The sequence below is a fragment of the Mastigoproctus giganteus genome, chromosome 7 (assembly GCF_048544385.1).
Source record: "Mastigoproctus giganteus isolate SK-2022 chromosome 7, ASM4854438v1, whole genome shotgun sequence".
NCBI lineage: Eukaryota > Metazoa > Arthropoda > Arachnida > Uropygi > Thelyphonidae > Mastigoproctus > Mastigoproctus giganteus.
Genome location: NC_143581.1, coordinates 26651606 through 26904801, shown reverse-complemented (window position 1 = coordinate 26904801; position 253196 = coordinate 26651606). Strand labels below are relative to the sequence as shown.

The window sequence follows — 253196 nt, the reverse complement described above, 5'->3', positions numbered from 1 at the left end:
CAACTGCTTTCTTTTAACTGTGAACTTCTTTGAATTTCAACGTCGTTTCCGTCCAGTGACCTGCAGAACTCAAGTATTACCAGAGTCATAATCGCAGTATTTAATTCGTTTTCAAAATTTCAAATCCCAGAAATCATTTTAGATTTCTTGCTGTTATTGTAACTTTGCAAACTGGTATAACTCGGGCTGTATCAGAGAATACATGTATAACTGGGATTTTAGTAATTCAGTCATCATTTGTTTCAACAATTCTATTCTAAACTTTGATAATTTTTATTTAAATAATGCTTTAGATTGGACCCAATAAGATTACACTTTCTGTTAAGAATATACCGCTCTAATTATAATTAATTAAATTTAATTATTGAATAAATATTTGGTCCTAGTATTAGTAGTGGCAAATGATGCAAGAAAGCAAGCTTATAAAAAACTTCCCACATCACCTATCCATTCCTATCAATAATTTATATAGTTCTTCCTGAATTTATTCAAATTACCACTTCCAGAACAACAGATGGAATTTTGTTCCAACAATCAACGCTGGCTGAAGGAAAACCTCCACACATCTATCATGTAACCATCCTTTCTCAGTTTGAATTTATGCACCTTCACGTGTGTAGTTAGCGGAAGAATTCCATCAGCATCCAGCTTGCTCAATTTATTCAAAGCCTTCAACAACTACGTCAGATCACCTTACAGGTGCTACTCTCCAAACGTAGCAATTCCCAGAGCTGAAGACTCTCATGGTTATGAGTATCCTTTTGTTCTCCCTCACTAATCTCGTTGTCCTTCTCTGTACCTGTTTCAACAGATCCATATCCATCCTAAAATGGGACCTCCAGACCTATATGCGATATTCAAGGTATGATGTATCCATTGCCTTATAGAACGGAATAATTTCCTCCTTGTGGCTTCTGGCAAAATTCCTGCATATCATTGACAAAACCTACGTGAGCTATCCTAGTAGCCTGCCTCCAGAGTAAAGCTTCGGCAACCCCCCCCTCTCCCATCTCTTCCATCATGCAGAATGATTAATTTCTGTTGAGGTTCTGATGACCATCCTGGCGAAATTCAATTTTCCTTACATGTCGAGAGTACAGCTATAAAACGGTGTTCGCAGGCTGGATAATCTGCCAAACCGAACCTACTCGTAATTCACTAGGAGGTATCTGGTCAGCTATACTCTGTCACGTAGTGAATGGAGTGAGTCCGCGTAGTGTATGTGCGTGGGGTAGGGGAATTGTCGTGGTCACATTGTGCCAAGGAGCTAGGTGTATTCTTACTCTGTGTACGCCATATCCAAATATTTCATTACTTTATACAACATGCCCTCCCCTCATTTTCTAAACTTCCAAAACACTTCCTTGTTCATTTCACAGATACTCGTAGTCTCAGTTACAATCTCAATGACGTCCATTTCCATTTACAGTCTGCCAAGCACCACCTCCTTTTTTCGATAGAATCCCAATTATCGGTTGATTCAGTTACCTAATTATTCCGTGTACGATTCCTTTCGCTTCAGACGTGGTACTTGTGCGTATGTCCGCTGTGATACACCCTGTCATCAACTCAGTAATTTAGAATCTCTCCTTTCGATCTTCTCTGGCTTAAAATATCTCTACCACAATCTGTCAAATTCATCTGTTGCCTCCATCATTCTCCAAACTCTATTAATCACTTGGAATTCTTTGACTTCCTCTCATTGAAACTTGACTTTCTCCAGTCCAACTTTCCTAACGGTGAGGTAATTTTCCTTGGTGAATTTAATATTCACAAATTCACACGGACTCAGCTTTTGGGGATGCTAAGGTTTTTGCAATTACTAATGACCTCACACAGATTGCGCATTTACTTATCAGAATACCAGTCAACACTTCTTGTTGTTTTTCTAATTTATTTTTCTAACGAACAACACTTCTAAGTTCGCAATCGGGGTAATTATTCCTTTTCCCACCTCAGATCACAACTTGGTGATGGTCTTTTCTCCGATAGAACCATTCTGTCATGGCCATTCTCAGCATTGTGTTGTTTGGCGTTACAAGAATGCAACATGTGACGAGCTGCGAAATTTCTATTCTTCTTTTCTTTGGTTGGATTATTGTTTCTAACCTTATGATGTTAATGCTTGCACTGATGGTGTCAGTGAACTTAATATTGTAAGAATTATATCCTGTATACCACACTCCACCTTAAAATCTCGTCCTCTATCTAAATCTTGATTTTACAATAAATGTGCTAAGGCTGTTCAAGCTAAGAATGTGGCAAATCGAATTTAGTTTGCGTCGAATTCTTCAGGTTTATTTTATTCCTATACTAAAGATCGCAAAAATTATAAAGTAGTTATTAGTCAACCTAGGCTTACGGTAGAAAAGTTGCTTCTTGTCCAAGTGATAGTCAAGCATTCTAATCTCTTGGCAAAGTTACTGGCGAAAACTTTTGTCCATTTCTACTCCCACCTGTATTAAAACCTAATGGTTCTATTGCCACCACAGCTAAAGATAAAGCGGATTTATTGACATCACACTTTTCTTCTAACACTTGTACTTCCAATCTTTGTAAACCATCTCCTACCATTCCTGTACACACCCCTCAATGCCTCCTGGGCATTTAGTGGTGTACCTCCCTTGCTCTTTCCCCCTAAAAACTACAGAATATACGCGTTCAACTACAGAACCCTTACTTGCCTTTATGCTCAAAATATTTTCAAATAAATAATCATCTGTAATTACGCCATCACTAATTTCACATGGCTCAGCCTCAATAGTACAGCCTCTTCTCAGCATGAAGGGTCTTTCGTCAGTAAAATCCAATGCAAAATACCTATTCAGTTCATCTGCAACATTGTCTTATGACAATGGGTCCCGTACTTTAAGCCCCGTGATGTCATTTGATTTCTTACTATTTGATGAGATCAAGAATATTCTCATCCCTATTACTTCCTTTAACATGCTGGTACAAATAACAATCATCTAGTTTATTTTAAAAATATATTTTCTCTACGGTGAGTTTCTCTCCCATTATTTCTATCAATTTGGGGAAGATTAAAGTCACCCATAAGCGGATCTAAATTATCCTTCTCCCCACTAACTACCAGTTTCCCTGAACCTTTAGGGTATCCTCAACGATACTGGCACAAATCCTTGAGCTACCTTTGTTCAAAGGAGTACCATTTCTACAAAATAGATTCTTTCTACCTTCAAATCGTGTCTGGGCAGAATTACAGAAGATACATTCTGACCTAACTTGCAGCATGTTTTCAGCATGGTCCTATATTTATCCAAGAGATCGTCAGGATACTTATAGGATTTCTTAATCCTAGAAGTTATTAGGCTTTTCATACCAACTAAGATATACAGTTCAAGGCTTAGACCTAAATGGATTACAGATGAACTAATGAGACTCGTGGTGGAGAATAAAAATGCATGGGATGCATGTAAATTACCAGGCAACACTAAATGGGAATGTAACAAATGAAGCTTTAATGACATGTTGCATCCCAACTCTTTGTACGCTAAAATTTACTCATCCACAATTTCACTCTAATTTTGTGATTTTTCATTGCTTAAAAAGTTTCGGCCAACAAGAGCTTCGAAGGCCTTTGAAGTTCTTATTTCTGTAGCATTTAATTTTTTAGCGAATTCCTCATCTTGGAACAGCAGATTGATTCCAGGATCCACAACAATTCCCTCTTTTATCTTGCCCTCAATGATTCGAGAAAACTTTAGCCTCAGACAAGAAAATTCTTCTCCATTTTTGTCCATCGCTTTCACAAATATTTTTATCAAAACTTGCTTGATGTGCAATGGAGGTAAATAGATTTTTGACTTTTCCATCAAAGGAGGATGCGCTACATTTTTCTGGCCTGGTGCAGTTTCTGAACGATCTGGCCATTTTTTTTACTCTCTAGTGGAAATCCTTCATTCTGTTGGCCCACTGGCATAAAAAGCAGCTGTACAAACAGATTTAGGACGTTATTTCTTCTGGAGACAAAGAGAAATGCGATAGCATCTCTCCAACATAAGAGAAAGGGACACTTACTGTAGAGGGGATGTCAGTCAACGGTCGCACCCCTTTTATGTTTTTGATAGGGGTATCAAACTGAGGAGAGGTATCGAGAACAGATCTTCGTATCCGATGTGCGACTTTTAAGGGGTGCGGTTGGCGCATATTTTCTTTTCATGCACGACAACTCCACTGCAACAGAACTCAAGTGGTGGAGGAATATCTTGAAACTGAAGACAGTGGAACAGTATTTAGGGTTAGGCGGAACTGTGGTTTCCCAAATCTGCGCCGTATGTACTCTATATGCAGTATTGTGCACAAACGCAGGGCCCCTAGTGGAACCTTACATTGTCCTCCATCACCACTGGGAGATGAGCCAGGCTGCCCATGATCCTGAGCCTGGTCTGGGAGCCCACCGAAGGCCAGGGATAGGAAGACAGCTTGCAGAACAAGGAAGATTCCCTGCAAATGGGAAGTGTATCAGTTTGATTGCTTTCAGTTCAGCGCTGTCATTCCTACGAGGAGAATGTCCCGTTGGGTGTTTATTCAGTTCTGATTGTGGCTGGTGATGAGGAAAGAGCTGGTTGCAGGAGAGATCATAACAGTTTCAGGAACGTCTGGTCTGGATGTCTATGTTGTAAGATCAGACGCGGAGAGATGATACCACCGCCTCTGGAAGACTGCTGAGGCATATCTGCCAAAAGCTAAAAACGTTTCTTTTGATTTTAACAGGTTTCTCTCCGGAATAAGTGTGGTTACATTTATATCCAGTAACAGTTGATTTTGTAGGTCCAGGTAGATGTTACACGAGTGCATTACGTCGTGCCAGTTCTCTAGTTCTCCACAGACACAATGGGCATCATTTACAAGCCCAAAGTCCTGAAGTCGCTTTTTGAATGACCCATGCCCTGTCAGATCAGAACAAAGGTAATATGTAAATTTGGGAAGAACCAACAAATCTTTGTTTGTTGAAGTAGGAGATACTAGGCAGAAATATCTTGGCAGTACTGCCTTTGGTGAATCATCCCAACGGATTTTCCAGAAGGAAACAAGTTCCTGTCAAGTACGCCGGAGTTCTTGTTTCGGATCTGCATCGACAATAGTTTTTATCTCCAGGAATTCAGTTTCTTTGTCCTTTCTGATAGCATGGAAAAGCCCTGTGAAGGCCGCTTGGAGGTCAAAGGGTATACAGCCTGTTAATACTTGTAGTGCTTCTGTTGATGTCGTTCTACAAGCCCGGGTCATTTTTAATAACATTAACCGTTGTATCTGCAGGATAACGTTCCTAGTGCTAACGAGGGACAAACGATAGACCACACAGCAGCGCCGTATCTTACGAACGGTACAAAAACAGTTGAATAAAGAAGGTGGCGTGCAGGTCCCTTAAGACCCCAGTCTTTGCGGGTGAAGTGAACAAGCATATTGATATAATTTTTGGCTTTCTCTTTCATGGACTTTAGATGTGGCATGAAAGTTCTGCGATTATCTAGGGTAACACCTAAATATTTGAATGAACGTTGATTCTTGAGTACATGTCCTTTATAACGAATGGTTGGTGGTCTATTAATGTCAAGACGTCCTTTGGAAGGAGGGTTCTACTTTTATCTATAGAGATTTCCAGCTCATCCTCTTCAGCCCAAACCGAGAGGGCATTCAAGACTGTGTTGGCTGTGATATCAATAGCTGCACGAGTAGGGCCCTCAACAACGATAACCGGGTCATCTGCATATGAGAGCTGTGTGGTGTGGGAGAAGTCCTGCAGGAGCCAATCATCGAGAACCATATTCCAAACAGCTGGCCCCAGAACAGAGCCTTGCGGGCAGCCTCTGGTAAGTTGGTGAGTGATACTATGAAATTTTGTTTTCATGGTAACTCTCCTGTTAGAGAAGTAATCTGCAAGACATTTGAAGATGTTGAAGGAGCAGAGAGGTATTCTGACTTGCAGAAGGATCCTTGACCACCAGACGGTGTCAAAAGCTCCCTTAAAATCTTTAAAAAGCACCAGTACGTAACGGGCATCAGAATTATCTGCTAGCTGAGTGGTTTTCAGTGGCGCATAATAGTTGAGCACCCCTGCTTGAAGCCAAATTGGAGTGAGGAGGCGAGTCCTTTGGTTTCATAGACAGACTGAAGACGAATGAGAAGTAACATCTGAAATACTTTTCTTAATATTGGTAATAGAGCAATTGGACGGCATGCTTTGGCCGTACCAGTGGGACAACTTGGATCTTTAAGTAAGAGCCTGAGGTTGGCGTGTTTCCAATGTGTAGGAAAGGAGCCTTCATTAAGATACGTGTTGAATAGTTGTACTAGAACATCGGGTGCAGCAGACCAAAGGTGTTTGACGGACTCCCCCCCACTTAAATCCGATCGAACATGTGTGGTGCGCCCTTGGACGTCCCATTGCACGCCGAATTCCACTCCTCAGTCACTTGGTGAAACTGGCCCGGCCAGTCTACAAATTTCTTTATTAAACTTAAAAAAAAACCAAAAAAAAAAAAACGGTTACAATATAACAGTATTTATATTGTAATTATAATAACCTGAAATACGTCACAAACATTTTACTAACCCTTCCGATAATATTTGGAAACATTTCTGTCCACATGGATACGTAAAAACTAAAATATCAATGGCGATATCACATTTAACAAATTTTGCACAATATTCCATATTTTTTTTTACAAAGTAATGTGTTTCTAAATTTTAAAAGCGTATTTATATCGTTTATAATTTTATTTACCAAGAACGGGTTTATCAACAATAATTATAAAGTTAAAATCAAATTAATAAATCCTAATGGTTTTGAATTCATTAATTTCTTCTGTCTCAATTATTTCATTCAAGAATCATTCGGCTTTCAGTATGGTTCATCCCTACATTTTGTACAATCCCCAAGAATTTCGATGGAAGGCAGAATAATCATGGATTGAAACTTACCTTTTAATAAAATTAAACAAATCCTGGAGGTAAAATGTCCACTTTAAATCGTACAAAATTCTTACGAGACAATTGAGAGCTGAGAGAATTTCCAGAACGTGCACTTTCGTTCCTGCACAGAAATTTCCTTTAAGTACTTCCGTCAGAACGAATGAAGTACTTAGAGGAAAGTTGTATACTCACTGATTTATAATCAGGTGCCGGAAGCATCTTTCTACAAGGATCCTATCAGTTATGATAAGGATACTTAACCACGCCCACATGAATTTATTTGACATCGATGCCATTTTCACAGTTCCAGCTGATATATTCAGAAATAAACCAGTTTAACTGAAGAGAAGGGTAAAATTACTGCCTTGCATGTGGAGTGTATTAAAAGAACATTCAACTTTCTTATAACGATAGTGGAAGTCAACAAACATTCTAAACATTTATCAACAAACATTCTAAAACATCTTTGAATGCAGCTGACTTTTCAAAAATATTTATTATTAAATTAGAGATTTTGATGACTATTTATTAGATTATAAAAAAAAATAGTGGGACATTCATTAGTGGGACTTATAAAGATCTAATTCGGTGAAGACCGCATATATTTGAACTTTGTACAAAAATAAGAAGTTAAAAATATTTTTATTCAAAAAATCATCACATTGCAATAACTGCAGCAATGACAATACATATTGTTATGATTTATGTTTATAAAATTCTTTCGATTCGGGACCAAACTGGAACTTCACACCTTATCCATTTATCTGAGTTCCATAACAATTCTAAGAACTAATTGAATGATACAAATAACGAGATCAACCAAAGCATCGACGCATTTTATTACATTATTGAATATTTATGATGGTTTTTTATTATATATTATCAAATATTTATGATGGAATGTCTATCACTTTGTTGGAGAAGCTTGCGTTGTTATTTTTTTGTGTTTATACCAAAACTAAGACCATGAGGATTCAGTGTATTGTCTATAGATTACCTTTATTCATTACTCTACTTGGTTTGCCGGTGTGACTCCTTCCTAAGACTGACTAACTTGGGTACTGCGAAAAAAGCCCGAATTCCTCTGAACAGGATTACAATCCCTGCCCTTTCCCAGACGGTTTGGAAGACGATCGTAACCAAGGCCACCTGCGAAGACTGTTCTAGTAGTAAAAAGTGAGTACAGGAAATCAAAATGTGATTGTGGTTACAGATATTTACTGGGGAGTAACTTCTTCCATGGTAATCCTCAACTTTGAAGGACGGATCTTCATTTCGGTCTCGAAAAGGGAGTATGTATGTCCTCTCCATGCCAACCAATCCACTCCGTCACCAAACCGAGAGTGATTTCCCCTGAGATACAACCCATTTAGATTGGAATAGTGGCAAGTGAAAAACCACCAACCGCCATGATATAACTGGGCACAATGCTGAGCGAAAATATCATTATCTCTGTCTTTGGTGGAGAATTTGTGTCCACTGTGCGCATTGAATGAGTCCCCTGAAAAAAAAGAGTGATATTTGAAGATTTAAACGAATTTTGAAAGTGATATATATCGATAAATAACATAAGCACATAATATTCTTAAAATAAAAGACTTTCCCTTGTCTCCAACTCAAGTAGACTGTAATATCTTCACCGATAAGTATATGTAGGACTGTTGATTGTAATATATAATGTCTCGCATGTATGTATGACTCAAATTGATAATCATCAAAAGAAATTTTAAATCGATGCTTACCAGCATTTCCTCTGTATCCACTGGTGTGCAGTACATAAGCCTCTTCCTCACTGGCAATCCAAAATTCATCGTACACTGCAAATCTGTAATTTCCTCCGAAGTCTTTAAGGTCAAACCTAATAGAATACTCTCTTTGATTTGTTAGTGCGTATATGTTGTCATTCCCTGGATAAAGAAAAACAGAAGACTATTTTGTAATTTATGTAGCTGTATATTACAGATTGAAAAATGCTTCTTGAGATTAACGACTCAAGCAAAGATCTAGCAGGGAAGGTATACAGGGCAAATGAAGCACATCTCCTACATAATTTCTTAGAGGAGTGGAACTCCAAATCCCTCGTAGTTCTAGTCTAACATACCACACTGAACGCAGGATTTTCGTTTTTGCATCTACGAGGTGAGCAGCAATTATCAGTTTGTTATGCAATACCTAGATCCTTCCATCTCAGCCTTCAGGTGCTCAATTGGATTGAAATGTGGTGAATAGGGTAGCGGAATTCACTTTCATGTTCTGGAACCAGTTTTGAATGGACCAGGTCCAAAATTCTGGCTTTGTGACTTGGCGAATTATCTTATTGGAAGATTTTCTTCTTATTTTCCGTGGTTAGTTTTTTATAGACATGGGACTTCTGTTGAATTTTGGATTTTATGGTTAACACCGCCACTGATCCTAATGTTGAAAAGTCATCATGCTGAGAGTTTTTGATTGGATGGTAACTAATTGGATGGTAATAGATAACTAAGGGATAGATAACTTACAAATTCATTTTATCTAATTTATGAAAACGTTCATTTTGTGAAAAATAATTTTTCTTGGTTTTCTTCCAGCTTGTGTACGTTTTTTTTTCATTTTTGGACACGGATCACTAAACGCGAAACTGGCTGAATTCCATCTTACTCGTTCAATTTTGCTTATTTGTGACGACACTGAAAATTAGGAATATGTCCTTTTCCATTGTTATGGTCTTTAAGAAACTCTGCTAAGCTTCAAGGAGAACTTTCTTGTTCTCCAGGACTTTGCTACGTAGGCATTCCTTCACCGAAAACAACTGCTTGCATCTAGGCAACAATATTCTGGCCACTATTGATGGTTTTAATCAACTAGAAGCAGATTTATTCTCATGAATCAGCCTATGCGAGGACTTCCAGGAAAAACTAGTTCACAAGACGGAAAAAAAATTGAGACCATTTAAGTGGGTCGTAGCGAAGGAATTGGACAAATTGTCTCAAAACGCAACATAAGGGTTCGCCACTGGGGTCCAACAATTGTAGTAGTTTAAAATTTTACTATAGTATGATTCTTCAATAGAATCCTCAAAATTTTCATGGGAGAAACAATCTAATTCTGTGCTTGTTCTGTGAATTATGCAAAAACTCAGTTCGAATTTGTTTGTTCCATGGTTTCATTTGAGTTTCTGTCTGTATTTTTTTTTTAATAACCAGAAGTGTCAATATTGTTCTTAAATAAATCGTATTCTTTTCTCATTGTTTGTAGAAGTAGAACAAATTTTCAAAATTGTCAATAGCATTACGTTACAGTTTATCTTAAAAACAACAACAAAAAATAAAACTATTTATTAGGGTCACCAGAAACTTATTTCATCTACCATGTGTATTGTCTCTGTAAATTGCGTATGTTCTCTGGTTGATTTACCTGTTTTTCTGAACGGAAAACCTCGGATTCTTGGTAAAAATCCTTGCTGTCTACGCCTGAGACCGACTAACTCAACCTCCGAGTGAAAAAAGCCCATAAAAGTTCCTCGCGTCATCGACGGGATTCGAACCTGGGCCTTTTCCACCCGGTGTGGGAAGGACGGTGATGATACCACTGTGCTACCCGCTCTATCTTAAGAAATGAATACTGTTGTTGTGGTGCTAATATCTTGGGTACACTCTCGTTGTTACACCCACTCTCTCAGAAATAAAATAAATGTACGCCACAATACCTAACCAGAAATCCTGATCAACGTCTCCAAATCCCTTTTTGTATGATTTCCAGTCTTTATAGAAGTATTCCTCTGCTCGACCGAAATCTCCTCTCCTTTGGATAACCTATGTATATCGAAACATTGGAAATATATTATTTCAACTGAAGTATAAAGGCATGTAAATTCGCTATAATTACATAACAGTTTTTCTCAATTTAATGTTATAATTTTAAACAATATCAAAAATACGAACCGTCCATCCACCACCATCAGTGATCATATCACAATAGACATCGATGCTATCTGTCAGCACCCTACTTCTGGGCCATATCTTGTATATTCCGCTGACGTTATGCCCTCTCTCCTGCAGTTCGGCACAGTCCATTGGGTGGAATTGGCAGTCGCATTGGCTGACTGTAAAAAACAATTGAATTGCAAATATTGGGATTAATAGGTAGAGATAAAATTGAAGTAGACATGGAATTAAATAATGTACTGGGTACACGGGAGATTCTTAAGGATCATTCCTCTCCTCGCATGGAATCAAATATCGTAAGTTCAAGTTCCACGTATGCACACTGAAAATTACGAATTTATCAATTCGTAATCATCCATTTCAGAACTGGATGCTGAGAACGCGACTGTAATTAGTGCTGGAGGAATAAGTTCTCATCAGAAATTCGCCTGTAACACAGTGCATATAATCATGGTCCTTCCCACACCAGGTGGAAAAGACGGATTTTTTAAGCGCCTCGGCATCTATGGCAATGGTGCGCTATTTGTAAAAGGTGGATATATTAATGACGCGAGGAAAATTTCCATTTGTCTTTTTCTCTCTCTCAGGATTATTAGCTCCTAATGATCATAATGATGAGAGAAGAATATTGAGAAAAGAAGCCTTGCTCTCTGTTTTGTAGATTCCTAATTAATTCATAATCTTTACTACATAGACTTTGATGCAGTCAGCAATTAGGTCATTAGCGAAAGTACCCCAAAAAAGATACTTTTATATTACAATTCTGGCCTTGTGTCTGGCCTTATTATCCTGTGGACAGAACATATTCGCAGATGGCCACTCCTGCCCTAGAGTACTGGGTTCTTAGATGGCTGAACAGTAAACTTCGTTTTCCCATTCGCAGATGGATACACTGCAGCTATGAAGGGATGCATAAGTCGGAAACAATTTCCAGATATATTGTGGCATCCAACTGCTTCTCGATTGGTATCACAGGGGGACCCAACGTCCAGTGCAAAAACAGCCCTAACACCATTACACTGCCGACATTAGCCTGGACTGTTGACACTTGAGAGGATGAGTTCATGGACTCATCCTGTTTTTGCCAAGACCACAGGATTGCCATTGCCTACATATTATTTACTTATCGAACCGTACATCCACGTTCAAACTCACTGAGAGCATCCTTCTAGTCCAATTCTCGCACTGAACTGCACAATACAGCATCTCAATGTGTCTACCTCCTTTATGGTTCAAAACATGAACGAGAGGTCCATTTCATGGAAAGAGTAGTTGTGACCAATCAGTGTATAGCTGTTTATTAAATTTAGTTTATTACTTGATAAAATTTATAATTGAATTAAGACATCAGTTTGAGACAGTATTTTATATATTCATTTATTTATTATTGCACAATAAAATCAATAAAATAAAAGCAAAATCTATTTTAAATTAGAAACTAGGCTTCGTTTCCTTTTATTTTTTGATGGTATCTTAAAGTTCGTATTAATAAAACGAATCTAGGACTCTTTTAATAATTTTAACTGGTAAAAGTCAAATGAATGAACGTATTGGGTAGGGTATAGTGCGTCCTTTTACTTCCCCGATTTTATTACTGAAGTCAAAATTTAATAAATAAAGTTATATTACCAATCCATGCTCGTGTTTTATTTACCTTTGGATAAAATATTCTTCGTTGTACGAAAAGCTTCTTCGACCTTTTCCTTTGCGTTAATCAAATCGCATTTGGTGTAGATCGATGCTCGAGTTCCAGTTGTTGCCAACGAAATGAAAGTTATTAACAACCACTGCAGCGCCATCTACAAAACAAATCAGCAGTTAAACTTTCTGGTCTCGTGGTCTTGTTGACAAATTTTGTTGAAATTACAAAAAAAAAACAGATTCAAGTCATGAAATTTTAGCTTATTTTTTTAACCTAAAATACTTCAATACAGTTTTGACGAAATTGAATATCCAATAAGCCCATCCTTACTTCAGAATTTGTTTATAAAAATATTTTTTGAATTAAAACAAATCTTTAACAAAGTAACAGTATATGTTTTATAGCTTTTATCATTTATTTTATTTTATTGTTTGTCACTTCTGCATACCACAATTAGGACAATTTAAAGAGCTTAGAAATTTCTTTTCTAAACACAACAAAAATTTGCAAAAATAAAATCAGGAAGAATAATATAAATAATAAATTATGCGTTTGTCCGAGCTTGGAGAATACTTGAAAATTTTATTCGATCCATGTTCGAGTTCAGTTAGGAATTCCTGCATTAAATAAAAATATAAAATAAAAAATTAATTAAAAAAAATGTTTTACAAATGCATAATCACAGTAGCCATTTTTACTATTACTGTTAATATTACACGGATGTTGTCATACAGCCTACATATTTTATTATCTATTCCTCTCTTAATTTCTAAAATTTGGAGTGTTTTTTCATTCTATTTTTATTTATTAAGAATGTTATTTTTAAACAAAAATTATTTGATTTAAATAAACTAATGATCTTTATAGAAAATCATTACATTATTCCCAATAATCGTCATTAATTTTTCAAAATATTTTAGTTTTGAGTATAAAATCTTCCATGAACTCAAAATCAATCAAGGAACAAAAGATTGGAACTCACCTTTTATGATTTTGACTTAAAGTAGAGTTTGCACTGTTCAATTCATTAACGGTGGATTGTTACCTACTTTCTTCACAGACATGAAACAGAATGCAATCACTTGATAAGCAACTGCTTGCTCTTAACTGTGAACTTTGAATTGAGCAAGATCCTCCTAGAGTTCTGAAAACCCCACTTCCCACGTCTCGCGTTGCCAGGAAGTTTTTCGCAATCAGTTGACAGCGGTATATTTTACACTAATTTATTTCATGAATTGTAGCTCCACACGTAGCTCTTTGACATTGATGTTTGTCACTCGTAATCCCAGATGACTGATTTAAGTGATCCTTACGTCCAATTAAGAAAATTATAGATTTATTGCTGAAAAATTTATATAAGATAGACCTGGCAACTGTCGCGTTATTTTAAAGCAGACAGGCTATATTTTCTTTTACTTTGTCCTCTATTGAAACTAGACATGAAGTCAGTGAATCCTCTTGAGAATATCCAAAATGTTAAACCTCAATTAGGAGTTACCAGCAGTTTCTGTAACTCTTAGGTTTAGCTGTCAAATCATTATTAACATCTGAATAATGCCAACATCCATTTAAGATAGTGTCATTTAGTTTAAAAGATACAGTAGTTATTTCAATGACTGACATAACAAGCGTTTAATATTCATCAAAATGCTGTTTAGGACTTCTGAATGGTTATAAATATTTGAAATGAAATTATCAACGGGAGGAACTTTTATAGACTTTTTAATACCAAGCAAATGCATGGAATGATATACAGGCTTACTGAAAGAACAATATTTCTGATGTTTTAGGACCAGAATATGGTAAAAAAAAATCACCAGTCCTTAATTATCATTTCCTACAGGCAATGACAATTAATTTATCATTGCCTGTAGGAAAATGAGTCATTTTAAACTAGGATTTTAAATATTAAGCCGCCATTTGTTCAAAAAATTCTTAGATGGGACCAAATATGATTACACTTTATCTTAAGAATATAACGGCTCTAACTAAAATTAATTAAATTTAATTATTGAATAAATAATTATTTATTTAAAAACTGTTCTAGCGACCCTTCAAATATTAATGGAGATGGCACCCCCGTTACTTCTCTGTACTCCTCTCTCTGTTCGTATTGTGGGTGCATTTGCAGTTGAGATTTTTGATTTCCAATTTGCTACATATTAAATGGTCAGAAGGGTGGAGATTTATTATTTTCCATCCTCCTTCTGTTGCAATATACTCTGACGTGTTGGTCAGCTCAGTAGCTGTTTGCTGAATGGATAACTTGATTATATTTAGCAGGAGTTCTAGAATTCTGTCATGATTTATACAATTTGCAAGATTCTTTCCATTATTACCTCATTTTGTTCTTCATTGCTACGTTGCCATTGTGGTGAAGACTGGATTTGGTGATTTCAAATGTTGGTCTCCTCTAGTTGGTGGGATTATCAGTCTGATCATCCCTAACGTCTGATCATCCCTAACGCTTTAATTAGCCCTTATAGTCCACTTATTTCTGTCACATAATTTGAGCAGGCGCGTTGAAGTTCTCAATTAATATGGGTCTTTATGTTAGGCTTTAGATTCGCTGCAATTTATGTATAGAGTTCATTCCTAACCTTCAGAGCGTGTAGATATATACAGTAAACTTTTAATGGCATATTAATCTTGGGAACGTGGATCAAATCACTTGAAAAATTGAGATTCAAAAATTGAGATACACTTCGCTGGGTGCCTACGATGGTGAAATTTTCTTTATAAAGAACTGCAATGCCCCTCACCCCGTCCGCCTGCCCGTTCTTTCCGTGCCAATAATTGCATATCCAGATGAATATAGTAGTGTGATCACAGGTTTTCCATCCCTTAACCATGTTTCTGTGAGATAGATAAATTATTCCATACCCTTTACTGAACAAGACCTTATTTCTCTGTATTGTTGTAGATGGATTCATCCTTGACGCAAATAAGTGGTTTCTTGTCCTTTAGTGATTCATCTGCACAGAGCCTGATTGGATAGAAGTGTGTAAATATCATAAGTTGGAAAGAAAATGCACTGAGTAGCCATTTTATTGAGTACACTTACCCTTTTCATGAAATAGAGCACTTCTTCAGAACAGCATCACGTGTTCGTTGCGCGATATAACGCAGGTGGGTAGGTAGCAAGGATGCTGTATGTGTGCAATACAGTGCAAGGTTGGGAAAGTTTAAAGACTTAAGTGTCTTATCAGTATCTGAGGGAATATAATTTTATAATACGCAAAGCGTATTATATAATTATTTGCGTAAATAGACACTTGTCAACTTTGGCAACTCTCTCTCCTCTTCTGGATAAATAGACGGACGTCATTTCTTGGGTCATCGCTAACGTCCTAATACATCTTTTAACCACTTATACTATCAAACACACTTAACGTTCATCACTATAAACAGTTTTTTACATTTCATACGTTTCTGTTGCAGATTTTCCCAGTTTAAAGCAAAATTTTCCATTCTTTCATTGCTCCATTGCAAAATCATGACACGGAAAGTTAACGCTAGTAAAGAAACTGGTTGTTACTCGAAACCTGTCAGCCATCTGGACAATCTTTGTATGGCCATCTGTTGGAACTACAACATACAACTTCTGTTTATTTTCAAACTCATCGAACATGACTGCAATGGCACCAGTCCGGGAATTTCAAAGATACTATATGATAATGGTTCGGGGGCAAGCATTGTAGTGTTTGAATAAAGAGTTATGCAACTCTTGCTGAAATGGAAAGTGGACATATCAAAGTCCAATGTCAAAGTAATCTGCGCTTGTGACATTCTGCGCGGGAAGCACAGAGGTATCGTCACCGTCCTCCCCACAACGAGTGGAAACGTTTCGAATCTCGTCGATGACGCGACGAACTTTAATGGGCTTTTTTCACTCCGCGGCTGAGTAAGTCAGTCTCAAGTTTTTTCCACAGAGATTTATATGCCTTTTTAAATACAGGATAGAAACTGCACTTTCACTAGAGTGTATAATTAATGGTCATGCAATTTGCATCACAGAGTGTATATAAAACACAAAAAAGATACCATAATACGAAAGGACCCGTGCCTGAGCAAATTAAAAGTCTTGCAACTGAACTAAATCTCTGAAACATAAATTTTATTTTTACAAGTATTGGACAGATATTTAAATACAGTATAAACAATTACCAAAGAATTAATTACAAGAGACTCGTTCTTCACAGTCCTTCATCGCTTGAACATTTGATTTATCAAAACTCAACGGTCTCAATTTCATCTCGGTCTTAGCAAGAGAATATTCATTTCCTCTCCAGGCCAACCAATTCACTCCAATAGCCGAAATGTTATGACTTCCCTTTAAAAACAAACCATTAAGATTAGAGGTATGGCATTTACCATACCACCAACCTCCGTAATAGCTTTTGGCACAGTTGTTTACATGAAGGTCATTGTCTCTGTCTCTGTCTTTGGTGGTAAATTTTTGTCCATTATGATGGCCATAAAAAGAATCCCCTGAAAAGAGAAAGAAAGAGAGAATATTTTATTTGTATTGCCAAAAACACATACGCACATACAATAAACAGGAAGTTACAAGTGGGTGTGCTGCTTAAGTTTGGGAAACCAGATAGATAGATAGATAGAAAGATCAAACCTGCATTTCCTCGGTAACCTGCAACATGCAATTTGTACAGATTTTCTTCGTTTTCAATCCAAAATGTATCATAAACTGCAAAGCGGTACCAGTCATTATAGTCATTCAAGTCAATTCTGATTCAATTACTTCTTGCGTTGGAAATAACATGAATTTTATCATTTCCTAGAGAAAAACAATCCTTTGTTAATAAGAATATTAGAATAATTACGCGGAAAGTTTTTAGAACATTAATATGCCACTCCCCTAATCCATCAATTTAAGTAAACCAGAGTTCAGTGAACGTTTCCATGTTTCTTTTCAGAATGTTTATATCAGTTCTAAAATAATATTTAACTTTTTAACTTTCCCACTGAGCATATGAGGTTAATCCATTATCTGGCTGGTTAAGAATTAAGTTTAATTTAATAAGTTCAATAAAAAGTTCAGTGTCCCTTAACACTCACCCAACCAAAAATCTTGAGTCAATATTCCAAATCCAACTTCGTAATCTTGCCAACCTTTGTAAAAGTAATTCTCAGCTCGTCCAGAGTCGATTCTTCTTTGAAAAACCCGCAAAGATTAAATTATCAAGTGGAATAAACCAATTTCTGAAAAATGTCTGAACAAATACAATACAGTAACGTAATCAGGATTTGAAACCGAGAGAGAGGATTGAAACGAATAATTTGGGGGCAAATTTATATTTATATGAAAAGACGAGATTGGTATTAACTTCAGACAATGATAACTTCAAATTTCACTATCTATATCTTTTAAATAATACTTAAGGAAAAGTTCTACTCACTGTCCATCCTCCACCATCTGTATCCATATCACAATAGACTTCAAAACTCCCCATCACCGCTCTGTTTCTGGGCCATATTTTGTATATGCCACTGGCGTTGTAGCCCCGCTGGTATATTTCTGCACAATCAATTGGCATGCATTGACTAAGACTTGTAGCTACAAAAAATAAAATAATATTTAAAAAAAGGATTTTTGAATTAGAAATGAAAAAGTCTACCATAAATTACCTGCATAAAGAATTCAGATCTTATTCTGTAAATATTTCCTCTTCTACTGTAAACAGGATTTTCATAATTAGAATCATATCGTTGGACAAACTTTTATGTACTTTTATTTAGTATGAAGAGTGTAGACGCCAAAAAATCAGTTTAAATAGAATATGATGAGTATTCCCATCTTAACCTTTGATACTAATCGGATGCATTTCTTAGAATGGCTGGCTTCCAAGAAATTAAAATAAACATCCGGAATTGCAAGAGGAACCAAGGAAGTGGGTCTTCATCTTATCGATTTGTGTAGTTTTTAAATTCATATTCTGTGATGCGCCTCCTCGAAGGAAGCTATCAAAACTGCCCCTTCCTTCGTTTGGAGATGAACAGGTTCAAATGCGTCGATGAGGAGAAGTACTTGAGGTTGTATAGTTAGCCCACATTTGCAGGACTCTTCCTGGCTTTTCCTCCCTTAGTACATGGGGATGAGGTTTAAACACAACAGGACCCCCCCCCCCCTACATGGGTTGTTTGACGTCAGAGGTCGGGCCTCTTTCCCAATCGAACATTGCAACGCCCCAGGGAGATGTATAAAAAGTCAACTTCAATGAAATGTAGACCCGCAGCTTCTTAAGAAACGTGTAAAAAATATCGAACAGAATTGGGTCCATGGCAAGCTTTCACCTGAAAATGTAATTCTCTGATTGACAGGCATAGTGGCATAGTATTTAGGGTAAGACGCCACCTGTGGTCTCCTCAACTGTGCCATCTGTATTCTTATGAAGTGTACAGGACTCTGAAAATGCCAGAAATGTGTGTGGTATGTTGTATGTGTTAAGTTCTGTTGTTTCTCTGGCTTCTTGGCCCCAGGACACCTAACGGGACCCTACCTTGCCCACCACCACTGGGAGGTGAGCCAGGCAACCCATCATACTCTGGCTGTCCTCTGCCAGGGTCGCCCGAGCTGCCTGGCAGAGACTACAACCCACCCCCTTTTGTTGAAGAGAGTTCACAGGGATTAAGAGAGGACGAGGTCAGACTGTGGGGTGAATGAAAGGTGGACTAATAGTGAAGACAGTTCACCACGGATTTAGGAGAAGTGGATGTAGGAATTAAAAGTTCCAGGAGCAGGTGTCCCTGTGCGAACGCCATTGGCCAAGCGCTTTGTGTGTTGATCCCGTACCCTAAAGTGTGTGCCAGCATGTATCCTACCCATAAAGGGTTTGCATTATAGTTTCCGGAGCATACATTTAAATTTATCCTATCCCTGAAGGGGACAGCAAGGAGTGTGGAGTATTCTGGAGTGTCCTAGCAGCAGTGAGCTTGGCAAAATGCACTTATAAAAATACATATATATAATGCAAATTATAAATTGAAAAAGAAACACAATGAAAATAACCATAACTATTTTAAAATAGTAAAAATAAACAAAATTTGTGAACGTAGTCGTTTTAAGTCACTGGACAAGGGAACATATAAATAGAACTTGCCGTATCAGGATCATTTCTCTAGTCTTACTCACTGTATATTCAGGCTACAGCCATCGGGAGCCATGAGCCAACCGATCACCCTTGTACGGAATTCATCATCTGTCGGAAAGCTCTACTAATGCCAAGTGATCATTAACATTTATATGAAATAATTACGTGGCTGAGTTAGTCAGTCTCAAGCGAGAATTACATGGTTTTTTAGTTCAGAATTCGTATTTTTCATATGGAAAACTACCATATTAAAGCCACTCGACAATTATCTCACCTACCCTTTTGTATTATGTCTGTAAATTGCATGTGTTCTCTGGTTTGTTTGTCTTTTACGCTGAACAAAAACCCGACTTTCCTGGAGGAGGAGAAATTTTGCTATGCTGTCTGAGACCGACTAACAGAAACAACGAGTGAAAAGAGCCCATAAAAGTTCATTGCGTTATTGGTTGGATTCGAACCCGGCCTTTTCTACCAGTGTGAGGAGGACAATGATTACAACCCCTGTGTTACCTCTAAAACAAGCTCCCTTCTGGGTAGCACAGATGGTGGTATCACCGTCCTCCACGCACTGGGTGGAAAAGACCTGAGCTAGAGCCCCGTCGATGACATGAGGAATTTTGTGGGCCTTTTTCACAATGTGGTTAAGTTAGTCGGGCTTAGGCAAGATGGCATGGTTTTTCGTTCAAAAAACAGGAAATCGATCACAGAACACACACAATTTACAGACAATGTATACGGAGAAATGTGGCCTTAGTCTATGATGCTCTTAAAACACTAATAGACAACAATAAGAGCCAAAACAAACTGCTAGAATAGGTTGTTGTTGTTATTGGGTTTAGGAGCATCGACAACTATGGCCATCTTGCTCCGTGTTTATTGTCTGCAAATTGCGTGTATTCTGAGGTCGATTTTCTGTTTGCTGGACAAAAAAACCCGAGTTCCTGGTGAAAAATCATGCTATCCTCGTCTGAGACGACTAATTCAGCGACCTTCTGAAAAAGACCCATAAAAATTTCTCCTGTCGCTGACGGGATTAGAATTGGGGGAGGACGGTGAACCTTTAGTTGTAGTTATTGTACCGTAAATTTAAAAAATGGATTTTCAAATTCGAGATAGAACTTTTCTTCCTGAAACAAATTTTATTAAATTTTTCCACATTTGTTCGAGGCCGGCTAACTCGGCCACATTGTTGAAAACGTCCATTTTTTCCTCCTACAGCATCTCCAAAATGTGCATCGATAATTTCTGACAATTGCAATGACGAAATGGAGAATTTCATGAAATGGATAAGGCCAAATAAACTTTTCTACACGTATATAGCTCGCTATTTTGTCGTATGAGAGAGAATGAGGAACAAAAAGTTCAATTTTGGAAAAAGTATAGAAAACTATGCTAACATTCACTAACAAAAAAAAATGAAATAAAATAACTATATTTAAATAATACCCAGAAGTACATATGCTGCATACATAATTAGAAGAACTTTCTATATAATAATTTGGAAGTCCATTCTCCAGAATCGTTTCGTATTGCGAGTTTGATTTATTTCTTGCACTTCATTCCAAGAAGTTCGTATATATGTTTCTTTCTTTTTCTTAAACACTCTACCTAATTTAACTTTCGCTGGAATTAAACTGTTATGAGATTGTGAGGTTGCAAAACATCCTGTGTCAGGGTACAGGACGATATACTGTATGTACAGAAAGTATTTCTATTGAAAACAGTGCTAAATTCACTTTTGATAAATTAAAAATATCTTTTGCAACATCCAAAGAACCCAATATGTTTCATATACTATTGGAACTATATAAACTAGAAATAAAATAGTTGGATTCATTAATCATCATAGGAGGATCATCAGCCTTTATGGCGTAATAAAGAATATCCAATAAAGATAAAGTTTTTAAGGAGAAATATCTCTATAGATAAATAAACACGCCAGAACGATATAGGATAATGATATTTTATTGAGGAATTTTAAACGAGAATAGGAGGCGCATCTAGTTTATCAATTTGTATTTAATTCAGTTTATTTATAGTTTATATAGTTGCGCTGGTTTATAAAAATCAATCGTCCTTTGGGTGCACTGGAGATATTTTTAATTTATGAAGAAATAAAGCTATTTTCAGTACAAATACTTTCTTTATATGTATATTGTCCAGAATTGCAGGACAGGATGTTTGCCAGCAGCCAATTTCCAACGATTTGATTCAGGGGAATGCTAAATTTGTGGCACTGTGCATATTAGCAGAAAACTACGGATGATATAAGGGAAACACTTTGGCAAGGAGTGCGAGAAGTTACTGAACTGGACGCAGGAATGGTACTGTTCAACAGGAGAGTCTCATGATATTTTGTACAGCAACAGAAGAAAAATAGTTAAGTATTCACGATTAATTTAGTATTTCTGGGTAGATTGACATATAATGGCATCGATTTTTCAATGTCACTATATAACACTCCCATTTATAGTACTCTTTGGACACTTCCCTTCAAAAACGGGAGTTTATTGTATTGAGAGGAGGCAAAAGACTGCAATATGGCGTATTCATTTCAAATTGAACTGTCTTAGGCGATAAATATTAATTTCCTTTTTCCAGATGGCACTACTGCAAGCATTGTTCGTCATCTCTCCATTTTTCTTCATCAGCAAAGCAGAGATTGACTTAAGTTGTGAAGTAAGTCGTTCAAAGGAGAATTTTGACACAGGTTTCGCCATATTGGAAAAAGCTTTGTCGAAATGTAAGAGAGTTTTATAATTCACACTTTACAAGAAGTTCATATTTGTTTATCTTACTTCAACTTCAGATAGACATGTTTCATATCTAAGCGTTAAGTTACAATTTTCTAAACACCAATAACAGCTAATTATTTCGTTTTATATTTATTAAAGTGGGCCCTGAACACAGTTACAAGCCAGTGGACTGTGCCGAGTTGCTAGAAGCAGGATATAACACCAGTGGAATTTATAATATCTGGCCCAGAAATCGTGTACTCATCAGGGACAGTATTGACGTGTACTGTGATATGTCTACGGATGGAGGAGGATGGACAGTCAGTTGAACTCTTTTATTCATACGTTCTATAAAGATTAAGACGTTAAAACTTGACGTAGATTTTCAATTTGTTCTTTAAAAGACTGTTTTTCAGTCAAAGAGTAGATATTAATTGAAGAGGACTCACTAGCAAAAGAGTTGATATGCCATAAAATGTAAACTGTTCGGTGGATTTACAGGGTTCGTGGTTTTAAAACTAATAAATGACTATTTTAACTACTACTTCTTAAGCGATTAACAAAAGTTCTTCGTTTATAGGTTATTCAAAGGAGAGGAGATTTTGGAAAGCCAAATGATTATTTTTACAAAGGTTGGCAGCAATACAAACTTGGTTTCGGAGATATTAACCGTGACTTCTGGTTAGGTAAGGAGATGATATGAATCTTTCTCTTATTTCATTCTCTTTTTGTTTTAATGCAGATGTGACTCTATGATCTCAGCGAACCATCCACTAAAATTGCCATTGGAAGTTTTATGAAGATCTTTCCAATTTTCAATGGCCTCATTTCGAATCGACGAGATTCGAAATCAGGCCTTTTCCACCGAGTGTGGTAAGACGGTGATTCTAACCATTGTATTCGCGAGAACTGAAAATATCTAAGTGAGATGTTTGCATGAATTATACGAGTATTAAATAAGTGATTTAAAATATTCCTTTTATAGGTAACGATAACAATCACGCATTATCAGAGCAAAAACAGAACTCTATAAGGTTTGGTCTTAGAGACATGGATGACAACTACAGCTTTGCCTTGTATGAACAGTTTTGGATTGATGGGGAAGAAAATAACTACACACTGCATGTCTCTGAGTACAGCGGAAATGCTGGTAAGTTTGATGACACTTATACTTGGTGTTTGCCCTTTTTCTTATCGTTTATTTCAATGCTATATTATATTTAACTCGTCTAGAGACGAGTTAAGCAGAGCAGTTTCAATTTGGAACAGCCTTACATAGAGGTTTAAGATTTCATCTCTTCATCATCGAGCAGTGAAGATCTTCAACCTCAAAGATATAGACGGGTGTTCATCCTTTATAAGTTTCGTTTGTATTCTATTAATCTGCAGACTGGGCATTAATCGATTGCCTCAGTCTAGATGGGGGCCTGATCCTTGCCGCTAAGAACTCTTTCCATCAGGCTCCACAGATGTTCAACAGGGTTCAGAGCCTTGAACGAGCAGGCCAATGATGTAATAAGTTGACCTCATGCTTTTGAAACAATTTCTGAAAAATCCGTGCCTAATGATACGATTCATTATTATGAGTTGGGTGACTGGTTTCTTTGAGCGAACCAGCAGAAAATCACCTGGAAATTCATTGACTAGTTCCTGTCCTATGCTACTTGAAACGTTAAAAACAACTTTAAAACATTAATACGTGGAACGTAGATTAGTTATACCTAATGTACTATATTTCTTTTGGAAATGAAACCCTTGTACAATCATCTACTCAATTTTACTTTGAACGATTTTGAGTTGTAAATTAACATTTCGCAGAGAATTCGAAAGAATAAAAGGGAATAATGAATATGTTGATTCTGCCCCTAACAGTGACATAATCGATATTATTACCATTCAAATTTTTTAGCTGTTCTTTTATTTTCGCAGGAGATTCGTTCACAATGCACAACGGATACAAATTCTCCACTAAAGACAGAGACAACGACTCCTGGCCAAAGCATTGTGCTCAAGAATTCAAAGGTGCTTGGTGGTATGCCTCCTGTCACTCCTCCAATCTCAACGGATTTTACCTGAGAGGAAATCACACAAGCTATGCTGATGGAATAAACTGGGTTTCCTTGAAAGGATCGTATTATTCTTTTGCTGTTACTGAGATGAAGATTCGCCCAACCAACTTCAAGATATCTCGACAAGAAATAGACCCCCGGTAGCCACTGTTCACCAAGACCAGCAAAGTGTTCAGCTGAAGTTTGTAATATTACTATAAAGTGCAGAAAAGTTGCACCATGTGTTGCATTAATAGTTATCAAGAATAGAAATAAATATAATAAATATCCTTTCAACAAGTAGTTTTTTTCTTGATTAGCTATAAACACACCTATTAGTTTATCTATCGAAATCTAAAGTTGGGTCACTGCTTGAAGGCGCCCTCAGGGGTAACAGAATGGATATGATTATCATCCGCCAAATAATAGAAAGTGTCTGGGTTCGAATCAGTGGCACGTGGAACTTTTGTGAGCGTTTCTTTCACAACTTGGCTGAGTTAGTCAGTCTCAGGCAAAGGATCGCACTGTTTTATTTTCCAGAAGCTAGGGATTCTCGTCCAGGAAACAGCAAACTGACTGAGGGATAGACGTAATCGGTCTCAGGCGTAGAAGCAAGGTTTTCTCCCCCAGAAACTGGAGTTTTTTCGTACAGCAAAACAGAAGATTCGACCAGTGAACACACGCAACTTACAGACATAATACATATACGTGTATATGTTAGAATTGACAGACAACTTCGACAATTGATAGAATGGCCATCTTCGCCACACTGAGAGGAAAAGAGATGAGTTCGAATCCCATGAATGACGTGGCTGAGTTAGTCGGTCTCACTGCGAGAAGGATGATTTTTTCTCCTGGAAACTAGGGTTTTTCGTTCAGCAAACTGCAAATCGACTAGAGAACACACGAAGTTGCTGATGCCCAAAAGAACCTTACAATAACAACGTCCTATTGATCTCAAGGTATCTCAAAAAGAAAAGAAAAGAAAAAAAACATTTCCCCAGTATCCATCCTTTACCAATACCAGAAAAATGGTCTACAGATAACCAATAACAAATCTACAAATAATCTTAATTTGTGGGAAAACTAATAAAGTAAGCTGAAATATTTAGTCTCTATAAGAGCCTCTAATTTCGTTGGAACATTCTCCACCAGTAGTTTTGTAAATACACTGATATTGTCTGCCAATCGAAGTTCAAATCAGCCATGGCAACCAGTTCAGCTCTGTTTTTTTAGCAGTCTCTACTGACACACATCCAATGATCCAAGTTTAGCGATGGCAGCCGCAAAACTTAATTATCGGGACGATACAGACCGACTGGTAGCTTCCTCCAGGTATTCGCATCATCCAGACACGACCGGGCCTGTGTTTGCTGCGACGACGTCGACCTACGTTCCGAGCAGATGATTTTTTCTGGGATTTCTCCTGACATGTTTTGTCAGCTTCGAATGTTTTCTGTGTTGGTTTGTGAATGTTTCAGCACTAGTACGGTTTAACTTGTAGATTAAATTAGCAATCTTCGACCTCGAGTTCTTCAGCGCTGTCGAAATGCCACGTACAGACCAACGGCTTACGTGGCACCCAATTATCATTCGGCTCTGGAAGTCTGTTAACTCCTCGATCGCAGCATCTTGCATTCACACACTCACTATTATCTCCTGGAAATCCTACGAGCATCTATTTGTAATTGTGTCTGACATTGGTGACCACTCGATGTATGTCCGAATATTAACATTAGGGCAGTTTAGACTGATATTATTATTTCAGCAGGAATTCAATTTGACCGCGAATGTTTTGACCGCGAACTGAAGAATTAGAAAAAGTTTTCTTAAAATGTACAGATGTCTGGAAGTTCCTTTAGCTTATTTTTAGCTTATAAAATTAATCGATTTACAAAGAAATCGTCCTTTGGATGTACAGAAGATGTTTTTAATATTTATACAGTAAATTTAGCTCTGCTTCATATAAATACGTTCTGTATATTTATACTATCTTTATCACAGGATGTTTGCCAGCCGTATAATTTGAAAACATTTCATTCCAGCCAAATCTGGGAGGGGACTCGAAAAAACAAAGAGAAAAAAAATGCAAATTATATATAAGGGACCGATTTGCCACGGTATGTGCGAAATAAGGTTGGAACAAGAAGCGATACTACTGAAGGACCATTCCAGATAATTACAGAAAAGTTGTCGCAGTATTTTTCAGAAACAGAAGGAAATAATGTAAGTGCTTAAGTATCTCACAATTAGGACAGTTCTTATACTACAGTTCCTTGAGTTGAAAGCAGTTCAGAATGGTAAAAATACAAGAAACCAAAGAAATCTTTTGTAGACGTGCAATTTTCCTGATGTTTGTTGTAGGGTAGTGCAGTTCTCCTATCCAATAATTCGCATTTCCCACTCCCTTGAGATTAATCTTTGGATTTTTGGTTTTTAGTCCTTGAGATCTTTGGTTTATAAGATCTTTGTTTATAATCCTTGAGATCTTTGGTTTATAAGATCTTTGGTTTATAATCTTTGAGATCTTTGGTTTATAATCCTTGAGATCTTTGGTTTATAATCCTTGAGATCTTTGGTTTATGTTTGACACGGCATATTTGTAATTCTAAATATTTTTCTTGGGATAATTTAGGTTAACTCAATTAACTTTCAATTTAAATTAACTCATTTTAGATGAATTCCGTTTTATCGTATTTCAGATGGTGTTGCAGCAAGTACTGATCCTCGTTTCTACGCTTTTCTTAATGACTAAAGCATCAGATGACTTAAATTGCAATGTATTCCGCACAAAGGAAAAATTTGATGATGGATTTGCTTTACTCAGAGATGTTTTGGCAGAAGGTAAGAGGTATTTTATATTTTATTGTTTATAAATAGCAAGAAAGATCAGTACCTTTTCTAAAAGGACCATTTTTGTGATTTATATATATTAATTAATTTTCTTCGATACTTTAAAGCTCCAAAAAGAAAGGATTCGAATCCAATTCACGAAATGAGACGTTTATTGAAGATTATTCAGGCTATGCTGGGACAGTAGATCCGGTCGAAGAAAAAGCGACCTCCATCTGTGCAGATCAGCAAGATTAGGGTCGGGACTTTTGGCTCATGGGTATTAATAGCAAAACGTATAACTCCTCAGATGACATTCAGTATTTCTCATATTACTCAGTTTCACAGGGAGTTCAATATACTTTACTGATGTTAATCAAGTGTGTGAACATTGGACACAAATACATTTAATAGATCTTTTTTTCATATATTGGAGAAGTCATCAAGGATCCAGCGCTGTCAATTATTACTAGTTTGTTGAGGGTATCGTAGTTAGTACATCCGAACATATCAAACCTCTTTTACGATAAATTGTTCTACACTAAATTGACGTGCTCTGGACCTGACCCTTGCTGAACTTGGAATTTTCCGAATTTTGGAACTGTAAAGAGAGTTGTCAATCCCACACACAAATGCTGGTCCACATTTTGCATAATTTAGTCAGATAATCCACACAGATGAAAACTTTTCAACGCATCTTATTGTCCTTGTCATTCTTTCTAAAAATACAAGTTCGCTCTACATCCATGCTAGATATATCATACCTTTTCACTATCTAACATAGCTAAATATTTTTATACACTTTTATTCTGGTTACAGTGAGCTCTGCAAGATGTTTTTGCAAACCAACGGATTGTGTCGCAGTACTGGAAGGAGGTTATAACACCAGTGGCATCTATAAGATATGGCCCAGAAATCGTGTAATTAGAGATAGCCTTGACGTCTACTGTGACATGTCTACTGACGGAGGAGGATGGACAGTAAGTGGAACTCTCGTTCTCCTACATTCAGTAAATATTAAGGACCTTAGACCTAATGTTATTCCACCCATTAATAATACGAACGGTGTTCTGAAACCTTTCAACTAACAGAGAATTTCAAATTTATCGAATCACAGAAATATGAAAGGAATTCTTAAAGTATATTATTCATTTAAACCGATGTTGCTGATCTGTCCTTCTAAACTGCGACCCTATGGATAATTAGCCAATGACCACGCTTTGTAAATTGTAAAAGTAACTATTTTAAACTATTATTTCGAACAGAATAACAAACGTGCTTTGTTTTTCAGGTAATTCAAAGGAGAGGAGACTTTGGAAGACCAAATGATTACTTCTACAAAGGTTGGGAAGAATACAAAATTGGTTTTGGAGACCTTGATCGTGAGTTCTGGTTAGGTAAGCAGAATATGTTCCTATTTATTTTGGAATTTCTTTAATGTTTCATTTTATAAAAGAAATAACGAGTTCTTTTTCTTCAATGTACTATATTAATAGGTTAATACATTATTATTTTAAAGGTAACGATAATATCCATGCACTCTCAGAGCAAAAAAAGAACTCCATAAGGTTTGATCTTAAAGACCTGGATGGTAACTCCAGATTTGCTTTGTATGACCAATTTTCGATTGATGGTGAAGAAAATTATTATTCACTGCATGTTCGGGAATACACCGGAAACGCTGGTAAGTTGGACAGCAATACTTCAGTTTTCTATCTTTTCTTAATACTTATTCACAAATTTTCCGGATTTCCGATTGTGACATCATAGTTAAAAAAATGGACTCAAATATTGAATTTTTTCCAAATTATTGTACATAGTACTGTACAATTTTCACCAATTTTCCATCGGCCATATTAACTTAGCTATATTAGAGAAAGGTAAGGTATATAATACTGGGAAATGTATTATATACATTAACCTTATACATGGAAATATAAATATTATACATTAAATAGTTTTAAGGTATGTACTGGAAGGAAAAAGAGTACACCTTATGGAGAGCATTAATATGTAATGGGACGTGATAATCTATGATTATTTAGAGCAGTATGCTTTTGTTTTTGTAGGTGATTCCTTCACTGGACACAACGGAGCCAAATTCACGACCAAAGACAGGGACAATGACGTCTGGGAGAAGAATTGTGGAGAAGAATACAATGGTGCCTGGTGGTACACCGGCTGCCACTCGTCCAACCTCAATGGACTTAACTTGAAAGGAAATCACACGAGCTATGCCAATGGAATTGACTGGAGTTCGTGGAAAGGACATCACTATTCTCTTCCGTCTGTTGAGATAAAGATCCGTCCTGCGGATTTTAGGATATCTCGAGAAGAAATAGTACCACAGTAACCAGCGCTTCTTCTAAGATGCCTTAATCTGAAATTAGCGTTATTTTCTCTAATTCCAATAATCTCCCAAAAGGTGCATTTTACAAAAATAATGTAGACGGGTCCATCTCGCCGGCTGTCCAGATTCTCAATTTGTGTGTATAAAATAAAAATAATTTAATGTATTTTAATTATCACTCAAAATGAATTTTAGAGATAAATCTGAAATTGGTTATTGTTTTTAAATTTTTATATATTTTAATAAAACAAAGACAGTGAAACAAGAGTCTTTTCTTTGGCACCTTTAAAAGACATAATCCAGTAAACACTGGAAAAAGCCTCCTGCAGGCATTTCTTCTTGGCTGTCCACCCTAAACCACTCTACAATGTTTACTTTAAAACGTGTTTCAGCAGCTTTTATGTTTCCAGTCATTATTTAAAATGAAATGTGGACAAATAATGTACAGTAAACTGGGAGACTCATATTGAGAAAATGCAGCAGACTCCGGATAACTCGAACAACGATAAGTCGAATTTTCCCGATATCTCGAATTTCTACAATCTCTCCTTAAAACCTCCATAGAATAATGCTTTAAAATTCCTGTTAAATGTATATAAAGTTTTTTTTTTTCTGTTGATCGTTGTGCTATGCTACAACAATCAACAGAAAAGAAATAAGCAGAAAATAGAGGGAGTTAAGGCTCTTTTGGCCTCCATCATATCCATAACAGCATAACCAAAGATCATAATCGTGGACATGGATTCTATAATGAAAGCTCCTAGAGCTTCGGACAATTTATTTATAAGGATACTGGATCGCGTGGGAGTGCGACGATATTTGTAAATTCAATGAACTTAACATTGTGATGGTTTTCAGTACAAGATAAACAATTTCTTTATATTTGGATTGTCACACATCCTGGCAGGATGTTTATCCATAGATTGCATTCCCGAGAAGTCTAAATTGGGAGTGTTAAAAAAGAAAAAGAAAAACACACGCACACACATACACAAACATATGTGTACATACAGATGCACACATGAGCCACACAAAAGGAATCTCGGCATAAAGTGAAGGAAGTCAGTCACCAGACGCTCGAAACGATACCGTGAAGAAAATTAACGTAAGTACATTACATTACTATTTCGTTATTGCTGGACTTGTTGAAGGTGCAGTAACTTCATGTCTGCATTAGTTTTAGATTATTATAATTAAAATTATACTGGGTTATTATTTTTAACTGATGGGGGTTCCACCCCGTGACGGGTACTGGTATCAAGCGCATGGGGTGGTTGTCATGTCCGGTGCTTATTGCTGTTGCTCGAGGAATCCTCTGTCTATCCTACAGGTGTTCAGGATTGCAACTTTCGGGAGATCCTTGTAGGTGTTCTGTAGGAGACCAGTTGCTGCTAGTCTCTTATTTAAAGGTATTAGCCACCATACTGGTGGTTGACACGGTGATCGGGATGGTCATTACTTGTTCCACACGTCATATCTCTTTGATCTGCAGTCTGTGTACTCCTGATCTTTCCCACATGGGTTTTCTGCAAGTTCCCAGTGTTGAGCACTGCTGTGCTCAACACTGGGAATAAGACCAGACACAAGGATTGTGTCTGGTCTGTTTCACGGGAGTGTCTTGTCCGTTATTATGGCACTGTCCCATTACGGCTTGTGGAGTCTCTAGTACAGTCTGGAGCTCGTACTTGTAATACGGTACAATTTTTTGATCAACTGGTATTTCCTCGCTAGCTTCTGATGTATTGTTATACTAGCTATCTGCTAGTATCTACGAGTGTACTCCTTCTGGTAATCATCCGGCATCCTGCGATGATGTGTTGGATCGTTTCAGGAACCACGACATGTGTCGATTGTCACTCCGGAATTCTTGACGATGTATTTTTTCTGTAGTTACTGGTGTTAGATGGCGTGCATGGATCCTTCGGTCTCAGAGAAGAGCGGCCCAATCGTGAGCCATGAATTGGAAGCCATTTTATCCATGTGGTCTAGATTGAGGTCATTGTAGTGATTGCCATGGACTGTCTTCTTTGCCTATCTTTCTAACTTCGTTTGTTCCGAACTGAGGAAGGGATCTCCTCGCTTAGGTTGTGTGATATTCCGCTGTCTATCTTCTTTATGGCCTGGAAGAGTGGTATGTATTTTTCTCGAAATAATCCTTCAGATTCGCTATCACTTTCTTCTGTTGCTCGATGAGGTCTATCAAACCCCTTCCTCCTTTTTTCCAAGCTATAGTCAGTCTCTACACAGCCGACTTCGGGTCGTTTTTGCTGCTCTTGATCATCATTGTCCTTATCAATCTATGACCCTCGAAGGAGTATGTTAGCACTGAGGTTGCATAGGTGTTTACAGCTTTTACTGTGTTTCCTCTGTTCAGCTTTGCTTGGAGCACGCTTCTGAGTCACTGATTGCATTTTTCGGTCAGGTAGGCCTTGATCTCCTTGTGCTCAACGAGTTAGAGCACAAGGAGAACAAGTGCCTGCATCCTCATCAAGTATTAGCAGATCTAACCCCCATCATAGTTTCGATCTCTTTCCCAGTCTGCAGCTGGTATTTTCGGCTGATTAATTTCCCTGGTGCAACCCGTGGCTCTTCATTTGTCTAGTCCTGATTCCATCATGATATCATTGCTGAATTCTTCGGTGATCCGGAGTAACTGCTGGAGTTGTTCGCAGTTACCGCGTAGAGCTTGATTTCATTCATGTACATCCGGCAGGAGAGGGTGTCCATTTGAGCATGGTGGATAGCGGATTTCGTGCTAGAAAGAGATCTATAGTGGACTCAGCGCCTTTCCCTGATAGATTTCTCTACAGATGGCGATCGGTGTAGTTCTAATGTTCTCGACCTTGGTGGCGGTACTCCATTTCGCCATGGTTACCTCTAGGAAGTTTCTCACTGTCGGATTGGCTTTGCTTTATAATTGTGGCTTCAATGGTTAATCGCTCCTTGCATCCTTTGCTCATTCGCTGCATCCCTTCTGCTATTTGGCCATAATGGTCTGGCTTTCCAAGTGGTCTAATATCTTTTTAGTTATGAAGCTGGTCAGACGTTGTACATCGTTTGGAGACAGCTAATCGGCGTGTATTTCATTGCGTTTATTGTATCTTGGTCCTTAGCCTTCTGGTATGTGATTCCTTCAGTAAGGAACTCTGGAACTGTCTCTGGATGATTTATCATTCGGATGAAGTGCTCCGCTAGGTGTCTGGATGTGCAAGTGAACGTTTTTTTTGCATTTTACATATGACTTAACTCCTTTTAGATGAACTTCGTGTTTCATATTTCAGATGGTGTTAAAGCAACTGCTGTTCGTCATTTCTACACTTTTCTTAATCACTAAAGGAGGAACTGACTTAAACTGCGACGTAATTCGTTCAAAGGAGAAATTTGACGAAGGTTTCGCCTTATTGAGAAATGTTTTATCCGAAGGTAGGAGGTGTTTTATATTTCCATGTTTACATATCGAAAGAAATTAGAGTACATGTCCAAAACAATAATTTTTTTGCTTTATATTATGTTTTTAAATCTGTAAATGGGAATTCCCGAAAGAAGAAATATATCTTATCTTATACAGACAATTTCGAATTAGATGTCGAATTCCACTCGATATCTCAAACCTAATAAGCAGTTGAGAAATATTAAAAGAACGAAGATCGAAATACAGCATAAAAAGGTCCACTTAATCGTTCTTGAAATATCAGTTCGTTTTATATCCACTCTTGGAATATAAGCTTTCAACACCCAAAAAAACATTTTTATTTCATTTTGTCCTTATTACAGTTGACTCTCCAAGATGTATATTTAAACCTGTGGACTGTGCTGAAGTTCTGGAAGGAGGATATAACGCCAGTGGCATTTATAAGATCTGGCCCAGAAGTCGTCTATTAAAGGACAGCTTTGACGTCTACTGTGATATGTCTGCCGATGGAGGAGGATGGACGGTGGGTGGAACTCTTTTATTCATATATTCAGAGCACATTAAGACCTTCAGGTCTAATATTATTCTCCTTTATAATATGAAAACCTTTGATAATCTTTTAGGTGTTGTTTAGTCAGATAGATGAAACAAATATACTAATACTTTTTATTTAAATAATAGTAATTTTTTCCATTTTAACTATAATCCGAAACCAAATGGACAACGTTTTTTTCATTTTTCAGGTGATTCAAAGGAGAGGAGACTCTGCACGCCCGAAAGATTACTTTTATAAAGGTTGGGAAGAATATAAACATGGATTTGGAGGTATCGATCGTGAATTCTGGTTAGGTGAGCGGTTTATTTGAATTTGTTTAAATGAAGCTTGATTGTTGTCAGTTGTACTCCAAACATGAATCATTGATCAGAAAGTTTACTGTGTGGGAATTAGCTAACCGACGTGCATATTTAAGAAATATTCTGTCTATCTAGAGAAGCCATATTGAAGTATGAAGATGTTTTCTTCTTGAATTATTAGAATGTGTATTTCTGTACATTTTTATCAAATGATTTGTTCTGTATCGAGTTTTCTTCTTGCCTAATTGTGATAATATACAATAGATTTGTAGATTTTTTTTGCGAAAGAAGCAACAGTAAAGACACTCCCTGGTGTCTCACTGTTGCATTACAGGAAACTTACACGCTTGCAGGAATTACTGACAGAGAGGCATATAATTGTAAAGCATGAAGACTTTTGCATCAATTTCACACTTAAATAGAGGGGTTCCCAAAGGAGGGGTACTCTCTGCAATACTCTTTGCTGCAGCTCTTGATCCTTTCCTATCAACCTGCAATAACATCCTTACCTACGTAGACGACATGAAAACTTTCCATCCAGCCATAGTGATAGTGAGCATAAGGTTGCTCTACAAGCCACACAGCAGTTAACCAACCTGGCCAACTTCCTAGATTTGATTGGTCTTGAAATAAACCCTCTTAAACCAGCTCAGATGTTCTTCTCCAGAAAGCAGATAAAGCATAACGTCACCATAGTCGTAAATGGTCAATCCATCCAGATTGTCGAACATCACAAGGATCTGGGAATTACCTGGGACAACAAGTAATCCTTGACTTAGCATTTCACTACCACAAAGAAGAAGAAGAAGGGTTCATAATGCTCAACTGATGAAAGAAGTTTAGGATAGGTTTCCTTCTGTTTTCCATTGTTAGGTGTGTTACCCCAGTTGCTTTATACTCTTCGGTCATTTGGTCACCAGCTCCAGAAACGTTAAAACCTTCATAAGCATAGAATATTAGCTACTTAGGTGATTAAACAGGATCTTCCAATTTCCTTTGACTGTCTCAAGAGGCATTTTGTATGCAAATATGGAGTAGGCACCCTGGATGTTTATTGTTACCAGGAATATATATATCCTGGCCTAGTTATTGAGAGGTAGATATGATGCGCCAATACCTCCAGGCATCATCTCGCATTCACGAAGTCTGAGGCATCCATGCAATCTGCAAATCAATCCACTTCACTCCAACCTAATCTCCTTGAAAAGAATAAAGAGGATGTTCCCACAAAATACAATGGAAATCCTGAACCGGTTTCAAGTTAACGGTGAAAAACTTTGCTCCAGTAAGGTCTACAGGATGTCTGTCTTCCAACAAACAACGGAGTCAGAACGGTACTAATTGGAACCCACAGTCTTTTGCAAGCAGTGCAAATAAAAATTGAGCTGGGATGCATGACTGATGTTGAGGGCAGTCCCAATGCACAGTTCTCTCAAAATCTATATTGTGATTAAGGAAGTCGTAATGGACGTTGACAGCCTCATGACGCAACCCTTATATTACTCAGAATTATGCTGCCATCATGCAGTTCGTGTACGAAGTTTGTAAAGCTTAAATGTTGCGAATGCTCCTTTCAGAAGACACCCAGCACAAAAAACTTTTTTCCCCTTCTTCCTGATGGATTTTGTGTGACCCACTCTTTCTGCTATCTGTTGAATTGACACGTGTGACAATTCACCTCTCCTGAAGCGATGTACGTCCTTTGTTGTTTGCGTTGTATTCCATCTACCTATAACTGAATGCGCGTGTCTTTCAATCCTTCCTTTAATTGGTGCTGACATCTACTTGCAATGTGATCCTTGCAGTTAAGACAGAGACTTTCTCAGAGAGTAGTAAGTCGAAATCATTCCTTGATCATAAAATATAAAAGCGCAGTTTGATGGAGTATAAATTACTTAAAAACAACAAAAATGTCAGATGAGATATTTGCATGAAACACAGTTGAATAAAATATTCCTTTTATAGGAAATGAAAAGATTCACGTACTCTCACAGCAGAAGGAAAATTCCATTAGGTTTGATCTTAAAGACATGGATGGGAACTTCAGATTTGCCGTGTATGACCAATTTTGGATTGAGAATGAAGAAAATAACTACATCCTTCACGCTCGCGGATACTCTGGAGATGCTGGTAAGTTTGAAAACGATCACAATATGCGTTTCTTCAATTTATTGATTGCTAAAACTCTGTTACATTTAAAAACTGATTTATTAGTTTTCCACATATTTTCCATTTCGATACTTCAAGCATTGTATCAAATCTTGCTAAATTTACACGCTTTCACTGTTTGTCCAAAATCTGGATTGTGGTTAAATATATTTGTGGGGTTATCATTAAACAAAAACTCAACAAACTGACCGTTTATCAGTTAATTCGCAAGAAATATTTAACGCGGTGTGGCTTTTTTGTTTTTGCAGGTGATTCTTTAACTACACACAACGGAGCCAAATTCTCCACCAAAGACAAAGACAACGACTCTTGGGAGAAAAGCTGTGCTCAAGAATACAGTGGTGCCTGGTGGTACGTTTCCTGCCACTCATCCAACCTCAATGGACTTAACCTGAAAGGAAATCACTCAACCAACGCTAATGGAATTAACTGGGGTCAATGGAGAGGACATCGCTATTCTCTTTCTGCTACTGAGATGAAGATTCGTCCTGCTGACTTTAGGATTTCAAGCCAAGAAACAATACCACAGTAACTAATAACTCCTTCCAGAACTTGTTCATCTTAAGTTATAATTTTTTCTTAACGCGATAAAGTGCAGAAAGGTGTATTTTACAAAACACCACCTAATAAACGAAAAGCTTTAGAGATAAATGCTGATTGTGTATTTGACTTTTGTTAAGATAATTTATGTTTGACGAACTGTTATGGGCCTTCTTCACACCTTCTTTGAGTTAGTCGGACTCAGGTGAGGACAGTAAAGATTTTTTACTCCCGGTAAACAGAAAAACCAACAAGAGAACAGATGGAGTTTGTGAACATAATACACATGGGTGGATCAGATTATTTTCTTGGGTAATCCCAATATAAAATATTCCTTTTTCATCCCAGTTGAGAACCATAGCACTTGAAAGTTTATAGCCGATTTTTGTGTGGTTTTTGATTTCTATGACTGCTATTGGAATATCGTCTATAATCAGGTTCGATCCAAGTCCAATAAGACCATTAGATAATCGGGTTAAGCCTCATCTACTGGATCTCATTACTGGCCTAGTTAAAACCTGAAATGATCTTTCAAAGTATTCCAAAAAGCCTTTAAAAGAAACACATTCATACAGACGCAGGTGAGAATTGATTGGACCAATCCATTGAGAAAGACCGGCACCGTCCTCCCCACACCGGGTGGAAAAGACCTCAGTTCGAGTCCAGTCAATGATGTGAGGTATTTTTATGGGCCTTTTTCACAACGTGGCTGAGTTAGTCGGTCTCACGTGAGGGTAGAACGGTTTTTTCTCCCGGAAACTCCAGTTTTCGTCCAGAAAACAGAAATTCGACCACAGAATACGCAATTTACAGACAATATGAACGAAGCAATCTGGCCTTAGTCGCTGATGCTCCTAAAACCCTACTAAAAGAAAAATCACTAATACAATATTAAAAAGCACATAATATCCTTCCAGTCTAAACTGATATTGAAATCCAAGTGCGATATGAAGCTGCTTAGGTTGCGAATAGTTTAAATTACATGGGTTTTGGATCCGTGGTTGTGCAAAGGATATTTATAAGTTGAACCGAATTAACGCTACATTTGTTCACTTTCTATTTTAAACAATTATTTTATTTTTACAAACATAAAAAATATGTATTGGAATCCATTAAGAAATGCGGATATATTAAAACAAAAAAACTTTTTCTGGATATTAACCACACAGTGGTGGTCTAAACATGTGAGGTCCATTTCGAAAATAACGAGGCTGCTTTGGCAAGAACAATTTAATTTTTTAAATTCTATAAACTTTCCTAAATGTAGTTTAATTTTTACTAAGTAAGTTTATAGAACTGTTTTTTTTAATCGTTTTCTTCTAGTTATAGCTTTTTTGGTGCTCAGCAGGAGAGCGCCAACGTTTATTAGCAAAATTAAAATTTGCACGTTCACCTATTGTCAATTTTGAAATAAAATTTAACAATGTTTGAAAATAGATGAGAATAAGACTTTCTAAAATTTTATATAGTTTTTTTACATTTTAAGTCGAGCCTAAAGGCAAATAAGGATGCTGGAGTTGATGGCATATATTAAGCAATTTTGAGCGAAGTAGCCAGATACTGTATTGAATCATTGGGATCATTTATGAAGGTATCGTTGGAGCCGGGTCAAATTTCTTTAGACCTGGTAAAGTGCCAACGTATCACCAATACATAAAGATCTTTTTTAAAACGTCTGATAGAGGTGGTGTAGTCCTAAGAAATTTTTAAATCCTTCACTGAACTCTCCAAGAATAAGTAACCTTAGTCTTCTGAAGCGTTGCTTATTCGTGGTGGTTCAATATCAGGGCAACTCCTTGTGAAGATTTCCCCAATATGAGATACAAAGTATAACTAATACGATGCCAATTCACCTACTTCAGGGTTCACTTATATGATGAAATTGCACTAACTTGTCCATTTAGCACGTGTTATAATATTAACAATTAGAAATCTATTTTAAATACCATCAACCATCACTGTTTTGGGCATAGACCGGAGTACCTTCATTCAGTGATCCCGCAAAGATCGACTACCACGAATCTTATGGAGACTATTTCGAATCTAACACGCCCTTAAGTTCAGACAGCAATTAGATATTTTCTTCTTAGACGTTGCATCCGCTTTCGACAGTATTTCCATCTCGGATATTACTATCATCTTGGAGGAATATTTCCATATAACTGGGCACGTATTAGCAATAATAACGAGTTCTTTGAGAGCGAGACACATCATTGCTATAAATGGAATTTCCAAAGAGACCTTCCAAGTCAACAGGGGAGTCCCACAAAGTGGTGTCCTTTCTGCTACGCTCTTTGCAACAGCACTGCATCCTTTCCTGGCACAAAATCACAAAATCAAAAACAATTTGTCATGGGGCTCCGACTAAATGAACGCAAGACAGCACAAATGGTTTTCACCAACAAGATAATAAAGAACCACATATCAACACGCGTGAATAGTAGCGTGGTCAAAATAGTCCAGACACATTGATCTTGGTGCGAAATGGGACGAAAACCTAAACTTCACACCGCATATCGGACATGTAAAGAAGAAAACTTACGCAGCACTATGGACCTCTAGACTGGTAAGTATCAGGAACCCTGACCTTGTTAAACCATATATTTTAAGATGCGTCATCCCCATTCCTCTCTACGCATCTCAGATTTGGTCTTCTGCCCCAGATGCTACCATCAAGGCTTTCCTGGGTTTAGTACGATGCTGAGATGGTTAAACACTACGCAGCCATTTACAATCTCAAGGGCTGTTTTATATGCCAAAAAAGACCAAACTATGATGTGGGGAGACGCCCAGCGGCACATCCACACCCACCAGAAAATGTTCACCAGCTGAAGGAGGTGCTGACAGAGGAATGGACGATGTTACCGCAAGAACTTATCAACAACAGTATTCTAAGTATGGAAAGGCGGTACAAAGCCTGCATCGACATTAGGGGTGGCCATATCTCTTGCTGAGGACCACCTCTTTGTTCCATTGTTCCATCTTTGGCAGTGATGCATCTGTATCATGGCAGCCAGTGCTGTTGCCATTTTTGAATAAAGTCCCTCTGTAGCGTTTTGTTTCTGTTGTTGTTGTTTCCTTCATTCTGTACCTCACGAGGTTCCTTTGGTATGCTTTTCCCATATCCAGGACACTCCTATGAGAAACTACAGGTGAAAACCTGACTGGTCCTTAAGTTTTGCACACCACTGTAAATCACTGAAGTAGGTGGCATCGCTTTTGTGATTTCAAATATTGTGAATGCCTTCACCACGAGTTGTCTGATATTGAACTACCTGGAATAAGCAGAGCTTCAACACTGGATTCTCGAATAGGCAACACTTTACCAGTGGATTCTCTGGTATAGGTGAAACTGGGACTTAAGAAACCAAACCTAGAGCAGGGGAAAACTTCTTATGCGGGAATTTCTTATCCGGGTTCTACTGTATATTTATTTAATTTTCATTAACTTGAATAACCTAAAGATTTCTCTGTTTCAAATCACTAATGTTTCTTGTAATTGTGAAGCACAATTCTGATTAGCAGAATCAATTTTTTAAGAGAAAGAAGGTCGAACATTTTAATTTTTCTTTTTCAGATCGAAAGAGTAAGGTATATATGGGATACATTATGGTATATAACAGTTAATATATAGTAATTTTTAATAAGAAACTTGCTATTTATTTTTAATTTTACGTTATAAAATCAGAATTTTGAATTGTAAACATTAGCAACTGTTACTTTATTGTGAGTTAAATATTGGAATCTCTCATTTTCTTTTAAGTGGCTGTTCTTCACACCAGGATTTCTTCCTTTATATCGCAAGCTGCTTCTGTTATTTATCTCAGAACTCGGCATAAAGCTGGCTAAGGGTAAAATTGTTGTCTTGTGTAAATATTGTGTCTTAATACATTTTTCGTTATTAATTGTACTTGGAATAATGGAGAATTAAACTCTGAAGGTGACATTCACCAAGGATAGTAATTACCGATATTCAAATTTTGCGCGAGTTTTATCTGCCAAATTAGAAATAAATTTTTTTAAAAAATGGAAGTAAATAATAGTTTACAAATTGTTATATATTTCTGAAATGTTTTGACACTATACACTAATATGCAAAGATCTATGCGCATGTGCACTTTTAAAATAATTTTTGGAATAATTTTTCAGAAGTGGCGTACCCTTACAATCTCCTCAAGTTTTTTTTTTTTTTTTTTTACAAGAACACGAAACAAGTTCTTGCGACCTAGGCGGCCTTTAGCGATGGTGATATTGCAGTGAAAGACAGCTGTCACTGAAGAAGTGGTGAGAAAATACCACGAAACGTTTGACCCTATTATGAACGAAATTGAACCAAATTGGACAGTTGGACAGTCACAGTAGTAAGCTCCTTATCACTAATTAAACGCGGTATGCGTATCAGTAAATAGATTGAATGAAACAGACAGTACTGCGCATGCCATCCATTTCTAGAATGTCATGTAATTAATCGAAAGGTGTATGTCAAAGGCAACCAGTTGTTTCAGGAAATGTCATGCGTGAGCTACGCATTTTTGAATTATACTCTTACAGGATTTCTGAACTGTTCAGTGACATTTTGTTGATTTAATTTTCCTGCTCGTACCTCATTTGAATATTTCATTAACCTGTCTCGTAAATGCGTTAAAAAGTCTTGACAATTATTATTAATTCTGATGAGAACATACCAGTACGCAAGCCACTAAACGCATATACTTAAGAACCTGACAGTGTTGCTTTACTAATTGGACGGCATTGCACCTTTGGACACTTTTATCTGAAAGGATGTGTAATTCCTTAATCTGTACTGCTGAGAAGAAAACACTACTAAAAGAAACAATACTAAAAGAAAAGAAATTAGACAACATATGCATTTCTCTCCTCCTCCTGTAGTTAACTATCCAGTTGGCCTCAGAATTTCCCCAAATTGTCAGCTTCTATCACCCATGTAGGTAATTTATTCCAGTAAATTTAAAACTCGCTGGCTAAAATAAAACTTCCTGCAATCCAGTCTAAACAACTCCCCCCATAACTTGAAATCCTAGCCCCTAGTTCTAGAATCATTTATAACCATGAAAATTTCGTCCTCATATATTTTACTTATGCCTCTTAGAACCTTAAACCCCTCAATGAAGTCTCCTCTAATGTGTCTAGTCTCTAAGCTGTGCAACCCACATATTCTAAGTCTTTCTTCACACGGACGCCCTTTTGCCGATCTCAACAGGCGAGTTACCTATGACCCTTTCAAACGGCACAATGTTTTTCTTTAGGTGCGGTCTCCATAGTTGAACACAGTATTTCAAGTGTGGTCTAAAAATAGGATTATGGGATTATGACGTCCTTATCTCTAGTGGCATTTGTTCGATAGATCATCGATAGGACACCATGGGCCTTCCTCGCAACCAGTCTACAATGCTCGGAGAACTTCATGTCTGACCGTATCGTAACACCCAAGTCCCTTTCCTCCACCACTGGCTTTAGTTCAACTCCACCAAGTGAATAAGCTATTTTGGAGTTACTGTTCCCCAGGTGCAATACTTTACATTTTGCTGGATTAAAGCATAACCGCCATTTTTCTGACCATTCCTGAAGTCTATCTAGATCTCTCTGAAGAAGCTCAGCTTGACAGTGATCATTAATTACTCTACCAATCTTTACATCATCTGCAAATTTAGACATCACGCCTCTATCCCTTCATCGACGTCATTTATAAAACTCAAAAACAACAGTGGTTCTTGGGGAATCCTACTTCTTACATTAATCCAACCTGAAGGATAACCATTTATCACAACCCTCTGCCTCCTGCCCTGAAGGCACCCTGCTAACCATCTAAGGATTTTCCCAGTGATTCCAACCTGTTCCAGCTTATAAAGCAACCGCTCATGTGGGACTGAGTCAAAAGCTTTGCTGAAATCTAAATAAACAATGTCGAAATTATTCCCTAAATCCAGCTCGTGAGTGACCCTTTCGAAATAGCGAACCAGATTTGTTAAACATGATTTTCCCTTTACAAAACCATGCTGAGTATCCTTGAGAATTTCAATTCGATCCAAATGATCCTGAATTCCACCCTTGATCATTGCCTCCATGATTTTCCCTACTACTGAAGTCAGACTGACAGGTCGATAATTTCCAACTTCACTTTTAGAGCCACCCTTATGTATGGGAGATACATTTGCACTTTACCAATCCAAGAGAATCTCCCCAGAGTCTAGTGATGCTCGCATAATTAGCCTCAATGGTTCAATGCACTCGCTTGCCGCCTCTCTTAAGATTATAGGGTATATTCCATCAACTCCAGGAGCCTTACTGTTCTGTAGGCTTGAAAGTTTTTTCATTAAATAATCTTGCGAAATTTCAATATCATTAATTACATATTTTTTAACTTCGCTCCCACAATTTCCCATTGCCACAAAAGGCTTTTCATTTGACAACATATGCATTACTATCCCCCTTACGTAAAGGTCCGATCTGGTTTGTCCTGCTCTTCTTGGCATTTACATATGTGAAGAATTCTTTATCCCCCTCTTTGCTCTGTTTGCTAGTGATTTCTCATAAACTGCCTTTGTCTGTCGAACCTTTTCTGTGGCTCTATTACAGATCATCTTGTAGCTGTTATAGGCTTCAGTACTTTTTATTGCTCTGTAACTTTTCCATGCCACCTTTTTCTGCTCAAGTAATGTGGCAACTTCACTATTCATCCAACTTGGAACCCTTCTCGTGGAGTATTTTTTTACTGGTAAATACGCATTCAAGGCTTCTGTGATTAATGTTTTTAAGGTATACCGTAATTGAATTGTATTGGTTCTCTGTGCGATATCTACCCAGTTACTGCTGCTACCTCTGTCATCGTCATCCACCGTACAACTCTGTGATCACTTCCTGCTACTGGTTCCTCTACTGTCAGCCCTGTTATGTCATCTGATTCATGTGTGATGATGAGGTCTAGGATATTCTTTTCTCTAGTACTTTCCCTGACATGTTGATACAAATAACAGTCATCTAGTTGATTTAAAAATTTTGTTCCCCATGTCGAGTTTCCTTCCCATTTACTCCAATCAATTAGTGGCAAATTTAAATCACCCATAATAAGGCATTGACGCTTACTTGCCCATTCCATTTGCATGTAGAGGCTTTCGTCATAATCTTAACGATCACCTGGTCTGTAGATTACTCCTACTCGCATTATACCTTTGTTTCCAACTATCTCACACCATACAGACTCTATACTAGCATGTGAAAGATCTGAATCCGGGAAAGCTATCGTCGCACTCAGGCTGCTTCTGATAAGAAGCATTACCCCACCATCCCTTCTATCTAACCTATCCTTCCTAAATTCATTATACAAGCCGTACTGAAACTCATCACCCCTTATCTCCGGGTGGCACCACGTTTCTGTAAGCCCTATTATGTCCGCGTTACTTGTCCTAACAGGCTATTCAAATGCACTCATTTTATTGACGACACTTCTGACATTACTGTATAAACAATTAAGACTTAGTGTTCCTTAAAGGTATTTAAGCGCGCTTCCTTGGTATTAGCTGCCCGCTCATTTGAAACGTTTCTGCCTTCAGAACATCTTGCTAATATGTTGTGTTGCTGTAACAAACAAGAACTCTTGAGGAATGTACAAGCGTTACTTTGACCAACATTATCGGATAAACGGGTATCTATATCACCCTTGCCCCCCCCCCAAATTAGCAGTTTCTCCTGAACGTTCAAGGTATCCTCAGTAATACTGGAAAAAACACCCTTGCCCCACCTTTATTTAAACATTTCGCGTCTCTACAAAACAGATTCCTTCTGTCTACGAGAGCGGGCTAAGCTCATAAAAATTTCCCCCCGAAAGCCCTTGCAGAATCCTTCATGTCTTTATGAACGAATATTTTATTAGGAATAGCGTCGCAGAAAGACAATATTTGATATAATAGGCATCCTGGCAGTTCCAGCCTGTACTGTGGCACAGTGGTATCGTCACCGTCCTCCCCACACTGGGTGGAAATGGCCCGGGTTCGAATCCTGTCGATGACGCGAGGAACTTTAATGAGCTTTTTTCACTCCGTGGCTGAGTTAGTCGGTCTCAGGAGTAGATAGCAAGGTTTTATACCCCGAAAACTCGGGTTTTTCGTCTAGCAAATCGACCAGAGAACACATGCAATTTGCAGTCTTAATACACAATGTACGGCAGATGAATTTTAATATTCGAGTGGCGTAATATAATAGTTTGAAAGCAGTTCCAGGAACCATTACAAGAAGAGCTGGCCAAGGTCACCCTAGGTCTGCGTCAACTAGAAAAGACCACTATCTGGCTCTACAACAAGATCCCTACGATGTCCTAAAAATCAACTGATATTTGAGGTTGTTGCCGTCACAGGTGAAAACATTTCCAACCGGACTGTGTTAAGCAGACTCAATTCAAGGGGACTCTACGCAAGGAAGCTGGTGGTTTGTATCCCATTAACCGCAAACCACTTCACAGCTCGGTGAAACGAATGCCATGAACATATGACTTGGAGCCCTGACAAATGGGGAACAGTTCTGTTCTTCGATGAGTTCCGTTTTAGCCTATGAACAGATTCTAGATGTCATTTCATCTGGATAAAATGAGGAATGCGCTACCATTCCTACAACATCAGAGAAAGGGACACTAACCTTGGAGGCGACGTTCTTGTGTGGGATGGAATAATGATTAACGGCCATACCCTTCAGTAACTTAGTCGTTCTATCTCTCGAGGATGCCCACAAGGTTTGGTGCTTAGTCCAATCGTCTGGGATTTGTTTCTAGATGAGTGGCTTCTCCGTTCAACTCCCAATGCTTCTAAAATAGCATATGCCGATGATCTAACCCTTCTTGTCCTTGGTATTTCTCGTGTTTCTTTGGAAAGTACTGCCAGTAGCATTATGAATGATCTGTGCTCTTGGTCCGTTATTAATAAACTTACCATTTCTCCTAACACGACTAAGCTTCTTTATCTTATGGGCAACCTCAACATTTTCAGGCCTCCGATTGTTAAACGTTTTGATCGTTCTCTCTCCATGGTTGACTCGCTTAAATTTTTGGGTATTATTCTAGATCGTAAGTTAAACTTTCAGAAACATATCTTGCACCTTCATGATAAAATAGCCAAATATATGTCTATGCTTGTCCGTCTTTCGCATCAATCCTGGGGTATTAACCATCATACTCTTCGTCTTTTGTACAAAGTGGTGTTTGTTCCGATTTGTACTTATGGCGCTGGCGCCTGGTTTTGGTATACTAAGAAGATTTCCATCCAAGAGAAACTCTCCTCTATCCAAAGACGTATGCTCTTAATGATGAGTCGTACCTGTTACACTGTCTCGACAGCTGCGCTCCAGATTTTAAACGGTTGCCTACCTCTGGATCTCCAAATCGCTTATCGAGGTTTTTTGCTATTACCTTAGACATGCCATTCCAGTTGGCTTTTTAGACTTCACTGTTAATATCCACTGCAATCCTAAAACCGAAAAAAAATCTTTGCTGGAACCACCTGGTTCAACTCTGGCAAGGTCGGTGGTCTTCTTCTTCAAAAGGCATTATTTATTCCATCTGTGTCCTTTGCCTTACAAAAGTCTATTCTAAAATGGTTCGATCCGAGTCTCCGCACTCTTTTTCTTCTAACTGGTCACGGTTCCCTTCGTGCTAAACTTGCTATGTTTAACCTGTCTGATTCACCCCTCTGTAACTGTGGCAGCCCAGAAGACTGACAGCATGTTCTTTTCACCTGTCCATGTATTACTTGGATCTTCGTCAGCCTCTGTCTACTCTGTGTCAGCCATTCTCCCCAGGCAATGAGTCTCCTCTCTTGGACTGCAAAGAAAAATTTCATCTTCTGCAAGATTTTGCACATAAAGCCTTTTCCAGACGTGGACAAATCATCAGTAGTGCCCCAATTTCAGGAACTATTCCTATTCCAGCTCTACATCCAATCCAGACCAGCATCTCTATCATCGCCATCCCGTGATACTATCGTCACTACCACCATCTTTTAGCTCAAGTACCATCTTCACCACCATCTTCGACTTGGACAGTTGGTTAACAAACGTTTATGACGCCGAGCGACATCACTGTGTCTTCTTGACTTCTATTTCCTGCTAACCTCAGGCTGGTCCTGAGGCCGGGTCCATATTCTTACACTGGTGCAGGATGATTTTTTTTATTATTTATTTATTTATTATTATTTATTATTTTTTTGCCATTTTATTAACTTATTTTTACTGAATTTTATTTTTATTTTTTTTTATTTATTTATTTTTTATCTTTAATTTTTCTGATTATTTTATTATTATTATTTTTTAAAATTTATTGTGAATAACTTTATTTGCTCATATTTTAAATGATTTCGACATTCGGTACGTGACACTCGAGGTTTGCTGCGGTTCGCGCTCAGTTGTGACCCGCCTCCTCGCGGCGTAGACGGGTATCCGGACGCACCACCCTGGTGCTTTTTTGCTTCCTGATAGCAAAGCGACCATAAACAACATAACAAACACATACATAGCATTACACACATATTCTGGCCTTTCTGCAGAGTTTTGTAACATCACAGTGTACCACGGCGGAGTTGAACTAGCGTTTGGGAGCCGCCTTACATAAGATACTATACATGTCTGCATGTCTACATACCCTTCTTTATCTTTTTGATAAGGGTACCGTAACTGTGCAGAAGTATCGAGAACAGATCCTCAAACTCTATGTGCGACTTTTAGAGGTGCATTAGCCTTGATTTCCTTTTCGTGCACCTACAACTAGAGTTCAAGTGGTGGAGGAATATCTTGAAACTGAAGATATCGAACGATTGCCCTGGCCAGCACTATCTCCAGACTTAAATCCGATCAAACATATGTGAGACGCCCTTGGGATTCGCATTTTACGCTGACAGCCAACTTCTTGGTCAGTTAGTGAGCTACGGTCTGCGCATATACAACCTTATATCGAGCATGATTCACCACTGTCAGGCCTGTATAACCGTTGGAAGGGATCATCTGGAGGGATGATCTTTTCAAGCATGTTGTATCGATTTCTTTAATGTGAACTTTTTGGTAATTCTTATAAAACCTCTATAAATTCCCCTTATACCTGTCCGAAGTTTCTCGCTGTCATCCCATTTCATCCTTATTCTATGGTACACCACCATACCAATTATTTATCCAGCTACATCCCAAGCTGCATGATTTATACCACAATATCTACGTGTTCTGTTATTTTGTCGACCAGTGTAGCTTTGTGCAGGCTGGGTTTGCTGCTTATTGCATCGATCTCACGTTGTTGAAGAACATCGCATACTATCCTATTGTAATTAATGTGTATGCCATTACGGAAATCATGGTATTGCCCCTGATTGGGGTCTCCTCGGTGGGTAGATAAGCACTGTGAACACCCGAAAAACCCAGTAAAATCTGCTTTCTTGCATCATACTGTACTACTGTACCCATCTCAGATCCTGCCTCAATCAGATCCCCTCTAAGGGTGCCTAGTTACCAGCCTCTGAAGTCCATGTGTTTGTAATTTTGCCTAATATGGGTTCCTTGCTTATTGGATGGGCTCTCGTGCCTTTTTGACTTTTTTTCCAATGGTTCTGAGTCCGTAGGGCTCAAGTAAAATCGGGTTTGTCATCCAGTTAACTGACAAACGAATTCACGCAGTTACAGGCACAATATCCTAACACCTCATAGCCTTAATTGCTTTTGCGCTTAACACACACCTAACGTAAATACTTTTGTCAATTTCACCAGGCGCGTTGCCCGTCTTTAGACCTGTCGAAGCGTAATTTTTTCCCACTACGGAGGTCCTAATCTTACCTTGTACAGTGAGATTATAACCTTTATATCTTCATAAGAAGTTGTTACTTGATTCATCTATTCATGATTTTGTGCTTCTTGAGCTTTTAAGTAACAGTGTGTTGCACCTTTGAGCACCTAAAATGTATGAGGTGCGCAAACATTTTAGAAGTTTCATGTGAAATTAAGAAACAGAAATGGAGTCCAGGTAACTTTATTTAACAATATCGATATTAAAAAATTAAATAACATGAGAAAAATTCAAATAATTGTACTTGTAAGTCTGAATTGAAGTTGCTGAATCATCGTCAGAGAATTTTAACTTAAGTGGTCTCACCAATTTAAAATTAAAAAATAATGATTTCATATTGATTTTGGTTCTTTCTCTCGTGATAATGATACAAAATTCAACGGTCTAAGTTTCATTTCAGTCTTAGCCAGAGAATAATTATGACCTTTCCAGGATTTCCAGTTTACTCCATCGGCATGGGTGCTATGGTTTCCTTTTAAATACAATGCATTCAGATTAGAATCATGGCAATTTGTATACCACCAAGCTCCTTTGAAATTCTCGGCACAATTATAAGTGTGGATATCATTATCTCTGTCCTTGGTAGTAAAATTACAACCGTTATGACGTTTTTCAAAAGAATCTCCTAAAAAATAAATAAAAAAGGAGGGTAAATGTTTATCTTTGTACACTCGATAGCAGCAGAGAATATTTGAAAACAATCATTCGTTTAATATCTCAGACAGTTAATTAAGCTGTAAAGTTCTTAATACATCTAATGCAAAAATTAAAAGAAAATGTATTTTAGCTCTTTAAATGTATTATAATGAATAATTACAGAAAAATCAGCAGTCCACTGCTTACACCTTAAATTATTTAAATAGTACAAACCAGCATCTCCTCTGTAACCTTCAACATGAACTTTGTATTGATTCTCCTCACTCTCAACCCAGAACTTGTCGTAAACAGCATAACGAGATTCTCCAGAGAAATCACTCAAGTCAAACCTGATGGAATTGGGTCTTAGGTTGGAAACAGCGTGGATTTTATCATTGCCTACAGAGAAAAATGTGTATTTTTAATTTCTCATTACAATAATTAGGAGTGTACAACATTTCTACCGAGTATGCATTTTAATACTTGGTATAACTGACGATTTTATAGGAAGATAGTTCAAATTTGATTTTTCAGCCTGCACACGTACTTCTACAAAGAAAATAAATTACACGGATATGTGATAAGCTCAAGTACAATTATAATAATTTACATAATTTATCATGTTCAGTAATCAAATTTTGGAAATCATTAAACATTTAGCGAAGGTAGTGCAATACCATGCAACTCTTTTTGCAGGCTAAGTTTTTTTTTTTTTTTATCTGTTGTGAGTATAAAGAATAGTAGCACAACGTGCAAAACTTAAAATAAATTTTAAAAATCATTAAATATGGAAAATAGAAGAAAATAATAATAAGATGTTTGTAAAACAATTTATACACATAATATGTAGAAATACACTGAGTGATCACTCAATTATGACCACCCGTATGAAAACTGAATGCGAACCATTGACCACGTTAGGTACGAGAGTGCGCATTTAGTCGACCTACGTAGCATAGATAGATGTCAGTGGTTCAGTAGGTAGTAAAATTCCCAGCGTGATGGGTAAAAGGAAGGATTTATCGGACTTTGATAAAGGACAGATTGTGGGTGCTCGACGAGCTGGTGTCTCGATATCCCAAACGGCTGAACTGGTGGGGTGTTCAAGAGTCTCCGTAGTTAAAGTGTACCAGGACTGGCGTCAAAATGGTCAAACAACGACCTGACGGCAAAACTGCAAAGGTCAGCAAAAGGTTGATGTTAGAGGTGAGCGCTGGGTCCTATGACTCGTACAGGCGCAGCACTGTTCGCCTGTAGGCGCACCCCTACGGCATCCTCTCTTAACCAAGGTTCATCGGCGTAAAAGACTCGCCTGGTGCAAAAAGCATGCAAGTTGGACGTTAGAAGACTGGAAGAAGGCTCTCTACTATAATGTGCGATATTAAAATCCTCCGATCTTACTCCAGTTGTACCTGTGGTCATGTGGATGACATTAACAGTCATTCCATTGCATAAATGCCATTTATGCAATGGAATTACTGTTATTAAATTACAGTTGTTAAATTTTATAAATTAGAAAGAGAATGGCCACTCACCCAACCAAAAATCCTGATCTACAATTCCGAATCCAAGCTTATAGTCTTGCCATCCTTTGTAAAAGTAATCTTTCTCTCGTCCAAATTCGCCTCTTCGTTGGATAACCTGCATAAAATTTATAAAACAATTTTTTCGTTTTATAAATTTTTATAATTTTTTATAAAATTTATAAAACAACAATTTATAAATGAAAGACTGTTCTTATATAAAACCAAAACATGATTTTATTCAAATAATTTCGTATGGATAAAATAAAAAGATAAATTACTTGAAATAAAATGAAACAACAAGACCTTTATTAAAATTATTGGAATTTCTATACAAATGCTTGCCCGTTGTTGATGAACCTGCTAAACTTATTTACTTATTTATGAAAAAAATTAATTTAAAAATGTTGTGTTTTCATACAACATTTTTATAAATTCAGTATAACATAGTTCAATATAATTTTTTAATTAATTCAAAAAAAATAATAAATAAATAAAAAGACTATAAGCATAAATGAAGCGATTCGTCTCTTCCATTTTGAAGTTCAATGAACCTTTAAGCACACAAAATTCAAACTAATGCATGCGCATGTACAATTGTTTTATTAATTAAATAAATAAACAAATGAATAAATAAATTAATAATAACATTTACTAAAACAAGAAATCAAAAATCACTAATTTTTTTTTCTCTTTGGATAACTGTTTTAATGTTTCTTACTAATGCATAAAAACCAGACAGTTTTCACACGAAGTTACGCAAAGTTAAAGATTTCTCAAGAACTCTAGAGTTCTTGAGAAAGCCAAAATGGCGGATCGATATCTATTCTTTTTCTTTATTTTCTAAATATGTGCGAAACAGTTCTACTTACCGTCCAACCTCCACCATCAGTATCCATATCACAATAGACTTCGAAACTCTCCATTACTGCTCTGTTCCTGGGCCAGATTTTATATATTCCACTCTCAGTATGGCCCGCTTTGTATATTTCTGCACAGTCAAATGGTATGCATTGTCTGTAAGTCTCAGCTATTTAGAATAATTAGTATAATTATAATTAGAAGGGTTATTTTTCCATTTTTTGCATATTATTCTAAAATAAAACAGCAGTCATCTAGTAGGGAAAAGAGAAAATGGAAATTCTTAATTATAAATTATAAGCAAAAATCATGATGATGCAATGTAATTCTCTTGAGATAAACCACATCGGGTTATGGCTAAAAACTTACATTCACTTGAATTTTAGTCAAAATATTATAGTAAATATAATTATTTCTAAAAATAAATATAGTATTTATTAATACTGTTCAACTTGTTTATTTTTTTCAGTTACATAATTAAATTTTGGTGCCTAACATATAATTATATTTTAGACACCATACGAAAGGTTCAGATAAAATCAAAGCGTTTGTTTCGTTGAGTTCAACCTAATGATTTATTGTACAATCTGAACTCAAAACATCATTCCCATTGAACACAATGGGAATGAGGAGACTCTTAGTCTGTAAATTGTTACTTAATTAAATATGCAAATCATATTTAACAGATGATACATAAACAATAAATGCATATGTAGTTTACCTTTGGACAAAATATCCTTCATTGCTCGACAAGCTTCAGCAACCTTTCCATTTGCATCATTCAGAGCACAATCGTTATCAACTGATTCGTGAGCTCCACTTATTATGAAAGAAGAGAAAATTAGTGTGTACCACTGTAGCGCCATCTGTAATCCAAAATGGTTCTTTAATGATTAAAAGTGAGTCAAAAGGACAAAACAAAAATGCGTATTTAAATATCGAAGAACGAATAAAAAACTATGTACAAACATTCACAAAATAAATTTTTGTGAAAGAACTTATCTATAGAAATTTTATTATGAAGAGTTCTAAAATTAGTCCACTTGATATTGATGGTTCAACTGTTGATGATCCTGTTCGGATAGCTGACAAACTGAATGAGTATTTTGTATCTACATTCATATATGAGTACAAGTGTGTTATAGGCCTAATGACTCTCAGGGAGGGGAATGCCAGAAGTTTATCAAACTCTAACAGGGTGCTTAATGACTTTGTAATAACTTAGAGCAAAATGGAAGAGAAATTGTTGAAGTTAATCATAAGAAAGGCAACTGGGGGAATGGGATCTATTCTGTTATATTGATGGAGGCAGCAAAGGAAATAAGCAATCCCTTAGCCGTAATTATGCGAGGATTCTTGGATTCAGCGGAGGTCCTGGCGGACTGAAGAAGTGCAGATTTATTCTAAATCCACAAATGGGGGGGGGGGGTCAAAGGACGACACCGGTAATTACAGACCTGTTAGTTTAACCTCTTTTCCAGGGAAAGTAATGGAATCACTAGTTAAAGAAGCAATGCAAAATCATTTATACAAGACTGAAGTTATAGTTCCGACATAGCATGGGTTTGTTAAGGAGAAATCTTGCTTGACCAATTTGCTTGACCATAGAAAAGACAAGTTTATGTAATATTTATTTTCAATGTCTTCCAAATATAGCTGACCTCTGTCGGGAAAGGTCTGAAGCTCCAGTTTCTTCTGGAATAGGATGAATTTTATAAAGATTAATCATAACAATACTTACTGTCATTTCTGCAGGTTATTGCATTGTGATTATTTTTGAACAAAAAATATTTTTATCTTTTATTTTTATAAAAAAAAAAAATTCAAATATTCATCGTCTTCACCGAATTAGATCTTTATAAGCTTAAGGTAAAGTTAATATTTTAGATGAAGCGGAATATCTTAAGCTCCAAATCTTTCATTAAAAAAAAAAAAAAAGAATAAAACTGTGGCAATAATAACCTAAAATACATCACGCACTTTTTACTGATCCTTCCGATAACATTTGGAGTCATTTATGTCCACATGGATACGTAAAATGTTTATTACTAAATACTAAATTTTAAAAATGTATTTATGTTTTCTAATTTCATTTATTATTAAAAACTGTTTTGTCAACAATAATTGTTAAAGTTTTGAATTCATTAATTTCATTTGTCTCCTGATATTTCATATGAAATCATTCGGCTTTTAGGAGGGTTTATCCTTACATTTTGTACAATTGGCTAGAAATTCAATGGAAGGAAGGCAGAATAGAGATGGATTTGCAACTTACCCTTTAATAAAATTAAACAAACCCTGGAGGAATATGGTCCACTTTAAATCGTGAAAATTAGTTATATAGCTGTGAGAATTTCCAGAACGCGCACTAATATCCTCCACAGAAATTTCCTATACGTATTTCCATCAGAAATACTTCTAGGAAAGTTGTATACTCACTGATTTATAATCAGATGCCGGAAGTATCTTTTTACCCTTATTCTACCGGTTATGATAAGGATACATAACCACGCCCACATGAACTTATATGACATCGATGGTATTTTCACAGTTCCTGTTGATATATTCAGAAATAAACCATGTTTATCTTAGGATAAGAGTAAAATTGCTACCTTGCATGTATAGTGTATTAAAAGAACAATTAACTTTCTTGTAAGAGAAAATGAAGAGAAAATTGTGAAAAAATTCTCTCTCTTTAATAAACTAAAATTTCAAAATTTATAAAACTTTAAAATTCAACTCGAAATCCATAATGTAATTTAAAGAATTCTATGGAATTTTTTCCTTCGAAGTATGATGTGAGATTTAAAATGCAAATTTAAATTAATTTTATTTATATTAAATTTAAAGAGAAAAAAGTAGCATGGAGTTATTTCAATAAAAGATTATTGAACTTTCACTTTCTATGAGTTTTCATAAGTAAGGGAACCATTGTTAAACAATAAAATAAATCTATTTAATTTAATTTAATTTAAGCTTAAATTTTTAATTAATAACCGATTTTAATGAAAAAAATCGTTATTTTAAGAAGGCTGATCGAACAGAATCGATACTCAATACATATTTCCGATAACGCATATTTCCAACCTAATGGCTGCTCTTAAATTGTTATTAGATTTCATTACCAATGGTTTGGAGTACTAATCAAATACCAATACCATGCCAATCAAAAAGATTAAGAAGAGGTCCACTTTCCCTTAAAGGGCTGGGCAAAATGATGAAATTCGAAATGATGACTTATCTGTAACTCAAAGCAGAGGACTGTGATGCAACCGATGATGCCAACCAGAGACGATGATGCAACACATAATCAGTATTGGCCCATTGGTGCTAGGGTGGTATCAAAAGAGGTCAGCACTCCGTAGTCAACTGTCTGTGCAGTTCTTTGATCCAACATTTACCGGTACCCATACAAGATCCATGAGGTAAAACAGCAAAACATAAAGTGATCCACATCAAAGTAACGGCTTTGTTCAATGGAAAAGTTCTACTTACTATCCATCGTCCACCATCTCTGTCCATATCACAATACACTTAATTAAATGGAGATTTAATTTATTTTTGATCTATGATTCATCTCTTGACTCGCTGGCTAAAAGAAAGTTGCTACAATCTAATCTAAATCTCAAGCCCGGTAATTTGAATTTATGACCCCTATTTCTAGAACTCTTTATAATAGTGAGAATTACACCTTCATTTATTTTACTAATCCTTCTCAGAGCCTTATAAACTTCAATCAGATTGTCTCTGATGTCCCTGGTTGCCAACCTCTGTAGCCCACATAATGGGAGTCCTTCCCCATACCGTCCTCCTTCTGCTGATCTCACCATTCGAGTTTCTCGTTTTTGGACTCTTTCAAAAAGCTCAAAGTCTTTTTCAGATGAGGTCTCCATACTTGAACACAGTATTTCAAATATCGTCTTAAAATTGCCTTATAAAGTGGGATTATGACCTTCCTACCTCTACAGGATAACAGTCGATAAATGATCGATAGGACACCGTGGATTTTCCTGGCTGCCTATTTAAACTGTTTAGAAAACTTCATATCTGCCCGTATTGTAACTCCCAGATCCCTTTCCTCCTCCACTGTTTATATTTAAATCCCTCCAAGTGTATAATTTATTTGTGGGTTGTTATTCCCCAAGTGTAAGACCTTCCATTTAGCAGCATTAAAACATAACTGCCATTTCTCGGACCATCTTTGAAGTCTGTCCAAGTAATTTTGAAGGAGCGCTCCTTGGCACTGGTCATTATCAACTCTGCCAATCTTTACTTCATCTGCAAAGAAATTTTGACATCTTACCATTTTAAAATGGTCAGAAGGGTGAAGATTAATTATTACTTGTTTTCTCAATGGATGACTTGAATGGATGATCCATAATTCGAAATGACCTTTGTACTCACACATAATAAAAGTCTTGCAAATGAACCAAACCTCTGAAACAGAAACTTTATTTTTACAAGTATTAAAAGAGTACACATAAAAAACACAAAAAGTCAATTCGACAAAAGTTTTAACCATTCGAATTATTGGTCTTTTGTTTAATAAATTCTTCCATCCTTAACATTTAAAGAACTTTGGATTTATATAAAAATATAAACCATTATCAAAGAATTAATTACAAGAGACTTGTTCTTCACAGTCCATCCCATGAACATTTGATTCATCAAAACTCAACGGTCTCAATTTCATCTCAGTCTTAGCCAGAGAATATTTATAACCCCTCCAGGCCAACCAATTCACTCCAATAGCCGAAATTTTATGATTTCCCTTTAAAAACAAACCATTAAGATTAGAGGTATGGCAACTACCATACCACCAACCTCCGTAATAGCTTTTGGCACAGTTGTTTACATGAAGGTCATTGTCTCTGTCTTTGGTGGTAAAGTTTTGTCCATTATGATGGCCATAAAAAGAATCCCCTGAAAAGAGAGAGAGATAGAATAGTTTACTTGTTTCATATTTAGAGAAACGATTGTAGTTTGTTTATTGCATCTAAAGCTTCTAACGATAGATAGAGAGAGAGATAGAGATCAAACCTGCATTTCCTCTGTAGTCTGCAACATGTAATTTATACAGATTTTCTTCATTTTCAATCCAAAACGTATCATAAACTGCAAAACGATGCCCATCATTATAGTCTAGTAACTCTATTCTGATTGAATTACTTCTTGCGTTGGAAATAGCATGAATTTTATCGTTTCCTAGAGAAAAATAATCCTTTGTTAATAACAATTACAAATGCCATTCTCCTAATCCACCAATTTCAGTAAACCAGATTTGAGTGAACGTTTCATGTTTCTTTTCAAAATGTTTATATCAGTTCAAAAATAATATTTAACTTTCTTACGTTCTGATTCCAATTAGTTAATTTCGACAAATGTCTGGTTTTAAAATTTTTAGAGCGCATGCATTTTATTATAGTAATATTCATGATTGTTGTAAGCTTTTAAAATTGGGCTATAAAAGAACTCAAAGTAGAACAAACTTGCCTTAAAATGTGCCGGTTTTTGAAGAATTGTAGAAGGCCGAACCTTACAGAGTTTATTCTATTTTATGCTTTATTTCATGAAATGTGCAGAGAGAAAACACTCACCCAACCAAAAATCCTGAGTCAGTAATCCAAAACCAACTTTGTACTCTTGCCAGTCTTTGTAAAAGTAATTCTCAGCTCGTCCAAAGTCAACTCTTCTTTGAAAAACCTACAAGAATCAAAATATCAAGTGGAATAAACCAATTTTTGAAAAATGCGTGAACAAATACAATTCAGTAAGGTAACCAGGATTTTAAACTGGGAGAGGGGATTGAACGAATAACTTGGGGCTAATTTATATAAAAAGACGAGATTGGTATTAACTCCAGACAATGATTATCTCAAATTCCTTTTTCCGTATATCTTAAATAATACTTAAGGAAAAGTTCTACTCACTGTCCATCCTCCACCATCAGTATCCATATCACAATAGACTTCAAAGCTCCTCATCACCGCTCTGTTTCTGGGCCATATTTTGTATATGCCACTGGCGTTGTAGCCCCGCTGGTATATTTCTGCACAATCAATTGGCATGCATTGACTAAGACTTGTAGCTACAAAAAATAAAATAGTATTTAATAAAAGGATTTTTGAATTAGAAATTAGAAAGTCTACCATAAATTACCCGCATAAAGAATTCATAGTTGTTCAATCATGGGACATTGACTACTCCATGCATGGTTGGACTATGACCATGATGGTCATAATCTGTCCATGGTTGGACAACTATGTACCACCATGGGACATTGACCAACACATAGTCGTTCACCCATGCGTGGAGCAGTCAATGTCCGGTGTTATAAGAACCCATCTGCAATTTTGAATATGTATTGAAAAGTAAAATTTTCATTTACGCTTTTGTAACAGATGATTTAAAGGTTGTAAACATCCTCACCTTCTTCCATTATGTCCGTTACCGTATGAAAAACTTCTTGAACTTTCGTTTTGTAGTCAGCGCCACATTTTCTGCCCACTGTAGAGTGAGCATTCCAACACACCAGAATGATGATAAGAATTCGAAATATTCGTTGGATCATCTGGAAAAATGTATATTTAATGACTTTGAAAAAAAAATACACGCAATCTCTCAGAATGAACAAAAAAAATTTAAAATTAATTTTCAGTTGCAACGTACTTTTTAATCTGTGGACCACACTAAGTGATAAAACGTTTGCCTGCAGTAAGATAAACACTCTCTGGAGAAAGGCGCTTTAAACTGTGTGTGGATGCTTATATATAACATCCTATTTTGTAAACATTGCCTCTTCTACTGTAAACAGGATTTTTAAATAGAATGTAATGAGTATTCCTTTGACACTAATCGGATACATTGCTTAGAATGGTTGCCTTCTGAGAAGTTCAAATAAGCATCCGGAATTGCAAGAGGAAACAAGGAAGGAAGTGTTTTCTGTTTGTGTACTTTGAAATTCGTATTCTGTTATGCTCCTATGCGAAGGACGCTGTCAAAAGCGACCCTCCTCCCTCCTTTCGTATGGAGATGAAGGGAGGATTGATTTTGAGCAGCCTCATCGATGCGTTTCAACCTCCCATGTTCAAATTGATCGATGAGGTGAAATTCGTCTAGTTGTATACTTAGTCTACTGCTGTAGGACTCTTCCTGGCTTTTCCTCCCAAAAACAGGTCTTACAAGACACGACCCATAGTTGGAGATGCTGTGGCATTCCTTCTAATCTACTGTACTCTAAGCCAGTTTGTAAAGGGGACAGTAACCAAATCCTAGTACTGACTTTCTGTTGCATTTCTTCCTTTTAGCTACATTCTCCTTTCGTCTTCCAATCATTGTATCTTTTGAGATGATTGATTTGGACACACCAGTGATTTCCTTTCTTTTTTTCAACAGCGACTCCTGCTAAAGGTGCTCCAAAAAAAGAAATAACTTCCTCAAAGTTGGAAAGACTACCTGCCCTTCCCGATTACAATAGCGGCTAAGAAGCCCCAAGAAAGCGGACTTGTAATCACATTATGTGACAATTATGTTTTAAATTTTTGACTAGTGAGTGTATCTGACATGAAATTTTCCATGTAGTATAAACTGTCAGATAAGAAGGCACATGATGTCCTGTCCATAATTTATAGGAAGTGGGTGGGAGAGAAAGACGCCATTATCCTTCTACACCAGACAACCTTTAGACAGAACTGGAATATTGTATTCATGTACATTTTTGAATATTGTATTTTTGGAGAACCCCCACCCACTTTGTTGTTGATGCTGTAGGGTTTTAGGCCCATCGGCAACTTAGGCCATATTGCGCCGTATATATGTCTGTATATTGCGTGTGTTCTGTAGTCGAGTTGCTGTGTGTTGTTTGAAAAACCGAAGTTTTCGGGAGAAAAAGCCACGCTATCCTGAACTGAGACACTAATTCAGTGATGTTTCGAAAAAATTCCTCAGGTCATCGACGGGATCCGAACTCAGGTCTTTTCCAAGGGGTATGAGGAGGACGGAGATTATGTCAACTGCGGTACCTGCGAGGGCTGGAGACAAGAACGATTGAAGAACAAATATAAAATCTCAGGGCATAACAGAAGACATGATCTCATGAAGTTCACTTTTGTGAAGTGGGTTTTCGAACACTAGAAGAGTTTCTTTCCGACATAACCTCATTCTGTACATACAGTACTCGACAAAATTAAAAGAACAAAATGTTTTTCACGAATATTTTATAATGAACAGTGTCTCTGAAAGCGAATATTTGATACAACAGGCACCCTGGCATGAAAATTCCAATTATCCAATAGAAATCGATCTACCACCTTTCAGAATCACACATTATGAAAATTATTCATGCCTATAAAAACACGGGTTGGGACTACATCACTTCATTCCCGTTTATTTTGGTGTGTTTTTTTTCACTTGCTCAGTAGAATAGTCGCATCTCCAGTAAGTACTCAGGATGGCAAATCATCATCGTTTAGATAATTCTTTGAGATGGTGGGCCTTGGACAATTTGAAGCCGGGAAGTCACAGGCGGAAGTGGCACGTTGGCTTAATGGTGGCCCAGTGTGGTCTCGGCACTATGAAAGCAGCTCCAGGAGACAGGAACCATTACAAGAAGAGTTGGCCAAGGTTGCCCTCAGTCTGCGTCAACCAGAACACACCGCTATCTGGTTTAAAAGCAAGACGGAAGCCTACGAAATCTTCTTATCCAATACATCTTGAGGTTGCTGCTGTCACAGGTGAAAACATTTCCAAATGGGCTGTGCTAAAAAGGCTCAATGCAAGTGGACTCTACACTAAGAGGCCAGTGGTTTGTATCCTATTAACCCTAACTCACTGCAGAAATCGCCGAAACTGATGCCATGAACATGTGATTTAGAGCCCTGACAAATGGGGTTCAGATCTGCTCTCTGATAAGTCCCGTATTAGCCTACAAACAGATTCTAGACGTTATTTAATCTGGAGACAACGAAGAATGCGATGCCAGCCTCAGAGAAAAGGATACCTACGTTGGAGGCGGTGTTCTCGTGTGGGGTTGAATAATGATCAACGGCCGCCTCCTTCAAGTTTTTGATAGGGGTAACCCAACTGCACATCTTTATCGGGAACAGATCCTCGAACTCTTTATCCGACTTTTTAGGGGTGCGGTTGGCCCACATTTTGTTTTCTTGCAAGACAACGCCACAGCACATAGAGCTCAAGTGGTGGAGGAATATCTTGAAACTGAAGTTATCCAACGACTGCCGTGGCCAGCACGATCAGCACACTTACGGTAAATCCGGTGGAACATGTGTGGGATGCATTGCACGGCGACGGCCAAATTCTCAGTCAACTTGGTGAGCTACGCTCTGCGCTGGCCCAAGAATGGGATTTGTTGCCACAGAATTTTATAGACACTCTTACATCGAGCATAATTCATTGCTGTCACGCCTGCTTAGCCGTTGTAAGGGATCATACGCCATGCTGATGCCATGTGACCATCTTTTCTAGCATGTTGTATCGACTTTTGTAATGTGACCTTTTTTTGGAAATCGCTATACAACCCCTATAAATGTGCCTTATACCTCTCCGAAGATTCTCGCTGTCTCCCCATTCCATCGTTATTCTATGGGACATCACCATACCGAATTTTGTCCAGCTTCATCGCAAGTTGCACGAGTTACACCACGTTTTCTAAGGGTTCAGTTAATTTCGTCGATCAGTGTAGCTTTGTGTAGGCTGGGTTTGCTACTTATTGCATCGATCTCACATTTTTGAAGAATATCGCCTACTAGCCTTGGTATTGCAATTAATGTGCATGCCATTACAGATGTCATGGTATTGCCCGTGATTGGGGTTTCCTCGATGGGCAAATAGGCACTGTGAACACCTGCAGAACCCAGTGAAATTCGCTTTCTTGCATCAATTGGCCATAATCATAATGTACTACTGTACCCCTTTCAGAACCTGCCTCAATCAGATTCCCTCTAAGGTGCCTAGTTACCAAACTCTGTAGCCATGTATTTGTAATTTTGCCTAATATGGGGTCTTTGCTTATGGGACGAGCTCCCTTGCCTTTTTGGACTTTGTTCACAATGGTGCTGAGTTCGTCGGTCTCAGGTGAAAGTTGCATGTTTTAAACTTGAGTTTATCATCCAGTTAACCGAACAAAGAATTCACTCAGTTACAGGCACAATATGCTAACGCCTCATAGCCTTAATTGCTTTTGCGCTTAACGTAACCACTCCCAAATTGACGCTGTTTTATCCAATTTCACCAGGCCCGTTTTCTGTCTTTGGACCATCTCTTGGAGCATAATGTTTTATTTTACTAATGAGGTCCTAATCTCACCTTTAAGAGTGAGATTATGCCCTTTATATCTCTATAAGAAATTGTTATTTAAATCATCTATTAACTATGAGCTTTTAACTAATAGTGTTTTGCACCTTTGAGCACCTAAAAATGTAATTAGATTCTCAAACATTTTGGAAATTTCATGTGAAATTAAGAAACAGAAATGGAGCCCAGGTAAACTTTATTTAACAATATCAATATTAAAAATTTAAATAATGAGAAAAAATCAAATAATTGTACATCTAAGTCTGAATTCAAGTTGCTGAATCATTGTCACAGAATATTAACTTAAGTGGCCTCACAAATTAAAGAATAAAAAAATAACTTTGTACAATAATCATAAAATAACAGGAATCGCAGGTACAAAAGAACTGTTCCCTATCACTACGATCTTCATAATGGGTTTGGTTCTCTCTCTCGTATTCCAAAATTCAACGGTCTAAGTTTCATTTCAGTCTTAGCCAGAGAATAATTATGACCTTTCCAGGTCTTCCAGTTTACTCCATTGGCATGAGTGCTATGGTTTCCTTTTAAATACAATGCATTCAGATTAGAATCATGGCAATTTGTATACCACCAAGCTCCTTTGAAATTCTCTGCACAATTATAAGTCTGGATGTCATTATCTCTGTCCTTGGTGGTAAAATTACAGCCATTATGACGTTTTTCAAAAGAATCTCCTAAAAAGATAAATTAAAACATTAGAGTTACGAGAGTTTTTATCATATTCTCGATACCAGCAGAGAATATAATAATAAAGACAGATGAAAGTCATGAAAATGTATTTGAAAACAAAGATTCGTTTAATATCTCACACTGTTAATTACGCTAGAGGAAATCGTAAAGTTCTTAATACATCTAATGTAAAAATTAAAAGAAAATGCTTTTTGCTTTCTTAAATTTATTATAATAAATAATTAAAGAAAAATTAGCAGTCCACTTCTTACACCTTAAATTATTTAAATAGTACAAACCAGCATCTCCTCTGTAACCTTCAACATGAACTTTGTATTGATTCTCCTCACTCTCAATCCAGAACTTGTCGTAATCAGCATAGCGAGATTCTCCAGAGAAATCACTCAAGTCAAACCTGATGGAATTGGGTCTTAGGTTGGAAATAGCGTGGATTTTATCATTGCCTACAGAAAAATATGTATTTTTAATTTCCCATTAACGCATGCAAGTGTAAAGTTTGGTGAATTTAAATGCTATTAATACTGTAAAATGGAAGAAACTGTTTCATGGTTATGTTTTCTGCCAATAGTGTCTTTTTAGTAATTTTCACCAAATTAATATTTATATATTTGAAAATAAAACGCGTAAAAAGCAGTTTTTTAAATATTTATTTATTTTTTTATTAAAAACAACAACTCCTCCATAAAATAAGTATTTTAATAATTAAGGAAAGATAAAAATACTTGTAAACCCCATGCAGAATTCTAAAAAAAACACATAAACCTTTTTCCAGAAATTAAAAAGAAAGTTCACCATACTGTCTATAGATTACGTGTGTTCTAAGGTCGATTTTCTGTTTCATTGGACGAAAAACCCGAGTTCCAGTGAGATAAAATGTGCTGTCCACGCCTGAGAGCGACTAACTCAGCCACGTTGTGAAAAGGCCGATAAAAGTCCACAGATATTGTATAAAAAACATTGTGAGAATCCTATTGTCTCGAAATTTTACTGGATATATTGGTCAGACAACTGGGTCTCGATCACACAAGTTGTCTGTCCAACACGTCATTGACGTGACTCGAACTCGGGTCTTTTCCATTCGGTGTGGGGAGGGCAGCGATTCTACCAAATGTGCTACCCAAAAGGGCACTGACTTTAGTAATGCCTGCATCTTTTGTTGTTGTTAATTTTATAAATTAGAAAGAGAATGGCCACTCACCCAACCAAAAATCTTGATCTACAATTCCAAATCCAAGCTTATAGTCTTGCCACCCTTTGTAAAAGTAATCTTTCTCTCTTCCAAATTCGCCTCTTCGTTGGATAACCTGCATAACATTTACATAAAATGTATAAAACAAGTTTTCTTTTTATAAATTCATAAAACAATAATTTATAAATGAAAGAATTTTTCTTATATAAAACCAAAACATGATTTTATTCAAATAATTTCCTATGGATAAAAGGAAAGGTTTTTGCTATGGTAAAGGTGAATGCAGAGGTCTCAGACAGTTTTTAAATTGTGTGCAGTGATGACGTTCCCAACAGCAAATTCTAAATGGGAAGTAATCAGAGAAACTACTGTTCAAGGATTAGACCTAAATGGATATTAGATGAACTATTAAGACACGTGCTATAGAAGAAGAAAACTGCATGGGATGCATATAAATTATCAGATGATACAGAAGCCTATGGTACATATAAATTAGTCTATAATCAAGTCACAATGGAGGTTAGGCAAGCTAAGGCAGATTATGAGAAGTTTTTGGAAGAATGCAAAGAAAAACAGCAAAGACTTCTATTCTTATATTACCAGTGGAGGGAAGGGGTTGAATCACATTGGGCCACTTGATGTCTATGGGCTAAATGTTGATGACCCTGCTCAGGTTGCGGACAAATCGAATAGGTATTTTGTATCTACATTTTGTATCCACATGCCTGATCATATATTAAGGATTCTTTATGTGCTGTGATGTAATAACTGGATGATCTAGTATCCACACGATTAATTCTTTAGGGAAGGGGATGCCAGAAGTTTATCAAACTCTAACGAGGAGCTAAATCAGTTTGTGGTAACTAAAAGGAAAGTGGAGGAGAAATTGTTGAGGTTGGACATAAAAAAGGCTCCTAGTGCTGAAGGAATCTATCCAATTATATTAAGGGAGGCAGCAAAGTAGGTACCTTAGCCATAATTATGAGCGCATCCTTGGATTCAGGGGAGGTTCCTATGGACTGGAGAAATGTTGATTATTCCTCAATTCATGAAGGGGGATAAAAAGGCGACACGAGTAATTACATACCTGTTAGCTTAAAGTCTGTCCCAGCTAAAATAATGAAATCATTGGTTAAAAAAATTCAGGACCATTTGGACAGGCATGCAATTATACTCAAATCTAAGCATGGATTTGTCAAGGGGATGGTCTTGCTTAACCAGTCTGATAGGTTACTATGATGTTCCAAAAAATTGACTTCACATACTTGGATTTCAGGAAGGTTTTTGATACTGTTACACCCAAAAGACTGCTGCACAAACTGGAGCAGTGTTGCATTACGGGCAAGTTACTACTATGGATAAAAGGATGGTTAAGTGAATGAAGACAGAGAGTGGTTATCAATGATGGGTGCTGTTCTTCGTGGACTAACGTTATTAGTGGAGTTCCACTGATAACATTAACCGGTCTGGAGGCCTCACGTTAGGAAGGACGTAGAGCTCCTGGAACGGGTGGAGAAGGGCAACGAGACTGGTGAAGGGAACAAAAGGATGCTCTTATCTAGAAAGGCTTCAATTCTGTAAACTGCAGCGTCTTGAAACCAGACACTTACGGGGAGATTTGATTGAGGTGGTTAAAGCCCGGAATGGATTGAGTAAGTTGGATGTTAATGGTATTCTTCCACTTGCTGAGACTACACGCATGATGGGGCATCAATTCAAGTTGAGGGAGGATGGTTGCAGGATAGATGTGCGGAAGTTTTCCTTCAGCCAGCAGGTGGTTGATTGTTGGACTAGGCGCTCATCTGCTTTTGTGGAAGTGGATGGTTTGTATAAATTTAAGGAAGAACTAGACTAATTCTTGGAGGATACGGATGGGTGAACTGTGTTTTTTTTTGATTGATACTGTATAGGCTTGCTTTCTTGCATCATTTGCCATTACTACTACATAAAAGTTCAAATCATCCAAATAGTTTAGTCCATAATAAAAATCTACTTTCAAGAACAAGGAAAAACTTTTCAGAAAATGGGAAAAAAAACTGAACATCCAGCTTGAGTTTATATTCAATATAAACCGGTAAGCCCACTATGACACGTTACGTTAAAGTCGCTTTTAAGAAAAGGAAATTTTAATTTATAAAAAGTAATAAATAAGATATCAAATAAGAAAAGACAAACCGGAGAAATGCTTCAACACATCTTTTCAGAATGGACCAAAGTTCCTTTGGAACATCTCTGGCGGCAAATGAAATAGATAACACAAATAGAATACGAGAAGCGATTATCAAACTGAAATCTTTACAGTTTTCCCTTGCACAAGAACAAACACAAAACCTTAATCAAAAATCACTAAGCTTTTTTTTTCTCTCTCTTTTGATAACAGTTTTAAAGTTTCTTAATAATTCACAAAGACCAGAAATTTTCTACAAAGTTACAGCCTTCTTGAGAAAGCGAAAATGCCAGATCGATTCCCATGAAAACATTCCTCAATAAAGCACGAGATTTATGGTTAGTAATAAAAACAAAAATCTATTCGCGTTTTTGTATTTGTTTCTCAGATCTTCAGCGACATTGTGGTGTCTATTCTTCTTTATTTTCTAAATATATACGAAGCAGTTCTACTTACTGTCCACCCTCCACCATCAGTGTCCATATCACAATAGACTTCGAAACTCTCCATTACTGCTCTGTTCCTGGGCCAGATTCTATATAGTCCACTCTCAGTATGGCCCGCTTGGTATATTTCTGCACAGTCAATTGGTATGCATTGTCTGTGAGTCTCAGCTATTTAGAATAATTAATATACATGTAATTATAATTAGAAGCTTGATTATTTAACCATTTTATTTTCATATTATCCTAAAATAAAACATCATTCATATAACAAGTAAAAAGGAAAATGGAAGTTTTTAATTATAAATTGAAGCTAAAATGTACAGCAATTAATCTCTTGGAAAAAAAAAAAAAAAAAAAACAACAACAAAAAAAACATTCTCATTATAAAATATTTTAGAAAATACAATATTACCTAAAAATAAATATAATGTTTATTAATACTAATCAATATGTTCATATGTTCATTTATTTCAGTTATATAATTAAATTTTGGTGTCTAACATGTAATTATATTTTAGACACCACTGCAAGCGAAGGTGTGAATCTTCATTGACACCATCGCTTGAAATGGGTATGAGAGCAACAGTCCTAGACATTGGACGGCTGGAAAAGAGTGAACTGATCTACGAATCAAGGGTCCAGCTCCATCATGCCGATGGACGGTTGCGTATTCGATGGCGAGCGGATGAACAGCTGCAACTATATCGCAATTGGACGAAAACAGACTGATGGTATTATGGTTTGGGGGATATTTTCATGGATATCACTGGGTCTCGTCATCCCCATTGAATGCATTGAGAATGAGAAGACTTCCAGATCCTACGTCGGCATTGTTTGGGACCAAGTTTTGCCTTACATGGTGACCGTGTATCCATGTGCAGTGGACTCTTTCAACAAGACAACCCTCCGGATCTTCCTTCTGTCCAGCTGGTCCAGGATACTTGAGGACACCATCCGTGGTCTCTTGGAGTCGATGCTGCCACGCCAGGTGCAAGTGGTTATCACGGCAAAAGGCCACCCAACGTGCTATTAGGTAGATGATCATAATGTTTTGGATTATGAGTGTATAAGCTCCAGAAAATATAGAAATCCACTTTTTTAATGCTATTTAATCGTATTGATCAATATTTGAATGATTGGAATATCACTCTTTCATTTTTAAGAGCATGTTGCTTGAGAATGAGTTTATAAAGATCACAATGCTTCCAAATCTTCAACAAAAGTTTAGATGTTATCTTAATTGACTTGGACATACACTTTTCATCAATGTATAGAGCAATAACGATTTCTTTGGAGCAAAATAAAAATTAGAAGATACTCACCTTCTTTCAATACATCCATTACCACATTGCAAGCTTCTTCTAATTTCTGTTTGGATTCAGAAATGTCACATTTTTTATCATCCGTATAATGAGCGTAGGAAAAACATCCCAACATAACAACATGAAGGAAAACATAAATGCTTTGGAAGATCATCTGGAAATTATTAAATAAAATTGCTTTAAAATAAATATTATAAATAAAAAGCTTAAGTATCTTATTAACAATTATTAATATTAGTATAATTTAATATCTAATGTCATGGTATAGTTAATGCACACGCTATTCTGATGAAAATTCCTAATTTCATTCTTGAAACGTAAATGCTTTAAAATTTATTTATCAAATGAGAAAATCGCATATCAAATGAAGTAATTCCTTTGGAAAGCTTACCTTTAACCTGTGGACTGAAAATGATAAAACGTACTGCTGAATTTGATTTGAGAATAACACTCTACGGGTCGAAGTCTCTCACGGTGTTTATATACACCGTATGTCGTCAACGTGAATTCAGTTCTGCTAATTCTATTGCACGTAGAACTTTCCTAATTGGAAGAGTGAGGAGATACCGAGAAAATCTAGATAATATTGCACTTTTTAGATAAATAAAAGTTCAAAGTAATCTCTTATAAATTACGTCACGGGATTTTCACAACTTCCGATGCTCACTTTCCAAAGTGGATCGTTTTAAAAAGACCACAATTTTAAAATGTGATTTTTTTCGTGCACATTCTTTGTTTAAAAGTACTCTCCCTTTATCTAGAGTTTCTTGAAATAACTATAAATGAATGGAAAGTCCGAATACACGTTGATAAATAAATTAATTAAATATATAATTTTGAAAGGAAGTTTAGTAATGTTTCATACGTTACATAACTATAGCACGTAGGAAAAGTTTCTTTTAATTTTAGTTTCTGCGAAATGAGAACGGAATACCTGTATTCAACCCTCTAATAATGTGTATTCACAAGAGAAACCCCTACTCCATTTATCTGAGAGAGGTAACGCAGTTGGTAGAATCACCCTCTTCTCAACACAGGTTGGAAAAGATCTGAGTTTGAATTCCATCGATGACGTGAGGAATTTTTATGGGCCCTTTTCACAACGGTTTCAGACGAGAGCATGTTTTTTTCGCCCAGCAAACAGGCAAATCGACCACAGAACACATAGCTAGACTGCTGATTGCGGTTGGTGATGTTTGGCTTATGCGCCGCCGCTGCTCTCTAGGGGGTTTGGAGACTTGCATGATCTTCCTGACATTTATAGACAGGAGTGGCATAGAAACGCTTCCATTTTATCCATGATCGAATTTGGCTAGTGTGGATTAACAGTGATTGCGCAAATCGACCAGCCAGCGCGACATTTGACAATAACCCGCCTCTTTCAATAAGTCAGTTTTTCTCTATCCTATTATATTCCTCTGTCGATATATAAAGAAGGTGTATGTGGCTCATACACTTCTTGTATACCGATCTGAGTCAGCTGATTATCCGGGAAGGTTCAATAGACTATGAAAACAGGGGTGTACACAATGTACTAAACATATATACAATTTACATGAAAGCATTTGTAATCATTGTAATCTACTCTATTTAAATATTGTAACTTATTTTTGGTGTTTAGCATTATGATGTATAATATTCCTTCGTAATAATTAATTCCTTCAAAATAATAAGGATATTTAATAATAAATAAACTTACCTTAAAATTATATACAGAGATTTGTTTATTCCAACGTTCTTTAGCAAAACAAACTCTTTTTAAAATAAACACAAAATGTATAATGCAAGTTTTGTAAACATGACTTTTTGGTAAATAAACGTTCATTTGCCATAAAAATTGACGTAGGTTATTGGTCGATATTGCATTTCTACTAAAAATAAATCCGCCACAAGTTGTAGTTTTATAACATTAAAATTATATAAAAAATAATGAATTAATTTGCGCGATTATAATAATAATAAGCTATAATAATCACAATAAAATATTCGATTGATTAATTAAAAGAATTCGAGTATTTTGATCTATTTTTCATAAACAGGCGATGGACCAAATCACTGTGTTATGTTTAAGTATTACTACGCGCTAGCTAGTGTTATCAACAACTGGATCAGGAAACTGAAGAGTTTCTGATTTGATCAGAATCCAACATGGCATTTTGATATTTGGGTTGGATTATTTTGGTTTTGAATTTCTGTAAATAGATAATTAAACAGGCGATTGTGGATAAAAGTGGAATATTCTGCGATTAACTGAATGCAACTTAAAAATTGAATTTATTCATTTTATGCAAAGAGGTATTGAATTCTTATTATTTTGAGAAAAATAATAAGATCTGATTGCAGGAAAGGTTAGCAATCCAACAAAACTAAAAATGAGACTCAAGTTAATCATAGGCGATTACAGTCATTGGCCAAAAAATTGGAGAGCCTACTAGGGCCATGATTTGTCCGAATTATCGCCCATACTCATCGTAACATGGATTCCACTAAATGTTTGAGGGAGTCTAGCTCCAGATTTGACCATTCTTCCATCACGATATTTGTTTGCTACTGAATAGTGGTTGGTAGAGAGCCGCAAACCGAACCTCCTTTTTCAACATATCCCAGACATTTTCAATTGGATTCAAACCTGTAGAATCTGGCAGCCAGGGTTGTGTTGAAAATCTCAAGAATGTTCGCAGAACTATTCACATACAGTTTTTACTTTTTTTGATTATTATTTATTCTCTTGATTATAATTTTTTGATTGTTATTTTAAACCAGAAATTAAAGTTATTATTAAAAGCATTTTATGTCGTTTTTTTATCTGCCTAATAATTTTGTCCAATGATGTTTAGAAAAATTGTTACTAGGCTTTTGTTAATACTGTTTCAAATAAAAGAACTTTTTTTTTTAGACTACTGTACAGTAAATAGCGTTTTCGACTTCTGCCTGTTATACTATAATTTCTTTATGAAGTGGAAAACAGTTTGTTGATATTTGGAATTCATTTCGCTTAAAACTCATAATAAAACCAGTTATTTTATTACTTCTAGGAACTTGGCTTATATTTTATTAAATTTTTTAAAATATATTTTAAGTAAAACAGTTATATGAAATTGGGCTTAGAATCATTTCTCGATAATAAAATAAATATAATTCATTCTTATGAATTCATTTGAAAGGCATCTAAAAAAGAAAACAAATTTAATAAAACTTGAACCAGAAAAAAAAAATAAAAACAATTAAAAAAATTAAAATGAAATAAAGTTTTAAAGATTAATTTATACATTATATTATATACTGTATATATTAATTAATACAAAACTTTTTATTTACAAATTCAAGCTTCTAAAGTTACAAACTTCTGCCTATTAGCTATTCTGTGTACTACAAACTATTGTGTGTTATTATTATTTATGTACTTTGTCGATTTATCAACTATCGGTATAATCAACAACTGAGAGGAAAACAGGGGGAAGTGCCTGCAGTTATCTGAGGATGTTGCTGGTACTTTTGTCTTGTATTGTATTGCAACAACTCAAGCAGTGTTGTGACAAACACCCAGGGAGTTCTCTGAATTATCCCTTCTCCGATTTCTCAGAATTTCCTTAAATATAAGACATAGCCGAAGTCATCACATGGAAGCAGGAATGGCAACCTCTGAAGTACTTCCTCTAACTGAGAAGAGTATATAAATAACAACGCGAAATCCAGCACGTGCTAATCATTCACCCGAGACCGGTTCCGGGATAGAGGAAAGGAGCTGTATGTGACTCTTAAGTGTCGATTGTCTTCATCAAGTAAGTGATTATGGATCATTTTATTTTCTAGCTGATTTTTAATGTTTTGTTGATTTGGAAAACTTTTTTATTATTATTATTAAATCCATTGATTTAGCAACTACGTTATCAATACAATAATAGCAAGCATTAGTGAGAACTTTAACTTCAAGGAACCTTGAGTTACGCAGATTACAGAAGAGAATATTCTTTTTTGATAATATGTTTAGAATTATCAGTTTATTTATGAAATCAAAACTATATTTCGTTTAAAATATCAACCAAAGGGAAGGAGAACTGATTGAGAGTGATGGCCAAAGAATTTTAGGCCATGCTTGTAAATTCGCTGGCTAAGAAACCATGGGAAATTCATAAAATGTGCCAAAGAACGTTCGTCGGATTGAAGGTATACATGATCGTTGTCCAAAACGTTTCTCAGATTCAAGATAGACACGAGGGTTGTCCAAATAGGATTTCGTGCATGAGAATCACGTTGGACAATCAGCTGTTGTTGTGATTAGTATTTGCAAAGTCCACTTAGCGAACCCTCTTCCTCAAATCTTGTAGTAGTAACCGTGGCACATAGATATTTCATGGATTCCAGTGGCACATATTTCTTAGTGGTTCTATACTGTTGTACCGATTGACATGATCTCGATGGGCTCTTCAACAGGCACAAGGGAACGTATTTTTCATCCAGAAAACTGACCTAAAATATACGCAATTATACACACAACATATTGACCCTCTTGGCCTTAGTTGCGCTGGTTCTGTCAGGCGATCTCTTGACTGGAACCTCTTAAGTATTGGAACAATCCATTCGTTTGTTCCAATTAAAATTACAGACTCAAATTCTTTTAATATAGTTTATTCTTGTAATATAGGGCTTAGCGAGGCAACGATAACGTGATGAGTAATAGAAAATGAAGCTGCTCAGTAGCATCACTCGTGGCCAGATTTGGAACTAAGTTTTTGATTCTTTAAAAAAAATCCCATAATAGTTTTGCGGTCTCCAATGCACGCAAAACTTAATGTTTTTGGTGTTTGAAATATTTGTCTTACAACAGAATGGCTTGAAAATACCCAATTCATGCTTAAATGCACGAATTTAAATTAACAATATCTGCAGTTCTTTTTTTTCCTTCTGCAGAATTTGTTATAAAGAAACTTCAATCTAAATTTATCTGAATAAAATTTCGATTTCTGTTTACAAACATATGTAGCCATATTTTAATATTTATTCTCGATTTTCTGCAGAGATAAATGTCAAGGATGTCAACTAAGCTGATTATAATTCTCGCTATCATCACCCTGGAAGCAGATGCATACAAAAACAACCATGACCCCCAAGGACCGGAATGTTCAGCATTGAACTTTCAATCTTTGCTAAATACAGCGGCGGAAATAATTGGCAAAGCTAAGAAATTGGCTTCGGGTAAGTACCGCATTCATTAGCACAAGGAAAGAAACTTGTAAATTTGTATACGAATTTTGGAAATTTTCGTTTAGTTTTAACCTTTCGTTCTTCACAAAATTATGTTTATAACGAATGAATAAATTTATTGTTATTAACAAAATTCATATCAAAATGACGGGTATCAGGATATCTAAATTATTATCGAAGTTAAACTAATAAAACCGAATAAGAATAAATGCTTTTTAATAAATATATGAATTGTACTTATATATTTAAAATAGAAGACTTTGATGCTTGGGCATCGAGAGAGAAAGGAAACTAGTTGCTGTTTGTCACCTTCCAAAGGCATCTAGCCATAAAGCAAATCATATAAGCCTAAGCAATCACCACAAACTTATTTAGTTTTGGACAAGATAACAGTCATCCTATGAAGTTAAATTTGTTTTCAGGACACTTCCTTTCTTCTATTGGTGCTATAACTCAAGGTATTCTAGATATATTTCAGGCTCTGGCCACCTGAGGTTTACGATTACCATTCTGCCAATAGCCATCCAACTTTTATCATATTCCAGAATTCAACAAATGGGAAAACCTTAATAAGATACGTTCAGTACCTCTTTATATTACAAATAGGTGGTAACTTTTAGTCACCAATTGGTTCTGAATCTCAGTTTAAACTTAGCAATTCATTTTAAGCTTGAATCAATGCTTCACGATAAATAATCTACTTCATAGAAATATTTAATTCTTCATTTCTATTCGATGTTATTTTTGTTGTTATTCCAACTGTTTGTTATTATTATTTTATTTTTTTAGAAGGAATGAAACCAATGGACTGTGCTGATATTATCACCGCTGGACACAGAGTTAGTGGAGTATACAGCATCTGGCCGCAAAGTCGACTTGTTTCTGGAGGTTTTCCAGTGTTCTGTGACATGAGAACTGATGGAGGAGGCTGGACGGTATGTTTTAATGGGCGTATTACATTCGTTGGTATTATTTAGGGGGAGTTTCTTGTCTCAGTGACTCTTGTCTCAGGGGAAATTTGGATTCAATCAAGGTTCCATCTTCTTCTGGAACCTTTTCATCTTTCGTTCTCCTTAGAGCTAACTCAACTTCTTCAAGCAATGCTACTGGAACTTTCTACCTTCCTCTTCCAACTGATAATTTTTCATCCATTTTTATCCATAACAGCAACTCTCACATGAAAGTTTGGGAGTGGTTTTACGCAAAAATACTTACTTTTAGAAATTCATAGAACTTTATTTACAATTATTCATAGAAAATAAATTTAGAAGAAGAATCCTCTAAATGAACAGACAAACAAGTGAAGATAAACAAGTACAGTACTGTATATACATATATTATACATTTCTGTCCCGTTTTACCCTCCACACAAATGGTAGCTTTTCTTTACAGATGAGTTTTCTATGCTGTGGAAGTGCTCTTTAAAGCACGTTCTATCTCAACACCGAGGCAATTCGCTGTGAAGGTGGAGGGGGCTTTTATGAGAGATACCAATGGAGCACTCCGGATAATCCGAGTTTTGTTAAACAGGTTTCAGTAATCTTAATAAGAAAAGGAAGATACGCCCTCACATCTCGAGAGCTCTTCCACCCATGTTTCAGTGTCTCTGAGGTTTACGTTTACCGAAAGGTTTTTCCTCCTTCCAAATGACCAATTGCTTTCACCAAATTGGATGCTGAATGCCTGAATATTATCTTATTTAAGAAGTAATCTTTTCTTAATTTGCAGACAGACCATCAATTCTTCATAAAATTTTGTCACCATTCCGACGAATTTCTGATTTACTTTTAGATTATACAAAGAAGAGGAGATTTTGGGAGATCAAAAGACTTTTTCTATAAAGATTGGGCCGAGTACAAAACAGGATTTGGAGACGTGAGGCAAGATTTCTGGTTAGGTAAATTACTTTTTGTTCATCTCTAAACTAATATCACTCACACTGAGACGAGAGAGTTTTCCTTTATATAAAATATTAGTGATATTCGTTGCAAAATATCGAAATTTAAATAATTACAAAGCTACCTTCTCTTCAGGATAAACATAGTTTAATATACAAATAGTTTTTTTTTTTACTATCATTCTTTTGGATGACAGATGAACTAATGAGACTCGTGGCAGAGAAGAAACACGCATACAAATTAATACGTGACACACAACCCTAAGACGGATATAAGCTAGTCTGTAATCAGGTCACAAAGGAGGTTAGGCAGGTGAAGGCAGATTACAAGAATTTTTGGCAAAGGATGAAAAGAAAAACAGGAAAGTGTTCTTTACTTATGTAAACTCTAGAAGGAAGGGGATGAATCAGAATGGTCCACTTGATATCGATGGTTCGACTATTGATGACCTACTTGGATTGCTGACAAACTGAATGAGTATTTTGCATCTACATTCATCACACATGAGGAAATCTGTTGGAAGTGGAGGCCAGAAGCTTATTGAACTCTAACAGGGAACTAAATGATTTTGTAATAACCTAGTGCAAAGTGGAGGAAATATTGCTGAAGTTAAACCTAAAAAGGCACCTTGGGTGGATGGAATCTATCCACTTATAGTAAAGGAGTCATCAAAGCAAGTAAGAATGCTTTGCTGCCTCCTTTAGTGCTCAGTCTGAGAATGCTCTCATAATCTGAGAATGTTCAAGAATGCTCCCATAATCATGAGAGCATTCTTGGACCCAGGGAAGCTTCCCACGGATTGGAAATGTGCAAATGTTCTTAATTCACCAAGGGGGTTCTTAATTCACTTATGGATAATCTTCCAAATAACTTTGGAAGATTGTCCATAAGAGTGCTTAGAGACACAAGATTCCTGAATGCATATAATATCAAATAAATGTTCTGTTGCAATGAGCCTGATCTCATAAGCAACGCATCTAGAGTGTTGTGCGTTGATCTGCATGATTGTAAGTAGGAAGGGGCAGTCTGGTTCGCTGACTAGCTACGCAGAGAGAGACACACTGCCCATCTCTAGTCTCGAGATCGCTTGTACCGCTGGTTGTTCGTTATGATTACCAAACGATGGCATTACCAAAAGAATTGCGGGCCGGATAGCTGTGTTTAGATGTCTTTCTATATTGGAACCTTTGATCTTAATCCGATGTCAAACGGCAGATATGAAAACTGAAAAAGAAGAAAGAACGCCAACTTTCAGAAAAATTAAATAAATAATAAAATAGAAACAATAAAATAAATAGTAATTATTGAAAATATGTGAATCAGTATTCAACTATAAAAATATTACTCAAATATTACATAAGATACAAAATAAATCTTTTATATACAATTAGAGAATAGTGAAACATTATGCGTTTGCAAGATGCAAATCATTCGCTGTAGACTATGCGCATGCGTATCATAGAATGCTTAATGTCTGTAATTAGTCACGTCTTGACCTAATAATAAGCTTTTTTTTCCTTGCATTTTAGAGTACAAAAACAGAGATGGAATTTATTTGATTTAAGATCACGACCTCCCATTAAGACAGCAAGTATTTCACTAATAGGTCACTTTGCTGGGGGCTACAAGCACTAGGTCTGAGGGGTGTATAAGAGGACACCAGAAGTAAAACACGACAGTAGAAGGAAAATGCCTTGACCCATTCCACTTTAGGAAGATACCACATCTGTCTGAGGAAGTCATTATTAAAGAGAATATCACGAACTGTTTCCCAACCTTTCTGACCTATTATCGCAAATCTCGAAAGTTTTCTTAGTGAACGAGAGCTTTTGTTAAGTTTTATACAATGTACACTATCATCCAAAAGTATTAGAACAAAATGAATTGATATGATTCTATTTCTTTGATGTTGAGATGCGTTAGTTACTGAATTACTCTGAATTGTCCCAAATTCTTTATTTTGTTTCAGGAAACGATTTGATCTCTGCACTAACAAACCAAAAACAGTACTCGCTGAGAATCGACATGAAGGATTTCGAAGGAGATTCGAGATTCGCTTTGTACGACTACTTCTGGATAGACAATGAAAGTTATAATTACACGCTGCACTTTGAAGGGTTTACTGGAGATGCTGGTAAGGAAAAACCTTAGTGTGTAGCCAGAGATGTAAGTAAATCAGCAAGAGAAATAGGGGAGCATGCACAGAATAGTCAAAATGACAAAGAAAGAAAAAGAAAAGTGATAAAAGAGAATTCACTTTCGAAATATAATTTTGTAATGTGGAAATATTTTTGTTGTTCCGTGCATGCTCTTCATTTCAGGTGTGATTAGTTCTTCTTAACTAATATAATGATCATCGTTAAAATTAATATCTCTAGTGTCCTTACGCTGCCCAATATGTTCTTAACCGGCGAGAAACTGGGCAAAATTGTCGCTTCACCGTCTAATATTTAATACGTAGTCCTACTTCTTTTTGCATTCATATAACAGGAAACTGTTTTCTCAATAGAAAACACTTTTCAGTTTGTTTTCTATTGAAAAATCAATGAGAAACTTGAAAATTTAAAAATATCACCAACAAACATTGGCTTTCTCATATTACTGGACACGGTCAGCTGTTCTTGGCTCTATCTGGGGTTGAATTGTGACCGGAATACTTGAAATTAGAAGTGACACAGATCTCTCGGAGACAGAAAAAAAGGACGGATTCACTTTACCAGAAAAATCTGCATACATAGCTGTGACATATATGGACATAAACGATTAGAACGTCAAATTGATCGGGGAAGTAGAAAGGTCTAAACGTGTGGTTAGATCAGTGAAATCTCCCACGGGAGGAACTCTGAAAGGATCGCACCCTTTTCAGAGTTTTATATAGCTTCTTATGCGCGCATCTTAAAGGCATTGCCCGTTATAATTAAGTTTGGCTCGTCAATGTAGTCTTCAGCGGAAAGTTGTTACAAAATTACTTCATTTATTTCCTTTTATTAGTTTTTTCTTTAATTTACGTGTTTTGTTCATACAAATCTTTTTCCTATTACGCAGGTGATTCACTCGCAAGCCATAATCGACAAATGTTTTCCACCAGGGACAGAGACAACGATCAGCATGCGACTTCTAGCTGTGCACGAGTATACAAAGGAGGTTGGTGGTACGGTTCGTGTCACGGGGCCAACTTAAATGGGCTCTATTTGAACGGCAGCCACTCGTCTTACGCCGATGGAGTTGAGTGGAAAACCTGGACTGGATACAACTACTCCCTGCCTTTCGTTGAAATGAAAATAAGACCACTGTTTTTCATGAACGAAGACCATGTTCCATACTGACTGTTCAATTTTAAAATGGGTCAAAATTAACAGCGAATAAAATACAAATGTACATAAGATGACTCTTTGGTGACTACGTTGGAAGAAAAATGTCCTCTTTAGTTGGGTCTTTTAAAGTTAAGTGAGCAAATGTTGTGGCTCATCGGTAAAAACATTGTTATGGATATTTGTTGTTACGAATTAAAAAACAAATCACATTTTAAAAGTCTTCAGAACATAAAATCGCTTATTGTGGAGTTTCACTGCACATAAATCATTGACAGGATATTTGTTTGGTGTCTGTTCTCCAGGAGCAAACTCTGAAACGAATCCAAATTATCTTGAAGTAATATAGTCACGTGGTTAACGACCAGAACCCAATGTTTCTGGTTGTTAACCATAGTTCATACCATTATCGGGATTTTCATCAAGCAACCATCAATCTTAGCGAATTACAGACAAGTCACCAACTAACAATTATCAATAAAATTTTGCAGTGAGGTGAAATTCTTATCCTGTGAGTTAACTGACATTATGAAATATTTGTTTATATTAGTTGTAGACGAAGACCTTCTCGAGTCAATTCCTGCAACGTATATCTGACGAAAACTTGTACAGACCCTGAAGTGAATGATAAGGCCCGGATTCGAATCTCGTCGATAACGCGAGGAACTTTAATGGGATTTTTTTCATCCATGGCTGAGTTAGTCGGTCTCAGACGTAGATTGCAAGCTTTCCCCCCCACAAAACTAGGGTTTTTTCATCCAGCAAAACAGGAAAATCGACCAGAGACTGGTGACCTTAATATAACAGTTTGGTTTCTTGTTAGACCACAGGGCTTTCAGATTGTATTACACTAGCAACACTCCACTGGCATTCCAAAAAGCCGATGCCATCACCTTTCCAGCATAAGGAATCGACTTGGCTTTCCTTGAGCGGGAGAAGGAGCGGTGCTTGCACTGCTGCTTTGTCTCCAGCTGAGAGTGATGGACCCATTTCTCATCCATGGTCACAAACCTTGCAGGAAAATTCGATGCACCAGCTTGAAAACGAAGAAAAAGTTCACTTGACTTTAACAACTCTTGTGCGTGTTTGATCTGCTGTCAACAATCTTGGGATCCATCATGCTGACACCTTTTTCGTAGAGAGAGAACCTGTGTTATGTGGTACACACAAGATGAGATGCACAGTGGGTGCATCTCATCTGAACTTGGGCCGTCTTCCAGGCTTCTCTCCCTTTTTTAAAGAGCTTCCCACTTACTGACCATAGAATATGAAGGGAAATCCTCACCCAATGTTGTAACCATATCCTCATGAACTGCCCTTGACATTAATCCCTTTTTCAAATATTTGATCACTGCACGGTGGCTGATTTTGTCCATCGTTCCTCATTCACACAACTCTGTGACTTCAGAACCTGCAATTAGAAAATGACTGACCTTCTTCGTTTTTCGTACCACATTAACCACACTCTCTACTTCACTTCTCGAGATGATGGTGGAACAGAAATCATCCTAAGAAATGAACCCACGTATTTAATTCATTTAGTTCAAATTCTGACAAAAAGCGAAAAAATCCCACAAAACTTCCTCTCTTCACTGACGGGACTCGAGTCAAATCTGGGACTTTTCCACCCGTTGTGGGTGAGACGATAATTATAACCCAGTGCAGATCGAAAACATTTTGAAGCAGTTACGGTACTTGTAGCTGCATCAGCACTATCAAAAGAATTTCTCAGTACGTTTCCACCTTTGTAATCAATATAAGGCTTCAAATGAATTTCATCGATCATTAAACTAATTTTGCGTTGTGGAGAATTTAAAAAAGCCAATTTCTGTTCAGCATAAATCTGAAAATGATTCTCTTGATGGTCATCTAGAAGTTTTGGGTTTAGAGAAGAGCAGAACTGTGGTAAACATTAATAGCTCTCGCTATTAATGTTTACCACAGTTGAATTCAATAAACAACAAGCAGAATTTAAAACAAAAGAAATATTATTAACATCACTGCTGTTGGCAATTACTGGTATCTGTTTTTAGATGTCAGTAATTTGATTGAAACTATTCATCTTCATGGGAAGTTCCATTCACTTTGACTTTCCTAAATTATGAATTTCAGCGCTCTGTACAAATACCGACAACATCAAATCTTCCCTAATCTTCCCGAATATTTTATATATAAATGAAACCATTTTTCTTTTTCTTTTCATGCACGACAACGCCACTGCACATAGAATTCAAGTGGTGGAACAATATCTTGAAACTGAAGATATCCAATGAATGCCATGGCCAGCACGATCACCAGACTTAAATCCAATCGAACATCTGTGGGATGCCCTTGGACGTCGCATTGGAATTTGTTGCCACAGAGTCTTATAGGCACCCTTATATCGAGCATGGTTCACCACCACTGCCAGGCATGTTTAGCCATTGAAAGAGATCATACGCCGTACTGATGTCATGTGACCATATTTTCGAGCGTCTTGCATCGAAATCCAAATAATGACTGATTTTTCAACATCTCGTGAAATACTTTACTCTGTCCGATGGTAGAGAAAAAGATGTATGGATTAAAGCAGTTTCGTTTTACCTTTAGTAGTGAGGCGAAGATGTCAGTACTCTTACATTAAAATTGATGTTATAACTTCGTTCAAATGACAAGCATTGTTTAATTTTTTTTTTTTTTTTTTTGATTTGGTAGTTGTTGGCGCATCGGCTTCTGTGGCCATATTGCACCTCCCAAGGTTTTTGCAGTACTTTGATCCAAGCCCGAGGCGGGAATCGAACCCGCGACCTTTGGGTTGCCGGGCAGGTACTTGACCCACGCATTGTTTAATCTAAAGATCCCCAGAACAGGTAAGCTTATTGGAATACTTTCCATGAGGCGGGAACGGTGGCTGTAGAATGCATGTGCTGTGAACAACATGGAAATGTATAATTGTATCCAGTATGCGGGCATATTTCTGAGTTCAGATTTTGAATGCAGAGGACAAACAGTGAATATTAATCACCTTCTTGGCGCCACGCACAGATCGGACCGTTCGAAATGTACTACATTCTTCTCAGGTAAGAAATTCGCACAGGGAATGCCAAAAAAAAAAAAAAAAATTGCTCTATACCATCATGGAAGGTGAACGAATCAGAATGTTTTAATCTGTTTCATCTGGCGAAATTTAATAAATAAAAATGTAGTAGTAGTAGTAGTAGTAGTAGTAGTAGTGGCACTTGATGCAAGAAAGCAAGTGTATGAGCTTATGCAGCATCAGCCAAAAAAAAAAAAAAAAAAAAATCACACCATACCCTCTAAATGCCTGTCCAGTTCCTCCTTAAATTTATTTAACCTATCAACTTCCACAACGACAGATGGAAGTTTGTTCCAGCAATTAACCACCCGCTGGCTAAAGGCAAATTTCCGAACATCTATTCTACATCTGTCCTTTCTTAATTTGAATTTATGTCCCCGTAGGTTCGTATTCTGAACAAGTGGGAGGATCCCATCAGAATTCAGCGTGCTCAACCCATTCAAGGCCTTATAGACCTCAATCAGATCACCGCGCAGGTGCCTAGTCTCCAGCCACTGCAATTTGCAGAACTTAAGCCTCTCTTGGTAAGAGGATCCCTTCATTCCCCTCACCAATCGTGTTGCTCTTCTCTGTACACGCTCAAGCAAATCTACATCCTTCCTAAAATGAGGCCTCCAGACCTGTACGCAGTACTCAAGGCGTGGCCTGACCATTGCCTTATACAGAGGGACAATCACCTCCTTTTCCCTGCTAGCAAAATTCCTATATATCATTGACAAAACCCCATGACCTGCCCTAGCAGCCTGTCTACATTGCTCAGAAAACTTCATATCTGACTGCACAATTACTCCCAGGTCTTTTTCATTTTCTACCACCTTAAGTGTAGTACCACACAGTTGGTACATTTCTCTGGGGTTACTTCTACCCATATGCAGTACTTTGCATTTGTCAAGGTTAAACTTCAGTTGCCACTTCTTAGCCCATCTGCCCAAATTATCTAGATCCTGTTGCAGTAGCACACTGCCATTACTGTCATTAACAACCCTGCCAACCTTCGTGTCATCTGCAAACTTCGACATTAAGCCTGATATACCTTCATCAATATCAATGATAAATATACAAAACAACAGTGGACCCAACACCGAACCCTGTGGGACTCCACTAATAACATTAGTCCACGAAGAGCAGCGCCCATTGATTACCACCCTCTGTCTTCTCCCACTTAACCATCCTTTTATCCATTGTAGCAACTTACCCTTAATACCATTCTGCTCCAATTTGTACAGTAGTCTTCCATGCGCAACAGTGTCAAAAGCTTTCCTGAAATCCAAGTATATGATATCAAAATTATTTTTTGCATCCAGTTCCTTTGTGACCACATCATAATAACCAATCAAATTTGTCAGACAAGACTTTCCCTTAACAAACCCATGCTGTGTCTGAATTATTGCTGCAGTCTTGTCTAGATGATCCTGCAATGCATCTTTAACCAGTGACTCCATTATTTTTCCAGGAACAGAAGTTAGACTAACTGGTCTGTAATTACTCGTGTCACCCTTCGAACCTCCTTTGTGAATTGGGGATACATTTGCACATCTCCAGTCCGTGGGAACCTCCCCTGAATCCAAGGATGCTCTCATAATTATGGCTAAGGGTTTGCTTAGTTGCTTTGCCGCCTCCTTTAATATAACTGGATAGATCCCATCCACCCCAGGTGCCTTTCTTATGTTTAACTTCAACAATTTCTGCTCCACTTTGCTCTCAGTTATTAAAATGTTCTACCCTTTTTCTGTGTTCATATTTGGAGGGAAGCTGGTGTTACATTAATAAGTAAATATCAAACAATCTGTTAAATGCACACAAATGGCAGCGTGGTACCAAATTTACTGCGTAGTTTGGACTCTGCGTGGAACCAACTAATAACGTTTTCCGAGCAGGGAAATTGCACAGGGATCGTGACGTCCCCAGGAAACGTGTTCTTAATCTGATTTCAATCTCCTTTACTTCCTGGGTCACGCATATTGATGTACATTCCCGTTAATTGGGCTCTATCAGGCGACTCTCAAACTGAGGCGAAAACTGGCATCCACCGTTTATAATTCATACAGCATATAAGATTTTAAACAGACTGTGTGGTTTTGCTTATACTTGAATGGTAAGTACGTTTCATTGATTCATGTTTCCAATTCGAGAGGTCGTATGCCACATATATTAAAAAATAATCGTATTCGCAGATTCGTGTTCCAACATCCATGTAGGAATGTCAAATGAACAGCAAGTACTCCATTTCTTTTTTGAAAATTTATGATTCTGTTTCTCATTTTTACCATTAAAATTATGAAAGATTTTGGCTGGTGCATGGTAATGAGGACTAGTGCTTAAGGAAAGGCTACTCTCCTGCAGAGTGGAGCATTTTCAGGATGGTTCAATCATTAAATCTTGATTCATTTGTCTGCAAATTTGTATATTCGAACTGTATGGGGATGACTCTTCCAAACCAGAGCGGCTTTGGAAAAGCATGAATATAGATGGGTGCACATTGATACAGTGGAATTTCCTGAATATTTTATTTTAAATAAAACAGTAATGGTACAAAAATAGTATGGCTTATAGTTTATATCATTTATTAAGAAAATTTTTATTGTTCAAAGAACCTTAATTTTTAATTTACTGTTCCATGGCCCGAGACTGAGAGAAAAGGGTCCTAAATCTCAGCAATAGGGGCTCCTCAATCCAAGAAATCAGAATTATTCTTTGCTGTCATATTCCCCAACGTTCATTCGCTCACTCTGACCTCTAGGAACGATTCTAAAACAAGACTGATAATAAAAATGGCGCTTGAGAAGACATAGCATTAGAGATTGTGATCTGTCTCAATATTGCCCTATATTTGAGTATGAGGATAACAATACGGTGTGTAATTTTTTCAGATGGTGATGCAAGAGCTGTTCCTCATTTCTATTCTTTTCGTGGTCAGTAAAGCAGGGATTGATCTAAAATGTGACGTAATTCGCTCAAAGGAGAAATTCGACGAAGGTTTCGAATTATTGAGAAATATTCTCTCCGAAGGTAAGGAAATATTTCGAAAATTAATTGTTGTATTTTATGTATATGAATTCCTTGTCACTCATTTCCTTTCTGGGGATTTGATTTCGAATTCCATCGACAAAACAACGGCTTGTTTGGGATTCATATTGATGAAGTGTATCATGATAGCCATCGCGTGGCATGAGCTTTAACCATTATCATTTTGCGTTGATGTGCAGCGAAAAATCCTTGAAGAAACATCGCAAAGATACACATTGATGACTTGTTGTTTAATCACATTTGAATATTATAATATTTAAACTGTAAAGATGGTAATAATTCAATTTGTTTTTTGTTTATTACAGTGGAATCTGCGGGTTGCAAACCAATGGATTGTGCCGAGGTGATGGAACAAGGACATAATACTAGTGGGATATATAGGATATGGCCCAGAAGTCGTGTGGTTCAGGACAGTATTGACGTATACTGTGATATGTCAACCGATGGAGGAGGATGGACAGTGAGTGGGACTCTTTTCTTTTATTATGTTAATGGACTCATTCTGGATATTTCGGGATATTTTTGCCCACGAATGAATTACTTCCGGTTGTTCCACGATTTAGAAAAAATGAGTCTTCCTTGTATAGTCTCGAAAAACAACCAATTAGATGTTTATATGAAAATCACGTATGCTGTCATTCCAAATGGAAATCACTAAGTTTTTCTACCCATTTTGAAATTACACTGGTACTGCTTTTAACAATTATTTTGAATATCATTTAAAATGGAAATAAAAGGTTATTCATTTATAGGTCATTCAAAGGAGAGGAGATTATGGAAGACCGAATGATTATTTTTACAAAGATTGGGAAGAATACAAAAATGGATTCGGTGATGTTGATCGTGACTTCTGGTTAGGTAAGAAAGTAATTTCGGGTGGAGTATATTGTATTTCTATAGGTATGAACACTTTATTTATTTATTGTATTAAGCAGATCCGGCCAACTTTCAGCAACTACGTCTCCTGGAAACTGGAAATGACGGGTTCCACCATGGTAGCTCTCGTGGTTGGTACAGTTAGTAGAATCACCGTCCTCCTCACACTGGATGGAAAAGATCTGAGTTCTAGTCTTGTCAATGATATGAGGAAGTTTTATGGGCTTTTATTACAAGGTGGCTTAGTTAGACTCTCTCAGGCGAGGGTAGTACGGTAGTAATAACTGCCTTTTGTTGGAAGATGAAGAAAGACGTTGCAATAGTTAAAAGCAAAGGAACGATAATTTAATTTCATAAAAGGGAACTCTATTACAATTTAAGACACTATATGACATGTATTCATTGAGTGGTTTCCAGGGGATGGTCGAATGTATTGGAATTATGGAATAATTTTAAAGCGATAATCACAGAAGCCATGAATATATATCATCAAGAAAATATAGCAAGAGGAGGACACCGACACGGATGAATATGCAGCTGGCTAGTCTAATAGAGCTGCAAATTATTTCACGGGATGGTTACAGAGAGATAAAATGTGCGATATTTATTCAAGAACCTTTTGATAATTATCAAAAAGTTCTTGAATGTATATTTATTCGCGATATTGGCCTCCAGTTTTACATCTACAAAGACAAATCAATTATCAATCCGAAAATTCCAGGTGTGTGATCTTTAGTTACTCAAATTCGCTTAATTTTTGAGGTTTTGTGTAAGGGATGTTCAGTTGTCCCAGTCTTATTCGGTAACATTTTTTTTGGCATAACGTTTGATCCTAAATTAATCTTTCATAAGCCATTTTGGTGGTATGAGAGCAAAGCTCCTGAGGGCTCATTACAAATTTAAAGTAGATATATACAAGATTTCTAGTAGGAGTCTGATTGTGAAGCATACACACTGGCCAAAAAATACGATCCTTTGAATTAAGACAGTCAAAGACAGAAAAGTTGCAAATAGATGCAAAGAAAAATGTGAATTGGGGTGATGGAGTGTTGCTTGGTTTGAGTATAAAGACTGCTATTCGGCTGCAGTAATCTGAAGCCATATTGGGGAAAACGCGAGATCTAACACACTTTGGAAAAGGTCATATCGTTGGTGCAAGTTAAGTAGGAGCCACGATTCAAGAAATGAAAGACATAAGCGGTTTCTTAAACGCAACCATCTCAAAGGTTTTAATGATTGGAAAACTTCCACATCACAAAGGCGTAAATGTGGCAGAAAAACAATACTTCAAGAGCGAAGCCGTCATACTCTGAGGAAGACTGTGGGTAAGAATAGGACAACTGGTGTCCAGCAAATAACATTGGATAAAATACTTTCAGTAGTGCCGAGAACGTCATGATTGGACAGCGGAACAATGGAAGAAGGTCATCTGGTGCAATGTATCACGATACAATTTGTTTTGCACTGATAGTAAGCAGAGTGTGGCAAGAACCTCACAAAGCTATGGACCCTGCTTTCCTTGGTAAGATAACCAAAGCATATAGAAGTGGTATCATGATATGAGTAAGGTTTTGTTACCATGATCTTGGTTCGTTGATACCGGTGGAAGGTCCAATGTCATCCACTGGTACTTGAATTTTGTATGAGATATACTGTTCCCTGCAATGTTACACTTTAATCCCGAAGGTTACTTTAGGGATGAAAATGAAGCAGTGCATCGTGCCAGAATTTATTGTGTGATTCTTTCAGCTCAATTATTAGAGAAAATTAAAATAATAGTACGTTGTTCTCTTCTTTCTATTAGTACGGCCTTTATGTTAGTATTTGCTTTTGAATATATTCAAAACTTTCTCTAATTGGTAGTGATTGATTTCTGTGTGCTAGATGAGGGAGTGGGATGGCATGAAATCTTTCTTCAGCTTGAAACAGTTAGGTCTTCCAGGGACCAAGTTGACGCCGAACAAAATCCGGCTGGAGCTTCGACAGAGACACATGAGTCTAATTCTATGTTGTCCAATGCTGTCACTAGTCTTACTGTTTTTTTATGATATTATTTATTTTATAAATTAACTTATGATTACATTAAACAGGTGAATCAAATGATTCAATATATTATTCTATTTTTATAGGAAACGATAAGATCCATGCACTCACAGAGCAGAAACTGAACTGTATAAGATTTGATCTTAAAGACATGGATGCCAATCACAGATTTGCTATGTATGACCAATTTTGGATCGGGGGCGAAGAACTTAACTACAAGCTACATGTCCAGGAATATACTGGAAATTCCGGTATGTTTGATAACAATTATAATAATTTATTATTCGTAATTCAGCTGTTTCAATAACCCTATTAATTTGGTTCCCTCGCACATGCAAGTAATCTGACCATATAAGATTAGCAGAGTAGGAGACTTTCGAGATTAAATTTTCCATTATTTTATGCTTAAGAATGGTAGAATGGTAAAATTATATTGCGATTTTCTGCGATAGTCACAGTAGAAGGACTGTAATATCGTTTTGGGTACTTAAATACCTCATATTCCTGTAACCCTTTAACTGATTTTTGAGTGTTCTCTTTTTCCAGGGGATTCTTTCCTTGCTCACGACAGATACTTTTTCTCCACAAAAGACAGAGACAGCGACATCTGGGCGGACCATTGTGCTCAAAAATTCAGAGGTGCGTGGTGGTATAATGACTGCCATTCCTCAAATCTCAATGGACTTTATCTGAAGGGAAATCACACGAGCAACGCCAATGGAGTTAATTGGAGTGCATGGAGAGGAAACCAATATTCTCTTGCTTCTACTGAGATGAAGATCCGTCCTGCCGGCTTTAGGATATCCCAACAAGAGACAGTTCCCCAATAACCCGTTTCTAACCGTACGCCTTGAACTCTATAACCAATTAGACTTGCTCAACTAAAGTTAACGTAATTTTCTTTTATTTGGATAAATGATGAAAAACTGTACTGTATTTTACTTAAAATTAGACTATAAGAGCTGTTTTAGTAATTTTTAGAAATATGAATAAAGAGTTTTAATTGAACGTTTTGAATGTTTTCTGTTTGACTGCTTATACACATGCACATTAGACGATACAGATTTTAATCATAACAGAAACTTGAAATACGTCTTGAGTTTCAGTTTTAATTAAACTCTATTAAGAAATAAGTAACGTATATTACGGAAGCGTTGACATCATAATATGATCTGAGCTTATGTTGTACACATGTTCAGATGAGATGCCCAAGACGCTGGTAATGCAACCAACTTTCACTCGTTGATCAGTCAATTTACTGCGTAGTTCCGACCCTGCGTAGAACCAACTGATAAGGTTTTCCGAGCAGGGAAATTGCACAGGGATTTTGACGTTCTCAGGAAACGTTCTTAATCTCATTTCAGTCTCCTTCCCGGGTCACGCATATTGGTCTACATTCACTTTAATTGGGCACTAACAGGCGACTCTCAAACTGAGGCGAAAACTGGCATCCACGGTTTATAAATTATTCAGTATAAAAGATTTAAACAGATTGTGTGGCTTTGCTTATAAATGAATGGTAAGTAACTGTTTTTCTTGATTCATATTTTCCAATTCGAGGCGTCGTATGCCACATATATTAAAAGAAAATCGTCTTCTCAAATTCGTGTTGGAGCATCCATGAAGGGATGTCAAATGAACAGCAAATACTCCATTTCTTTTTTAGAAAATTTCTGATTCTCGTTCTCATTTAGATTATATTATTAGTTATTAAGAAAATTGTTATTGTTAAAGAACTTTAACTTTTAATTTACTGTTCCATGGTCCAGGCTGACGCGCCATTTTTTCAGATGGTGATGCAAGAGCTGTTCCTCATTTCTATTCTTTTCTTGGTCAGTAAAGCTGGAGATGATCTAAAATGTGATGTAATTCGCTCAAAGGAGAAGTTTGACGAAGGTTTCGAATTACTGAGAAATATTCTATCCAAAGGTAAGATCTTTTTTCAGCACACTTCATCCACAATCATTTTGCGTTGATCTGCTGGGAAAATCCTGAAGAAACTTAGCCAAGAGGCACATTGATAACTTTTATTATAATCACACTTGAATATTATAATCTTTAAACTGTTAAAAAGGTAATACTTCAATTTTGTTTTGTTTATTACAGTGGAATCTGCGGGTCATGGTTGGAAACCAATGGACTGTGCCGAGGTGATGGAAGAAGGGCATAATACCAGTGGGATTTATAAGATATGGCCCAGAAGTCGTGTGGTTCAGGACAGTATTGACGTATACTGTGAGATGTCTACTGATGGAGGAGGATGGACGGTGAGTGGGACTCTTTTTTTTTTGATATTTTTGCCCATGAATGAATTATTTCTTCACCGGGATGAAAAGACTAGTTCGGCTTGTTCCTGGATTTAGGAAAAACGAGTCTTCCCTTGTACAGTCTCGAAGAACAACCAATTAGAAGCAATGTCAATAGAATATTCTGTCATTCCAAATGAAAATCATTAGGGTTTTCTACTCTTTGTGATATTACAGTGTTTTTTTAACAATTATTTTGCATATCATTTCATAATGTAATAAAAATGGTTATTCATTTATAGGTCATTCAAAGGAGAGGAGATTATGGAAGACCAAATGATTATTTTTACAAAGATTGGGAAGAATACAAAAATGGATTCGGTGATGTCGATCGAGACTTCTGGTTAGGTAAGGAAGTAATTTCGGGTGGAGTATATTGTATTTCTACAGGTATGAACACTGATATTGCAATAGTTAAAGGTAAAGAAGGGGATTTAATTTCATAAAAAGGGGACTATTACGATTTAAGGCACTATATGACATCTCTTAATTGGGTGGATTCCAAGGGGAGCAATTGGAATTATGGAATAATTTTAAAGAGATAATCACAGAATCCATGAATTGATACCAGAAGAAATTATGGCATGAAGAGGACATCGAAATGGATGAATACGCAGCTGGTTAGTCGATTAGAGAAGAAAATTATTGCAAGGGAAAGTTACAGAGAGAGAGAAAGTATTGAAACCTATAACATTTCTGTATTCATCCATAAAATGAATGGGACATATAGTGTGCATAGTGTGCATAGTGTTAGGGTCGGGCGCCACCTGTGGTTTCCCACATCTGCGCCATATGTACACTGTGAAGAAATACAGAACACTGTAAATGCCAGAAAAAGTGTAGTGTGTTGAATGTGTAGTTTTTTGTTGGGTTCTGTTGTGTGTCCTGGCATTTGGCCGCAGGGCCCCTGGTGGAACCCCACGTTGCCCGCACACACCACTAGGAGGTAGCCAGGCTGCCCATTATTCTCTGGCAGGTCTCCGTCAGGGTCGCCTGAGCTTTCTGAACGGAGACCAATTAAAAAATAATAATAATAAAAAAATAAAATAAAATTTTAAAAAATTAAATTAAATAAAAAAAAAAAAATAAAATAAAAAAAAAATAAAAATAATAATAATAATAAATAAAAATAATAATAAAATAAAATAAAATTAAAAAATTATAATAATAATAATAAAAAAAAACAAAAAACCGATGATAATAATAATATTAAAAAATAATAATAAAAAAAATAATAAAAAAAATAATAAAAAAAAATAATAATAAAAAAAAATAATAATAATAATAAATAAATAAATAAATAAAATAATAAAAAATAATAATAATAAATAAAATAAATAAAATAAAATAAGAAATAAAAAAAAGAATAAAAAAAATAAAATAAAAATAAAAATAAATAAATAAAAATAAAAAAAAATAATAAAATAAAAAATTTAAAAAAAAAAAAATTAATAAATAAAAAAAAAATAAAATAAATAAATAATAAAAATAAATAAAAAATAAGGTAGAGTGCGGCAATACAGAGTGTATGGAAGAAGATGGGGGATGAAAGCAAGAGTAAGGGGATGTAGGTAAGGGCATCCCGTAAATTGACGGTGGAGCATATGCCCCACCAGGAGAAAAGGGGGAGGGGATAACTCCAGAAGGGTAGAAAAACCACTCAGCGAGAGTGCTGAGTGTGGCTTATATTTTGTGGTGGAGTGGTCAAGACCACTGGAGCCTACCAAACCATATGGAAAGTTAGCAGGTAATCCTACTTTGGATGTTCCAGGGTTAGCAAGTCGATGCTGGTAAAACAGTCAAGTACAGATTTTTTATTTCAAGTTTGAGTAAGTCCTTTACAGGTTTCTATCCCTGGCTTGAGTTGGTTGTAGAGTCCTGCGCCTAGAAAAGAGGTTCTGTGCGTACTCAGTTAATGATTTATAATATTGTTCTTCAGAAATTAGCAGGTACTCCTGTCCTTGAGGTATGTGTTGTAGCCTGGTGTACAGTGTTCCTCGAAGATCGTTATAAATTGGGCAGTTATAAAGAAGATGGTCCCAATCTTCAATTTCTCCACATGTACAGTAGGGGTTATTGATGATTCCCAAGGTAGTCAACTTATGATTTATAGAGCCGTGTCCAGTTATAATATATGTACAGTAGAGGCCAGGAGAGAACCAAGGCGGCGACTTTGGATAAACTAGTTTGACATCCGGGATGAATTTCTTAGTTATCAGGCCCTTGTCTGTCTCCTCCCATCTTGTCTGCCAGATTTGTAGTAGCATGGCAGCTAGTTTTTTCTTTTCTTGCTTGCAGTCAGTGCGGGTGTCGATGGTATGTCCAAAGATGGTAGCTGGGATTCCCCGCGACAGGCAGTAGTGCAATCCTCGACGGATAACCTCCAAGTCAAGTGGGAGGACACCTGCAAGAACCTGTAGAGCCGGAGTACTTACTGTGCAACAGGCCCTGGTAATGGCAAGCAGTATACTTCGCTGAATTGTGTCCAGTTTGCATTTATTGCGAACAATTATTGCTCTGTGGTACCAAATCCCGGATCCGTATGTAATAACAGGGAGGAATATAGCGTTATACAGGAGTTTGAGTGTTCTCCGGTTCAGACCCCAGTCACACCTGCTTATTCGGACGATTAAGGCTGCATAATTTCTGATTTTTACTTGAAGGTATGAGAGGTGCGGGAAGAAGGAGAGCTTTGAATCCAGGATGATACCCAGGTGTTTTAGGGAAGTTACCAGCTTGATGGTTTTTCCTTGTACCTTGATCTGAGGTGGCCTTGATATTTGTAGGGTGCCTTTGAGAAGTATGGATTGTGTCTTCTGTGGAGAAATCCGGAGCTTGTGTAGAGTTGCCCAGTCCTGTAAGATCTGTAGTGCCTGATTTCCAGCGGCCTCGAGAGCTGCTCTGGTGTCCGCTGCGATGGAGATGGTAATATCATCTGCGAATGCTTGGATAGTAACAGGGCCCAGATCCAGTCCAAGTAACTCATCAAGGACGATGTTCCAGAGGAACGGGCCGAGGACCGAACCCTGTGGGCAGCCTCTGTAGATAGATTTGGTGAGCTTCTCGTATGGCGAGGAGATGGCGATCTTCCTGTTGTTAAGGTAACTTTCTATACACCTGTATAAGTTGGCTGGTATGCGCGCCAATCTTAGCCAAAATGAATGGGACAGCAATCGATGGGGACAAGGAGTTTTTCATGTATGCGATCGAATCGGACCCTTTTGTACTAGACGTGGAAAGTCTCAGATAACCCAGCTGATGATTTGAATAGGTACTTTACTGACGACAGACCCTTCTTGCTGAGAAGAGGCTGTGAAAGTGAGGTTGAGAAATGTGAAATTGCTAATTTCGAAATTACAGACGACCGTTTATTAGAAAATCTTTCGGGCATCAAGGCAAATAAGGCTCCTGAAGTTAATAGTATATATACAGAGTAATTTTGAGCGACGCCGCCAGAGAGTGCATCAACCACTGAAGTTAATTATGACTCTATCATTGGACTTTGGAGAAATTGCTCTGGACTGGAGAAATGCTAACGCATCGCCGGTACATAAAGGTGGTTCACAGCATGGTTTTGATAAGAAAATTATGTTTATCTAACCTGGAAATCCATTTTAAAAAAGTTGTCCATGAGCTGGATGTAGGGAACAATTTCGATATTGCTTATTTTGGATTCTAGCAAGGTATTTGACTCAGTTTGTCACGAGAGGTTACTGTCTAAGATGGAACATGTTGGAAATACTGAAAAGATCCTAAGATGGATCGCCACAAGGCTGCAGAGCAGAATGTAGAAGGTTGTGATTAATGGAAATCCTTCTTTAGATTGGTATAATATCAGAAGTGAGTTACCCGAAGTATCGGTCCTTGGACCACTATTGTTTCTCATTTTCATAAATGACATCGAAGATTGGATAGAGGGTTACACGATGTCAAAATTTTCTGAAGATGTGAAGTTTGGGAGAGTTGTTAATGATCAGTGCCAAGCAACTCTTCATAAGGATGATTGAACAGGTGCAGGATTGGTCGGAAAATTGACAGCTATGTTTAAATGCAGCAAAATGCAAGGTCTTACACTTGGGTAATAGCAATCCCAAAATAAATTATACACTTGGTGGTTGAATTTAAACAGTAGAGGAAGAAAGGGATCTTGAAGGTACGTTACTGGTAGATATGACATTCTCTGGCAGTGTAAATAGACGGCCAGGAAAGCCCATGATGTTCTACCGATGATTTATCGAACAACATCCTGTAGAGATAGGGTGGTCATAATGCTATTATATAAGGCAATTTTAAGACCGCATGTTGAATACCGTGTTCAAGTATGGAGAAATCCATGCTATTGGGTTTCTGGAAACGGTTGAAAGGCTGGAAACACGCATGGTAAAATTGGCAAAAGGCGTGGTAAAATTGGCAAGACTTCGATTGTGGACTACAGAACTTGGATCATGCACCTTAAAGCAGAACTGACAGATGAAGGCGAAATTTTCCTTTATAAAGAATTTAAGAATTAGGAACCATGAATCCAAATTACAGGGGAAGAGGTTTAAAGTGGATTGGAGAAAGTTTTATCCAGCGGGTTTTTGATTATTTGAACAAGTTGCTTCACCGCAGGTATTTTGCCTCCGAGGTAGGCAGTTTAAAGAAATTCAAAATCAACTGGATATTTAGCTTCGTGAGAAGGAGAGCGCATAATTTGAATTTTTTTATCTAAAAGTACATTTACTTTTTTGGCCGTGCAGCAAAATCCAGTGTCTTCCTTGCCCTATATGACGAATGATAATAGGTAATAATACTAATATTAATACTATGTTGTTATTAATATTACTTACAAAACGGACAATGGAAGAAGACGTTTGTTCTTTTTTTTAATTGTACACGTACTTAATTATTTCAGTGTTTCTTGATTACATGTTGATTATTGAGAAATCTGTTTAATTATCAAAAAAGGTTCTTGAATGTATATGTATTCACGATATTGGCCTCGAGATAAATCAATTATCAGTCCGAAAATCCTCTTTAAGTTACTCCAATTTACTTAATTTTTGAGGTTTTGTATAAGAGATGTTGAGTTGTCCAAGTCCAAGTCTTATTCGGTGAAGTTTTCTGGTATCAAGTTTTATTCTTCTGCCTTCGGATTACTGCAGTAATCTGAACCCGAATGGGGAAAGTGCGAGATCTATTACACTTTGAAAAAGGCCATATCGTGGGTGTACGTTTACCATGAGCCACGATTCAAGAAACGAAAGACATATAACTGGTTTCTCAAAAGCATCTATCTCAAAGGTTTTATGACTGAAAAAGTTCCACATCACAAAGGCGTAAATATGGCAGAAAAACAATATAGTACATCAAAAGCGAAGCCGTCGTACTGTAGGAAGGACCTTGAGGAAGAATAGGACATCTCATTTCCAGCAAATAACTTCGGAATTTAGCCAAACACAAAACTGCCCAATTTCAACCCTTACCATGAGCAGGGAATTGAAGAAATTAGATATCGGCAGTCGTCTGCCTATTTAAGCGTAGGACCTTTCTAAGGTTAAAGCTTTAGCCGTGAAATGATTTTCTGGGAAACTTAAAATTTCATTAGCGAAGTATAAATGAAGAATCTTCTGTGAAAGCTATTTGGGAATCTCAAGCTATGAAAACTGCTCTTAATTTCTTATCTGGAATAGATCATGGTACAAATTCTTGGGATATCTTACAATAGAGAATTCCTGATCAATCGTTATTCAGTAAATCTCTGTTTACTTTCGCTAGGAATCAGATATGAGTTAACTGCCTTTTCAAGACTGGCATTGACCTTTTCAGAATTGGAAAACTAATCCAGATGTATGATTCTTTCAGCACAATCATAAGAGGACATTGAAAGAGTAAGTTGTTCTCTTCTTTCTATTAGTACGGCCTTTATGTTAGTAAAAAAAAAAAAAAGGTAAACTGCAGCCATTATTAACCCACTGCAGGATGGAAGCCTCCTCAACAATTCATGTTGAGGGAAATGGACTATAATCTACCACGCTGGTCCAGTGCGGGTTGGCAGTTCCGTATTTAGCAGTCAGGGGCTTGAACCCCCGTCTACTCAAGGAGCGTGTGCTACTGCACTCCTGCTCCTGACCACTCGCCTGCGGTGGCCTTTATGTTAGTACTGGCTTTTAAATACTGTATATCCAAAACTTTTGCTAACTGATAGTGATTGATTTCTGCGTACCAGATGTAGTGAGTGGGATGGCATGAAATTAGAACTCATTGTTCAGCTTGAAACAGTTACGTCTTCGAGGAAACGAATTGATGCCAAACAAAATCAGACTAAAGCTTCGACAGAGACACATATGTCTAATTCTATGTTGTGCACTGCTGTCACTAGTCTTATTATCTTTTATCATATTATTTATTTTATGAATTAACTCATGATTATATTAAACAGGTGAATAAAATTACTCCATAAATCATCCTAATTTTATAGGAAACGATAAGATCCATGCACTCACAGGGCAGAAACAGAACTCTATTAGATTTGATCTTAAAGACATGGATGCCAACCACAGATTTGCTATGTATGACCAATTTTGGATCGAGGGCGAAGAAAATAACTACACGCTACATGTCCAGGAATATACTGGAAATGCCGGTAGGTTTGATAACAATTATAATAATTTATTATTCGTAATTGAGCTGTTTCAACAACCCTATTAATTCCGTACCCTCACACATACAAGTAATCTGACCATTCAAGATTAGCAGATAGGGAACCTTTCCAGATGAAAATTTCCAATTATTTTTTGCTTCAAGATGACAGGATGGTAAAATTATATTGCGGTTTTCTTCAACAGGACTGTAATATAATATCATTTTGGGTATACTTAAATAAAACTGTGGGATTTTCAGTCCGTTGCACTGCTTTTTGCTCAACCCTCATATATGTCTGTTGTAATGTATTTCCTACTAACTCTTAACTGATTTTTGATTGTTCTGTTTTTCCAGGGGACTCTTTTCTTCCTCACAATAGACGCCAGTTCTCCACCAAAGACAGAGACAACGACATCTGGGGAGAACATTGTGCTCAAAAATTCAAAGGTGCGTGGTGGTATTATGACTGCCATTCCGCAAATCTCAATGGACTTTATCTGAAGGGAAATCACACGAGCTACGCCAATGGAATTAACTGGGGTGCATGGAGAGGAAATCATTATTCTCTTGCTTCTACTGAGATGAAGATCCGTCCGGCCGACTTTAGGATATCCCGACAAGAGACAGTCCCCCAGTAACTTGTTTCTAACCCTCCGGCTTGAACTTTTTAACCAATTCGACTTGCACAAGTAAAGTTAACAATTTTCTCTCTTTGGATAAATTCTGAAAAAGTATTTTCCATAAAATTAGTGCAAAAGAGCTGTATAGGTAATTTTTAGAACCATGAATAAAGATTTTTAATTGAAATAATTGAATGTTTTTTGTTTATGGACTACTTATACACATCGCATTACACTTGATACAGATCAATGTTTAACTCTAAGCAGTACTGTCCGATGTAAACAAAAATTTAAAAGATTTTGACAATGAGAATCTGCAATGTCTTTTTATAAATTACTCCATATATCAAAAAGTTGATTGAATTCTACATTGGCAGATCGACCGTACAGTAAAGGCATGTACAGTAAAGAACAACTACTTCGGTATGTTATTAGTTAATTAATTATTAAGTAATTAATTAGTAAAAAGTTAATTAGTTAAAATTGCTAAAGTAATAATTACCAGGTCTGAACCCAATTGAGCACCTATGGGATGTGATGGAACGAGTTCTCCGGAGTAGAGATCAGCAAATTTTCAATTTACAACGAACTGTGGGGATCAGTTGAGACAGCGTGGACCTCGTTGAAACCAAGCTACGACGAGTCCAGGCTGTTCTGAAAGCATTGGCTATTAGGTTGGTGCACCTAATAAAGTGTCCACTTGGTGTATACACAAAAGCATCAGGCTGCATTTTAATTGAAATTATGATAATTAAAATGTGAGGAGTCTTGTCATAGTACGATTCATCTTTCATCTTTTTTTGAAAAGTATTCATTACAGAAACACCTCGTAAAATTATATACAATAATTAAAAATTAAAAAATATAAAGGAGCCAACTAAAGTAATGTTGTTGTTTTGGGTTTTCGCTCAAGGACATCACTTTATTCATGACAGTATAATCGGAAGAGAACCTCCTATTCTACCACAAGGAATGCCAGCATATTTTTATATCTAATCCTTAGGTTCCTTGTGGTTAGAACCAAAGCAACTAAGGCTACTGAGGCATCAGTATATCGTGTATGTAATTGCATATATTCTTCGGTCGGGTTGCTAGATGGAAAACCTAAGTCTCCAGGAGAAAAGTCCATAAAATTTCCTCTCGTTATTGACGAGATTCCTCCTCAAGGCATCTTCCACTTGGTGTGGGAAGACGGTTGCTGTAACCACTGTGCTGCAGTAAAACAGTGACAATGAAGTTGTAAACTATTCTGGCCGCGGTGCCAGTATTGAATATAAACGGATCATTTTTGTTGATACAGATAAATGTCAAAAGTCAGGCACCCCTCGGATGGGTGTTCTATTGTTAATTTTTTCCTTATGAATGCTTTTTCCGAAAGGTATATTGAAATAAAATCAACACCGCGAAACCAAAGAATAAACGCAATAAAGAGAAATTCAATTTTATTTAAAATAGAATTTTAAGAGAATTTATAAAGAAATATAACTTGCGAAACCGTTCTCAGGCTGCCTGACTGTTCCACCACACCATTGACCATTGGAACGAATAGCGTAATCGATCTGATCCCAAAGTGGTCTACTATGAGCAAAATTCACAAATCATATCATGGCTCGAATCTCTTTATATTCTGTCCATCGCTGTTAGTATTAAGTGCAACTTGGGAGTCCAGATTCACTCCATTACGGAGATGGTTATGATGACCATTCGAGAGGTCAGTTGGGTTATTATCCGCTTACATCTATCATCAATTTCCATCTTATAGTACAATTGAGGAGTCGCAACTCGAAGAAAATATACACTGGTCCCTCAGAGCCTTAGTTCTCTCGGATAATCTACACTGCCTAATCCCTGTTGTTGATATTGGTGAAAGAACAAAGTCGGAATAATCCTCAAGAAGTTAGTTTATGTAATAAATATTTATTTTCACACGAACATACATAACTGCAAAACACGTTTAGAATCACAGAACCTTGCACACTTTTCATTTCTCAAAATTGCATTTTACCTTCTTGGGTCTATCGGATCAGGGGCAAGCAACACGTTGAATTCCAGAGGTCGTATTTTTATTTCAGTAGTAAAGAGCGAGTAGTGCATTCCTAACCAGGCGTTCCAGTTTATGCCATTTGCAAAACTGCTGTGATTTCCTTTCAAATAGAGTCCATTCAGATTGGAGGTGTGACACTGTCCATACCACCATGCACCTTTAAACTCCATAGCGCAGCTAGCAGAGTAAGCATCATTGTCATTATCTTTGGTGGAGAAATTATGACCATTGTGGTTTCCAAAAGAATCACCTGCAAAAATAAATTCAATTCAATATAACGCATGCAAAATTAAAAGTTGTACTTATTATTTAAGACTTTTAATACAATATCTATAATTTCATTTACTGATTTGGCAACATCTGTGGTGCTGTTTTGAGATATAATTACCTGCATTACCTTTGTAGCCTTGTACATGCAATTTATATTTATTTTCCTCACTGTCAATCCAAAATTTATCGTAGGAGGCGTAGCGAACTTCTCCCATGGTGTTGCTAAGGTCGAACCTGATGGAATTCTGTCGCTGGGTTGTGAGGGCGTAGATTTTATCATTTCCTGATAGAAAAAAATAATAATCAAATAAAAATTTATTTATTAGTCAATTTTTAGACATTTATTATTATTATTTTTTGTAAGAAAAGTTAAAAACCACATCAGTATGGTTGGTGTTATACAGATGTAGCATGGATAGTCTACCTATCCTAATTTTTCACAGCTACTTTATTCTTTAAATTTTTATCTGTATTAATCCCTCGATTTAACTTTTCATAAATTTAACAGCAATGCATAAAATTATAGACATTAACTACAAGTTTTAATGGCCACCAATACAACGGCCAGCTTAGCAATGCCCTAAATTGTTAACGACCGTTTCAGTGATGCTTGCCAGCTCATCAGTGTGAGGGTGCCCGTTCTGTTAGTAATTGGCAGTACATACCTAACCAGAAATCTTGATCTAGAAAACCAAATCCAACTTTATAATCATTCCAGCCTTGATAGAAGAACTCGTTTGATCTTCCAAAATCTCCTCTTCTTTGGATGATCTAAAATTGAAATGAAATATTTGAAAAATCCTTTTATCTATCACATATTTTACAGTTCTTTTTTTACAGAAACTGTATATAAATTAAAACTAACAACATCTGGATATTACAGTATGCTGACACCTCTTACCATTAGTTACCTATACAGTTTAAATATCTGGCTAATAAAAAGCATTAGAAGATTGTAATTACCGTCCATCCTCCTCCATCAGTAACCATATCGCAGTAAACATTAAAACCATCAACTATCACTCTATTTCTTGGCCAGATCTTGTATATTCCACTTTTGTTATGCCCCTGTAGCCGCAGTTCAGCGCAGTCCATTGGCATTGAAGCACCTTTGCATTGGCTTTCAACTGTAAATTAAGAGGTTAAAAAAATATATGGTTAATTTAAGAAATCTTACATATTCAATAAACAGGGCTCTTCTAATTAATTTATCCATTAAATTAAACGTCTAATTACAAATAAATTTATTACTAATTATAGTATACTAGACTATAAAAACAAATAAAATTTATTTATTTATTTAAATTACCTTTTCTCAAGATGCCTTCTATCGTTAAGAAAGCTGTTGTGACCTTTTCTCGAGATCTTTTCATATCACATTTCATTTGGTTCAATTCGCATGCTTTATTTGTCACGAGAAAAATAAAAATGGCTAACAATGTTCTCTGCAGCGCCATCTGAAAACATTTAACATTTATTGAGGAAGTTTAGTGAAAACAAAATAAATCATGTTTATTAAAAACAAAAATCGTGTTAGCGTCAAAATTATCTTTCCAGTTAATGAAACAAAATGTCTAATTACTGTTAATGAAATATTAGAAAGCACATTGCTCGCGATTATTTATAATTAAATTCATATTGATTTTTAAAATAACAGAATTACATATTTTAATTTTTGAAATATTCAGCATCGAGTTTTAGATGAAATATTTAATAAAAACATAATTATTATGCCTATTAAAATTAATCGCATACTCTTATTTATAATAAAACTTAATGTTTATAGCAGAAAGAACGCAAATAAATATTTTTATAAAAAAGCATTATGAACAGAGAAAATTAATTACTGATGACTGCATTAAATTAAATATTCATGTGAAAATTAACTTAATATAATCAAGAAAACTAAAACTGTACATTAATATAATAATCAGACAGAATGAACGTACATAGCTGGGTTAATATGTCCCCCTTTCCCCCAATATTAAATATAAGGTATTTTACTAAAATATAATAGTTTGATTTAACTTTATGAGCATCTACAAACCTGAACGTTGAGATTATAAAATCCAAAATTGCCTTAATACTTGCCTTTAAATAAATCCAATCTTTATATTGTAGGAGGGCCTTTAACATGCAGAGCTAACGAATCAAATCTGATTGCTGATTGAGTGTTTTTAAGTATAAATATGTGAAGCCTAATTATATTTACGTCTCATACTTTCCACTTATCTCATTGTTCTTTTGTTGCAAGCAGTTACACTTCTTCCAAGCAGGAAATATTATACGAAATCGTGAACGTCATTTACTTCCTAAGAAGTACCTTATCACTGCCTTCCGTCTGAAGGACAGACTTCCTTCGACTGACACAAATATCTTGTTCTTAGAAGGGTCATCGCGGTGAGTTCTGATAGTTCCTGTCCTAGGAGTCGATATTAGTACATCAGGAGCTGGCGATAAGTGAAACATGATTGGGGTGATTGAGCATATAAAAGTAGTTCTTTTAATTTTGTGTTTCTTGCAATTTTTTTTTTTTTTTGGATAAATTTACGAATTAATTTTATAATTTGAACCTAACAGACATCACGTTCATTCAGCAAGATAACACTTAACGCTAATAAGCATAAACAAACGCATTTGCGCAATGGGTGTTTATTTATGCAAAAACATATTCGGGAATCTCATGTTGCTTGTGTGCTATTAGCAATCTCTGGACTGTTGAACTCTGAACTGCGACTGATGTAAAATGAAAACCAGAAAGTGGTAAAAGAACAACAGCAATTTTTCATAGAATTATCGATTAAACGGTGGGGACGTGATGTCTCTGAAACCATTGCTTTGTATCTTCAGTTTCCTTTGCATCTGATGCAATACCATTGCAAAAAGCATCTTTTCAGAGACAATAACTTAGAGTGTAAAACAGCTTCTAGACTGGAATTGCCAAACTTCCCAGTTTTCAGATTATAGTAAGGATAGACGTCGCTAAACCCTACCTCGCTATGTGCAGTGTTTTTATAAACTTTGAAAATAATCGAATTGAAATAACAGTGTTGGTATAGTCGTTCGCGTTGTCGAATTATTGTGAGCAGTCCGATTTTTAAGAGTGCAAAACTCTTTGTGCTGCTCGAAAATTCCGACCATCAAAAATTTCCCAGTGGTCCACTGCTCCCAGAGAAACACAGTTAATTTCTTTACTCAATTCAGATATTGATATTTCATTATGTAGCTAATTTCGTGTGAAATTAAGACATTTATAGGATATCGGAGCAATGTAGCATTAGGGAAAAGTTACTGCTATGAATAAAGAGATGATTGAGTAGGAGAAGACAAAGAGTGGCAATCGATGGGAAGATGGGCTATCGATATTCTTCTTGATTAATGTTTTTAGTCGCATCCCGCCAAGGGCCCAATATTGGTTGCAGTATTTATTAATATTTATGACGTTAGAGCAGGCTTAATGTCTAAGTTTGCACATGATGTAAAGGTTACCATGGTGGTTAATAACAGCATTCTGGAATGCTACTCCAATAATATCTAGAAAAATGAGGAATACGGAACTGAGAACTGTAAATTAACGTTTAGCATTGAAAAAATGCAGGGTATTTCATATTGTTACTCATATGTAGTACCCTGTATTTGTAAATGCTAAACTTTAATTGAACACTTCTCAACCCGTATCATTTGCGTTGTACAGCACTGAAGATAGAAAACAACGAAAAAGACTGAGGATAATTGTGCAGTGAGACATGAAGTTCTCCGAGTAGTGCAGTCGTTCTGCTAGGACAGCTCACAGGGTTCTGTCAATGATATACAGAATTTTACTAGCAGGGATAAGGAGATGAGTATCTCTTTGTATAAGGCAACGTTTAGCCAAGATGTGGATCTTGAGTACTGCATGCAGGTCTGTACGCCTCATTTTAGGAAGGATGGGATCTAATGAAACAATTGCAAAGAAGAGCAACGAAATTAATGAGAGAATTACCAAGAAATATTTCTGTTATGCAAATTGCAGTATCTGGAGACCAGATGCCTGTACGGATATCTCATTGATGTGTTCAAGGCTCTGAACGGATGGAGTAAGCTCGATGCCTGTGGAGTCCTTCTTCTTGCTCAGACTACGGGTATGAGCGAGCATAAATTCATATTGAGGAAGGAGGGTTTACAGAATAGATTTGTGGAAATTTTCTTTCAGTCAGAGGGTAATTGATTGTTGGAACAAACTTTCGTTTGGTGTTGTGGATGTGGATAATTTTATTAAAATTTAAGAAAGTAGACAAATTAGTACAGGAGTTCACAAATCACATGTCGAAATTACTATTTGCATAGGTGACGTGGGAAGTGGTTTGTTTTAAGCTCTTTATTGTAATGCGCGCATTTGTTTATAATATTTATAACATTGTATTTTACTATGGCACTTGACGCTGCTGACCCACTTGCTGTTTCTTAAAACGACTCCACCAACATTTTCTCCAGTTCATCATGAAGAGAAGCTTTTATCTTCATTATTTAATTTCCTTCATCTGTGCTGTTCAGTTCTACACTTAAAAACGGCATTTTATTTCATAACGGAACTTTAATTTATGGTGCAAAGTCAAGTTTGCATCATCTCCTTTCATTATTTTCTCTATTGTTGGAACATTTGGATTTTTATCCATTTTCTAGAAAATTTCAGGTTTTTCATCATTATCAGTTTCATCCGCTTTCGTAAAAAAAAAAGTTCACTACACTTAGACCAATGTGAAAATGACTTTGGGATTTCAGCCATCCAAAGAAACGGCCCAATTCTGCTAGTTATCATTCAGTAAGATTCCCGTTTGAATAATCACATCATTATAATTTATCGCCATATTTTCCTACTTTCCTTGAGACTGATTGCTGAACTTGCAATGGCCAATTCTTGGCTATTCAGAAAACATCTAACAGAAAAATTGTTTGTTTGTTATATAATTGCCAAATCACAACATAGTTAACCAGATTGGTCAGGAGGTATTTTACCTTTAGGAACCCAAGCTATGATTCATTAGCGATACTATTCCCATCGAGAGGTTCTGTACCATGTTTCTTAACCACAGATTCTATGATCTTGCCCACTCTGAAGTCGAAATCATTAGTCTGATTGGTGAATCCAGATCACTTTCTTTTTTGATAAAGTTTTTGTACTATTATGGTTTTAGGCACATCAACAACTTGGGGCATATTGAGCTTTATATATTATATCTGTAAATTCTGTGTGTTCTGTGGTCGATTTGCTGTTTTCTGGAAGAAAAATCTGAGTTTCTGTTAAAAAAACGAATCATGCATCCCTCTCCTGAGACCGACTAACTCGGACACATTTTGACAAAGACCAAGCGACATGCCATAGGACACTATTATGTAGAGAGAAATATGGGTTTGTACCAAAGAACTGCCACATTATAGAGAGCATTGAAGTAATAAAAAAATATCATTTTTAGGCCACCCGAATAATTAAATTCATGCCGTGCTGTGTGGCTTATGTCTGTTAATTGCGTGTGTTTTATGGTAGATTTTTCTGTTTTCCTGGACGAAAGCCACGAAGTAATAAAAGCCCATAAAGCTTCTACTTGTCATTGACGGGATTCGAACCTGGACATTTTCCATCAGTGATTACAACCGCCGATCTACCCACGCTGACGAACCATGAAAGTAGAGTGGACCATGATAATCCGGATTATTTTTAGAGGATAGTGTTTACCTCTGTGTTACAACACTACGCTCTACAACATTTGTGTAGCCAACAATTTACAAAAAATTGCTTGTCCATTAGTGTCTTGATAATAACCATAGCGTAATACATGTATTAATAACTGCAAAACTAAATTACATGTTTATAATTAACGATCCACAGACAGCATTTTCATATGACTTTACAAGAGGAGGCAGATGCCTTCTGATTAAAGTGTCAGCGAATACATACATGGTAGAGTCAGTTCAAAAAATAAAAACAGTCCATTAATTAAAAATAAGGTTTTTATTCCATTTGTAGCGGCTATTATATGAACAGGAAAACCAGCTTTCTATTTTCGTACAGGCCTTTTTATCAGTATTTGCGGTACTTACCAAAAGTGTAAGTAACAAAGATTTTAGATAAACAAGTTTAATTTTTCGGTGAGGAATCAACTTGAAGAATGAAAAACTAGTTACAGGGAACTATTTTTTTCCGAGATATCGTGAAATCTGCAGGACGGACCTTCATTTCAGTAGTATGAAGAGAATAATGAGTTCCTCTCCAGGTATACCAGTTAATTCCATTAGCGTAACTCGCGTGATTTCCCCTCAGATAAAGTGCATTGAGGTTGGATGAGTGACAGGTGTAATACCACCACGCACCACTATATTCTTGAGCGCAATTTTTTTCCCAGACATCATTTTCTCTGTCCTTAGTGGAGAACTTGAATCCGCTATGCATAGTGAAGGAATCTCCTGGAAAAACAAAAGTGGTATTTGAGTAAAGACAGCAAAATGAAGCTAAAATGACAGTGGGACATTCTTTCGGTTTGGCTGTAGTTCGATGTCCTAGTAAAATATACTTTAATTACTTATAAATATCGTCTATACTGAAATCACCCATTGTAATTGCCAAGAACCTTACCTGCATTTCCAGTATATTCACGAGCATGCAACGTGTAGTTATTTTCTTCACCCTCTATCCAAAATTGGTCATACAAGGCATATTTCCAATTGCCCTCCATGTCTTTAAGATCAAACCTAATAGAGTTCTTTTTTTGCTCTGATAGTGCATGAATGTTATCATTACCTATAAAGGGATTTATTGAATTTCAGTTTTTGCCATCTGTTTTATTCTAATGTGTGATATACAGAGAAGCAAGATTACAACCATATCACTGTTTAAAATGATCGTTAATATGGTTTAAAATTCCCTGTAAAATGAACACTTATTTATGCATAATGCATTTCATAAAATACAACTGAATCGACAAATCCAACCAATATATTTACCTAACCAGAAGTCACGATCAACATCGCCAAAACCGTTTTTGTATGCGTCCCAGCCTTTGTAAAAATAGTCATTAGGTCTTCCATAATCACCTCTTCGTTGAATGACCTGTAAATGAAGAATGTTTCCTATTTGGTAACGAATAATATGACAGAAGATACAGTTATAATTATTATGGTTTTAACCAAGTTCGGTTAATGTAGAAATCGAACAATAAAATTGATTTTTTTGGTTAGATCGAGTATTTAGCTAGCGTAATCTATTGATATGTCTCGATCAAAATTAGCATATATACTTAGGGACATTGAGATTTCATCACCCAGAAGGAATGATCGGAAGTACATGCAAATCAGGGTGATGATTTGCACGCACTTCCGATATACCAATGATTAAAATACGGGATCAATTAGGTGGAAGCTTCGGTTGATGTAAAAGAGACCATTGATGTTCCACAGTGCAAGAGGCTTGGCGGGAGCTACCGCATGGGGCTCTTTGCCAAGAAGCTTAGGATTAATGCATCTGGGACCATGGTGGATTTTCAAAATATATATAGCATTATAAAATATACATTTTATAAGAAAAATATGCTTTGAATTCATTTCAGGTTTATATGGGTCGATATTCGCAGAATTACTAACCGTCCATCCTCCACCATCAGTGAACATGTCACAATATACGTCAATGCTGTCCTTCACCACACGACTTCTGGGCCATATCGCATATATCCCACTGCTGTTATGACCTCCCTGCAACACTTCGGCACAGTCCACTGGTTTGTAAGTACACTGTCCAGAGCTTACTGTAATAAGAATAAAATAAAATATTTTAGAATAATTTCTGTAGGTTTCCAGTTTCACAGCTATTTTTCATTTCTTGAATAAACACTCTCGCCTAAAAGTTTGGACTCACGGTTCATTTTTCTTAACTTTCAAAGTTTTTATTAAAATAAGACCAACTGGATTACCAATTTTTATTAAAAATCAAAAAAACCTCAAATAATATTTAAGAAATGTTTTATGAATTTTTTAGAATATTCGAGAATATTTCAGAAAGTCCTAGAAGAGTCCCGAATGAGGTAGAACATCGTAGAAGATTCCTGAAAGTTGTAGATGATTCTTGAATATTCTAGAAAGTGGGGGCACTGTTTCAATATTATAAAAGGTTGTAGATGATTTTAAAGTTTTTTGCATTAATATAAATTGACGAATAAGAGCTATAACTTATAAAATCGAACACACATCATTTAGAAAGAGTGTATGGTTTAATTTTTGTGGGCAATGTGATAAACATGGCAAGAAATAAGGAACTGAGTGTTGAAAAAAAGAAATGCTATTATAATTCTGTATAAAGAAAGTTATTCCATGAGAAGTATTGGAAAAAAGCGGTGTTTCATTTCTTGTGTTTCATTTAAAGGAGTGCAAACAACCATTCGATTCAAGGAGACTGTTAGTTTAAAGGACAAACCACGAAAACTGTTGTGATACGCTGTGATTTCAACCTTTTAGGCTCACTATAGTGCATTCAATGAGATACACTTTCAATGTATTTCAATGAGCGTACTATAACGTATAATGTATACTTCTATCAGCAACAGTCAACCGAATGACTGCATACACTATTACCTTATTTATCTAAATATCATCTGCCACCCCCCACCCCGTCCAGACATTTTTCCATGGCACCTGTTGCCTTTTTAAAGAAGTACTGTATAATTTGACTAGCTGTTGTCCTGAAATTACCAATAATAGCCTGTTTTCATTAAGAGAAGGCCCATTAACAGAAGTTTCACTGGAATTTCAGAGTACATAAATTCTATTTCCCGTATTAAATGTCAATTAAAATAAATTAATCTAACACATAACGGATGATTTATCTGCATCTAACCAATACCGAGGCAGCCATCATATATTATTGTCTTCTTTGTAAGTTGCGTATTCTAAGGCTACTTTTATCTGTTTGCAAAATGTGTGTATGTGTCCTCGTTAAATGTGAAAAAAGCCTTACCTTCAGTCAAAATATCTTTGAGTAATGCAAAACCTTCATCAAATTTCTCCTTTGATCGACTTACTGCACACTTCAGGTCAGCTTCTGCTTTATTGATCAAGAAAAAAACAGAAATGGCGAATATCGCAGGCTGTAGCACCATCTGAAACCAACAGAATTGAACAGCGAAAATGAGTTAGATCGTTCATTGTTGTTTATGTTTGTTTTAAACACAAAATGTTTGCCAAAATCGCCAAGGACAAGACAAGGGTACAACAAACACAAAATGTTTGCCAAAATCGTCAAGGACAAGACAAGGGCACAACAAACACAAAATGTTTGCCAAAATCGTCAAGGACAAGACAAGGACACAGTTTTTTGTGCACATGTTTAAATTGATAACACAAGCGTAACGTAACAGTTTTCTTATAATGAGAATATAGAATGGTTCTTTATGATTAAACGTTATGATTAAGCTTATTTAAGGATGCTAAAGATAAATGATAGTACTGCACCACTCACTCGCGAAATTTCCAAAAAAAAAACCACGCACTTCACTCACAATATTTATTACAGCCTGCTTAAGGAAAGATTTTTTTTTACGATGTGTTGTTGTGTCACATATGCTGCTCTGGATTAAAGAAAAGTGGATTAAGTTCGAAAACTTACCTTTAACTTCTATATACAGCAACACAAATCAAATTTTATTTACTGAATGATTTAAAAACAGTGTACATCCACTCACTTTCAAAGTTGGATGTTCTAACTATCTAAAAGTTAATTCAGGAAAAACAAGATCTTTCAGAAGTAAAGGTTATATAGCTAACATTATCTTTCCTGAGGAAGTCACAGTCCTTGAGCAACTTCCCTCCTTGGAAACTGTCACTATCAGCAGATCCTGCACAGAGTTGAAATGCAAGCTGCCCAGTAAATTCCGTATGATAACTTTGGATTTAATATTGTCTGATGACGTATGTGTTAAGTTAATACATTTTTTCAGTAGATCAGAATCATTACTTTTATATTTGAAAGAATTTCATGAGTTAGGAAGTGAAAAATTTGGGCGTGGAGCAATCTCGTAACTCTTGTATAATTTCCCAATTTGTACAGCGTACAAAACTAACAAGATAAAACTCTAGTCAGTTTGGTAATTTTAAGGATGCACGTCTGATGGTAAATGCACCTTTCAAAGGTGGTTCTTTATAACAAGCAAAAAGTATTTCATGATAATTTTCTAGTGATAACCGAATTAGCATTGCATACTGGTTATAATATTGTACCGGTTATAATATGGTGACCGAGGAATGTTACAGACGTTCTTCCACGTATGACAACTAGGGCTTGCTACCTAGTTGTAGCAAGATGGAACTGATAATTAGGTAGCACTTGTGAGCCATGCGGCCGAATTTCATTAAAGTACAGTACTTTTGCTAAAACCATATCCTGTACTTTCAACTTCACGATGGTGGGACTGTCAGTAACCCTGGGTATAACACAGAGAAATGACACCAGTCTGTCACCAGGTAATATGGAACAAATTAATGGATTTATTGCAGACCAGATGGGAAAGTGGTGATGTTGGAGCTGTGACGAGGAAATATATTCCCCAGGTGAACTATGCATTGGCAAAAACCGTGGCATCTTGGTTTACACCTTCTATGTACACTTCTTATTTGTTAACAGGACATAGCTCACTTAGGGCCAAATTATATGAGAGAGGGTTGGAAACAGATCCTTTCTGTACATGTGGCGAGCAGGAGACTTGGATGCATGTAATTTTTTTATGTCGGGAGTATGAAGACCAAAGGCGGATTTTGATGGCGCATATTCCTGATTTATCATTTGATACAGTGCATTTGCTTATTGCAAATCGTGACTGTTTTAATTTATTTCAGGAGTTTTCAGCTGATGTTTTTGCAAGAAGAACTGTTCTCAGAGCCTTTCTTGAGAGGCAAACCTAGTGACTTAATTGTCTTCACGGAGTTTCACCATTTGTTTCTAAATCTGGCTAGCGGCTGGGGTGCTGGACCTGATTCATGGTGTTGGGTCTGGTGCTCTGGTTGGTTGTCTTTTGTGCTGCGATTATGAATACTCCATTCTGGATTCTGGGGTGCTGGATCTGATTCATTGCGCCGGGTCTGGTGGTCTAAAGGTTCTATTATCCATGGCGTAAAGTTGGAGATTTGCTGGATAGTACCGTTATTGGTTTTGGAGGTTCCAGTGCATGTGAAACAGCAACTGAGGAAATATTCAGTTGAACTGTGATTTGTGAAGTTTATAGTTGTGCCATCCAGACTATTGAATATTATTGTTGTTTTATTATATGTTTTTTTTTTTTTTTTTTTTTTTCCTGTTGGCTTCCTGGTATGGGCGACCCGCGGCGCGGGATTGCTGGCACTCACTGGTATTGCACTACCTCCAGTGGGTGCGGGATTTCAAGTGCGAATTGCGCTACAGTGAAATCAGACTCAGGTAATTTAACATACTTTTTCAGGACTGCTTTGTAAAGACTACATATTCCCAAGTTCTCAAGGTAGATTTGGGCTTATGCCTGGGAGCTACCCTGAATAAGAATACACTTGCACACACACACACGAGAGTTTAATGTTTGTCAGAGCATATAATTATATGTAAATATATCTTGTATATAAATCATGTATATACTTTTATGTACATAATGTTGAGACTATATTGTGTGTAATTAATAAATGAATGAAAATGAAATGAAAAAATGCCTCTACCCCTTTGCTGATCGCACCGTCACCGTCATGATTAAAAGCACGAAGTTTCACAGATCTGTCTCCCAAGGATCAATTTTGGGTCCCTTGATTTGGAACCTAGTTCTTGATGATTGGCTGCTTAGGACGACTGAATTTAAAAATGTGCAACCACTTGCATATGCAGATGACCTAGTCATTTTGCTGAATGGAAACTCAAAATCTGATTTAGAACCCTATGCCAATAAAGCACCCTTCGAACTATCGTCTTGGTTCTCGAAGAACAAATTGAAATTATCCCCAACCAAATCGAAGATCATTATTTTTAAACACAAATTAGACTATGGCAGACCACCAGTTGTAAAACTTGACAAGAAATCACTTCCACTTGTCCGAAGCACCAAATTTTTAGGAGTGATCATCGACGACCGCTTTTCCTTTACTGAGCATATTCAACATCTGTCCGTCAAAGTTAAGATTTTTACCGCAATGCTGCTCCAAATTACCAGACAAGACTGGGAATTGAACACTAAAACCCTACATCTTTTTTATAATGCTGCCATAATCCCAATTACAATTTATGCTGCCAGCTTTTGGTTTAGACGTACTGCACTTAAAACTGTACAAACTAAGTTATCCACTATTCAACGTTGCTTTTTCCTTAGCCTACTTCACGTTTGCCGAACAGTATCAACTTCAGCTCTACAAACTCTTGCAGGCACTATACCACTTGATCTGCATGTTGTGATTAGAGGGCTTTGCTTTTACATCTGCAGAGGCATTTCTACGGAATTTCAGGGAATCATTGTTAACCCTCAGGCTGATCCCAAAACTGAGCGAACCAGATGCTGGAATTTGTTAGTTAACACCTGGAAGAATAGATGGAATTCTACCGAAAAAGGAGCTATCACCAAAAACGTCGTTCCCGACGTAACTACACTACTCTCATCATCCACCAGAAAATGGTTTTCACCCTCACTGTTGACCTCCTACATACTAACTGGACATGTTTTGCTTAACGCAAAACTCTATCAATTCAGACTTTCCTGTCGATGTGGGATACCGGAAGACTCTGCTCACATACTTTTTGATTGCTTCATTTACGAGGACTTAAGATTGTCTCTTAAGGCAACAGTACCAAACTTGTGTGTCCCGGAGGTGAGAAGATACTCATTTCTGTCAACAATTCCAGGCCCTTCAAACCTTCTGCAATGCTGCTTTTAATCGCAGGAAGGCTTTCAACCTCAATGTTAATTCAAGAAATCAAACTGAAAACAGATCATAAATCATAATATAGCCTGTTGCCTCGTCTGTCATCGTAATGGCGTCATATACAAAATTGTTGTGGTTTTCAAGAACTCGCAAAGGTTTTAACAGATGCTGCACTTTTCTGACTCACCCTTTATCAAGACTCTCCACATCTAAATCCTTCCTCTGCTCAGTGATACCATCATCGACCAGAGACTTCTGACACCACTCCAGATTAACAGAATTCAGAATTATATCTAGAACTTGTTCCTTCTGATCATGTTTGAATGTCATTACTACTTCTGTTTGAGTGGAACTCCTTTGGGCATCACATTGCATATCGACTGCCAACTCTTCGGTCACTTGGTGGTGGAAGAATGGGAGTTTTGACACAGAATTTTATAGACACCCTTATGTAGAGCATGATTCACCGCTGTCAGGCCTGTTTAGCCGTTGGAGGAGGTTATACTCTTACTGGTGTCATGTGACCATGTTTCGAGCATCCTGCATACATTTCTGTAATGTGAACCTTTTGTTAATTCTTATACAATTCCTCTAAATGTCCCCCATTCCTATTCGAAGTTTCTCACTGTCTCTTCATTTCATCATTATTCTATGGTACACTTCCATACCAAATTTTCTTCAGTTTCATCGCAAGCTGCAGTAGTTACACTATGTTGTCGACGTGTTCTGTTAATTTTGTCGAGCAGTGTAGCTCGCAACAATTGCAAAGCATTTGCTAATCTGCCCAAACTTGATTCTGAACAGACTAAAAGAGTAAAAAAATTGCCTCTTGCCCAAGTGATAGTCAAGAATTCTGGTTTTTTGCCAAAGTTATTTTGGCGGAAACTCCTCAAGCCCAGCTACTGTTGCCACCTGCTGATCAGAGAGAGAGAGAGAGAGAGAGAGAGAGAGAGAGAGAGAGAGAGAGAGAGAGAGAGAGATTATCTTTATTTCATCAGAGAAACTGTATATTTATCATACTTCAGTTGCAACTGTCCATCACCTCATATTGGCTCCACGGGTTAACATTAAAAAACAAATATAAGCATATCCCATCTTGAACTAATGATAAAGATAAAGCAGACTTACTAGCATCCTACTTTTTTGTCATATGATATATACGGCTTGTAAGTTGTATCAATGATCGACCTTGATAAATCACCTCCAATGAAATCCAGCCTACTCCATTTCATGTGCCTCTCATGGCTTTCCGACAGAACGTTCTTAGAAGAATTCTGAATAGTCTTGATGCCAATAAAGTTCCAGCTGTCCTGATGGTATTTCTCACTCGTTCTCAAAGCTTGTGCTCTTGTTACGTGTCGTATTTTTTTTCTCTTTCTTATTCCAAAGGTTTTTTCCATTGTGCTTGGAAATTTGCTGATATCCAGCCAGTTCTTAAAAAGGGTGACAAATCCCTCCCATCCAATTATCGTCCCATTGCACTTCTATTATTTTCATAGAAGTCGCTAACACGGATTCTGTGTTAGCGACCATTTGACCGACGCAATGATATGTATTATGTTACTCATATTTGGCTGATTCAATGGAAAAATTTGATGACAATCAAGCAGATGCTCTAGATATTTATAAGGCAGTTTATTCGTGTTTGACATAAAGGTCTTCTATACAAGCTCCCGTCTTATAGGTTTCAGAATGTTTTTCTTAATTGGGTGTCCAGTTTGCTCTCTGATTGCTCACTGTGGGTGATGATAGATGGTTCTCTGTCTTCTAACTTCTCCAGTCATGCTAGCGTTCCCCACAGCACTTTTGCCACTCTTTTCCTCTTGTATATTAAAGATCTTCTACTAATTGGAAATTGTATCCATAGTTTTTCTGACGACAACACAGTACATTCTACTTACTATAATAATTAATGATAGACACCAGCCAGGAATTCTACTTTCCAGTTTGGGAAATCCTGCCTTGCACACAAACTTTCAACTTCTTGTATAACCACCATCAATTCCTTAAGTGCTCTCTCCAGGGAATTCTCCAAGAAAAGAAAACTCAGTTAAGTTTAATCCTTACAAAACATAGTCCTTTTTCTCGCAAAAAAATAAGAGAAAATTAACAAGGGTAACAAGATTACCCTTGTTAATTATCTCTTAGGGATTACCTTGACTTCTAAAATCTCTCGGGAATAAACACATCGCAAATACTCCTTCTGCAACGCATCCAAAAACTGGGAACTAATCTCAAATTCGTCCTACTATTGAAAATTCTTCGTGTCATTGACAGGATTCAAACTCGGGTCTTTTCCACCCAGTGCGGGGACTTCGGTGATTATAACCATTGTAATACATGTACGAACTGCTTTGAGAGAAAGAAGTACCTGACAATAATTAAATTAACTTTCTTAATTAGATTAGAGATGGAATCAATTTGAATATGCGAACCAGTGGGAATGTAGCCGTTCCAGAAAAAGCAACATATAAATTATTTTTAAATAACTTTATTTATTCGTATTATTACTATCAATTTAAGTATCATTTTGTCTCTTTCAAGCTAACCTTGAAGGGAGAAAATCTAAAAGTGAGAAATTGGTTAATGAGGGACAGTTTCTTGTAGAGATATCTTGAAGTCGGCAGGACGAACCTTCATCTCTGTAGCAGCAAGAGAATAGCGTTCACCTTTCCACTTAATCCAGTTTATTCCATTCGCAGAGCTCGAGTGATTTCCCTTTAAGTTTAGCCCGTTCAGATTAGAAGAGTGACACCAGTGATACCACCAGGAGCCGCTGTGCAATTGAGCACAGCTCTTTTCATAGGCGTCATTGTCCTTGTCTTTGGTGGAGAATTTGGTTCCACTGTGTGAAGAGAAAGAGTCTCCTGCAAAAACAAAAGGACATTATTCAAAATATTTTAGTGATCAATTCAATCTTTGATGGTAGATTTTTGCTCGTGCTGGAGGTTCTTTGGCAAGTATGGGGCGAGAATATCTTAATATTAAGACACTAATATATTAAGAGAAAAGAAAGACATTAACGGTATAAAGATCAGATTTTAAAATGTAATATTCAGAGAGATCAAATTCCATCCACTTACTATCTTAACATAATGCAGTTTTAGAAATACCTCCCGTTGTTGACAGGAGGAATTTCTATAGTTCTTTTCAATCGAGGCTGTACTTAGTCGATCTCGAGTGGAGAGAGTTGGGCTTTTTAGGGATGAGCCTTGAGGAACTTCACATAGTGGTGAGAACGTAACCTTGTATTGTGACCTCGTTGCTCCTTAAGCCAATATAGCTAACTATAAGACTATCAACAAAGATTGTACAAAAAATAAGGAAAAAACTGAAGCTGTGATTTTATAAAACTTACCAGCATCTCCAGTGTAGTCATGAACATGCAGTGCGTAGCTATTTTCTTTGCCCTCGATCCAAAATTGGTCATATAAAGCGTATCTAGAGTTGCCATCCATGTCTTTCAGATCAAACCTAATGGAGTTCTGTTTCTGCTCTGACAATGCATGCATCTTATCGTTACCTATAAAAGAAATATTTTAAATCATCCCTTTACCACATTCACATAAATATCACATTCGATAAATCTTTTAGAGAATACTACGATTTCCAACCGCCCTATACAAATAAATTCTCCACCTGCCACTATTATTTTATGGTAATACTGCGGTATAGTATTCCAGTATAATATTACACTAAGTTGACTTTGCATTCGCAACGCCCCCTTGTAGGAATGGACTTGTCTGTGACGCTGGTGAAGGGACCTAATGGAAAAGGACACAGACATTTGATGGTAAAAAGACTATTCACTTGAAAATGTGTGGAATTACTGGACACACTGTGCAACTCATAGGTTGCACTACCACACTTGCAAGTTGGTTGTTGCTAAGCCATAGATGGTTGTTGCCAAGCCATATTAGATGGTTGTTGCTAAGCCAACTCAGTGTATATTGTTATGGCACAATCAAGTATGAAATCATCTTCGTACCTAACCAGAACTCGCGACCAAGGTCACCAAAGCCATTTTTGTATTCTTCCCAGCCTTTTAAAAAATAGTCACTGGGTCTTCCAAAATCACCTCTCCTTTGAATGACCTGCAAATAAATAAAGAAGTTATTTTTCATCCAGTTATGTATACTATATAAGGAAATTTACTTTCAGTTATCAGTTTTAAATTTAACAAAAAATGTTTCAGAATTCAATTCAGATTTACGTGGAAATGAGTATATTAATGTTCTGCTTCTAATACTCTGCACACTAAATGTATGAATATAAGCAAACTAACTGTCCAACCTCCCCCATCTGTGGACATGTCACAATACACGTCGATGCTGTCTTTCACCACGACTTCTGGGCCATATCTTGTATATCCCACTGCTGTTATATCCTCTGTGAAGTACCTCGGCACAGTCTACTGGTCTGTAACTACACCCTACAGATCCTACTTTAAGCAAAAAAAGTAAAATGATTATCATTTCCTCAGTTCTACAATACTTAAGAGTGGATATGTTCATATGAGACAGAAAACAAATATTTTAGCACAAAATGAAAAGATATACGCATCAAATTACGTTACAACTGTTTCTCATTTTAAATATATCTCACAAAATACAGTAACCTCCAAAACTTATCCGGACACACGTCCATTTCATAATGACGTCACTGCTACCTATATGGAACGTGATGGTCCAGTCTTCACCTTTTACAATTCATCCCATACGTATTCTACAAGTTTAAAAATTTTACAACTTTTATACATTCTTTTCCACGAACCGCACTCCAATATCGTATGAGACATTATGCTATTGAAACAAACATGAGCCTCTAGCAAAGAATTGACACATCCTAGGAAATTGTCCAAAATATTCAAGAAGCCGTCGACGTTCGTGTTTCCTCCCCTCAACAATCACTAAAGATCCTGGGCCACACCATGAGAAACAACCCACATCATCATTCCACCTCGTCTGAATTTCATTGCTGGCGCAATGCACTCCAACAGCAGACATCCTCCACATCCACACCCGTCAATTTGATAAGTATAGCGCCTAGTGAGATTCTTCTCTCCATAGAACCAAATTCTAGTGTTCTATTGACCAATTCGTTGCACCATGCAAGGCTAGACTACTGATTGCAGTTGGTGATATTTGGCCTATGTGCTGGCCTAGTCCAATGATAACTGAGGCTGTGGAATTCTGTACATAGTGTCTTTATGCAGAACTCAATCCCTGTTGGCGTCTTAAACTCCTGGTTAATGTTTTACTGGAATGCCTGACTAGATTGTTACACTAACCTTCCGAGGACTCACTGGTCACGTGGAGTGAACTTCAATGGTTTTACTGTGCGTTGCTGGACTTGGCTCGTGGCCGATTTTATGATGAGGTAAAACAACTTGTGTGGTTCATACGGCTTTTTGTTGGCCCGGAAGGCTCAATGGACTATAAAAACAGGCGTGTCCGGATATTTTTTGCAGATAGTATACAGTAGTTCCCATATAACCGAATCATAACACCTAAGTAGGGTAATAAAACTGAAGGGATTCATAAATTAATCTCTGTGTATCGATAACAGCATCCTATGTACGAAAACATCCCTTACCTTCAGTCAAAATGTCTTTTAGTAATTCGAAACCGTCATCAAATTTCTCTTTTAATCGAGTCACATCGCACTTTAGGTCAGCTCCTACTTTACTGATCAAGAAAAGACTTGAGATGCACAGAATCTGTTTCAAAACCATCTGAAAAGAAGAGTTTCAATCACCGAAAGTCAGAATTCATTATTATAAGTTGTGGGGGGGGGTGTATTTATGAAAATGTTATTTTATATATTTGGTTATATTTATTATTTCCCCTATTAACAACTCCCCTTTATAATAACTCCCCACTTGCGCATCTGACTATTTTACTTCAGAAAATTCCAAGTTCTAGGGGAAAATCTCCTTGATGAGTTTAATTCCCTTTGGATAGGCTTTTTCTCAGAATAACAAAGAGACACACAAATGTTGTATAATAAAAATACAGTTTATTGGACACCTTTACATAGATACATCAAACAAAAGAAATTTATTAAACTCATGACCAAATAGATTTAATTTCATCTTCTTATAACAGAATGTAAATGAGCAAAGTAATTTGCCTATTGAGCAAACTCAAGGAGGGCTATTTCCTTTACATAAATCATAAACAACTATCTCCTCCTTTAAACTAACAAAATGTTTCTACTTCCTTACTCCTGAGTTCAATTGACTTTCAAAAGAATCTATTAACATTCTCCATTCATTACAAAACAATTCCTACTCCAAATTGATAAAGCTCCGATACTCTTAATTTCAGTATAAATCATTACTCTGTTTTCTAACAGATTATAGCCTACAACCTTCTCTAATCTAGGTAATTATTACTATCAAATTTCTACAATTAACTACTTGCACATTCGGGGGTTACTGACATCCGTCTATCCCCTTCCAAAATTCATACTTAGTCATTCACTTATTTAACCAAATATTAACAAGTATCAATCACATCAAAAATTTTATATCTATTCCCTTCCAAAATTTATCTATATGTATATTGACTTGCCCTGGGTAATGTCCTTCAGTCCATAACATTCACTAACTTATTCATTACAATAAAGTACTACTTATACATATGTGTTCAATCAAAAGTTCTGATAAATTGGTTATCAAGTGTCTATAATCGATGTGATGGTGAGAGTACTTAAACAAACTAATCACTTACTGACATAACTTGGCAGACTTCACGGTACATCCTTCTCTAAGTGAGTAGGGGATTCTTTCTATCTGGGTCGCATCTCACAATCACTGGGGGAGTTCGATATAAGATACTGGATTCCTTCCTGGGTACCTTTTTATTTCTTTATGGACGCATTAATTTCATCTGATCAGAATGGCTGTACTCTTTTTGTCCGGCTTCGGATTTCATCAGCTCCAGCGTACTTGCTCTCAGAATATCAGGCAATATCGTTCCTTCATAATGGAGTTGACTCCTTCTCATCTACTTTAAGGATCTTGAAAAATTTTCCCTCTTTTCTATGGCACGTGTTCATCTCTCACTTCGAAACTCAGTCTACTTTTGACTGACTGTCTGACCAACTTCTGCACCTCATCTTCATCTTTCCACTTACTCGACTGCCTCTCTCACTAACTTATTAGATCAACGACTTAACTGTTCACCTAAAGCTTATCTACCCCTCATACTGACTACACATTAAACTTAGCCACTTTTCTCCACCGGCTACTCTATCTAAAAGAACTCATTCCTTTCTTTTCTTCTCCAACTCTCATCTTACTGCCCCACTCACTGACACTGACTCACTCCCATCTTACTGCCCAACTCCCTCTTTTTCTGTCCGTCTCCATCCACAAATTTTTCTTACCAGTCTGTCACGCCTCTCCACAGTGTTCTACCAATCTCCTCCTTCCTATATTCATTTTTATCCTTTCATTTGTTGGCAGGTCAGCCAGCCCTGTGGCACGTGATTCACAATACCCCTCTCCTTTTTTATTTCCTACCTGTTGACATCCGTTGAGCTCTTTCATGTAGGCCGAATGTATCAAAACAACTCCTTCTGGGTCATCACAGCTTGTCTCAAAAGCACTACAGACAAACCACAAATGTGTCACTGGAGACCATCGCGTCTATTTTTAGAGGCTTGTGTGTGCGTTTAGCCATATGCGTTTCCGGTGCGTGACCCCTCATAAACTTGTTGCGCCGTACCACCTGCTGGGCTTGCTATAGTATTTTCCGTCAGTTTTCTGTTTTTGACGGATGTAAAGCTAATTTTCTGTTTTTCGTTCTTCCTACCTTTTAAGTTTTACAATCCTTACTGGATAATTCTTGTTTATAGAAACTGACGCTATTAACATTTCTCCCAACGGCAAGAATCCAAAAAGGAAAACTAACTTCAGGAGTCAAAAAAATATATTTTATTTTTGTAAGATTTTCAGATCTTACAAAGTGTACATAGTGCTGATGAAGAATTTTTGACACGTTCTTGAATTTATTATGTACTTTTTCTGTATTTTTCGGCATAGCCAATATGCAAATTGACTCGTGGGCATACATTAGTACACATCAAGGACCTTTACACAAGAACTAGGACCTAAAGTGTTGCTCTCTGAATTAAAAAGGTGATTTAAGAAACAGGAAACCTTCAGGATTAAAGGTGAAAAGTGCACTTACCTTTACGTTATAAATAAAACGGAAAAGAATCCAGCAAGCAGAGTTGAATCATTATTATTGTTAATAGAGCTACAACATAAATTTTAAAGCTTAAAGTTGTAAGAATTATTTTATCTATGGCGATTCGACCAAAAATCTAAGTTACAATGACGTAAAGCGCATTGATACATCGAGTGAAATAATAACTAACTCCTCCCACAATTTGACGTAATAGAGCGCATTGATACATCCACAGAGTGGAATAATAAATGACTCCACCCACAATTTGACGTTAAACAGTGACGTATTAGAGCGCATTGATACATCCATCGAGTGGAATAATAAATAACTGACCCCTCCCACAATATGACGTAAGAACAATGACGTAATAGAGCGCATCGATACGTCATGGTTTTTGAAAATTACAGCAGATATGTTGAGATCTTGGGGAAAATAATTTCATTTTTTATAAAGAAGCAAAGCATTTTTCTGAATGTGTGTGTAGACAGGAAAAACAAAAACCTTTGATTATTTCAAATAAGATTATTTATGTTTGTAGTTTCATACAGATTTTTCATTCAATTTATATTTTCTAAAACACATTTTAATTAGTTCTGACGAGTGATAGATTGGCTACTGGGGGATTGTTTCTTGCGATGATGTCCTGAATTTGGCAGGACGAATTTTCATCTCAGTAACAGCGAGAGAATAATGATGACCTTTCCACGCATACCAGTTTATTCCGTTGGCGTAGCTAGTGTGATTCCCTTTCAGGTTCATTCCATTGAGGTGAGAAGAATGGCACAAGGCATACCACCAGGCCCCGTTGTGTTCTTGAGCGCAACTGTTTTTATAGTTATCGTTGTCTCTGTCTTTGGTAGAGAATTTGGATCCGCTGTGTGAAGAGAAGGAATCTCCTGCAAAAACCAAAAGAGCACCTCTTAAATATAAGAATATTAATCCAAAGATATAATTTCAAAAAGCCTTTTCAATAGTGCCCATGGAAAATGTCAAAGGGAAGTGTTTTGATCGTCATCAGCAGACTGAGGTACAGAACAATAAAGTTTACAGCCTTTTTTTTAAAAAAAAAGGCTGTAAACTTTATTGGCTCGTGCTAATATTTTGCAAACTTATCCCACTGAGCTTAGCTTACCTGTTTGCTCTCTGCTTCAGTAATCCTGTTTGTACTGTGCTTTTCTAATCCCACTTTATATCGCGTTAATTCATTCTTATTATGCAGTAATACGTGTATTATTGCAATAACTTCATTTGCAAGTTATCGCAGTAACTTTAAAGAACTCGAAATACACTCAGTGATTAATACAAAACTTACCAGCATTTCCACTGTATCCGCGGACATGCAGCGTGTAGTTACTTTCCTCACTGTCAATCCAAAATTGGTCATACAAGGCGTATTTCCAATTGCCCTCCACGTCTTTAAGATCAAACCTAATAGAGTTCTTCTTTTGCTCTGATAGTGCGTGAATGTTATCATTGCCTTTAAAAAAAGAATATTTTATTCAGTTCATTAATGTTCGTCACACTATTTCTTTTTAAAACTGTAACTCTGGTAACTGTGATCATCGCATCATTTCTGCAAGTGATGGACATAAAAGAACCGATGAAAAAATCAAAAATATCTCCTTACCTAACCAGAACTCACGATCGATGTCGCCAAAACCATCTTTGTAATCTTGCCAGACTTTGTAAAAATAATCATTAGGTCGTCCATAATCTCCTCTGCGTTGAATAACCTGCAAAGGTCAAAGAATTCTTTTAATACATCTAAAATTTAATAATAATTCTTCCTGCTAGTCGGTATTGAAATTCTCTAACAGAAATTTCACATAAATATCATAGAAATTACAGAACACTAATTACCTAAATGTGAGGTCTCCCAAAAGTATCCAGACCTCCACTACCATTCGAGAAAAATGAAGCATATCCTCCATTCATGCTCGCAACAGTGGTATTTATACTCTGTTCACTCTTACTTTAGTCCTGGCATAAACAAACACGCCACAGAATACAGTTGTCATTGGTCAGTTGCAAAAAATGCAGTGGACAATGGTACTTCGACAACTGACCAATGAGAGCTTTACTCAGTGAAGTGTTTTGTTTCTGTCAGGATTATGCCAGACCCAAACAAATCATCTGACCGGAAAACCACGAAAGAGGTTCTGTTAAGTGGTTGGGGTTGTGTATCAGGATTTGGACTTGAACTTGGACAGCGTTGGTCATCGTTGCTTGAATAATGCACCATGTCATACTGCATAGCTCGTGGTGACCTGGTTTGAAGAAATGGACCTTCCAAAGCCTCATTTGTCTGCTTACAGCACCGACCTAACCCCATTGACCGTCTTTAACCACTATGTTAAAGGAGGAATAGAAGAAATTAAGGTTAAATATGGGCCGACAAGTTTTTAAATATCTTATCGATAAAAGATTCTTTGAAACGAGCAGGTGTTGTCATTGTTATCGCTATAGAGTTTTTAGGAACATCAGCGATTCAGATGACATTACCCCAGTGCATATTTTTTCTATAAAATTGCATATTAACGGGCCGATCTGCAAATTTGTGCACGTTGAAAAACTTGGAAGAACTCACGTCAAGAACACTACTCTCTCTTGACATAGGCTGAGTACAGCTGAGAATATGGTTATCCTGTCTAAATCCTTAGAAAGGATTTAAACAGATTAACCATATTCTCATACATACGTCTGGTTTCCAGACTTTGTATCTTAAAACCATTTATACAGTACTGAAGATGCGGGCTGGCCGCTGTATTCTACCACTGGATAATTACCTCTTTATCTCTATTGGAAAAATGGTTCTTGTATTTTATCTCTTTGTATACATTATATCTCTAAATATACAGCATATTGGTGACGCTGGACAGTATGGTGAGAGGATCAGAAAAGGAAATTGAATAGTTCTTAACCAGTTATTACATTCTCTTGTAAAGAACTCAGATATTATCTTAAGATCAACTGTTTCTGTTACTTTCAATGGTATGTTTTTATTCATCTCAAGAAATGTTCAAGTCCATAAATCTTAAAGAATATTGAAACACCAGAAGTCGGATCAATCTTCTCTCTGTTTTTCTGGACAAAGAAACATGACAGCCTTTAAATTAATCCCAAAGAATTTCAGTTTCAATTTCAATTTAATTTTTTCATTATAAACCAAAGATCGTTAACTATTACACTACCTACACACTTCTTCTAGGAGTTTGGGCAGAAATCTCGTGTTTCTAATTGAAATAAATTCCACTAATGGAATTTATTTCAATTAGGGACATTTTGTTTATTTTGTTGAATCCCAAGCACAACTGTTTGCGCTTGGGATCCAACAAAACTCCAAGGAAATATAAATTAGAATAACTCCTGTAAATGTGTTACCAAAAAGCAAACTGGGTTCTTTCATGCAACTGCATTACCACGAAGAATGGAAAATATCAAAAATACATAATTTGTGTCCTAATTCAAGGAGATTTATCTGATTTCACTAAATTTTAGTACGATAAATACCGTATAAAGTTATCTGGATATTAGGACGTTGCTTTTAATTTTTAGGTTAACATAAGGTTTGAAATGCTAGTATTATCTAAATGTACGAATAAAAGAGTTTTTACCGTCCATCCTCCTCCATCGGTAGTCATGTCACAGTACACTTCAATGCTGTCTTTTACCACACGGCTTTTGGGCCATATCTCATATATCCCACTGCTGTTATGTCCTGCCTCAAACATCTCGGCACAATCTGTTGGTCTGCAACGTGCAGAACCCACTACAAAAAGGATAAAATTGTTCAAAAAATAAATTATTTCTAAAAATATCATTTTTGGCTATTGAAAAACTTAGTATTATTCAAGCTGAATGTAAAACAAATACCCCCATTGAAGATTAATGCCTTTAACACGTATAAAATGAAGTTATAGCTGACAACCATAGTCACTTCAATCATAGTCAGATCAATTGGGTTATCCCAAGATGGATGGCCAACACGCAATTAGGTGGTCATGTAGGTTGTAATGCCCGAACAGTTGGATGCTGCTGGGTACGAGGAGTCTGATGCATCAGAAAAACCCGATGAGTTTAAAACATTAACAAACAAATCAAATTTTCACGAGATCAACTGAAAGACTGACTGTGAAAATTTCACTTGGTCTTTTTATAAACCCTTTAGGTCACTGTGAAGGACTATTGCATGTGTGCTGTTCTAGTTTTTTGGCCCACGGTTGAATAGCTCTCTGGCTGTCAGAAGTTAGACAACGCCGATTTAAATGGAGTTTTTAAAATAAGCAGCATAGACCATGGGAAGTTGGCTTGTATAAACTGCGTTTTATAAATCTGGGTTATTTGTTTACGGTATGGATGAAAACCAGATACGAGCACGAGAGAAAACTTATGCCTTCGCATGATATCAACTAACTTACCTTTTCTTTAAAAGTACTTAATAAATTCCTCTGTTTCTCGATTCTAGGTGTGCTTTAAGCGCCAAAGCAGCTAAGATTATTATTATTATTATTATTATTATTATTAGGTATATGGTGCAAGGAAGCCTGAGGCTTATGCTGCACCAGCCAAAAAAAAAATTCCCGAGTTACCCTGAGAGAGAGAGAAAAGTAGAAGGGAATCATCAAGAAAGAAAAGAATGATGCTATCCAGCTCAGGACCCTGGGTGTGCCAAGCCCATACTAACCAGATGTGAGCCCCCTATATTGTGCCATATATAGTATGTCTATATATTTTTTGTATTCTGTGGTCTGGTTGCTGTTTTCTGGAAGAAAAACCAAGTTTCCAGAGAATAAACCATGTTACTCTCGTCTGAGACTGATTAACTTTGTGAAAATGACCCATAAATATTCTTCGCATCATTGACACTCAGATCATTTCCGCCTGGTGTGAGGAGGATGGTAATTATACTAACTGTGCTACCCACGAGGGCACAAACCACTCCTGAGACCGAATAACGCAGACGCATTGTTAAAAATACCGTCAAAGATTCCTCGCGTCATTGATGGTATTCGAACGTGGACTTCTTTTCCATCTTGTGTGGAGATCATGATGATTATACGCACTTCGCTTCCCGTGTATTTTGAAAGATTTCGTCTATTTTGGGTTATATAACTCCCTTTCGAGTTATAGCCAAGTTTCATTTTTTATAGAGCGAGGAGGGCGCATGTTAAGTTAAATTTTGCATTAAAGTAATGAATGTACACTGCAAGTGACCGATGCGAACATTCGTTTACGTCTGCATCCCAGCAAGTGTTTTAAATGGACTTCTTGAGCAGCAATATATGCCTCAGAGCATCTTCTCATAGACTGTCGAGTATTTTTGGAAATTTCCGTAGTGTCCTGAAATGCTTGACAACCATTCATTATCCTCTTTGGAAGAATTTATTGTAAACTCCACTGACCAGGTGGTCGTTCCGGAGTATAAACAAGAATTTATCTTTATCTTGTGGAGCAAGTGTACGGACAATTATGGTTCTTCTCTATTTAGCGGTAACAGGCGAAAGAATCCTTGAAAAGGATCAGTCATCCATCAGCGTCTCTCAAAGACGCCGTTCGATCATCGAAAAAGTATCCTTGGGCGGACATCTTAATTGAGGAAAAGTGAAATGAATATTCTGTCATCAATGTCTAAAACCAACACTCAGAGTATCGATTGTAAACAAGTTCGTCAAAGGCCCTTCGCAATACCCTGTATAATGGTCAGCCAATGATTCTGCAAATATAGAAGAAAATACATTTGTATAACCCAAACATTATGCTTTTAATGTCTGAAACACTTTTGGTGCAAAAATATAAATATAAAAATGTCTCTTACCTTCTGACAAAACATCTCTCAGTAAGGTAACACTCTCATCAAATTTTTCCCTCGAGCGAACTAATCTACAGTTGAGGTCAGCTCCTGCGTCACTAACCCAGAAAAGACCAAAAACGAGGAACCATCGAAACCACGCATGCTGCAGAACCATCTGAAAAAATTATACGTCGGTTAAAAGAATGAACTATACTTGGTACAATGAAATTGACCCAAATTAAATTTGTTTAATCACTCAGGCAATCTCTCCAGTCTCTTTGCAGTATTCTATGCTGTTCGCTGTTCATCTAGAAAAAAAAAAAAAAATTGCCGGACCTTTGTGATCTTCCTGTGCATTTCTATTGTTGTTATTGTTGATGCCACGTCGCTGGACTGTCGACTCGTACAGTTGGCGACAGGATTCATGCTGGCACTCCCCAAAGTGCGGGATACTCAGAAAGCGCAAGGCCAATGGCGCTCACACAGGGGCATCTGCTCCTGTGTGAGCAGATGCCCCTGACCTTCGCCTAACTTTGAGTGGACTGCCTTCCCTATTGGTACACTCCAACTACTGTTCCCCACATTCTGACCTCTTCCTCTTCTTCTTCTTACTCCCCGTATGCTCTTTTCAACAAAAACTTTTTTATGGCCTCTGTCAGAAAGCTCAGGCGACCCTGGCAGAGGCCAACCAGAGTATAATGGGCAGCCTGGCTCATCTCCCTGTGGTGGTGGCGGGCAATAGGGTCCCACTAGGGGCCCTGCGGCCAAGCACTCAGAAACACAACAACAACAGAACAAAATACAATACTGCATAAACCAAACATGACACTTTTTCTGGCTTTTCCAGTAATTTCACATTCCATCACAGAGAATATACGGTGCAGATGTGGGAGACCACCGGTGGTGCATGACCCTAAATACTATGCCACAATGTCAGGTTTTGAGGTTTTAAAGGTTTGAATAAATGGCATAATGCAGAATATTTTTGCTCTTCCCAAATTGCACAAACTAGAGCAGTGTACTTAAAATTAAGAAGGGATATTTGTAGGCTAAAAAGAAAATTTTCTTTTAATGTGTTCTATTGGAGCAAATTGCCATGGAGAATTGAATGGGTGGACAGCTTTACTTCACAATTTCCTTTAATTTTAATCGAGGTTAATTTTACATCTACGATGCGCAATAATTTTATGAAGGAAACATGTTCTAAAAAGCGAGGAACAACCATTAATGCAAATGTGAAATTACTGTATTTCATCCCGCATAAAAATAGCAAAATACTCGTGAGTACTTACGTTATTTTCCTTCTGTCTCTGCACAAAAGCTTTCAAGTTTGCTTTATTTGGAATGTTCTTAAGTAGAGTTTTTTGGGAGCAGACTGGTAATTTCTCAAATCTCAGCAAGACGTGCCCTTATATGCTTGTTCTTTTTTCTTTTTTTTAACATACAGTTCCAAATTTAGCATTAAGGATTAAATAGTTGCCAATTGCACAGATGGAAAACATCCTGTTACAGGATATTGGTCAGTATATATGTTCAGAAAATATTTATACCGAAAGTGACATTAGAAAACCCTCGTGGGTAGCTCAGTTGGTATAATAACCGTCCTCCTCCTCATACATGGTGAAAAAGACCTTAGTTCAAATCCCGTCAATGATTCAGGAATTTCTATGGCTGCATTAGTCGGTCTCAGGCAAGGGTAGGATGCTGTTTTCTCCCTGAAACTTTGGTTTCTTCGTCCAGCAAACAGCAAATCGACCATAGAACACACGCAGTTTAGAGACATATTATATAATTGCAATATGGCATAAGTTGCTGATGCCTCCATAGTTTTCCCTACTACTGAATTCAGACTTACCATCTATAGTTACATACTTCGTTCTTGGAACCATTTTCATGGATTGATGATACATTAGCGGATCTCTTCAGAGGAATTTAGACTCAGCGATGACGCTAATGAAGATTTCATAATTGACCATAATGACTTTATGCATTCCCTAATCGCTTTCTCAAAATAAAGTGTTATTGGCTGTGATTTGTGATGGCCATATACAGAATATTCTTGCCCCTGTTCCTTAATATGGTGATGTGGATAATAACATTCTTTTGGAACATATACTGAATGTACAGAAAATATTTATACCGAAAATAGGGGTTAAGTTTTCGTCTTACAAAAATCATAAACGTGGTACATGGCTGCCCAAAGGGATGCATATCTGTATTTGATCTCATCAGCATTAAATTGATTCCCATAATGGCGGTTCTTTCTTAATCCTTTTTCTTAATTAAATAACTAAAATCTGACGAAGCATGTTTGGATTTAAATATCATATTCGGAAGCAAAGCTTCCACTTTGAAAGTCAAGGGTTTCCTTTGATCTATTTATAACGATATTGAATCCCGGGTCTGCAGAAGATATTTATAATTCATCAAAGGTGAACTTAACAGTGTTTTCAGTATAAATACTTTATGAAGTCCAGTACCCTGCCACAGGATGTTTACCAGCTGCACAATACGATAGTGAATTATTTCCAAGAAATGCTAAATATAAGATAATATTAAGAACATATAAGAAAACGACTTGCCATAAAGATGAGATATTACTGGACTCAGCACGCGAAGCGATGCCACTGAAAGAACATTCAACTATGATCCTTTAAGAAGCGACTGAAAAAATAACGTAAGTAAACCGAGTTCTTGCATTAGCATATTAGACTGTCTTTAATATGAGTTTTTTATCTTACAATATGTGTTGTATAATGTATATACGATTGGGATTGATCTCGAAGGAGATCAATCCGAAAAGCTGGCAAGCTTCATCGTTTCCTGAATATTAGTTCAGTCCCCGAACTTTATGATCACACTCGTATTTCTTAAATATTTATCAGCTTGTAGTTCACATTCCATAAAATATTTATTTAATATTTATAGCAACTGTTGCTATGATTTATCTGATTTTCTGGATTTTTTTATAGATGGCACTGCAACTTCTTTTCTCTATATGCTGGATTCCATTCGTTTTCCTTGTGAATACAGAAGCATGTACAATAGTCATTCCGAAGTCTGGGGTTTTAATAATAAAAGATGGCACCGAAGTCAACAGCATTTTATCTCAAGGTATCTAATTAAATCTATTTACTCTAATATATTAAAGATGTCATCATAATATTAGATTTCCGGTAGAAGAAGTGAAGTATGAAAGAATTTTAAATTCTCTGTAAATACAATGTTTTATATATACCCAAATCCAAATTTCTGCTGCTACCTTGCAGGCTAAGGATGTGGAAAACGACGACGGATAATGTATTCTTCCATAAAGATTTCTCGTAGTTTCTCGTCAAAATATGGTTGAAGTCTAACGTCAATCAATGAATTGCAATCAGTGCTTTAACATCAAAACGAATTCACAAAGAATCAGCAACTAAGTAAGAAGTTGGAAAAGTGGGATATATTTTTAATTATTAGTTTTAAATAATTGTTTTTCATGTTAAGTTTATGAGATGCATTAAAGGTCACAAAAAGATAAAAAAAAATGACGTTACGTTGTGAAAGACCATTAATCGTATTTCAATGTCAAATAAAAAAAAAAATGCAGTATGTATAGAGAGAAAGAATAATTACTCCTAAAAATGAATTGCACATGTTTATGTATATTCTTTATCGGACATTTCAAAAGGCATCTATGACAGAGCGAGCAGGTGAACACATGTGCACTTGTCAAAACAATTAGGGATCACAGCATACTTGGGTAAATGTATTATGTCGAAACATTTAAAGCAACTCCATGAAGAATAATTACGGCTTTAGTGGAAAATGAAACATCAGAAACGAACCAGTTTAAGCTTGTCTAACCCTTTTTTCTACAAGCCACTGTGGATGGAATGTGCACGAACAACGACTTTGGTTTGGTGTATTGTCTCCATCAGCTACCAGACATGATTCTCAAGGGCGATGCACAGGTAAAATCGAGGAATGGATGTGTAGTGCTGAAGTTTTGACTGTTCAATCCGGAGAAGTGCTCCAGTACATCTAATTAGGTCGTGCCAGACGTGCTTGATAGGATTCAACTCGAGGAGCAGGTAGACCAATCCATACAGACGATACTTTCATCTTCCAACACAGTGTTGCTGTGTTGGCCTCAGAGCACAGCAACACTGTGCTCTGAGGTTGAGCGTTGTTGTTAATACGAAAGAACTGTTCGTATGCAGCACCAGAATATGGAAGGTCCGTAGGTTGCAGGATCTCAATTTTATACCTGCGTGTAGCCTGGGTCTCCTTTTTGATGACGCAAAGGTCTGCACGACCTCTTCCAATACTTCCACCAGACGCTGTGTTCCTGTACTTACTCAGGATTGTTCAGACTCCTGTTTCACACCACACTACAAGAATCCGACTGAAGGCCATATCTGTGCAGATGATTTTGGAAGGTTTGGGTAAACACTCGTATCACTGCCGCTGAGCAAAGGGTCCAAATAGCTGGGTAGCATACAAACGTCCATTGAGACGGCTAGGTGAAAGAAAGACAATGATCTTACCTGGGCATTATTGACAGTCTACGATGCTAACCTGGGAGTCTAGGAATGGTCTAGGTTTCTTCAAGCTGATTTCACAACCTGCTGATGACACTTTGTGAGACACCAAGCCAAGCTTCAATTTGGAGTTGGGACTGTCCTACCTCCGGTCTCTCGATCATTCTCCGTGCAGTAGGCTGAGGCAGATGAAAATTTGTACCAGTCTACAGTAGTCAAGCATCTAAAATTGACATTTTCAGATGCTTCATTACGATAGTCGTCGGGTGTTTATCATTTTGAGCTGTGGTTCGCGAAAGAGATCCGTCTGGAAGGTGGTCGAGTATGTACCGAAACGAAGAAACTCTTGAATTTGCATGTTCTTTCTAGGTACGTAATTGTAGGAGAACTTAAAAATTAACGTCTGCACTTTAGTCCCTGAACGTGTGCTCTCACTGCAACCACAATTGATATCGATACGTGGACTATCCAACAGACTGTGCAGCGATCCTCTAATCGTTTTGACCAGCGTATATTAGGCGAGGTTCTACTCGTTTTTATTTGTTTGTTAAAATAGGATTTAATTTTATCATTTCTCAAAGAGTGTCTTTAATATTTGCATTTTGAAGCGAACCGCTCCCAGTGCCACCCAAGACCTGTTGATTGTGCTGATATTTTGGACCAAGGTCATAAAACCAGTGGGATTTATAAGATATGGCCACGAAGTCGCGCAGTGAGTGAAGGTTTCAATGTCTATTGCGATATGCTTACTGATGGGGGAGGATGGACGGTATGTACCTTCATCTAATATGTTTTACGATGTTACCGAAATAATTAGAAATTTTGAAAGATTTTAGGAATTCTAAACATTTCAACTTTTTTTAAAGATATTCTCCAACTTTATTATATCACCGTGCAGTGCAAAATCTCCAATGCAAGTAAAAGAAGTATAGGGATTCAATGCAATTATTTTTCACTAAATTGGCAGCACATCAACCAGCCAACCAGTTGGCTGGTTGGTGTGTTGCCAACTATGACCGTTCGTCAGTTAGTTTTTCGGTTTGCTGGATAAAAAACCCCAGTTTCCCAAAAAGATCTGAATACAGTGCCCCTTTCTGATAATAGAAAAAAGATGAAAGTTTATCGGACAATAAACTTTCAGACATTCACTTTATTATGATGCATACAGCATTGCTTTGCAGTACGAAGTTTCTTCGCAATAAATATTTGAATGTATTAGATTCTTTTGTAATAATCTTGTATAAATTTGCAGAAAGGCGCTTATGCGACTCATCGTATTAAGTGAACTCATCTGCAATATTGAAATGCTACTCTTCAAATTACACAATTTTGAATATCAAATATACTGTCGCAGCTTCTAACTACACATTACTAACAGATTTTGTTTCTGTGTTCAGGTTTTTCAGCGGAGAGGAGATTTTGGACGGCCTGACGACTACTTTTATCGCGAATGGGATGCTTACAAGAATGGATTTGGAGAACTTCGCAAGGACTTCTGGTTAGGTATAAACAAACTAATCATTCGGTCTTAAGGTTCGAATTTAACAATGTTTTTTATTATAACGATATGAAGTTCTTTTTTTCATACAGGTAATGACAAAGTAAATGCTATTACCAACCAAAGAAGTAACTCTGTTAGGTTCGATCTTGCAGATTTTGAGGGTAATGAAAAGTTTGCTTTGTATGATCAGTTTTGGATTGATGACGAAACGTACAATTATACTGCTCATGTTCGTGACTACACGGGAAATGCTGGTAAGTAGTTGGCTGAGGGCAGTGGTGGGTCTAATAGAACGATCAACGATCAATAGAACGTATTATATGCAGTTCATTTTAATATCTTCTAGGTGATGCCTTCAGCTATCATGACAGTAGACAGTTTTATACCAAAGACAGAGATAACGACTCTGATCGTATACATTGTGCCCAAGCATTCAGTGGAGCCTGGTGGTATCATGCCTGCCATGATTCAAATCTCAACGGACTCTACCTGAGGGGAAATCACACAACCAGCAGTACCGGAGTGAACTGGGGTAAATGGAAAGGATATAATTATTCACTTTCTACGACTGAGATAAAGATCCGTCCAGCCAACTTTAAGTCTACTCTCAATGAAGAAGAAATCCCACAATAAAATGGCTGCTGGTCTATAATAAAGTGTTTTCATCGCAAACATTCTGTAGAAGGAAGAAACTGTAAAATAAATGATGTTTGGTAACAGATTTCACCTGAAATATTGTATCAATACATTTTCAATAGTCGAGTTCAATAAAGACTGGCTGGAACACTCTTCTGACAATCTTGTGGATATTTCTTCTCAACCAATCTATAATGCTTAGATATACGTTATAGCAGCTTTTAAAGTTTTGTTTCTACAAAATGAAATTGGAGACTGCAGTTGTAAAAATACATTTGATCCCCTTCATTATCCATTAATATCCTATTTAAGAGTATAAAATACTGGTGCTAAAATTTTATACTTTTGTTGAATAGTATCAGACAAAATTCTCATTCTACTAATCGTCATACACCAAAGTGTTATGCACCAAATTGACACCATTTATCTGAAGGACTATAGAATCAGAATTGAGTCTGAAGCTTCCCAGAAACTCAAAGCAAAACATATGATGATTTGATGTCGATCCGCCTTTTCTTAATCGAGTAATGCCCACATCTGAAAAAACTTCCATTAATACATATCGATAACTCCAAATTTTATGGATAAAATCATTCTATTGGTTCGATTTTAATGAAATTTAGAAAGCTTCGACAGACATGATGAACACAACAGACACTTTATGCATTTGTAAACCCACTTAATAACTATTTCTTTAAGCATTGGGAGAAATAAAACTGCGCTAGCGGCGAAGACTAAAGACGTATGAGATGAGTGGCATTTTAAGCCAATACTTTTGTAGAATCAAAAACTCTTAACAATCTGTTCTTTTACCAATTTAACGATAAAAATACTTAAAAGGGAGCGAAGAACTCTCTTTTGCAAAGATTATACAAAGATTCTTCCACGAATAATCGAATGGACTTTGGATAGTTTATTCAGAAAGACACTAAAACCCTGTTGGTGAGCAAAAGATAATTATGATTTAAGAGTGAACTCTCTCACTGTCACTGTTTTCACTATGAATATCTTCTCTGTATTTACATTGACCAATATCTCGAAAGCGGCAAGGAATGTTTACCGGTAGCGTAATTTGATAACGTTTTAATTTTAAGGAATACGCTAAACATAAAAGGGAACATCTTGGCATTATTTTAGAGAAATTCATTGAGTTGATACACTTGTGATCTTTTTGGGCAGTGGTAGAAGAAAAGTAACGTAAGTATGCATGCCATTCATTTTAATATAAATTATAAATTAAATTTATATTACAAATGTACATAAATAAAATACGTAGCATTTCGATATTTTAATACGTTCATTTTACAGATGGCGCTACTTGTTTTTTGTATTTCATTCGTTTTTCTTGCCATCAACGAGGCATGTCCGATAGTTAACTCGAAGTATGGAGTTATGGTAATAGGAGAGAAAAAGGTTGATACTGAAGCCAGCAACAGTCTCTTTCCAGGTATTATAATTAATTGTAAATAATATTTGCTAAATTAGTTTTTAAATCTTTAGTTTATCATAACGGAAATGCAGTATTCATAATATCTCAATATAATGGATTTTATTGCTTGTATTTAGTCTTATTATCGATTTTACATTATGGTTTGAACTCTTAAATTAATTTTAAAAATATACTATATTGTCTCTAACGCGACTATGCAATTCATAATTGTAATAATTAATATTTCGTTTTAAACTCAACATGTGCATCCAAGTATTAATAAGTGAAGTACTGTAGAACGTGCTAGTTTTATAAAGTATTTATAAATTAGCATATTCTACAGTATTTTTCGATTTTATTTTGCAACAAGATATATCTTCTCTTCACTTTAATTTTATTTCGTTGTAGGATAACCATGGATAATTTTCTATCCTTGTCTTTTCCATCTATCACTAACATGGTAGGCATACTTGTTCACTGTTTGGGAAGGGAAATCATTCTTGGTCTTGATGAGTCTGTAAATGTGCGAATGATTAAGAAAAGCTGGTCAGATCTTACTCATTTATATTTGTAAAGAGGACTGCTTAAGTCTTATTTTCTCAGTAAGATGGTTAATGTGTTGCATTTTTCAGTGAACTATGTCCAGTGCCGCTCAAGACCTGTGGACTGTGCTGAGATCTTCGACGAAGGGCATAAAAATAGTGGGATTTACAAGATATGGCCACGAAGTCGCACAATAAGCGAGGGTTTTGATGTCTACTGTGACATGCTCACTGATGGAGGAGGTTGGACGGTTTGTACTTTTATAGGTGATTTTCTGCGCGATGTGTGATTTAAATACAGCGCTTATAATTTTTTTGAATTTTTTTAGGATTGGTATACAAATGAGAGAATACGTCATGTGATTCGACACGATTTAAGTATGTGTCCCACACATCCATAACGGGCACAGTGCCATTATTGGGGTAAACTAACATCCAAGGAACCTCATAATTAACCAGGATTTTGGGGATAGGTAATATTGCCTATTACAATTTCCAAATTACAGGCCGGGCACTTCAATTGATATCCAATCTATGAAAATTCAGAAAAAGGCACGACCGAGTGGAAGTGCAAGTACAGAGGTTATTCATGCTTCGTGTTCGAATCTACATGATGCGAATATATATTTATACATTTGGATATTAGCGTGGCTTCTGAACAATCTCCAAAAACTCTAAAGTGCTATAAGCTAAGGGACAAAAACATTACCGTAACCGTTGATATACTCAAAGAACGGTTCAGGTTTAGTCCATTACTTTCTTTGCGACTGCTTCAAAAGAAAAGTATATACCCAAATGGTTCAAGAGAAGTTTCTGAAAATGGAAGACTCATATTCTGGCTACATGAGGTTTAAATTAGCACTGAAATGACCTTATGTCAAGTGGCGGAGGCTTTGCTCATTATGTGTGTGGTATGTATATTACATGGGGTGTCACTGTATTTTACTATATTTCAGCGGGCGTCCTGCTTCTGAGACCACACACACGTGTTCGTATATAATATAGTATCTTATATATGTATAATGAGAATGCTAATGTATATAAAATTGTTTATTTTATGTACAAGTTTACACACAATATTTTATATATTATATACAAAACTTTGTAAGTTTTGTATATAATTTGTAAATATTGTGTGTACAAATAAATGGAAATAAATGGAATGGAAAAATTCTTCTGAGACCGATTAATTGGCCAGGATGTGAAAAATAGCTCATAAAAGTTTCTTTAGCTATGACGGGATTCAAATCCAGGACTTTTTCCACAGTGTGGATTGAAACTGCTCTTCTACTGGAAAGAGTGCGTCATCATGATGGCAGAGTTCAGGTGACGGAATCCAAATTGGAGATCGGTGATGAATTGGTGGGTTTCAAGATAGTGTTCCAAAGTCTTTTCTGTAATAATGTAGGGCGCCTGCTGGGCAGCGTTTAATACGGATATCAAGACTCCCAGGCAGGTTTCCAGCACTAAAATGAGAAACCAGAAAGACTAGGATTTTATATGAGCGTCTAGCGTTAAATTAGGACAAGATTCTATGCTCTAAAACTCACCCAGATGGACGTTGGGCAAGAATGCAGCAACGAGAATTGCGTTGTGATGATTAACTCTAAGGCCCTTTGTGTATTGGCCTTTGAGCCCGCCTTTAATGATAGTCTATTTAAATATATATATATGCTATCAAAAGTGTGTATTTCGGAATAGTCCTGAAGAAAGATAGATCAACAAACAAGGTATAGTTTATTATACATACATGGACTTGTGTATTTATTTACAGTAAAAGAATTAAAAAGTAAAACAGGGAATTAGAATTATATTATGTTGTAAGTGTTAGCTTTACTCAGGATAGCTTTACATTTTCTAGTTAATGGATAGTAGTAACATGGCACCTTTCTGCCATTCTGTCGACATTCTTCATGTAGTTTCGGTAAACAATCGTTGTTAATATACAATAAGTAGAAGAGCATCCAGCTATTCGAATTTATAGGTGAATGTGTAAGATCGTCATATAGTTATGTTTACCGTTACTGGAAACGCAGTATCCAGTAGTTGGTACAATAGATGACACATTCTGGCCTTAATATAGAAAATACATATGTGAATTTAGCTGGGAGGAGAGAGGTTAGTATGTGATATTAGGTGGGGAATATAATAGTAGCTGTGGTCGTTCAGTAATTCCAGATAACCGGTCGCTAAACTAAAAGACGAACTTACCCAAATACTTTCCTACCGACTTGCCAGGCACTCCCTCCTCTTGTTCATCTCTCATCATCGAAGTTTTAGCTCCTTTTTCCATCTTCCTCTCCCCAAAAGACCCTCGGTTTTCCCATAGTCCCAATATATACATCCCTTTCCCCTTTGGATGGCCCCTTTCTTGATTGGTTAGGAGCTTATTCCTGTGGGGAAAAGCAAATCTAGGATCACCTGTCCTAGTAATTAGACACGTTTAATTTGAGAAATCTACCGTGAGAAAGGAGTAAATTATTAATTGATATACGATGATACTTCCGGGTTATACCAAGGTATTCTGTTCATACAAAGTCTATTTACCTCTGTCCATCATTTTCCGACAAGAGTCAATTCGCAGTAATCAGTTCGAATTTCTCTCAAGAATACCTTCCTCATTCCGATTTACTCACTGGCCCCCACAGATTTTGCCACTGTATATCTGAGTAATGCAAACGCAGCACTACTTAGCTGATCCTATCGAATGTCGGCTTCATGTAGTGGATTGACCGAACTATGGGAGTGAGATGGAAATTCGATTACTGCTTTCCTAAGAATAGAATCGGACAAAACAACTTTCAACACGGCCTTATTACTCTACACATATAGTGACTGGCAAAAGTAATGTGTGGCTATTTGTGAGAATATTTTACGATATAAAAATGTTCACATTTTAATACACCTCCCGTCTACGCCGAAAATTTTCGAGCAGGGGGGAAAGAAATGACCTCTTGCTCAAAATTTTAGGGTTTGAGATGCTTTTCTAATGAAAAAAAAACGTTTGCATGGAGCTTTTTGGATGGGGGGGAAAGAACCAACCTGTCTCCTCTAACAAATTGAACTACCCTAATCTAATATATATAATACAATATCGAAAGATAATAACATAACAATTTTCCAAGAGTCATTTGGGTTCCTCTGGACAATAAAGTTATCTTGCTACTTTGAACAGAACAGTTCCTCCCTTCTTTTGTCTCTTCAACCTACCTTGGTCGTCACAGATTTCTTTCTGCAAGATCACTGATACAAAAACACTAATATGTTCTGTAATGTTCTGTTTATGAAATAACAAATGTCTATAGGTTGTATAAAACATAAAAATGTCTCTTGTATCGCGCACTGTTCTTTATTGACTACGTTGTAAAAGTGTTCTCTCATTGATGACTGTCAATCTTGGGGAAACCATGCTTTGAGCTCCTGGAGAAACACTAGACTGACGGTCCAAAGGGCACTAAGGTAATTTTCTCTTCTAGGACTGGCTGCATGTAGCTGCTCCGTCAAACTCTTCTCTCCAATGTAACATGATATGAAACAGAGATAAACAACAATTAGTATCTGCTCTTGGCTTTAAAGACATTTACAAAGTATCATATACCTTTAGCATTAAACATGCTTCAATACCAAGTAATACGTTATACATACAATATTATTCAATGATTTGTATAGATATACATATATATATTTAGCATTGGATATGAATTTTGTTCCTGACCGTTATTATATAGTCAGCTTATACCTTAAACACACGTGGTTATTATACACTCACGTTGATAAACATTTTGGTTACACATAAAATGAACTAGTTACTCTTCAAAATACATAAAGATTCACTACTATAAATGCCCAGAGTAACTTACAATAGTAAAATTTAGGAATCTATTTATACTCAAAATTACATATTTGTGGGATTACAATGATTTAGACGTTTACATTGTCTTATCTTATTATAACAATGAAGTTAAAAAAAATATTTATCATACAAAGTATATATAGTGATAATTTTAGTTAATAGGATAATATATATCTGGTTAATTAATGGTGTAAATACGCTGTAGGTTACATTTACATATAATTATAAGTGGGTTTTAATGATTACATAATGCTAAAATTTTTTTTTTTTTTTTTTTTTAGCTCTAATATTTCTTACATAGTAATTTCCTGACACCCTGGGCTGTAAATTTTATTACTCCCACCATTCCGTTATGGGAGGAGACAGTCTCGCCTTAATCAACCCCTTACCCTCGAGCCACTGAGTGTATAAATCAGCCGTGTACACGGCACAGCGCTCGGTGGGGTGATTCCATGGACATCTAACGGAATGGTCCCTCACCGTTGGCAGTGATCCCTTCTTAAAAGTAGTGAGAATCCTAATATTGACCACGGTTCTAAAGGGAAGGAGCTCTTCAAGGCGCTGTGCCTTCGCTTCCCCCATGGTAAGGATCGTGTGGTATTCTCTCGTTATGTGCGACAACCAAGATCCAAAATGTGGTGAGGTGAGGGCCCCTGGTTTTAGGGAAGAAGTAATAAACTGGTTGTCCCAGGTGATGCAGGCGATTTCCTCCGCGAAGAGTGTAGCCTCTATCTCGTCCGAGGACAGGAAATCTATTACCATCCACTGGTTGAAAGGAACCTGGTACTGCTGGGGAGGAGGGCGTCTCATAACTGGCATCCTGTTTATGTGCTGGGTGCGGAATGCCCCGCACACCCGTCGTCTTTTAGAAAATCTTTCTGGGGTAAGAATTAGTTCAGCCCCAGAGGGCACTTGCCGGGTAACTTCCGATGTAGTGACAGCACGTGTTACGCTTTTGTACAGCCATCGACTGTATACACCCAGGAAGGACCATAGGGCGAACAATACCCTCCTGATATTCTTCCCGATTGAAGTGGCTGAGAACAATAAAATACTTACAGTAAGTAGGGTACAAATCCCATCATCCACTCTTCCTCTTCTCTTTCACTCAAAAGATTTGCTTCATTTACTCTTGTTTCTTTCTCCTTTTATGCATAAGTCCATGGAGAGAGAGAGAGAGAGGGAGGGCAGAAGATCTTATAGCAATTACGCTTCTCAGTTATACTTCCCATTTATTCTTCTTATTCTCACTCTCTGTCATAATTATCACTGTTTTGCTTCCCTTTCACTCGTCTTCAAGAAAAATGGATCATTTGGTTTATTTGCGAAAGCATGCCAAACATGAAGAAACCACAAATATACTCAACAAGGCTATAGATAAGAGCAAAATTGGTATTTTGATCCAGGAGGTAAATCCTCCACCAACTAATTGATGAAACCATACTGACCAAGGTGATTGCCCTGGTGCAAAACTAGATATATAGGATACTTGTGAAAAGTTAGGGTGACTTATTTGTAGCGTTGGGTCTTCCAAACAAAACTCTATGTCTTTACAGGCTGTGATAGTTCGAGCAATTAAGCACAAATTTTCTTTGTGACATTTAGTATCTGTCTTGAACTGGATAGTGTAAGTGGTTGTTTCTTGGGTTAATTTAACTGATCTTGTGGCCACTAATATGTTTTGGAAGTTTACTGAGACAGTTCCAGCTAGGCATGTCGAAAATGCTTGAAAAGTAAGAGTAGCTAGTGTGTCACATGTAAAACATCCAATTGGTCTAGTAATGTCTTCCACAAATTTGGGGCACACTGTATGTGTTTCCAGATAAAAATCAAACTCAAAAAATGACAGATCCAGGGTCAATGGGACTGATTGTATCATTGTTGATGTGAGCCGACCTGAGGGCTCGATTTCTAACTGGTGAAAAACTTGAATTTTTGGAAGTTTATTGATTTTGTTTGCCACCATTTGTTCCAAGTAAGATTCACTTTTTTGACATCTTATCTTCTCTTCATAAAACTGACATTGAATCATCCGGTCATCAAAAATGAACTGTTTTGAAACACTGTAATTTGCTTGTACATCACCGATTTCTCCGTATTTTGGCCTGGACACTAAAGCTGCTTGGTCTAAATAAGCCTCACTATTATCACCTACCCTCAAAATCACATGATGTTCAAGGATATCGGTGGGCTGATCAAAGGTTCCCAAGACTTGAATCTCAATATTATTTCGTGTAATTGCAAAATTCTTTAGAGAAATAGTTTCAATGGTCTCATTAGCACGTGTCTGAACTTCAACTATGTAACGACAAGAAACTCCTTCAATTTTGCGGACTTCGTACACCCTTGTAAAGTCTGGAACTAACCATACTCGATAGTGTAAACAGGACTGACTATCAATGATGAGACAGTTTGAACCGCTGTCTCCTGCGATGCAGTTAGTAATTCCTGGCCAACTCAAGGATTCTTTGGTGATACCCTCAAAAAGGTAGTCACCCACACAATGTTGGCCCCAAGCACAGAAGGCATTCTGGGGGCATGCCACTTGACTTATGAGATGTAATTCTGTGGGGAAAGTGTAGTACATTCGTTTTGTCTGCCAATGACACTGCACTTGTTTAAAGGTTAACTGCAATTGGAAAAGAGTTTGTTCTGCGTCAGAAACGAACCATAAGCACTGTTTGTATTCCAAATTTAACAAAGTCACACGGGCTTTAGTGGTGATTTTACAAGGTTGAGATAAGTCTGCTTGACATTCTTTTATTTTGGCATGTAAGATCTGGTGATTGGTACATGTTGACCCAACTATAAGTATAAGGACTGATAGGTATACAATGATTTGCAGGGGTGCAGCCTGCAAAAGTCGTCTCGGCTCCATGGGGATATGTTCTTCCAAATATTCTTGTACCCTTCCTGTGGTTGTTCTAATAGTTGCCCCGGTGGTTAGGCCTGCCATACTTGTTAGGCGCCAAACAATTCGAAACATTTTCCACATGACACTAATCAACATGAAAAATCCCCTGACTGTTTGCACTATAGATTCGATGATGAGCTTAGAGTACCAAATAATGATTGCTGCTAGAATACCCAAAACTAGGTATATTAAATAAGATACAATAGGTGGGAAGCAATGTCTATTGTTTATGAATTCCCAACAAAAAATACAAGTCATCTTTTTACATTCATCTCTTCCGGCCAAATGTATTGTTCCTTGCATTATTTTCCCTTGTTGGGAAACAAAAAGAAATTTTAATGGTCCTGGGGTTAACATAAACTCGCGAGGAACTTCTGCCTGAAATGGTTCTTTATCTATTACAAAAGTTCGTTCATGGCCAAACCTTCTTATTATTAAGGTACCCTTTTCTAATGTAGAGAAAACCGGGTCTGTAAACTTGACGTCTAATCCTTGCTCTTCAAAATGAGCTTGCTCATCAGACAACACATGTCGTGTGTGCCTAATTCGATGCACATGTTCAACGGGCGGTGTCAAACAGACTTTATAGGAAATCACTGGCGGATCCCTGACAGTCTGCGAGCCCCACTCCACTAGCCAATATGTTTCAGCTGGTTGTCTCTGACATACACATGACGCTTGCTGATTGCACTCAGTTTCGAAACAATACTCAATACTTCCCTTGCATCTTGTACCCTTCCTGTGGTTGTTCTAATAGTTGCCCCGGTGGTTAGGCCTGCCATACTTGTTAGGCGCCAAACAATTCGAAACATTTTCCACATGACACTAATCAACATGAAAAATCCCCTGACTGTTTGCACTATAGATTCGATGATGAGCTTAGAGTACCAAATAATGATTGCTGCTAGAATATCCTTGCTACACTCACAACTCTCTCCATTTCTTTGACACTCATAAATAACTGAAGTGCCATTCTCTTTCAGGGACTGTTTTAATATAAAATGGGCTGGTGGGACCAAAGTGCCGTTTTCAAGGAGAATTCGAGATACCCATTGCTTGAGGCAATTTCCGCAGTTCATTATTGAACAACTATTCTGGGGAAGTGATTTTCGTAGAGACAAAGATGGTTTGGTCATCTCACACTTGTACATTCCATGTTTGACTTGACAAATTTCAACTTCAGCTTGACAAAACAGGAGAAAAGTTCCTAGGATGATCATTCTCAGCAAATAACTCATATTGGGCGTCACACTTGTTATAGGACACGAAAACCAAACTATAAAGGGAGGAAAAAAAAATTACTCAGGTGCGTCTTTACTGCGTCCCACTAACAACAACAAAAATAACAAAAAAAAATCTCTCTCTCTTTTTTTCAATCTTTCCATGCATCTCTAATAAGACCCACCAAATCAAGTCCTTTGTCTTCATGTTGTGGGTCTAACCTTGATGCAAGCGGACCTAACATCCACTGTAGTGCTCTATCGACACCACTTGGCTGTTCGTTTTGATTAATATTTTCCTGCTCACTGGGTGGATTATTTGGTTCTGCTCTTTCTCTTCCCTCCGGAACTGATTCAGGAACTAACACTTCCTTTTGGGTTGGAGGTTTGATAGTTACTATATGTGGAGTGTGGGTCACATGATCACGACTGCGCAAGTTATACCCATGTGCCGGGGTTGGTTTATGGGCAGCTTCCACTAATGCTTCAGGTTGTTTTGTCTTTGTTTGCTCATTTTGATCCTTATTGGGGAGGAGGTTTAAAGGGATTGACACTGGAATAGTTGCAGCTCTTCTAGTTAGCTGGGTTGTCACTGGTAGTGGGTCTACAGGGGGCATACAATCACACTCTTCCACAAGGGGATCATCAAAGATCCAGGTTTCTTTAGGTATTGTTTCAGTACATGTTTGATCTGATAATTCACTGTCTTCTGATTCCTCCATTCTGAGATCAGGAAAAACTTTCCTATCAATTAATTTTGTCAATCTATCTACATGCACTAACTGTCTGTCCTTTGGGACGTATAAATTCTGTATTTCAAAATTGACTGGAGAGGTCTGATTGATTACACGGTACGGGCCTGTACTCAGGCGAGCTAGTTTCTTGGTTGTTCCCACCTTCACCTTAGGTGTAAAAAGATAAACTAGATTTCCCACACGAATGTTTTTGTCAACAGCTACTACTGCTCTACGTTGCTCTTGTTTCTGGACAGCTTCCTCCAAATGTTCCGAAACAATTTCGTAGGTTCTACGGAGTCGTGCACACATCTCTTCTGAATAATTCTCCAGGGATGAGTATGACTGTCTCGCTTTAGCGTGCCATAAATCTGATGGTAACACTAGATCTCTTCCATAAATTAAGAAATTGGGTGTTTCTTGAGTAGAACTGTGAGTGGCAGCATGATATACAGCGACAGCCAATGGTATCATCTCATCCCAATCTGACTGGGTCTGATTTATGACGTGAGATAATATGTTCGCTAAGGTACGGTTTAACCGTTCCACCTTAGCATTGCACTGCGCATGAAACGGAGAGGTATGAATTTGGTGAATGTTCAATTTTTCACATACTTGTCGCAATAATGAGGACATGAAATTAGTACCTCGATCTGTGAGTATGTATTTAGGAATTCCATGTCTCGCTATCACATTGTTTATAAATGCTGTGGCTACTTCATCTGCCTTCTGAGTTTTGAGTGGAACTGCTTCAACATAACGCGTGAAATTATCTACTGCTAACAATAGATATTTATGTCCTCTCAAGGACATAGGGAGAGGTCCTAGAATGTCTAATGACACTCGCACCCAAGGTGAATTTTCAACGGGAACTCTCATCAGAGCTGCTTTGGCTTTAGGGTTATAACCTTTACGTTGCATACATGATGGACATGTCTCAATATAGTTCTTCACTTCCGAAAACATCCCAATCCAAAAAAAATTTTTCCTGAGTTTCTCCAATGTCTTCTGTAGCGCAAAATGGCCTCCACTTAAAGAATTGTCGTGGCATGCCTTCAACACTTCTGACTTCAGGCCAACGGGCACTACTAGTTGTTCCGTTGGCTCTTCTCTTGTCGCTCCAGGGTCAGATAAAGTGTAGTGATATAGTATTCCCTCTTTAGATAAGTAGAAGGAATCTGGGATTTTCACTGATGCTTGGGGTATTCCCTCCAACTGTTCGATTAACTTCTGCAAAATTGGATCTTCTCTTTGCAGAGTTTTAATCAGAGTTCTGGTTTGTTGCTGAGGCATAACCAGTGATTCTATGGTTACATCAGCCGATATGGGAGCGACTAACTCAGTTGTTCTTGTTACCTTTGATCTTTTTGGTTTTTCCTCTGCTTCTAACACAGGTCGCGAGAGGAAATCTGCATTTGAATGCACTTTACCCGGACGATACACAATTTTATAGTCATACTCTTGTAACAGCATGCTCCATCTCGCTAAGCGGGGCGAAGGATTTTTCAAATTGAGCAGAAAGCTCAATGGTTGGTGGTCCGTTATGAGCGTAAAGTGATTGCCCACTAGAAAAGGTCTAAATTGCATAACTGCAAAGATAATAGCCAATGCTTCCTTTTCTGTTGTACTATAATTTACTTCGGATTTCTTCAATAATCTTGAAGCATAGGCAACTGGTTGTCTTGAATTTTCATCTACTTGCGATTCTAAACATGCGGCAATTGCATAGGACGAGGCATCAGCCGAAAGAACGAAAGATTTAGTGAAATCAGGGTAAACCAATAACGGAGGAGTGGTCAAAATAGTTTTCAGCTGGTCGAAAGCCTGCTGCGTAGAGCAATCCCAAACAAATGGCGTTTCCTTTTTGGTCAGCTGGGTCAATGGACGGGCGATTTCAGCATAATCTGGAATAAATTTCCTATAAAATCCCGCCATTCCAAGAAACGATCGGACTTGTTTGATAGTCCTCGGAATTTTACAATCTCGGATTGCCGCGACGTTGGCCGGATCCGGACGAATACCGTCACCGCTGACTAAATGACCTAAATATTTCAATTGCTCCTTCAGAAACTCACACTTCTTAGGTTTCAATTTCAGATCATATTCTCTGAGACGCTGAAAGACTTTTCGCAATTTCAGGAGATGTGAATCGAAGTCGGATGAGGCGACAATCAAATCGTCCATGTAAGCAAAAATGGAGTCTTTATGCAAAGTTTGTAAGGTCAAGGTCATTGCTCGCACAAACGAACATGGTGCATTCTTTAATCCGAACGCCATTTTTCGGAACTGATATAAGGATTCACCAGTGGTGAAGGCAGTTTTGTGACGATCGGCGGGGTGAACTTCAATTTGGTGGAATCCGCTCTGCAGATCAAGCGAAGTAAAGTAGCGCGCTTTCCCTAGAAGCTGAAGAATTTGATTTAAATCCGGAATTGGGTACGAATCCGAAACAGTCTTAGCATTCAGCTTGCGAAAATCTATGCAGAGCCGATATGTGCCATCCTTCTTCTTTACTAAAACTATCGGGGCAGAGTAAGGTGAATTGCTGGGTTCGATAATATTTGATTCCAAAAGATCGTTTACCTGCTTCCGGACTTCATCTTTCAACTTGAAAGGAACCCTATAAGCTGATTGCCTAACTGGTATACTGTCTGTCAATTTAATTCTATGTTTAAATACCTTTGAATTTCCTAGCTGAGCTGGACACTTGGCAAAAACATCTCTATATTCATACAACAAGTCCGATAGTTTATGTTTCTGATCACCAGTCAAATGATCAAGATCAAAATCTTTTAAAGTCACAGGAGATGCCTTATTTTCTTCTACTTCCTTACCTGCAAAAGTAACTGGATTATTTTCAACCCTTTCCAAACTAGCAATGCCCATCCCCTTTGGAAGATGTAAAGGCTCAGCCGACAAATTTGCCACCAAGACTGATATCAATCCATCGGACTGTACTTTGTCGATTGAACACCTGACAGCTAAGTCTTCACTACTTAGGTTAAAATTAGGCTCTGTTAGCACCAATTGTTCAGTGGAAACAGCAAGTTGGTTACAATATGCTGTCACTACCCTCTCTGACGCAGGGGGTAGCACATGTTTACATGTGAGCTTAGCTACCACGGGTTTAGAACTCATGACTTGTTCCCTAACACCTACTTCTCTTAAACAAATATTCAATGGAATTGATCGGATCATTTTTTTGCCTAAGTCAACTATGAAGGAAAAACGTCTCAAAACATTCAACCCCAAAATAACGTCATAATGCCCCTTAAAATTCCCATTAGCCACCAAAACATTATCCTGAAAGGTCACATTATCCAATTTAAGATTAGCTGTAATTTCCATATTGATAGGAACAATGTAACCTGATACTCCTGTTACGGTCAAATCTGGTGACCTTGGGTTTAATAATTTCTCATGCTTGATTTTATTATATAGATCGGTACTCAAAAGGGAGACACTTGCTCCTGTATCGACTAAAAATTTAGCTGGAACATTTTGAACAAATCCGGATATTATCGGTAATTTGGCGTCATTGTCCAAAATATAGACCCCGTGTTGCACTACTTTATGTTGGGTACCAAGTTTGTGGGTTCTATAGTAATCTTGACATGGTAAAACGGTTCTATGACCTTGACAGTCTCTTTTATCTAGTCCTGACCTTTGTTTTAGTCAAAAAGATCTCTCTGCACCTTGTCTACAACTTCCACTGCCTACCTGATTAATTGGCCTACCTAAAACCGCTTTAGGGGATGTTCGATCAAAATTAAACTCATTTCTAAATATGCCCCTTCTTTCCCGTGGATATGAGTTCATATTTCTGCTATTCTGACCGTTATAATACCTTCCATTTGCATTATTGCCTCTATACCCATCAAAATTGTAACTTTGCCTATTAACATGGGGCGTCCTAAATTTTGGTAATGCAGTGTATTCGTTCGCTCCGCGATTTGTGTACCGATAAGGAGAAGAAATTGGCGTCGGGCGATAGGTGCTCTGTTGGCCGCGATGTGTAGAACGATTCTCCCTTTGTCTTGCTCCACAGGCAGTATTTGGTAATAGATGCCTCTCAGCATGGTGTGTAGCAGGAGAACGTCTCCAGTAAGGTCCTCTGACCTGCGCGGTCAAGGCCACGGTGTCTCCTTGCCTGTTTGGCTGTGGATATTGTGAACTAAACCCTTCACAAGTACTGATAAGGGGGGGGGTGCATAGGCTACTGTCTTGCAATTTTGATAGCGGTCTATTTCATTAACAGGTGTGACTCGGTTTTCTGAATTATTATGAGTGGGATTGTTAATTGTCAATGCATTTAATGTTTGTTGGATGTTCTGTATTTGTTCTTGTATGGGTCTAATAATGTTTTCAAAATAATTTTTGTGTTGATTCCCGACTTCATCATTATTAGTTTGACTCAAAATAGCATTAATTGGCCTATTTCTTGTTTCTATGATTTCATTATTGGTTTCCTCCCTTTTTGCTATTGTAACCGCTTCTGAAAACGTTAGGGGGTTCTGGGTAAGCACCGTTCGTTTAATTTTATTAGAAATCCCCCTGAGAAATTGGGCCAACATAGCCTGATCAAGTATATTTAAAGATTCTGGAGAATCATTTTGAGTTTTAAACGCTAAGAGTGCTAAGTTTTTCACTCTCGCACTGTAGCTGGCAATTGGCTCTGCCACCCCCTGTATAGCTGTTGCGAATTGGTGAAGGCTGGTTACTAATGGTTCTGTTTTCTCAAATTGTGCCAAAAAGGCTTTTTTAAATACACTATAATTTTTCTCTTTGCGTAAATCGGTTGATTGAGCCAAAAATTCGGCTGCAACGGAGCGAACTTTTGCCTTACAGACTAGTAATAATTCAATGTCCCGCCAGAGGGCTAACTCTCCAACGCTCTCTAAGGTCTCAAAAAACATTTGTACTGAGGGGCCCTCATCAACTTTTCCAAAAAAAGTAGGCACTAAACCAATGTAGCCTGCAATATTAGCCAAATGGGACCTAACTGGATCAGGAGGGGATGGTTGTGTCTGTTGCATCTCAAACAAGGGGGCTGATAGGTCTACTTCTGTAATCTGTGAAGTCTGGGGGCTCTGACCTTCCATTTTAAATATCTGATATCTGGGTAAAATCAAGTGACCCTATTTATATTTTTGATTCTAAACTAGGGCGAGTCTATCTGTATTTTGTGAAACCCCCAAAATAGTGTCACTTACCTTTCCGTTGAGCTAAAAGAAATTATAAGGTTAATAATCACACTACTAAAATAATAGGTGTTCCAACATATAGCAACTGTACAAGGGAAAAAAAATATTACTCCCCCCTTTTTTTTTTTTTGAAAATAAACAATTCAAAAGGTTACTAGTTGCTAATTGTTAACTAGTATGAGTGTACTTTCAGACGTCTGTGTTGTTTGTACAGCTGAAAGGGAAAACAATATTAGATAAAATGTCTCTGACTATTACTCAGGCTGTCAAAAAAATTTTTTTTTTTTTTTTTTGACTACTTCAGTAATCCCCTTTATTTCATCCCCTATTTCTAGTGTCTCTTATTGTCACTCTCCTCAGTTTAGAGCTCTTAGAATTGATCATAAGCATTGATCAAAGGGTGGTTTTTCATCCCGCAAAAACACAATAAATCCTGGTCACGGCACCAGTTGTTCCGAAGTCTTTTCTGTAATAATGTAGGGCGCCTGCTGGGCAGCGTTTAATACGGATATCAAGACTCCCAGGCAGGTTTCCAGCACTAAAATGAGAAACCAGAAAGACTAGGATTTTATATGAGCGTCTAGCGTTAAATTAGGACAAGATTCTGTGCTCTAAAACTCACCCAGATGGACGTTGGGCAAGAATGCAGCAACGAGAATTGCGTTGTGATGATTAACTCTAAGGCCCTTTGTGTATTGGCCTTTGAGCCCGCCTTTAATGATAGTCTATTTAAATATATATATATGCTATCAAAAGTGTGTATTTCGGAATAGTCCTGAAGAAAGATAGATCAACAAACAAGGTATAGTTTATTATACATACATGGACTTGTGTATTTATTTACAGTAAAAGAATTAAAAAGTAAAACAGGGAATTAGAATTATATTATGTTGTAAGTGTTAGCTTTACTCAGGATAGCTTTACATTTTCTAGTTAATGGATAGTAGTAACATGGCACCTTTCTGCCATTCTGTCGACATTCTTCATGTAGTTTCGGTAAACAATCGTTGTTAATATACAATAAGTAGAAGAGCATCCAGCTATTCGAATTTATAGGTGAATGTGTAAGATCGTCATATAGTTATGTTTACCGTTACTGGAAACGCAGTATCCAGTAGTTGGTACAATAGATGACACATTCTGGCCTTAATATAGAAAATACATATGTGAATTTAGCTGGGAGGAGAGAGGTTAGTATGTGATATTAGGTGGGGAATATAATAGTAGCTGTGGTCGTTCAGTAATTCCAGATAACCGGTCGCTAAACTAAAAGACGAACTTACCCAAATACTTTCCTACCGACTTGCCAGGCACTCCCTCCTCTTGTTCATCTCTCATCATCGAAGTTTTAGCTCCTTTTTCCATCTTCCTCTCCCCAAAAGACCCTCGGTTTTCCCATAGTCCCAATATATACATCCCTTTCCCCTTTGGATGGCCCCTTTCTTGATTGGTTAGGAGCTTATTCCTGTGGGGAAAAGCAAATCTAGGATCACCTGTCCTAGTAATTAGACACGTTTAATTTGAGAAATCTACCGTGAGAAAGGAGTAAATTATTAATTGATATACGATGATACTTCCGGGTTATACCAAGGTATTCTGTTCATACAAAGTCTATTTACCTCTGTCCATCATTTTCCGACAAGAGTCAATTCGCAGTAATCAGTTCGAATTTCTCTCAAGAATACCTTCCTCATTCCGATTTACTCACTGGCCCCCACAGATTTTGCCACTGTATATCTGAGTAATGCAAACGCAGCACTACTTAGCTGATCCTATCGAATGTCGGCTTCATGTAGTGGATTGACCGAACTATCGGAGTGAGATGGAAATTCGATTACTGCTTTCCTAAGAATAGAATCGGACAAAACAACTTTCAACACGGCCTTATTACTCTACACATATAGTGACTGGCAAAAGTAATGTGTGGCTATTTGTGAGAATATTTTACGATATAAAAATGTTCACATTTTAATAATAGCTTAAGCGTTGATGGTTGATCGATTTCTCAATTACTTTTGAGAAAGTAGAAGTAATTGCAATGGGACGATAACTGGAAGGAATTTGTTACCCTTTTTAGGAATTGGCTGAATATGAGCAAATTTCCAAGCAGGAGAAAAAACACCAGCGGAATAAGAAAGTGTAAAAATCGGCACCGAAAGGAGCAATCTCATGAGCACTGATTTAGAGAAATGCCATCAGAATTTGGAGCTTTCTGGTATCAAGATTGTTCATGACGATCCATGACAGTTTTGATGCCCTTTCTACTACAGTGGTTACGATTACTGTCCTTCCATTTCATGTGGAAAAGATCTGGGTTCCAGTCCCATGTAGACGGAGGAACTACAATGGTTCTTTCCATCTCTCCCTGAAACTCGTGGTTTTTTATCCAGCTGCCAGGCAACCCTGCCTAAGAATACTCACAATTACGTTGAAGAATCAGTCTTAAACGGCTTGGCACAAATTTCAAACAACTGATTCTTCTATAGAAAAAACTCATTCATTTCCCTTGTGGATCAACAGAATGCTTTATTCAAGACACACAAAGTTTTTCATACCTATTACAATAGTTATTTTAATCAACAGGTATCTCAGAAGGGTTTAATGGTTTTTGCAGGATTTTAGGGGCATAGCATCTTAAGCTATATTGCGCCGTATATATTGGCTGTAAATTGCGTGTGTTCTATGGTCGATTTGCTGTTTTGTGAACGGAAAACTCGAGTTCAGAGAGAAAAATCCATGCTACTTTTGCTGGAGACCGATAAACTCAGCCATATTGTGAAAAAAGATCCATAAAAATCTTTTTTTCGTTGATGGGATTCGAATTAAAGTCTTCCACTCGGTGTAGGGAGGACGATGATTATACCAGCTATGCTACCCACGAGGGCTCCTAGGAGGGAATTGGCAGAATCTTAACAGAAGATAATTTAATGTACATTCTTAACTCAGTGATCTGAGAGTTTAGTTATTTTAGTCCATTTCTCAAACGGCAGAGACTTACACTTTGCCCTTCGTGGATATGATAAGCTCCTCGTTATTATTTTATGATAGACTCTTCAAGAATTTTGCAGAGTATTTTCAAGTGTTTTACCAGTTCTATAGATTATGACGATGAAAGATTACTTGGATTGCTCAATGAATATATTTTGTTATTAAAATATAATATTGTAGATAATAAACTTAAATTTCTTATTTAATAAACTTAAATAATGAAGAGTAACGATGAACTAGTTAAATGATGTGAATCTGTGTTTAGGTTTTTCAAAGGAGAGGAGATTTCGGACGACCACTTGACTACTTTTTCCGTGAATGGGAGGAATACAAACATGGATTTGGAGAACTTCGCACGGATTTCTGGCTAGGTAAGAATGCCTCTTTTCATCATCCTATGATGAAAGACTCATTCACTTGTTTGGTTTAGCGCTACAGCATTCTTCAACACACAACCTTCTAAAACTGAAGGAAGGACTCATTTTTGACAATGTTATATATAGACTGGTTGACCTATAGAACAAAAGCTTTTGTCCTGTATATCAACGATTACTTAGCCTATCTATGTGCAGACTCGGGTATTCGGTCCTACGTTTTACTAACTCTCTCATCCAAGAATATTTTCTTATCCAATTTTGAGTTGCAAAACAGTAAAGATTTTTAAGTAATACGAGGGGCGTTCAATAAATATTTACCTTCATCTAGAAATATCTGAATTATGGATTTGAAACTTGGATGGCAATTTCATCATTCTCTATGTAGCTAGCTACCTTCTAGAGCTAAATATTTTTCCGCCTGTGGATTAGCACTTTCAGGCCCCCTGAATAGAACTCACTTTGAGCAGAAACCAGGCATCCATTATTACCCCATCAGTCTGAAATCTGCGGCTCTGTAATGGTATGTTCATTAAGCGAAGCGGAAAAAGTCTGGAAGTGAGAAGTTGGTGGAACAAGGTAGGTGCTGCAGATTTTCAAAGCCATATGTGATTGCGAAACCCACTGTGAGAGCAGCCTTGTGAGCAGGAGCATTGTCGACTAGGAGGCGGATGCCTCTGGATAGCTTCCCACGTCTCTTCAACCTGATAGCCTATCTTAACTTTACCAGGAGGTTTCTGTAGTACTCCTCAGTGATGCTGTTACGTTTTGGGAGGTAATCTGTAAGGATGATGATACCTTTATAGTTCCAGAAAACTGACATTACGTTTTTGGTAGACAATTGAACCTTGGCTTTTTTGAAGTTTGGTGAAGATGAATGTTTCCATTGTTTGCCCATCTGTTTTGTTTCTGGAGCATTCTGATGTACCCAACATTCATTCCGTCCAAAATCATTAAAAATCTCTCCAACAATCGTCCGAAACACTCTTTCCTCTGGAGGTCTTCAGGAGGTGTCAACAATCTCGGAATCATCGGGCTTCTTCTTTAGACACGTGCAAGAACTCGTAAATTATAGTGCAAACAGAGACGCAGGGCTAACTTTCAGTTCATTTTCTATAAAATTTCTTCAAGGACTAGCTGATCCACTTCAGCTACAATGGCAGGGTATATGGCTGGAATGATTCTTCCTTCTTTGGAACAGTCTTTTCCAATTTTTTAGTCTCGTGTGATGAGTTATCCTCTCTATAGGTATCTTTCATCTCCGCATGGATGTTTTGCTTCTTTACCTTTCAGATGAAGAAATTTTATGATGATCGGCGCGATCAGCCTTCTACTGCTTACCACCTCTTGTTGTATTCATGGCTCTAGTTCAAAACCGATGGATCTAGAAAACAAATATATGTACATTAACTTACAAGACTTAGTAGTACATATATTTATACATAATATTAAATGACCGTAAATATTTCTAGGTGTGAGCAAATACTTATTGACCCTCCTCGTCAACATTCTTTAAAAATCTTTATTGTTCTTGTTGGCATAAATATTTGCTTTGCTTATCCCACAAGAAATTCCTTATTTCATTTTTAAATTGCAGTTGGAAATATCTGATGACGTTCTGTAAAATCCTTTCCAATATCTAAGAAGAATTGTTTAAATCTTATTTCGCAAAACAGACAGTTTTCTTTGCAATTTAAGAAAAGAAACTAAATAACGATAAGTCTTTTAAATCTTTTCACCTTTATGCACATATCCATGCGAAACATTTTATAACAATTTAATAAATAGAAGGGCAGTCACGTTACATTACGAATAAATGTCAATTTTATTTTACAGGTAACGACAAAATAAATGCCATCACAAACCAGAGAAGTAATGTCATTAGGGTCGACCTTGCAGATTTTGAGGGAAATAAAAGGTTTGCTTTGTATGATCAGTTTTGGGTTGCTGATGAGGCCGAAAACTACACGCTGCATGTTCGTGACTATACTGGAAACGCCGGTAAGTACCTTCTGTGGTTGTGGTAGCAGACCCTCAAAGACTTCTTTGAGACTTTAAGTGATTTCTACTAAGTAGTTGGTGATTACTTTGAATTCAAGGATTTCAGTTCTTTGTGTTGGCCAACATTTGCAAGCTTCATATTTTATTATTTAAAATTTGCTCTTATACGCGTTCATAACCAATTTAAGTTCACTATAGTGACGAATCTACCATTCTTTCAAGCTTGCCACTGAGGGTGGGTGGACGTTTGGTAATTTCACGGGGTGAGCAGAATTTATAGTTTCTTTACTGGTGGAGTTTTAATACATATTTCACTGTTTTGATAGGTGTGCTTATCCTCTATGAAAAAAGATACCACGCCATAACTTGGAAGAGAAACGTCTTGTACCTATCCCCATGAAAATTTTTCTTTCATTGATATGCTCAATAGAATATGCTCCCACGTGATCTTCGATTATCATATTTTCATCTTTTCAAAATCAAGCCACCCTAGCGGGATTGTGTGGTTGGAATGGCTCTTTTATATAAACATTTCGGCTGTGATATTATTTCAGTGTTTTTGATTACAGTGTAATGAATTTAAATGAGTTCAATCTAGTACATTGTGTAATTACCTAGTACCCTTTTAATATTATTATTATTAGTAGTAGAATTAGTATTAGCCATACGGTGCAAAGCAGCCACAGGCTTTGCTGAATTGACCATAAAAAAGTATTAAAAAAATACAAATTATTCACTTCTCTCCTCATGTAGGTAACTATCTAGTTGACCCTTGAATTACATCAAAATGTCAGCCTCAACTACCAGCGCCCTGTTCCAGTAATCAACAACTCTCTGAGTAGAAGAAAACTTACTACAATCTAGTCTAAACCTCAATTTGAATTTATGGCCCCTGGTTCTGGAATTCTTTATAACAGCGAAAATTCCTCCTTCATTCATTATGCTAACTCCTCTCAGAGCGTTATAAACCTCAACAGGTCACCTCCGAGGTGCCTGGTTGCCAAGCTCTGTATCCCACATAATCGAAGTCTTTCCTCATACATTCGCCCTTTTGCCGATCTCCTCATGTGAGCTGCCCATTTTTGGACCCTTTCAGGAACTCAATGTCTTTTTTTCAGATAAGGGCTCCATATTTGGGCACAGAATTCCAAATGCGGTCTTATAATTGCCTTATGCAGTGGGATTATGATCACTCTGTCTTTTCAGGATATTGTTCGAGAAATCATTGATAGGACACCACGAGTTTTCCTGGATACCTATTTGCGCTGCTCAGAGAACTTTATATCCACCCGTATCAACTCGAAGATCCCATCTCCGCTACTTTTTAACATAACCTCAGCAAGTGTATAATTTATTATGCAAGGTATTACACCCAAGTATAAGTATTAAAACATAGCTGCCATTTCTTTTACCATCTTTGAAACTTTCTCAAGTCATCCTGAAGGAATGCTGCTTCGCACTGATCAGTAATGACCCATCCAATCTTTACGTCGCTCGCAGATTTTGACATCACGCTCTTTATCCCTTTGTCGATGTCATTCATGAAAATCAGAAAAAAACAGTGACCCACGAACCGATCCTTGAGGGATTTTTTAATATGATCAGAAAGTTAATTATCATTGCAAACAAACTTATTAAAATTACTACATTAATTTTTTTATTTTAATATCTTGTAGGTAACTCCTTAATGTATCACAATGGCCAAAAGTTTTCCACAAAAGACAGGGATAACGATCCAGACAGTCGAAATTGTGCTGAGGTATACAGTGGCGCGTGGTGGTATAAACAGTGCCATGACTCAAATCTCAATGGACTTTACCTGAGAGGAAATCACACAACTACTGCTACTGGAGTTAACTGGGACCCGTGGAGAGGACATAACTATTCACTTTCTGCCACCGAAATGAAGGTCCGACCAGCTGACTTTAAGCAAGCTCAAAAAGAAGTCCCACAATAAAACATTTCTTCTTTCATGATTTCCTTTCCGAATAAACGACTGAAAACCCATTTATGTTCAATTTCATCTCAAAAAAGCGAAACACTTTCAGTTGTTCCCTTAGATACAAATATTTAAGGCCGAGTATTGCCGCCCTGATCCATTGGGTGTAATGAGAATGTGGTCCCGGGATGCAAGAAAAATCGTTTGATATTGCCATCTTTGCTTAATAAAAATTCATTGTAAAAATGGACCAGAGCAATTTTCTAGAAATAGAAATGTTTTAATGTTTACATATGCATTTAATTTTTCCTTTTGGGTAATTTAACTTCTTTTATAAGATCATTACGCAACTATTCTGAAACTATTTTAAAAACTCTGCTATTAAATCCTTCTTTAGTTAAGTCTCCATTTTGCATCCTACTTTTTGCACTCATACTGCACAACCCTTCGACCTAAATTGATGATACAATTGTGGGCAATGTCGGGGCAATCATTCGCTTGTATGGCTACATGATCAGCAGCACTACACACTACACATTTCATGTGAAAGATGCAAGATTTAAAAAAAAAGCTTTAACCTTGAAATAAACCGATGAGCTTGCACAGATAATATATTTTTGTGCTAAGAAATTGAATGTTTTTCTTGGAAGGATCACAATGACAAATGTGTCTTATTTTATCCTAAAAAACTGCCATAATAGAGTCACTCAAGAACGAACTCATCTAATTCCATGTGTATGTCATCCATAAATTGCATGTGTTCTCTGGTCGAGTTTCCTGTTTTTCTGGACGGAAAACCTGAGTTTCCTGTGGTAGGGAACCTTTCTGTCCATGTCTGAGACCGACTAGCTCAGCCAAGGGATGAATAAAGCCCATAAAAGTTAGTTCTTGAAGTTATTGATGGGATTCGAACCCCGCTATTTTCGGCCCGGTGTGGGGAAGTCGGTGATTATAAGCTGTCATTCAAGGTCCAAATATGATGAACTCAATGCCAAATTTGTCCGGCTTATATGAGTCTCAAAGCAGCAGTTACTTTGTTCCCGACTCTGAAATAATTAAAGTATTTATCATCTCAACAATCTACCCTGCCATTCAGGATGGAACGGAAATGTTGAATGCAATTTACTAGGTGCTTAGTTTGGACTTGGACAGTCTAGTACATACTCTAATCTATAATTAAGGTAAGTTTTACGTGTGTTATTATTTTATAGTTTATTATTTTTATTCTAGTTGCAATCATTTTACATTATAGTTAACTTCTTGAGGTTTACTAACTTTTGAAACTATTGTTACTTAGGGAGAACTGTATTCTCTAAATGTTTTTTATTCCCACATAGTCAGAATAATAGTTTTTAACTGTGTGAATGAAATTTCAGTATGTATTGGACAGATGAACGTACCAATTTGTGATTCCTGCAGCTGTGCGAAGTAACTACTGGGGCTATTGTTTTCACCATGTAAATCTGTCCGTCCGCATGTACCAACTCGACTCCAAGCTGATGGATTTTCATTAAATTTTATGTTTGGGCCTTTTAAAAGGATTTTGAGCTGACTTCATTAAAATCGGACCAATTGAGATTCAGCAATTATTATTTCCTCTAATTCTTCTTATTATTTTTTTTTCTATCTTCATGTAATAACTAGATTCTCAGTGGGTGGATTTTCATGAAATTTTATATTTCGCTCTAAAAGGATAATTTTTCGAACCTTTACAAATTTCATTAAAATCCGACAACTGATAATAAAAACAGTGATTCTTCCATGATGTAAAATTTCCCAGACGCAGTACACTCACCAAAACAACAAGGTCGCCAGGATGAAACAAGAATCCAGTATAATAATACGTACCGTACATTAGAAAACATCAAAATAGCAGTTACTCAAAGTACACCGTATTACAAGCGCAAACCCTAGTCCGTACGAAAGATCCCTACTCACAAATGGGACTGCGCCATAAAAACTGACAAGGTGAGCCAGCACAATAGAGAAGACATAACACTCATTGACAGTAAGGAAATGGCTACCTACCTGATCGAGATAGCGGTGCCTAACACCAGCAATCCCCAGAAAACCTATGAGGAAAAGATGAGAAAATACACAGACCTTATGGAAAAAGTAACGATCATCCCGATCAACACGGTACCAAAGAGCCTACACAAGAAGCTAGCAGCAATAGACCTCCCAGAGAACATCTACAAGGAGCTCCAGAGAGTCCGGCCCTCGACCAATAATAGTCAATCATAACAACCATCCCATGAACCTGGTACAAGTATCTAACGTCGTAGAATAGGAAAAATCCATAAGAAAAAATAATAATAATAATATACATCAATGCTAATTAAGAAATTAAAACATTTTTTATTTATTAAAAAAATGAATTCATAGTACTCGTATGCTGAGTGTGCCACTGTTTTTAACAATTCGAATATGTTTTCTGAAGACCTAGGATTTTTTTTTTCTCTCTCTCGTTCTCTGTCTATAAACATTTTCATTAATTTGTCTAGGACCCCTCCAAAAGGGTAATCTCCCATCTGGGTTGAACGGCAAGAATCATCACTAAAAAACAATTTCATGGTCGGTCATTGTTATCCAACTTCATGGTCATTGTTATCCAATGTATCATTCCCCAATCACGTCGTGAAACACCTACATCGAAGCTAACAATTTTGGAAAGTCTGGAAATTATCAGAAAAAAAAACAAAATAAAACTACATATTTAGTTAATTTATTTTTTCATAAAACAGCACTTAATTAGTTCGTTCAAATTTTCTTGAAGCGAGACAGAAAAGAGAAAGATCCATTCTTTGAAGTGACATTTACTTCTATGCTGTTTTCTGAAAGGAAAAACATCAAGAAGAAATGTTTTATTGTGGTATTTCTTCTTTGAGAGCGTGTTTAAAGTCAGATGGACGGATCTTCATTTCAGTGCTTGAAAGCGAGTAGTTATATCCTTTCCAATTGTTCCAGTTGATTCCCTTACCAAGATCTGTGTGATTTCCCCTAAAGTAGAGTCCATTGAGGTTTGACTGATGGCATTGATTATACCACCACGCACCACTGTACAGCTGAGCACAATTTCGTTTGTCTCGGTCATTATCCCTGTCTTTGGTGGAAAACATTTGTCCGTTATGATTGAGGAAGGAGTCACCTGCAAGATATTAAAATAAAATTCATTTAATGTGGAAGTGTACATAATTAAGTAACAAAATTTCAAAAACGTTGTTTTTTTTCCTTCGATTTTGGGAGATCAGACCATTCTCTTCTCCTGTAGTGCCTATTTAGTGCAGTGCCCTCCTGACCAAGAGACGGAGAAAGCGAGGGAACTCCGTGAAAAACACGTTGCAAACCCAAAAGGAACTCCATCATCTTGAAGCCCCCCACAGATATCCCTTTTATATTGGTCATACTTGATCTTCTCTAACATGTGCTTCGCATTTCCGTTGCCTTGTTAAGTACCTGACTGCCATCTTAGAAATAAGTGTTAAGAAATCTGAGTGTGATCGATGATAAGTCATAGGAGCAGAAGAATCCATTTTGTGAGATATACACTGGTGTTCAAAGAAAGTTAATCACCCAGGAATTTCACATTTCTAATCCTTTTTCGCGATGGTATGTCACATTAATGACTAGCATCACAAATATAAATACAAACAAAAGATATTTATTAATAGTTAAGGTAAAGCTAAGTAATATTTGACAGGTGCTCTCAAAATATTCCAAAATGAGCATTTGCAACCTTTATACAACAGTTTTGGTAAACACGACAATTATGGTCCAGATTCTATCAGAAGCCCTCAATTTGCTTCAGTTTATCATCTTAAATGGAAAACAAAATGAAAAGTTCACCAGGTGCAAACTAATATTTAGTTGAACCGCCTCTGATGACAACAGCACACCATTGGACTCATTGACAAGATCAATTTCTGAAGATAATCAACTGATAGTTCGTGGTTCCAAACACGAATTATGGCTTCCTGAAGTTCAAGAAGGGTCTTTGGTTTTTTTCTGGCAACTACAGATTCCACACGATGCCAACAGTTCTCTACAGGATTAAGGTCCGGGCTATTTACTGGCCGGTCAGCTAACAGTTGTAATGGACCGTTCTTCCAACTATTTTTTCACCTGTAACAAATGTAAACACATTACTGTCGAACCTCTAATGCAGAAGTGAAGCTAAAGTAACTACAGACTTACACTTTTCGCCCGATGACAAGGAGCAGAGTCGTCCTGAAAGATGTCGTTAATTGGCAGGTTTAAATGGTCTCTAATGGTTGTCAGCAATTTGCCTTCCAATACAGCCAGGTATCCATTGGCATTTACGGAACCTTTTATAAACTGTAGGTGACCTACTCCGCAATACAAAATGCAACCCCATATCATTTGGCTGGTAGGGAATTTCACTGTAGACACCATACAGTCTGGATGGTATTCTTCACCACACTACGGCCAATCGTTTGTGTCCCATCAGAGCCATGGAAGTTGAATTTCTTCTCATCCGAGAAAATAACTGACTTCCACTGCTCGGGGGTCCATTTGACATGCTCATTACACCAAATTAATCGGGCCTTTTTTCATTTTTTGTGTGAGGAGGGGCTTCTTCTTAGGACGGCGGACTACAAGTCCATTTTTGAAGAGGCGTCTTCTGACTGTTACTGCACTTGCTACCACTCCTGTATGTTCTTCCCATTCTCTTTTCAGCTCAGACGAAGAAACTTTACGGTTTTTAAGGCATAAGCGCTTCAAAACGCAGTTTCTGTTTTGGCGTATAGAGTCGTTTGCGTCCAGTTCCTTTTTTTCCTATCAGCAGAACCAGTATTCTCGAGTTTGGAAAGAAATCAACTCACTATCGACTTATAGACACTCTATAAGCAGTATGACCCGAAGAACATCCTTCCTCACGTAAAGCATCAATAGCAATCTTTCTTCGTGGCGTCAACTGCACGTAACTCGCCATCCTGACACAAGCAAGGAATGACTGCAACTCTTGCAGAGCTTGCTTACATAGCTGAAAGTAACATCTGATGCAATATTACCTCATCACATATGCGTGTCAATCTTATCTGATGAAATCTGTAAGAAATATTGCCATATACTTAGTTATTCTGACGAAAATTACAATTTTAAGTGGTGATGCACTTTCTTTGAACACCAGTGTAAGACAGGAGTTAGTTTTAGAAGGATTGAAATTAACTAAGTTATCTTTGTCCCATTTGAGAATTACCTGGATATTCGAGAAGTTGAAGCTGTTTGTTTAGGCACGGTTTCTCAAAGTGGAAGGTGGACTGATGCAATGTGCTATCATCATCAAAATTATGAATAGGATTTCCAGTCAATGAAAGATCTTTAAAATACAAGAGGAAAAGCGTGGGAGAAAATAAGAACCTTGGGAAACACCATCATTAGTGGAGAAGTCGGAAGACAGATAGCCATCGACCATAACCTGCAGGGAGCAATCAGTGTGAAAAGCAGATACCCAATTAGAAAAAAAATAGTCTGCAATCCTTAAGAGGGAAGTTTATTGTAAACGATCTTTATGCCAAACACGATCAAACGCCTCAAAAATATCAAGAGCAACAGCGTGAGCTAAACGTTTCCATTCAATTTGTTCATAAATGGGTAACATAAGCCAGTATATCACCAGTGGATCGACATTGACGGAATCCAATTGGCAACCATTGATCAGATGGAAAATTTCGAGATAGTTTAATAGTTCTCGGTTAATCGTTTCCTTCATTACTTTAGAAAGGGTAAAGTGCAATGGGAACAGTCGGATGGGAAGGATTTGTAACCCTTTTTAGGATCTGGCTGGATATGAGCAAATTTCCAAGCAGAAGAAAAAACCAGTGGAATAAGAACGTGTAAAAAGGTGACACAAAAGAGGAATAAATAAGGGACATAGGCTTCGAGAACAAGCAAAGAAATAGTATATGGATTTGGACCTTGTTTGGCATCAAGGTTGTTCAAAATTTTTCTGACATCCTTTTGACATAAGATCCCAAGAGGAAGTGTCGTCGAAATGATAGGATATGGTTTACCAAGATCGTTAATACAAGAGTTGGAAGCAAAGTATGATGCTAGCAGGTCGACTTTTTCATTAGCTGAGGTGGCAATAGAATCATCGGATTTTAACGAAGGTAGGAGTAATGATGGACAAAAGTTGCGGCCAACAGCTTTGACAAGATACCAGAATTCTCGACCACCATTTGGACATCAAAGAACATAGCTACTCTTCTGTTTAAAATCGAATTGGGTTGATTAATAACCTTGCAATTGTTGTGAGCTTTAGTTTAGTATAAAATGAAGCTGGAAATTTAGATGCAAGCTACTTACGATATACAACATTATTATATCTTGAAGGTCTTTTGGAAAAACCAAAAGTTTAGATAAAGGACAAGATTTTAAGGTGGAATTTCTCTGGCACCATTGATCTGAACAAACATTGACATCACAAGATTTCGAACAGTAATGTACACAAGGAAAATATATAATGAGAAATGTTTCAGATCGTACTATTTTGCATTCTTGTAATGCCAAATAATATGAGGATGAGAATGGCAGTGACAGAAAGTTTCCATTGGAGAAGAGATCCTCATCAAATTGCGATCTGAGTTGCCTAGACAATCGATCGTTTCGACCATGTGCGTGGAAAGGTTGTTTGTGAGAGGAAAAACTCAAGAGTGTTGGCAGTGTGGTTAGGATTGTCTGGTATTCTGGAAGGCAAATGGACAAATTGTTCGAGGTCAGTAGTAACTGCAAAAGCATCGGCATCCTGCGTAGGTGGGTTTGTGCTTAGAAAACCTAAGCCAGCTGAAGTTGTGGACATTAAAATCGCCAAGGAACTTGGCGATTTTAATTAATTAAACACCCACTAAAATTGAATAGATTTCATTTGTGTGAGTAGGTAGGAAAATTTCACTAGAAGGCTTTCTAGCAGCAGCAGGACCCCACTCTGCATTTCCTCACAGAGATTTTCAGTACTTCAGACGGTTTCTTCTAGTTCAATTGATAAAGTTTTTATCCAAAATGGTTAGTCCCCCTACTCCAAGGACCCAAGGATACTGTGTTTTAAGAATAAAGCAAGAATTCTCTTACAAATCAAGGTTTTATTGGTGTTAGTGCAGTTTCTCTGCTATATAAGATGAAATTCCGGTAAGGGTCAGCAGTTCAACTTATACCAAAAATTAGGTTACTTAGATAAAGATTATTTGAGTGGTTTAGGTCCGTTTGTAATTCATTTCATGACAGGAAGGGTTGCACAAATTCATTTATCATGTTAGGTAGACAAGACCAGTATCTCGTTTTGAATGAATAAGTAAATAAATCCTCCAACGATTCTACTCACCAGCATTTCCCGTGTAGTCTCGAACATGCAGCGTATAATTTTCGCTCTGATCGGAAATCCAAAACTGATCATACAATGCAAACTTCTTGTTCCCATCAAAATCTGCAAGGTCGAACCTAAGCACATTACTTCTCTGGTTTGTAATGGCATGTACTTTGTCATTACCTGAAAAACAAAATAGTATATTAAATCAGAGTGTGGTATGACTTTCTCTCTTTATAAATTGTTATGAATATTGTTCATGGAAACAAACTGATGCGCCTAAAAATAATCCATACCAAACCTTGAAAAATGTTTCTTTCCTTTAGTTCAGAAAATTATAAGTACATGCGTGGGTCATAGTAGAGTATGAATTAATAATTTAACATGTAGTCTTACCTAACCAGAAGTCCATGCGAAGTTCTCCAAATCCGTTCTTATATTCTTCCCATTCACGGAAAAAGTAATCATCAGGTCGTCCGAAATCTCCCCTTCTTTGGAAAACCTGAATCCAGAAAGACATACTATTATTAGTTCATACTTAGAAATTCTGTTTATTGATGATTAAAAATTTCCAAGAAGGTAACTCGTTGGCCCAATTTCTATTTTTTATCCGAGAATGACAAATAAACATCTTTGGCAACAATGCGCTCGCGATGAATGCTTACTTTTCGCCAATATACATTCGTATTCCCATGGAACTTGTTCTTACTTCACCCACCATCTGCCATTTTGGCCATTTGGGGTTTTCCTTACGAGCACTGCAAGCATTCGATATACAAAGAGTGTGAAAGATGTCACATAATTTTCCCAGTGTATTGCTCAAATTACCGTCTGTACTCCTCTTTTATTTTTGCTGAAGATTTTCAGCTGCACAAATGCGTTATTGTCTCAATAAATTTCATATTGTATCCACAATGGGAAAAGTCTCATTTTCCAATCCTGGTTAATATTCATGGAATTTATTAAACAAGTTATTAGAGGATGGAATTCTCACCAAATTTTCCACCACCACGTCACAGGAACTATTTTCAGAGTAATTGGCATCAGTGGAAGCCATGCATTTGGATATGAAACTCCAAAAGAAAGAAATCAAGAAACTGGAAAAAATCAAAAGAGAGCTTATAATATCATTGTATTTTTTGCATGGCTTGGTATCATGGTGCCCATTTTCATTGGGCAGGCCTTTGTCTTGTCTCTGACTAAAGTACCCATCATGGAAGTAGGAGAATTCACCAAAATCGGAAAGCAATTTCTTCAGTCAGTATGCTGGTTAATTATAGTCTTGGATATTAGCGAATCTCACACAGAGAGGAGTTGCCCATTGCGGATATCCAGAACATATAACCGAAATCACGTGACTCGTAATCTTATTTATTTCGAATTACAACAAAAAATATATATTTCAAAATACATAAGCTAAATATCATACAGAAAATTACATTATAAAGGTACAAACCGTCCATCCTCCACCATCAGTGAGCATGTCACAGTAAACATCAAAACCCTCACTGATTATTCGACTTCGTGGCCATATCTTGTAAATCCCGTCGTTTCTATGTCCTTCGTCGAATATTTCAGCGCAGTCCACAGGTCTTGAGCGGCACTGGACATAGTTAACTGAAAAACGCAATACATTGATGAACTGATCGAGAAAATAAGACGCTTAAATAGTCCACTTCAACTGAAAGAAGAGAGTAGGATCTCATAAATCTTTTACGAGACTAATTTCATAAAAATTACAATTAATTATAATACCTGCAGATAAAATATTATTGACTTCACCATTATCCTTCTTTTCTCCCATCACAATAACTCCATACTTCGAATTAAGAATTGGACATGCCTCGTTGATTACAAGAAATGTGAGTAGAAGATACGCAGAGGAAACACATTGTAGCGCCATCTGTAAAATAAGCCGTGAAAATATACATCGAACTGATAGCAACAATTGCTACAAAATAAAAATATGGTAAGGGCTCGATTATCTCAATCTTTAATGTTCGGATAATCGAGGTATTATTCTGTTAAGCGAGCCTCTTGGATAACAGTAATTTTTTCAGCTTTTAAAGATTTTAAATTTCGTTAAAAATACACTGGTGTGCAAAACTTAAGGACCAGTCAAGGTTTCACCTGTAGTTTCTCATAGCAGTGGCCTGGATATGGGAAAAACATACCAAAGGAACCTCGTGGGGTACAGAAACGATGAAGGAAACAACTCCGACACAACAACGGAAACAAAACGGTACAGAGGGATTTTATTAAAAAATGGCAACATAGCACTGGCTGCCATGATACAGATGCATCACTGCAAAAGATGGAACAAAGGGAAGAGGTGGTCCTCAGTAGGAGATATGGCCACCCCTAATGTCGATTGATGGCTTTGCACCGCCTTTCCATACTTAGAACAATGTTGTTGATAAGTTCTTGCGGTAACATCTTCCATTCCTCTGTCAGCGCCATCTGCAGCTGGTGAACATTTTCAGCTGGGTGTGGACGTGTCGCTAGGCGTCTCCCCAGAGCGTGCCATATGTGTTCGATGGGATTTAGATCGATGGAAACGGGCTGGCCAATCCATACGAACAATGTCCCCACTTTCCAAAAGCATATCAACAGCTGCAGTGCGATGGGGTGTGGCGTTATCATCCATAAATACGAACTCGGGGCCAATGGCCCTTCGGAACAGACGCACATGGGGAAGGATTGCCTCAGTACAGTAGCGTGTACCGGTTACAGTACAACCTTGCAGTATCTGGAGTTGTGTACGTCCATCCAAGATAACGCCTTCCCAGACAAGAACACATCGACCTCCATATCGATCCCTTTCAGTGACGTTTGCGGGGAGATACCGTGAACCAACCTCTCGCCAGATTAGCTGACGTCCAGAATCGCTGCTGAGACTGAATCTATTCTCACCAGTAAAGAGTACCTTACCCCACTGCGCTGCTGTCCAGTCCTTGTGTTCGATGCACCACTGTAAACGGTGTCTCCGACGGGCAGGTGTTAAAGGGACAGCGTACTGGCCGTCGGGAAAACAGTCCACCTTTGTGGAGTCACCTGGCCACAATAAACCGCGATATCTTGCGTCCTCTGCTCCTGTGCAGTTGGTTTGCAATGGATTCCGCTGTCTTGTGTCGGTCCCTCTTGGCCTGTAGGAGTATATAGCTGTCATCATTGAGCGTTGTTTTTCGTGGACGTCCACCACTGGTCCTTCGAACAGCTGCATCTGTCGTTCTGAAGGCCGACCACGCACATGAGACGATGCTATGGGCGATATCAAACTCTGCAGCCACACTCCTCGCACTTCGACCTTCATCGAGCTTCCCAATTATTCGACCCCGGGTAAAGTCATCCAGATGTTGTCTACTGGCCAGTTTTTTGTCTGTAGCACTGTATGAAACCAATCGAACGTCTGTAACAATCGTGCTCACCATTCGGTAATTTGCGCATAACTGCTGAACTGTTGCTTTTATCTATTTATGTGAACCCTCTCACCACGATTCAAATTTTTGCATCTGCACCAGCTTTCTACTGAACGGCCACAGTTATGCAAATCGCCATAATGTTTGATTTTGTAGTTGTAACCTTTAGAAATAGCGTTGGTCCTTAAGTTTTGCACCAGGGTAGTAAAATTACAAATTATTAATCTAGTGCATACTTCAAGAAAAAACTGAACAGCATCATTTCATTTAAATCTGACAACAGAAATATAAAGCTGCAAGTAGAATTTTACTGCGGGGCATCTTGCCCGATTCCAGAAATCGCCAAAAGAATATCATCAATAAAATTCCTTTAGAAAGAAAAGTTTTTGCAGCCCTTAAGCTATCACCCATTGCATTCTTTCAGAAATATACCTATACAAGACGCCACCATTCTAAAAAAATGGTTGAATCAACAAAAACGAGAGTTGGGATCAAAATTGTAACATCACCTTCGGATTTCAAACATTGGTTCAAATGTAAGGTTTTTTAGTTGGATTTGAAAGGAGAAGATGAGAAAGATTTCGAATAACAAGGATCTGTTACCATTGTACGCACCCAAACTGCGTTTCAAGGCACAATGCGATGCCTTTTATTTAGATATCAAAGATGCTTTCGACAACAGAGATTACAGTAAAGCTGTCGAGATAATAAAACAATCATTTTTCCCATCTACATTATAGAATAATCGCAGATATCTCCTCTTCCCCCATTAGGACTGTTGATATTCTCTTCACAACTATAACAGGCATTCCTCAAGGAGGTATACTCTCCAGTACTATATTTTCAGCATCTCTACAACCACTCCTGCAAGGAAATCCCAATCTAAAGTTATATGCTGATGATTTAAAGGTGTTTATCATTTCAAAAGCTGGTGGTGATGACACTCGAAAACTTAGCCATGATGTAAATTTATAGATGTATAGAATCATCAGCTATCTGAAAGAAATCAGTCGCACTATCAATGCAAACAAATGTGGTCAGATAACTGATTCCTTACAGAAACAACCAAACCACTTAGATATTAAAATTGCAGATGGCTCAATTCCAAAAATGTCTATATCCACAAAGATCTATGAGTAGTTTTTTACTAAAAATACTTCTTTTAATTTCCGCTAATTACATATTGCTCAAAAAATTTCAAAAGGAAAAGGTGCGGTCCATGATAAAAATAAATCACGTTCATAGATGCATCTTTCCCATACTGTCATATGCTCTGGTATGGAAACTCTGGAGTAACTCTCAAGAAATTTCTCGCCCATGAGTATTGGGGTCTAAGAAAGTTCAATGGCAAACTTGGTTTTCTATATACAATATCCAGGAGCCCTGTTGGATAGCACGGTTGGTAGGATCGCTGTGCTCCGCACACCGTGTGAAAAAACCTGAGATTGAGTCCTATCGATGACGTCAGGAATCCACGACAGATTTGTCAATGTTTATGGAGAAGACAGTCCAGGTTACAATGTTGTTCGTATAAACAGTTAAGATGTGGAAGAACTTTAATGCATTATGAAGAAATCCCAGACGCCCAGCAACTGCATTAACAGAAGAGAGTGTTGGAAACATTAATTCTTGGAAAATCGCTGTATTAGCATCAAAGAACAAGCTGAAGAGCTCCAAACTGTTATAGGATCTGTACAGAACAGGATCTGTACAGAACATCATCCGTCAATACTTCCATATGAGTAAAGTGTATGCTAGCGGGGTTCTCAGACTTCTGACTCCTTTCATGTGTGAACTTTTTGCACACATGAAAGGAGTCAAAAGAAATCAGAACAAATCATTAAAGGAATCAGAAGAAAGGGAGTCAGAAAAAGAGTTAACATGAAATATAGTCGACGTGACAGGAAAAACTGAAATATGTGCGAATCCTGCTTATTCCCCAGACCTTGCGCCATCCATCGAATTTCTGACTCCCGAAAACTGTTGACAACATGACCCTGAGATTTGTTGATTACGATTACAAAAAGCTAAGAAATTGTCTTTTCTTTAAAGTAAACGTCAAGTTAGTTTCATTGGGAGTTAAATCAATTCTAGGGATTTGAACGTCAGTCGGAACACTTTTTGAAATTTTTTTTCTCTCAATTTTACTGCTAAATAAAACCTATTGCAAAAGGAATTAGGTTATTTGAGTTATTCAAGTTCAAAGAGCACTTTGGAGAGAGGGACAAATATAGATTTTATTTGTCTATACTAAATTATCTGCCCCTAACCATGTGCTGCGAAGGGCTTGCTGTAATATGCAATAAATAAAGTAATAAAGGTAACCTGCAACCATTATCAATCTTTAGTTCTTAGTAATAGAGGGAGAGCAAATCACATATTCGAAGTTTAGCTAACACAAACACGAAATTACTGCACTTTATTCATGCCCGGAATAACGAAATACTAAAGAACTACTTACGTTAATTTTCTTCAGAAGTTGACTAAAAGGTTCCTTGCGGTATATTTTTGATGCGTTCAATATCTTTCCTCCCTTTGTGCCCTGACGTTCCCTTATATATATGTTTTTTTTTTCCCTATCGACACATACGTACCAAATTTAGACTTCATCTGAATATACTGGTTATCAAGCAACGCTGCCAGTAAACATCCTCTTCCGCCATACTGGACGTTGTAAAAGTGAAAGTATGTATACCGTGAACAGAACCATCACTAAGTTGGTTTAACTTATAAATATCCTTTGCGCAATGTAATGTAAACTATTTTCTAAGAACCTTCATGGCAGGATGAAAAACCCGGTTTTCGGCAGAAAATACCATCGCTTGAGACAAACTAATTTACCCAAGTTGTGAAAACGTACCATAAAAATTCTTCCTATGATCGAACTCAGATCTTTTCCACCCAATGTGGGGAGGAGGGCGATCCTACCAGCAATGTTACCCAAGAGGGCCGTAGATTCTTGTACACTTAAGCCTAAATTTTCTGCCTAAATTTTTCTACTTTTTACTGGATGACATTTGTTTTCTTCATATATTATAATTGCTGTTTACTTAAAGTATAACACCAAGGGTATAAGGACATTTGGAGAAATGACAACAGTTGACACACCAGATTTAATTCGATTGTTTGTTTTCTGTGGCTTAATCGCTGTTCTTCACAATTTGTAAAAAGACCGATTAAATTGCCACTGTGTGAAAAAAAGCCATAAATGTTCTTTTGAATTGATTAGGTAGATTCTCAATTGCGTCAGTATTGGTGTGTTACTGTTAAATATTTTTGGAACACTTTCAAAGAAAATTTCCCTTTTTAACTGGGCCAGTAAATCTGGCTTTAGTAGATGAGCCTTAACTCAGGATTTAGTAGATGAGCCTTAACTCAGGATTTAGTAGATGAGCCTTAATTATCAACTAGCCTTATTGGGCTCAAATCGAGGGTCTGAGCAGGCCAGTCTTTTGACAGTGGCTCTGACCAATTGAAAATAGGAGAGTTTTTACAATAAAGGCATGCCTGTGTTGAAATAATATAATTATTGACAATATTCCAATAGTGTTCCCTTTCTACCAATCATAGAAATGATAAATCACACGAAATTTACGAAAATCAGATTTAAACTTTCAGGTGACATGCTTCTCAATTGCGATGAAATCGCGTTCATAAACCACATTTGTTCTCTGGTTGGTTAGACTGTTTCTCGAGATTAAGAAACCATTACAGTCCTCACCTGAGTTCGACTAACTCAGCGAAAGTGGGAAAAAGGCCCATAAAAGTTCGTCGCGTCATTAACGAGGTTCGAACCCAGACTTTTTCCAGACAATATGGAGAGGACGTTGATTATAACCGCAGTGTTATTCGGGAGGACATTCACGACTGGAATGTAGAAATTAACTGAACTCGTGTTTGATTGGCAGGATGATGGTGAACGATGTTGTCAGCTTCATTAGCTGCATTTTCCCTCCTGCGCTTTGTCCTCTAAAAATTTGCATAATTAACTACATTCAAAAATCTGGAATACATTCTGCGTGTTCCAGAGCCTTTAGTAACATGACCTTTGCTCAATGCAATGTAATAAAAAGATCTATTAGCATATGACGATGAATGGCATATTAAGTTCCATCGGTTGAAAATGAGGGCAAGAGATTTGATGTTTCGTTCCAACAGATGGAACGTATCCACCTTCACGAGAACATGACTCCTACAGACCCATGGAAAATACCCCTCTATACACGGCCCTGTTCGTTTTTCTGAATCGCATACTGCAGTTTTTTGTCACATACATACTTAAAGACACATGGAACGATACTATTGATATCATATTCCAGATAATGTGAGAAAAAAACATTGACAGTTTTATTCATGTCACGACGGTGAAGTGTATTCAAAAATACTGCTGTAGCATATTGTATATGATATTGAAAATTGGATATGTTGCTTTTCAGTTCTTCCAGCTTATACAGGGCAGATTTTTATGATGTCTTAAGTCTGAGGACATCGAAATTACCTGCAAAAAATCGCGTTGAACAGTTTTAAAGGAATCTGTTTGGAGGTAATATTCCATCTTTTTAATATGGCCCTAATAAATTGGTCAAGCAGTGTATTGATGGTCTTAACGCTACTATTTGTTCTGTAAAATCCAACAAACTCAGATGTCATAAGTTATAGCTCTGCATCTATCTTTAGATAACAATTTTGTCTATAATGTGATCTGGTTTTTAAAATTTTCAATATTTGAATGAAAAGACAAACGTCTGTTTATAATTATATTATTTCTTTCTGTTGATTTTACAATGTTGATACTGTTTATACAATATTATATTTATTGTTTTTTTATTTATTTAAGTATAAAAACCGTTCGAAATATGAAATTTATTTGTAATAACAATTTTATTATTTATTTATAAGATTTGGTTTGAGTAGTATTTAAAAGTAAATTAAAATTATTTATTTTTTTTAAATAAAAGTCAAATATACAACCACAATTTATCTCTCAAGCTTTTCGTCCATTAGCTATTTTGTAAAATGCACCTTTCTGCAATTTATCGGGTTAAGATAAAAGGACATTAACTTCAGATGAACAAGTTCTAGAATGAGTCACTAGTTACTGTGATATTGTTTCTTGGAGAGAGATCCTGAAGTCAGAAGGACGGATCTTCATCTCAGTAGCAGATAGAGAATAGTGATATCCTCTCCATGCATTCCAGTTAATCCCATACGCGGTGGTTGAGTGATTTCCTTTCAGGTTAAGTCCATTGAGGTTTGACCGATGGCAGCCACGATACCACCAAGCACCACTCAACACCTGAGCACAATTTCGATCGTCTATGTCGTTATCCCTGTCTTTGGTGGAAAACTTTTGTCCAGCATGATGGAGGAAGGAGTCACCTACAAGATATTAAAATAAAATGCGTTTAATGTAGTGTACATAATTTAGTAACAAAACTTCAAAAAAGTCGTTTTTCTTTCTTGGTCTTTCTTTAGGAAATTACATACATGCAGATTTCAAATAAGGGTTTAGTATTTGTTTAATATCATTTACAATGACAATGATAATGACGTGAGGAACTTTTATGGTCCTTTTTCCAACCATGGCTGAGTTAGTACGTCTCATGCGTGGAAAGCAACATTTTTACCACCGGAAAAACAAAGTTTTATTTCAGAACAACAATCAAATCAACCAAAGAACACAAAATGTATGGTTATAATACACATGAGCAGATGAACTGATTCTCGTGTGACCCTAATATTCCTACTTCGAAGGAACATCTTTAGATTTATAAAAGATTAAACACACTGGAGGAAAAATCTTGTAAGGAGGTTTTTTTTTATGAAAATTCCAAAATCGAGAGGTATTAAGATCTATACTAGTTAGTATCGAAATTTGACAAGATGAAAGAAGATACTTGATGACATTAGATTTGAATTTCTGTAGATTATGGGAATTTGTTCCAGAAAGTAGAAGTTGAGGAAATAAACGAGGAAGAAGAATGGTTCTGCGAATATGGAGTTGGACGGTAAAAAGATTGCTGACTTTTTGCAGCATGCGTGTAAGACAAGGGCCATTAATTAACTAGACTACCCTCTTACAGATACGTGATCTTGTCTAGCAATCTGAATGCATCTATGATAAGCATATGAGCAGAAGAATCCTTTTTGCGTGATATAAGACAGGAGTGAGTTTCAGAAGGACCGAAATTAAGTACGTTATTTGTCTCCCATTGACAAATATCTGTAAATCATCATGCAAGGAATTGGTAATGGATATTCTAGCAGCTGAAGCTATTTGTTTTGGGCAAGGTTTCTCAAACTGGAAGGTGAAATGCAATGTGCTATCACCAACAAAACATGAATAGGATTTCCAGTCAATGGAAGAATGTCATTAAAATACAAGAGGAAAAGAGTCGGAAAAAATGAACTGAATCTTGGGAAACATCGGCATTAGTAGAGAAGTCAGGAGACAGAGACATCGAGCATCACGCACAATGAGCGGTTAAAGTAAAAAAACAGATACCCAGTTACAAAAAAATAGTCGACAGTCCTAAAGATGGAAGCGTATTGTAAATATGTTTATGCCAAACACGAAAAAAGCTTTAATAATACGAAGAGCAACAGCGTGAGCCAAACTTTTCCATTCAATTTGTCCATAGATGGGTAAGAGCAGCTAGTATATTGCCAATGGATAGAAATTGACGGAATCCATTCCATATTGGTGATCGTTGATCAGATGGAAGGTTTCAAGATAGTTTAAGAGTTGGCGATTAATTGATTTCTCCATTACTTTAGAAAGAGTAGAGAAAAAAAGTAGAGTTAAGTACAATGGGACGATAGTCGGATGCGAAAGATTTGTAACCCTTTTTAAGAACTGGCTGGTTATGAGCAAATTTCCAAGCAGAAGGAAAAACACCAGTGGAATAAGAAAGTGTAAAAAGGTGACACAATTAAAAATAAGTTAAGGAGCCCAGGTTTTGAGAACAAGTAAAGAAATACCATCTGGATTGAAGCTTATTTGGCATCAGGATTGTTCAAATTTCGTTTGACATAAAACCCCAAGAGCGAGCGTAGTCGGAATGGAAGGATGTGGTTTACCAAGATCGTCACTACAAGAGTTGGAATACAAATACGATGGTAGCAGGTCGACTTTATCATTAGCTGAGGTGGCAATAGAAACATCGGATTTTAGCAGAGATAGGAGTACTGAGGGCAAAATTACGGCCAATAGTTTTGAAAAGACCATGCTCGAATACCATTTGGACCAGAAGCAATATTTATACTTTAAAATCTGGTTTGGATTGATTAATAATTGCTTTGCAATTGTTGCGAGCTTTAGTGGAAGCAGAAAATGAAGCTAGAAATTTGTATGCAAGCTACTTATAGCTGTTCAACATTCTTATCTTGAACAGCTGTAGCACATTTTTTGGAAAAGCAAAAGTTTAGATAAAGGATGAGATTTTAAGCTGGAGCGTGGAATAAAGGAGCTCATCCTTACAAGAAATTATTCTTGTAAGGATGAGCTCCTTAATTATACTTTTAATCTGTCACAAGATTAAACAGTGAAGCCATCTGGAATTTTGAACATTAAAATTGCCAAGTGAAATTATCTCACTGTTAGGAAGTTGTAATGGAGAAAGAGAAGTTAAAGAAAGCCAGTCAAAAAGTTCCAAGTGATTAGTGGAGTTGGGAGAACGACAACGCAAATTCATTTATCATGTTAGCAGGTCGATGTAGTGCAAAGAGGAAGAACCCTTGCGCTAATGTATACGTCGCTAGAACATTTCTATCATTAGACGAGTCCAGCATCTCGCACTGAATGAATGAATAAATAAATCTCTCAAAGATTCTACTCACCAGCATTTCCCGTGTAGTCCTGTACATGCAGCGTATAATTTTCGCTCTGATCGGAAATCCAAAACTGATCATACAACGCAAACTTCTTGTTCCCATCAAAATCTGCAAGGTCGAACCTAAGAACGTTACATCTCTGGTTTGTAATGGCATGTATTTTGTCATTACCTGCAAAACAAAATAGTATACTGTATTAAGTCAGAATGCGGTACGATTTTCTCTGTTTATAAATTGTCATGAAAATTGTTCATGGAAACAAACTGATGCGCCTAAAAATAATTATTTGGAATTACGAAGATAACAGTTTTTTAAAGTAAGATTTACAATAATATTTTGCAGATATTTGGGATATTTGTGCAAAATATCTTTAGATATTTATAGTTTTAATATCTGAAACTACAGAGAAAACTTAATGTGGAATTGTAGAACTGAAGAGGTGAGTCTGATGGACAACCTGGACACGCTGTTCAATCCAATATGAAATGAAAGCTTTTATTTTGTGCTCGTCTTTAGCAAACCACAAAAAGATTTCTTTCCTTTAGTTCAGAAAATGAAGTTCATGCGTACGTCACTGTAGAATATGAATTAATAATTTAACACGAAGTCTTACCTAACCAGAAATCCATGCGAAGTTCTCCAAATCCATTCTTATAATCTTCCCATTGACGGAAAAAGTAGTCATTAGGTCTTCCGAAATCTCCCCTTCTTTGGAAAACCTGAACAAAGAAACACATACCGTTATTAATTGATACTCAGAAATATGTCTATCGATAATAAATTTCAGTTGTAATAACAGCTGAAGGATATGCAGCCTGACACTATACATAAAAATAGACATTCAGTGTCATTAAAGGATTTAGGATATCCGCCCTATCCATGTATTTTCCTTGTATTGCTCCCAATACCATATGCACTTCTCTTCTGTCTGAGTTGAAGACTTTCAGCTGCACAAATGCGCTATTGTCTCAAGAAATTCATACTGTATCGACATTGGGAACAGTCTCATTGTCCCATCCTAGCTGATATTCAAGGAATCCCATTATTAAACAAGTTATAAGAGCATGGAATTCTTACCAAAAAATTTCAGGATTTCCACCACATTCGAGGGAACCATTTTAAGAGTAATTGGCACGTCATCAGTGGAAACCATGCATTTGGATATCAACCTTCCTTGTGAAAAAACTCCAAAAGAAAGAAATGAACAAACTAGAGGAATTTAGAAGGTAGCTTTTAATAATATTACCATACTTTTTCGCATCGTATGGTACCAGGCTGCCCGCGTTTCTGTGGGCATTTCTTTGTCTGGCCTCTCACTGAACCAGCCATCATGGAAGTAGCAGAATTCATCAAAATCGGCAAGAATTTTCTTCCTTAAATATTCTGGTTAATTATTGAGTCTTGGTTATTAGCAGATCTCACACAGTGAGGCTTTGCCCATTGTGGATGTGCAGAATATAAAACCTAAATCAAGTGACCGGTAATCTCATTTGTTTAGAATTAAAAAAAATATATATATATACAGTATATATATTTCAAAATAAATATTTAGCACACAGTAAATTAAGTTATAAAAGTACAAACCGTCCATCCTCCGCCATCAGTGAGCATGTCACAGTAAACATCAAAACCCCCACTGATTGTCCGACTTCGTGGCCATATCTTGTAAATCCCGTTGTTTCTATGTCCTTCGTCGAATATCTCAGCGCAGTCCACAGGTCTTGAGCGGCACTGGACATAGTTTACTGAAAAACGCAATGCATTGATGGCTTGATCAAGAAAATAAGACACTTCAACTGACAGAAGAGAGTAGGACTTCATAAATCTTTTATGAGACTAATTTCATAAAACTTACGAGTAATTATAATACCTGCAGATGAAATGTAGTTGACTTTATCATTATCCTTTTTTTCTCCCATCACAACAACCCCATACTTCGAGTTAAGGATTGGACATGCCCTGTTGATCACAAGAAAAATGAGTTGAAGGTACGTAGAGGAAACAAGTAGTGCCATCTGTAAAATACGCAGTGAAAATATACATCGAACTGATAGCAAAAATTATTACAAAAAAAATATAGTAAGACTACTAACTATTATATTTAGGTCACCCGAATAATTAAATTCATCTGTCTTGCTGTGTGTCTTATGTCTGTAAATGCGTGTGTTCTATGGTCGATTTGTCGACGAAAAACTCCAGTTTCTGGGGGGAAGGGGGAAACCTTGCTATCAACGCTTGACACCGACTAACTCAGCTACGAAGTGAATAAAGCCCATTATATTTCCTCACATCGTCAACGGGATTCGAACTCTTTTCCACCCAGTGTGGGGAGGACGGTGACGATACCATTATGCTACTCACGCAGACTGTTAGAAAGAATAAAACAAAATCCAGGAATTTCTACAAGGAGGGTTGCTGTGCAAGAGCGTCTACTGAGTCATAGCAGTATGTGGCGAATTTTACATTGCCAATTACTGTACCCCTACTATATCCAGCGTGTACAAGGTCTCAGCAATAGAGACTTCCCTCCCAGAGTGAACTTCTGCCAGTGGATGCAACAACAGAGTGTCCTGAACTCCCAATTTTTAAACAACATTTTGTTCACTGATGAAGCTGTGTTTACTCGTGATGGTATTTTTAATTTTCCTATCTGTCACGTCTGGTCCGACGAAAATCCTAATGCAATTCACGAGTCATGATATCAGCAATGTTTCTCGTTGAATGTCTGGGCAGGACTACTAGGAGACCGTCTAATTGGACCACACTTTCTGCCAAACAGGCTAACAGGGGAGCTGTACCTTGAGTTTCTGCAAAATGTTCTTCTAGACCTCCTTGATGATAATGTTCCACTTCAGAATGCCAGAACATGTGGTTTATGCATGATGGTGCACTGGCACATTTTTCTCCAGTTGTGACTCGGTATCTAACTAGAAGATATGGTCAACGGTGGATAGGTAGAAGTGAGCCCGTAATGTGGCCTCCCAGATCATCTGACTTAAATCCTGTGGATTTTTGTATGTGGGATCATTTAAAAGCTTCGTGTACACTTCTGACATTAACACTGTTCAGGAATTGCAGCATCGGGTTGAAGGAGCCTTTCAGCAAATCAGAAATGACCCAGGAATGCCAAGATTCGCGACTCAATGCAGAGAAGACTACAAAGCTGCGTACGGATGCAAGGACAGCATTTTGAACACCTTTTGTAACGTCCTGTAACATCTGGAAAATCCTGTGGTGTTGAAACCAAAAATTAAAAATGTATTATCTTATGTTTAATAAAACCACCCTTAGCAAAGGATTCGCAGCTTTTTGCTAAACTAGTGCTTCCATAGTCAGTGGGGGATCTTAACAGAAAATGTGCATTATCTCGAAAACTGTTCATTTGCTGCTGCCCGATGTTCACTGGGACTTTTTTTGCTTATTTTAGTTTGTACTTTTCACCTTTAAATTATTGACCATCATTTTTGAAACACCCTGTATACATATTTTCTCATTATCACGGTGGTAATTTCCCAACTACAGTACAGCCTAAATCGCAGATATGTCCTCTTCCCCACTGGGAAGAGGAGATATCTGTGAGTACTGGGTTCTAAGATGGTTCAATAGCAAACTTGGTTTTCCCCATACAATATCCAGACAGCATTTTGATGGAACCTTAAGCGCGAAGCCTCTGCAACAGATCATGAAAAAGGCTGGAATCTGGCTTCTTGCAAAGTTGATAATTCTGCAAGCGATTCACCAAATATAGTCAACGTAATCACAGTAGCTCCCAACAGAGAAAATCCAAGATAATAAAAGTTCAAATCTAACTTTTCTAGATTCAAGCAAATGGGCTGAACGTTTCCAAATGCATCCCTTCATCTAATAAATCTTCACAACATCGATTGCCAAATATTTTTCAATTCTCAACCGCAGGAGTAAGATTTCCAATTAGATTAAAAGAAATAGTCACAGCAGCCTGCCATCAACCAAGTTATTGGAACTGAATCCCTACTGCAACTATCTTATTTTGTTAATACATGAACATAATTCATATTCATTGTTTTTATGTATTCGTGAATATTGCTATGTATATTGATTATTTACAACTAGGACACCTGTGGAGAATATTTCACCAAAATCTTTCAGTGGAGAAGTAAAGATTAATATCGATATAATTAAAAAACCATTTCCTCGGCTACCCTCCCTTCGCTGTTTTTAAGATGTTAGTAGGACAGACTAGGGTAAAAATGCAATTTGGTAATTTTTTACATGTATGACTATACCATCCTTTAAAAAAATTATAATTAAAAGAAATAGTCACAGTTGCAGCCATATTAATTGCAGGAGGTCAGGTTCCACCCTCTGTTTTGACAAACACGTTTTCAGGGTCATTTGGTAAAAGATGGTATTGCACTGGAATTCATTATGGAAGTCTTCAAGACTTGGCTTGCTGAAAGAGATAGTGCCACACTTTGGGCTACCTTAAGAAAGGCAGGACTGCATACACGAGAGAAGAAATCAGAACAGATCATCAGTCTACCTAGATCAACCAACTTATTACAGGAGACTCGCTGTCACTAATTGCTTTTGATAATTTACAAAAATCAAAACCACTTTTGGAAAAGCGGCTTTATGCTCTGAGGATATTCAGAAGAATGTGTCTCAGTCTCTGAAGTTAATTCCAAAGAGCAGATCCAAAAATGTTTCAGTTTTTAGTAATGCAAACATGAAATTACTGCACTTTATCATGCCCGGAAATAAAATACTAGCGAACTACTTACTTTGATTTCCTTCAGTGAGTAACTAAAAGATTCCTTGTAGTATCGTTTTGATGTCGAGTTCAATAACTTTTCTCACTTTGTGCTCTGACGTTCCCTTATATATATATATGTTCCATATTTAGACTTCATTGAAATAAAATGGTTATCAAATAACGTTGCGAGTAAACATCCTATGCTGCGATACTGGACATCATAAAAGATAAAGAATTTTATCTTGAACCGTGAACAGAAGCAGAGTTAATTTGGTTCAACTTAAAAATATCCTTTGCGCACCCACTGAATCCAAAACGGATGCAATTTATTAATATAAAACACTTCCATTTCAAACTGGATATTATCTGCTTTTTAATATTTGGATTAGTAGATTCATAGAAGATTTCAGTTTTTAACTGGACCAGTAATGATGGCTTCAGTAGATGAGTCTTAACCGAATTACCTACTGGTCTTATTGCATTTAGATCTAGTCTCTGAGAAGACCGTTCTTTGTAACAGTGGCTCGTCCTCTTGGAAAACAGGAGATTCTTTACCAGAAAGTTATGTCGGTGTTGGAATAATCTGATTATCGACGTTATTCTAATAGCAGTCCCTTTCTACCAGTCATAGATATCAAAAATTACATAAAATTTACGCAAATCTGGTCTAAACTTTCAGGTGCTATGCTTCTCAATTGCAATGAAAAACGAATATTTTATATTATAATTATCTAAGAGAATAAACTGATCCACCTATGTGTTATCTCCATAAACTGCATCTGTTCTCTGGTTGGTTTGTCTGTTTCCCGGGATTAAAAAACATTTATTATTCTCACCTGAATGAGAATCTCACCCACCGAAAGTGAGAAAAACGCCCATAAATGTTCGTCCCGTTCTTAACGAGATTCGAACCCAGATCTTTTCCACAAGATATGGGGAGAACGTTGAGTATATCCACGGTGTTACACGGGCGGTACTCACAACTGAGATGTGGATATGGCGTGGGGTGAACGGTGCGGGAGGAGATTGTTTTTGTTATTGAGTTTAAGGAGCATCGGCAACTAAGGCCATGTTGCTCTATAATTTGCGTGTGTTCTGAGGTAGATTTTCTGTTTGCTGAACGAAAAATCAGAGTTTCCGAGAGAAAAAACCATGCTGTCCTCACCCGAAACAAACTAACTCAGCCACGTTGTAAAAGGTGAAAGAGACCCATAAAAATTCCTCCGGTCATCGACGGGATTCGAACTCAGGTCTTTTCCACTAATTGTGGGGAGAACGGCGATCCTACCAACTGTTTTACCCACGGGGGAGCAGGAGGAGGAGGAGGGTGTTTTTAACCACTGTGCTACACACGAGGATATTTACATTTCGGATGGTGTAATTCTTTCCTAAACTGTTACCACGTTGGTGTCAAAGCTAAGTTCGTCTATTTGACTTCATTAACTACTTGATTGAAATAAAAAAACCATATGGTCAGTTTTTTTTTCCAGTAAATACGTTATTAATGCTTATTTCAAGGCCTCTAATATACAGTATTTATAACTTTGAGTAAAAGAGTACTAAAATTGGATATGTTGCCTTTCCGTCTTCCAGCTTACACATCGCAGATTTTGATGATGTTTAAGCCATAGAAATTACTTACAAAAATCACCTGGAGCAGTTTTAAACGAATCTTTCTGGAGGTAATATTCTACCCGAATAAAGTGGCCAGGCAGTCTATTGAAAGTAAATTAAAATTATCTTAATAAAAGTAAAATGTACCACCAGAAGTTCTTTCTAAAGCTTTTCGTTTATTAGGTAATTTGTAAAATACGCCTTTCTGAACTTTATCGGGTTAAGAGAAAATTACATTAACTTCAGATGATCAAGTTCTAGGAGTCTCTAGTTACTGTGGTATTGTTTCTTGGAAAGAGATCCTGGAGTCAGCAGGACGGATCTTCACCTCAGTAGCAGAAAGAGAATAGCGATGTCCTCTCCATGCACTCCAGTTAATTCCATTAGCGTCGGTTGAATGATTTCCTTTCAGGTTAAGTCCATTTAGGTTGGTTGAGCGATGCCACCAGGCACCACTGTATTCTTGAGCACAGCTTTTCTCCCAAGAGTCATTGTCTTTGTCTTTGGTGGTGAACTCTTCTCCGAGTGAAGGAATCACCGGCAAAAACAAAAGCACATTGCGTTAAATATTTCTTGTGAATTAACTAATAAGCAGTTAGTTTGTTCAGATTTTGTTTACTGATACCCCAACAAATGTGATTAACCAGAATCCAGATGTTGGAGAAACAGTGACAGCTTGTAAATTTAGCAAGATTTAGTATAGGTCTTGAAGTATCTTCAATAGACCCTTGATAAAATAACTGGTTCACTTCAGTATCATTAATAGACTCTCGATAAAACAACTAGCTTGATTACATGGATTAAACTAATTTTCTTGATAAATCCGATGAACACTTTCTTTTACATTTATAAAAACGCGATTTATTCTATTGAATAAAAACAAAAGTATCAAACCATTGGGTTTCCTCAACCACATTTCTTACCGGAGGAAGGAACGACTCCGGTTAACCATTATCTCTGGGAACCCTAGTCTATAAGAGAAACAAATTACCATACTAAAATACCAAGAGTCACCTCTTCTCTCTCTCTCTCTCTCTCTCTCTCTCTCTCTCTCTCTCTCTCTCTCTCTCTCTCACATGGACCATTCAACCTGGGATGCAAACACCGCTGGAACAGATTTAAAAGTGTGCAAACAATTTGTCACTGCATACAACAACCACAGATTTCAACCTTCTAAAGTCAACTGCACCTGATGGAACGAAAAGATTGAAGGAGGAGGGAGGTAAACCAAATAATCTGTGGAATAAATATCGTCAGTCAGCTGTGTGTTAAGCACCAAGTAAGGCTAGTTCTAGTGACAGCGTGGGTTCCTCACCATTTCCCATGGCATTCCTCCTTATTTCCATCGGTGTTGAAAAGCGTGAATTATAACCCAACGGACCACATGGCTTGATTCTTGTCCTTCTATCATCCCAATATGTTCCGCTTGGTGTAAGAATGTAACAGTTTTTGCCATAACAAATATCAAGAAATTCAAGAAACATATTGTGGTCGTTATCAAACTTAACCAGAAGGTTGATAACCAGAGTATCCAGATCATGAAGGGTGCAGTTATTTTCTTCAGTCTCAGTCCAAAATTGGTCGTACACTGCAAATCTGAAGTTTCCATCCACGTCTTTAAGATCAAACCTAATGGAATTTTCCCTCTGCTCTGAGACTATATAAATCTTTTCATTACCTATAAAAGGAATATTTTATTAAACTTTTTAATATATTCATGCAAATATTTCATTCGACATTTCTGTAGTTTTTAATTAATTTATAAAAGTAAATGTTCGTGTTTGGAATAGTCATGTGATACCAGTGGTGTCACATGGTTACTCGATTATCCAAGAGACTGCAGTTGAAATGGCAGAAAATCTTTTTTCCGTGTCATGTGCATTTATTTCCTGGTATTATCACTCTCTGAAAAAAGTGAAAAATTCCTCCTTAATGAAGAACATGACGTGTAGTACCAAACCGCAGTACACGTCCATACACTCAGTAATCACTGATGAACAACCACCCCATCCATAATAGACTATGCCACATAGTTCGCAGTATAAATTGCCAAACAGCTTCCTACGCTAGTGCAGTGGTAATTTGCATCTGGTTGTGGAAGTCAAAACACAACCTTCCGACACAACTTTAAAGAATTACGCAAGGTTCATGGTGAGCGAAAGGTGCGGCATGTTGTATGGACTGAACGGCAGGTCATTGAGTGACAATTGACATCGCAATACAATATGGAGAAAGCAAAAACAAAATATCCAAAATGACAATGCGCCACATACTCAGATGTATGGTGCTCCACAGCAGATTATCCAAGAGACACCCTCTCCTCACCATTATCGTCTACGGAGAATTCTGTAGTGTCAGCAAGATGCTGGTTGGACGCTGGAGGACTGGAAAAGTGTGCGGATCGGATATGCCCAAATATCTGGTGCAGCACACCGATGGATGCCTTCCTTTTTTGGGCAAGCAACACGAGTCCATGGATCCATCGTGCATGGTGCCCACTGTCCATGCAAGTGGCAGTGGTTGCTTAATATGGGGCATGTTTTGCACAAGAACTAGAACTTTGGTGCATATGAACCAACATTTCGCTGGTGATGTCTTAGGATACTGAGATTGTATTTGGCAAAAATCTGTCCTTGAACGATCACTACATTCTTCTTTCGCGCAAAATCTACAAATCTATATTATAACAATTAGGCAAGAAACAGACTCGATCCAGAACAAATCACTTCACAAAAAAAAATTCACAGAAATACACGTTCTAATAATTCAATGAGAAAACATCTCCATACTTCAATATGGCTTCTCTAGATGGATAGAATATTTCTCAAATATGCACTCTGGTTATTTAATCCCCCATAAAGTAAACTTTCTGATCAATAATTTATGTTTGAAATGCGCCTGACAAGAATCAAGCTAAATTTAAACAAATTCAAATAAACGGCTTACCTAAACAGAACTCACGATCGAGATCTCCAAATCCATGTTTATATTCTTTCCAACGTTTATAAAAGTAATCATTTTGTTGTCCAAAGTCTTCACTCCTTTGAATTACCTGAAAAATGAAGATGCTTTGTTATTAGGTTTCAGATTATAGTTAAAATGGTTAAATTTACTATTATTTAAATCAGAAATATCAGTTTCATCCATCTGACTCAGTAAAACTTGTTTTGTCTTCTTCTGTTCTTATCATCCATCCTCCTCCATCGGCAGTTGTATCACAGTAAACGTCAATGCTTCCTTTCAACACGCGACTTCTGGGCCATATCTTATAAATGCCACTTGTGTTATGTCCTCCTTCCAGCACTTCAGCACAGTCCACAGGTTTGTAAATTCATCTTGAAAAGCCCACTGTAATAAGGACAAAATAAAATAAAAGATATGTGGTTTCTCCTTTCGTGAATTCTCATTCACGAAAACTGAGGCTCTAAAAAATATAATACAAAATAAAAAGATTATTGTTTTGAAAATATACTCTAACTTCTTGCGATATGCAAACATGGAAAAATAAAATACCGCCTACCTTCGAACAAAACATTTTTTGTCCGAAGACTGGAAGCTGCAGACTGGTAAAGAGATCGAAGCCATGACAGTGATAAATACCTAAAAATACTTGCGGATTATGCAGGCACTCGAAATTCTTGTGCTCAAGCAGGTAGAGACAATGATATCAAGGCCTGCCTGACCGAAAAATACCTTTAGAGACACAGAAGCCTGCTCCAAGCAAAGCTGAACAGAGGGAACAGAAAAAACCCATAAACACCTATAGATTTGGTCATAGATTTGGACTAACACCGAGTTGGAGGGTATCATGAGAAAGATAAGAACAAGAATAATCAAGAGTTGCCAACACCACCCGAAGTCGGTTGTGGAGAGAATGGCTATAGCTCCTAAAAAGGAGGAAGGGGCTTGATAGAGCAACAGAAGAAAGTGATAGCGAACCTGAAGGATTACTTCCAGAAAAAGACAGCGCACTCTACCAGGCCATAAGGAAGATAGACAGCTGCATACCTCACCTAAGCGAGGAAACCCCTCCCACCCAGTCGGAACAAAAGAGGCTAGAAAGGTGGGCAAATTTGACACTCCACGGCAGACATTACAGTGACTTCCATCAAGACCACACAGATAAAATGGCTTCCAACTCATGATTCACGAGCGGCACGAGTGAGACCGGAGGATTCATGCTCGCCATCTATGATTAGATAATTAACACCAGGAAGTATGTAGACATGTAGACATGTATAGTATCTTATGTAGGACGGCACCTGAACGAAAGTTCAACTCCGTCTTTGTACACTGTGATGGTTACAGAAAGCACTGTAACAGGCCAGAAATGTGTGTAACGTTATGTTCGTGCAGTGTATGTGTTGTTGTGTTGTTTAGTTATTTCTGGCCGTTTTGTCACCAGGCAGGCGATCACCTGGAAAGCCTGCCCAGTGTCCGTCTACACCACGGGGAGGTAGGCCACAACTGCGCAAGAACCATGGCCAACCTCAACAGTCACGTACTGAATGTCCAAAGAGGGTTTGGAGCTATTCAAAAGAACCCCGCGCCAGCAAGCCGGCAACAGCGCACGCGCGCACACACACACACACACACACACACACACACACACACACACACACACACACACACACACACACACACACACTCTCCCAGGAGCAGGACAGCAGAAGACGAAGAAATAAGGATGAGAATAGCATAAAGTAAAAAAAAAAAAAAAAGAGAAAAAAAAATAATAAAATTAAAATAAATAATAATAAAAAAAAATAATAATAATAAAATTAAAATAAATAATAATAATAAAAAAAAAAAAAAAAAAAAGTAAAATAAAATCTTTATCCATTTCTTGCCCACATCTGTATGCAGTGCTGCCAAAGTGGCCCACAAAGAGAAAAGGTGTATTGTCAAACAGAAGTAGTAATGTCATTCAATCATGATCGGCAGGAACAAGTTCTAGATATAATTCTGAATTCTGTTAAACTGGAGTGGTGTCAGAAGTCTCTGGTAGATGACGGTATCACTGAGCAGAGGTTTAGTTGAAGAGGGTCTTGATAAAGGATGAGTCAGAGAAGTGCAGCATCTGTCAAAATCTTTGCGTGTTCTTGAAAGCCACAACAATTTTGTATATGACGTCATCAGGACGACGAGGCAGCGCACAGTTGTATTATGATTTATGATGCATTTTCAGTTTCATTTCTTGAATTAACATTGAGGTTGAGAACCTTCCTGGGATTAAAAGCAGCATTGCAGAAGGTTTGAAGGGTCCGGAAATTGTTGAGAGAAATGAGTATCTTCTCACCTCCGGGACACAAGTTTGGTACTGTTGCCTTAAGAGCCGATCTTAGATCCTCGTAAATGGAGCATTCAAAAAGTACGTGAGGAGAGTCTTCCGGTAGCCCACATCGACAGGAGACTGTATTGGAAAGTCTGAATTGATAGAGTTTTGCGTTAAGCGAACCATGCCCAGTTAGTATGTAGGAGGTAAACAGTGAGGGTGAAAACCATTTTCTGGTGGATGATGAGAGTAGTGAATTACGTCGGGAACGAAGTTTTTGGTGATAGCTCCTTTTTCGGTAGAATTCCATCTATTCTGACAGGTGTTCACTAACAAATTCCAGCATCTGGTTCGCTCAGTTTTGGGATCAGTCTGAGGGTTAACAATGATTCCCTGAAATTCCACAGAAATGCCTTTGCGGATGTAAAAGCAAAGCCCTCTAAACACAACATGCAAGTCAAGTGGTATGGTGCCTGCAAGAGTCTGTAAAGCTGGAGTTGATACTGTTCGGCAAACGTGAAGTAGGCTGAGGAGAAAGCAACGTTGAATAGTGGATAACTTGGTTTGTACTGTTTTGAGTGCAGTACGTCTAAACCAAAGGCTGGCAGCGTAGGTTGTAATTGGGATTATGGCAGCATTATAAAATAGATGTAGGGTTTTAGTGTTCAGTCCCCAGTCTTGTCTGGTAATTTGGAGCAGCATCGCGGTAAAACTCTTAACTTTGACAGACAGATGTTGAATATGCTCAGTAAAGGAAAAGCGGTCGTCGATGATCACTCCTAAAAATTTGGTGCTTCGGACAAGTGGAAGTGATTTCTTGTCAAGCTTTACAACTGGTGGTCTGCGATAGTCTAATTTGTGTTTAAAAATAATGATCTTCGATTTTGTTAGGGATAATTTTAATTTGTTCTTAGAGGACCAGGACGATAGTTCAAAGAGTACTTTATTGGCATAGAGTTCTAATTCAGATCTTGAGTTTCCATTCACTAAAATGATAATGTCATCTGCATACGCAAGTTGTTGCACATTTTGAAATTCAGGAGTCATAAGCAGCCAATCATCGAGAACTAGGTTCCAAATCAAGGGACCTAAAATAGATCCTTGGGGGCAACCACGGGAGACAGATCTGTTAATCTTCGTGCTTTTAGTGATGACGGTGACGGTGCGATCAGCAAAATAGTTTCTAACAAGTTTATAAAGGAAGTATAGAAAATACATCGCTATTGGGCCAGGAGTGACAGATGAAACACGTCGACGATGCCACCTGGTCCCTGAAACTATCCAACATCACCGCAGGGTGCAGAATGTTCACCCAGGCAGAGTACACTCGTAGACACGAGCAGGTACCCAGGTTAAAAATACATCAGAAGCTAGCGAGGAAATAACAGTTGATCCAAAATTGTAGCGTATTACAAGTACGAACCCCAGCTGTACTGGAAACTCCAACTCACAAGCTGTACTTGGACTGCGTCATAATAACGGACAAGACACTGCCGCGAAACAAACCGGATATATTTGATTGAAATAGCGGTGCCCAACACTGGCAACTTCCAGAAAACTTATGAGGAAAAGATCAGCAGCAACACAAATCTAAGACAGGAGATCAAAGAAATGCAACATGTGGTATGGTGCCAAAGACCCTACATAAGAGATTAGCAGCCAGAGGTCATAGAGAATACATACAATGAACTACAGAAAGACACAATCCTGAACACCTAAAGGACAATCAGAGGGTTACTCGACCAACACTAATAACAGCTAACCTCACAACTACCCTGTGCACTAGGTAACAGCACCCGTCACGGGGTTGAACCCACATCAGGGAGAAATAATAACACAAGTGTACTTATAATAGTAATAATAATAATCTAAAATGCAACTAATGGAAACATGAAATTACTGAACCTTCAACAAGTCCAGACTCTTAATTAAAGATTTCCAGCAATATCGTTTCGAGTTTCTTGTGACCGACTTCCCTCACTTTATGCCAAGAAGTTTTCTTTCGTATAGCGCATGTATATACTCTATATACATACATATGTTTGTGTATATATCTGTTTTTCATTTTTTAACACTCCCAATTAAGCCTTCAATGTAATTCAATCTATGGATAAACATCCTGCCAGGATGTGGGACAATCCAAATACAAAAAAAGTGTTTATCTTGCACTGAAAACAATCAGAGTGTTAAGTTCCTTGAACATAAAATGTGTGGCTTAAGTTTAATTTCACTAGTGGTTAAAAGTTTGTCAGCAGTATAATTTGGGCAACACTCTGTTAATTTAAATTCCGTAATATATTGTAAGTTTGGCTTTGTAGAGTAATGTATATACACTGCCCTACCATTAATATCAGGACACTTGCCTTTAGACAAAAAAAAATAGCTTTTATTGTGTCATTTAATATTTTCGCCTTTGCTTTTATTATGGCCTTCAAACTTCACAGCTTACTCGCAACCAGCTTTTTATAAATATCAGGTGATATGTTCCTCCACTGGGCCTGTACGCAGCCACCAGTTCGGCCTTGTTCTTTGGGTGATCTCGACGTGCCCGTACCCGACGATCCAATACATCCCAAAGATGCTCGATAGGGTTCAGTGCTCTGGGGAATGGACCATGATCTGCCACGCTGGTCCAGTGCTGGTTGGCAGATGGACTGTATTTAGCAGTCAGGGGCTTGAACCCCGGTCGACTCAAAGAGTTTGTGCTACTGCAGTCCCGCTCCTGACCACTCGTCTAATGGACTACTCCATCAATAATTCTGTGTGGTGGGAAACAGCGCGCTGATGCAAGCAACCAATGGAGACTGTTAAAACCTGTGCAGGGTAACAGAAATGATACAATCAGTCAAATAAGAACCCAATAAAAGAGTGATAACCCCACAGGTAGTTCAGACGAGGATCAGCATCCCTGTGGCACACGTTCGATACGTTATTAGATGAACGCCCTGAAGAATCCAGGCTAAAGCGAGACCTACTTGCGATTAATATTTCATTTTAAATAGTTATAGGAATCATAAAAGTTATTAAAACCCATGATACACTAAACATTGTAGATTGTGGATAGCCAAGAAGATATGTCTGTAACATTGTCAGGGGGCTTTTTTCAGTCTTTACTAAATTGTGTCTTTTAAGCTAACGTTTGAGGTATTATTTTCTTTAAACGCGCAAAAGAAAACTCTTTATGATACTCTTGTTTCACTGTGTTGTTTATTTTATTTATTAAATTTATTAATTCTATTAATAAATTGTATATAACTTAATTTTTTTTGTTTTAATACTTAATTAAATATAAAATTTGTTCAAAATGTAAATTTAAAAACAACAACCAATTTAAGATTTATCTGTAAAATTCATTTTATGTAGTATTTAAAATTTCATTAAAATAATTTTTATTTCCTTCATAAGTGTGAAATATTGAACTTTATTGGAATAAGAGAAAATAACCTTAATTTCAAGTAAATGCATCTGAGAAGAAGCACTGGTTATTGTGGTACTATTTCTTCTCGAGAAATCCTAAAATCCGCAGGACGGATCTTTATCTCAACAGCCGCAAGAGAATAATGATGTCCTTGCCATGTACTCCAGTCAATTCCATTGGCAAAGCTCGTGTGATTTCCTTTCAAATTAAGTCCATTGAGGTTGGACGCGTGGCAATTGGTGTACCACCAAGCACCACTGTATACTTGAGCACAGTTCTTGTCCCAAGAGTCGTTGTCCCTGTCTTTGGTGGTGAATTTGGCTCCATTGTGTCCAGTGAAGGAATCACCTACAAAAATAAAAGCATACTGTTCTAAATAATTATAGGTTATGATGTCCCATTACATATTGCTGCTCTGCGTAAGGTTATGTTTACTATTTTTCCTTCAAAAATTGTGTCTCAAAGCACGGTCGTTACAATATATAATACATTTCCTATTATTATATATCTTCTAAAGATGTATTTGCTTAAACATTAATATAACAAAATTTTTAAATAAGTGTTAGCAAAAGATGGAAAACACATGTCTTGCTATTGAACTTACCAGCGTTTCCGGTGAATTCGCGAACATGCAGTGTATAATAATTTTCTTCCTCATCAATCGAAAATTGGTCATACAAGGCAAATCTGGAGTTATCATCCATGTCTTTAAGTTCAAACCTAACAGAGTTCACTCTTTGCTCTGATATTGCATGGATATTATCGTTACCTTTAAAAAGAATATTTTATTAATCTATTTATATCTTAAATTGAAGAAAAAGGAATTTTTACATCTTTTATAAAATGAAACTTTAAAGAAATCACAAAATAAACAGACGCTTCATGCATTTTGTGCAATGTTAATTCAAAAGTTTCATATGATTGATCCAAATATGATTGATCCAAATATGGACTGCAATTGAAATGTGCAATGATGTCTTGTAGAACGCTTCGTTGCTTACCCTCTCTGTTATTTAAATGAATATAAAAACTAACTTAAATTAATTCCCTACATCCGGAGAAAAACTCATTGATCAAATGCACCCAGAATCAATGGTTTATGAGTTCAAAACCCGACTCCAAAATACATCCAATCACCAACCAACGTCTTCTAGCGAAAGAAGACATTAGGTCCATAAATAAAAACGAATACGAAAATGATATTATTTTTTTTTAATTTCTGAAGCTGACGTGGCTTTTAGACAATGGCTTTGATCACAGGATCTTTCTCTGGGTGTAGACAATTAATTTAAGTTAGTTTTTATAATCATTTAAATAATGAATAGTGTCAGCAACGAAGTGTTCTACAAGGCGTTATTTATGTAATTCATCTCATTCCTTTGTATAGCGTAGAACGTGTGGAGTCTTGTTTTTCTGATATTTATTAATTATTTATTTAGTGTAGATGGTTCCAGCAAACCAGTCTTGTATTCCTGTGCAGATACCGATCTTAGTAAGGACAATCGGAATAGTGGTGTCCAGGGAAGGAAAGCATTGAACATTACAACAGTGGCAGAATGTAATCAACATATTACACAGTCCCGGAATCAGATCGATTCCCCTGAGAATAATTAATACCAAAAAAAGCAAAAAACATAATAAATAAAATAAATAAATTAAACCGAAAATGATGTGGTACAGAAATTATATTGAATAGCATGAAATTATACGAAGGAAGTTTAATGGCTTTAGACCGCGCTCACCGGTTTTCATCAATGAAATCATGAATCTGTTCAGGTATTAGCAACAATCCTGATTTACTTGAAATGTGACTGTTCTTTGAAGAGGAGTCGTTGAATTAGGATGACAACCTTCGGTGTCTAAAAGCACGGTCATTACAATAGTAATTTGAGACGAATAAATAGAAAACCTGCTTTTGCCAATCCCTCCAACGTGTTATCAATGTCATTCAAGTCCATGGGCATTATGCTCAGTATTATAATGTATTTCCACTACACATTGGAAGATTGTGTATATATACTATACAATATTTGATGAAATCGTCAGATGCTTAAGAAATAACTCATTCCATCCACGTTATCATAAACATATTGAACACGACAACGTCTTCAACTTCTATCAAATTTCATAACCAGAAGCTCAACATATGTCAAAGATCGAAACATTGTATTTGACGAGAACGTCCCCTTTAAAACCACTACATGCTTTCACAGAGAAATTCCAGAAAATTCGGGAGATCATCATCTGGGAGGACACGGTCTCTGTCCAGAATAAAACACTTGATAAAAGACTCATAGGTAGCACAGTTTGTAGAATCGCAGTCCTCCCACACCCGATGGAAAAGGCTTGAGTTCGAGTCCCGTCGATGACGTGAGGAATTTTTATGGATATTTTTACAACGTGGTTGAGTTCGTTTCAGGCAAGGATAGCATGGTTTTTCTCCCGGAAACAGGTTTTTCGTCCAGCAAGACAGAAAATCGACCACAGAACACATGCAATTTACAGACAGTATCCACAGAACAACATTGCCAAAAAACATAACAGACACGCTTATTCCCGAAGGCCAATCTTAAAAATCCTTCGGTGAAAGCAATGCTTTCTTAATGAAATCTGTCAACCTTCAACAAGGAATTGTCCACAATTCCTTCAACATCTCTGTTCCAAATTTCATCATATTAGTATCCAAAGAATTTCAGATACTGAAAGCACATATTTATACATGCTTAATGCCAAACAGAAACAGTATAATTACAAAAATCAATTCGTGCTACGTTAAATAAATAAATGACTTTGGAATTAAAATTTAATTTAAATCAAATCTATTTTAATGAAATTTTTTATATCAAAAAGTTAAGTCCAGTTTTAATGCAGTCCTAGAAGAGAGTTAGGCACCTTTCAGGATTTGGCTATAAAGCATCATTATCTTCGATCACAGAATGGTATACGGCGACATGACTGCAGGAACCAACATAGATAGAAACATATTCAAGTCTACTGCTTACCTAACCAGAACTCACGATCAAGATCTCCAAAACCAATTTTGTATTCTTCCCAACCTTTGAAAAAGTAATCATTTGGTCGTCCAAAGTCTCCTCTCCTTTGAATTACCTGCAAAACAAAGAACGTTTGTTTGAAATAATAGTTACTTTTATTAGAAACGCTAATTGCATTCATCTGAAGCTATCACCGTGTTTGCAAACTACTTGTTTCTCTTTTACCAGTTTACAAACAATGGTAATTGGATCTCTATATTTAAATATAATGGATGTCACGTAGCATCGGGGAGTTGTTGAGAAGGCCTCCAAGGTTCTTTCTAAAATACCAATGTGTATTTTTAGTTTTGCAATGTGTTTTATAATGTTTATTTGTAGTTTTAAAAAAATTAAATATGCTTCTACAAAATATAAGGCCCTCTTCGGTAGCCCCATTGGTTGGTTCTCCCTCCACTGGGTGTAAAATACCTGAATTCAAGTCCCGTCAATGACGTGAGGAATTTTTAAGAGCCATTTGTTTCACAACGCGGCTGAGTTAGTCGGTCTCAACGAGGTTACCGTGGTTTTTTATCCCGGAAACTCGGTTTGTTTTTTTCGTCCAGCAAACAGAAAATTGGCCACAAAACAAATACACTTTACAGACTCTATACACTAAGTAACATGGCCTTAGTCGCTGATGCTCCTAAAACCCTACTACTACTACAAAATAGCAGCATTCTTTCATATTCTTTTGATTCGATAAATTTTAAATTCATTCATAGACGGCAAAGAGTTAAAAGTTTCCAGAACACCGTTCATATTGTTAATGGGTGGAATAGTATTAAGTCTGAAATCGTCAATATTTACTGTAGGTAGCATAAAAAGAGAGTTCCACTTACTGTCCATCCTCCTCCGTCAGTAGACATATCACAGTAGACGTCAATACTATCCCTAATTACACGATTTCTGGGCCATATCTTATAGATGCCACTGGTGTTATAACCTCCTTCCAGTACTTCGGCACAATCCATTGGTTTGTAGATACATCGAGTAGAGCCTACTGCAATGAGAATAAAATTATATGAAAATATTTAGCTATGTTGAAAAAGGGTATAATTCTTCTAGCATGGATGTACAACGAACTTGTACTTTTAGAAAGACTGTTTATTGTGCTGAAAGTATTCTAGCTGTGTGGGTAATCTGACCAAAATATGCAAATTGTGGACGGACATTTGTGTATGGAATTGAGAACTGTCTTCACATTTCTGAAATCCGGAAAATTCCAAGGTTAATTCCACTGTTCTGGACCAAATTGGCATTGCCTATCAGGTCCCGAGGGGTAACGCCAATTTGATCTAGAACAATTTATCGTAAAAGGGATTTCATAGGTCTGGCTGTACTAACTACGAACCCATCAACGAACTGGTAGTAATCGATAGCGCTGGATTCTTGAAAGCTTCTCCAATATAAGATCTTTGAATGTAATTGCGTCCACAATTTACACACTTGATTAAAGTCGAAAAAGTACAGTATATTTGAACTTAACATGAAACTGAGTTATAAAGGAAATACTTAATGTCATCTGAGGCTCTATCCGCTTTGCTATGTACTCTCCAAACTAAGATTATTTATTCTGATCTGTATTGTCTTTCAGCCAGAGCAGCTAAAGAAGAATCAATGTATTCTGTCTATAAATTGCATGTATCTCAGCACTGCGGTAAATTCAGGCCTGACTCGAAGTCCAAGTTCCTGTTCATCCCAAAGGCGTTCAGTGACTTTAAGTGAAGCTAACCTTAACGACACCGAGATAAAGGTTGGATATTTTGGCCCATCAGGAATCTCGACCTTAATCTCGTTGATCTCCACTAATGGAGATCGTCGGATCTACAGGATTTACTAGCCTGAATAATCCTCAATAAATGTCTCATTTCTGGGGCTTTAAGTATCGAAGAAAATTAATTAATTTATATAAAAGACAAAAATGGTCCTTTTAAAAAATCGCTGATATCTCTTGCGATGTACAAACAAGAAAATGTAAAACACGTCTTACCTTCGGACAAAACATCTTTCAGTAAAGCAAATCCTTCATCGAATTTTTCTTTTGTGCGAATGACGTTGCAATTTAAGTCATCTGATGATTTACTCATTAAGAAAAGCGTAGCAATGAGGAACAGTACTTGCTGTAACACCATCTGAAATATCACACAAAAGTACTCATCTAAAATGGGTTAAGTGACCATTTATCTTTCATATCTATCTATAACAATGACATAGTAGCTAGCAAGAAAAATCTTTTAAAATAAAAATACTCAGAATTACGAACAATCCTTGACAAAACTTATACAAAAATCGCTCTTCAGTTATAGGGAAAATATCTCCAAACATCAATAAAAGGGAGTGGGAAATGCAATGTTATTGTGTAGGACCCTACCCTGCCATAGATATCGGGACACCTGCATGTCTACAAACGATTTCTTTGATGAGTTTTACTTTTCACATCGTCCATTCTGAACTTTAACTCAAGGGACTGAAGTATAGGCAACCATTCCACTGCAGGATGGAAGCCTCCTCAACAATTCACGTTGAGGGAAATGGACCATAATCCAACACGCTGGTCCAGTGCGGATTGGCAGTTCGACCGTATTTAGCAATCAGGGGCTTGAACCCCAGTCTACTCAAGAAGCGTGTGCTACTGCACTCCCGTTCCTGACCATTCGGCTACAGTGACCCAACGGGACACTTAAATACTTACATTATTTCCTTCTGTTGCTGAAAAAATGTTGCCACGACTTTTCTTTAATTATTTGGAATGATCCTTCATTAGTATCGCTTCGTGTCCCTAACTTATTTCGCACATTTCGTGGCAACTCGGTCCCTTATATATAATTTGCATTTTTTTTTTTTCTTTTTTGTTTTTTCTAGTCCACTCCCAGATTTGGCTGGAATAAAATGTTATCGAATTGTACAACTGGCAAACATCCTGTTATAAGATACTGGATACTATAAATGGTCAGAAAGTGTTTATACGAAACAGAGAGCTAAGTTTGTTGGTGTTTAAAAATTAAAAACATTTCTGTACACCCAAAGGACGATTTCTTTGTAGTTCAATTATCTTTATAAACTGGAACTCAAATACAGGAAACTTCTAGACTTACTTCTAAATGCAAGTGAATATCCTAAACGGACGGATGCAAATGTGAGCTGTCACATAGTATGATCACAGGTTTTTATGTTTGAAAACAACTTTAAAAAATCTGTGATTACTTTGCACAAAAATATACACTATGTCATTCGTTTCAACCAAATGAATATCCCTTATAATTGCACCAAATAAATAGAAGATCCCTAGAGCATAAAATTATAAACTGCAATCACAAACTTATCCAGTAGCACAAAGGATTGCGAGCAACCATTATACAGACCATTATAAAATCCTCAATCAAGTCTCCTCTAAGGTGCCAAATTTCCAAGCTGTGCAACTCACATATTTGAAGCCTTTCCTCATATGGACGCCCTTTTGCCGATCTCACCAGGCGAGTTACCCATCTTTGAACCCTTTCCAAAAGCTCAATGTCTTATTTTTAGGTTCGGTCACCACAGTTCAATACATTGTTCCAGGTGTGATCTAACAATAGCCTTATATAGTGAGATTATGATTTCTTTATCACTACTAGGAAAAGTTCAATGAATCATCGATAGGACATCATGGACCTTTCTTGCAACCTTTCTAAAATGCACGGGAACTTCATGTCTGACCGTATCTCCAAAGTCCCTTTCTTCCACTATTGAATTTAGTTTAATTCCACCAAGTCTATAAGTTATTTTGGGGTTACTGTTCCCCAGGTGTAAGACTGCATTTTGCTGAATTAAAGCATAACTGCTACTTTTCTGACCATCTCTGAAGACTATCTAAGTCACTCTGAAGAAGCTCTGCTTGGCAGTGTTCATTAACTGTTCTACAAATCTTTACATCATCTGCAAATTTAGACATCACGCTCACTATCCCTACATCGATGTCATTTAAGAAAATCAAAAACAACAGTGATCCCAACAGTGATCCTTGGGGAACCCCACTTCTTACATCAACTCAATCTGATGAATAACCATTTATCGCAACACTCTTCCTGCTGCTCCGAAGCCATTTAGCTATCCATTTAAGGATTTTCTCCTGTGATTTCAACCTGTTCCTGCTTAAAAGAAACTGCTCATATGGTACTGAGTCTAAGGCTTTGCTGAAATCCAAATAAACCAAGTCTAAATCTCGAAATTATTCCCTAAATACAGCTCACGAGAGGCCCTGTCAAAATAGCTAACCAGATACACACTGCCCTACCATTAATATCCGGACACCCCTCCATGAATGGCGAAACAGGTCCTATGCATGCAACACGTCACAGAACCTTCTATAAATATGCAACTGGGCTTGGCACAGTGTGCATGCAAGATGACACGTTCAACAGAATTGATCACTTCAACAAATGCTAGACGCCGATTAACATGGTGTAAGGAGCGCGAATCCTGGACTGTAGGGCAGTAGAAAAAGAATCATATGGACAGACGAGCCGAGGTTCGCACTCTACCAGTCTGATGACTGTTCTTGGGTGTGGTGAATGCCAGGGAAACAGTTCCTTCCGATTGTGTCCTCCCAACAATGAAGTTTTGAGGAGGCTTTGTCATGGTATCGGGCTCCTTTCATGGTTTGGCTTGGACCCATTAGTCGGTATGGACAAAATCATGAATGCTCTGCAATACCAGGACATCCTGGACAATTATGCACTTCCAACATTATGGCAATACTTCGGGGTAGGCCCATACCTGTATCAGCAAGACAACGCGCCATGCCATACTGCTCGGGTCGTAACAGAGTGGTTTGAGGACATGGGTGTGGAAAGGTTGGATTGGCCAGCTCAGAATCCTGAATCTTTGGGATGTATTGGATCTTCGGGTACATGCACGTCGAAATCACCCAAAGAACAAGGCCGAACTGGTGGTTCCGTTAAAAGCAGAGTGGAGGAACTTATCACCTGACATTTATAAAAAAAAAAAAAAAAAGAAGCTGGTTGAGAGTTTGCCGCGACACAATTAAAGCTCTTTCTTTGTCTAAAGTATCAGGTGTCTGGATATTAATGGTAAGGTAGTGTATATTAGGGTCACCTGGAGTGTTAATTCAACTACCCATGTGTATTGTGTCTGTAAATTGCGTGTGTCTTCTTGCCTTCTTTGCTGGACGAAAAACTCCTTTTTGTTTTTTTCAGGTAAAAAAAAAAAAACCTTGCTATCTACGCCTGAGATCGACGGGATTCGAACCCGGGCCTTTTCCACCCGGTGTGGGGTGGACGGTGACGATACCACTGGGCAACCCACGCAGACTGTTGCAGATATAGTGGGTCTTTCCCAATCCAACGGAATCACTCTCGAGTCCAGTGATGCTCTCATAATCAGCCATAATGGTTCAATGCACTCACTTGCCGCCTCCCTTAAGATTAAAGGGTAAATGCCACCAACCCCAGGAGCCTTATTGGCCTGTAGGCTCGAAACTTTTTTCATTAAATAAACGTGTGAAATTTCAGCATCATTAATTACATTTGTTTCAACTTCACTCCCAGAATTTCTCATTGAAATAAAGTGTTTTTCTTCTGTAAATATCGATGCAAAGTAACTGTTGAGTTCATCTTCAACTTCAGCTGGGGTATCTAATAGTGTCCCATGTCCATTACATAAGGGTCAGATGTGGTTTGTCCTTCTCTTCTTTTCATTTATACTGTATATGTGAAGAATTCTTCATCCCACGCTGTACTCCCCTTGCCAGCGATTTCTCATAATCTGCCTTTGCCAGCCTGATCTTTTCTGTGGCGTTATTAACTAGGGGTACGTACGTCTCAGTTCACTGTACATTATATTTCCCCATTTCAATTTAAATAGTGATTGGAAATATAATGCTATTGAAACACATGCTGTACCAAACATTGTAGTGTGGTTGAGGATGGACAGCCAACAAGAAATGTCTGAACCATTGTCATGAGGTATTATTTTCTTTAAACATGCCAAAGAAAAGGCTCTTTATGATTCCCTTGTTTCACTGTATTTATTTTATTGATTAGTTTTGTTTATAAATTGTATTTAACATATGAATTATTTTGGTGGTTTTATTACTTAATTAATATAAAGATTTTTCAAGGGTAAAATTTAAAAACAATACCAATTTAAGATTTATCTGTAAAATTCAATTTGAGTGGTATTTAAAAGTACATTAAAATTATTTTTATTTTATTCATGAAAGAGAAATATCCAAGCAGCCTCACAGATCGACCTTCTTTAGGATTTCTTCTCGAGAAATCCTAAAATCTGCAGGACGGATCTTTATCTCAACAGCTGCAAGAGAATAGTGATATCCTTTCCATGACTTCCAGTCGATTCCATTAGCAAAGCTCGTGTGATTTCCTTTCAAATTAAGTCCATTGAGGTTGGACGAGTGGCAGGAGACGTACCACCAGGCTCCACTGTATTCTGGAGCACAGTTCTTTTTCCAAGAGTCGTTGTCCTTGTCTTTGGTGGTGAATTTGGCTCCATTGTGTGCGGTCAATGAATCACCTGAAAAAACAAAAGCCTGCTCTAAATAATAATTATACTTTAACATGTCCCATTACATATTTCGGCTCATATTTTTACATTATACGTTTACTACAATGTACAATTCAAAAGATGGAAACCATACGTATTGCTATCGAACTCACCAGCGTTTCCGGTGTATTCCTGAACATGCAGTGTATAATAATTTTCTTCACCATCAATCGAAAATTGGTCATACAAGGCAAATCTGGAGTTACCATCCATGTCTTTAAGATCAAACCTAATAGAATTCTTTCTTTGCTCTGATAGTGCATGGATATTATCGTTACCTTTAAAAAGAATATTTTATTAACCTATTTATATATTAAATTGAAGAAAAAGGAATTTTTTACATCTTTTATAATGCTGCCCACAAGCAGATGCTTTTAAATAGATTTCTTGCAATGTTAAGCCCAAAGTTTTATGACTGGTCCAAACATACATTGCAATTGAGTTGAAGGCTAGCGCACATTCAGTGACAATGGGTTAGAACAGGAAAAAAAAGGATGTAAATCCCTTCACAAGAGGTACCATAATTATTTATTTAGTGTAGATGGTTCCAGCTGGAGAACAGCAAGCCAGTCTTGTATATCTGTGCAAATACCGTTCTTAGCAAAGAAAATGAGTACAGTGGTGTCCAGAAAACGAAAGCATTGGACATTACAGCGGTGGCACATGGTGATGAACATACCACACAGTCCCGGAATCAGATAGATTCGCCTGAGGATGATGTATACCAAAAAAGAAAAGAAAAGAAAACCGGTTTGGCCCAAATTGTATTCCATTAACGATGAAATTAGGCGGTAGAAGTGTAATGGTTTGGGCCACTAATATGGTTTGGACTGGGCTCACCAGTTTTCATCGATGAAATCATGCATGCAGTCTATTGGAATATTAGCAAAAATTCTGCTTTACTTGAAATGTCTCTTCTTTAGAGCGGGTTCGTACTTGAATCAGCATGACAATGCTCGGTGTTCCAAAGAACAGTCATCACAAGAGCAATTTGAGAGGAATAAATACAAAACCTGCCGTTTTCCAATCTCTCCAGAATTTTATCAACCATTAAAGTCTATGGACATTATTCTCGATATTGTAATGCATTTTCCAATACTCTTTTTAATTCAGTGTCGCAGAACACATTGGAAGATAGTATCGTATATATATATATATATATATACAACATTTGATGAACTCGCCAGCTGCTTAAGAAAGAACCCATTCCATTTATATTATCATAAGCATATTGAACACGTCAATTTCAACATCTCAAGAAGATCGTGATTGCATTTAACAAGAACTTCTTCCTTAAAAACACTGCATGCTCTCGCAAAGGAAATCGCGAAAATTACACAGATCTTCATCGGACAGGAGACAGTCTAGTCCAGAATAAAACACTTGCCAATAAACACGACAGACATAATAATTGCCTAAAAAAATCATTCAGGAAAAGCAATTCCTTCTTAATGGAATCTGTCTACCTTCAGTCCACAATTCTTGTAATATCAATGCTCCAAAATTCGTCATATTTGTATCCGAAGAATTTCAGATACAGGAGATTGCAGCTATTACCAAGAAGATTGTAAATTTTATGTATACTCTTCTCTGAGGGAAGCCTCAAACAAGTCTGCAGTTTTCCATTGGAACGAAGGCTGGTCCCTAATGGATATTCCAGTCTTTCCCACAAATGCTCAATTAGATGTAGAAATCTCAAAAATTATACGAACTTCTGTACATAAATAAGAAGAGTGCTAAATCATTTCATTGTAATTCGAAGGACATTGGAAATTATTTCTTACAACCTTCTTCATAAGACAGGGAATTAAAGAAATAAGATTATTGTTTACAATCTTATTTTCAGCGTCTAATTATAAGATCCTGTTTAACTTATTATTTAAGGCATAGGTATATATTTATATATCTTAAACACAAATAATATAATAACAAAAATGAATTCCTCCTACGTTAAATAAATAAAAGACTAAAATTAAAATGTAATTTCAATTAAAAAATTTAACTCAAATTTTAATTCATTAAAATAAATTTAATTCAAATTTATTTTAATAAAATCCTCAATTTTAAAATCTTAACGCTAGTTTTAGTGTAGTCCTTGACGAGAGTTAGGCGCCTTTCAGGATTTGGACTTAAAGCATGATTATCTTCGATCACAGAAACATGTTTGGCCACATGACTGAAGGAATCAACGAAAACAGGAACTTATTCAAATATTCTGCTCACCTAACCAGAACTCACCATCGAGATCTCCAAAACCAATTTTGTATTCTTCCCAACCTTTCTAAAAGTAATCAGTTGGTCTTCCAAAGTCTCCTCTCCTTTGAATTATCTGAAAAACAAAGGAAAATTTTTAAATTTTGTTAAAAATAATAGTTTAAAATAGTTTCTTTTATTAGAAACAGTACTTGCATTCATCTAAAACTATCATAGTGTTTGCAAACTGCTTTTTTCTCTTGAGCAGTTTAAAAATAGTGGTCATTGGCTAATTATCCATAAAGAATGTCACGTAGCATCAGAAGGACTTAGAGAAGTCCTTCAAGGTGCTTTCTAAAATACCAATGTTTATTTTTATTTTCCCAATCATTATCGAATGTTTTTATTCCAAATACTAGTATGTATCTTTATCCCCAATATGCATTCCAAGGTTCAACTCTCTTCAGGTCAAAATCCAATTTATCGCAGATGATTGTACCATTACCTCTGCATTCTTTGGATTCGGTGCGTAATTGCTAACTCAATAACCATGAGTCTTGAAATTTAAATGCAATAAATTCAAGTGAAATTCTTAACCGGTTTAACCTTATTTTTATAAGGTTAAACCGGTTAAGAAATGAGTTAAAAATTTCCACAACGTCGTTCGTTAATTGGTGGAATAATACTAGTTCTGAGTTCCTCAATATTTACTGAATGTAGGATAAAAAGAGTTCTACTCACTGTCCATCCTCCTCCGTCCGTAGACATGTCACAGTACACGTCAATGCTATCCCTGATTACACGATTTCTGGGCCATATCTTATAGATACCACTGGTGTTATAACCTCCTTCCAGTACTTCGACACAATCCATTGGTTTGTAAATACATCGCGAAGAGCCCACTGTAATGAGAATAAAATTATACGAAAACATTCAGCTATGTTGTGTAATCATAGGGTATAATACTTCTAGCATGGGTGTACAACGAACGTGTATTTTTAGAAAGATAGAATGAAAAGGAAAATGAGATCACAGATGTGTTGAAAGTATTTCATCTGTGTGGATTATCTCACAAAAATATACAAACTGTGGTCCAGCATTGGTGTATGGGATTGATAACTGCCTTTACATTTCCGAAATCCGGAAAACTCCAGGTCCAGCAGAGATCAGGTCCTGAGGGGTCACGTCAATTTGGTGTAGAAATATTCTTAGTAAAAGGGATTTGATAGGTCCGGCTGTACTAACTACGACGCTTCAACAAACTGGTAGTAATCGATAGCGGTGGATCTTTGAAAGCTTCTCCCATCTATTAATAAAAGATCTATTAAATGTATTTGCGTCCAGTATTCACACATCTGATTAATGTAGAAAAAGTACATTCGAACTCAATATGATACTGAGTAATATAAGCAATACATGTCATCTGAGGAGATATACGCCTTGGTATAACTCCAAATTCTGAAGGTGGAGAATCTCCAAATTGGAGATCCTCCAAATTCCGATTTATTCTAATCATTTTTGTCTTTCAGCCAAAGCAGCCAACGAGGATCAATGTATTGTATTTTAGCAAAGCAGTAATTCGGCTACTGATACGGTGTTTTGGCCTGAGCCGAAGCCGAAGTTCCAATTAATCCCAAAGGCGTTCAGTGGATTTAAGGTCGGATTCTTCATACGCCAAAAGTGTGGACCTTTACGCCCCTGATCTCCACGGATTGGTTTTGATTTCTTGGCACAGGATCTACCAGTCCAGTCTAGCCTGAATAATCCTCAATAAATGTTCCAATTCGTGAATTGGATTCGAATCCAGACCTTTCTTTCTATCTTTCTGGAGCTTTAAGTATCGAAGAAAATTAATTAATTTATATAAGCACACAAAAATGGTCGTTTCAAAAAAGGAGCTGGTATTATTTGCGATATAGAAACAAGAAAATATAAAACACGTCTTACCTTCGGCCAAAACATCTCTCAGTAAAGCAAATCCATCATCAAATTTTTCCTTTGCGCGAATTACTTTGCAATTTAAGCCATCAGGATGCTTTACTCATTAAGAAAATCGTAAAGATGAGGAACAGTACTCGCTGCATCACCATCTGAAATGTTACACAATAGTATTCATCTAAAACACTCAGCATTACGAACAATCCTTGACAAAACTTATAAACCAAAATCGCGCTTTAGTTATAAGAAAAATATCTCCAAATATCAATAAAAGGGAGTGGGAAATGCAATTTTATTGGGTAGGACAAATACCCTACCCTGCCATAAATATCGGGACACCTGCGTGTCTAAACACGATTTTTTTGGTGTGTTTTAATTTTCACCCTCGTCCATTCTGAACTTTAACTCAATGGACTGAAGTATAGGTAGTGTTCTAATTGTGGAATACTTAAATACTTACATTATTTCCTTCTGTTGCTAAAAAAATATTGCAACAACTTTTCTGTAATTATCTGGAATGTTCCTTCGGCAGTATCACTTCGTGTCCCAAGCTTAATTTGCAAATTTCGTGGCAGCTCGGTCCCTTATATATAATTTGCATTTTTTTCTATTTTGTTTTCTAGCCCACTCCCACATTTGCTTGGAACACAATGTTATCAAACTATCTTGCTGGAAAACATCCTCTGATAAGATGCTGGACACTATAAATGTACAGAAAGTTATATCTCTCAGAGCTAAATTTACTGTTTAAAAATAAAAATATATTCTGTACACCCAAAGGACGATTTCTTTGTAATTCAATTATCTTTATAAATACACAACGTTTTCCTCCGGTTTCTGGAATGAAGATTTCTAATCACAGACTTCTTGACAGAATATCACGTGGTCGGTCAGAATGACTCCAGAGAGAGAGAACGTCTCATAAGTTGATGTAATAAATATCCCATGTGTTTCCTGGCCAGGGTAGCTTGGATTTAGTCCATACAGAAACATTTTATGTTCCCTCAGTTTCGAATCAAAAATCAGTATGGAATTATCGTTATATCATTAAACGCCAAACCACAAGAATTCATCATCAACATGAACTTGAACCTGCTTAGGTCTTTTAAGACCTATTCCGTTGTAGCTGTTGGAGGTGGTCTTGATCTCACCATTGTATTCTCGATCGGTCCACCTGCCTCTAGGTTTGCAGTTAAATGCTAATTTTGAGATCCGGTTTGGGTTCATTCTTTCTATGTGAGTGATCCATGTTTACTAATACCGTTTTATGTCATTTACCATATTATCTACTTTTAATTTCTCACGAATATCTGAATTTCTTTCATGGTCTAGTCTTGCAAAGCCGAATAATTATTGTCTTAAAAATCTCATTTGTGCTGCTTCTTGTTTTTTGTTCATCTTTCTTTTTTATGATCCAAGTCTCACAACTGTAGAAGAGGGCTGATTTTGAAGTGATGTTGTGCAATCGTAATTTTGTTTCAGTTGGGATAACAATTTTGACTCTTTGTACGTTTTTTTCCACATAATCCCATTGATTTTGTGTGTTGAGGTGGAGATCTTCATCTCGTACTTTTTGCCTATTTTATTCATTTCATTAACTACGATCTGTACTTCATTTTCCGATTTTGCAATTATAACTTGATCCTCAGCATATATAGGTTGGATTTTATTCCTTTGTTCAACTGTATTCCGTTGTTAACTCTTTGTTTCCATTCTTTAATAATTTTATTGATGTTAATATTAAATAAATTTGGTGATGGTCCACAATCTTTGTTTGATTTGTTTATTTTTGTTAATTGGGTCAATAAATAGCAGAAATATTGTTGGGTTGAATTCTCTTCTTTTTTCCAAAATTTGTAATGAGAAAACGGCATCTATTGTACTTCTGCCTTTTCTGAACCCACTTTTCTCAATATGAGTCTCTCACGTCACTGTATATTATACTTCAACATTTCATTTTGTGTGTTGAGGTGGAGATCTTCAGACAGCCTGCGAAATGCACTTTGTCTATATAATTTTTGTAAAGTACACCTTTTGAGACTTTATTGGAATAAAAGAAAATAACGCTAATTTCAGATAAAAGCATCTTAGAAGAAGCATTGGTTACTGTGGTACTGTTTGTTCTCGAGATACCCTAAAATCTGCAGGACTCTTTCAACTGCTGGAAGAGAATAGCGCTGTACCTTCCACGAATTCCAGTCAATTCCATTTGCATAGCTCGTGTGATTTCCTTTCAAGTTAAGTCCATTGAGGTTGGACGCTTGACAGCCGTTGTACCACCAGGCGCCACTGTATTCTTGAGCATAGTTCTTCTCCCAGATATCGTTGTCCCTGTCTTTGGTGGTAAATTCGCGAATATTCTGAACATCTGGAATATTCCTTCAGTGGTATCGCTTCGTGTAGCAAGCTTAATTAGCACATGTCATCCCTGAAAGAATCATCTGCTCGGAAAGCAGGTTAACGTTGTCGCAATAAATGGTGGCCCAGTCGTGCCTGGATGTATTAGTATTAGTATTAGAAATGTGAGTTACGCACCGCGGTTCCTGCCCACCTGGCTACGGAGGCACCAATAATAATAAAATTAAATAAAATAAATTCTTAATAAATAATAAAAGAAAAGAAAATAGATAACCTATGCATTTCCCTCCTCCATTAGGTCGCTATCCATTTGACGTTTGAATTTCTCCAAACTCTCAGCCTCTACCACCCAAACTTATGCCAATAATTTATAACTAGCTGGCTAAAATAAAACTTCCTGCAGTCCAATCTTAACATTTCCCCCCGTAACTTGAAATTATGGCCCCTATTTCTAGATTCATTCATAACCGTGAAAATTTTGTCCTCATAGATTTTTATTTTGCCTCTCAGGGCCTTAACCACCTCAATCAAATCTCCTCTAAGGTGCCTAGTTTCCAAGCTGTGCAACCGACATATTCGAAGTCTTTCCTCATATGGACGCCACTTTGCCGATCTCACCAAGCGAGTTACCAGTCTTTGGACCTTTTAATGAAGTCCAATGTCTTTTTTATTAGGTTCGGCCTCCACAGTTCAACACGTTACTCCAAGTGTCGTCTAACACTAGCCTTATACAGTGGGATTATGACTTCTTTATCTGTACTAGGAAAAGTTCAATAAATCGTTGATGGTACACCATGGGCCTCCTTGAAACCAGTCTACAATGCTCGGAGAACTTCATATCTGACCGTATCGTAATACCCAAGTCCCTTTCCTCCACTACCTTAATTTCAACTCCGCAAAGTGTATAAAGTTATTTTTTTGGGTACTGTTCATCAGGTGCAATACCTTACACTTTTCTGGATTAAAGCATAGCAACCGTTTTCTGACTATTTATTAAAATCAAAAGCAACAGTGGTCCCAATAGTGATCCTTGGGGAACTCCACTTCTTACATCAACCCAATCTGGGGAATAACCATTTATCACAACCCTCTGACTCCTGCCCTGAAGCCATTCATCTATCCATCTAAGGATTTTCCCAGTGATTCCAACCATTTCCAGCTTATAAAGTTATCATGTGGGATTGAGTCAATACCCCAGACTGTTATTTTCTTCACATGCTGATGTCTGTTGTGTGTTTTGTGGAATAAATAATAATATATTATACTGCCAGAGAGATATTCGTAATAAATAAACTCTTTAAAAGTTTTAAAGTCTATTTGCTGTTTGCTGGTAGCAAAATCCGAATTTCCTGCAGAAAAATCATCCTAACCTTACCTGAAAACGATTAACTCAGTACCATTGTGAAAAAGGTCCCTTAAAATTCCATTGATGGGATTAGAACTCAGCGCGTTTCTTCCCAGTGTGGATAAGACGGCGATACTACCAAATATTCTGACCACAAGGGCTCAGCAGGACAGATCACAGAGGTGGCTACCATGGCTCTTTCTCCCGGAATGCTGTTGAAACGCATGCTATACCGAACATTGAAGTGTGGTTGAGGGTGAACAGACAACAAGAAATGTCTGAAACGTTGTCAGGAGGCTTTTTCTAGTTTTTACTGAATTGTCTTTTAAGTTAAAGTGTGAAGTATTATTTTCTTTAAACATGCCAAAGAAAAGGCTGTTTATAATTCCCTTGTTTCGTTGTGTTTATTTTATTTATTAAATATATTAGTTTTGTTTATAAATTTTATTTAACATTTGAAATTTTTTGGATTTATTACTTAATTAAATATAAAAATTGTTCAAAATTTTAAATTTAAAAACAATAACCAATTTAAGATTTATCCATAAAATTCATTTTGAGTGGTATCTAAAGGCACATTAAAATTATTTTTATGTTATTCATAAGAGTAAAATATCCATACAGCGAGGTGGACTCGTCTACGTTATTTCTTTAAATGCGCCTTTTGAGAGATTATTGTAATAAGAGAAAATAACGTTAATTTCAGATAAAGGCATCTTAGAAGAAGCATTGGTTACTGTGGGACTGTTTCTTCTCGAGAAATCCTAAAATCCGTAGGACGGATCTTTATCTCAACAGCCGCAAGAGAATAGCGATGTCCTTTCCACGAACTCCAGTCAATTCCATTGGCAGAGCTCGTGTGGTTTCCTTTCAAGTTAAGTCCATTGAGGTTGGACGCGTGGCAGGAGGTGTACCACCAGGCACCACTGTATCCTTGAGCACAGTTCTTCTCCCAAGAGTCATTGTCCCTGTCCTTGGTGGTGAATTTGATTCCGTTGTGTCCGCTGAAGGAATCACCTACAAAAACAAAAACGTACTGCTCTAAATAATTACAGGTTATCATGTCCCACTAGATATCGCTGCTTTGCAAAAGGTTTACACTTTATTCTTCCAAGATATTAAGAGATTCCAAGATCTTAAAACAATTTCCTCTTTACATTATACGTTTACTTTACTATAATGTATATTAATTTTACATTTCCATGTTATATATACTTTACCTTTCTCTGATATAACTAAATTATTATGGCTGATGGAAAATGCGTCTAAAATTGTTGAATACTATTTACAATCGAAAAGAAAATAAAGGAAAAAACTGACTCGAATAAATAATACAACGGTTTTTGATATAACAGAAGAGGAGAAAAAGCAGTATGTACTGAAACTTAAGAACAAGTTTGAGCTTCTGAAGACCCTTCAGGACCAAGATATCGACGAAGAATACAACGATTTTCTGAAAGTGATAAAGCCACAGAAACCCAAAGAAGAAAACATTAGTCAAGAAACACTTGTCATGATGAACCAAAGACGAAAATTAAGAGCAAGATAAACACTGACAAGGAGAAAATTGAGTATACTGAGTTATGGAAAGCCATTTGAGAGAGACTCAGAGAGGACATAAGAAGATTTAACACAAGAAAAGTAGAACAAGCATTAAGGGAAAAAAATGACTTAAATCAGAAGCCATGAGCAGTAATAGAGAAAGACAAATAATACTGAAACTGAAGAATAGCGATTGTGTACTTATAAATAGCAGAGAAGGCATAATTCAAATAGCAGAAGACTACTATAGAGAATTATACAAGGAGCAGGGGAATGATGCAAGCAGTGGAGAGGATGGATCGCAGATTGGTAACACACACGACATAAACCGATATTCTTGCTGATGAAGAAAATGAAGAATCAGAAAGCCCAAGGTGAAGATCAAGTTACTGTGGAGTTGTTGAGATTGGGAGGAGGAGACATAACACAGAAACTGGCAAGGCTCTTCACAAAATACATTAGGAAAGGCGGAGTGGAATAATGCAATCATAATTTTGCTGTATAAGAAAGGAGATAAATCGAAAATTGGAAATTATAGACCAATTAGCTTGTTATCCCACATCTACGATTTGTTCACAAAGGTCGTTACTAACAGATTAGAAAGAATACTTGATGAGAATCAACCGAAAGAGCAAGCTGGCTTTAGGACAGGATTCTCAACTATGGATCACCTTCACGTAATATCATAGCTAATGGAGAAAGCAAATGAATATAAAACACCATTATGCCTGGCATTTGTGGACTATGAAAAGGCATTTGACTCCACCCATACAGCATAAGGCAATGTTTCGGGCACTGGAAAGACAAGGCATAGATACCCCGTATATTATGATTTTGAAGAAAATATATGAGAGTGCTACATCCTTTATTAGACTAGACAAAGACAGTGGGAAATTTAAAATTGAGAAAGGAGTTCGACAAGGAGACACAATATCTCCGAAGCTGTTTACTGCTTCCCTTGAGGAAGCTTTCAGAAGATTAGACTGGTCGCAGAAAGGAGTCAATGTGAATGGAGAGTACCTAAACCATTTACGATTTGCAGATGACATTGTGATTATAAGCCACGATTCTAAAGAATTAGAGGAAAATCTAATGATGAACAAGTATGCCACGGAAAGGAAAATAATGATTGAAGGAGCAGTAATTGAAAAGGTGGAGTCATATACTTATCTGGGACAAGTTATTAGCTGTAATAATGATAAATGGCTGGAAGTCAAGAGAAGAATAAATTTTGGATGGATGAGGAGAAATATCCCAATTTGTCTGAAACGTAAAATAATGAACCAATGTATAGTACCCACCATGACTTATGGAAGCGAAACTTGGGCCCTCACCAAAAGAAGGGAAGAGAAGCTGGAAAACTGCACGACGAAGAATGGAATGAATCAGATGCATCTACCATTTGGCTTTCTCCAAATGGTAGATGTATCTGAGTGACGAGAAATGGGTGATGATAAAAATATTTCACTTAAAATTGAAATCGATGTTGACATAACAAAAACCGTAATTTCTAGTCGTCATCAGGCTAATGATTTCTAAATCATTCTGCCCTTTTCATGTCCTGTGTCTCTTGTTCCAATAATAGAGAATATCTTTTCTTTGGTCTACTGTTCTCAGAAATAAATAAAAGAACAAATTTATACAGTTCTATCCTGGAAAGTTTCGTTCAGTGCGCTCTGCCATTTGGTGAGAAGGAAAAATAACAAACTTGAAAAATAACAAAAGGAAAAATAACAAACTGGAAAAAACCCGAGTTTTCGGCGAAAAAATATGGCTACCCTCTCCTGAGACCGACTAACTCGGCCACGTTGTGAAGAAGGCCATTAAAAATTGTTCACCTCATAGACCAGACTCTAATTCTGGTCTGTTCCACCGGGTGGGGAGGACGGTGACTCTACCAACTGTACTACCCACGAGATTCTGTCTTCACTTATCTGTAGATCTAAGTTAAGATGTTCACTTGTAAAATTGTATTTTCATAAAAGTAACATTAACGTAACAAAATTTTTGAATAAGTATTAAGAAAAGATAGAAAACTCACGTATTGCTATCCAACTTACCAGCGTTTCCGGTGTATTCGCGAACACGCAGTGTATAATTATTTTCTTCACCATCAATCGAAAATTGGTCATACAAAGCAAATTTGGAGTTACCATCCATGTCTTTAAGATCAAACCTAATTGAGTTCTTTCTTTGCTCTGATAGTGCATGGATATTATCGTTCCCTTTAAAAAGAATTGTTATTAACCTATTTATATATCAAATTTAAGAAAAATAAATGGTTATATATTTTATAATATGGAACTTAAAAGAAATCACAAAATTAACAGAATCTGCATACATTTCTTGCAATGTTTAGCCAAACGTTCTTATGCCTGGTCCAAACGTGGACTGCAGTTGAGTTGATGGCAGTCCATATTTCAACCAGTGTCATGTATTGGTGATAATTCTTTATGGAACCTTGATGGAATCTTTCAATTCCATCTAAATTTTCTTCTTCACAATAATAGTTTTCCTCCTGGTATCACCACTCACGTAAAGATGCCAAGTTCCTCATTGTGATAATTGTCCTGTCCTGGATAATTATCCAGGACAGGATAATTAATTTGGCAAGATGGAGAAAAAGATCCAATACAGTTTATGCGACTTCACAGGATTTGAACTAAACCTTTTCTACTAAGTGTACAGGTACAGAGATTGTTTTTTTCAACGAGACAGGAATCGAACTAGACCTCGTATGTGTTGATGGCAACTGATCCTAGTTTAATTTTGGACCCCTCAAAAATAATGATTAATTCTACAGAGCATATGACAGATATGGCTGTAGGAACCTTTCAGGATTTGGCCATAAAGCATGATTATCTTCGATCACAGAATCGTGTTTGGCAACACGACTTCAGGAACTAACGTATATAGAAATATATTCAAATCTATGGCTTACCTAACCAGAATTCGCGATCAAGATCTCCAAAACCAATTTTGTATTCTTCCCAACCTTTATAAAAGTAATCATTTGGTCGTCCAAAGTCTCCTCTCCTTTGAATTACCTGCAAAACAAAGAACGTTTGTTATTTTGTTCGAATTATAGTTTAAAATAGTTTCGTTTAAAGATTACAAAGATGGTCATTAGCTAATTATCCATAATGAATCATTTCACGTAGCATCAGCAAGGTGTATAGAAGTCCCCCAAACTGATTTCTAAAATACCAATGTGTATTTTTATTTTCCCAATATCTACCAAATGATTTTTTATTCCAACTACTTGTATCCAGCTCTATCCACAATATACGTTGCAAGGCTCAGCTCTCTTCAGGTCAAAATCCAGTTCTTCGCCGATCATTTTACCATCACCTCTTCATTGTTGGGATTCAGTGTGTGATTATTAATTTATTATCAAATATGTACCATTATCTTAATACAGTAAAAGTTACGCTGACAAATATAGAATCATATTTAGCTAATGTATTCTCTTGACGAATTACAAAAATCAAAAATATAAGGCCTTTGTTGGTAGCACAGGTGCAAGAATCCCCGTCCCCCACCATTCCGGGTACAAAACGTTATTCATATGATTAATGGGTGGAATAATATTAGGTCCTTAGTATTTACTGAATGTAGGATAAAAAGGGAGTTCCACTTACTGTCCATCCTCCTCCGTCAGTAGACATGTCACAGTAGACGTCAATATTATCCCTAATTACACGATTTCTGGGCCATATCTTATAGATGCCACTGGTGTTATAACCTCCTTTCAGTACTTCGACACAATCCATTGGTTTGTAAATACATCGCGAAGAGCCCACTGTAATGAAAATAGAATTATACAATGTAATGAAAGGGTGCAATGCTTCTGTTATAGATGGATGTATAAAGAACGTGTAAGGTGAGGAAGATAGAATGAAAAGGACAATAAAATCAAAGTTGTTTATTGTGTTGAAAGTATTTCATCTGTGAGGATGGATCATCTGACCAAAATATACGAAATGTGTACCAGAATTTGTTTATAGAATTGACACCTCTCTTTACATTTCTGCAATCTACGTTGAATGAGCTGAGTTCTGATTGTATGAGAGTGATTCTCAGAAGATTGACTTCGGAATTTATTTCCAAGTCCTTTTCTGTTGGGGAAATGGCTTTTTGTCAAAGAAACTCCGAGTTCAGAATATTACAATATTCTGAACTTTTAATCTTTCAGCCAAAGCTAACGAGGATTCAGTATATTCTCGTCATAAATCTCGTGCCTTTTAATCCAGCAGTGAATTCAGCTACTGATTGAAGGCGTTTGGCGTGACCCGACGCTGTGGTTCATCCCAAAGGCGTCTTAAGGTCGGGATTCCTAATAGCACAAAAGTACCGAACTTAATCTCGCTGACGTCCATGGATGGAGGGTTGTTATTCCTTCTCATAGAATCTACTACACTAGCCTATCGTGAATAATCTTCAATAAATTTCTCATTTCGTGAATTGGGTTCGAATCCAGACCTTTCTTTCTGAAACTTTAAGTATTGAAAAACAAGAAAATAAAATAAAAAACGTCTCTTACCTTGGGACAAAATATCTCTCAATAAAGCAAATCCTTCATCAAATTTTTCCTTTGTGCGAATTACGTTGCAGTTTAAGTCATCTGATGCTTTATTGAATATGAAAAGCGTAGAAACGAGGAACAGTACTTGCGGTAACACCATCTGAAATATGACACAACAGAATTTATCTAAAGTGAGCTAAGTGAGAATTAATTTTTAAACATCTTTACGACAATTAATTAATGGGCTAGCAAGAAAAAACTTTCCCAATAAATATATTCAGAATTACGAACACCCCCTGATAAAAATTATAAACCACCAAAATCTTAAGAACTTACATTATTTCCTTCTGTTTCTGAAAAAATATTGCGACGATTTTTTTGTAATTATCTGGAATGTTCCTTGGGCAGTATCCCTTCGTGCCCATAGCACATTTCATGGCAACTCGGTCCCTTATATATAATTTGCATTAACCCCCCCCCCCTTTTGCTTATTCCAGTTCACTCCCAGGTTTGGCTGCAATAAAATGTTATCAAATTGTACGACTGGCAAACATCCTGTGATAAGATCTTCTTCTTCTTCCAGTCACGTAGCTTCCTGAGGAGCTGTTGTGGACCAATTTCTTCGATCTTGCACTCTACGAACGGCATGCCCTGAAGGTCACTGATCCTATCATTCCACATGCATCCTTCCTCTGCTCTTCTTCCCCTCAATATTTCGTGAATGAGTGGAAGTGATAAGATACTGGATTCTATAATTGTACAGAAAGTATTTATATGAAACAGAGCTAAATTGACTGTTTAAATATAAATATATTCTGTACACCCAAAGGACGATTTCTTTGTAAAAAATTCGTTTTTTAACAACAATTTTAAAGTATTCTTCTACTGAGGTTCTAACAGCAAACTTCCGAGGTTCGAAATATTGAAAAAATTCGACTTATCGTTGTTCGAGTTATCCGGAGGCTACTCCATTTTTTCAATATGAGTTTCTGTGTTCGTTTTATACATTGTACTTCCACATTTAATTTTAAACAGTGATTGGAAATATAAAAGCTGTGGAAACACTATACTAATCATTGTAGAGTGGTTGTGGGGTGTACAGCCAAGAAGATGTCTGCAACATTGCATGAGGCATTTTTTGTAGTCTTCGCTGAATTGTGTCTTTTAAGCTAAAGTTGGAGGTATTATTTTCTTTAAACGTGCCAAAGAAAAGGCTCGTTTTAATTCTCTTGTTTCGCTGTGTCCATTTTATTTATTTAATTTTTTATTTCTGTTTATAATTTTATTAAACAATTAAATGTTTTGGGGTTTATTCCTTAATTAAATATATAAAAAATTAATTTTAAAACAATAGTCAATTTAAGATTTAATTGTAAAATTCATTTTGAGTAGTATTTAAAAGTACATTAAAATTATTTTTTTATATTATTCATAAAAGTGAATATCCATACTGCCGACGAGATGGACCTTGTCTATACATTTTTGTAGAGTGCACCATTTGGGACATTATTAAAATAAGACAAATTAACGATAATTTCACAAAAAGGCATCTTAGAAGAAGCACTGGCTACTGTGGTACTGTTTCTTCTCAAGTTATCCTAAAATCCGCATCACGGATCTTTATCTCAACAGTCGCAAGAGAACAGTAATGTCCTTTCCACGAACTCCAGTCAATTCCAGTGGCATAGCTCTAGTGATTAAAATAAGACAAATTAACGTTGACGTTAATTTGTAAGACAAATTAACGCCTTTCAAGTTAAGTTCATTGAGGTTGGATGCGTGGCAGGTAGGCGGTGTACCACCAGACACCACTGTATTCTTGAGCACAGTTCTTTTCCCAGGTGTCGTTGACCTTATCTTTGGCTCCGTTTTTTTTAGATTAAGCAATCGCCTACAAAAACAATAAATGTCTCACTACATGTGTAATACATTTCAGAACAGAAATGTAATATTTTTTGTGGATTTTTTTGACTATGATATCACTATCATAAATCAGTAAAATTCCAATAACTGCAAGGATCAAATACCTCAGTTGCCTAACTTAGAGATTTGGTTGTGCTTTGTTGGAATTTTCTTCTGGAACTGCTGAAAGCCAGAGTTTCTGGGAGAAAAACCATGCAACCCTGTCCTGAGGAGGACTAACACAGCCATGTTGTGAAAAAGGTCCAAAAAAATGCCTCCTCTCAACGACGGGACTTACACTCACGATATTTTCACCCGGTGTTCTTCTTTTGATCTGATAGTGCATGGATATTATCGTTCCCTTTAAAAAGAAATATTTTATTAACCTATTTATATATTAGAGTGAATAAAAAGAAATTTTTATATCTTTTATAAAATGAATCGTTAAAGAAATCATAAAATAAACAGACGTGGCGTGCATTTCTTGCCAAAAGTTCTTATGACTCGTCCAAACATAGACTGCAATTGAGATGTGCAGTCCATTTTCCGACCAGTGCCATGTGTCATCAATCTTTCAATTCCATGTAACCTCCATTTCAACAATATTAGAGTGTCTCTTGGTATTACCAGTCAGGTAAAGGGATCAAGTGTCTAACTGTTTTGAATGATTTAATTTCAACTCAAATAAGAAATATTGAAAAGACAAAATTAAAAAAATTTCCAAACACAGGCAATCCCTTGGAAATACCTGTTGAACTTAGATTATGAAGGGCTTGCGCACTCAGTGACAGGGGTTTAGAACAGGACAAAAAAAAAAGAATATAAATCCCTTCATAACAGGTACCATATTTATTTATTTAGTGTAGATGGTTCCAGCCGGAGTTGAGCAAACCAGAGTTGTATACTTGTACAGATACCGTTCTTAGTAAATACAATCAGAACTATGGTATCCAGAGAACGAAAGCATTGGACATTAGAACAGTAGAAGAAGGTGATGAATATACTACACAGTCCCGGCATCAAATAGATTCAAGTGAGGATGATGTATATCAAAAAGGAAAAAAAATAAGAAGAAAAATGGTTTGAACCCCATTGAAATTAAGCAGTGTAAATGTGGTGGTTTGGGACGAATTTCAGACAAATAAATAGAAACCCTGCCTTCTTCCAATCTCACCAGGGTGTTATCAATGTCATTAAAGCCACATGAGCATTATTCCGGATAATGAAATGCATTTTGCAAGATGCTTTTTTAATTTAGTGATCCAGTACACATTAGAAGATGGTGTATAGGTACATACAATAATTGATAAAAAATTGCTAGCTGATTATGAAAGGGTGTAATGCTTCTGGCATGGATATATATACAACGAACATGTGTGTTTAGAAAGATAGAATGAAAAGTTAAATGAGATGACAGCTGTTTATTGTGCTGAACTTATTTCATCTGTGTGGTCATCTGAACAAAATGTGGACCAGTATTTGTGTATGGCATTGACAACTGTCTTTGAATTACTACAATCTACATCGAATAACCTGAGTTCAGATTGTATGAGGGTGATTCTATGTAGATTGTCTTCAAAATTCATGTTCAAGTCCTTATCTCGTGTATAAATGGTTTATTGTCAAAGATATTGGACCCAGCTGGTAAGGCAAGATGAAATTGTACACTTTACCCATCCTAAAATATACCGTATTTTGCACAATATAAGGAAAGGATTAAATATATTTTTCTGTTCTGTACAATATTCTGTTTTTTTTTTCTTTTCTGTTTCAGTAAAAGCAGGTAACGAGGGGTCAATGTATTCTGTGTATAAACTGCGCTTATTTTAGCATGGCCTTAAATTCAGCCACTGATTACAGACTTTTGGCCTGACCCGAAGCCGAAGTTCCGGTTCATCACAAAGACGTTCAGTGGATTTAAAGACGGGATTCTTGATAGGCCCAATTCTCGCTGACATGGACAGGATCTACTAGCCCAGTCTAGCCTAAATCATCATCAATAAATGTGGCATTTCGTGAATTGGATTCGAATCAAGACCTTTCTTTCTTCATTTCTTTTTCTGTGGAGCTTTGTGAATCGAAGAAATTTAATATATATAAAACAAAAATCGTACTTTTAAAAATGCACTGTATTTCGCGAGGTATAGAAACAAGAAAATGTAAAACACTCTTACTTTCGGACAAAACATCTCTCAGTAAAACAAATCCATCATCAAATTTTTCCTTTGTGCGAATTACTTTGCAATTAAGTCATCTGATGCTTTACTGATTAAGAAAAGCGTAGAAACGAGGAACAGTACTTGCGGTAACACCATCTGAAATCTTACACAACTGCTTAGGTCTTTTAAGACCTATTCCGTTTGTAAGACACAAAGTCTTACAAGTTAAATTTAAATATAATTTAAGAAAGAATGCTAGATAGTGATATTGTAAACCACAAAGGAAAACACTTAAAGTCACAAATATTGTTTAAGATAATGGGTCTCGCGCTAATGGAATTAATTTAAGAGAAGGTTAAATTTAATGTACAAGCAAATATACCTTGAAGAAAAACATTAGAAACAGATATACGATCAGTGCCCACACCGGAAACAGCAAGCGAAGATAGCAAGACGGAACAGTGGGGGGTCAACTGATAGTATGGCAAGGGACGGTTTGGTCCAGAGATGACAATAGGGGTACCAGCGGGGGCGCTCTTGTTTACTACAAACAGAGGTGGTGTGGTCATTTTATAATAATGCGAGACGAATCAAGAAAATGGACGCAGGTGTTTTCCGGATGGAGTCTGAGCTCCGAAATTCTGGTCTTTTCCAGAATATTCGAGAATTCTATAGAAACGGAAGTTCTCTCTACACCGGAAGGGGACGATGATGGTCAGATAGAAATGATTGGTTGAGGAAAGGAGGGGCGTTACTAAATTTTGGGAAATAAAAGGGGAAGAGCGCGCGCAAAAGAGAGGGGTGATAAGATGTTTTAGATATGTGATGAAGTTTTTCGGAGATAATTTTTCGAGATGTGATAAAGTTTTTTTGGAGATAATAAAGTTTTTCGGAAGATGATAAAGTTTTCTTCGAGAGTGATTTTTTGGAAAGATAAGCCCAGGAAACAGTCCCCGGAAGCGATCCACCAGTAGAACCAGTTATGGTGAGTTCACTAAATTCTGATAGTTTTAATAAAGTGTAGATGAATTACAGAAAGGGGAACTTTCTCGAGATGAAACAGAGAAGTCCGAAAGCGTCCACCGAGAGATATATTTGAAAGGAGGACAGCGAGAAGAACACCATACCGTCCTGTGGAAATAAAGTGATGAGAAGCGGCTCCTACAGAATGATCCGGCACAGCAAAGAAGGATACGACACCAGGATGATCGTCAAAGCGGAAAGTGTCCCTGGCAAAGTTTAGAATTCCAGATGAACGTTCCCAAACCAATGGAGGACCCGATGCAGAGCAGAAAGTCACAGGCCACACGTTGTATTAGCGGTAAGATCCAAATCCCCAGAAGTAAGTGGTTAAACAACGAATTTACCTCTATGTAATTGCAAAGGACTGCAGGGAAGATAGATAAATATTAAGGGAGATTTAGGGAAGCATACAGTTAAGAGTTAAGTTAAGGTATAGATAAGTAAGGAAATATCATAGAAATAGTTTAATGAAGGATGGTTTACAGTTGTGGTCTATTTACCGATCAATTAATGGAGTAAAAGTAATAATTTTGGACGGGTTAGCCTATAGAGCAGGTACAGTTGTATGTTATTTATATAATGTTACTGAAGTAGAGAAATTAGTCGCTATATGCTGAAGTTTACCTGAGGGAATGAAGAAATAAATAATCCCATGTATATTTCATTAACATGTAACTTTAAAGTACTGGGGAGAGAATAGAATAGAATAGTTTGTAGAGTGGACATAATTCCAGAAGAAGAATTGTATCAACCATGAAGAAGAATGTAGGATTGTGCTAGTTAGGTATGAAAAAGAAAGATATAAATATATAAATAATAAATGTCAATTGTAATTAAGAAAGAGTTAAATTAAACTGATTGTACGAGATGTTAGTGGGCCTATAGTAAGAAGAAGATGATGGATGGGAGAGCCTAATGACCAGGAACGTGATCCATGCCTTGTACCTATATATGAAGTGAATAATGTGTAATGATTTGTCTTATCTTTTATTTGTAAGTATGTATAATAAACTGATTGTATTTTACTTAATGCAAATAGTGTTTGGTCATTTCTGAACACACAGCAAAACCCAAAGGAGGAGTGCACTAATATAGGAACTCCCACAGAACCGGAATTCTTCTGTGAGATAACCAGTCAGATGCAAAGTGGGGAATATAAATAACAAATAATAACAAAATAAAAAGTAATATAAATATATATATAAGAAGAAACGCCACCCCCCACAATTGGCGACCCAGCTAGGGATAAATAGAGATAGATTGTTACATCATTAAAACGCCACCCCCACACGTTGTAGCTGTTGGAGGTGGTCTTGATCTCGCCATCGTATTCTCAATCGGCCCACTTACCTCTAGTTTGCAATTAAATGCTAATTTTGAGATCCGGTTTGGGTTCATTCTTTCTGTGTGACTGATACATTTTTACTGATACCATTTTATGTCATTTACCATATTATCTACTTTTAATTTGTCACGAATATCTGGATTTCTTTGATGGTCTAGCCTTCCAAATCCGAATAATCGTCTTAAAAATCTCATTTGTGCTGCTTCTAGTTTTTTGTTCATCTCTCTTATTTATTGAATACAAAACCCATTTTGTATTCTTCCCAACCTTTGTAAAAGTAATCAGTTGATCTTCCGAAGTCTCCTCTCCTTTGAATTATCTGAAAAACAAAGAACTTTTTTTATTTTGTTCAAAATAATAGTTTAAAATAGTTTCTTTTATTAGAAACAGTACTTGCATTCATCTATAACTATTATAGAGTTTGCAAACTGCTTTTTTCTCTTGAGCAGTTTAAAAAGAGTGGTCATTGGCTAATTATCCATAAAGAATGTCACGTAGCAGCAGAAGGATGTAGAGAACTCCTTCAAGGTGCTTTACAAAATACCAAAGTCTCACAACTGTAGAAGATGGCTGATTTTGAAGTGATGTTGTGCAATCGTAATTTTGTTTCAGTTGGGATAACAATTTTGACTCTTTGTACGTTTTTTCCACATAATCCCATTGATTTTGTGTGTTGAGGTGTAGATCTTCATCTTGTATTTTATCTTGCGTATTTTATTCATTTTATTAACAACCATCTGTATTCATTTTCCGATTTTGCGATTATAACTTGATCCTCAGCATATATAGGTTGGATTTCATTCCTTTGTTCAACTTTTCCGTTGTTAACTGTTTGTTTCCATTCTTTAATAATTTTATTGATGTTTATATTAAATAAATTTGGTGATAGTTCACAATCTTTGTTTGATTCTTTTATTGGTGCTAAATGGATCAATAAATAGCAGAAATGTTGTTGGGTTAAATTCTCTTCTTTTCTCCAAAATTGTTTATACTTCTCTTTTCTGAACCCACTTTTCTCAATATGAATCTGCACGTCACAGTTTATTATACTTCCACATGTCATTTTAAATGGTGATTGGAAACATATAATCTGTTGAAACACATGCTGTACTATATGTTTTAGAATGGTAGAGGGTGGACAGCCAAGAAAAAAACTCTCCTGCAATATTATCAGGAGTCTTTTTACAGTTTTTTTTGAATTGTGTCTTTTAAGCTAAAGTTTGAGATATTAGTTTCTTTAAAGGTGCCAAGGAGATGACTCTTTATAATTCTGTTGTTTCAACGTGTCCATTTTATTTATTAAATTCTTTATTTCTGTTTATTATTTTATTAAACATTTAAATGTTTTTGGGTTTATTACTTAATTAAATATAAAAAATGTTAAATTTAAAAACAATAACCACTTAAGATTTATCTGTAAAATTCATTTTGAGTTGTATTTAAAAATACATGATTTATTTTCTCTTATTGGAATAAGAGAAAATAACGTTAATGTCACATAAAGACATCTTAGAAGACACTGGCTACTGTGGTACTGTTTCTTCTCGAGATATCCTAAAATCCGCGGGACGGATCTTTATCTCAACAGACGGAAGAGAATATTGTTGTCCTTTCCACGAACTCCAGGTAATTCCGTTAGCAAAGCTCGTGTAATTTCCTTTCAAGTTAAGTCCATTGAGGTTGGATGCGTGGACGGCGCTGTACCACCAGGCACCACTGAATTTTTGAGCACAGTTCTTTAGACAGGGGTCGTTGTCCTTATCTTTGGTGGTGAATTCGGTTCTGTTTATTCCGGTTAAGGAATCACCTACAAAAACAAATGCATACTGCTAAATAATTATAGGTTATCATGTCCAATTACATATTGCTGCTCTTCATAAGGTTACTGTTAACTCTTTTTCCTTCAAAACATACTCTTTTGAAGGTACATGTAAATATTATATATTTTCGTGTATTATATACTTTTCCCTTCTCTGATATAGCTAGTTAATATAGCCGATGGAAGATGTGGCTAAAATTATATAGTACATGTACAATAAATTTAAGAACAGAAATGTAATATTTTTGTGAATTTTTCGACTATGATATCACAACCAGAAATCCGTAAAATTCCTACATCTGCAAGGATCAAGTACCTCAGTTGCCTAACTTAGAGGTTTTGCTATACTTTGTTGGAAATTTCTTCTGGAACTTCGACTATTACTTGGAGATAGAATGAACATTTTATCCAACCATAGCTGAATTAGAAGAAAGGCCAATGACTGATGCATCCAATTGACAACAAGTAGGTGAAGCTGAAAAGCCATATTTTCTGGTCTATATCATGCCAATGATTTCTAAATGATTCTACCTTTCTTTTGTATCCAGTGTCTCTGGCTTAGCAATAGAGAAGAACTCTGTAGTACATTGTTCTCAAAAACAAATAAAAGAAAAAACTGGGAATTTCTAACCTAGAAATTTATAAATAAAAATAAAATAAATAAAAGAAAAATAATAACTAAAATAACATTAAAATAAATTCATAACTATAATAAATAAAAGAACAAATTTGGGTATTTCTATCCGAGAAATTTTCCTTGCCTGCTCGCTGGCATCTGGTATTATAATAAACTTGATTTAAAGGGATATTAGTGACAATATCGATATAAGTTAGTTATTTAACAAAATACGGTTTTGCATGATAAATTTCAAACTCGATTTATTGATTAGTTAAGATTCAAAGCCTTTCCCGATTATAAGTAATAAGATATTCAAAACCGTCTGGAAAGATTTCGTCAAAATTATATAAGAATGTTGTCCTCATTTGTTGTTGTAATAGGTTTGAGGAGCATCAGCAACGAAGGCCACATTCCTCCATATATATTTTCTGTAAATTACGTGTGTTGTGTGTTTGATTTTCGGTTTGCTGGATGAAAATAACGGGTTTCCGGGAGGAAAAACCATGTTACTTTCACCCGAGAACAACTAACACAGCCATGTTGTGAAAAAGGTCCAAAAAATGCCTCCTCTCATCGAGGGGACTCCAACTCAGAATATTTCTACCCGGTGTGGGGAGGCTGGCGATTCTACCAGTTTTACTACCACAAGGGTCTGGTTTCACTTATCAATAAATCGAATTTAAAATGTTCACTTTCAAAATTGTATTTTCCTCTAAGTAACATTGATGTAACAAAATATTTAACAAGTGTTAAGAAAAGATAGAAAACAGAAGAAATCTCGTCTGACACTGGCCAAGAAATATAACATCTCGGTAGTTTCCACCAAAGCCAAGATTTTTGCATCCAGATTTGGACCTAGAACATCTCCTGAATCTATAATGAGAATGTTTAACGAGGAACATAACCTCTCAGTTCAGGTTAAACGGCTTAAAAGCCGGCAAACACGCTATGCCTCTTTCCTTATAATGTGTTCTCCTGCTGTCTATAAAAAAGTTATAGATCCAGCCTCCTGGCCCCAAGGTATATATATCAGACCATTTTCTGAGAAAAAGAGCCCCCATCAACAACCTCAACTAATTCACCCTCCTCGATAGCAATCAACGCTGCAAGGGAACAAGCATGAATGCCCCACATTCCGGGCAATTTCTCAAAATGTGCGCAGCATAATTCAAAATTATACAAGTGGTGACAAACAGCGGCATCAAAAAATTGGTACCATCAGCCTTCAATCACCAATAAATAACAGTTCGGGAATGCTCATCCCAACGTGGGTCACGAATCGACAAACTAGAAAGCCTGCCTTGAATAAAAATATTAGAGACACATGCCTTAAAAAGATCCACAAAACTTGCATAATCAGAGTCTTGTACCAGAATGTTAGAAGCCTCCGCAACAAACTGGATATCATTGATCAAATCTTGCTCGCTAGTGATATCGATATTCTCTGTGTTACAGAAACCTGGCTTGATAAAGACCAAGAATTTTTCACATCTTGTACTCCAGCTGGGTATAAATCAGCGTTTACTTCCAGAGTTGACCAAAGAGGAGGCGGCGTTGCCATTTTCTTTAAGAGCTCACAGGCCTCACTTGTTCATCAAGTATCTAGCAAAACAACAGCATATGAAGCTCTCGCTGTTACTCTCAGCTACAATAGCGTTCTTATAGATGTAATTGCCATATATATATACCCCCAGCACCTTCATATGACGCCATCCATGAAATATCAAACTGGATCATTAACCAGCTTCATCCTTCAGCTTTGCACTTTGTCTGTGGAGACTTTAATCTTCCTCCCCAACTAGCTAACCTTCAGCAAATGCTCCTGTCAAACCTATCTTGTACTGGGTTACAAATGATTAATGACCTCCCGACCAGAGGTAACAATCAACTAGATCTCATCCTTGCCTCTTTTCCTTGCACACCTGATTACATGCCAGAGACTTATTTTAATTCGGACCACAAGCCAATTATTGTTATTTTACAGATACCTGCTCCAAACTTCAATGTTGTGAATTCAATTAACACCAGAGTAATAGTTAGTCCCAGATTTTTGAGAATTGCTAAATGTGTGGAGGCTGCCTCTGCCATCCCGTGGTCAGTCCTTGAAAACTGTGATCTTGAAATTGCAGTAAATCTGCTTACTAATTGGCTTAAGACGATTGCGACATTTGCAGCATCAAAGAGAATTTCTATTATGCCTCCGTCCAGAGCATGGTGGACTCCCCATCTTAATATGAGCTTCAAATTAAAACAGCAACTCCACAAAATGTGGAAGCAGTCGCAAAGTGTTCAAGACAGGATAGCCTACTCTAGATCCCGTGCAACATTCAACAGGCTGAAATCTCAAGCAATTAAGAATTATATGGACACTACCCTTCGTAGAGGAAAAACCCCCTACTTTGAACGGCCTTCTGATTTCCCACAAAAACTTGAACTTAACCAGTGGCTAGACTTTATATCCAGATTTGCCTCGAACTCGGAACAATGTCCTCATCTTGAGACACCAACAACTGAAATCCCCCCAGACACGCTTTCTGCAGTATCAATTTCCAGGGAACAGCTTATTTCTGCCATAAATTCTACACCGGCTTCTGCTAAGGCAGGTGCAGATGAAATACCCCAATTCATTATTAAATGTCTTAGCTCATACATTTTGGGTCCCCTTCAAACTATTTTTAATGCTATTTTGTCAAGTAATTTCTTTCCCCAGCAATGGAACATCTACCTTGTGAAGCCTATACCAAAAATTCAATCACCTACTCTTCTTAAGCACTACCGGCCAATCTCCAATGCCTCAAGTCTTCTAAAACTCCTAGAGAAGATACTTCTCCCCATTTTAACTAAACAACTTCTTCCACATCAGCCTCATCAAATCCACTACTCTCTTCCTCATAGATCCACTGTGACTAATCTCTTAGCCACCACCAGCTCTATCCTCTCTGCGTTTGAATCTCATGCAGAGCTTGCAGTCACTTATGTAGACCTTGAAGCAGCATTTGACTCAATAAAGGTTCCTGCAATGCTGAAGCTACTTTCAGACCATTATCAAATCAAGGGAGACACTCTACAGTTCCTCACTTCACTCCTTCAAAATAGAATAATCCGGCTTACTGTCCACGGCCAAACATACGAGCCATGTGTCTCTTCAGGCGTGCCACAGGGTGGTGTCTTATCCGGCCTCTTATTTACAGCGCTCATCTCGCCGCTTGTTGAGTCCAGGCATGATACTCTATGCTATGCTGATGATATGAAGCTCCTCACACTGATTTCTCCACATGATGATCTTCTTGTGATAACAGCATCAATTAACAATATACTCCTGGAATTTGCAAACTACCTCAACCAGTTTGGACTAAAAATAAATCCAGAAAAGTCTGAATTTATGATATTCTCGTTAAAGAAAACGCCTTCCTATATTCAGCCAACACTATGCAATTCCCCTATTCCCATCGTCAAGAAACGTACTGATTTGGGGGTTGTTTTTGATCCTAAGCTCTGCTTTGGTAACCACATGGAAAAGCTGCTCACCCAGGCAGCTCGACTCCGATGGATGGCCAAACAGCATTTGCATTACATTAATGAAGTAACGACCACCAGAAGATATATAAAAAGCACGGTATACTCTCCGCTTCTATATGCTGCAGAAGTATGGGCATCTGCCGCCCCTAGCACAATTCGACCACTCTTTTCTACTGAGTTTTGGCTCTTAAAATGGGTCATAAACAAACATAAACTTCCTCCACAGTTAAGGACAACTGAAATGGCCAGTTTGATAAAAATTCACAGGCTTCCCACGCTGATTAGGGTGAAATGCCTTACCACAACTGTAAAAATGATCACTGGAAAGATCTCGGCACCATCATTCTGGGACCTGTGCTCTTGGAGAGTCCCTCAGCCTTCCCTCAGAGCGACTCCAACTCTATGCCCACATCTCAGCCGTCTCCACTTATCCGATAGGTTTCTGCCATATCAGCTACTTCCATGTGCCCAGTCTTTGGATGCTGACCTTAATAAGTTTTCTAGTGATAAGGAGTATAGACGCCGCATCCTTAAATTGTACTTCCCCGTCCTTGATTCTGCTCCTTGAAGCTCGCCTTAACGCCGCAATCCAGAAATGCGACATGAAGATGGCTTACCAACGAACCTTGTAGTTTTCCACCTGTATATTCTTTGTTCATTGTGATGTTTATAATTGTGTTATACTTTGAGTGTTGAGCTCTATTTACTTTTGATTCGTTCATATATGTATTTTATATTTAATTTATTAATTTCCTTTCTTACATATTGTAATATCACTGTTAACCCCTGGCCTTGTGGCCGTGAAGGGCTTATTGCAATGTATCCATTGTATTACCATTATTATTATTATTGCAATAAAGATTTCTAATTGGAATCGACCTTACCAGCGTTTCCTGAGTATTCGTGAACACGCAGTGTATAATAATTTTCTTCCCCATCAATCGAAAATTGGTCATAGAAGGCAAATCTGGAGTTACCATCCATGTCTTTAAGATCAAACCTAATGGAGTTCTTCTTTTGCTCCGATAGTGCATGGATATTATCGTTCCCTTTAAAAAGAATATTTTATTAACCTATTTATATATTACGTTGAATAAAAAGAAATTTTTATATCTTTTATAAAATGAATCGTTAAAGAAATTACAAAATAGACAGACGCTGCATGCATTTCTTGTCAAAATTTCTTATGACTTGTCCAAACATAGACTGCAATTGAGATGTGCAAAACATTTTTCGACCAGTGCTATGTGTCATCCATCTTTCAATTCCACGTAACCTCCATTCTCAACAATATTAGAGTGTCTCCTGGTATTACCAGTCACTTAAAGGGATCTTGTTTCTCACTGGTTTGAATGATTTAATTTCAACTCATATAAGAAATGTTGAAAGGAGAAAATTAAGAAAACGCAGAATAATTGATTCGGCTAGAGGGCTTCAAGGGTCCAATATAGTTTGTCCAATTTGATCTAAGTCTTTTCTACCCAGTGTGGAGGTACAGAGATCATAAAAGGTTTGTCCGAGGAGAGAGACAGGAAGTGAACTAGGGCCTCGTATGTATTGATGTTAACTGATTCTAGTTTAATTTTGACCCTTCACCCCTCAAAAATAATGGTTAATTCCATAGGTCAGGTGACAGGTTGGAAATACCTGTTGAACTTACGATATGAAATGCTTGCCCACTCAGTGATAGGGTGTTGGAACAGGATGAAAAAAAAGAATGTAAATCTCTTCACAATAGGTACCATATTTATTCATTTAATGTAGATGGTTGCAGCTGGAGCACACCAAACCAGTCTTGTATACTTGTATAGAAACTGTTCTTAGTAAAGGCAATCAGAACAGTGGTGTCCAGAGAACGAAAGCATTGGACATTACAGTAAAATATATTACACATTCCAGGCATCAAATAGATTCACCTGAGGATAATGTATATCAAAAATCTTAAAAGAAGAATAAAAACGGCTTGAACCCCATTGTATTGTATTAACAACGAAATTAGGCGGTATAAGTGTGATGGTTTTGCCCTCTTTTACGTGGTTTCAAACAGTTTCACCGATGAAATCATGAATGCGGCTTATCTATTGGGGTATTAGGAAGAGTTCTGCTTTACTTAAAATGTGGCAGTGCTTTGGAGAGAGGTCGTATTTGAATCATCATGACAACGCTCCAAGTCTCAAAGTTCTCCTTTAAAATCCCTATATGCTTTTCCAAAGAAAATTCAGGAAATTATGGAGATCTTTATCGAGTAGAGATAGTCTCATTCCAAAAAAAAATACTTGCCAAGAAATATGACAGCCATACTTATTTGCGTAGTCCAATCTTAAAAATTCCATCTGGTAAACTAATGTTTTCGTAATGGAATCTGTGTACCTTCAGTCCATAATTCATGCAATATCTCTGTTCCAAAATCCATCATATTAGTATCCAAAGAATTTCGGATACTACAAATAAATTTACAGCTATTACCAAGAAGCTATGAATTTTAGATTCTCTTTCCTTGGCTTGTGAGGTTAGACTGTGACCAGTCTACAGTTTACCATTCGAACGAAGACTGTCCCCTAAGCGACGTTCTGGTCTTTAGTAAAGATTTCCACGTCCATTAGACGTGGAAATCTCAAAAATTATACGAATTTTTTAAAATAAATAAGGAAGGAACTAAATAATTTTATTATAATTTGAAGGATGCTGGAAATTATTTCTAACGATGTTCAATTTATGATAAAACGAATTGTTGATAATCTTATTTCGAGCATCTAATCATAAGACCCTTTCGAACTTATTATTTTTGGAAATAATTATGCATTTATATATTATGAACATAGACAGTAGAATAACAAAAATGAATTCCTCCTAGGTTAAATAAATAAATGACTTTAAATTAAAATTTAATTTAAATCAAATTTATTTTAATGAAATTCTATTTTTAAAAACCTCTCTAGGCTTAATATAGTTCTAGACGATCATTACGCATATTTCAGGATTTGGCCTTAAAGCATCATTATCATCGATCACAGAAGATAATCACAATTTTCATTGCAAGGCTCAGCTCTCTTCAGGTCAAAATCCGGTTATTTGCCGATGATTTTACCATTAATTCTCCAATCTTTGGATTCGGTGCGTGATTCCTGCAGTCATGTTTGTCGACATGACTGCAGTAACCAAAACAGATAGGAACATATTCAAATATTCCACTTACCTAACCAGAACTCACGATCAAGATTTCCAAAACCAAATTTGTATTCTTCCCAACCTTTGAAAAAGTAATCATTTGGTCGTCCAAAGTCTCCTCTCCTTTGAATTATCTGCAAAACAAAACACGTTTGTTATTCTGTTCGAAATAATAGTTTAAAATAGTTTCTTTTACAATTTATAAAGCGTGGTAATTGGCTAATAATCCATAAGCAATTTCACGTAGCATCAGGGGGTGTAGAGAAGTCCTCTCAGGTGCTTTCTAAGATACCAATGTGTATTTTTATTTTCCCAATATTTATTGGGAAAATAAATAGTGATTCTTTATTACAACTACTCCTATGTAGCTTTATCCACAATTTGCATTGCAAGGCTCAGCTCTCCTCAGGTCAAAATCCAGTTCTTTGCCGATGATTTTACCATTACTTCTCCAATCTTTGGATTCGGTGCGTGATTGGTGCAGAAATAACCCAACGATTCTCGAAATTGAAATGGAAATCAATTTAGCAGTAGGGCTACTTCAAGTGAAATCCTTAGCCCATTTATCCTATTTAACCTATTAATGAGTTGAATAATTCTATGTCTGAGGTCATTAATATTTAGTGAATGTACAATAATAAAAAGAGAGTTCCACTTACTGTCCATCCTCCTCCGTCCGTAGACATGTCACAGTAGACGTCAATACTATCCCTAATTATACGATTTCTGGGCCAAATCTTATAGATGCCACTGGTGTTATAACCTCCTTCCAGTACTTCGGCACAATCCATTGGTTTGTAAATACATCGCACAGAGCCTACTGCAATGAGAATAAAATTATATGAAAATATTCAATTATATTGGGTAATGAAAGTGTAATACTTCTGGCATGGATATACAACGAACGTGTGTGTTTAAAAAGATAGAATGAAAAGTAAAATGAGATGACAGCTATTTATTGTGCTGGAAATATTTCATCTGTGTGGATCATCTGAACAAAATGTGGACCAGGATTTGTGTATGGCATTGACAACTGTCTTTAAATTGCTACAATCTATGGTGAATAACCTGAGTTCAGATTGTATTAGGTGATTCTCGCAAGAGTTTCTTCAATATTCATGCTCAAGTCCTTAGCTCGTGCAGAAATTGTTTATTGTCAAAGATACTCGACACAGCTGGTAAGACAAGATGAAATTGTACACGTACCGTATTTGGCACGGTATAAAGAAATTATTAATTATATTTTTCTATACTGTATACAAAATAAATATTCCGTTTATTTTTCTTTCAGTCAAAGCAGCTAACGAGGAGTCGATGTATTCTGTGTATAAATTGCGCGTATTTTAACACAGCATTAAATTCAGCCACTGATTAGAGACTCTTTGGCCTGAACCAAAGCCGAAGTTCCGATTCATCGCAAAGGCGTTCTTTGATTTAAGATCGGGATTCCTGAAAGGCCAAAAGTCCTTAACCTTTTACTGATCCCCACAGATGGAGACCTTTTCCTTCGCACGTGAACTACTAGCGCAGTCTAGCCTGAATCATCATCAATAAACGTGTCATTTTCGTGAATTGGATTCGAATCCAGACCTTTCTGTCTTCATTCCTTTTTGTTTGGAGCTTTGTGTATCGAAGAAATTTAATATATATAAAACAAAAATCTTCCTTTTAAAAATTCGCTGACATTTCGCGAGGTATATAAAAAAGAAAATATAAAGCAAACACCTCTTACCTTCGGCCAAAACATCTCTCAATAAAGCAAATCCATCATCAAATTTTTCCTTTGTTCGAATTACGTTGCAATTTAAATCATCTGATGCTTTGGTCATTAAGAAAAGCTTTGATACTAGAGAGCTATTACGTGCTCGATAATTAAGAAAAGCGTAGAAACGAGGAACAGTACTTGCGGTAACCCCATCTGAAATATTACACAACGGAATTCATCTAAAATGAGTTAAGAGAGAAGTAATTTTTCATTCCTCTTTATAACAATGACATAATGGGCTAACAAGAAAACAATTGTCCAATAAAAATATTCAGAATTACACGTATGTCGTGACAAAACGTATAAACCAAAATCACACTTAAGTTATGGGGAAAAAAGTGTTCCAAATATTAAGAAAAGGAGTGGGAAATGCTATGTTATTGGGTAAGGGGACTACAGTACCCTACCATTAATACAGGGACACCTGAATATCGACAAATTATTTCTTTGTACTCTTCCATCTGAATTTTTCAAACTCAAGGAACTGTTCTAATTGTGAGATACTTAAGTACTTACATTTCCTTCTGTTGCTAAAAAAATATTGCGACAACTTATCTGTTATTATCTGGAATGGTCCTTCAGTAGTATCGCTTCGTGTCCCAGGCTTATTTTGCACATTTCATGGCAAATCGGTCCTTTATATATAATTTGAATTTTTTTGTTTTGTTTTTTCTAGCCTACTCCCGGATTTGGCTGGAATGAAATGTTATCAAATTTTTCGGCTGGCAAACATCCTGTGATAAGATACTGGATACTATAAATGTACAGAAAGTATTTACATGAAACCAAACTAAATTCACTGTCTAAAAATTAAAAATATCTTTTGTACAACCAAAGGACGATTTCTCTGTAAATCTTTATAAACTGGAAATAAGTTATGCAAATGTAAGCCCTCACATAGTATGATCACAAGTTCCTTAGTATCATATTTCTTGGGGTTTCTGCTTTACTTTTCTTGAATAAAACTTTATAATACTCTGGCCAGTGAGTGTATGTTATTATGACTAAATATCATCTTTTTTAAATATTACAACATTTGAAAGCCGAACAATAGTATTTTATGCTTCGAAATAGTTTAAAAAATCGTGTCATTGCCTTTGGACAAAAATATACACTACATCACCATATCCGTATAAAAATATACATCGTATCATTGGTCACACAATGCGACCATTCAACATCATTTTAATTGCATCAAATAAACAAGATCACAAGAGCCAAACTGACCACTGCATAAAGTTAGAAACTGCAATCATAAACTTATCCAATAACACAAAGGATTGCAAGCAACAATTATAGAGACTGTCCTAGATCCAATGAGTAAATTCATTGGTCAGAGCCCCAATGACATCCATTAGTCAGAGCCCCCAATGACATCCATTAGTCAGAGCCCCCAATGACATCCATTAGTCAGAGCCCCCCAATGATATCCATCGGTTCAGAGCCCCAATGACATCCATTAGTCAGAGCCCGCAATGACATCCATTAGTCAGACCCCCAATGACATCCATGGGTTCAAAGCCCCAATGGAGGCTCTCATTTCAGCGTACGTTATTACTTTTACCACAAATTAAGGTTATTTGTAGATATGCAAGTGTCCTGATATTAATGGAAGGGCAGTATATTCTCTAGATTGTTAGTTTATTCACACATACTCTATGCTGATGTCTGTTGTGCGTTTTGTTCAATAAAATAGTAAAACAATTATACTCACAGAGAGATATTTCATTGTAAATAAACGCCTTAAAATTTTTATTATACTGAATTCCAAGATGGACATTTCAAATTTCAATTATCAGAGTGGTGTGGGAAAATAAAATCATTTGTTTTATTCTAGAAGGAAAGCAGCTCGAGCAAAAATTATTTGAAACAAAGCGGATATTTCAAATGTAGAAATCATTCAAATTACAAATTGTGTAAATAATTTCTAATTTTTAGTTTTATTTATTAAATCCATTTTGAGCAAAAATTAAAAATTAAATCTGAATTTGTAAATAACTATCAGTATAAGGTTAACTTTTGTTGTCCATTTTTCTGGGCTTGGTGAAGAATGGATATTGGGAATGTTTTTTTAACTTGAAGTCAGTAGAACGTTGTTGCAATGTTCTGTAATCGATTTGCTGTTTCCGGTGAAAAACCCGAGATTCCTAGAGAAAATATTATCCTGCGATTGTCTGAGACCGACTAACTCAGTCATTTTGTAAAGCCTACCCATTAAAATTCCTTGCGTCATTGAAGAGATTCGAACTTTCGTCTTTTCCTCCCGGTGTGGAGAAGATACTGATTGTGCCAACTGTGCTACCCACGAGGGCTCAGTAGAGCAGATCTTCATCTCAGTAGCAGCAAGCGAATGATGATTTCCTCGCCAACAACTCCAGATGATTTCGTTAGTGTATCTTGTGTGATTTCCTCTTTGGTATAGTCCTGAGAGGAAATCACAGACGAGAAACCCTAGCTTCTGGGAATTAAAGCAGTGGAGTCCTTCGCCTGAGACTGATTAATTCAGCGGCAGGATTGAACTTGGACCCGAAAACTGATTCGAACGCAGACACTGATTCGAATCAGGACACTTTCTACTAGTTGGAGGATGGTTATCATATATATATATTGCTTGAAGGCGCCCTCAAGGTTTCCCTTGAGGGCACATTCAAGCAATGTCTCAACTTATGATGGTCAAATTTCGGTTGATAAACTAATGGGTGTATGTATAGCCAATCAAGAAAAAAAACTATTTGATAAAAGAATATTTATTATATGTTCTTGATAACTATTAATGCAACATATGGTGCAACTTTTCTGTACTTTATTGTAATACTACACACTTTAACTGAACACGTTGCTGGCCTTGGTGAACAGTGGCTACTGGGGAACGATTTCTTCTCGAGATATCTTGAAGTAGGTTGGGCGTATCTTCATCTCGGTAGTTGCAAGAGAATAATGCGCTCCTTTCCACGAACTCCAGTTCACTCCATTAGCGTAGCTTGTGTGATTTCCTCTCAGGTAAAATCCATTGAGATTGGAAGAGTGACAGGAGGTATACCACCAAGCACCATTGAATTCTTGAGCACAGTGTTTTGGCCAGGAGTCGTTGTCTTTGTCTTTAGTGGAGAATTTGTGTCCGCTGTGCATTGTGTAGGAATCTCCTGCGAAAATAGAAGCAAAACAGCAAAACAAAAATTGGATTCTACTGTAATATCGATTATATCACTCTTAGGAGTAAAATACACATATCCACTATTCCCTTTTATTCTTTCGAATTCAATGCAAAATGTTAATTTAAAGCTCATAATCGTTTAAAGAGAAAGTAGAACGTTAGTAAAATTTAGTGGGTGATTGTACATTTCATTTTCATTTTTTCATTTTCATAAGAAATATAGTACAGTAGGTATAATTTATTGTACAGTCCAGTTGGCCAATCATACAAAAGATAAACATTAATTAATCGTATCATTAGACACGGATCGTGCAGAAATTGTTTCAAAAGCATCATGGCGACTTATTAGATCATTGGCCTGCTCAGTCATCGGATTCTGAACCCTGTTGAACATCTGTGGAGTCAGGTGGAAAGAACTATTAGCGGCAGAGGTCAGGCCTCATGTAAACTGAAGCAACTGAGGAATGCCCAGTCTGCAGACTTCAGAGTCCGCGAGGAATGCTTTTCGAACCTTGTGGAGTCTCTACCCTGGTGACCTAGACTATTCTGAGGCCTAAAGGAGTAAACTTACACTATGGTTAACTGGCCACTCGGCGTATGAGAAATCATCTTAGAAATAGGTAAATTTCATAATGTAATCAAACAAGACATTGCCTTTTTTTCCGCTAACAATCATTCGTTTTCTACCATAAACAATTGATTCTATTAATTGTCAATTAAATTGACATGGGAACGCACAAATTTGCTTACTTCCTTTGCCGCCTCCTTTCATATAACTGGATAGATCCCATCCACCTCAGGTGCTTTTCTTACGTTTAACTTCAACAATTTCTCCTCCACTTTGTCCTCAGTTATTACAAAATCATTAAGCACCCTGCTAGAATTTGATAAACTTCTGGCATTTTCCATCCTTAATAATTCCTCATGTGTGAATGTAGATGCAAAATACTCATTCAATTTGTTTGCTATCTGAGCAGGATCATCAACAGTCGAACCATCGATGTCAAGTGGACCAATCAGATTCATCCCCTTCCTTTTAGAGTTTATATAAGTAAAGAAATCCTTGTTGTTTTTCTTAGCATCTTTTGCCAAGGATTTCTCGTAATCTGCCTTCGCCTGCCTAACCTACTTTGTAACCTGATTACAGACTAGCTTATATCTGCCATAGGCTTCTGAGTCGCTTGATAATTTATATGCATCCCATGCGTTTTTCGTCTCTGTTACGAGTCTCATTAGTTCATTTGACAACCATTTAGGCCTAAACCTTGAACAATATTTCTTAATAGGTATCAAACTTTTAGTGGCTTCCACGATTAATTCCTTGAATGCTTCCCACTTGGAATTTGCTGTTGGTAACATCATCAGTTGGTCCCACTGTACAGAATTTAAAAACTGTCTGAGACCATTTCAAATTCTGTGTATGTAGATGTATACACAGAATTTGTTTGAAATCTCGACAGTTGGTAGTGACATTGTACTAAAAATGTGTAACTTCCTGAATTTTTTCAAAGGAGTGTACTTATTTTTGAATTATTGCCATTGATTTGCTTAATTGAATCACGAAAATATCCTTTAAAATGAGAATTTCAGTGCCAATCTGATTCAACTAAATATAATATAGCATTGAAATAAACGCTAAGAAAGGGGAAAACACCAAGTATAAGTGTCATCAAACTTACCAGCATTTCCGCTGTACTCAGAGACATGCAGTGTGTAGTTATTTTCTTCCCCGTCAATCCAAAACTGTTCATACAAGGCAAAGCTGTAGTTGTCATCCATGTCTCTAAGGTCAAACCTTATAGAGTTCTGTTTTTGCTCTGATAATGCGTGAATGTTATCGTTACCTATAAAAGGAATATTTTAAATCACTTATTTAATACTCGTATAATTCATGCAAGCATCTCACTTAGATATTTTCAGTTCTCGCGAATACAATGGTTAGAATCACCGTCTTACCACACTCGGTGGAAAAGGCCTGACTTCGAATCTCGTCGATTCGAAATCAGGCCATTGAAAATTGGAAAGATCTTCATAAAACTTCCAATGGCAATTTTAATGGATGGTTCGCTGCGATCGTAGAGTCACATCTGCATTAAAACAAAAAGAGAATGAAATAAGAGAAAGATTGATATCATCTCCTTACCTAACCAGAAGTCACGGTTAATATCTCCGAAACCAATTTTGTATTGCTGCCAACCTTTGTAAAAATAATTATTTGGCTTTCCAAAATCTCCTCTCCTTTGAATAACCTATAAACGAAGAACTTTTGTTAATCGCTTAAGAAGTAGTAGTTAAAATAGTCATTTATTAGTTTTAAAACCACCAACCCTGTAGATTCACCGAACAGTTCATATTTTATGGCATATCAACTCTTTTGCCAGTGAGTCCTCTTCAATAAATATCTACTCTTTGACTGAAAAACAGTCTTTTAAAGAACAAATTTAAAATCTACGTCAAGTGTTAACGTCTTAATATTTATAGAACGTATGAATAAAAGAGTTCTACTGACTGTCCATCCTCCTCCATCCGTAGACATATCACAGTACACGTCAATGCTGTCCCTGATGAGTACACGATTTCTGGGCCAGATCTTATAAATTCCACTGGTGTTATATCCTGCTTCTAGCAACTCGGCACAGTCCACTGGCTTGTAAGTGCACTGTTCAGAGCCCACTTTAATAAATATAAAACGAAATAATTAGCTGTTATTGGTGTTTAGAAAATTGTAACTTAACGCTTAGATATGAAACATGTCTATCTGAAGTTGAACAATCGTAAGATAAACAAATATGAACTTCTTGTAATGTGCGAATTATAAAACATCTCTAACCTTTCGACAAAGCTTTTTCCAATATGGCGAAACCTGTGTAAAAATTCTCCTTTGAACGACTTACTTCACAACTTAAGTCAGTTTCTGCTTTGCTGATCAAGAAAACTTGGGAGATGATGAACAATGCTTGCAGTAGCGCCATCTGGAAAATAGAAGTTAATTTGTAAGATGAAAACAACGTGGAAGAATTAAAATTGCGACATGCCATCCTACCGAGAAATACTAAATTAATCGTGAACACTTAACTCTGTTTGCTTTCTGTTGCTACGTCTTGTTGCTTCTGAAAATATCGGGACCTTCCTCTTGAACAGTACTGTTCCTGCGTCCAGTTCAGTTCTCGCACTCCTTGCCAGTTCTTTCCCTTATATTGTGTATTTTTTTCTAATAAACACTTCACAAATTTAGCATTCCCCTGAATCAAATCTTCGGAAATTGAGCTGCTGGAAAACATCCTGGGTTGTGATTCTGGACAATATACATATACAGAAAGTATTTGCTCTGGAAATAGCCTTATTTCTTCATAAATAAAAACATATTTTGTACACCCAAAGGACGAATTATTTTTATAAACCAGCGGAACTATATAAACTATAAATAAACTGGTTAAAATATATATAAACTGAAAATAAACTAGATGCGCCTCCCATTGTTCTTAAAAAAATTCTTAAATAAAATATTGTTTGACGTGTGAGTTCCATTAATTTTGTATCTTTTTAACAGGGTCAGCCTTAATTAAGACTTGAGAAATTTTGTTAATGTCATTGAATGAACTAATTATTTATTACTTGTGATAAAACACAGTGGGCCACAGCTTTATGGTTTTGTAAATGAAAATCATATGTATTGATGGAGTTGCTAAAATTTTCAAACTCTTAGCTAAAGTAAACGACACGTACTACAAACAGTATATTACAGTATTGATGTATTAATAATCAAAGATTATATTAGTTATAACACATAAAATTCTCTTCTCTGGCATATATAAGGTAATACTAATAATAGTAGTATTAGGTTATTAATTTATATACTTTTAAATCTCGTTAAAATTTTATTACACTAACGTTTCAATGCTATATTATAAATTCCCATCATCAGGTGAACAACGTGGTTAAACTTCATCAGATTGAAAGGGGGAACTGTTGATGTTTATAACGTGTTGATTGAATAAGGGTGAATATGGGCTTGGCACACCCAAGGTCCTGAGCTGAATATCATCATTTTTCTCTTTCTTGATGATTCCATTCTACTTCTCTCTCTCTCTCTCTCTCTCTCTGGGTAATTTGAAAATTTTTTTTGGCTGGTGCAGAATAAGCCTCAGTCTTCCTTGCACCATATGGCTAATAATATTAATAATAATAATTAATCGTACCGAATTAAAGATAATTTTTTATAGATATCCATAAAAATAGCAAATCGTATCTGAATAAATATTTTGTTTTATTTAAAAAAATCGAAATAGAAATCGGAACCCTGAAGAACGGAGCACCACTGACAATTTTAGCAAATACTTCTGTAGGAAACGTAGTGGCACAATGAAATGTATATTTATATTCCAAGATTTTAAAGTTCTGGAAGTTTATTTTTAGTATACAGTACATATTTAGCCCAGTTTATTTCTAGTTTATATAGTTTCGCTATTATATAAAGATATTGGGTTCTTTGGATGTACAAAAGATATTTTTAATTTATCAAAAGTGAATTTAGCACTGTTTCTAAATGTAAATACTTTCTGTACATGTATAGCCCAGTACCCGGACACAGGATGTTTTCCAACTTCACGATTTCATAACAATTTAATTCCAGAGAAAGTTAAACTTGGAGAGTGTATTCATGAAAATGAAAGAAACATATATGGGAACTTCTTGGAACGAAATATGAGAAATAAATCAAACTCGCCACACGATACGATTTTGGTGAAGAGGGTTCCAAATAGAAAGTTTTCCTAATCATCTAAATCAAATTCAAACTCAAAATCAAATTCATCGCAAATTCAAAATCTATTTTTAAATTTGCGATGAGGTAATTACTGGGAAATATCAGCATATCAAGTCCTTAGGGACGTATTCTAGAAGTTTGTTTTCGTTGTTGATGTCGTAGTAGAGTTATATAAGCATCAGGGACTAAGGGACATCAGGGACATATTGCTCCGAATATACTCTCTGTAGATCGCGTGTGTTCTCTGGTCGATTTTCGGTTTGGTGGACGAAAAACCCGAGATTTCGGGTGAACCATCCTACCCGCGTCTGAATCACGTTGATTTCGGGAGAACCATCCTACCCGCGTCTGAGTCACGTTGTGGAAAAGGGCCATAAAATTGTCATCGACGGGACTCGAACTCAGGGGAGGATGGCGAGTCTACCAACTGTGCTACTCACGAGAGTGTTTGTTTTCGCGGTAGCACAGTAGTTATAATCACTGTTCTCCCCACACCCGGTAGAAAAGTCCCACCTGGAAACTCAGGTTAGCATTAGCATTAGCAAAGGCACATGATGCATGAAAGCAAGCTTATATAACATCAGACAAAAAAAAAACCCTTCTCATTTCACCTATCACTCGCTGCAAATGTTTGTCTAGTTCTACCTGGAATCTATTTAAGCTATAAACTTCTACAACGACAGATGGAAGTTCTTCCGGCAATCAACCACCGGCTGGCCAAAGGCAAACTTTCGCACATCTATCCTACAACTGAATTTCCTCAACTTGAATTTATGCCCCCTCAGGTGATTATTCTGAGCAAGAGGAAGAATCCCATCAGCATTGAGTATGCTCAAACCATTTAAGGCTTTATACACTTCAATCAGATCACCTCGCAATCGTCTAGTTTCCAGACACTGTAATTTGCAAAACTTAAGCCTTTCTTCAAAAGAGAACCCCTTTGTTCCATTCACTAATCTTGTCACATCCTTCTTAAAATGAGGTCTTCAGACCTGTATACAGTACTCAAAGTGTGGACTGACCATTGCCTTATACAAGGGGATAATCGCTTCCTTATCCCTGGGTTTTTCGTATAACAAAACAGACAAACAAACCGGAAAACATATGCGATTCACAAAACGTTAAATGAGATAATTATCGAGTAGCTCTAATATGATAGTTTTCTCCATAACAGTTTGTCTGTTCAGCTGGATGAAAAATACGACTTCTGAACTAGAAAACCATGCAGCATTCTCTTAAGAATGACTAACTCGGCCACGGTATAATTCATTGGACTTAATGCGAGTTTTCACATGATTTTTACTGTTTCTTAAATATTTTTCAATTTATAATTTGAATTAGTTTTATAATTTTTGAATTATACAAAGTAATTATGTACATTATTTGAATAATTTGTATTTTTAGGTGCATTTTGCAGATGGCGTTACGTAATTTGTATTAATTAAAAATATATGTATTGTTCAGATGGCGCTTTGGTTTGTTTTCTGTACGCGTTTACTGTTCGTTTTGCTTCAAAATATCAAGGCCTTTCCAAAATTAACAGGAAGTACGAAGTTTATGTAATAAGAGAAAAAGTGGATGATCTAAAGTCAAAATCATTTTATCTCAAGGTAATTAATAATTGTATATAACGATTATGGAATTGATTTCTTAATATCAGATTCACTGATAACAGTTATCAGTGACGCGTAGATTATTTGTCAAACTGCGTGTGTTCTGTGAATTTTGTTGATCTTTAGCATTCTTGGTGTTAAATACGATTATTCTGAACTTAAATATTTGTGAATTGGGATGAAAATTATAAAAGTTCATGGAAATCAAATTTGGCCTAAGTACTTGATATTTTGAGGACAAATTTCACGATTTATATATATCCACATTGCTTCAGCTGATGGAAAATTGGAACCTTGTACAGCGATTCATCAAGTAGATTGGAAAATTACCAGATCTGGGTAAGTGTATATCATATGAAGTTGTAGTTGATCTAAAATATAAAAATGTAGTTATTAACCCTGGAGTATATTTATTTTATATACATACTCCAGGTTTAATTCATTTTATATATATAATGTATGGCAAAAAATTAAACTTAAATTAAATCTATTAGCATTGCTTTTCACTCTGCATCACTGTGTTAGAATTATTATTATTATTAGTGTGTGTGTGTGATCACCAAGAAAGAGCAGAGGCGGATTTAACTGCCGGCGAGCCCTGGGCCCCGACTTCTGAAGGGCCCACGCAAAACCCCAACAAATTAGTTGAACATATTAGTTCAACTATAATAATATGTTCAACTATTAGTTCAAAACTTTGTGATTATTATTATGCTATTATTAATTATATTATACATATATTATATTCAAATTTTATTGGAAATAAAACATTAATAGTACATAATATTTTTTATTTATTTAAAAAAATGATTTTTATTTTCCCTGTCTCTCTCTTTTTTTAAGGGGCCCAATATTTTCTTCTGCGCCCGGGGCCTCAACTGACCTTAATGCACTCCTGAGAAAGAGAAGAATGATTTAAGCCCTTACTCATCAGATGTGAGCCCTTAGGGTTACAATCACATCTCCTTCCAGGTGCCTTGTTTTTGGATGCTGCAGTTTGCAGAACTGATGCCTTTCAGAGTACTCTTTTGTGTCTTTGATTAATCTGGTTGCTCTTCTCTGCACCCATTCCTAGGGATGTGCATCCTCCTTAGGATACAGCTTCCAGATTTCTATGCAGTACCCAGGATGTGGCTTGACATTTCCTTATGCAATGGGGTATCACCTTCTCTTCCCTTCTGGGAGGGTTGCTGTATATCACTGACAGAACCCTATGAGTTGTTCTGGCAGCATGTCATCACTGCTCAGAGAATTTCATGTGGATTGTGCAATTACCTCCGGGTCTCTTTCGTTCTCCATTAACTTGATTGTGGTTCCATATAATCGGTATGTTTTTCTGTGATTACTGCTGTCTATATGCAGAACCTTGCATATTCCAATGTTAAATCTCAGTTGCCAGTTCTCAGTGGTAATTAAGGAGTTTACCTAATTTTTTCTAGGTTATGCTGCAGTAGTATACTTGATTCCTGTCATTAATCACTCTCCCAACCTTTGTGTCCTCTGCAGACTTCAACATGCAGACTCGAGCATGCTATCATGCTCTATCACAGACAAAGCAAAGTGCTGTAGGACCAGACCAAATTCACTATATGATGTTAAAGCAACTCGATGATCAATCCCAAATGGCATTACTAGAATTATATAACAGAATCTTCCTAGAAAACCAATTTCCAGACCATTTTCAAAGACCTCTCTGACCCACGCAACTACCGTCCAATTGCTCTAACAAGTTGCCTGGAAAAAGTTATGGATAAAATTATTAATGCTTGTCTAACATGGTTCTTGAACAGAATTTCCTTCTCAATCCAGCACAGCATGGTTTCAGGAAAAATTGTTCAACACTAGATTTACTTATCAAATTAGAAAACAGTGTGTGAAATGCCTTTATCCGTAAAGATCACCACGTAATGATCTGTTTCGCTATAGAAAAAGTTTATGATATGGCATGGCATTGTGGAATTATCCAAAACCTATATCACCTTGGATTACGTGGACATCTTCCTAAATATATTCAAAATTTCTTATTCCATGGGTCATTTCAAGTTAGGTTGCAGAATGCTCTTTCAAAAAGTCTTCACCCAAGAAGAGGGTGTGCCTCAGGGGTCCGTGCTTAGCACTGCCCTCTTTGCTATCAAAATAAACTCCATAACTGAACATATACCAAAACCTGTTGACACCGCTTTATACATTTACGATTTCAGTATTTCCTATCACTCTCAGAATATGCAAAGTATAGAATGGCAGCTACAAGGAGCAATAAATAAAATAAGTAAATGGGTGCAAACAAATGGCTTCCAGTTTTCCACACAAAAAGCTGCATGTATACAATTCTGTAGGAAACGAAACCTACACCCTGATCCTGAACTTAAACTAGACGGATATATGATCCCAGTTGTACCAAACATAAGATTCTTAGGGCTTCTCTTAGATAAGAAACTGACATTCCTTGAACATACCAGGGGCTCACATCTGGTGAGTATGGGCTTGGCAAACCCAGGGTCCTGAGCTGGATATCACCATTCTTCTCTTTCTTGGTGATTCCTTTCTACTTCTCTCTCTTTCTCTCTCAGGGTAACTCGGGAATTTTTTTTTTTTTTTTTTTTGGCTGGTGCAGCATAAGCCTCAGGCTTCCTTGTACCATATGGCTATTAATAATAATAATAATAATAATAATAATAATAATAAAAAGTGTTCTCTCTCTAAGACAAAACGTTCCACCGAAGAGACGGTTGCATAGTATTCTGGGATCGACACTTTTTTCTTGTTTCAATAATTTTATTATTAAATTTTGTCAGTGACCAGTAATTTATAATAGAGGGAATGGTTTTCGGAGATATGCTGGAAAGATTTAATCGATACATTTATTTTGCGAGAGTCATGAAAGATTGGAGCATGAAGACATAATTATTGGGTCTTTTATCTGCAGATTCTTAATGAATGGAGAACCACTGCTGATAATCAGATCAAACGAGTGATTCTATAAACTGGTCTGATTAGCTCTTCAAACCAGAAACCCCACGTCGGCGGCTGACTGGACCAATTCATTCGGGATGTGCTGCTTTCGGTCTGGTATTCCCCAATGGTCACTTTTTATGATGCAATTCTAAATGGACCTCAGATTTTTCGTACTAATTGTATTGATCAATTTCTGTTCATTTTTATAAAATTAATTTTATCTAATTTACTCTTGTTTTATACATTTATTTTTATTTTAGTTATTCTCATTACTCCATAAATCTCCTATTTTATTATTGTTATACATTAATTATTCCTCTTGATCTTATAATCATTATTGTAATTACTGATTTGTAACCAATTTAAATCCCTCTAGCACCTTGCTATCCATGGGTGAGATTATGATCTCCAACAGAATCAATAAATAAGAGTATTGCTTCTTCTTTTTGTCTCCCTAACGTGCTGTTGTAGAAAACCGCCACCCAATAAATCCACTCATACACATGATAGTGTATGAGTGACCAACAACCAAGTTCCAATCAATATGTAGAAAGTTAAAATCCTCTTTTATAAGACATTCTGATTTACAGGCCCACTCAATTTCTCTATATAGTTCTTTGTTATACTCGTCACAGTCATTAGGCCTATAACACACTCCTGCTCTTATTTTTGTTTTCCCAGCGTTTAATTCACACCAAACTGACTCAACTTTGTACTAAGCATCCATGTCCACTGGATGCACTGCCTTAGATTTAATGCGATTTTTAACAAAAAGCACAACTCTCGTCCTTTCCTGTCTGTCCTATTTGTACACTTTGTACTCCCCATATTCCAATTCTGCATCCCTTATGCCTGAGTGACACCACATCAACGATGTCCCTACAATGTTTGCATTTGATGACTTATCCTTCAGATTCATCAAGTTTATTTGCTATGATCAGAGAATTAGTGTAGATGCAAGTATACACGCATCTGTTCTTACTCTAATAACCCTAACACAGCCCGTGTATCTCCTTGTTCCGTGATGATTCACAATACGCATTGAAATCCCCAGCACCTTATATTCCAGGCTGTGCACCTTCCAATAGAAACAGTGCAAGAATCGCTTTCACTCTTGTCTGCGGCTATTGTTAATCTATTATTCCATGTATCCCCCATCCCCAAGCTAGCAGTTTTCCGACATTCCTAATGCTGCCTCGGCAGCATAGGAAATATTCTTTCACCCTTTCTATTGAAATGTATCCCCCATCCCTGTAGAAGCAGTCTCTCTTGTTAACAAGCACAGACCATGCTGAGAAAAATTCTACATCACGCACAAACTCTCCAGTGACGAATTTATTGACAAGGCTCTCATCATATACTCCCTCCTATTGTATCTTTGCAGAATTGCAGACACTTTCAAATTCAGTCCTAATTTATGACTTTTTCCCAACATTGCCTTGTACTTGTTATGCAGGTCCTCAGAACTGTTACTCTTAATATCATTAGAGTAACAATAACAATATCAACTTTAGTGTCATTCAAAGATTGATTTGCTTTCCTGCTCAGAGTACGACTTCGTCATTCTGATTGAAACTTGGCTCAGAGATGAAATGGAAATTGCTGCCTTCACCTCAAATCTTGGCTATCACACGCTGGCTGCTAATAGAATTGGGAGACAAGGTGGCGGTGTAGCAATCTGTCAAAGGAGTTCACTACCGCTGATTAAGGCATCCATTTATCCAGGAGGTGACATAGAAGCTGTTCTTGGAATCTACCGAATTGCTGGTTTGTCGATCTCTGTGTGTGCCGTTTATTTACCTCCACCAGTTTCTGAGGATTCTGTCCTTAATCTGACAGCATGGCTGTCATCCACAATCAATCATCGGCAAAAGCTCATCATCCTCGGAGACTTTAACCTTCCACTGCCAGCCACAAAGAAGCTCCTAGATACTCTGTCATTGAACATGTCGGAAATGGGCATTGGTCTTATTCATGTTCCTCCCTCACACGGCGATGCCACCCTGCAGCGCATCTTCTCAAACTGTTTAGTAGAGGAAACCCTGTCCATAACTGAGAACTTCCTCCCGTCCGATCATGTTCCGATTGCTGCGATGATATCTCTGCAGGCACCTAAGGATGAACGTACACAAGTACAAACTACGAACACTGTCAGGAGAGTATACAATCCAAAATACATCAACATTGGAAAAGTTACTATCCTCTTCCAACTTTTCCCATGGAACATACTGGCTGAGCTTAACATAAATGAGGCTGCCTACTGGCTTTCGAGATGGATGGAATTCATTGCAAGGTCTGCAATGTCCAAAACTTGCATCCTTAGTCCCCACTCAAAGCCATGGTGGAATGACCTCCTGACCAAGGCCTTTAGGGAAAAACAGGCAGCCCATGCCTCTTACAAGAAGTCGCCTTCACAAGAGTCATACTCCAGATTTTCCAAAGCAAGGATGGATTTTCAGAAGAGGAAACAATTTTCTATTGACAATTTCATGAACCGCCGTCTATCCAGGGGAAAACGTGTGTGGTTCACAAGTCATACTTGCACCCCTCTGTCTTTAGATGTCCAGGAATGGTGTGAGCATGTGCTGCGTTTTAAGCGAGATCACCGTGTGTCCGAAGCATATCCTTGGAACGAAGCGTTTAACATGTCTTCACCTACTAGTAATACAGAAATTTCCGAAGAACAACTAATAAAAATAATAAATTCACTACCTGACAAGTCCACCATAGGAATTGACGCAATACCTCTGTTTAGTCTAAAAATTGCTTCTCATTTCATCAGCAAAGAGCTCACTCAACTCTACAACAAAGTACTCAAATTTGCACAGGTGCCTTCAAGCTGGTTATCATACAGAGTCGTGGCAGTTCCGAAAAAGCCTCATGCGAAAAGACCGGCTGACTTCAGACCAATATCAATTGCCCCTCCCTTCCTGAAATGCCTCGAGAAGTGCATCTATAATGATGTAGCACTCGCAATCTTTGCGCATAGGCCAGAACACACCCATTATGCCATGCCTAATAGATCTACGGTAACTTGCCTACAGTCATTATCACAGAAAATACTTCAGGCCTGGAATGACAACGAAGATCTTCACACCATTTTTCTCGACATGAAATCTGCTTTCGACTCAGTCCAAATAACACCCCTTCTTGCCTTACTTGAGAGATTCTACGGGATATCCGGAAATATGCTCGAGATCCTCAATAATTTGCTATCTAGGAGAATGCTTCACTTCAAAGGCGATGGCGTTAAAGTCACTAAAAGCGTCGAAGTAGGGATCCCACAAGGTGGTTGTCTCTCAGCCTTGTTATTTGCAGCAATATTCGTTCCACTAATGGATCAAATTCCAGCGTTCCTATCGTATGCTGATGATATTGTTTGCTACTTGCCATGCAAACGCCATGTTGGTCCTTCACAAGAAAGACAAACCGCCTCTGAATCTGTAAACAGCTACCTAAATACATTCTATAAGTAAAGTATGCTAAATTTTTTGACCTGTCAGTCAATCCAGAGAAGTCAAAATATCTCATCTTTACGCCAAGTCGGATGACTTCTACTGCATCTTCTCTACTTCCGGAATTGGCAGGAAATGTTCTGACTCCCACAGACAGTGTCAAATTCCTAGGAGTAATCCTTGATTCCAATCTCAACTATAAAAAACAATTCCAAGCTCAGTATGCCAAAGCCCTGAGAGCGTTCTGGGGAATGAAAATTGATCTGTATAAAACGCACAATAAGAAAATAATCAAGAAGTACCTCACAACTTACTTCTGTAGTGTACTCTCCTATGTCGTGGAAATTTGGTCGGCGGCACCACCCACCAGCCTCAGGAAACTATGGGGCCTCGAATTCTGGGTGCTGAAGAGGGCCAACTTGTGGTCGCACCAGATCTACACGACATCCAAATCTACTCTCTGCTGCAACCTGCAATATACGCCCATAGTCCACAGAGCCCATGTGCTAAAAATAAAGTCATTCCTTCATCTGTGCTCAGCTAAGCAGGATCACATCAACATCTGGAACACGGTTGGTTGGCGTTTGCCAGGCAGACATCTCCGTAGTACTCCCTCCTTATGCTCAAGGCTCCAGCGGTTACAGAATTTCAAAAGACACTTCCCTAATGTGACTCTGGACACTCTCAACTCGCTCAACATCGACATCGACCTGTGGAATATAGACAAGGCATATCGAGATGGCATCTTGCGGTTTGTAAAGGACATTTATGTAAGTGCCGATCTTAGTTAGCCGATGTCATTTCATGTTCTGCTCAACTTGTAGTCCTTTTTCGCTGTAATTACTACTTCATTCATTTTTACATTTTGACTATTATCTTTGCTTTAATCTATTAATTATTATTTAGTTGTTATTATTATTATTATTTATTTTTTTATAAATCAAAATCGCTTGTATAAACAACTAAATGTAAGATTCCTCTGGCTTTCTGTGTAAGGAATCACTAGTGTATAAAATTTATGTTAATAAAGAATCTTATTATTATTATTATATCTGCTCTACAACGTCATGTACTTTCTCCCATAGCAAACATACCCTGTTCCACCTATTCTTTCCCTGACAATAAGGTCACCCAAAATAAACAACTCTTATGGTACCAGCGCATTCTGCCTTGGGGATTGGCGCTGTGTTGCCTGATACACAAGTGTATCTCTTGCACTGCGTTAGGCCAACTTGGAGCTTGATTCGCCCACCATAATTATTCCTTTGAGTGCATCTACCCTATTCTTCAAGAGCACAAACTCCCATCAGACCGCTGAGTCCGCGACTACTTTCTTCGTACTCTACACCGATCACACACAAAGTCATCGGTTGTGTCCAATTACAAGTCTGTCTGCAAGCAGCATACAAGTAGCACATTTTGTAAGGCCGTGATTTGTAAAAGAGCGCCCATTTCAGTTCTCCTCCGAGCGACTGCAGTCCTGCTACTTTAAACCCGTTGCTTTGCTGCTCTAGTCTAAGGCACGATTTCCGTTTAAATTGAAATTAATTTGAGAATGTAACACCTAAAATAATAGATATACAAATGCAATAATGTGTATAATTACGCTATCAAGTTTACGTTATATGTATTATACTGTACGGTTACGTTCGCAGAGTTTCAAATTAGATATAGCCTTACTATAAATAAAATTTATTAGATAAAAACAAAAAATATATTCCTACTTGTGATTAAAACTTATCTGTTTCCGAAAGCCAAAAATCTTTGAAAATTGTGCATCTTAAACAGCAGCCTGAATTCGATCCTTATTACATTCATCATTTTCCTAAAATTTGAAATATCATTAAATTCGTCTAAAAAATATAATTTTCATAATATTTCCGTCAACATCAGAGATCCGTTTGATATAATTCGATCGGTTTTTCTCCAAACAAGAACGTCCATTGAATTTCTATGTGGAAGTTTTATGAAGATTACTCTGGAACGTACGTGGTGTTCTTTGCTTCTTAGTGTAAAATTTTCGGAGTTTTAGTTTTAATTTCGATTGGTTATTTGTAGAGTAAATTCAAAATTTTGGTTCTTTTTGTTTTAATAAATTGACAAAGACAATCAAAACTGCAGACGACACAGGAATTTAATTATTGGTTGAATTGATTAGAGTGAGCACCAATCAATTAACGTAATTAATTTACATTAATATCCTAATGTCAACAATAGCTTCATTGCCTATTGGGAATTGCTTCATGTGACTAGAAGCTATTATGAAAACATGTGGTCACATTAACTTCATGATGTCCTTTAAAAAATAGACCATTGTCATTGAATTTTTAAATTAACAAAGAAAAATAGCAAAAAATGTTTTCATTGCGGTACTATTTCTTTCGAAGTGTGCTTAAAGATCGCTGGCCGAACCTTCATCTCAGTGGTAGAAAGCGAATAGGTAGATCCTTTCCAGGTGTCCCAGTTTACCACATTACTACTTGAAGTTTGAGTTCCTTTGTAGTAGAGACCATTAAGATTTGATTCACGACAGCTTTTATACCACCAAGCTCCACTGTATTTCATAGCACAGTGCGTAGAATTAGTCGAGTCGTTATCTCTGTCTTTGGCAGAAAATTTTTGCTTGTTGTGCATCTTGAGGGAATCACCTACAAGGTATTTAAATAAAATTCAATGATAATCGTTCAACTTAAAAGAATAATTAAATGAGAATAGTTTTTTTACTTATCCTGATATTTCATGAACTCAATACTCAATAGAATTTGTGCTACAAAAAAAAATACATTCGCCATCTACTTCTCATCATTGCCGAACTGAAAGTATCGTTTCCTTTTTGAAATTTCAACGGTTCCAGTTCATAAAAGCCAAATATTTGAAAATCACAATGGATCTTATTGGGATGCAGCTTTTCTAGTAGTCATTTAGTCAAGCAACAGTAGTCCTCGGGCTACTGTTGCTTGACTAATGGCTTTGTAAGATATAAATCTTCGAATATGGAGAGTTTGAGTTTATGGGAACTTTTTGTGATTTGGGAATAGATTAATCTTTCCACGATCCATACTGTCACCACGATTGTGATGATCGTGAAAAAAGAAAAGTAAGTCGGAAAGTGCAGGAAATGTGGGGAGAATTTTCTTCTGGAACTGCTGAAAGCCAGAGTTTCCGGGAGAAAAACCATGCAATCCTGTCCTGAGAACGACTAACACAGCCATGTTGTGAAAAAGGTCCAAAAAATGCCTCCTGTCAACTACGGGACTTACACCCACGATATTTCCACCCTGTGTTCTTCTTTTGAACTGACAGTGCATGGATATTATCGTTCCCTTTAAAAATAAATATTTTATTAACCTATTTATATATTACAGTGAATAAAAAGAACTTTTTATATCTTTTATAAAATGAATCGTTAAAGAAATCATAAAATAAACAGACGTGGCGTGCATTTCTTGCCAAAAGTTCTAATGACTCGTCCAGACATAGACTGCAATTGAGATGTGCAGTCCATTTTCCTACCAGTGCCATGTGTCATCAATCTTTCAATTCCATGTAACCTCCATTTCAACAATATTAGAGTGTCTCTTGGTATTACCAGTCAGGTAAAGTGATCAAGTTTCTAACTGTTTTGAATGATTTAATTTCAACTCAAATAAGAAATATTGAAAGGACAAAATTAAAAATGTTCCAAACACTGGCAATCCCTTGGAAATACCTGTTGAACTTAGATTATGAAAGGCTTGCGCACTCAGGGACAGGGGTTTAGAACTGGACGAAAAAAAGAATATAAATCCCTTCAGAACAGGTACCATATTTATTTATTTAGTGTAGATGGTTCCAGCCGGAGTTGAGCAAACCAGAGTTGTATACCTATACAGATACCGTTCTTAGTAAATACAATCAGAACTATGGTGTCCAGAGAACGAGAGCATTGGACATTACAACAGTAGAAGAAGGTGATGAATATACTACATAGTCCCGGCATCAAATAGATTCAGCTGAGGATGATGTATATCAAAAAGAAAAAAAAATAAGAAGAAAAATGGTTTGAACCCCATTGAAATTAAGCAGTGTAAGTATGGTGGTTTGGGACGAATTTCAGACGAATAAATAGAATACTTGCCTTCTTCCAATCTCTCCAGGGTGTTATCAATGCCATTAAAGCCACATGAGCATTATTCCGGATAATGAAATGCATTTTGCAAGATGCTTTTTTAATTTAGTGATCCAGTACACATTAGAAGATGGTGTATATATACAATAATTGATAAAATCGCCAGCTGATTATGAAACAATCTATTCCATTCATATTATCATAAGCATACTGAACACGCCAATTTGAACATCTCACAAAGATTGTGAGTTTGTATTTCACAAGATTTCCTTCTTTAAAATCACTACATGCTTTTGCAAAGAAACTTCAGAAAATTATGCAGATATTTATTTTTTTGGGCCTGATAGTTTCGTTACAAAATAAAATACTTGCCAAGAAACATGATAGGCATACTTATTTCCATAGACCAATCCAAAAAATCCATCAGGTAAGTCAATGCTTTCGTAATGGAATCTGTCTACCTTCAGTCCATAATTGCTGCAATATATCTGTTACAAATTTCATCACATTAATATCCGAAGAATTTAAGATACTAAAAATTAGTTTGCAGCTATTACCAAGAAGCTATGAATTTTAGATGCCATCTCCTTGACTTGTCTAGTCTTAAAATAATGCTGGACGATAGTTATGCACCTTTCAGGATTTGGCCATAAAGGATCATTATCATCGGTCACAGAAGATAATCGCATTTTGCATTGCAAGGCTCAGCTCTCTTCAGGACAAAATCCAGTTCTTTCCGATGATTTTACCATTACTTGTCCATTCTTTGGATTCGGTGCGTGACTGCTAATGCAATAACCATAAGAGTCCTGAAATTTAAATGCAATAAATTTAGTGGTAGAGCTACGTCAAGTGAAATCCTTAACCCATTTATTCTATTTTAACCTATTAATGGTTTATTCTATTAATGTGTTGAATAATACTAGATCTGAGGTCCTTAATATTTAGTGAATGTAGAATAAAAAGAGAGTTCCACTTACTGTCCATCATCCTCCTTCCGTAGACATGTCACGTTAATACTATCCCTAATTATACGATTTCTGGGCCAAATCTTATAGATGCCACTGGTGTTATAACCTCCTTCCAGTACTTCGGCACAATCCATTGGTTTGTAAATACATCGCGCAAAGCATACTGCAATGAGAATAAAATTATATGAAAATATTCAATTATATTGGGTAATGAAAGGGTGTAATACTTCTGGGATGGATATACAACGAACGTGTGTGATCAGAAAGATAGAATGAAAAGTAAAATGAGATGACAGCTGTTTATTGTGCTGAAAATATTTCATCTGTGTGGTCATCTGAACAAAATGTGGACCAGCATTTGTGTATGGCATTGACAACTGTCTTTAAGTTGCTACAATCTATGGTGAATAACCTGAGTTCAGATTTTATGAGGGTGATTGTATGAAGATTGTCTTCAAAATTCATGTTCAAGTCCTTATCTCGTGTAGAAATGGTTTATTGTCAAAGATACTGGACTCAGCTGGTAAGGCAAGATGAAATTGTACACTTTACCCATCCTAAAATATACCGTATTTTGCACACTATAAGGAATGGATTAAATCTATTTTTCTGTACTGTACAATGTTCTGTTTTTTTCTCTTTTCTCTTTCAGTAAAAGCAGCTAACGAGGGGTCAATGTATTCTGTGTATAAATTGCGCTTATTTTAGCATGGCCTTAAATTCAGCCACTGATTACAGACTTTTTGGCATGACCCGCAGCCGAAGTTCCGGTTCTTCCCAAAGGCGTTCAGTGGATATAAGGTTGGGATTCTTGATAGGCCCAATTCTCGCTGATCTCCACACATGGAGGTCGCTGTCCCTTCGCACAGGATCTGCTAGCCCAGTCTAGCCTGAATCATCATCAAATGTGGTATTTCGTGAATTGGATTCGAATCCAGTCCTTTATTTCTTCATTCCATTTTCTCTGGAGCTTTGTGAATCGAAGAAATTTAATATATATAAAACAAAAATCATACTTTTAAAATGTGCTGTATTTCGCGAGTTATAGAAACAAGAAAATATAAAACACCTCTTACTTTCGGACAAAACATCTCTCATTAAAACAAATCCATCACTAAATTTTCCTTCGTTCGAATTACTTTGCAATTTAAGTCATCTGATGCTTTAGTCATTAAGAAAAGCGTAGAAAGAAACGAGGAACAGTACTCGGTAACACCATCTGAAATATTACACAACGGAATTCATCTAAAATTAATTCATATTAATAAATGATGAAATAAAATGATAATGATTAAATTGAATTCATCATCGTCATGAACTTGAACCTGCTTAGGTCTTTTAAGACCTGTTCCGTTGTAGCTGTTGGAGGTGGTCTTGATCTGGTCATTGTATTCTCAATCGGCCCACTTACCTATAGGTTTGCAGTTAAATGCTAATTTTGAGATCCGGTTTGGGTTCATTCTTTCTGTGTGACTGATCCTTTACTTATACCGTTTTATGTCATTTACCATATTATCTACTTTTAATTTGTCACGAATATCTGGATTTCTTTGATGGTCTAGCCTTGCAAATCCGAATAATCGTCTTAAAAATCTCATTTGTGCTGCTTCTAGTTTTTTGTGCATCTTTCTTATTTATTGAATACAAAACCAATTTTGTATTCTTCCCAACCTTTGTAAAAGTAATCAGTTAGTCTTCCAAAGTCTCCTGGCCTTTGAATTATCTGAAAAACGAAGAACGTTTTTTATTTTGCTCAAAATAATAGTTTAAAATAGATTCTTTTATTAGAAACAGTACTTGCATTCATCTAAAACTATCATAGTGTTTCCAAACTGCTTTTTTCTCTTGAGAAGTTTAAAAACAGTGATCAGTGGCTAATTATTCATGAAGAATGTCACGTAGCATCAGAAGGATGTAGAGAAGTCCTTCAAGGTGATTTTCAAAATACCAAAGTCTCACAACTGCAGAAGAGTGCTGATTTTGAAGTGATGTTGTGCAATCGTAATTTTGTTTCAGTTGGGATAACAATTTTGACTCTTTATACGTTGTTTCCACATAATCCCAATGAGTTTGTGTGTTGAGGTGGATATCTTCATCTCGTATTTTATTTTGCGTATTTTATTCATTTCATTAACTACCATCTGTATTCATTTTCCGATTTT

General features: G+C 36.9%; 19 protein-coding genes and 2 pseudogenes across 21 annotated transcripts; 7 read left to right on the top strand and 14 right to left on the bottom strand.

Annotated features, from left to right (window-relative positions):
* Positions 1 to 7846: 7846 nt before the first annotated feature.
* LOC150082741 (techylectin-5A-like) lies at positions 7847 to 13586 on the bottom strand. The gene is made up of 6 exons (XM_090378783.1): positions 13484 to 13586; positions 12514 to 12658; positions 10857 to 11017; positions 10622 to 10727; positions 8676 to 8840; positions 7847 to 8434 (listed from the first exon to the last, which is right to left on the bottom strand). The coding sequence occupies exons 2-6, from the start codon at positions 12656 to 12658 to the stop codon at positions 8151 to 8153; spliced, it is 861 nt and encodes a 286-aa protein (XP_090234909.1). The 5' UTR covers positions 13484 to 13586; the 3' UTR covers positions 7847 to 8150.
* An 8625-nt stretch (positions 13587 to 22211) lies between these two features.
* LOC150082740 (techylectin-5A-like) lies at positions 22212 to 24609 on the top strand. Its single transcript, XM_090378263.1, has 5 exons — positions 22212 to 22353; positions 22505 to 22665; positions 22926 to 23031; positions 23331 to 23495; positions 24275 to 24609. Exons 1-5 carry the CDS (start codon positions 22212 to 22214, stop codon positions 24556 to 24558), a joined length of 858 nt encoding a protein of 285 aa, XP_090234389.1. The 3' UTR covers positions 24559 to 24609.
* A 3554-nt stretch (positions 24610 to 28163) lies between these two features.
* On the top strand, positions 28164 to 29578 carry LOC150082739 (techylectin-5A-like). Its single transcript, XM_090378782.1, has 4 exons — positions 28164 to 28205; positions 28517 to 28622; positions 28745 to 28909; positions 29295 to 29578. Exons 1-4 carry the CDS (start codon positions 28179 to 28181, stop codon positions 29576 to 29578), a joined length of 582 nt encoding a protein of 193 aa, XP_090234908.1. The 5' UTR covers positions 28164 to 28178.
* Positions 29579 to 30594: 1016 nt separating this feature from the next.
* Positions 30595 to 36618, top strand: LOC150082738 (techylectin-5A-like). The gene is made up of 6 exons (XM_090378781.1): positions 30595 to 30680; positions 32857 to 32998; positions 33350 to 33510; positions 33731 to 33836; positions 35808 to 35972; positions 36260 to 36618. Exons 2-6 carry the CDS (start codon positions 32857 to 32859, stop codon positions 36541 to 36543), a joined length of 858 nt encoding a protein of 285 aa, XP_090234907.1. The 5' UTR covers positions 30595 to 30680; the 3' UTR covers positions 36544 to 36618.
* Positions 36619 to 48710: 12092 nt separating this feature from the next.
* On the bottom strand, positions 48711 to 52264 carry LOC150082737 (techylectin-5A-like). Its single transcript, XM_090378262.1, has 5 exons — positions 52120 to 52264; positions 51410 to 51567; positions 50550 to 50655; positions 49249 to 49413; positions 48711 to 49003 (listed from the first exon to the last, which is right to left on the bottom strand). Exons 1-5 carry the CDS (start codon positions 52262 to 52264, stop codon positions 48711 to 48713), a joined length of 867 nt encoding a protein of 288 aa, XP_090234388.1.
* Positions 52265 to 56010: 3746 nt separating this feature from the next.
* On the bottom strand, positions 56011 to 58127 carry LOC150082736 (techylectin-5A-like). The gene is made up of 6 exons (XM_090378780.1): positions 58068 to 58127; positions 57828 to 57969; positions 57329 to 57486; positions 56996 to 57101; positions 56439 to 56603; positions 56011 to 56321 (listed from the first exon to the last, which is right to left on the bottom strand). Exons 2-6 carry the CDS (start codon positions 57967 to 57969, stop codon positions 56014 to 56016), a joined length of 879 nt encoding a protein of 292 aa, XP_090234906.1. The 5' UTR covers positions 58068 to 58127; the 3' UTR covers positions 56011 to 56013.
* Positions 58128 to 62026: 3899 nt separating this feature from the next.
* LOC150082735 (techylectin-5A-like) lies at positions 62027 to 67682 on the bottom strand. Its single transcript, XM_090378779.1, has 5 exons — positions 67545 to 67682; positions 66233 to 66390; positions 63619 to 63724; positions 62699 to 62863; positions 62027 to 62404 (listed from the first exon to the last, which is right to left on the bottom strand). The coding sequence occupies exons 1-5, from the start codon at positions 67657 to 67659 to the stop codon at positions 62118 to 62120; spliced, it is 831 nt and encodes a 276-aa protein (XP_090234905.1). The 5' UTR covers positions 67660 to 67682; the 3' UTR covers positions 62027 to 62117.
* Positions 67683 to 71219: 3537 nt separating this feature from the next.
* LOC150082734 (techylectin-5A-like) lies at positions 71220 to 78030 on the top strand. The gene is made up of 6 exons (XM_090378778.1): positions 71220 to 71326; positions 72563 to 72740; positions 73539 to 73684; positions 74541 to 74646; positions 76617 to 76781; positions 77693 to 78030. The coding sequence occupies exons 2-6, from the start codon at positions 72569 to 72571 to the stop codon at positions 77971 to 77973; spliced, it is 870 nt and encodes a 289-aa protein (XP_090234904.1). The 5' UTR covers positions 71220 to 71326; positions 72563 to 72568; the 3' UTR covers positions 77974 to 78030.
* A 5028-nt stretch (positions 78031 to 83058) lies between these two features.
* Positions 83059 to 87835, top strand: LOC150082733 (techylectin-5A-like). The gene is made up of 6 exons (XM_090378777.1): positions 83059 to 83129; positions 83905 to 84043; positions 84367 to 84521; positions 84814 to 84919; positions 87067 to 87231; positions 87527 to 87835. Exons 1-6 carry the CDS (start codon positions 83127 to 83129, stop codon positions 87808 to 87810), a joined length of 852 nt encoding a protein of 283 aa, XP_090234903.1. The 5' UTR covers positions 83059 to 83126; the 3' UTR covers positions 87811 to 87835.
* A 555-nt stretch (positions 87836 to 88390) lies between these two features.
* On the top strand, positions 88391 to 96625 carry LOC150082732 (techylectin-5A-like). Its single transcript, XM_090378775.1, has 6 exons — positions 88391 to 88499; positions 88771 to 88909; positions 89087 to 89247; positions 89529 to 89634; positions 95747 to 95911; positions 96265 to 96625. Exons 1-6 carry the CDS (start codon positions 88497 to 88499, stop codon positions 96546 to 96548), a joined length of 858 nt encoding a protein of 285 aa, XP_090234901.1. The 5' UTR covers positions 88391 to 88496; the 3' UTR covers positions 96549 to 96625.
* Positions 96626 to 98471: 1846 nt separating this feature from the next.
* On the bottom strand, positions 98472 to 108521 carry LOC150082731 (uncharacterized). The gene is made up of 12 exons (XM_090378260.1): positions 108473 to 108521; positions 107825 to 107966; positions 106459 to 106619; positions 105823 to 105928; positions 105455 to 105619; positions 105000 to 105285; positions 102537 to 102540; positions 100154 to 100301; positions 99808 to 99971; positions 99510 to 99615; positions 98963 to 99127; positions 98472 to 98824 (listed from the first exon to the last, which is right to left on the bottom strand). The coding sequence occupies exons 2-12, from the start codon at positions 107964 to 107966 to the stop codon at positions 98532 to 98534; spliced, it is 1740 nt and encodes a 579-aa protein (XP_090234386.1). The 5' UTR covers positions 108473 to 108521; the 3' UTR covers positions 98472 to 98531.
* A 5794-nt stretch (positions 108522 to 114315) lies between these two features.
* LOC150082730 (techylectin-5A-like) lies at positions 114316 to 117466 on the bottom strand (annotated as a pseudogene).
* A 3076-nt stretch (positions 117467 to 120542) lies between these two features.
* Positions 120543 to 125896, bottom strand: LOC150082729 (techylectin-5A-like). The gene is made up of 5 exons (XM_090378259.1): positions 125746 to 125896; positions 123545 to 123699; positions 121558 to 121663; positions 121243 to 121407; positions 120543 to 120826 (listed from the first exon to the last, which is right to left on the bottom strand). Exons 1-5 carry the CDS (start codon positions 125894 to 125896, stop codon positions 120543 to 120545), a joined length of 861 nt encoding a protein of 286 aa, XP_090234385.1.
* Positions 125897 to 128312: 2416 nt separating this feature from the next.
* LOC150082728 (techylectin-5A-like) lies at positions 128313 to 155650 on the top strand. Of its 3 annotated transcripts, none has more exons than XM_090377580.1 (6): positions 128313 to 128398; positions 128694 to 128835; positions 130856 to 131016; positions 131645 to 131750; positions 131901 to 132002; positions 132095 to 132558. In XM_090377580.1, the coding sequence occupies exons 2-6, from the start codon at positions 128694 to 128696 to the stop codon at positions 132379 to 132381; spliced, it is 798 nt and encodes a 265-aa protein (XP_090233706.1). In that variant the 5' UTR covers positions 128313 to 128398; the 3' UTR covers positions 132382 to 132558. The 3 variants fall into 3 exon arrangements, with proteins under 3 accessions (XP_090233706.1, XP_090233704.1, XP_090233705.1); XM_090377578.1 differs by having other exon boundaries at positions 131838 to 132002; XM_090377579.1 differs by lacking the exons at positions 128313 to 128398; positions 128694 to 128835; positions 130856 to 131016; positions 131901 to 132002; positions 132095 to 132558 and adding exons at positions 133693 to 133831; positions 134446 to 134606; positions 151534 to 151639; positions 153479 to 153643; positions 155320 to 155650 and having other exon boundaries at positions 131662 to 131750.
* Positions 155651 to 158446: 2796 nt separating this feature from the next.
* On the bottom strand, positions 158447 to 168863 carry LOC150082727 (techylectin-5A-like). Its single transcript, XM_090378258.1, has 6 exons — positions 168787 to 168863; positions 164662 to 164809; positions 164363 to 164523; positions 163303 to 163408; positions 162925 to 163089; positions 158447 to 158730 (listed from the first exon to the last, which is right to left on the bottom strand). The coding sequence occupies exons 2-6, from the start codon at positions 164807 to 164809 to the stop codon at positions 158447 to 158449; spliced, it is 864 nt and encodes a 287-aa protein (XP_090234384.1). The 5' UTR covers positions 168787 to 168863.
* A 2497-nt stretch (positions 168864 to 171360) lies between these two features.
* On the bottom strand, positions 171361 to 175979 carry LOC150082726 (techylectin-5A-like). Its single transcript, XM_090378257.1, has 4 exons — positions 175743 to 175979; positions 174772 to 174877; positions 174165 to 174329; positions 171361 to 171704 (listed from the first exon to the last, which is right to left on the bottom strand). Exons 1-4 carry the CDS (start codon positions 175977 to 175979, stop codon positions 171421 to 171423), a joined length of 792 nt encoding a protein of 263 aa, XP_090234383.1. The 3' UTR covers positions 171361 to 171420.
* A 5796-nt stretch (positions 175980 to 181775) lies between these two features.
* Positions 181776 to 194252, bottom strand: LOC150082725 (techylectin-5A-like). Its single transcript, XM_090378256.1, has 7 exons — positions 194223 to 194252; positions 193072 to 193232; positions 192203 to 192308; positions 189805 to 189969; positions 189277 to 189548; positions 183454 to 183559; positions 181776 to 182185 (listed from the first exon to the last, which is right to left on the bottom strand). The coding sequence occupies exons 2-7, from the start codon at positions 193201 to 193203 to the stop codon at positions 181776 to 181778; spliced, it is 1191 nt and encodes a 396-aa protein (XP_090234382.1). The 5' UTR covers positions 193204 to 193232; positions 194223 to 194252.
* A 4218-nt stretch (positions 194253 to 198470) lies between these two features.
* Positions 198471 to 202502, bottom strand: LOC150082724 (techylectin-5A-like; annotated as a pseudogene).
* A 4858-nt stretch (positions 202503 to 207360) lies between these two features.
* Positions 207361 to 219344, bottom strand: LOC150082723 (techylectin-5A-like). Its single transcript, XM_090378255.1, has 6 exons — positions 219228 to 219344; positions 212713 to 212854; positions 211811 to 211971; positions 211111 to 211216; positions 210230 to 210394; positions 207361 to 207644 (listed from the first exon to the last, which is right to left on the bottom strand). Exons 1-6 carry the CDS (start codon positions 219342 to 219344, stop codon positions 207361 to 207363), a joined length of 975 nt encoding a protein of 324 aa, XP_090234381.1.
* Positions 219345 to 220646: 1302 nt separating this feature from the next.
* LOC150082722 (techylectin-5A-like) lies at positions 220647 to 232345 on the bottom strand. Its single transcript, XM_090378254.1, has 6 exons — positions 232225 to 232345; positions 229981 to 230166; positions 228908 to 229068; positions 228277 to 228382; positions 225965 to 226129; positions 220647 to 220930 (listed from the first exon to the last, which is right to left on the bottom strand). The coding sequence occupies exons 1-6, from the start codon at positions 232343 to 232345 to the stop codon at positions 220647 to 220649; spliced, it is 1023 nt and encodes a 340-aa protein (XP_090234380.1).
* Positions 232346 to 232744: 399 nt separating this feature from the next.
* LOC150082721 (techylectin-5A-like) lies at positions 232745 to 252494 on the bottom strand. The gene is made up of 9 exons (XM_090378253.1): positions 252446 to 252494; positions 251044 to 251197; positions 249665 to 249717; positions 248425 to 248603; positions 235998 to 236139; positions 235677 to 235840; positions 235311 to 235416; positions 234847 to 235011; positions 232745 to 233156 (listed from the first exon to the last, which is right to left on the bottom strand). Exons 1-9 carry the CDS (start codon positions 252492 to 252494, stop codon positions 232873 to 232875), a joined length of 1296 nt encoding a protein of 431 aa, XP_090234379.1. The 3' UTR covers positions 232745 to 232872.
* Positions 252495 to 253196: the final 702 nt, after the last annotated feature.

Bases quoted from the DNA above. Each gene is read 5' to 3' on its own strand.
- LOC150082721 (XM_090378253.1), bottom strand. From the start codon at position 252,494: ATGAACCCAAACCGGATCTCAAAATTAGCATTTAACTGCAAACCTATA. The intron at 249,718-251,043 runs GTAAGTGGAACT...TTTTTCGTCCAG, and splicing joins CGGAAGGAGGATGATGGACA to TTCTAAACCCCTGTCCCTGA. The intron at 235,841-235,997 runs GTTAGAGATGTT...TATTTATTAAAG, and splicing joins GGAAAAAGCTTTGTCGAAAG to TGGGCTCTGAACAGTGCACT.
- LOC150082722 (XM_090378254.1), bottom strand. From the start codon at position 232,345: ATGAAGATCTGCTCTACTGAGCCCTCGTGGGTAGCACAGTTGGCACAA. The intron at 226,130-228,276 runs GTAAGTGGAATA...TTCTTTTTAAAG, and splicing joins TGATCGTGAGTTCTGGTTAG to GGAACGATAATATCCATGCA. The intron at 220,931-225,964 runs GTAAGGTCGATT...TTGTTTTTGTAG, and splicing joins CGAATACTCAGGAAACGCTG to GTGATTCCTTAACCGGAATA.
- LOC150082739 (XM_090378782.1), top strand. From the start codon at position 28,179: ATGTCTACTGACGGAGGAGGATGGACA. The intron at 28,623-28,744 runs GTAAGCAGAATA...ATTATTTTAAAG, and splicing joins TGATCGTGAGTTCTGGTTAG to GTAACGATAATATCCATGCA. The intron at 28,910-29,294 runs GTAAGTTGGACA...TTGTTTTTGTAG, and splicing joins GGAATACACCGGAAACGCTG to GTGATTCCTTCACTGGACAC.
- LOC150082728 (XM_090377578.1), top strand. From the start codon at position 128,694: ATGGCACTGCAACTTCTTTTCTCTATATGCTGGATTCCATTCGTTTTC. The intron at 128,836-130,855 runs GTATCTAATTAA...TGCATTTTGAAG, and splicing joins CAACAGCATTTTATCTCAAG to CGAACCGCTCCCAGTGCCAC. The intron at 132,003-132,094 runs GTAAGTAGTTGG...AATATCTTCTAG, and splicing joins TGACTACACGGGAAATGCTG to GTGATGCCTTCAGCTATCAT.
- LOC150082727 (XM_090378258.1), bottom strand. From the start codon at position 164,809: ATGGCGCTACAATGTGTTTCCTCTGCGTATCTTCTACTCACATTTCTT. The intron at 163,409-164,362 runs GTTTGTACCTTT...TTCTGGATTCAG, and splicing joins CTGATGGTGGAGGATGGACG to GTTTTCCAAAGAAGGGGAGA. The intron at 158,731-162,924 runs GTGAGTAGAATC...AATATCTTGCAG, and splicing joins AGACTACACGGGAAATGCTG to GTGACTCCTTCCTCAATCAT.
- LOC150082725 (XM_090378256.1), bottom strand. From the start codon at position 193,203: ATGGATTGTGCCGAAGTACTGGAAGGAGGTTATAACACCAGTGGCATC. The intron at 192,309-193,071 runs GTAAGTGGAACT...TTTGTTTTGCAG, and splicing joins CTGACGGAGGAGGATGGACA to GTAATTCAAAGGAGAGGAGA. The intron at 183,560-189,276 runs GTACCACAATAA...TTCATTTTTCAG, and splicing joins GGATTTCTCGAGAAGAAATA to GTAATTCAAAGGAGTGAAGA.
- LOC150082733 (XM_090378777.1), top strand. The intron at 84,522-84,813 runs GTGAGTGGGACT...ATTCATTTATAG, and splicing joins CCGATGGAGGAGGATGGACA to GTCATTCAAAGGAGAGGAGA. The intron at 84,920-87,066 runs GTAAGAAAGTAA...CTATTTTTATAG, and splicing joins TGATCGTGACTTCTGGTTAG to GAAACGATAAGATCCATGCA.
- LOC150082740 (XM_090378263.1), top strand. From the start codon at position 22,212: ATGGCACTACTGCAAGCATTGTTCGTCATCTCTCCATTTTTCTTCATC. The intron at 22,666-22,925 runs GTCAGTTGAACT...CTTCGTTTATAG, and splicing joins CGGATGGAGGAGGATGGACA to GTTATTCAAAGGAGAGGAGA. The intron at 23,496-24,274 runs GTAAGTTTGATG...TTATTTTCGCAG, and splicing joins TGAGTACAGCGGAAATGCTG to GAGATTCGTTCACAATGCAC.
- LOC150082736 (XM_090378780.1), bottom strand. From the start codon at position 57,969: ATGATCCAACGAATATTTCGAATTCTTATCATCATTCTGGTGTGTTGG. The intron at 57,487-57,827 runs GTGAGGATGTTT...TATTTTTTGTAG, and splicing joins AACGGACATAATGGAAGAAG to CTACAAGTCTTAGTCAATGC. The intron at 56,604-56,995 runs GTGAGTGTTTTC...ATTTTTCTCTAG, and splicing joins GACTCAGGATTTTTGGTTGG to GAAACGATAAAATTCATGCT.
- LOC150082726 (XM_090378257.1), bottom strand. From the start codon at position 175,979: ATGAAGTCCTACTCTCTTCTGTCAGTTGAAGTGTCTTATTTTCTTGAT. The intron at 174,330-174,771 runs GTAAGACTTCGT...TTTGTTTTGCAG, and splicing joins TCGCATGGATTTCTGGTTAG to GTAATGACAAAATACATGCC. The intron at 171,705-174,164 runs GTGAGTAGAATC...AATATCTTGTAG, and splicing joins GGACTACACGGGAAATGCTG to GTGACTCCTTCCTCCATCAT.
- LOC150082735 (XM_090378779.1), bottom strand. From the start codon at position 67,659: ATGTTGGGATGTTTTTCCTACGCTCATTATACGGATGATAAAAAATGT. The intron at 63,725-66,232 runs GTAAGTAGAACT...AATGTTATGCAG, and splicing joins CTGATGGTGGAGGGTGGACA to GTTATCCAACGAAGAGGCGA. The intron at 62,405-62,698 runs GTTTGTACTATT...TTATCTTTTTAG, and splicing joins AGGTTACAGAGGAGATGCTG to GAGATTCTTTTGAAAAACGT.
- LOC150082723 (XM_090378255.1), bottom strand. From the start codon at position 219,344: ATGAACAAAAAACTAGAAGCAGCACAAATGAGATTTTTAAGACGATTA. The intron at 210,395-211,110 runs GTAAGCCATAGA...TTCTTTTTAAAG, and splicing joins TGATCGCGAATTCTGGTTAG to GGAACGATAATATCCATGCA. The intron at 207,645-210,229 runs GTAAGTTGGATA...TTGTTTTTGTAG, and splicing joins CGAATACACCGGAAACGCTG to GTGATTCCTTCAGCGGACAC.
- LOC150082737 (XM_090378262.1), bottom strand. From the start codon at position 52,264: ATGGCGCTACAGTGGTACACACTAATTTTCTCTTCTTTCATAATAAGT. The intron at 50,656-51,409 runs GTAAGTAGAACT...AATTTTATGCAG, and splicing joins CTGATGGTGGAGGTTGGACG to GTTATCCAACGAAGAGGCGA. The intron at 49,004-49,248 runs GTTTGTACTATT...TTTATTTTTTAG, and splicing joins AGGTTACAGAGGAGATGCTG to GAGATTCTTTTGAAAAACGT.
- LOC150082731 (XM_090378260.1), bottom strand. From the start codon at position 107,966: ATGGTGCTACAGCCTGCGATATTCGCCATTTCTGTTTTTTTCTTGATC. The intron at 105,286-105,454 runs GTAAGGTTCTTG...TTGTTTTTCCAG, and splicing joins TGAATATACTGGAAATGCAG to GAGATTCCTTCACTATGCAT. The intron at 98,825-98,962 runs GTAATTATATCT...TTATTTTTGCAG, and splicing joins AGGCTACAAAGGTAATGCAG to GTGATTCTTTTGGAAACCAC.
- LOC150082732 (XM_090378775.1), top strand. The intron at 89,248-89,528 runs GTGAGTGGGACT...ATTCATTTATAG, and splicing joins CTGATGGAGGAGGATGGACG to GTCATTCAAAGGAGAGGAGA. The intron at 95,912-96,264 runs GTAGGTTTGATA...CTGTTTTTCCAG, and splicing joins GGAATATACTGGAAATGCCG to GGGACTCTTTTCTTCCTCAC.
- LOC150082738 (XM_090378781.1), top strand. From the start codon at position 32,857: ATGGTGTTAAAGCAACTGCTGTTCGTCATTTCTACACTTTTCTTAATC. The intron at 33,511-33,730 runs GTGGGTGGAACT...TTCATTTTTCAG, and splicing joins CCGATGGAGGAGGATGGACG to GTGATTCAAAGGAGAGGAGA. The intron at 35,973-36,259 runs GTAAGTTTGAAA...TTGTTTTTGCAG, and splicing joins CGGATACTCTGGAGATGCTG to GTGATTCTTTAACTACACAC.
- LOC150082729 (XM_090378259.1), bottom strand. From the start codon at position 125,896: ATGGTTCTGCAGCATGCGTGGTTTCGATGGTTCCTCGTTTTTGGTCTT. The intron at 121,664-123,544 runs GTAAAAACTCTT...TGACCTTTGCAG, and splicing joins CCGATGGAGGAGGATGGACG to GTTATTCAACGCAGAGGAGA. The intron at 121,408-121,557 runs GTAAGGAGATAT...CTTTTTTTAAAG, and splicing joins CGATCGTGAGTTCTGGTTAG to GCAATGATAACATTCACGCA.
- LOC150082734 (XM_090378778.1), top strand. From the start codon at position 72,569: ATGTCAAGGATGTCAACTAAGCTGATTATAATTCTCGCTATCATCACC. The intron at 72,741-73,538 runs GTAAGTACCGCA...TTATTTTTTTAG, and splicing joins AGCTAAGAAATTGGCTTCGG to AAGGAATGAAACCAATGGAC. The intron at 76,782-77,692 runs GTAAGGAAAAAC...CCTATTACGCAG, and splicing joins AGGGTTTACTGGAGATGCTG to GTGATTCACTCGCAAGCCAT.
- LOC150082741 (XM_090378783.1), bottom strand. From the start codon at position 12,658: ATGGCGCTGCAGTGGTTGTTAATAACTTTCATTTCGTTGGCAACAACT. The intron at 11,018-12,513 runs GTAAATAAAACA...TGTTTTTTACAG, and splicing joins GAAGAATATTTTATCCAAAG to TCAGCCAATGCGACTGCCAA. The intron at 10,728-10,856 runs GTTCGTATTTTT...CGATATACATAG, and splicing joins CTGATGGTGGTGGATGGACG to GTTATCCAAAGGAGAGGAGA.